At 40.1% G+C, this 245,791-nt stretch overlaps 1 protein-coding gene across 13 annotated transcripts; it reads right to left on the bottom strand.

Annotated features, from left to right (window-relative positions):
- Positions 1-21,423: 21,423 nt before the first annotated feature.
- Positions 21,424-173,428, bottom strand: SERTAD2 (SERTA domain containing 2). Of its 13 annotated transcripts, none has more exons than XM_087919314.1 (4): positions 172,726-173,317; positions 119,120-119,184; positions 115,826-115,923; positions 21,424-28,543 (listed from the first exon to the last, which is right to left on the bottom strand). In XM_087919314.1, exon 4 carries the CDS (start codon positions 28,537-28,539, stop codon positions 27,580-27,582), a length of 960 nt encoding a protein of 319 aa, XP_087775440.1. In that variant the 5' UTR covers positions 28,540-28,543; positions 115,826-115,923; positions 119,120-119,184; positions 172,726-173,317; the 3' UTR covers positions 21,424-27,579. The 13 variants fall into 13 exon arrangements, 7 of the variants coding, with proteins under 7 accessions (XP_087775440.1, XP_026568696.1, XP_026568697.1 ...); XR_015740664.1 differs by lacking the exon at positions 21,424-28,543 and adding an exon at positions 87,723-89,268 and having other exon boundaries at positions 172,726-173,428; XR_015740665.1 differs by lacking the exon at positions 21,424-28,543 and adding an exon at positions 101,065-101,613 and having other exon boundaries at positions 172,726-173,428.
- Between the last annotated feature and the right edge of the window lie 72,363 nt (positions 173,429-245,791).

Below are 245,791 nucleotides of genomic sequence, written 5' to 3'. Positions count from 1 at the left end.
TGACGGGTTGAGAAACACTGGGAATTCCCAAAGTATTAGGCTAGACCTGTATTAGCTTGTTTTTAGGCTTTATATTTTAGACACTGTCTTGATAAGAATGTTGTTCATGGTTTTCTCTACTTTGCTTATTTATGGCTATTTGAAAGATTTGCATTTCAGTCAAGGCAGTTGGATGTGAGGGCTGGTTGTTGACGATCTCACAAAGTTGCTTTACTCTGCCCAAAGGTAAAGATTAGTCTTTTGCCTTGGGCCATGAGATGGTCCTTTGCAGAACAAAGGAATGCCAAATACTGTGTTTCCACGAAAATAAGACCTATCCCAAAAATAAGCCTTACCTTGATTTTTACACGTGTGCCCAATATAAGCCCTACACCCCCACAAAAATGAGCCTTAGTTAAGACCCTGCCCATTCTGGGGTGGACAGGGTGAGGACAGGGTGGGGTGAGGCCAGTGGTGCATTTCAAAAATTGTTACCACTGGTTCAGTGGGTGTGGCTTGGGTGTGCTTTGCACGCACGCATGCAACGCGCACTTTGCAGGTGCAGAGTTTCACTTACTTCCTGAAATCCTGCACTCTGTCATTTCAGCAGCTGCCACGTGGCAATTGCTGTGCCGCAAAGCAAAGCAGCTGCGCTTCAAAAGCAGGACATAAAGGTTAGTATGGGAGCACGGGAGGGTGGGTGGGCCCAACACAGAGCGTTGGAGAGAACCGGTTCATTCTCCACTGCTCATCGCTGCTAGTGGCTTGGCCGAACCGGGCTGAACCGGTAGAATGCCACCACTGGGTGAGGCACACTGGTAAAAATTAAGCTAGGATGGGGGTGGAGGTGCAGCTGCCCTACTACTTACCTTTGGACAGTTGCAGTTTCCTGAAGACCTCTGATGGAGAAATAGAGGCTGGGGGTGATGTGCACAAGCAGCAGCAAGCAGCCACAAAAGAAGTGGTTTGGCAGTGGGCTCCTGCTAGGCAGGGATGTTGGTGCCGGTGCCGAGAGGTGAGTCAATGGAAGACATCCCCCGAAAATAACACCTGGTGCCTTTTTGGGGGTTGGCAAATATATATACACACATACATACATGCACACATACACACACACATATACATATACATACATATACATATACATATGCATATACATATATATATAAGACTGGATCTTATTTTGGGGGAAACGCGGTAAAAGAATATACTGTTTGTTTTGGTAGTGATGATAAAGACTATAACAAAAGAATAGTAGTTAAAAAAGGAAGGGCTCATCCCTGCATCCCCAAAAGATGGCTGTCCAGCTTCTTAATCATATGCAGTCAAAGGGAATTCATCATTTCCTCTTGCAACTGCTCTCACTATGAGGATATTTTTCTTCAGGTTCCGTAGAAGCGGCCCTACAGTCACTTCTGACGCCTTGCATTTTGGAAGGACTGCAAATCGATTTGGGTATTCTTTTCTGTGACGTTCCTTCGGGTTCTTGAAAAGTCCAGCCATGTTCTCGAGCTTAAACAAACCTGTATTCACAAGTCTCTTTCTCACTGAATGACACCTGCCCATCCTTTGATTGATTAAAAACCACAGTAAGTAAAATTGGAGCTTCCATTACCAAGCCCCATCCTGATTTAACTTCAGGTTCATTGTCAAATGGGGCTCCCTCAGTTTTGTATTCGTAAAATAGCTCTTCTGGATTGTTGCCTTCCCTTCTGCATATAACCAGTCTGTGGGAAAGCTGCCAATCATGGCGCAGCAACAGAAATGGGGAAGTTTGGTTGTGGACTCTGTCACTTCTAGGGTCTTTCCTGGGTCCTTCCTCTAACCCCCACACTCAAGTGGTGACTCAAGTGCAATGAAGTTTGAAGACAAGATCAAAATCACGAGATCTGAGTCATAAGAGGCACTTTTACTGAGATTGCTATCTACCGTTCTTACATGAAGTGCCACTTCATGTAGATAACAAATCCATATTATTCTTCAATGCTGGGCTTTGCTTTTGTAACTCTAGGCTTGGTCCCGTCTCTACATTGTTCTAAACATTTGTGATTTGCAGGGAGTAAGTAAGAGCCACAGTGTAAGCACCCACACAGGACGGCCAACCAAATGGCCTATTGGCATTGCATAATTCTGATAGGCCCATGCTACATCTAGTGCTTCTGGGAAGCAACAGCAGAATAGCACAGGGACTGAGAAGGGAGCACGCCCATATTAGAAGTGCCACTCTTTGTCACTTGACTTTGCCTCCTATAGAACAGATTTTACACATCTCAAGGCAGTGCTTGGAAGTATCAAAATAAGAAGGAAAATTTCATTACTGACGACATACAGCTTAAGGCATCTTACATATGCTGGAGGCTAGACGAAGGCAGTGTCATAGCAGGAAAAAAAAAAGATGTTGTTAAGGTTTGTTTTTACAATAGCTAAGTACAAAGGGGAACCCAGCCTTGAATCTTACCGTAAAACATTTTGTAATCTGCCAATAATAATGCAAATTAAAATGGCAGTAGCAGACATGCCACCCTGCTGATTCCTATTTAGCCTAGTGGTGGGATTCAAATTTTTTTTACTACCGGTTCTATGAGAGTGGCTTGTTTGGTGGGCGTGGCTTGGTGGTCATGTGACTGGGTAGGCGTGGCCAACTTGGCAAGGTGGTGTGGCACCTTGTGAGTGATGTCGAGTTGGACATGCCCATTTAGTCACATGACCGATGCTGCAGAGACAGGGTGATTTCCTATGTACCTTCCCTCCCTTCCACCCTTGGGCTGACAAAAAAAAAAGCCCAACTAAATATCGCGACTGCCTGCTGAGTCTGCCTGCTCTCCTCCTTCTAAGCCTGTTTGTTCTGTATGGCCAAGGAGGAGGAGAGCAGCTGACCGGTTGGGAGATGCTTCTTCCACTGTGAAACAGGCGGCTGGAGGTGACTCTTTTTGGTCTCCAACCGCCTCTTTCGGGGCAAGAAACCTCCCTCAACCGGCTGGCTGCTCTCCTCCTTCTTTGCCTGTTTGTTCTATATGGCCAAGGAGGAGGAGGAGAGCAGCTGACCGGTTGGGAGACACTTCTTCCACTGCGAAAGAGGCGGCTGGAGACCGAAAAAGAGTCGCCTCCAGCCACCCCTTTTTCAGTGCAAGAACCCTGTAGCTGCCGCTCCGCTTCTTCAATGGGCCAGTGCATGTTCTGCTTTTTTGGGTGGGGTTGGAGAACACGTGGCAGTTGCAGGCTTCTTGCAGGGAAAATTACTGATCTCCAGCTTCACTCCACTTCTCCAAGGTCTGGCGCCACCCTGTTCTACCGCTGCTCAGACTTGCTGGGCCTGGCACATAGAACAGGGCGTGCTTTTTTGGGTGGGGATGGACTTCAGCCCCACTGAAAAAAAGCATTCAGCAGCTGCAGGCATCTCATGACAAGGGCGGGCAAGAAGCCCCGGGACATCTGCCCACCCACTTGCTAGCTGGCCAGGCCGGGCATGATGAGGTGTGTCTGAGGAGGAAAAAAGTGTGCTCTGAGAGGGTGGGCAGGCGGGCGGATGTCCCGTGGCTGCTGCACAAGCGCACTGCATGTGTAGTGGATGCACACGCAGTACACATGTGCAGCAGCCACAGGACATCTTCCCGAGCTGCTTCGCATCTGCCACGTGGTAGGCAAAGCTAGGAGAGCAACCTGGGCAAGTGAGTAACCGGGCGACCAGATTGGGGGCATGGCCAGCCAGGGGTCACCACCAGTTCAATGACCCATGCCAAACCACCCATTACCAGTTCATCCAAACCGGTGTGAACCGGTTGAATACTACCTCTGATTTAGCCTATGATCAACTATTGTTGCAAAGTCAGTTAATATTAGCTTTCACTCCCTGTGGCCTTGATATCTTTTTCTTAAGAGAAGAATTTGCATTTTTCTCTATTCAATTCTGTATTATTATTTTATGCCCATTTCTAAAGGCAATTCTGAATCTTTTTTCTTATTTCTAGACATTTTCTCTCCCAATCAATTTTGTGTAATATCTCCATTCTTCCAAGTCCTTAATAAAAAAGTTCAAAAGTGGGTCTAGAAATGAACCCCATGGCACCCCATAACATTTCCTGCGAGTTTAATAAGGAATCATTCATGAGCATTCTTAAAATATGATTTTCAAGCCATCTGCAAATTTCCCTAATAAACATATAATTCAACCCATACATCAAAAGATCAATCGGAATGTTCTGAAGCATGGATACATATATAAATACTTACCATGTTCTTCCTTTTCAGAATGAGAACTTTATGGAGAATGCAGAAAAGGAATAACAGGTAATAAATAAAAAACCTAAGAGGTGCGAAACAAGAAAACAGAAAGGAACTATAACATCATTAACTTACACCACTTAATTCACGTAATCTTCCCATTTAGGCAACCATCTTTGTTTCCACAATACCTTACATTGCCTTTGTGAGGGTGGCTCAGTACATTCCATTTATTTTCCAGTTAGTCAGATGCCGACAACAATATGTTGGCTTGCAAAATAATATCTGAAGGAGAGATTGCAACTTGCACAGAACATGCTGAGTATGTTTGGGATACAACTGGGCTTTCAGTGATATACTGGCCAAAATGTATCAGAACTGATAAGCATTGTCCTCATTGTTTGCATTGTGTCAGGAGGTGCCTAAGGATGGTAACTTGGTCTATACCTTCTCTTAATTTTTATTTATTTATTTATTTACAACCTGTTATATGCTGATCCATCTACTACGGGTGGTTCAAAATTACAAAATAAAGAATCTATGAATCCTGAACCAGCATAATTTAATTAGGAGATGTTTACCCAGTTATGATCAACTCAGATCAAATGCCTGTTTAAAATGGTCACTTTTTAGAATGTCACAAATGAAGAAGGAGAAAGAAAAACCGACTTTACTGAAAGAGGGGTGGAGAATTTGTGCTTTTCTAGATACGTAATATAAGAAATATTGCAGCCTGTAAAGTCTTCATATAATTATAGACAATTATAGGCAAACTAAAACAAAAGAGAAGGATTGGGTAGGGGAAGTCTATTTGTACAGAAGGGACTGTTGCAGTTTTTCTGAACTTTAGCAATTTTAAGTTGTGTGGACTTCAGCTCCCAGAATTCCCCAGAATGCTAGCTAAGGAATTCTGGGAGTTGAATCCACATACCTGAAAATTGCTAAAATTGAGAAACACAACACTGTACTATAATATTGTTTCTGGAGTTACAGAAATTATCAAAACCTTTTCTTTCTCTCTGTGTTATGTCCGTGGAACTGGTGGGAGTTCCCAACCAGGTCCGCTGTTTGAGCAGGAGCACCAGCCGCTCCCATTGGTTGGCTCCGTTTGACAGTCGGCTATATAAGCCGGTTGTCGACAACACTCTGCTTATTATAAATGGAGTTAATGGAGAACTATAAAAAACTTAAAACGAATCCCAGTCCAGTATTTGTAGAAATCAGCCAAATTTAAGTGATCCTATGCTTGCAGAACCATTACTGATAAACCTCCAATGCTATCCATCTGAGTCTGCAGCTGAATTCTTCCTATAACTACAGAAAGAGACAACTGAACATTGGCATCCCTTTTCAGTTAATATAAAAGCTCTTCCAGATGGTAACATTAGAAATCAAAAAATAGGGTCAGCAATTCGTTTCCTCACGCCTTCCATGGGGCTGCCTGATCTGGATTGCCAGCACTCTTATCCTTGTGTATGTGCATGTATTAAAAGAAGCAGCAGGTCATTTAGAATGGGAAGATATTCTCCAGGACCCAATAAATTCTGCATAACACGAAACAATTGCAGAACCAAAGAGTAATATGAGCAGCTTTAGAGCTCCATTTCTGTTTGCATGTAACCGTAGCTACATGGAAGTTTTTCCACAGAATCAAGACACCAGTAATACCTTGACATTTCTAACTGAAAAGGCAATTTATGTATACATTTCTTCCATAATACTTTTAAGCTATAAAAAGAATAGCATTCCACAGCAGATGGCAGCACCTAACCAGGTTGACTGGTCTTCAAAAAGGCATGCAGGTTTGGACTGGGTTAAAACTTAGAATGGAGACCACTAAGAAATCTCTATAAACTGGACTGGAAAGTTAAGAACAAAACAAAAACTCTCGGAAGAAGGAGTGTCAGATTAATCCCATGTTTCTACCCCCAAAATTATATGGAAGTGTCCAGATAATTAATTGGATGCTTTCCAGAGTTTCTACAGCCCAGCTGAGGCTTGAAGCCAAACAATGATTATTATGCAGCTCGTGTTTTTTAACCATGGTGAAAGATACTCACAATGGTAAGAGGCTTTAGGACGGCTGGGGAAATGGGTCAGCCTGGGTAAGAAATCTGAAGTGGAGCCTTGCTCTAGCCTGCCATACCCATACTACTCCAGAGGAGGAGATGATCTTTGCATCATTCTCTTGTTGTGAATTTTTGTCATGCTCTGCCACCCACACTTAGGCCTCGCCTGGTTCCCTCAGGCCAGGAAGCAGTGGGAGGGTGAAACAGCTGCATCCATCTACAGCAAAGGCTGGGGATTAATGAAAAGGGAAGCAAAGCAGGAAGGAAGGCGAAGGGAGCCCCTAGAGAGGAGAGAGGGGAAGTCTCCCTTGGAATGAGCAACATCAAGGTCCAAGAAGCAAGAATTCAGAGCGGATTGCCTCAGCGACAGAACTGAACTGTTTAGAGAGCATGGAATCAAGCATCTTTCTGCCTAACAACACTTGAGTTACTGACGTTCAGAAAACTGGCAGTAGCTAACAGTTCTTTTTTTTTTTGAAAATTTTATTTGGGTTTTCACAAAAAAAAAAATCCATAATACAAATAAAACATCTTTTTTGAAAATAGCATGGCCGGTTATCACTTCTTCATACAGACACAAACTCAATTTCATGCTCATTTTTGTGTTCTATTCCATATCTTATTACTGTTTTACATTTTCTATATAGTTTTTCCCTTCTTTTTATTTTCTCAACTTTATTTTGATTATCTCATCTCAATTCAAATCATTATATTTATACTTTTGTCTGTCCTGTTTCAATTTCATATTATCTTTTCTCATTAAATAAATTTTCCCCTGTAGTTACTAACTGGAGTATGACACCTTTATATCTTTTAATTTTATCCATTCAACTCTTATTTAAGCTTCAATGTATACCTTTAAGATTATAACATTCAATATAATACATAACTTCCAATCGAATTCTGCTTGGTACATTCTTAAAATACACACTATATTCTTTTAAAAAAGATTATATATATATGTAAATAAAGCACTCATTCCATCCCAATTCAATTGTATCATTAATATTCATTAAAATCTTAACATCTTTAACATTTCTTTTCAATTAAATATCATACTTCCTTGGGAAAACTTATAAACTTTCCATAATTAATTCTTTCCCCCCCCATATTTCTCTTCACTTATATTTTATAAATCATTAATAATAATTAAAATGTTCCCATCCTTTCCTAATTTAATTCTCTCATTCACTTTATTTCATTTATTTATCAACAAACATTCCACTAGATTACGATATATATTTTATCCATCATTTTAATCATATTTTCTAAAATTATTTCTATTTGTAATATAACAATGCTATTTTATGTACCTTTGCAGAATCCCTTTACAATTAAGTTTTCACCCATTATATCTAAACAGGTGTATACCTTCAATTCTTATACCTTTTCCCTGTTTCTCTATATCTTGTTTCTGTCCTTTATAACTTCTTTTCCTTTCCTTCTTCCCCCTCTTCTTCTCCCTCCCCTTTTTACCCCCTTGTCTCTCTACTTCTAATTCTTTCTTCTGTAATCCCCTCTTCTGTTGCTTTCTAATATTATACTTATTTTTCAAACTATTCTTTTTTTTGGTTGTTTTTTTCAAATCTTAAACTTTTCATTCTCTTTCCCCCCTTTCCCTTTTTTCCCTCACATAAAATTACTTGATCATTAAAGATGGCTTCTTGTCCCAATCTTCTTGTTCTGCAAGCATTTCTTGTTGTTTCTCATAGTTCCAGATCTCCATTTCTAAGAGTTGAAATATGAAGCCAAAAGAACCTCTCCCTTCTTGTGCATCTTCTTTGTACTTTTAAGTTTCATTTTCAGTTCTTCTAAAAGTGGTGCCATTTTAAACACATTTAAACAACCACCCAGTTAATTTTAGTCATCTAGATGCAAAAACCAAAAATCACCAAGTAATCCAAATAATCCAAAGCTGTTTCTTCTTGCTTCTTTTTTCCACTTTCTGTTCCTGGGGTTCTATTATTTTGTTGCTAAGTTTCAGTTAAAATGTATGTTTTAGGAATCTTGTTGAGGTTTCACTGTAAATTCCTTTTAGTTCCAGGCAGTCTCCTCCATTTTTCCAGATCCTGCCCTTTTATTCTTTTTCTCTCCTTTCCTGCTTTTAAAAGCTTTTAAGTATCCAGAAATCTTTATTATCCCTTTGACATTTTATTTTCAGCTTAAATGCCTATTGATGTCAAAGTGGATTTTTTAAAAATTTCTTGCTTAAGTCTCTAAGCAAGAATATCAGTATAGGGAAGGGAAGAAAAAAAAAAAAGCCAAATCCTTCCCTCTCTCCTTCACTGCTTCAAAAACTTCTTTGGGAACAATGTTATTTTTTTTATAGTTTAAATTCCAGGATACCTTACGTTGTAGCTTTTGCAGTTTAACCCGATCAACCAAAACTTTCACTTCTTATCTTCCTCCTGCACATTCTTTTCTGGTCGAGTTCTTCTTTGAGGTGGCCATTGCTGACCACCGCTGCAACTGCCTTCGGAAAAGGGAGTAATGGCCAGCTGAGGAGGAGAGATGCGGCTCTCCTCAACCCTCCTGGCAGTCTCCCCGCTCTTCACGACCTCTACAGGGTAGCTTAGCTCCGAAACCAGCTAGCTCGGGGCGCTCCAGCAGCAAGCACGGATTGAAACTCCGCACGATCGCAGTTTTGGTCTGTTGGTGAAGGAACTCAAACCGGAACCAGTAGCTAATAGTTCTGAGTGGGCTTACTGACTTCCAGGTCTGCAGCTACTATGCTAGGTGAAAGGAAACACAATCATGAATATCTAAAAATAAGATTTTGCTTGGGAGAGGGGGGAGAATCCTGTACTTCTCCTGTATCTGGTCAGTATTATACCATAGCATTCATTACCAACAAATACGTCTTTTTTAGAATATGGGGCACATAAAAGAATTTACTTACTAAATCAGTATTTAATTCTGAATTAAAATTATTGATGTAATATTTAGTATTAAAAGGCCTCGTAAAATGAAAAGGAAGGGTAGACATTCACAAACACCACTGCAGAGGTGGTATTCAGCAGGTTCTGACCAGTTCTGAAGAACCACTAGTGGAAATTTTGAATAGTTCGGAGAACCGGCAAATACTACCTCTGGCTGGCCCTGCCCCCATCTATTCTCTGCCTCCTGAGTCCCAGCTGACTTTTGTTGCCCTGCATAGGAGAACAGAGCTGGAAAGCAGGTTAGTGGGGTAGGGAGGGAATGGAGATTTTGCAGTATCCTTCCTGTGCCACGCCCACCAAGCCATGCCATACCCACCAAGCCACACCCACAGAACCAGTAGTATACAAATTTGAATCCCACCACTGCACCACTTATAACATGTGACATCCACATGGGCTTGCTGCTTTGGTCAGAATGATTTGTCAGTGTTGTTGCTGTGTTTTGCCACAAGTTCTGTCTTTTAGATGCAATGTAACCACACAGTTAGAAAATGGGCAGAATTTGCATTTCAATCCAGCAACATTCCAATTTTGCTTACATTGCTTTGACTCCCTGGCCCCCCTGCATCCTGACCATAAGTATAAGCTTTTTTTGCTAAAAATGTACAAGGGAGGTATTTGTTTAATTGGGTGTCCTTCCACATTTTTGAATGATGATTTAGTGGTCCATGACTCCAGAATGTTGGAAAAACACTTGTCTAGCCTAAGGTCTTCACAAGAAATGAATTATAGATGTTTTTAAGAACTGATGAAGTTATTTATAAGCCATTCTTATTACATGTAATTTTTGGCATTCCTGAAGGAGTAATTGTTTCTTTCTATTATATGATGTATTCAGATATAAAATTCGATTATGTGTGATAAAATTTGACAAAAGGAAATCCTGTGTTAGCACACAGCACAACTAATTTCAAATCTCACGGATTGATTTGAGTAGACTTTACTATCAAGTCACCATCTTGTAATCAAAATATAACCTGGAACTTTTGAGATTCTGACATTGTCATTCTCAAGCTCGCTCTGAAAGTGTACAGGCAGCATATCATAAAAATTACCTGCAGTCAAATATTAAGAGGCAAGCAAGCTGTTGTCATTTCCTTTGTAAGGATTGTTAAAGATGTAGATTACCTGAACATTATGCTAAAATTCCAATCTCCTAAGGATTATTGCTATAGAACCACTGGGCATGTTGTGCTCTTGATTATGTAGTGTTAGGAGGAAACTGGGATAACATCTTGGCAGGATCTCAGTTGGCTCTTTTTTAAATTCTAATGCAGCAGCCAGTTGATTTATAAATGTGATCTGCTTCTAATTGCTAATCTTCTACTACTTGTACATGCATGCATGCATACATGCATAAACAGAGTTGCTTTTCCAGTTGACATGACCTTGATTATTTGTTTTGGAGATAATCAAGATGCTTGGATAATTACACTAATACCACAGCAATACTTTTTCAGTAAGTGAGCTGAACAGTAAATATAGCTGACTTACATATTGCTACTAAATATATACTAAATTGTACACTATGTACAAATGCCTATCAGAAGTAAATTTCATGTGGCTTATTCCCAGATAAATAGAGAGGAACTACATAGAAGGACTTACTCCTAAACGTATTTGATTGATTTAAGAATATATGAAAGCAGTATGAACACATTGTCTTGTCTTCTAAACATTTAAATTCCTTGTATCTCTCCTTCTAGACATCTACACTTATTTTTTCTAAGATTACTAAAGACTCTTTAGCCAGTAAGAAACATACATTCTACCCTCATATCTCAATTTTGATCATACATAACAAAACAAAGCAAAGCAATAACCCTTTACTTACCAACTCTCAATACTACTTCATACTACTTCATTACTTTCATTATCTCAAAAAAATAAATTTCTTTAAAATAATTATTTTTTATCAAATGATCAATTGATTTATTGTTTTGATTGATTGAGTGTTTAGTGCATATAGTGTAATTACTGAATATCTGATTAGTAAAATCAGTGATTTAGTGAATTTAATTGACCAGTGTGTTTAGTAATTACTGTAATAAATTAGGCTGTTTGTTGCTTAGCAAAATTATTTGATTAGAGTGATTTGAATAACCAATTGATTGATTGATTGATTGATTTTTAGTAATAAGCAACCTTACTTTTGATTTGTTCTCTTACATATCAATTAATATTTATTAATTACCAACATTCATTAAGTAACTGTCTACCTATCACATTAACTAGCTATTGTAATTGATTACTGTACTATTGCCATTGACCATGCCAGCCAAAAACTCCAAACCAAAACAAAAGAAAAATATCTCTACCAATGACTCCCAGACTCCTGCACATCAATGGAAGCCAAATGTACATCAAATGCTGCCTATGCGATAATCTAGCCCACCCTGCCTGCTTAAATGCTAACAAAAGCCTAGCTGATATGGTTAAAAATTCAGATACATTCTTTTATCTATGTCCATCATGTTCTCCTAAGCTAAACAAACTGAGTATCCTACCTGACAGAGTTGAAAGCATAGAATCACTCATTCACTCAATAGAAGAACGCTTAGCAACATGTTTTGAAACAACTATACAAGCAAGCCTAATTTCTCTTGGAAAAAAAAATACAACACAGATAAGTGAGTACCTATCAGCTCAAAATCAAATCTCACAACAACCACAACCACTACCTCAACTACAATCACAACTACAACCAAAAATAACCACCAAACCACAACCACAAACAATTACTATCCCTTCAAATAATTCCACAAATAATATCTCCTTACTCATCAGAGACACCATGGAACGTGAACAAAAACGTCCAAATGCCATCTTATTTGGTCTCGAAGACACCAACAATTCAGATGACATCACCAAAGTTTGTGATATCATAAGCAACTCAAATACAACAAACATCTCTCCTGAAGATATAACTGAAATAACCAGAGATGGCCATGGGTACAAATACAATGACAGCTCTGTGGCTCCAAGATTTTGTAGAGTTGTATGCAAAAATGAGTCCAGCAAACACATATTCATTCATACAATAAATGCCATTGCAAAAACCAATCCCAACCACAAAAAACTTCGCTCAAGACCAGACTTATCCATACTGCAAAGAATCTGCTCCTGTGAACTCCGCGCAGAACTCAAAAACTGTCTGGATAATGGCGAAAAGGACCTATACATTGACTACAGAGCTGATTGCATCAAAAGAAAGTTACACAACCCACAACTCCGCATCCAACCCCACCCCATCCAATCCAACATCACTCAAAACAAGGCATGCATGCCCCTAACTACTTCTATTCCAACCACAATTGGCCTTAAATGCAAGCTATTCAATGCAAGAAGCCTTATAAATAAAATACCTGAATTTTTCCTCTTACTAAATACAGCTAAATTTGACATTATATTTGTCTGTGAAACATGGCTCAATGCATCTCTCCTTGACTCCATTACCACAGTAAGAGACTATCATGTTTACCGATCAGATTGTGAAATCCATAGAGGAGGTGGTGTTGCTATCTTCTATAAAAAGTCCCTATATCTAAAAAACATAAAAGTTACCCAGGAGCTTGCTATTCCTGAGACCATTGTCTGTGAACTGTCCTTAAATATCACATTTCAGTTCTTACTATGTTACAGAGCCCCTGATTATGACATTGAACATGCAAACAAGCTAAATACACTACTAACATGGGCAGCATCCTGCCCACACCCTTTTATCTTTCTTGGTGACTTCAATCTACCTCATATTAACTGGACCATTAATGAATGTACAACTGAACCCACACATGCAACCTTCTACAATGCAGTAACAAATCTGGGACTAGAACAACTAGTAATCAACAACACTAGACTTAACTGCCTCTATCTCATCTTCTGCAATAGTTTGAATTCAATTTATGGAATACAAATTAACCCCTTTCCAACAGTGACCACATGATTGACTTTTGTCTCAACATACGTCCACACAAAAATTATCACAGTGATGGAATCCCCAATTATAATTTCAAAAAAGGCAACTATGATCTTATAAACAACAATCTCTCATCCCTTGATTGGCAATTTCTATTCTCTGGGTGCAATACTTTAGAAGACCATTACAACATATTTTTACTTGAAGGCAAAAGAGTCATCAAACTATATGTACCATTAACAACTCCCAAAACCAGAAAAAACAAATTACCCAAAACAATAAGGAAGCTTCAATGAAAAAAGAAATCACTTTGGCAGAAAAACAAATCTGGTCACATTGCCAACTTCAAAAGCTGATACAAAAATTTATGCCACCAGATAAAAACTGAATGCACGAATTATCACATTAAACAAGACGAAAACCTTCTATGCACCAATTTCACCAGTGCTTTATACAGTTTTGTAAACAACAAACTAAAAGACTCAAGGTCCATACCACCCCTGAAAGGACCTAATGGTAAAGACTGCAACGGTGACACTATTAAAGGCAGCCTCTTTAACACACTCTTTGGTTCAGTATTTGTAAACAGCAATGGATCATGCCCAGTATTTCCTAGTCGAACCACAGACAACTACAGTGATCTAATACATATCGATTTTACAGAAGACATTGTTGAAAAAGCACTGCGCAATCTAAAACCATCTCTATCTATTGGACCGGATGGAATATGTGCCTACTTCTTTAAAAAGCTATCCACTGCCATAGCCAAACCTCTAAGCATAATCTTTGAAAAATCTTTCAGGACCAGCTCCTTGCCTAACCTATGGTTATAAGCCACGGTCATCCCCATCTTCAAAAAGGGAGACCCCAGCCTAGTTGAAAAATACAGACCAATCTCTTTATGCTGCATCACCTGTAAAGTCATGGAATCAATTATTAACCAATCCATCATCCTCCACTTAGAAACAGCCTACTCTCTAATAAACAATTTGGTTTTAGGAAAAAACTATCATGTAATCTGCAACTCTTACACTGCAAAAACATATGGACTACACAACTCGATCAGGGCAAAACAATAGACACAATCTATATAGACTTATGTAAAGCCTTTGATTCAGTGGTACATGACAAACTACTCCTAAAAATAAAATCTCACGGTGTCTCTGGACACCTGCATAACTGGATAGAAGCATTCCTGTCAAACAGACAACAAATGGTCAAAATTGGGAGCGTCCTGTCAAATTCTGTACCTGTCAACAGTGGTGTCTCCCAAGGCAGTGTTCAAGGACCAACTCTCTTCATACTCTACATAAATGACCTCTGTGATCATATCAAGAGCAACTGTGTTCTCTTCACTGATGATGTAAAGTTATTCAACACCACAGACAATACTGCTACCCTTCAAAAAGACCTTGACTATGTATCAGAATGGTCAAACAAATGGCAACTTCAAATCTCAACAAATAAATGCTCTGTCCTACATATTGGCAAAAAATAAATAAATCAGAAAATAAAATACAGGCTGAATAGTCAAGACCTTGTTGATGATACAAACTCTGTCAAGGGTCTTGGAGTACTCATCTCAATGACCTAAGTGCTAGAGCCCACTGTAACTACATAGCCAAAAAGGCATTAAGAGTTGTTAACCTAATCTTACGTAGCTTTTTCTCTGGTAATATTACACTACTAACTAGAGCATACAAAACATTTGCTAGACCCATACTCGAACACCAGTCTGGAACCCACATTACGTATGTGATATTAACACAGTTGAGATAGTCCAGAAATATTTCACAAGAAGAGTTCTCCACTCTTCTATTCGTTGCAGAACACCAGATTCGAAATTCTAGACCTAGAAAACCTAGAACTACACCACCTTCGGTCCAATCTAAGTATAGTATATAAAATCATACATTGCAATGCCCTACCTGTCAATGAATACTACAGCTTCAACCATAACAACACAAAAGCAAACAATAGATACAAACTCAAGGTTAATCGCACCAAACTTGATTGCAGGAAATAGGACTTCAGCAACGGGGTGGTCAATGTCTGGAATACTCTACCTGCCTCTGTGGTTTCTTTTATATTTTTTTCTATTTTTCTTATATGTATTCATGTATTCATAACTATGTTTTTACTAATACCTATTATCTTGTAAGCAATTGACAAATTAATTAAATAAATAAATATAGTTTAAGACAAACTCATAGTAACAAGGAAGCAAACACACAACAGTGGATTACATTTGTGCTATTCTCCCCCCTTCCCCCCAAAAAACATTAAATGGCTTACTGAATAGACTTCCCACTCACATCCAATCAGTAATTGGGGACAATATAGGAAGGAATTGGGGACAATATAGAAATAAATTAGCATCTGTATTGATAATTATGCAATCTTGTGATTTAGCATGTATATTTTGTCTTATCAGTTGTACTTATCAGTGGGAAATTGCTGTTGTAAGCCTCTACTGTATTACTTTAAAGCCTTCTGTTAAAGTTATATTATGTACAGCTTAAAACAAAAATGTCTGCTCTTATTTTGGAAATGAATAATTTGAGCACTTCAATTCCCACACTTCCAGGCTGTGGATGTAAAAAAGGATGGGAAATGAACCGTTTTTAGACCTGGGGAAGCTTGAGGAAATAGGGTGTTCTCAATTACTATTATGCTAAAATAAATTATGACTCTCTAATCCAGGGGTCTCTAACCTTGGCAATTTGGAGGACTCCCTTCAAAGCTGGCTGGGGAATTCTGGGAGTTGTAGTCTTCCAGGCTTGAAGTTGCCAAGGTTGGAGACCCCTGCTATAATCTTCTTAAAGCTAGTCCTCCCTGTTTTCGTAGACCCGTTTGGAATTTTGAGAGCCCTTGTTCACCCTTAACAAATGGTTAGTGTTACAACCTTTCATAAAATTGATCGCTTCCATGGAACCTAGAATCAGTTTCCATGTGTTATTTCATCTGAAGGCTACATGCCACCCTCTGTAGTCTCCTCTGCTGCAGGGTACTCTGTGTGACATTTCTTTCCTAAGCAACTGGCCAGTGGTGGGGTTCAATTTTTTTTACTACCGGTTCTCTAGGCATGGCTTGGTAGGCATGCTGTGGCTTGGTAGGCGTGGTGTGGCTTGGTGGATGTGGAAGAGGAAGGATACTGCAAAATCTCCATTCCCTCCCCACTCCTGGAGGGAATGTTACTGCAAAATCCCCATTCCCTCCCCACCCCACTAACCTGCTTTCCAGTTCCGTTCTCCTGTGCAGGGCAACAAAAGAAGACCCAGCCGATCAGCTGGGACTCGGGAGGCAGAGAATAGATCGGGCAGGGCCAATCAGAGGTGGTATTTGCCGGTTCTCCAAACTGTTCAAAAATTTCCAATATTGCTTTTCCAGAACTGGTCAGAACCTGCCGAATCCCACCACTGCAACTGGCCTATTTACAAATAAACCCCTGGGCTGTTGCCAGCCATCATTTATGTTTCCTCAGAACACTTATGGGACCCTTGGGCCCTACAGGTGTTTCCAGAAAGAGTGCATTTGGAAAACAGGGCTCTGCTATGCAACAGACAGGTAGCCCTCGACCTATGAACAGTGATGAACCCTGCCCATTAGGGTCACAAGGGATGACAACTATTAACTAAGATGGCCTTGCTTAAAAACTCCCTCCCCCTGCTCTCTTTGATGCCGTGGTTAAGTGAACGTGTCAGGTTGTTAAGTAAGCAAGAGGAACCTCTTAACTTGCTAAATGATGATGATTATACAGGTACTCCTTGAAATATGACCAGTCAGTAACCATTCAAAGGAACGATAGACCCACCATAATCTACATCCTGTATCAATCATACCACAACTTGCAGTGACTCCCTGATCATTCACCCAATCACAGCGATTGCCCCCTATCTCTCTTCTCTAATATCCTGCTCCAACAGGACCTTGGAACATTTGGGCCTGCTCCCATGCCTCCTGGAAGCAGCTGCCATTTTCAGTGCTCTGAAAATTCCTTGCAGAAATGCCAGCTGCTTTTAGAATCTGCAGTGTGTTGTGGGGTCTGTTGGGGCAGGAAGGGTTGGGAAAGAGTCAGGGAGAATGGCAGCATCCCTGCAGTCAGTCACAAGGGCAAATGACCAGGGCCGCCAAGAGGATTATTAAGTGCTGAAACAAGACTAATATGGGCCCCCTCACAAGAGGGAGCCCCTGGCCCGGAGCATCCACCTGAGGGTGGTGCGGTTGGCCTCGGCTGGGCTCTTTATGGCGCTGGTGGGGCTGGGGCTGGCCTGGGCAGGGTGTCACATGCAGGCGGGTGTTACAGGCCACTCCTCTCCTGCAGAGAACAGCACACCATAGAGGAGGTGGGGCAGAATGGCATGTGTGCGGGGCAGGCCAGGAGCGTGGTTTCTCTCCCGTGGAGGGGCGCACCATAGAAATGAAATTAAAATTCAATAAATCACATAAATAACTATTCACTGAGTTTCACATTAATAGTTATGTCAAACAGGGCTGCAAGGTGGTTTTGCTATACACACAAAGTATAGAGTGTGAAATATATATCCAATATTGTTTTTCTTTTTTAAAATTTGGTTTTGTAATTTTTTTTTAAATTCCCCCTTCATGTCCCCCCTTTGAGGTTCATGGGCACCGGAACAATGTACCGGCTGTACTCCATCCCGCTCTCCTCAGGCTGCAAATGACCACAAGGCACTGCAGTTCCCTTAACTTTGAAACAGGTCGTATGTAGATTTTGGAGGATCTGTTGTAACTCTGAATGGCTGTTGTAACTCTGAATGGCTGTTAAGTGACTGGTCATATCTCAAGGACTAATTGTGTAATCATCATCTCCTCATCTGTGACAAGTTAAATAGGGCAAACCCAGAATTATGACTATGGATACTTTGGTTCTCTTCTGGACATCATTTTGAAAACCCAGGATTAAAGCAAGAGGAAAAGAAACCCGTCTTAAACGAATAGTGGGAACCAGGAGAGCAAAGGAAGAGACCTGTTGGAGGAATCCCTGGCATATAGGAAAGAAACATTCAGAAAGCAATGTCAAAAACATTCAGAAAGCCAAGAAGGGGCAAAGATTTTCACTGAGAAAATGGTGCGACGGAAAGAGGGAAGGCTATTCCTCAGGGCTATGGATATATACAAATTCCAGAAATGATCTTACTGGTTTTGTTTGTCTGCTTTTTATCTGAGAAATTCCATGATTTTATTTGGGGAATGCAAAGAGATGAGAGGTCCATTTGTGGATCACATAACTTTGCTAATTTGGCCTTATGGTTAGAATTCAACAAGGAGAAGCGGTCTTCATTTGGAGACATGGCCAGTATATAATGAACACATTTCCCCTCAAAGTCAATCAACACCAACAGGATCCAGCAGCCACTCAGATATTTCCTTTGATCGCAGACCCCAGCCCAGAATTAAACCAGACCTCACTTCATATTCTGAATTAAAAGAGGTTTTGTGCTTAATTAAGCACATCCATTAGACATTAGTTTTATTAAACCCCAGAAAAGTAAGATAAGTTATAGCTATGCTGCTTAATAGCCTTTTTTGCTGCTGCTGCTGCAAAAAAAATCAAGTGGCCTGCTTCTGAATGTTAGCAATAGTCATAGTATTTACAGATATACCGCTTCATAGTGCTTTACAGCCCTCTCTAAGCGGTTTACAGAGTCAGCCAATTGTCCCCAACAATCTGGGCCCTCATTACACCAACCTCAGGAGGATGGAAGGTTGAGTCAACCTTCAGCCTGGTAAGGATCAAACTCATGGCAATGAGCTGAATTATCCTGCCATCCTGCATTCTAAACACTGGTTCTTGTTAGACATATTCAAAGTATGATCATGCCCCCTTTCAGTCACTAAACAGTATCTCTTACTTCAATTTCTCTGTTGGTGTTTACCCTCTTATTTAGGACTTGGTCCCAGGGTATCCCTACCTATCCCTTTTGAAATAAATCAGTTTACCTGCTCAGCAGCTTTGTTATTTTCCCCCATCCTGTTTCTCTTCTTTCCTTCCAACTATGCAACTTACAACCACCTACCCCAGACAGTGTAGAGCTGAGGGCTGCACAAGGAGAGAAAGCTACCTGGGCACTGGCACTGATCCAGGTCAGTGGCTTCCCTGACACAGTGTTGGCGAATGTGCCTCCCAGTTGAATGTTTTGGCCCACATAAACTTAACAGGTGCTTCTACGGTGGAGAAGAGGTGAAAGGAATCAGGAAGAGAAGTAGATTTGCACAAAGTGAAATGGCACAAAGGTGAGTTGGAAATGGCATGGACACAGGAGCCCTGCTTGTCCTTGTGGTAGGTAGCATTTATGCATAGTTTCTGCTCACAGCTGAAGTTGCTGAAGAAGGATGACTGCCCCAGAACAGAGAAGTGGTAAAAAATGGTATTCTGGCACACCCACAAATCAGGAAAAAAAAACAATTTGGCAAACAATCCCTCCCAACTCAAGTGATCTAGACAACCAAATTTATGAGGGTATAGTTTTTGCTGACACAAAGAAGATATTATGGTGCGTTAAGCCAGCAGCGAGGAAATGGCCTTCACCTGCCATAACTTGTAAATTGTACTGTGGTCTGGCTCTATTCAGAAATCTTTTCCTAAAATTCTTGTCTTGGGAAAAAAAAACATTCTATATGTGTGTGAGAGAGTTGTGTGTGTGTGTGTGTGTAAATATTACATGAGGAATGTAAATCAATCTACTTGTTTTGTTTGTGAACCCCAAATGCAAGAGTTTGAAAAGAGGGTGGGAGCATGATTCCAGAGTGCCCTAGATATCTAGGCCCAATGTCTTAAAGACATTGTACTATGTATGAAGAAGAGATCACATGGATGCCAATATATTTTCTAGCCTTGATTTGAGTTGTGGCTGAAAATGACACCTTTCTGCACAACCACAGAGCATCTCTCCATAATCAGCTTTGATATGCTTACTTTAGGTTTTCTTACAGGAGTAAACCTCTTTACTCCACAAAGGGCTCTCCTAAAGTTACTCAGGAAAGGAATTGCCTCAAATTTAGTGGACCTCTATGTTTTGAATTGTGTCACTAAACTTCAGAAGTCCTTTTTTCTTTGCCCACCTTATTTTCTCCTAGACCAGTGGTGCAAGTTATTGCCTGTGAAGGTGACTGAATCATAGTTTTAGATTTCCTTAGCTTTCTGAATATTAACATAACTTGACACCCAAGAAAAATCTCAGCAAAAAGCCCAATGATGATTCCATGAAATTGTCATTTAAGTCTTGGAAATATCTTACCAATAGTGCAGGAAGAAATATAGAACCAGGATTGACCCGTAGCCCTTCAACGTTCAATTTGGGGCCTCTAAGAAATGTCCCTGAAATGCCCACATTTCAGCAGCAGGAATTCAGCCTATTTTGAGATTCTGGGGTAGTTTAGGATGGCAATGAAAACAATTTTCCTTGAGAGGGGATCTTTTTTCATTCCTCTGAAAAGATCACATTCAGCAAGTTTGTTGGTAGTCAAGGAGAAAGGAGTTTAAAGAAACATAAGATATAACTATTGCCTTACTGGATTCATCATGTTGAATTTGTCCTGATTAAATGATTAATATGATTAAATGGACTCAGGAACAGAAATGGTATCACTCTTAGTATCCATCAAGAAATAAATGCAGTTGGGACAGGATAGTGGTGCGTCTGCTCCATCTGCACACAATCCCTTACCCTGGAGAGATGATCTAGATCAGAGATGGGAGAATTATGGCACTTTTATGACTTGTGGACTTCAGCTCCCAGAATTCCTGAGCTCAAGAATTCTGGGAGTTGAAGTCCACAAGTGATAAAGGAGTCATAGTTCCCCATTATTGATCTAGAGTGACAGGAATCTTGAATAAAAGTCTCTCACTCTACAATCTTCTGTTGAGTTGGCAGTCTAGCTCTGTAGAGAATGTTACATCTCATGTGGAAAGGAACAGCAGGCTAATATAGGAAACAATGCTGAAAAACAATATTGTGCATTTGCTAGTAGTTCTTTGGCATATCACAGGATGAACAGGTGGAACCAACTTTTACCTTACCTGTATGTTCAGAAACCACCAACAGTTGAATAAGTATAGTATTATCTTCGAATGCCAATGCAAAAGTTGTGGGGTCCCCCCCCCCCATTTCTCAGATTGGAAAAAAAGGTACCAAATGTGTCTGGGCCTATTCCATTTCCCTTCATATCCAGAAATCTTGCTCTTCACTTTCACTCTTTTTTTTTAAACTGTGGGCAATTTGGAGTTGAGGACTCCTATTAAAAAAAAAAAAAAACTGAAGCAAGACAACAGGGCTTCTTTTTAAACTGTTTATTGTATAATATAAAACTACAAAAGTAAGACTGCTCATTTCCATGTAATTTGCCCATTTTTATTATTATTACAGCCCATACCTACAAGTGAATACAGTAATCTGGTTTCAGATGTATATGTCTGTAATATTGCATAGAAAAGGCACAGCTCTAAGGTCTGTTGCGGGATAGGAATGGGGGCAGAGGAGAAAATATCAGCGTTTTGGACAAAAATAAGCCTTGTTTTGAAACAACCATGCACCAATTGTATCCTCCTTTTTACATCTTTCTCTTCCCCCTCCCCTGAAATCTCTGCTTTAAGAGAGTCTTGTATGTTACAATGTTAAGCAACTTCAAGGTTTTAACTTTTTAAAAAAGCCCAAAATTAGCATTAGAATTATTTTTAACATTGGGAAAAAAAAGACGATAAAATGAGTGGAAGTCGTCCCCCCCCCGCCCAAATAATAATTCAGACACGGTATAAGCATATTAATAAAAGCAAGGTCTTGGATTTTCTTTTTCTAACAATCACAGTTACATTCTAGATCCAATGAGCCATTTTAGGAGGGTGCATGTCCGTTTGCTCACGGTTGTTATTGAACTGTAAACTTTAGATTCACAAAGTCAGGTTGTACAAGACAATCAGGAAAGAAAAAAAAATCACATGGTACAATTTATTCTCATCCTGGCCTCTCCGAAAAGGCAGCCTTATCCTGTCTCTCACTGTAAAGCAGAGCAACTAGCAGGAAGAGTAATGTTGGTGGCAACAGTTTCCATGTGGGAAGCCTCTCTCCTGCAACGAACTGAGAGGGACTTCAGGGCACTTTCCTTGGCACAGTCTACAAAGTGCCCACAAATCCTAAACATTGCCTGCTTAGGCTCTGCTCTCTGGAGCCAAGTCCAGGCTAGACTTTCACCTTGCTTCCCAGCACAGTTGATGTTCTGAAGAAGGGTGGGAAATGTGAATCTGGGGCTTTGAGTCACAGTTCATTCAGCCTATCAAATATTCTTCACTTCCACCCAAGAGACTTAAAATGGCTCCCCTCACAGAATGCTTCAAACTGCAGCATTTTTGCCCAGGGTCTTAAAAGTCTGTTTGAGCTTGTCTAGAAACACTTCCCTAGGAAGGGTGGAGGTTTTAAGATCAGATTTGCCTCTCTGCTGACAGAAGTGTCTTAAAAAGTGGAAACAAGGATCTGAATCCAATAGGAAAGCCTTCCACAAAACTTGTTAGCTTTCAGCATGGCTTACACCACTTACTATGAGGTACCTCCTTATTAATCCTTGGAAATTTGGTGTAAACATTTGCACTGACAAATCTACATTTTGGTCACCTATCTAGATATCCATAGTTGCAAAACCCAGCAGAAATGTGAATGCAAATGCTTTTAATTGATTTTCGATCATATGAACACACTCTTCCATAGATTTTGTCCCATATTAACTTCTACCATGTTTCTCCTAGAGGCCTCCTTATTCAATTTCATATAAGTCTAGGATAATTAATCTGAAAGCTATATAGTAGCTAGCAGATAAGGAGTTATTGCAAATTGTGTCCTACAACTAGCTCTACTCAGACCTAAAAATCAACTTTGTCATGGAGTTCCACATTTTCCTTCTCCTACTGTTTTCTGCATTGCTTTGTTTTCACCTGAGAAGTCTCAATAGGACATGCTACTGGATGCAGGTGTTTATATAAATATGCATTTTTGAAACAGGTTGTGTTCTGCCACTTTACACTCTCTCTGCAGAAGAAAAGGCACACTTAATGTGTAAAGTAAAGGCTAATCTTGCCTTAAGTTGGTTAATGGATTTTAGCACCCCCTCCCCTACTTAAAAATTCCCGTTTTAAGCACTAGCAGCTCAAACTGAAACTGTTTGGGGGGAGGTCAGATTGCTGTGATGTGAAGCTCAGGTTGCCAAAGCAATTGAACTCTTCGGTTGGGAAGCTGCTTTCGCCTTACATCATCTTCCATTGCAAGAAGCCAGCTTGCTCTGCACAGTCTCTCTAGGATGAATCTTGTGGTGCACGCGGCTTCTGTGCAACTTTCAAGGAAGAGGAATCTTAAACCCTCTTCCTTTATTCATCAGCAAACATATTCTTCAGGCTAACATGCATCCTTAGTCAGTTCCAGCTACCAGAGTGAGAGAATATATCACTTTAGGCCTTTTAAGACTGAAATTCTGTATGTGCTTATTCAGGAGTAAGTTTAATTAAACACAGTAAGACTTACTTCCGAGTAGACATTATGCAACGAAGTCTCACTGAAACCAAAGCTGTATTTGACTGTTTGAACTAGGATCTGACCCATTTGAAATACCCAGCGATACCAAAGTTTGATTTGGATAACCAAGTTTATAATTCTGGGTTTTTTGTTTTTTTTTGCATGTCCTACAGTATCAAAGTGACTCTCAGTAGAGAAAAGCAGGAGAGGCAGGAGATCTGATGAATGACATGTATTCGGAACAGAACCCAGATAATAATCTCCAAATCTAACTTTCAGTTCTCTCTTGTATGGATTTCACATTCCTACAAGAGAATACATTCCTACCATACATTCTGTACATGTTACAATCCAGATGTTGTTAGCTTCACAATAAAATAAATATATTTACAAAAGAAAAATAAAATGGAATAAATAACTTATGAAAAACAAAATGGAAAAAAAATCACTTCAAATTCAAAACAGCTCTCTTTAATTCTGCTCCCTTCTTGTCACTTCATTGCACGTTTTGTGTCATTAAAAATGTCCCAAGCATTCAAGATGGAATTTGGAGAGTGGGGAAAAGAGGAATTTGTAGTCTGGTAAGTTATATTACAGCGATAGAAGTATTTTAAATTGGCATTTCTGTCAGGCACTCATCATACTGGGGGGTCTCATTCTATGGGGTGGATGCATTATCTGCCACAATCATACGCATTTGTATCATAGAATGTTGCAATCAGGACTGGTTTCTGCTCAACTTTTCAAATGACTTTGCTTTGTATGGCAAGGTTAGCCTTTGGAACACAAACTTACTGTTCCTCCCTAAAAAGGTGTTAATTTCAACTTCTGCCCAACGTGCGGTACTTGTTTACATACTGCATTACCTCATCAAAAAAGGAAAGTATTGTTTCTGGATTACATGTAGAATCAGATTTTGATCATGGTAAATCTTGTTTGTTTCCTTTTTTTTCTTGACATTTTAATTTTAATTTAAACCTAGACTGTTCCAGCAAAGGCTTGGGATGCTGCCATCCTGATTAACTGATTAAAATTAAATTGAGTGTTTTCTAGCATTGCATGTATCTGCACCCAAGATTACCCTAATTTACTAATAACATTATCAGCAAGTATCTTATATCATCTTTTTACAGTATCTGGCTACCCTACCTAGTTCTGCATAGATCTGGACAACCAAATGGTGGAAGCAAAGATAATTCTTTCTGTATGTGTTTGCTACAATTTAGTGGTATTTTGGATTTCTGCATCCCAGATTGAAAAAACCTAAATCTTCTCAAATACACAAATTCCTAATGAAACTATAATTCAGTGTTATTTTATACAACACCAGCCATATTCCTAGTGATTACCAGACTAACAAAAGAAAAAAGATCCTTGTTCAGGGCATTTTGCAATCTAAATCGGTTGTTATAACTTCTAATTAAAACGTTTGAATATGCCAGCTCTCTTTTTCTTCCCCACAATAGGAAGAATTGGGAAAAATATGCTTGGTTACAAAGGTGAGCAACTTCAAATTATAACTATACTGTTATTTGAATGAAATAAAACTTTTCAAGATAGCAAAACATGATTAAAGTACAAGGATTTAGTTGATAATTTGGCATGGCATATTTAGTGTAGGCATGCAGCACTCTAATTACCCAGATAGTTTGGAAACAAATGAAAAACTTTTGTGTGCATTGTATATAATAAATTACATGCATTTTCAATAAATATGTATGGCCTGTTCTAAAGTGCCAGTTTATAAAGCTGCCATCTTAAAGGCAGAAAAGACCCAATTTTTAATAATCCATGACAAGAAGTAAGCAGAACCAACTGAATATTGCCAAATTACATAAACATAATTTAAATTTTCTTAAATAAATATAAACGTTATTCCTAAAGAAGCCATATGCATATCAACAGTATAGTTTGTAACCTGCACTCAATTAAGTACCATTTAAAATTAATATGCCATAGCAATCTCGGCAACAGGCATGATAACATTGCAAGTTTTCTTTAACACAAATGTACATCACAATGAACAGAGAGAAAATTGCAACAGGTGCAGAAATGAGACGACTTAAGTGGGGAGGAAACATGCATAGAAGATTGCAGTTTCAATACATTGTCCAACAGGCCATATAAAGTATAAAGCAAGGAACAGAGTAGAATCAAGAAACCAACTCCCCCCAAAGATACCAAGTGTTCAAAGCACAACTAGCTCCAGTTTTAAGAGCAATGGATACTTGAGTGAGTCCATCCAGTGCTGATAAGAGATGATTTCACTGCAGTAATACTGAAGTTAGATTTTGTTTTTCAGCACTTGCCAACAGAGTGAATTAGAATATTAATATTCCAAGCAAAGGGCAAGAATCATCGTAAGAATGATTAGAAGAAAAAAGGTATATAAGAATTATACTGTCACAGAGACAAAGGGCCTTTTTCCACTTGTGATCCTAAACTCAATTCTTGGAAGGAAATCTCCACTGATTTCAACGCAACTTACTTTCAAGCTTTAAACAAAATAAAAACCCAAAACAATTAAACAAAACAATCTGCTACGGCTACAACATGCTTCTGGTAACTGCCTCAGTTGTGACGCTCTAAAACTAGATGCCATTAATATGGTAATACCTCAAGAGAGAGTAAAGTACACCAAAGCTCATCCATTTCTACTGTTTGAATCTGAATGGGGCACTCTTATCAATTGTGCACTCTGTCAACTGCGTTTACTGAAAAGATATTTCTAGGAAGACAACTTTCTCACCAGGAAAGCTGTAAAATATTAAAAGGCTGAGCTCAATAGACTTAAGGACACACTAGTCTGTCAGACGAAGGATGGAATCTGTTTTGCAAATTTTAAAAAAGCTTGGTTTGAGGAAATATATTTTTATTTCTTGATCCTTATTGGAATGAGGGAAGGGAGAACAAGGGAGTTTCATCAGAATAAAGTTTCACAGCTATTTCTTGCCAACTGTTTGACATCAGTGTTGGAATATACATGGCTCTAAGGTTTTTGTTAATCACAGTAGTAGGCAGCAGGGAGTAAATATCTGTGAAACTTTTAAGGGAAGAGCCCTTGGTCTTTTCCTTCAAGCATGGGTGTCTGGATTCAGGGAGGCCAGCTGCAGACTGATTTGATCCAAACTTCTCTTTGCACCATTATATGCATATATAAAACACTACAAGTCTGTATAAAACTACAAGCAGTTCTCGTACATCAGAAGGTATATGCAGGAATGGGGTGAGCAAATCCTACCAAAATAACTATTTCCTTTTTTGTGTGTATGTGAGTACAAACAGCATTTTGTTTTGTTTCTTTTTCTTTTTCTAAGAAAAAAACCCAATATCATAAATTGCAGAATCTATACAAAAATATAAAATAAATTTGGATAGCAGTTTCTAAAGAGCCATGTAAATGCAACATTTAAAGAGGAATCATTAATACCTCTAAAAAGGCTGGATTGCTAAGTCAACCTAGACAGTGCTAAAATGCCAAAAAGGTACTGCAATTATCTAAATAATATTTTAACCTCTTGCAATAAAACTTATAGAAAAAATAGACAAATATGCACATGCAATTTACAGCTTTTTCCCAACATAATCCTTGTGCTTAGCTTTTACATTTTTTTTGTCAAACATATTTATGTTTTACAATATGCATTTTCTTCCTATATTAGGATTTCAGGTCTCCCTTGAGGAACCACTTTCAGAAATACATTAAAAGTGGTCATACATGAATGAAGGCACTCCAACTCTGCTTGAAGCAAAAACAAGTATGATCCTTTAAAAAAAAAAAGACAAGCAAAGACGCATGCACAGTGGTGTGTGTATTTGCGTGCGTGCATATATGTGTGTGTCTATGTGTTTCTTGGTAGGTCTGGAAGGAGAGGGGGCCTTGTGAAAATACTACCAAGGGTTTATACTGGTGCATTTAAAAAGTTGCTATCGATCTATGACCCAACAAGCACCTCCATGATGTGATCCAGTTCTGTAAGGTCCATTTTGAAAGGCTGATTGGGGGTTACTGGCTGGGTACTGTAGGGTGCCAGAGTTTTGAGGAGGTCATCTGCGGAGACAGGAGCCATTTTTGAGGCAGCCCCTGTAGAGGATGTGCAAGGGTCAAAATCATACATAGACGTATCAATGTCTGCAAAGAGAATATCATCCAGGGTCAAGTCTGTAAGAAAACCTGTAGAAGTTGTGATCTCAAAATTGCCAGGTAACGAGTCCATGAGTTTAGGCTCACTCATTCTGCTCTCCTGTATCGCCTCAGGCTTTTGAATGCTGGATTCACTGGAATTCTCCTTAGAGTTATCTGGTGCAGTTGTATCTGCTGCTGCTGTAGTTACTACTGCCTCAGCGGAGGTAGGTGTTGGACAGAGCTCCTCGATTTCATCCAAGGCTGAGGAGAAGCTGTCCTTTACTGGTTGGATCGTTGGAGGTGGTAATTTTGGAGGACCATCTAGTGAGATGGTCTGGGAAGTGCAAAAAGTGTCATCCTCAAGCAGAGAGGCAGGGGTGAGGCAAGACTCCAGTGGTGTAGGGCTTGCTAAGTCAGTGGGGTGGACTGGCGGAGAGGCCAGATGGCTAAAGGCAGGCTGAGCTTCTCGAAAGTTGTCTCCAAGAGGATCTGTAGGCTGTGATGGGGTGAGGAACATAGGCCTCAAGCTGCCTTCCTGTTTGAGCTCCTCTTGTATCCGCCTCAACATGTTGTTAATTAAAACGGTCTTTTGCAGGCTCGGCTCTGTTAAGGGCCTGTGGTTATAAAGTTTCATAAGGGAAATGTTGAAGATAGTCTGGCGCTGTAAGGTGTAAGACACCTTAGATGGACCATCGGTAGGAGACACCATTTTGCCTTCCAGCCCATCTTCATGCTCATCAAACTTCCGTTTTCCTCCTTTCCCCAACATATATCTGAAAACAGAAGAAGAGAAATATTCACTAGGATAGAACTATCCATCGGTATTGTAGTCACTCTAGTTCAGTCTATTCCAACCTGAAGCCCTTGAGACGTGTTTATAAATATTTTTCTCTGTAAGCTGTAGTCCCAACATATTAGAAAGGACCAGATATAGGAAGCTGGCTCACAATCATTTTAAGAAAACACAAAGAAAACAAACCCAAGTATTGTAAATTCATTTATCTTGCTTTCAAAAAAAGTCATCCAACTATTTAATCAACCTGTCAGTTGCAACCAAACAGTGAACTGGAAACTGAACCAAGACCGTAATCTCAGAAAAACTGATGGATGATAGAGATAGATGCAAAACTATCACAGTAAATAATTAACAGAGTAATAGTAATCCTGCACATCGTTATTTCAGGCCAGTCCTAAGACTTTATAATTCCAATCCACCAGGAATAGAAAGAGCAGGATGTGAATCCAAGAGATTCTTCTTCTAACTCTGGGATGGCGAATCTATGGCATGCATGTCGGAAGTGGCACGCAGAGCCATCTCCGCCGGCACGTGAACCGTCGCCCCACCTCAGTTCCACTGCACATGCATGTGCGCCTCCCGGCAGCCAGCTGATTTGGGGGTATCTGCCGCGCATGTGCAGGGAGAGGGGCACATGCAGGAAATGCATGTGCATGCGCAGGACATTCTCCCTCTCCCCAATAAATTACACCCAAGGAATAAGTAAAAAAGACACCCATCCAGGAAGTCCCTAAATAGCAATAGGCTTATATACTGCTTCACAGTGCTTTACAGGCCTTTCTCAGTGGTCAGCGTACTGTCCCCAACAATCTGGGTCCTCATTTTACCCACCTCAGAAGAGTGAAAGGCCGAGTCAACCTTGAGTAAGTGAGGATTGAACTCCTGGCAGTGAGCTGAATTAGCCTGCGATACTGCATTTTAACCACTGGGCCACCACAGCTCTAATACAATGACACTCCCAACTATTGTATCATAAATAATAAATAATTGCTAATTAAAAACCACACTCCTGTGACCCACACAACAGCAGAAATGCTCAAGAAGTTCAAATCTTCAAATGCAAATGAAATGTGAGAGTCCATCTGAATTCGTGGCTTTCTTGAATGTCACACGAGAGCAAGAGCAGGAAATGCCTTTCACATTATGGCCACATGTCAGAGCCAGCTACAGTGTGAATGTAAAATAGCCCTGGAGGTTCCAGGCCTGGCCCGTTCTATATTCTTCCCATCAGTCTTTTAACAAATTGGTCATATAAAATGAAGGAATTTTCCAGCTCCGAGAGTTACGGAGAGAGAGAATGCTGGACTGAACCTGGTTTCTATTAAGACAGCAGGAGTTTTTCTGTGATGATTATGGAATGGGGTTTCTTTTTCTAGCCTGGTTCTGCTAAAACTGCACATCACTGCCCCATGATATTGAAGGAGCCCCTATGCCCCTCCCTGGCCCGCGACTCAGGGAAGTGAAATACTGGGGAAACTGGCAAGGATGCCCCCTGAAACAACAGGGCCTCAAAATCAATCCATGTGAACACCCATCACTGAATTAATTCTAAATATCAGTAGGAGTTACTTGGGGATTTTATGTTCTTCATGTTCTTTTGTATATAGCCACAAAAGAAGGACTATGTTGCACCTCATAAAAAGTTTACAGGGGCAAGAAGCAGGTGCCTCTATCTGCATTATACCACAACACCCCAAACCAGCAGGTGTTTAATAGTAGGTTTATAACTGATGCACAATGTCTAACAACTTTAAAAGTTCCCCCAGAACCAGTGAAATAATCCATAGCAGCAGTACCATGCAACTACCCAACCTACTCATCTCCGGGGGAGATGAGTCGCCCTACCGAGATAAGGTGGACCGGTTGCTTTCATGGTGTGGAGACAACAACTTGGTCCTCAACACCAATAAGACCAAGGAGCTTATAGTGGATTATAAAAGGAACAGATCAGACATCCAGCCCTTGCTTATCAATGGAGACCGAGTGGAGCAAGTGGCCACTGCAGAGGGTACACTGCAGCCCTGATCAAAAGGGCCCAGCAGCGATTATACTACCTGAGACTTCTCAGAAAACAACTGAATGGAAAACTCCTGGTAACCTACTACTGCACCATAGAGAGCATTTAAACATACTGCAACCTCTGTATGGTTTGCCAATTGCACAGTGGCAGATAGGAAAGCACTCCAGAGGGTTAATGTCATTGCCCAGAAGATCATTGGTTGCCCTCTCCTCTCTTTGGAAGAGCTTTATAGCTCCCGTTGCCTTAAGAAAGCTCAAAACATTCTCAAAGATCCATCTCATCCTGGGAACCCCTTTTTTTGAACTATTACCATTTGGCAGACGGTACAGGATAATAAAAACAAGAATAAATAGGTTGAAAAACAGCTTCTATCCCAGGGCAGTAGCTCTTTTGAATTCTGCTGTATAGTGCAGTGTTGGTGTGGTGTTGGGGGTTTCTAGTTCAATGTGTGAAAGGTGAAGGATGTGTTTGTGTTTATTTTCATGGTCATGGTCATGGTCATGATGTGCACTGAAGATGGTGTCTGATTTCGTTGTATGAGGTGCAATGACAATAAAGCAATCTAAAACTAACTAATCAAATAAATAAGAATCATGAACCTTCCCATCCTCTGCTTCACTATCTAATTTCAGTTTGCTATGAAGATATATCAATAAATCACCTATGAGATCACCACTTCTTAAGGGCACATTGCACAGGTATACAGCAGTCTTTAAATCTATAATACTCCCATGCACACAATCCTTAATTTGGATCCAGTGTGTATATGAAACTTTTGTCATAATAAAAAAAGGAACAACTAGAAAAGATACGCAAACGATCAACATATTCAAGGGAATAAAATTCACATGGGCAGAAGAAAACACCAACATCACACTATCCTTCCTGGATATCCTTATCAGCAGAGGGAATGATGGCAAATTAGAAACACAAGTCTATCATAAAACCACCCACACTAACCAAGTGATCCACCTCAAAAATGCTATCAGTGACAATGTTACCTTGGCAGGTAATGAACACCTGCTTGAAAACAAACTCAGAAAGCATCAAGGACTCCACAGTTCAACCCTGTGCTACAGACATTCTTTTTCATTGGAACTTAAAAGGCATACAACATGCATGATTCTGAATTATTTGCCTACCCACCTAGCAGAGTCCAGGGTTTCTTTCCCATCTCAAATACAGCTGCCTACTTCATATGTGGTGGAATGTTTCTTAAGCTCCAACTATCACAGCTAGAACCCCTGGGCTGTTAAGTTTTTTTTTAAAAAAACTATCTCAACTGAATAAGGTACCTCAACCTTGGAACTGCAGCTGTAAAAGTTCTCTCTGGAATTATTCCAAAGCAGAAAATACAAGCACGCACAAAGCATTCCTTCAACTGCACACACCCGCACGTAGAATAGAAATGAAAATAATTATGAAAATGCTAACCTGATAGCATATAAGAAATACAAAATGTCTATTGCAAGTAGAGGGGAGAATAACAAGGATGTTAACTGTAATATTTTTAGCACTGACTTATTAATTTTGTTGAGATCTATAGGCTTCTTTTCAATTAAAAACTCTTCACAAAGCAATTTATAAATTAAGCATGCAAAAGCTGAGTCAACGCTGAACTAAACAACAACAAATGAAAAATAACATCCATTCCACATATCCGGGACCAACACAGATAAGAGGCTCTAGTTCAGGGGTGTCAAATTTGATTTCATTGAGGGCTGCATCAGGGTTGTGTTTGACCTTGGGCAAAGTGGGCATGGCCAGGGTGGGCATGACCAGTTCAACGGTGTTTATGTTGGGGGCGCCTGTGGTATCCCGAACACTCTGCCTGCATAAACGGGTTCCCAAGCTCAGTTTTTGGCTGCAATCGCCTCCTGCAACCCTCTTTGTCAGTGAAAATGGAACTCAGGAGAGCCACCCATGGTCTTTGGCAAGCACCATTTTTGACTGCAACAGCCCATTGCCCTCCAGAGCTTCGTTTTCACTGGCAGAAGCACCGCAGGCTGATCCTTTGTTGTTTCCAGGATGCCCCGCCCAGGCCAAATCTAAGCACCAATGGGCTGGATATTGCTCCTGGGCCTTGAGTTTGACACCCCTACTCTAGGTGTAGAACAGATTTTATTGCTCTTATGGAATATGCAAAAAAAAAGTTAAGATTCTAACTCTTATCACTTAATTCATGCAACTTAATATTCCTACAATCTTAATATTTCTACATAGAAATCAAAAATAGTGTCAGTTATAGTTTTGGACTGACTTTCTCATGCTCTATTCATTCAATAGAGTAATAACCTTCACTGGGTAGGCTGTGGTCCCCAACCTTTTTGGTGCCGCGGCCTGGTACCGGCATCAGCACGCATGGCAAGGCGAGCCGAGCGACCGGCTAGCCAGCCGTCCTCCGCTTCTCCCCGCCACCTTCAACTCCTCCTTTGTACCTGTGTTGATGGGCTTCGCAACAGCTTCGGGACGGTCGCTTGGCTCGCCTTGACATGCGTGCTGAAAGAATCCTCGCGCCTTAGTTTTGTTCGAAGCCCCCCCTCGATGAAACTAAGGCACGAGGATTCTTTCAGCACCCAAACGCCGCTTTCTACCCGGAAAAGCTCACCGGAAGCATTTTTTCATCAAAACAAGATGGCGGCGCCCAGCAAACTGGCGGCCTGGTAGAAATTGTTCCACGGACCGGTCCCGCTCTGGGGACTGGTGGTTGGGGACCCCTGGGGTAGAGAACCAAGAATCTACTTTACAAACCTAAGGTATTTTAGACTGTACAGCATTAACACATGACAGTACTAACTTTTATATATTAGATTTTTTTTAAAAAAAGGTAAAGGGGTCCACATAGTCAAGACTGACTTTAAAGGGCAATGCTCATCTACATTTCTTAAGCCAAAGAGCCAGCAGTCATGTAGCCAGCAGGACATCATGTTGCAGCACAGACCCTATGGCAAAACATGGAACAGAAAACACTGTTACCCTCCTATATGTTTTTATTATAAATAATATTCCAATTTTATTCTGGGGCTGGATGTGCTCTAAGTGGCTCAGGGTGAAATTGATCTACATTTCAAATTCATATTCTATGTGAACAAATCAGATCCCGCCATGATCCAAGACATTGGATGTTACCAAGTTCTCACTGAGTCAATGATTGAATTTCTGACATCCTATTCTACACAGAATTTGGCTCACTATTAAAAAAAAATAGGAACGTTGCTTCTTCTTTAATTAAAAGTGGGGAAAGGGCTGTATTATTTTATGAAGCCTTGAATATGGGGTGAAGGTGAGCGAGCAGTTATCTCAGTTACTGGAAAGACCAAAGTGGAGAGAGTGAACACTGAATGGCTTGGAATGGGTAGATTAGATTAGGCTGAAAAATAATGGACCAAAGGGCCTCTCTCCAAACTTAAGAGTTGTAAGCAGATGGATGATATCACACTGATCATGTTTTCAGTCTGAGATAGTGAGAATATTTAGGCTGAAGTTGGAAGGATTTCCTGTTTCCGTTGTGGCTGAGCATACTTTACCTTAGTTCAATCAATTCACAAGGTTGTTGTTACTGCAATGAAAAACTGGGGAAGGAAGTGTCCTTGATTTCTCAGAAGAAAATTGGGAAAAACCTAAGAAGCAACTTCATTATTTGATGGACTTGAAAAATATCATAGGTCTCCTGCAGAATGTTGTGTAAATATATGAGGGTATAATAAATAAGAACCAGTGTGTATTTAGCATAGCGGCACAGAAAATATTTTTGAATTCCATAACTCCCTGCTACCTACCCAAAACTTAGTAAAATTCTTATTTAGGTCACAGAATGAACCACAATTTTAACAATAACAACAACAACAATTTGTTTTGCCAAAAGTAGGCTTTCTTTTTTCCAAAGTATTCAGCGACTGCTTCCTTTGTTTGGTTCCTGGATGTTCAACATCAGGACCATGCTTTAAAGTTGGAGCTGTTTTGCCATTAGCTTTTTGCAAAGTTTGCATTCATTCCTGGAGAAAAAGTAAAATGCGTGAAGTTGTCTTCCATCATGCATTAGAAATGCTATTTATAAGGCGTGAATAGGGTGAGTAAAGATAAGATGCTGGATTCACAATCAAAATTCACTTGAGCCAGAGAAGAAATGTTGCAAAATAAGGATACTTTTTTGTTTTAAAAAGATAAGGTTTTTTTTTTTAATAATTTACTCTCTGTCTCTTCACGGGGTCATAGTTAGTCAGGATGCCACAAAAATAAAAGTATGATTTTAAAAATGGGCTCAGCCAACTAGCAAAAACAATTGATATGAAATTTGGTAAACTGACAGACTATCAGACTAAAAATGTTTTTCATCAACTAGTAAAAAAGGGAGGAGGAACAACTCAATCTCATGGGACAATTAATTATGTAATGCAGTCATGACCACCGAGATGGTCCTTTCTTTTATCCCTGTGGAAAATCTGGTTCTGGGGGGCATTTACGGGCTTAATTGTTGTTTATCTGTAAGGATTTTCTCCTGCCTCCCCCGAGGTTTCTCAGTGAGCCAGAGCCACATCTGACAATTATGGTGCAGAATTTGGACCCCACATCAACCATCTGAGGAGAGATGATACAGGAAGAGAAGGCATCTATTTCCCCATTTTAAATGCACATAAAGTCTGATTCCAATGTCTGTTCTCCTTAAAACCCAAGGACAGTTTGTTGGGAAAGAAGTCAATAGCAGGAGAGAGAAGACATCTTATTGGGGAGGGGAAGCGGAGAGGGAAGCAGAGCCTGAAAAATAGCCTGTGAGGTGGAAAAAAGTGTTTGTCACTCTATGGGCATCAGAACACCATAAGAACCAGCATAATATAATGCCTGGTTGGAGATGGGTAAGAGCCCCGAGGATGCAACTCAAGAAAACCTTTAGCGAGACATAAAAAGGAGACATAACTTATTTGGGAAGAGCGGGGGAAATGTTGTGTAAGTACTTTGCATCTAAACTTTGGCTAAAGTATGTATAGGTCAGAAAGTAAAAATGCAGCTGTGGTGCAAGATTTTATACAGAATTTGGAGAGAAACCTGGAAGGTTTCTGGCCATTACATACAACCAACTTCATTCTTTGTGGACATCACATTCCTATGTATGCATGTTTTTGCCTTTTATGTCAGTATTCAAGCAAGAGTACACAAAGATCACATGGCTTTACTTATTTCATTAAATATCAGTAATTCCAAAATTGAATAATTGAATCTGAATCCCTGAATATGCCAATCTACTCCTATATATGTTAATGTACAACCTGAGGAGGGAAGTGGGTTTATTTGCAATTGTTCTTGTTGGTTTGTTTAATCTTTCCTGAGGCAGAAACATGGAGAGAAGAAATACTCAGATATAACTCAGATATCAAAGGCAGATGTTTTAAATAAAGGAATGACATCTTTGGAAGATACATATTCAGATAAGAACATTGTATCAAAAATACTATAAAGTCTTCTCTTATAACACCTTGAACTAAAGACATACATATTTATAATGGTATATGTACCACCTCGTGGAGTTAACTGGCTTATATACAGTTCCTTGGTCAGGAAAGTCAAATGAGGAGTAACAAGTTCAAACTATAGCAACTATATCATGATTAAAAATTTAATGTACGAAAAATCATTACTGTGGCCTTTTATTCTCAGAAGAGCATATATATCCCTAAGTATTTTCTAATTAGGAGAAACAAAGGGCACTGTGGCACCCGAACAACCAACAAATTTAGTATGCCATACATTATTATGCCATACAGCGGAGGGCTCATGTCCACTGCTTCAGATGCAATTAGCAAACTGCTTTTCAAACTCTACTACAATTAATTCACAAAACAGCAAAAACTATAAATCTTCAGACAAATTCTGTATAGGAAGAAAAAGGTTGCTGTGGACTATATTAAGAATAAGAAAACTGCAACACTATTAGGTTTACTGACTCTATGAGAACATACTTTATCACAAGCATAATTAGAATACATCTTTCCCATTTAGCAAAAAGGAAGAAATCTGGAGGATTGATGCAAAAACAATCTGAAAACAGCTTTTAGCCAATGATGTCATGGAATGTGCCTTTAAAAAAAAAGCCTCACTTCTTTCCTGCCTTTATGGTGAATCAAAATGTGGCAGATTTAACAGTGGCCTCTAATGTATGATTTATTCCTTCCTTCCTTGTTCTAATAGTAAGAGATGTTCCCTTCCCCCAATGGCACACTTCTTCCTTTGGCTTCAAATGGGTGTAAAAAACACAAAGCACACAGATGCTAAGAAATGATCCCGATCCTTGTTATGTTGTATTTGGGGTGAAAAATGGGTATGCTGGGACGAAATTTTTAAAACATTCTGATATGAATTTAAACGCTCGGTGGCATTTCTTGACAATGGTACAGAACAAACTTCACACCACCACATAATATTGGGAGTGACACCGAATATATATTCCGGTGGAAGGTTAAGGGAGTGACTTCTCACTCCCAAATTCTCTTACAAAAAAGTCACCTTCGAAATGCTGGGGACCACCAGCTTTCCTTACAGAATCCCCTCATACAACAGCCGCAAACCCTCATGAAGCATTTTCACGAGCTACAGCATGGAACAGCTGGATAGACCGGAGATAGTTTTCTGTGAGTTCACCTTAGCCATTCTCTGATTTTTCACATTTAATAGGTTATGCAGAGATTGCTTCATCGTTAGATAAATAAATGCTGTACAAATGCTAAACAATTTCTACATAGTCGTTGAATTAGATACTTTAATCCCTATGAATGGCCATCCAATGCAGGTAACTTTATAATGGCAGCTTTGCCCTAATTTTTTCATTGAGCTGGTTTTTAAATAGGACATAAAAAGTGCAGTACTTGGTAGTTAAGAGTTATTATATTCCTCCTCCCACTCCTCCCCCTCTCTCCCTTCATTTCTTTCTCTTGGAAGTTTTGATGGAAGGGAATCATCCACTTTTAATTTACAAGGCTGTTTGCTTTCAACTATCTGTTTTTTATTAAAATAAAAAGATACCATGCTGAAAATTATTCCTTTATTGCAACTGAGATAAAATAGAATTTTTAAAACACTTTGCTTCCTGATATAAGGACAATTACAGTAACTGCAACTTCAAATGTTGCTTATAGAATTATACAGAAATAAGATATGGAGGTATCCAGAAAACAAACTGAACAGGGAAATCTTAATTAATACTCCTCTGAATTGTCCCCTCTGTAAAAGGCCCTTTTGGGAAATTAGTCAAAGTATGCCTAATTATCTTTTAGCCAAAATATTCCTTTAAATTCCTTTTCAATGGCAGGTATCCAAAGAACTTCCCCAAATCTCAAAACTCTTAAGGGATTTCTCCACTTCTTTTTTCTTTGAACAGCAGAACTTCTGTTTCCTATTCTGTAACCATATCCTGATTTTAAAAGCTGTCACTTCACTTAAGTTTGTTCAGAGTTCTTTCATCTAAGTTTGGGTTATTCCTATTGTCACACAGGGCAACTGTTCCTTCCTCTCTCTGTGGCATGTCTTCAGAGTGATTACTACCATCAATGTACAGTAGTTTTCTTGGCAAGAAAAAAAAATTTTTTTTAACTTCCTAATTCTTGGAATCCTGGAAATCTCCTATTCAAGAACTAGCCAGGTCTGATCCTCATTAGATTCCAAGCCCAGATGAGATTGTAACAGCCAGTTGTTAAGATCCCTTCCGAATATTACAGGGTTAATATGAGATACACATAGGGGGGTGGTGAAAAATGAAAATGAAGAAGGAATCTGAGAAGTACTGCTCCATGATGCAGAACCATTAAAAACTTTTAAATGAAATTTGGTAAAAATAAAGAACAAATGTAAAGTCATAGTACATTTGTAATAAAGGACTGTACTGTAGAAAAAGAAGTGAAGCATAATCTCATGGTGCTCCAAAATTATTTATGGAAAAAAGTAAAGAGAGAAAGAAAGAAAGAAGTAAATATTGAACTGCATAAAAAGCTGATTTTCAACATGTTAGACCAGTGGTCGCCAACCAGTAGGCCGGGGACCACTGGTGATCCACGAGAAAATTTGGGTGGTCCACAGAGAAATGTCACCCCCAAACACTCCCCAAAGCAATTAATCCAGGCTGCACAGGAATACAAGGCTACGCTGCCCACATGGCCCTATGGGAACACAAGGCTTGCGTTGCTTGCATTACGAACACAAGATAGTGAGGGGTGGGGGAAAAGGGTGGAAGGGGGAACTTGCCCCACTTGCCTTGCCTGGCTATCGGGCTGCTTCTCTTGGCTTCTTTCATCTTCTGCTTCGGCTGCATGCAAGGAAAACAGCAAAAGTCTTTCTTTCTCTCCCCCAAACTCCACCAGAAATGAGTCTTTGGGACCCTGCAAGGCATTCTGCTCCAAGAGGCTACGCCAGCACAAGTCTCACAAAGACTCATTTCTGGCAGAGTTTGGGGGAGAGAAAGAAAGACTTCTGCTGCTTCTGCTGCTTTCCTTGCATGAAGCCAACAGTCTCTCTCTTTCTCTCCCCCTGAGAACGGAGCTGGAGACAGTATCCTGCGATCCCAAATAAAGAATGATCGATCGGTAGGAAAATGGGGTGGGGAATTTTCCTGCAGACTTTTGGGGGGATTTTCTCAGGGTCTCTAGTCCATGGGATTAAAAATTATGAGTTTGGTGGTCCCTAAGGTCCAAAAGATTGGCAATTTTTTTAAAAATGTTTCTTTTGCAATGAAGCTAAATTCAGAATAGGTGATCCACTTGTGAACACAATTGCATGAGAAATTTCCTATTGGTTCAAAATCTTGACAGAGAGGAAATAGGACCGAAAAGCAAAAAAACACAAAAAACACAAAAAACCCCTTCCAACAGTTAAATACATTTTTGTCTTATTTCAGTTGAAATGGAGGGTGTGATAGGCACCCTAATTAGAGCAAGAAATATTCCACAGAGGAAGAGCAAAAGATGCAGTTAATAACCTGACTTTCCCAGCATGCTAAACCATAGTCTAGCAACTTTGAGGAAGCAACAGAGCTGGATTACTTCCGTACTTTACATTCAGATATGGCATGTGGGAAGCAATGATTCATTCTACTGAAGGATCTTACCAGATACAGCAAAATATTAAATTGTGCTAAGCATTTCCCAAATTCTGCTGTGAATAACTTGCAAACAAATATTTCTAGACTCTCCATTTTGGGGAAATTAAAGTAAAATATAAATTGGTCCATCCTATCTGAGCCACGTGGCCCAGAATTTAATTCTGATGTCTCCAGGAAGGAGAAGCTGAATATTTTGTGGGTTTCTTTTTTTAAAGGCCCGCCTTTATATCTATGAGGCCATATGAACTGCCTTCTCTGATTCATTCATCACATTCCTGCCATCTTCTCCTTGACTGGTTGAGCAGGAACTGGCACAAACATTTTTCAACCCTTCTGACTTCCTGCTTCTTTTTTCTTGTAGCATTTCTGCAGGACTTCCTTTCTAGCTCAACGTTTTTCTCTGGATTTGTCCTCTGAAAAACAGCAAATTATTAGCCAGCTGGGTTGCTGTTTCTGCTTTCTGTTTCTATTTCTCAGAAAAGAGAAAACAATTTGACACCAACTCCTTCCTCCCGCCTTTTGCCTTGTTGCAAGGCTGGCCAGTCAGTTCTTTCTCTTTTGTGAATCAGGGAAAATAAGTTATTACAGTGCCAGGTAGCTCAGATTTCTGATTCTGAACACATTCACAGGAGACCCAAGCCAGTTTGGGTGGCTTTTTTAATTTGATGGGAGTTTCACTTCTAACATTGGGTCAATTTCAATTAAACAGCCCAGTTTTTCTATCTTGAACAATTATTTTCTAATGTGCTAGTTTTCCTAGCTTGATTTTATGCGTTTCCCACATTATTTGGAAGTAATTCCAGAAAACATTATATTGATGAATCGATCCCATTAAAGTTCCATATAGTTAAGGATACAAAACCACCCTATCAAGTTTGGCGAGCGATTTTGAAAATGCACGGTGGTCATTAAAATGCTTAAAATATATCAAATGTGGTCAGATTAAATTCTCAGGTATAATTTTTCACTATTTTAAAAAAAAGTACACTTGGGGGAAAAAAGAGAAAAATACCTTAAAGTGGGCCTTTATGGAACCTATAGTTTAGAAGCAACAACTTGTCCAGTTATTTCTTGACTGCTATCTTCAGATACTTGAATAAAAAGGACAGTGCAAATAGTTACTTCAAAAAGCACAGTCTTAATTCTAATGAAAAAATATAGCAATTTTAAATTTCTATAAACAAAGCAATTGAACCTCAGTCAAAACACCAAAGCATACCTATTCAGTTTGCAATACACCTCGAGGGCACTAGCTAAAGTAGACTTTAGTTTGCAGCCAACTAGGAACATGGCAATAGATAATAATATAAGTGTTAAAACCAGTATTCGCTCCCCCCAAATACTTTGTTTACAATCTTTTTATGTCTATGTAGAAATAAATCCATTATTAAATTAAATGGGACCTAAACCCGGGTTAAGTGAACATAGGACTGTAAAAAGAAATACTCATTTTAATCATCACTGGAAACAGGTATTAGAGCTCAAAAAGATGTAAAAAGAAAAAAAAACCCACAGAAAAAGTCACATGATTAAGGAGCTGGAAGAGCTCCCTTATAAAAGAAACACTATACAGTACCTTGGATTTCTTTCTTTCATTTTAAAGGAAAGAACTGTGTTAGAAAACAGGAAACAAGTCGGAGGTACATAAAATCATGAATAGTAAATAAACTTAGCAAAAAGAGAGCTTTCTCTTTCTCTCAATGTGAGAATGCAGTGGTATGTGAAGAAAGACCTTGACAAACATGGCAAAGAAAGATGCTGCCTGGGGAACGGTCAGATAAAGGTAAGCCTAGCCTGCAGTTGTATAATGGCAGAGAAAGAGGCTCAGAAGGGACCTTCCCTGACTTCTCAGCTGTAAAGAAGCCTGAATAGGAGGTCTATGTACTTTCAGACTTACAAGATTCTAGTGATGTAGCCTTGAAATAAAGTAGAATTAGTTCATCCAAATCGTATTTTCTATCTGGCGTACCTGGGGAATGTAGGTCACCTCTTAATACTGATTGTGGGGAGATTCAGACTGATAAAGGCAAGAAAGCACAGCATCTCTCTCTCTCTCTCTCTCTTGTTCTCTCATCTATTATATTTTTATCCTGCCCTTATTACTTCACAAGCAACTCAAGGTGGCAAACATCTTTCCTATTTTCCCCACAACAGCAACTTGTGAGGTGGGCTGGGTTGAGAGTGAGTTAACTGGTCCAAAGTCATGACCTCTTTAGTCAAGTTTTGAAAGGGGACAGAACAAATTCATGGAGGTAGGGCCATCGATGATTACTGTTCTTGCTAGGTCAAGAATTGCAGGCAGAAGGCCTTGAATACCAGCAGCTAAAGAGCAAAAGTGGGGGAGAATACAGGTAATCCTGGACTTACAACCGGGGTGGGATTCAGATTTTTTAACAACGGGTTCTGTGGGCATGGCTTAGTTGGTGGGCATGACTTGGTGGTCATGTGACTGGCTGGGCGTGGCCAACTCAATATCACTCACATCGAGGCATGCGTCTCCTCGCCTGGCCCCTCATGACTGTGGGGGTGCTGCAACAGTTGTAAGTGTGAAAAATGGTCATAAGTCACTTTTTTTCAGTGACATTGTAACTTTGAACGGTCACTCCACACAAGCAAAGTACCAGCAAAGGAAGGATAAAAAACTCCAGAGAAGTTCCTGAGACAGGAAGTCTAGTCCTGCCAAGAATGTAAAAAGGGTTAACGGAGAGGCAGTTTCTGCAAGGAACACCAGAATGTTTCCTTCCTGCCTTCCTTACAGGATTAGGCCAGTAATTTCTTCTAACAACCGATTCTCCAAACTGCTTAGAATGTTAACAACCAGTTCTAGCGAATAGGTGCGAACTGGTAGAATCCCACTCCTGCTTACAACCATTTGCTTAGTGATTGTTTGAAGTTACAATGGCACTGAAAAAAGTGATTTAGGGCCATTTTTCACATTGACAATCGTTGCAGCATCACATGACTGGCAAGTGCTTCATATTTATGACATCAGCACTGATCCAGGGCCATGTGGTTTACTTTTTGCAAACTGACAAGCAAAATCAATGGAAAACCAAATTCACTTAACAACCATGTTACTAACTTAACAGCTGTGGCAAAGGAAGATCGTAAAATAGGGGAAAATCTCATTCTTGCTTTCCAACATCAATTTTTTGACTCAATTATGGTCGTAAGTTGAGGAGTACCCATGTTGCTTTTCTATTTGTGAGCTTCCTGAAGGCATCTGGTTGGTTAGGATGATGCAGAATTCTGAACAAATACAGCATAGCTCATTTTATGTTTGTGTTTATGGCCCCTCACATTGAAGACAGCTGGCTACAACATAGGACATACAGGTAATCCTTGACTTACAGCCACAGTTAAACCCAAAATTTCTGTTGGTGAGACAGTTGCTAAGTGACTTTTGCTTCCTTTTACAGCCTTTTTTGCCACAGTTCTTAAGTGAATCACTGCAGTTGTTAAGTTAGTAACACGGTTCTTAAGCGAATCTCCTTTCTCCGTTGACTTTGCTTGTCAGAAGGTCGCAAAAGGTGATTGCATGACCCTGGGATACTGCAACCATCGTAAATATGAGTCAGTCCCCAAGTGGCTGAATTCTGATCATGTGACCATGGGGATGCTGCAATGGTTGTAAATGTGAAAAATGATCGTAAGGTTGAAAGTGCTGTTGTAACTTTGAATGGTCACTAAATGGACCTGTTGTAAGTCGAGGACTATCTGTACTTCCTAAAATGGAATTAACCACCAGATCTGGCTGGTACCAGCTGAAAATGTCTGATCCCTTTGTGTTGCGGAAAGCAGTTCTGGAGTTGAAATAGATCAGGGGTGTCAAACTCGCATTGTCACGGCGGCAACATGTGACATATTGGGGCTTGTTCCCCTTCACTGACCTGGGCATGGCCAGCGCATGACATATTTGGCCTGTGGGCTGCAAGTTTGATAGCCCTGAACTAGACTGTCCAGAAAGCTGGGAGGTAGAAAACTATTGTCTCAAAGAAAGCGAAGAGAATTATGCCAATTCCAAGCCACCACCTAACTAAAGAGGATTTGGGGGATGGTGAGTTAATCAGATAATATTGAAAATAATAGGCAAGCTCTAGTACAGGGGTCTCCAACCTTGACAATTTTAAGCTTGGTGGACTTCAACTCCCAGAGTTCCCCAGCCAGTCTGGGATTGAAGTCCTCCAGGCTTAAAGTTGCCATGATTGGAGACCCTGTTCTAGTAGCAAGATTAATTCTATTCAAATAAGAGGCAGCAAGACAATTGAGGAATTAAAAAACAGCAGCAATAAAATAAATAGAAGTAGGATCCCTGCCCAGCCAGTGAAAGTAGGAATAAACTTATGTTTTTGCTTCATTTTTTAGTATTAAAAAGTTACAAGGTTAAGCTCACAAACAATATTGATTTTGTGGATTGCACTAACAATAAACTGAATCTGTCAGTACAAAGGGCTTCACAGAAAGCTGGCATGTTAACAGCTTTACTACTAAGAGTCTGATGCACCTAAACCTGTGATAAAAATTTTGAAGCATTGGGGGAAAAAAAAAATCTGGGAATTCAACCTTCGCAAGGCCCTCAGTTGTACCAGTACAAAACTCCATCAATGCACTGTCTTACCAGTTGGGTTTGCCAAGTTTTTTTTGTTTTTTGCTAAAGCCATTCTTCTCTACTCCTATGACAAGCCCTGAAATTTTCGTTTGCTTGAAGTCGTATCCTACAGAGACCAAATGAGTATGAATTTCCAAAGGCATACTCTGCAACATTTAACATATCTGACCACATGTAGATTTCCCCCCAATGAATATTTATTCCTGGATATGCCTTCTCAGTAGCTGCCTCAGAGGACATGATTACTAATCTTGAGATGACAGTGAGGTGAGTCAGAAACCCACCATTTGAAACCCCGACACAGTTGCCATCCGAGGACAAAATAAACAGAAAAAGGAGCTATCTGTAGACTTTCAGGCAGGAAACACATTTGCCAGAAAAACCCGAACCAGTTTCCATTTTTGCGGGGCAAGATTATCCACTCCAGTGAGGTGGAGTATGAAGAGGAATTGTATTGCCATTCCCAAATGTAACCCTTTATGTGGAAGCAGAGTCACTCAAGGTAAAGACCAGGGTATGATGAATACCTTCAATTTATGGCTGAAGATGACTTCCCACTATTTCCAATTGTTTTACAGCTACTTGGAAATGTGAAGCAATGCTAAATCAGAGTTTTGCTGTTGTTATGGATTGGATATAGATAAATAATCTCGTGTTCAAGCTACATGCTTACTTTTAGGTTGCCATGGGGTGATGTATCGTTACTATGTTGATGGCACCCAATTATACATCTCTGCCCCTGGCAAATTAAGTGATGCTGTGGGTGTCTTTCCCCAATGTCTGGAGGCTGTGAGGGTCTGGATGGGAAGCAACAAGCTTCTGTTGAACCATGACAAGAGAAGTGGCTTTCCCGGTTTCAGTTCTAGGATTATTCCATTGTTGGTGCTGGATGGGGTTGCAATGTTCCAGGCAGACCCAGTATACAATAATCTGGAGATCCTTCTGGATTCAAAATTCCTACTTGAAGAGCAGGTGGCAGTCATGGCTAGAAGGGGACTTGGCATCTCCCAATGGTTGGAGGTACCATTGTCAAATGGCCAGGATTAATACTATTCTCCTGCACTAGGCTATTCTTTCTATATAGGGTTCTTGACTTACTCTTCCCATGGAAGCCTACGTTGCTTTTATGGCTTTTATGACTATCTAATGAATATGTCAGATAACAGATAATCAGAGTTGGAAGGGACCTTGTAGGTCATCTAGTCCAACCCCCTGCCCAAGCGGGAGACCCTACACCATTTCTGACAAATGGCAGTCCAATCTCTCCTTGAACGTCTCAAGTGATGGTGCTCCCACAACTTCTGAGGGCAAGCTGCTTCATTGGTTGATTGTTCTCACTGTCAGAAAGTTTCTCCTTATTTCCAGGTTAAATTTCTCCTTGTTCAGTTTCCATCCATTATTCCTTGTCTGACCTACAGGTGCTTTAGAAAATAACTTGACCCCTTCCTCCCTCTGGCAGCCCCTCAAATATTGGAAGATCGCTATCATGTCTCCCCTGGTCCTTCTCTTTACTAGACTAACCAAGCCCAGTTCCTGCAACCGTTCATTGAATGTTTTAGCCTCCAGTACCCCAATGTTAGCAACATCCCTACACAAAATAGCCTTTTGTCTAAGTTACTCATATTCTAATAATATGCAAGTTAGACTACTATAATGAAGAGTTAAAAACGGGTAATTATTGCAAATTACAATTATGGTAACTGCTATATTGTAATGCCAATTCATATTATGCCAGTAACTCATCAAGGATGTCCATGGTGTACATTTTCCCATAAAGCTGAGATAGGGACTGCAACTATGTGATTAAAGTCCTATCCTCCTTTTTCATATGTCATTTTTGTAACCCATGTAAAAAGGGTCCAGTGCTCACATGCAATCACTATCTTCATTTTTAAAAAACCATCCAGAGATCATATAGAGGACTCTTATTTAGTGAATCAATAACCTGGAAACCCTTCAGTGGCTCAATAACCTAAAGTTGTTACCAAGGAGAACAACATTTCTGCCATTCTACCTTTAAAAAAAAACATTTCATTCCATTTATACTCACTTTTATCTCATATTTCAGCATCAGTTGCTTGGCCAGAAGTTTACAATTTCTCTAGATTTCTTCATCTTTTTTGGACTTAGATTGCTTCTTTATGTCGCTCACATTTTAATTTGTTAGATCATTGATTTTTAAAAGCTGCCCTGACAACTTGATAGGGGAGTATAGAGTAGGAAAAAGTAATGCAGTCCAGAAATATGAAAATAAAATATGTATATTTGAACATGTGCGTGGTAGGAGTCTCTGTGGTGCAGTGGTTAGAATGCAGTACTACAAGCTACTTCTGCAGCCAGCTGCCTGCAGTTTGGCAGTTCAAATCCCACCAGGCTCCAAGTTGACTCAGGTTGACTTCCATCCTTCCAAGGTGGGTAAAATGAGGACCCAAATTGTTGGGGGCAATACGCTGACTCCGTAAACCGCTTAGAGAGGGCTGTAAAGCACCATAAAGTGGTATTTCAGTCTAAGTGCTATTGATGCTCTTACTTCAAGGAAGCTTCAGCACTATGTAAAAAGAAGGATATTTGATACAAAGGTTGTTACTTTTTGCAACAGTCAAAAAGCCCAGAGATTTAAGTGTTATGGGGCTGCTGAGGTTATCATTAAGCATCAATCATATAAAAGTATCCCTATATCTGAACTATTGAGTATATATTCTAATTAGACATTTTAATGTTTTTAGTGTTTTAATGTGTCAAATATTTAATTTTCTATATAATCCCCTCCTAAGTCCCTCTTAAGAACTGTCAGAAACTGCATTATTTATCAAGCTTATGTTTTTCTGAATTACAAAATTAGCTCTTTTTTCAGTTTAGCAAAATAGCTAAACTGAGAGGCAGGGAGCCAAAGCTTGCAGAATTTCCTTTATACAAAGGATTGTCACTACAAAGATTCTGATGCTGCCAAAAACTACCCATTGGAGAGTCTGCTGTTTTATATTTTCAAAACAAGCTGATTTTCCTCATTTTCTTCAGTATGGATGATAGGTGGAGTCAGAGGTTAATCCAACTGAAGCCAGATCGCACACAATGACCGAGAGCAAGCTTATAATCCCCCTAAAGAATACTTCATGCTGGCGGAAATTCAATTCACAAATATTGCTTTCAGAAGCCTTTTGAGGACTGGCCAGTAAATGTATATGAGCTACAGACTTATCAAGAGTTATTTACTGTTGTGAAAAATCAGGAATACTCAGTGACTGAAGACTCAAATTCACTCACAGGACACCAGAGGAGAAGATGGGATTCTTCTCCCTGCAGATCCTTTGTACCCTCTGAAACTTTCCTCAAAGGGTTGCACTAGAAGGAGACGAACGGACCAAAATAGGTTCTCTTCTGTTATGGGACAATCACACACAGTGCCACTTCTACTCATGATCAAGCCACAACTTCCGGGACTTTTAAAACACGCCTTAAACTGGTCCATCAAAATAAGCTTTGTTTACCTGAAATCGGGTATCCAGTTTAAGGAGCTGGAAAATGAACACATTGCAAAATAAATTAAAGATATTATATCTAAAGTAAGGATCACAATTTTCAGCTGATGGGCATCATGCCTTGATTTGGAGTCACCACACTGGAAATAAACCTAAAATGGCCCAATTCTCATCAAATCTCATTCAAGAAGCCAAAACTTTGGGGCATTTGGCACATTTATTTTTAAAAAATATGTTTTCAGAAGTCAGTAAAGACTACCAACTGGTGCTAGGGCCGAATGAGGCCCATGGGTCTTATGTTGCTGATTCCAATTCTAAATACAGTAATCAAGGATGAAAATATCAATGTAATTTATTGGGGAGAGGGGTGTTAATTGAACTGCAAAGAAAAGACAGTTAAAATGCCTTGCTTCTGAATCCTCATTTATTGGACTTGGTACCCACATGGGATTTTTTTTTCCAGAGTAGTTTAGTTTATTGTCATTGCACATTGTACAACAAAATTAAATACCATCTTCAGTGTACTATACAGTAGAATTCAATAGAGTTACTGCCCTGGGATAGAAGCTGTTTTTCAACCTATTTGTCCTTGTTCTTATTATCCTGTACCATCTGCCAGATGGTAATAGTTCAAAAAAAGGGTTCCCAGGATGAGATGAATCTTTGAGAATGTTATGAACTTTCTTAAGGCAGCGGGAGCTATAAAGCTCTTCTAAAGAGGGGAGAGGGCAACCAATGATCTTCTGGGCAAAGACATTAACCCTCTGGAGTGCTTTCCTATCTGCCACTGTGCAATTGGCAAACCATACACAAGTGCAGTAAGTTAAGATACTCTCTATGGTGCAGCGGTAGAAGGTCACCAGCAGTTTTTCATTCAGTTGTTGTTTCCTGAGAAGTCTTAGGTAGTATAATCTCTGCTGGGCCCTTTGGACCAGGGCTGCAATGTGAACACCCCAGGTCAGGTCCTCTTTTAGGGTAACACCCAGAAACTTAAAACTGGCCACTTGCTCCACTAGGTCTCCATTGATAAGCAAGGGCTGGATGTCTGATCTGTTCCTTCTATAGTCCACTATAAGCTCCTTGGTCTTACTGGTGTTGAGGACCAAGTTATTATATCTCCACACCACAAAAGCAATCAGTTCACCTCACCATCTGCAAATTTAATAATAGTCATTACTAGTTGTTTCTCCTTATATGTATTGAACATTACCATGCTTGCATCCTGAGTTCAAATGCAAAGAAGAAGGAATTAAACATAACTGTGTGGACATAAATTAAATTACAAGTGTACATGGCTCTTTTAGTTTGCTTATTTAATTTTTAAGAAAACCTCATTTAGTCAAGAGAAATCCCACTTAAATTTTTGCCATGTTCAGAGTGGGCTGAGAATAACAATAACAACAACCATAATAATACTGCTAGGTAACTATCATGATTTCTGTAAGCCAGTTCTAATGTCTTAATAACAACATCCATATTAATTGGGAAGAAAAGGGAAGCCTTTTCCAACAAATAAGCAACACAATTATGCGGCAAGTCAATAGCGTAAGCCAGCTAACACTCCAGTTATATTTTGAAACTGTAATCTGATACTACTGTTTCCATCCTCTTGCCTTGCCCGCACTCCCTTGTTGCACACTGTACTATTTGAGGCCCAGAGGGCGAAGTGAGTGCTTGCTGTTTATTAATGATCAGACATTGCTCTGCAAAGCTGGCCAACTGAGGGGAGGGGGAATACCACATTACTTTCTCCAGAGTTGGCTGAGCCTAGACTCAGAAGCTCTTACAATCAAATAATACCAAGCATGTTTCCTCTTCTCTCTGGTGTCCTCAACAAGATTTTACTGCATTAAAAGAAAAGAGGGAAGAGGTGTGGATAGGAGACGCCACAGTCTACATAGACCAAGATGTGGCTTACTAAGATTTTGCAGAAAGAACATTTAAGGTGTAGTAGTCTGTAGTGTTGCCTGTTTGTTCAGGGTAACCCTCCTTTCACTTCCAAGAAGAGGTGCTTGTTTAATGGTTTTGACAAATCCCAGTCGGTTGACAGGACTATGTCAAATAAAGTGGAGAAGCCCTTCACTAAATATATCCTTTGGAATAAATTACCACCTCATTCACTAATCCCCTGAAAGAGGACCAGAATGTGTACACTACAAGAGTGCTTATATACCTTGAAATACTAAAGTTCAGCAATAACTATTCAGCAATAACTATTAGAACTATTAAAATGGCACAGAGGAGTAAACAAGCTTTTGAACTCTTCAGAATTCTTCAGCAGGCTTGCTGGTACTGATGAAGACTAAGGGACAATTCAAAAGCTTGGGCTCCGTTTTGCATTATTTGGCTTGTCCCTAAAAAAAAAAAACCCTCTTCCTCTAGCAGAGTGTCTTTTTCTAACAAACCAAAGAGAAAAACTGATTTTTAAAAAATATAAGGGGCATTAAAAGAATTGTGTTGCATTTTCTAATGCAAAATATGAATAGATGCCTCTCCATTATTTTGGTAATCTATTAGAAATTGCACTAGAAAAATCAACTATGCTAATCAGCTGAAGTAACTGTTGGATGTTAGTGGTTAAAGTGCTGGGTTAGAAACCAGAAGGTCAAGACTTCTAGGCATAAAAGCCAGCTGGGTGTGCCTGGGTCAGTTACCTTCTTTCAGTCCAACTCACCTCACAGGGTTGTTGCGGGGGGGAGGAGGACGGGACACAACAGGGAGTATTAGCTAATAATAAATGCAGGATATAAATGGAGATCCACTAAAATTAATAAGATCTAACGAGAAACAGAACAGCAAAACATAATTTTGGCTCAAAAAGGAGCAGAGAGAGAAATGTTTTTAAATCAAATTCATTGTTAAGAGTTTCATCTTGTGCATATTATATTTTTTATCGACGTAACACACTTTTGAAGCTGTGACTAGAATACGAAAAAATGAATGTAGAAATTTTATACTTACTGTTGTTCTTATCATGTTATGAAGCTGGTAGTAGCTGACCATCAAGAATAAAACTGGACTGTTGCTACTTTGGTTTTAGAAATATAATTTTGTACTTGTTCGCTCCTTGTTTAAAAGTTTTACTGAGCCACTGGAGAAGAAAGTGCTTGTATATACAGTATGCAGCAGCGTGCATGTAGCTGGGCTAACCAGGCTTTCCCCCAGAAAACCTACACAGAAAATTTACACAGATTTTCTTCTGTGTAATATTCTTCAAATACACATTTCTTTGATGAAAATGTTACAAATTAAACTGAATTGAATTTTAATGTGGCAGTAGTGCAATGAAATTTGCTTGCCAAACACAAATCAAACTACACCACACTGTTTACACAGAATTCAGACTTCTATGAAATTGCGTACCACATTTTATGGAAATTCTATTGTTTCTGAAATGAAAGATGAGCAACAATAGTTATCAAACTATTATTTGACTATGTGGGCACCCAAGATGTACATACTATAAAACTAAAGTCATAAACATGATCACAAGGCATACCCAATTTTGCCTTGTGATTGCTACAGAGCAACACTAAAGACAGTCTCCAACTTACAACTGTTCGTTTAGTGACCACTCAAAGGTAGAACAGCACTGAAAAAAGTGACTTAGGACTAGTCTTACAATGTACTTACAACCATTGAAGCAGCCTCACAGTCAGGATGATCAAAATTTGCAACTGGCATCTATTTACAACAGCTGTGGTGTTCCAGGATTAGGTGATTGCCACTTATAACCTTCCCAGCCAACAAGCAAAGTCAGTGTGGCGAAGCCAGATTTGCCTAATAACAACACGATCGGTTCGTTTTAACAACTGTGGCAAAAAAAGTTTGCAAAACCAGACATGACTCACTTAACAACCACTTTGCTTAAAAGAAGAAATTCTGGTCCCAATGGTGGTTATAAGCCGAGAACTACCTACATCAGGGGTCGCCAACCTTTTGAACCTCAGGGACCATCAAACTCAATTTTAAATCCCACGGACCACTAATATGAATTTTGACTGGCAGTGGCTTGCTGATGTTGGTGGGAAAGTTGGTCCCATATTCCAGAGCTGCAATAGTCACAGGACTGGCCCTTTGGTCATCCCGGAGGAACTCATCCATGGCAGGCCGGTGTACTCGGGTGGAGGAGCAGCTGCTCTGGGATGACCAAAGGACCAGTCCTGTGACTACTGCAGCTCTGGAATATGGGATTGACTTTCCCACCTACATCAGCAAGCCATCCCAGGGCGGATTTCCCTCCCCCACCATTGGTCTTACCTTCCAGTTCCAGCTCTACTCAAGGTAAGATTTGCACTCGGCCGAAGGGTGGGAGCCAGCCGGTGGGCGGGCCATGTGGCTGGTGCAGCCTTGTGTTCCCACACAGCACGGATTAATTGCTTTGGGGGGACATTTCTCTGCAGACCACCAAAATTTTCTCATGGACCACTAGTGGTCCCTGGCCCACTGGTTGGCGACCACTGACCTACATCACTGCTGGAATGTACAGTCCAGCTCAAAAGTACAGCTGAATGTAGTTCCCCAAATGACTTGGCTCCCATCTTCCAAAAACCGTAATCAAATTATAGTTTTTAATTCAAAAGTAAGTGAAAAATAATTAAATGCATGCTACAGAATCATCCTATTACCAAATTTTAATGTGAATCAAATCAAATTTTCTTCTAACCCACCACATTACTTTCTTCAGCCAAAAACTACCCCAAAATATCTCTTAAAATCAAAGTGTGATCTTCAGCCTTAGAAAAATTGTAGATTCTTGCTCTGAGAGATGTAGGAGTCACATAAAGCAAGGACTGATTAACACTATCAATAGATAGAAGCCTTTATCAAATACGTTTCTTGCCCTGAGGATGCATAGCTGATCCCTACAAACCGCACTGATAGAAAAACAATAGCTATGTAAATGTAAGACATCTAAATGGTACAGAAAATGTTGTTACCTACTCTTCAATTAAGACAAACTTAGCTGAACAAAGAACCATGACTCTAACTTAGTTTTTTAAAAATCCCTACGAAACATGAGCAAATCATGAGCAAAACCCATTAATTACTGTGCACTAAGCTTCCTCTTTTAAAACTTTAAACCTGAAAAATATGCTGAGAGTCCAACTAATTGAGGAAAATGTAATAAATAAAGCTGGATAATCTTTTAACCCTTTGCTAGCCCCAGTGTAGTAACCCATGAAGTATAGCTGAATGGAAGGATGCTAATTATTGATGTATGTCACTGTCTAGACAATTTAATTTGTGCATTTAAAATCCCTGAATCTTTGGGTTCTCTTCTCTAGTGCAGGTATCCATTTTACATTAAAAAAAAAAAACTAATGAGTTTTGAACTTCCATTCCAAATCACTTGGCATTATATTAGATGATTTCCCTCCACCCATATAAATAATTACTTGGCTGGAGCCTTCATTTTTAATCCTGGTGAAAAATCTTTTCCCTAAAGATACCTTGTTTTTCTCCTCACAGCAGACCCTTAATAAAATGCACTAGGGAAGATGGGGTGAGGTGAAAAAAACAATAGTCTGATAGCTCAAAACTTTGTTCCATTACTGCATCAGAGCTTGGGGGGGTGGGGTATTATTTGATCAAACTTAAAAGCCAAATCAGCTAGCAGGAGGGAAAAAAGTTCCACTGATATGTGTGTGTGTGAGAGGGGGGGGAGGGGGGTTACTTTTAAATAAATGCATGAAAGATTGGTGAACCAGTACTCTAAAGTATAATACCAGAAAGGTTACGTGACTCCCTCACCTCCTCCAGTCAAAGGTAATTAGGCGCAATTGCAATATTCTGATAAATTTTATTATAAAAATTGGCTTCTAAATCAGGCATCCTATGAAAAACAGGAAAAAAGCCATCAAAGTAGTGTTGAGGGGAAAAAATGAGGTACTTTTGTCCCTAATAACATTCTGAGACTTAGACAAATTACAGGCAGTCCTCGACTTACAACAGAGGTAATCCCTGGGTTACGAGCGTTCCCTTAGCGAATGTTCGAAGTTATACAATAAGCCCCCCACCCCACCCCGCAGCATTTGTAAACAAGTTCTGAAACAATGACTCTTTAAGCACCACAGCAGTTGTTCACCCTTACGAACAACCACAGAGGTTCTGCAACATTCATCCTGTATGTTGCCGGCTAAAATGGAGCTTCTGAGGTGCAGCTCCATTTTGGCCTGCAATGGGCTGGGGGAGGCCTGTGGAGGGCTGGATCCCCCCCCCCAGAAGCTCCATTTTGGCCTGCAATGGGCTGGGGGTGGTCCATGGAGGGCCAAACAGAGCATTGGAGGGGCAGACCCACCAGCCCAGAAGCTCCATTTAGGCCAGCAACCTGCCAGGCAAGACTTGTGGAGGCCTGAACAGAACTGCAGAGGGGCGCATGCAGCTGAGAGGCTGGAGAGGAGACTGCTTGCTAGATCTTTACCAGATAAGTGACCCGGTGTGGCAGGTTGCAGGGGGAAGCAATTTAGGTGGTATGAGATATTTCAGTGGGCTAGGGAGGCCTTGGGTGATCTTAGGCAGGTGGCCTGTTCCATCACTAGCCCCCCCCATGGCCTTCCCCACCCTGAAATACCTTATGTGCTCTTAACGAGCCTTGCATTCGATTAGCAAATGTGTGGGTGAAAGAAGGGAGTGGTCCCATTCAAGGTACGAGATTCACTTTCACAGATCTTTGGGTTACGAATTGAATCGGCAGACACCATTATATTTGTAACTTGAGGACTACCTGTAGTACATTTAGTGACTGTTCAAAGTTACAATGGCACTTATGACAGTTTTTCACACTTAAGACCACCGCAGCATCCCCATGGCCACATGAACAAAATCCAGATGCTTGGAAAGTGGTTCACATTTATGACAGTTATCACATTTATCACAGATTATGTGATCTTGGGATCACATAATCCCCTTTTGCGACCTTCTGACAAGCAAAATCAATGGGGGAGCCAGATTCATTTAATGACCATGTTTCTAACTTAACAGCGGCCATGATTTCACTTCATAAATGTGGCCAGAAAAGTTGTGAAACAGGGAAAAATTCACTTAACAAATGACTCACTCAGCAACAAAAATCTGGGGCTCAATTGTGCTTGTAAGTTGAGGATTATCTGTAGTTGACCTGAAAGCCTCTTTCTGAAGCACTCTATATTTTTAGGGGCAGATTTCAACATTTGTTTCTGTCAGCCAAACTCTTGGGAGTGGAGTGGTGGAGTAGCCTTTTGAATCAGGATATGTACAGCCATTTGAATGCTACTTTTAAAACATCTGAAGTGCTCCAAACAGTTTGTTGCAGGTCTTATAACCATCTTGTAAGAACTAGCATGTTCATAGAACAAATGGGATCACTTTGCTAACTTTTCACTTGTTTGAGTAGTTTGGAGAACCGGCAAATACCACCTCCGACTGGCCTCAGGAGTGTGGAGAGAATGGGGATTTTGTAGTAACCTTCCCCCAGGAGTTGGGTGGCAGTGGAGATTTTATAGTATCCTTCCCCTGCCACGCCCACCAAGCCATTCCCACAGAACTGGTAGTAAAAATTTTTTGAATCCCACTACTGGTTGAATCCCACCATTCTTTTTCTTTGTGAGAACTATATTCTCTGTTAAGGAGAATTAAAGAGTATACAAGGGGCAATTTGGATGAGGACTAAGTTTTGCTGGAAATGAATTTTGGAAAAAACCTATGGCAGTCATGGCTCTAGTTGAACTGCAATAATTCAGTCATACAACTGTTTCTGAAAAAAAGTCTTCCTTGATTCTATATGGCCATTTACACACATTATAAACCACTCAGAGTCAGATATGACCAGAGTGGCATATAAGCCTTAGAATTAATTGCCCCTGAACTTGACTGAATGTAGAATGACCTGAATGCTGGAGACACTCGTAGGCCAGAACTGACTAGGATAAAATTATTTAACCTTTCCCACTAAATCTTCTCCTGCAAAAGGCCCCGACTTATTTTCAATTTCATAGATCATGAAAAAAACAGATTTGAAGATATTCACACTAGAAGATACAATACAGTTAAATGCCCCTTGTTTTTTGTTTTTTCTTTGTCCCACACTTCAAACCTATCGTTTTGATTTTCTCCACAATTTGCATGTGCATTCTCTCTCACACGGCAGCTTTAGTCTAATAACATCCTTTCAATATCAGTTCTGCTATTTTCCACCAGCCTTAAAGTTAAAAAGTCGAAAACTGAGGCCACCAGACACAATCGGTAGCTATTAAAATGGAAGATCCACTCCAGGATCTGTGTTCATATATTTTATTAAGCTGTAACTTGCTTGGTTTGCTTGCTTTTGACCTAGTCATTGTGGCATGTAAACTATGCTTTATGGCTTTAATGTCATGCATGACTCAAAACTTATACTTTGTTAAACAAAATATGGTTAAAACAAATCTTGGCTGAGAATATTGTGTGAAGCCAACTAGCTCTATTTTTTTTCTCCTGACAATATTATTCTCTTCAGATTCTCAAATACACAGGGAGGCTGGTAGAGCAAACTTTAATATACAGCTAAGCACCCACCACGTGAAAGGTCTACTATATTAAAGAAATGCTTCCAAAAAATTTTTTTCATTACCCACAGCCACTTATCAGAAAACCCTTATTTAATTGTCCATGTTGTGATTGGACAATGGATTTGTTATCATTACCACCACCACCCCCCCAAAAAAAAACCCACTTTAACCCAATGCTGGGTAAGTTACCTTAGTTTGGGAAGCACCGTATTAAACCATTTACTTTTCTAGATTTGATTACTGTTGTTAAAACTAATTTCACTCCTCTCTCTTCCCCTTGTCTGTGGATCACTACAAGCTCCACCATATTCTACGTCTAGATCTGGAGAAGGCCCTGCTTGGTCTTGGAAGAAATGGCCATTTTTACAAACACAGCACTCCCCTTCATAAGAACTGAAGCTATCACAGAAGCTGCCTGCGGTTCACATCTCTCTTAAGCCTGCTTGGGTTTAGATTCATGGATCTCAGAAGCAGTGCACTTTAGCTTCCAAATGTACCTTTTTTAGAGATGTCCATGATAAAAGGGATTTTTAAAAGGTGATGTTTTAGCAGGGGGAGTAATTTTTTGAGTAATTTCTTAGGGCTGGATGTGCGTGGGAGGGAAAAAAAATCTCTACCTGTGAGTCCACAGGGTACAGAGGCTTAGTATTCTTAAATCCAAGTTTAAGGTTGCCATCATTGACTATACCTGAGTTTGAATGCTTTCAAGTGATTATGATACTTTGAGAATGGTCATCCTGGCCTTGCGTAAAATTTGCCTTTAATTTTTCACTTGGTACATTTTAGCTCTGTGCTTCCACCATCTACAAAGAGCTGTTCACGCACGAATGTGGCTAACCCTCGGGAACTGCTGGCTGAGGAATTCTGGGAGTTGAAGTCCACAAGTCTTGAAGTTGCCATGGTTGGAGATCCCCTGCTCTGGAAGGTGTCTCCTTAGGGCTCTCACTTTTTTCCCTGCTATTGAATTGGTTCAGCTTCCTCCAGTCTGCTGGCAACCAGCCAATATGCTTTACTGCTCAGCCTTCTTATTTATCGCTCCACCCTGCTTCCTGCCAACACCACACACTCTCTGCAGGAGCTTTTTTTTCCCCTACACCCACACATCTTGTAGCCCCTTCCATGCCTCATCTTCTCAGTTGTCCTCCAAGTTCCTGTTGTTCCCTATATTCTTTGATCTGGGTTCTGCATCTCTATTCAGTGCAAGTACCTCTTTTTCTTCCTCTGGACACCCAGAGACCATTACCAATTCTGCATTCCTGGGCCCTTAATTAGCCTGCTTACCAACAACTTCTCCATCTATCTTCTATGTTTTAGTTTAAGCTTGCAAGTCTCTCCTCAATTCACTCAGAAGAGACAGTAAACGTAATACCTCCTTCTATTTATCAATAGCAATACCATTTAGCCTTACCATTATTTTTCAGACTATAAGATGCATTCGCCTCCCCCAAAGTGAGTGGAAATGTCTGTGCGCCTTATAGAGCAAATGTTGCCAAAGCTCTGCCCACCGACAGGCCCCCCACCCTTCAGTTTCTGCCTCTCAGCAATCAGCCTCCTTGCAGCAAACAGCCTGGTCAGCTTCAGCACAGCCTGATTTAGCACGAGCAGCTGATTGGTGGTTGGATCAGCCTCTCGGAATACCGATGATCAGCTGTTCCAGGCTGCGGGGATCACCGGCGCTGCTGCCACCAATCGCCACCTCTGTGTGTCTCATTTTCGGCCTCTGCACATCCCATTTTTGGCTTCCATGTGCCCCATTTTTGGCCTGTTCCAGGTGGCAGGGATAGGCAGCAGTGGTGGTGATCCCCACCCTGGAACGGGCCAAAAACAGAGGCCAAAAATGGGGCAGGCGGAGGCAATGATATGTGGCAACAGTGCTGATGGGTGGCAGCGATCTCTGCAGCCTGGAACAGCTGATTGCCGGTATTCCAGGAGGCAGATCCAACAGCCAATCAGGTGCTTGTGCTGAAGCTGACCAGGCTGTTTGCTGCAAGTAGGCAAATCGCTGGGAGGCAGAAGCAGATTTTTTTTCTTGTTTTCTTCCCCCAAAGCTAGGTGCATCTTACAGTCTGAAGCATCTTACAATGCAAAAAATACAGTAAATACTGCTTTACAGTCCTTTCTAAGTGGTTTTCCAGAGTCAGCATATTACCCCCAACAATTTGGCTCCTCATTTTACCCACCTCAGAAGGATGGAAGGCTGAGTCAACCTTGAACCTGGTGAGATTTGAACTGCCAAATTGCAGGAGCAGCCTGTAGTACTGCACTCTAACCACTGTGCCACCGTGGCTCATAATATCACATTAATTTAGCCAACTGAAGGGGAGGAGGCATCTAGTCCATTAGTGCAACTCAACATCTGCTAAAATGAGATGGCAGAATCAAGTGAGAAGTGTTTTAAGAGAGTCACAATCTAGAAAGGTCTGAGATAGGACTAAATAGAATAAAAGAAGATTCAAAAGAGAAAGAAGCCACCAGGAAAATAAAATGACCAGTCACTATAGAATAGTATGGATATAATCTTGAAGAAGGAATGCAACATCATAAAGTAAATGATAAATCAATCCTGGGAAACAGAGAGGGTGAGAAAGAAACTCAAGATAGCCCACTTTGATTCTGTTTGGCATAAGAGAGGCTAGAGGGAATCTGGCAGGTTTTCAAGGTTCTGCTCCTATATCCTATAGCAGAGCTGTCAAACTCTCGTCCGATGGCTGACTGAGTCATGTGCTGCCCACGCCCACACCCAATTTAGCAAAGGGGGGAAATGTCCTGATAAGTCAAGTGATGCCACAGTGATGTGAGTTTGACACCCCCGTCCTATAGCAACAGAGTTCCAGTACTCCTTTGTCTTGTCTGTTCCCTGGCCTAGCCTACTTTAAAGGGCTGACACAGACCGTCTGTGATAAAGTCTAGAAAAAGGTGATTAGAGATTTTCTAAGCAAGAATGCACAGGCAAGAAAACTCTGAAAGTTTTTTTTTTTGGGGGAATTAAAGATGCTGAACTGAGTGTTTGGTCACAGGGTTCTGTTTGCAAGTCAGATAACCAAATTGGCACGAAAAATCTAGGTTGAGCCACAGATTCTTCAGAGACAGCTGCCTGCTCCCATACATGCTGTTGCTGGATTGCAAACGCTGTGTTATCTCTCAAAAGCTTGTCCCAAGTGTGGATGGGGAATATCATCACCATATCTTCCTTAATCGCTAACCAACTATCCTAATTTGAAATATCCCTCACATTGAATTGGATTTTACTTCACAGGAATAGTAAGCTCTGCACCAACTGTTGACTGAAGCCTAGATGAAAAAGCACCATTGTACTGTATTGGGGGAAGGGCCCTATAATGAGAATGAACATTAGAAGAGAAACTTTCCTACACAACCAACAAAAGAACAAATGGAATTTTCTCCATTATGATGTACTTAAAACAGCGGCAGCATGGTGGTTCACTTTTTCCCCCTGGTTCCTTTCTTGGGGCCATTTAAATCTGTCTTCTTTTTACTGCACAGTTAAAGGCGAAGAGGAAAAAAGTAAGAGTATAGTATTGTGAGATTGCATCACACGTATCATGTTTCATTCACACTTGGAGCACAAGGCAGCTATGTAAGATTTAAAAAAAGAAAAAAAAAAGGAGAAATAGGGAACATATTCTGGCAGGATTTTGTGCAACAATAAGTTGATCTGGATCTGCTTCTCAGACAGATGGGGAGGAAAACACAGCAGGCAGAGATCAATAAAAGGAAATGCCAGTTGGGGAAATCAAGAAACCAAAGAAAAGTTTGTGTCATGGCAGAAAGTTAACTTATCTGGAATACAAATTGTGCAAAAGTCAAAACACCGATACTATTAAAAATAAGGATTTCCATGTTGCAGATGGTTCCAAAACAAAAATGCCTTGCCGTAACCTCTCACATGCATGTTTCTGCTTTCTGCAATCTCTGTCTTATAAATAAAGCTACTTTTATATTTTATTTTAAAGACTTTGATCCTAGAGTCCTTTGGACAGAAATTTAGAAATCACCATTCAGAGTCAGCAAATACTGTAAAAGTGAAAGAAAGGAAAGCAAATCGTATCTCATGTAGCTGCAGCTTTCTTTTTAATTTGTGTGGGGGGAAAAGAAAACTTTATGAAAAATGTTAAGGTGGCGCTATACAGACAAATTTGCTTTTTAAGAACGTTGTTTCATAGCTACCTACACTTCATTAAATCAAACCTACCCCAGGGCATTTCAAAACTCGTTGGACCTGCTGACTGACTAGCTGTACAATCTGATTTAAATAGGCTCTTTTTTCAACAAACCCCCCCCCACTTCAACATATCTGCATAGTTTACTTGCCATTGTGGGCGTTTTTTCCTATGTTGTTGCTCACTTTGCAGAATCTTGAACATGGGAAATGAAAATACTCTGCATCTGACACAGGAGCCATCTCTTCTTATTTGTCAGAGGTACCGAGAAAAGAAAACTGAAAGCGAATAAACAAAGAATCCCTTCTCTTTTCCTAGAACATAAAATAAGTTTCTCTAGCTTGAACAGAAATAATTTATAAACTAAACTATGCTATTAGTGCCTCTGTTATTTGCCATCCAGAAAGAACAAGTATTTCTTTCCCCTTCTAGTTCTTTCCATATTTCAACAGTTAAAACAGGGTACACAATTTCTAATGGTTTGATGCCTCCTAGAGTTTCAAATGTGGAGCTCTCATTTTTGGAAACATAGTAATTAAAAAAAACCAATCCAGCAATTGCATCCATTTCACCACCTTCCAACTTTCTAAGCTCAGCCACAAAGCAGAAAACTGTTTGCTGTTGCAATTAACTAATCTGCTACTTTATTTGGTCCCACCATTCTCTGGAGCTACTAAAGGCACACTTTCCCCCCCCAACCTTAAGGCAAAATAACCCCTATTTAACTACCATTTAGTGCCCCCCCCTAATCCTGTATAACAATTGAGTTAATTTTCTCCATGTAAGTAACAAAACATTTGCTCTCAGACCATTTTTAAATTGACTTAGAATGGGAATGAGAAATACAATTTTAGACTGTATATTTTAATTTTTAATTCTCAGCAGAAAGATCTGCTTTGGATCTCCCAGAACAATTCCCAATCCCATTACAGATGTATAAAATGATTAACAACAGGCCTAGATTACTAGAAAGTTGCTTAGCACTCTAAATAACTTTCTGGCATATACTCAAAAATTTCAATAAAACTTCTCAGTAACACTGAGTTAATATTACACCTCTTTTGTGTCCTCAATATTATATAAAAGGGCTGAATCAGGAGACTAAAAATCAACCACTATCATCTATCCCTATGCAATAAAATGAGAACTAGGTTATGTTGTTACATGCAGAATCGGATTTTCTTAAAAAAAAAAAAAAACTCATGGAAAGACATGAAGGTAACAACCCAGTTTTGCATTACTATGGGCTGAAAATAGAACTGGTTGTATAACAAACAACTTTTGTGTCACCTGGTCAGCAATAATGGCCGAATTTACCAAAACCTCACTCTGATCTTTAGTCATGTGACTTAGCTATGAGTATTCAGAAAGTATAAGCTGTTCTCATAAATGTTAATAAGAATATTTGGATTCTTCCTGTCCAAATCCCTAAACCTAGCGCTACTAGGCCTGAGTAGCAAAAGAATCCGGACAAACATTATATAATAGCAAAAATCTGATTATATTCTGTATCTCTTTACTGCCAACTAGTGGTTGCATGGGATTTGGCGGCCTAGATCTCCTTACCCTGCCTAAAATGTCATTGTTAATTTTCATGGCATTTAAACATGATTAATTTCTTATTCACATATTAGCAATTTAACTTAGTTTAAGTAAAATGGAGTGTTAGGCTAAGGCTTTTTCTGGGGAGGGAGAGAGTTAAAAGCATTTTATGCTTTTAATTATTCTTTTAAGTCAAGACAGATTATCAAATTAAGCATGTGTGAAATAGGAATCCATGCTATTCCTAGTAATTTCTGCACCAAAAAGCTGCATAACCCAACATGGAAAGCAAAATCTGTCAACTAAGTTTCAACTCTAACAAACCACATGCATTGGAATTACAAGTTAAGAACAGCATAGGAGACAGCATGGCACACATAAAATAGCTTTTTAGGCTGCAACCATATACTTGTTTTCTTTTAAACTCCATCAAAGTTAAAAGGAACTAATATCTTTTAAGAGTTAGCATTATGCCATCAATGGCCAAGCTTTAAATCTTCAGCTCTATCATAATGATTTTATGATTGATGTCCTCCTGCAACAAGTTGATGGAACAGATTAGGCAACGTGAAACTATACCACACCATGATCAGCATCGTTTGGTCTAGTGGTTAAAGCACTAAGGCTAGAAACCAGGAGACTTGAGTTTTCATCCCAAGTTAGGCATGAAAACCAGCAGGGTGATTTTAAGCAAGTCACTCTGTCTCAGCCCAACTCACCTCACACTGTGGTGGTTGTTGTGAGGAAAATAGGAACTATTAGATATGTTCACCACATGAGTTATTTACTAAAATAATAATGGTGGGATTAAAAAAACCTAAAATAAATAAAATAAGCCATGTTGAAAATTGGGTGGTCGTTATCTAGACCAAGCACGTCCACTTCGCAGCCCTAGACAGCTAATAATGCAAGCCCAAAAGTTCGTAATCTGATAACTTTCTGTGATTTATATCCATTAACTATGTTATATATTTTATATCCGGCTCATGACAATTCCTCTACACTCAGCGTGGCCCAGGTGAATCAAAAAGATTGGACACCCATGATGAAAGATGGCGGCGGCAGTAGCGGCGGCGTGAGGAGCTCCGGTGGGCATGGGCAGCACCAGGCGACAAGCCCTTTAAATGAGGTGACAGAATGCCAGAGCCACACACCATTGCATGTTCTCCCTTGCCTGTTCAATTCTTTGCTTCCGTTCAAGTGTCAGCCTAAAGGGTTTTTGCTCTGGGTAATAACGGAACAATTAGCAAAAATCTTGCTGATTATGGGAAAAATAGATCAGCTGTTCTTATGCCCTAGACTCATTCCCTCCCTGCAGTCATTTAAACTGGACCTTGCACTCACTCACTGGCTTTCCTTTAGTGCATAAAATGATCTTTGGACTCTGTAATCAGAGCCTGCTGTTTCTGGCATAGTTTCTTTTCTTTTCTCTCTCCCTCTCGCCCCCCCCCTCCCCATTTTAGCCAAGAAGCTGTTGCAACTGGCGCTGTCTCCATTTATGTTATCTTTTAGACAAAAACTGTACTTCCAAAGGAGGCACTAAAGAGCCCTTATGAGAGGGACAGCAAAGCACAGCTACATTTTAAAAAAATATCAGTCTCACTTCTGATCTGGTGCACTGTCAAACACAGATGAGGCAAATGCAGAATTCACAAACTTCACTCCATTTAAAATGTGCAAAATATCAAACGAAGCTCTGTTGTACTTGTCACACTGATGTGTCATACCAAGAGTGAAGAATGAATATTTATCAGCAAAGTAGTTCAACTGATGATGATTATGTAAGATCCTCCAGAAGTTTTAAATTCAGAGACAAACTGTTTTCGTATATACACAAAATCAATCTTATCATTGAGATAGTTTTCTAAAGTAGCTTTCCCCAATATAAGCTTTTGCTACTGTTTTTTATGTTGGAAGCAAAACAATTTTTAAAAAGCTAAACTTGTGAACACAGTATACCCGTGAAGTTTTTATACTTTTAGAGGACTACTTGTACAAGCTGTCTTATTCAGAATAAAAGCCACTGTACTAGAACAGGTTTTCCTATCTATTTTAGGCAACTTCAAGGAAAAACAACAGCAGCACAAAACATTTTAGGAAATAGCTCTATCATACGTTTGGTGTAAATCTCAATAAACGTAATTGCAATATTGGAAAATTTTTATTTCCTCCTCCTGAAGGCAAACTTTTTTTTTTATTAAATGATGCAGATAAAGGGCCAAAGGAAGAAACTCATTGCAGCTGTTATGCTAGATGCTACAATTCCTGTTTGAACAATGGAAGTGTTCCCTAGGATACAGACTCACATACCTGTCTGGCATCAAAGCTGCTAATCCCTCCTTCATCTCCAATACACACTGTCAGTCAGAAAATGCTTCCTCTTAAACTTAAAATTGGTTTCCTTCTATGGACACCAGTTTGTTTTATTACTTCAAGAAGAAAGAACGTAGCAGGGCACTGCAAAGCTTCACATTCAATTCTAAAAGATGCCTTAAAATGCAAGGAACACAAATGTAGCACCTATCTAACACAATCTACAATTCTTGGGGAAAGGACATGGCTGCTTTAAAGAGTTGTCCTAAAAAAGCAAAACAATCAATTTTCTTCAAGAAGCTTTTTCCTTGCTTTGCAATTTAGTAAAATAAATTAATACTAAGAATTCTTTCCTACTGCATCACACAATTAATAAAACAGAATAAATTTTTCAGTATCACTAAAGCTACCCAATTTGCAGCAAATTTAGGGGAATGTGAGGCTTGAAGAGAAGAAAGGCTGAAATCCAGGGTAAGACTTTTTTTGGGGGTGGCACAGGCCATAGCCCAAATTGAATCACAAGATAGCCTTCCTCAACCCATAACCTCTGAAAAGACTACAAATCCCATCTTCTCTACTCAGCACAGCTGTAGGCTATGGAAGCAAAATTTGTAATCCCTAATGTGCCTGGAGGCCAGCACATTATAAAGGCTGATTTAGTGTCATGGGCTAGGTGGGAGGGGGAGCGTTTAACACAAGGCTGATCTTTGAGTGCAAAAAGCCAACACCTGGAAACAAAGTCTAGGCTAACTCTGAACACTATTTTTCTGCCACTTTCAATATATATAAAAAGTCACTGAACAAACTTAATGGTATATTGATATGGCAGTGGAATCAGGCCTTTTACTCCAAGCATTGATAAAACTTCACAGAAGCCAAAAGAGGCATGTTTCTTTGGAGAAGCAGCATGCTATTGGATCTCAGCAATTGGAGGGGGTGACTCTTAAGAATTCTGAAGAAGTCAGGATCTCCTTTTGCAAGATCTTACACAAACTTTCAGTCAAGCGAAAGAAACAAAGTTGGGAGAGCTGTGTTTCTATTCAACTTCTGTTCAGGGGCGACCACCGGGCTCTATGTGCTTCAAGGAAGGAAAATCTACATTTCACATTCAAGAAGTACTTTTAAACCTACTGCAGTTCTAGGAAGCCAAAATTTGCAGCTATGGTTTTCCATTTATATCAATCTTGCTGTCCCATATCGAGACACCAAGACATGGATTAACCCAGCTCTTTAATAACCAGTTGGAATATACACTTACAACCAGGCTAAAATGTTAATTCTAAACACAGAGAGACGCCTCTTTAAACTTCCTCCTCAGCAGGCCACCATGTCCTAATCAAATACAAATAGCGCACAAATACTTTGCTCACTCAGAACCCCAGTGTAAGGTTCTGTTCCACCCACACATTGGCTTTTCCTCCAACAGCAGAGAAACTGCTAAGCAGTTACACACCGCACCTCGGACTCCACAGCACACACTGAAAATTGTCAAAGCAAAAAAAAACCAAGTTGCGCTGTGTAAAGATGGCTCTGAAAAACTCTCGATATTTATACCACACACTGGGAGAGCGAAGAAGAGAGCGACAAAACGTGCAGTTACATTCCTGCCGTAAGCCACACGAGTCAGCACGCACGCACACACACACACACACCTGCTCCAAGGAACACCGGACCCTCCGACCCTCACGGCACGTTGGGATTCAATGGTTTTGTGGCCAGAAAAAGTAACTCAGCCAACCTCTTACTGCCCATCGCTTTCTCGGGAGGCGAGGAAGACGGTTACCCGAAGGGATTTACAAGGGGGAATCCAAGCAAGACGTAGAAGAGCCGAGCCTTTCCCGGGGATGTCTTTCGGGCCCCATCGGCTTCCGAGGAAGACGTCTATTCAGCCAGGGCCCCCGAGATTTGTCTAAAGTGCATCACGCCGCCCGCGCCCCCCTCCCCTGGCCGAGTCAATTACATCCCCCGCTGGATTGTGCGTGACTCCTGGCGCCCCCCTCCCCGGTCCCCGCGCTCGCCCACTTTGGCCCGCTCCTCTTCAGCGGCGAGTTGAACTTACCACATGCAGTTCCTCCTGAGAACTAAAGCATCAGGGTCTGCTTGCCGCGCGCTGCACGCTCCTAATCTTCCACTCGCTCCATATGTCACTCTCCTCGCCCGCGGGTGGTGGGGGGGTGAGGTGGGCGGCGAAGGGGGCTGACGGTGGGACAGAGGAGGCGGAATAGGGTGGGGGGGCGGGGAAGCGAATGCCGCTCAGGGAGGATTTAAGCCTCCGCTTTCCTGTGGCTGCGGCGATCACGAAGCATTATACAATGGTGGAGGAGGAAGAGGAGGGAGGGAGCAGGCGAGCGCTGGAAGAGCAGCAGCCTGCGCTTCCAGCACTTGCCAGGCGGAGAGAGTGACGCGAGGAAAGGCTTCTGCAAGCTCCTTGCCCTTTGGCTCACGTTGGAAGCCCCGCCTATGTCCCTAGGCAGGCACTCCGTCTCCCTCCCTTCCTCCCTCCGCTGCTGCTGCTGCTCCCGCTGCCGCCTGCTCTCCCCTCTCCTCCGCCCCACCTCCCTCAGAAGGCCTGGGAGGCAGGCGACACATGCCCCCTCGCTGGGCCAGCTAAGGAGGGCGGGGCGTAGGGCCCTGTTCTCCCTTACATGTGTCTTTGTCCCAAGAGATCAGCTATGCTAATATAAATCTGCTGCTTGCTGCAGAAGACAACACGAGCGCGCGGTCACACACGCACACCCCCGCCCCAGCCGCACACGCCAGGGAGAGAGAAAGGGTGACAGGCGCAGTCAATGTCGCTATTATTTCCCCCCTCCGCCCCTCCGGTCGGATGCGAGAGGGGCTTGGGAAGAGCGGAGCGATTTAACAACAATCGGTCAATAAATAAAGGCGATGAATGGGGCACTCAAGGGGAGGTGATACCTTCGAGGTGTAAAGGTAATGTGCTGGTTCCAGCCCTCATCTTGCACGCCCTGGGAGGCAGACCCGTCTCAGTCCCTCAGATGAGCCGTAATGATTTGGGGCTGCCCTCTGCACATGCCCATTGGCAGGGATAGCTTATGTTGTACACCTTCCGGGTTCGCACTCGAGTTCTGGAAAGCATCCGAAACGGGCCTTTCCAATGGGTTTTCTCGGGACTCTACGCGCATCGGCTCTATTGCTGTGTCAGTTCTTACACAGCTGTGAGGTTGCTGGCCGGGAATTGGATGGTTTCCCCCGGGACCGAGGCTGGGTTTTGGGTTGAGACCAGCCTCTAAAAGCCGAATCCGCTCGCTCCAATCTTAGTGGAGCAGCGGAGGAAGAAACCCAGGCTCCCAGCCTTTCAGCCTCCAGCACACGCCGCCTACATCACACGCAGGCGACTCTTTCAAAAACAGAAGGCGGCAACCGAGCCAAGCCAAGTCTCTCGTTTCCGAAAGAAAAAGTCAGGCAGCCCCCGAAAATGGCAGCGAGACGCCTCTGGACTTGGGCTCGCCGCTTCGATTGCCTCAGAATTGGCGCGGTTCTCGGGGACACAACTCAGCCCCGACTGGAGTTCCTGTGCGGACGCGCTAACGCTGAGCCTCCCTCCCGCCGCCCCCCCCGCCCCCCCCCCTTCCACAGCAGCGAGTCTGCAGCTTGAAGCCAACCGCAACTATGATAAGCACGCGAGCTATTCAACAACTTGAAATTAGTCAACAAGTCAAACTGGAGCAGGACTGCGAGTTCCTGAAAGGAGCAGCAACAGCAGGCGGGCTCCACAGAAGGGACAACAGCTGGGCTCCCCCTCGCCACAGAGCCGCGCTCCAGAGAAGTGGGCGGGCAGTTCAGAGCGGGGGCTTTGCTCCCGGGGCGGGGAGGCCTCTCTCTCTCTCTCTCTCTCCCTGGCATGTGTGCGAGGAGGGGGAGGGGAGGCTCGTTTCTTCCCTCAACTTGTGCAGGACTTTTTCCTCAGTCTTTCCAGGAGATCCTTCTTGTTTCCCCCCCCTGTGTCTTTCTCTCTCTTCCCCCCTCCCTCTCCAAACGCGTAGGTGAGCAAGCCGAAAGCTCCCTCCTAATAGAGCATTGCGTAAGTCTTTTTACGAGGCAGCCGGGGGAAGGGAAAAGAAAAAAAAATAAGAAAGCGAAACGCCCGGGCGCGGCAAGACGGTGAAATGAAAGCTGGCCTTTCCTGCCTGGGCGATTAGATTCGATGTAGATCGAGTGGATTTTAGGCTGGGGGAAGCCCGCAAGAGATGCACTACTCCCAAGGCCAGGGGGATCAGTACGTACTGTAAGCCGCACCGGCAAACCACACAAACTCAACCGATTTCGGATCGAGCCTGCGGACTATCCGGAACTTTTCCTTTGTTCCGTGGATTCCGTTCCTAGGACACACACAACCCGGGCGCCAAAGACAACGACAAGAAAATGCCCCCTCTCTCTCCTCTCCCCCCCACCCCCGCCCAACAGAAGTCTAATTCGCAAAAATACAAGTTACAGAGCGGGCAGTCAATGGATGATCACGCCGTGCATTCAGCAGTAGTAGCAGTAATAGAAACAACAGTGCTACTAGCAATTTCAATAAGGCATTCATCCAGTGGTGACTTAACAGACAGTGCCGTGAGTTTTTCTTGCCAGTATTAAGGAAGGAGATTTCCACTGCTTTCTTCCGGGATCTTTTTCAAGATCCCCGTCTACGACAGGCCAGAGAATCTCTTCCCTTCCCGGTAATAACCAGGATGATTCTCCTGAGCTTCCAAGACAGATGAAATCATCCGGGTCCTGCCACACACAACCATCATTTTAAGTTGAATGAAAAGGACAAGAAGAAACTCGGTAAACTTTGCCATCTTCCCTCCTCCTGGCCATTGAATCACACGAGACAGGTTTCCCCCATCACAAAACCATCGTTTCTGTGAAGGCACGCTTGGCTCAGGGAGATGAGATCATTACATGAAGGAAGGTTTGAAGGAAAGCTATTGCAACACTATCGATACTTTAAATGTAACACTTATTTCAAATAGTATTCTAAAACTTCATCCGCACGCATTTCAAATGTTGGCTACCACTTACAATCATAATTAAATAATCCTGGCTTTTAATTATTCACCAAGTTGTAGGGAAGTCCCCCACCACCACCAGAATGAAATATTTTAGGGAATATTAAAAGAGGCTGAATATTATATTTCCCCAAAAGGAGAAATGGAGAAAAAATCTTACCAAAGGCAGAAAGCAGTCCGGACAGCTTCCAGCAGATGCCTGAAGTCTTTAGAGATGGATATTTTGTTCCCATTAAGAAAGACTGGGCCAATCTATTCACAAACAAAACACCTTTATCTCCAGATGATGGGATTAAAATTTACATCCCCCCACCCAAATTCTAAGAACAGAACATGACCTTTTAGGATATAATAGGATTAACCCACCACCATTAGAATAGCAAAAGACACCAGACTCACAACATTGCACAACCCCTAGCAGCATCTCAAAACCCTATAAAAGTCCCTGTACACATCCAACCACTTTGTCAGCTGTCCCAACATGCTCTGTTGTTGGTTCTGCTCATCAATAAACAGAGTCCTTCTTTCCAATCCGCCTCTCTTTTATTTCCAGCACCTTTCCCTTGGCTTGGAACCGGACCAGATTTTTTTTTTTTTTTTGAAACAAAGTGCATTGAAAAAAAAATAAAGTTTTAGAACTTACCATAATAATATTTATTAGTCATTATTTGTGAAAGCCTGATTGGCCGAGTGATTTAAGACATGGGGCTAGAAACCAGGAGGCTGTGCGTTCTAGTCCTGCCTTAGACATGAAAGCCAGCTGGGTGACTTTGAGCCGGTCATTCTCTTGCAACACAACCAACATACACAAGATTGTGGGGAGCAGGGAGTACATACAGTCCTTAACTTACAAATTGAGCCTGGAGTTATTTATAAAAATAATTAAGGTAATGAGTAAATAAATAATATCCAGGCTGTTGCTATCAGCCCAATTAATCTTCCTGTAATCAAACCATATTTTAGAAGTACAGAAGGCATGTCTGAAAAATGAAATTCAACTGGAAGTGCAATCTTTAATGTTCCATGTGCTATAAGAAGCTTTTTAAATTCAAGACTAAACAATAAAAACAATACCCCTATCCCCAATTTTGTATGTCCAACGTGGTTGTGAGAATGGAGATTTTATCTGAAGAATTTGCACCCTACCGTAACCATATTTAATTATTTAGATTCCTATACTTTTACAACCTAATATTTTCCTTGGAGTAAACTTTTATATTTTTGTTTAATTCAAAAAAAATATTATTAAATATTAAATAAATAATAATTATTAAATATAAATAAGTTTAATAAAACATAAAGCATACTTTATGTATTATTGTAGGCCACAATTGCAATCCTTAATCTTCCCTTTCTCCTTAAAAAAAACAGGGCTCATCTTGATTTTTCATTAATCAAAAGCTGGTCATGCCATCAGCCCTGGAGACCTTAAGGGATTGGCAAGGGATTGGTGTGACTCCATTATTTTTAACATTTGTTGTCCTCTCCTAGCTTTATAATTTTCATTTTTAAAAAATATTTTATATCATTACTGTCTTATATGTCATCAAGGATGAAATGGGTGTTTCTATATATTTTATGATGAATGATAAGTAATATGAAGTTAAGTTTCTATATTGGTATGTTATCATGATATGTAATCAGAACTGATTCTTCATAAGAATGAAAGCATTGTGCAGTTTATTCTCAGTATTGAGAATTACAGTATTTTGCAGGGGATAATTTGGGACTTTTTAAACAAAATCTGATTTTTTTAAAAGAGGGTAAGCAGATAGTATAAGCAATTTTAATTGAACTGAAGCAAACATCTACACTTTAAGTTTCCTTAAAATATATAGACACACAAATAGACATACATAAAAAAAATTCAGTCTGAATCACCAAATTTAGAAATAAATTCATTGCCAGAATTCAGTGTGAGAATGTCAGATTTGGACTCAACTCACTCTCCATTCTGTTCCATTAAATGTAAGTGCAAGGCCAATTACCGTGAATACCATAGGAATTGTGCATTTTTTTCTTTAAAAAAAGCATTATTGTTCATAGTACTTACTACAATAAAAACCTGAATGAAATATTTCTAGAATTCTGTTCTATGGTGGCCAACTGTTTGTGGATGCTGTAGAAGTGGTTCCTGCATTGGAAAGAGAGTTGGTTTAGTTGACTTCCAAGATACCTTCCAATTCTTACATTCTATGAGGCGATCAAATTCATCTAGCATATAGCCATGAAACCAGAAATATTCTTATTGAGCATTCCACCAGAAAAGTATGACAAATAGACTATATGCTTTATAGATTTTACATGAATTAACTGCAGCAAGAATTGTATATGGTCAACAATGGAAGTGTGATGAGATCCTGACAGATGAGAATGTAATTAACAAAATACTAGAATGTGCAGAAATGGATAGACTAATGCTTACTATTAAGGACAAAGAAGAAACTAAATACTTTTTGACATGGGACTCATTTTATCGATGGTTAGACAATAAAAACAAGTTAGAAGGAAAGGGACATAAAAAGGATAAATGGAAATTTGTTAAAATGGATAAATATTGTTATTACAGTATTGTTATTGTGATGAATGTTATTGTAAACACTTTGATTATGATCACCTAAAACAACTGTACCCAGACAATACACAGTTTGATTGAAATGGAATTTTTATATATTATATTAATAAAACAAAATTTGGTGGGGGAAAATCATCTAGGATTTAGAGCTGATAAACGAATACCCTCTCTGAAAAACGTTCTGTCATCTCTGTGTTATCAAGCTCAAGCTTAAACTATGCTTAGAGTCTAAAATTCTCTTCTATTTGTGCTACAATAACTAACAACCACTACAGTGGTGGGATTCAAATTTTTTACTACCGGTTCTGTGGGCTTGGTGGGTGTGGCTTGGTGGGCATGGCAGGGGGAAGGTTACTGCAAAATTCCCGTTCCCTCCCCACCCCACTAATCTGCTTTCCAGCTCTGTTCTCCTGTGCAGGGCAACAAAAGAAGACCCAGCCAATCAGCTGGAACTCAGGAGGCAGAGAATAGATGGGAGCAGGGCCAGTCAGAGGTGGGATTTGCTGGTTCTCTGAACTACTCAAAATTTCTGCTACCGGTTCTCCAGAACTGGTCAGAACCTGCTGAATCCCACCTTGGTTATTTTCTAAGCAAAAAGAATAACTAAATAACATCTACAACCAAGAAGTGGCACTGGAAATGGCCTGAAGGTAGATGTTCTTTTTTCCAAGAGTTTCCCCCCCCATCTCTTAACCCCACTCCACCCTTACCTCACAGATAAAGACAGACCCCATTCTCATGATCTCATAGAAAGTTGTAAAAACCAGGCTTCTTTGTGGGACCTTTTAGCATTGTTTCTGGAACCATCAAATTTTTTATATTGCAATATTATTATTATTGCTGTGTTTTATTATGCAGTGCAAACGGCCCAGAGCATGGGTGTCCATAGTTTGCCTGGGCTGCACTGAGTGAAAAGGAATTGTCTTGGGCCCCATATAAAATATATAATACAGTTAATGTATATAAATCACCTAATAATCACATCATGTTTAAAGTTTATGATCTTTTGGGGTCGCATTACTAGCTGTCCCAGGTCACGTGTGTGGCCTGCAAGCAATGGATCGGACACAGACCTGCCTAGAGTCTGGTTGCTTTGAGGTCATTTATGAATTTCATAATATTGCACTATGTTATTAAGGTTTCAGCAAAGTTCTTCACTACAGAATCTCCAAGTTTACAATTCAACTATGTAAACTCTATAAATTATATCAATTGCATAGACAGATTTTTTTTATAGATATGATAGGGAAAAGTTAAAATGTTGGAGAGCTTCAGCCCCTGCCATCACAAAGAACCAAAGCACTTATCAAAAAAACAGCTGGGGGAACTGGAATTCAGGATGATATATAAAGCTCCCTGCCCCCCACAACTTACTCCCATCACCAAGGGAACTGGCCTGCTAGAAAACAAATCAGTGAGTTTCATATTGCATTTTTGTCTGGTGGTTCTGAACGAATGTTAACCTGAGCACCATTAAACCAAATGTTAAAGCCCATCAAAATCAATGGGACATCATTGTGTCTAGTTTTGGAAGAGGAAATCCCCCATAAAACATACATCTGAATTTCCTGGTTATATTTTGACCAGGGTGGAGGTGGCAGTGATTATTCGAAGAATCAGTACATGTATCAAAATCCAGCCTGTTACCTACAATACCTTGTGCTAAATTGTCATTTGAGAGTTATTTGAATTTCTTCCCCACTGGATGTTGTGAATGAACATCTTACACTGGCCAAAAGCGGTCTATTGCCATTCCTTGCTGGATTCTAAGTGTAGATAGAGTGCTTCAGGAAAAGCACAAGGATATTTGCGGGGAAAAGCATGAGGCAGGAGTGTTGTGTCTGCTGCCTTGAACTCCTGAAGTGGGGAAGGGACACAAAAGCTCACAATCCATACATCCATGCCTACAACTGGACTTTTGAAAAAGTATGGCTGCTTGTAGAGATTCCCAGGTCAACAACTGGGATGGGCTTTCTTCGTTGGCATCCAGCGCGAAGGACCCTGCTACCATTGGGAGACAGAAAGTGCCCGAGCCTGCATGGGGTAGCCTAAGAAACCCAAGTGTCAGCCAAAAAGAACAGCCTCCACAATCAGAAAATACGCCAGCTGACAGCCCTTTCATTCTTTCCAGGCAGCTGATTTATAACTTTTCCTTTTACAGCAGGGTGAAAACTGTCCTTTGTAAAGCACAAAAGAAGCCCATCATTTTCTCTAGAGAAATCTCATGCACTTTGCTTTTGATGTGATGAGAGGAGGCACCTCCGAAGCATAACTTGCTTCTTGGGTGTGCGGGAGGGTGGGGCTTGGCTCTCTGCTAAGTGTGGGTGGCACTATCAGAAGGAAATGCAGTGGTGTGGATGAGAAAAAGTTTGTGTTCCACTAAGGAAAGCGGCTTCGTTTTAATGAAGCAAAGCAGGGCTAGCTGTTTGAAAGGAACCTTTAGAAGTTGTATTCACGCTGTTCCTCCCTCCAGCCCCCTCTCCAACGAGCAGTTGCTGAGTAGCTAAGGTGGTTCTAAATAAAGAACTGGAGTCAACAACAGGAAATAACTCCCACAGAAAAAGAGAGCGAGAGCGCACAGAATATAAACTCTCTCTCCAACTCTTGCATGCAGCTGACAGCAGCCTTTTTGTTCTTTGCATATTGCATCAAAAACTATACCTTTTTCAAAGCATGCACTTGGCTTTTTCACCACTGGCAAGCTGGCCATTAAACTTTGCAGAAAAAGAACTGCCCTCCCCACAGGAGAAAAGTCTCATTTCTCAAGCACCACCCTCAAACCCTTCCCCACCTGCCCTATGCTATATAATTCTGGCTCAGCCAGCTAAACTACATCCCTCAACAGCCAATCCAGCAAGGCACAAAATGGGCCTGTAAATTAGAACCTTGATCCCCATTCACATTGGCCCACGTGAGTGACTAATACTTGAAAATTCATTGAGCCTGTTCTTAGTTCACCCACCTAGAGACCAGAGGTTTCCAATCATCCTTTTAGTATAGGCCAAAGTCACAAAGGGCTCTGAGGAAGACCCGGTGAATAATAGATTGCCAGGAGGATCTTTCTGATGTAAATGGGGCCTAGATAATAGGAAGAGGGAGCAGGAAGTCAATCCTCAAGCGCTTGAAGGAAGTTCCAACAAAAGGAAGCTAGTTCACTCTGCAGCTGGAAGAGATTCCTGTCCATCAGAGCTGATTGATGAGTCATTTAGCATTGCCCATTTAGGCAAGAATGGAAAATGTAGAAAAATGAAGTCACGATCAGCAAGAATGTTAGGCACCAAAAGAACCAGCATTAGGCATCATGTTTTTAGAGCACTGTGGCTTTTCATAGACCAAGGACAGCCCAACTCAAAATATATACATGGAAAATATTAAATAGGAATTGTACCTTACACATTCTCACATGCAGAAAAACTGGATTTTTAGTAACCAGTGAGAATATTAGATGCTGCACCCTGAGAGATCCAGACTTTCCTTTTTGACCCCAAAGATTAATGGGGTGTGTGTATGTGTGTGTAATGGTGTCTGTTTGTCAGTCTCTGGGTAAAGGGAGACGTAAGGTTATTATGTGATTTAAAAAAAGACACAATTCTGACTGTTGTTCCCAACATTTCCAAAACTGCAACTCCCATAGTACTTTATCACCTATACAAACTTTTGTCTTGTAAAGACATAAATGCAACTGTGCCCCCTCACAGAACTACTGACACTACAGCCGTGAGGGGACAGAAATGGAACAAGTGGCAGGAAGTGAAGAAGGAGATTAATTCCACAGCAAAAAAAAAAAAAAAAAAGATAACAAGATCAGGTGGGAAGAGATTTTAGAAAGTTATTCTGGCCAGCAAGTTCAGAGGTCGAGGATGGTGGAATGTTACGGCCCTGGATAGAAAAGCAGGAGGAGAGACCTTGCAAGGCCTGGTGTGTGACCTCGCTTTTCCTGTCCAGAAGTAGTTCTGGCAAAGTTGACCAGTACCCCCATCCCCACTTCTGTCATTGTGTGCAGTTGCCATCTTGATAAGCCCTAGTACAGAAATCCAGCTCTGAAAATACAGCCATTCTGGGCCGTGTTTCCTTCTGACAGCTGTTTTGACAGTTGGGCTGTCTTTACAGCAACGTGATCAAGCCAAGCCAGAGGTTTGTAGTGCGCAGAAATATTTTTAAAATATGAGGAAAGGATTAGCAAACTATTGATAAATACAAACAGGAGGAATGTAAAGATATGCAGGCATTTCACCCTTCTTTTCAGCCTTCATTTATGAGCTACTTTATGGCCCCTGCCAAGTACAAATGGAAAAAAAATGTTGGGTGGGTCAACTGAAACAATTTTCCACTAGGATAGCTTACTTATGTACTGTAGCATATTATAATCAGTCCACACTGCAATAGAAATACGAAATTTCAATATTGCTGAGCTACACTTAGTAGAATCCCTTGCCATTTTCCATGCTGGTGACAGTTACTGGGGATAGCAATTCAACAACCTCTGGAAGAATATGGCTTCCCCTACACCTGCACAATGATCACCTGAGTACATGTTTAAATTGCTCTTACTAATAAACAACTGACTATATTATTTCAGGAGGTGGGTGTTACGTTCGGCAGATTTGAGCAGGAACCAAAGTTCGTTCCTATTGGCTGAGCCGTCTGACAGCGAGCGATATAAAAGGGAGCTGTCAGATGGCGTCAGCTGTTGCTCGCTACTGTCAGCCGATCCGAACAGTTTAGCGGCCACCACGGATACCAGTTATTTAGTTAATAAAAGTGTTAACCTTCTTGCGATTGTGGACGTCGTCTTTGCCTTCACAAAAGTGGGTTTTTTTTTATTTTCTCTGCAAAATATATGACTGTGCCAGGTTATCTATCATCCTTCTCCATCCATCTCTACTTATTACCATTTTGGAGACAAAAGCCTGTTTTAAGCCATGTGTATAAGTAGTTTTTACTTAAACGCTTGGAAAATCTACAAAGGAGATGAAGCCAATTTTATTTGGTAAACAGGAATTGGCTGCCAGGAGAAGAGCAAACCCCAGCAAAAACAACATAGAAATTTCAGAGTAAAACTTGGTAGCTGTTCGAGCAAATCCCAGTGGAAAACTTTGGCATGCAAGCCAAAATCCTGACTCAGTTCTTTGCCACAATTGCAAACAATTGCAAACCTACTGCTATCTGAAGTTGAGCTTTTCTTACTGAAGGCAGATTTTTAAAAAGTTGTTAACTGTTGATTCCACCCCCCCCCCCGCCTTTTTTTTAGCAGCTAAAATTCTGCAGAGGCACAGTGGCAAGTCTTGACCTTGTTCTCTGGAAAAGTAACCGGAGGAGGGTGGGAGGGAGGGAGAGAGAGAGAGAGAGAGGGAGGGAGGAAAGGAAAGAGAGAGGAAGAGAGAGAGGGAAGGAGAGAGAGAGGAAGAGGGAGAAAGGGAAGGAGAGGGAGAAAGAGAGGGAGGGAGGGAGGAAAGAGAGAGAGAGAGAGAGAAAGAGGAAAAAAAAGACGGAATACAAGAATCTGTGAAATTGCAATGTTTACAAGATCACAACTCATTAGCTTCAACCTTACATTTGAAAAAGCGCCCTGTTTCTGCCCACTTGAACTGATACACAAAGCTTTAACAACAGCCATGATTCACAGTCAGCTCCAGTCATGCTCATAAGTGATGTGGCACATTCTCAGTGCCTCCAGTATTTGCGTAATTGAGCTTCATTTGCTCTGCCCCTAGCTTGCGTGGAGTGCTGAAAGCAGCAGTGTCATCCGCCCCCAACTCCTCCTCCTACCTGGCCGACAGCACGACTCGCTATGAGTAAGAGAGAAAACTATGGATGACAAAAGGTACACAGAGGGATCAGGAAGGGCTTTCTGTCCTATCCTCTGAATCAAAAGGAACAGAATGAAACTCTTAATATGGTTTAAGGACTCTAAAACTGTATCACAGAATCATAGGGGGAAAAAAAATTCATTGGGAGTGCATTATTGGGGATACAAAGCCAGTTTGGTGCAGTGGTTAAGGAATCGGGCTAGAAAATTGGAGATTCTGAATTCTAGTCCTGCTTTAGTCACAAAACCAGCTGGGTGACTTTGAGCCGGTGTCTCTCTATCTCCTAGCCCTAGGAAGAAGTCAAAGGTAAGTAAGCCATGTCTGAAAAACCTTGCCAAGAACTGTATTATTAGAGCTTCTCGGCCTGATGGCAGAAACAAGTTAGTAATGCCTTGTGAAAATCCAATGAAGTCAAGGCAGATCTGATCCTGGGAGAAATGAGATTCCAATGGGTGAGTGCCCAGAAGAACAGGCCCTTTTCCTGGTCCTGCCAAATGGCACTCTCTAATGCAATAGAATGGTATGTAGCAGAGGTGGTGTTCAGCAGGTTCTGAGCAGTTCTGGAGAACCGGTAGCGGAAATTTTGAATAGTTTGGAGAACCAGCAAATACCCCCTCTGACTGGCCCCACCCCCATTTATTCTCCACTACCCACTGAGTCCCAGCTGATTGGCTAAGTCTTCTTTTGTTGCCCTGCACAGGAGAACGGAGCTGGAAAGCAGGTTAGTGGGGTGAGGAGGGAATGGGGATTTTGCAGTATCCTTCCCCCAGGAGTGGGGAGGGAATGGGGATTTTGCAGTATCCTTCCCCTACCAAGCCCACCAAGCCACGTCCACCGAACCGGTAGTAAAAAATTTTTAATCCCACCACTATGTAGGAATGACTTTGGGAGACAGGAAGAAGAGCCTCAGACTAGACAACAGTTGGATAAAAGTAGCTCAGGCCACAGAAGCAATGGAGGTGTGGCAAACATTTCAGAAGGGACCCTCCCTAGTTTCTTGTATTGTAAAGGGAAGGGGTGGGTGTTCTTTCAACTTGTTTGATTCTGTTAAGATAAGCGTACAAGTAATTTATAACTACTGGTAGTACTTTTGGATATGCTTGTTGTCTGGACTACCTCGCAAGGTTGAAATGGATGGGACCAGAGTATAACACTTCTGTCCAATGTAGCAGACACTATTGGGGAGAGATGGTCCTGTCCATAATCTGGTTCCAAGGCATGAAGGGTTTTAAAGGTGGCCTCTAACACCTTGAATTTTACTCAGAAGCACACGGTTGCCAAAGCAGCGTGTGGAGCAGAAGTGTCATACGTTCCAACAACCAACATCCCCAAATGCTGAGGCTTCTGAATACTTGTCAAAAGCATCCCCATGTGGCGCACGTTGCTAAGTAGTCCAACCAGGAAGTGACTCAACATACAAGTGACCATGAGTAGGGACTCCCAGTGTGGAAACAGGTGCAACCGGTACCCAACACGGAGCTGTGCAAAGGCACTCCTAGCCATGGTGTCATCAGGCTGATTAGTCACTTTAAGTATGGTTAGATCCATCCGTTTCAGCTCATGGGGCCTGTGCTACCAATACATTCATGAAGATACAAAAGTACATGAGAGGACAGCCACATCTCACAAACACGTTTCTTTAGACTGGCCACCACTTGAATGGCTGAATAGCCCCATAGGCTGTAAGGAAGAACCACCCCATCCAATAAGAACATCTCGGGAGGGTGGGGAGGAATTACTTGTACCTCCCCATACCATGAAATCAGAGGGAGGCCGGAAGGAAGTGATGGTCTTCTTGGTGATGGCCTTCATATTATCTAGGAAAGTAGATTACTTGTGGGCGCTTTCTTTTTTAATTCATTAATTAAAACTCACAGGAACACTTACATTGCTCCAGTTAAGACTGATGGTTTAAATTTTGGCATTATCATACTAGCCACGCCCTATGGGCATTTTATGCTCCTGTTTCCAATCGTCCAGCAAAAATCATGTGACTATGTCTGCCTACAAATCTTAAGAACATTTTAAAAACATTAATTTACTGCATCAAAAAGGCACTCAGTTCTTCAAATATAAATACTATTGTTTTTTTTTTAACAAAAATCCTTCTGAGATAAAGAGAAAACTATTTTTATAGTTTCACTTTTATTATTCTCTTGATACTTCCTGCAGTGGATAAGGTAGTAGAGTTGAGAAGAGACAGAAGCAAACTTCAAGGGCAAGAAGTACATTACACAGAGTGGATGCAACAATAATGTTGACATGTGACAACAGGAGCTTTGTAAAACCTTTTTCCCATTCTAAGGACAATCAAATTCCCACCTCCACCCAGCCCTACAAGTTACAGGAGTATTTCCTACTAGTTGTGCCTTGTATTTATTTATTGTTACAAATGTTTACTCTGTGCTTAATTCTGAAGTGGGACTTTAGCAAACTCACACTACCTCTGACTGTACTTGCAATGATACAGCCAAAATTGAGACACAATTCTCCACGTCTACTAACTAAACAGATATTTGGAATAGATGGAAGGAAAGAAATAATGTATGCATCTGTGTAGTTTGGAAGAAGGATTTATTTTTATCTATGTATGGTGATAGTAATTAGTAATAAATAATTAGTTACTATGTATAGTAATAGTAATACTATACCCTTGATGGCGAACCTATGGCACGTATGCTAGAGGTGGCACACAGAGCCCTTCTATGGGCATGAGTGCCATCGTCAGCTACTCTTCTGGCCAGCTGGTCTTGGGTTTCCACTGCTCCGGTGCATTTGCTTGAGCACATGCATGTGTGCACGTTCCGGTTTGGGCACTTGGTGCCCAAAAGGTATGCCATCACTACTATACTAATACTACTAATACTATTACTACACTACATTACACCACACTACACTTGTACACTACTCTATAATGCAATCAGGGGTGGGATTCAAATTTTTTAACAACTGGTTCTGTGGCGTGGCTTAGTTGGTGGGCATGGCTTGGTGGTCATGTGACTGGCTGGGTGTGGCCAACTCAATATCACTCACATTGAGGCACGCATCTCCTCGCCTGGCCTCTCATGACTGAGGGGATGCTGCAACAGTCTTAAGTGTGAAAAATGGTCATTAGTCACTTTTTTCAGTGCCATTGTAACTTTGAATGGTCACTCCACACAAGCAAAGTACCAGCAAAGGAGAGAAAAAAAAAACTCCAGAGAAGTTCCTGAGACAGGAAGTCCAGTCCTGCCAAGAATGTAATAAGGGTTAACGAAGAGGCAGGTTCTATAAGCAACACCAGAATGTTTCCTTCCTGCCTTTCGTACAGGATTAGGCCAGTAATTTCTTCTAACAACCGGTTCTCCGAACTGCTTAGAATGTTAACAGCCAGTTCTAGAGAATAGGTGCGAACCTGTAGAATCCCACCCCTGAATGCAGTCCTTCCAGGCTTCTTAGATACTTAAAATTCAGCAAAAGATGGAAAATAAAACTGAAGTACCCTCGTTTCCATTTCAATATGCCCAGTAATTATGCCTTTTATAAGGCATCACCTACATATCTCCAAAAATGTACAACAAGAGAACATGTTTCAGTAGAGAAAAATCAGAAAATCAAGCACTGTCTCCCCGAGAATGTGGGAATCCCACTTTTGGACTTTAATGTTGGAAAAAATTCTTAAGAATACCATGCATAGCCAAGAAAAAGCAAATGACTCATAGAACCAATCAATTCAGTGTTCTCACTTGAGAGGCAAATGACAAAGTTCATCTTATTATATTTATACAAATATATGCAGGTTGGGAACAGATCATCGTAAAGACATCTTTGTGGTTGCTAGGAATCGATACTGACTTTAAGGCGCATAATCAATTAATCGAAAAAGGTGTGTACCAGAGGCAGTTATACTTTGGAATCGAATACTACTAGCTCAAATATGACATTACCCGTATACAGTTAGGAGCCACAAGAATTGGAGAAAACTAGCATAGGGATGCTAATTCTGGCTCAGAAAATACTTTCTCCTCATCTTCCACCACACTGCGCACCAAAGGTTTGCTCATTTCAACATAAATTATCACAGCAAAAAGCCTTTTTGGAATTTGAAGGAGATAGAGCAGGAAGAGGACAATGTTTAAACATAATGAAGGGTTTTCATTTATGCCTGATATCTAGACTGGGGACAAAGTTCCAAGAGTAGTAAATTGCTTAGGGCTGCAGGCTTTCCTTCATTTGAAAAAAACAAAAGCATAACTGTGGAGACTCTAGTCAGCCTGAAAACAACCTAAATGGGTGCAAAACCCAACCAGTTTAATCTAACATGATGGAATGGTGCTGACAGCAAAGAAAACCAAAGGTAGGTAGGTGAAAGGGTTTTCTATTGAGAGACGGCTACGAAGAAACATATTTTAGCACTAGCTTCCTTCCAGAAAAAGTTCTTTCAATAGATTGCTTCAGAAGTAGTGGACTTGCTTCAACTTGAAGTTTCTAAGAGGCTAAATGTACAGTGTCAAGTACTCTGTGATGCTAGTTTTTCTACACTGGTAAAGACTAATGAATCACAAATAACTTTCCCTTCACCCAACATTTGTGGCAGAGGAAGAGCTTCTCGCAGAATATGCATGGAATCTTTAAGGAAAGGAAACAATTGATATTGTGTGCGTGCCCATGTGTGCATGTGTGAGATCTGTCTGTCTGTCTAGCAAGCTATCCAGTCAGTCTAGTGTTGAGGTTAAGTGCCACGCCAGAGACCTTAAGCAGCTGACTAGATGATTTAGACTAGTCACTGTCACCCAGCCCTTCACTGTGAAGTCAACAAACATCTATCCACTAACCTACACCATAATTCCTAAGCTAATATGACTGGAGGAGGAATTCTGGGAGTTGAAGTCCACAAGTCTTAAAGCTGTCAAGTTTGAAGACCCCTGCCCTAGAGTCACCTCCAGACTGGACTATTGCAACACACTTTTTACATGGGGCAGCCCTTAAAGAGTATTCAGAAGCTTCTGCTAGTACAATTATGTGCGCTCTTAGGGAAGAGCATGTTACACCTCAGCTCTGTGAGGTGGGTTCAATTCAGGGCGCTGGTTCTAACCTTTAAACTCTTCACTGCCTCTCTTTAAGCTTTTCCACCATTTGCAGTTTATTACAGTATTTTAAAAAGGGCAAAAAGTGGCACAGCTTATATTTACATGCATCACATGATTGTAAGTTTTTAAAATTTTTACCAGTCCCAGATTGTGAATCGAACTGAAGACTAAATCAACAACAACAACAATTAGCTACCTTAATAGCTCTTAGGTCCTTGATTAGAACTTAAACTATTGAAGTTGTTACCAGTCCCAGACTGTGAATCAAATTGAAAGTTAAATCTTAAATAATATCATCTACAAAAAAGGGTTTGGGGGTCAACAAACATTACAATTAACCTGGCAGGAGGAAGATTTCCAACATTCACATTTTCTGTCACAATGCCCTTCGTATGATACTTAATCTACTAATAATCTGGATCAGGATGTGTAGGACATCAGTGCATAGTATTCTTTTAATCACAAAGCACTGTTTTAATTAAAAATCCACAACAGATTAATTAGGGCAATAAACAGAACACGATGGCAAATGTTTGATAGTTACTCTTTTCCCCTGCAGGGCTCTCCAGCTCCCAGGAAAGATTTTTAGGGCAATCGGTGGGAATCAGTAAAAAAATAAAAATAAAAAACCTTCCCGTCTTCTTCTGTGAAAAGCAACATCTTGGCACCTATTCCAATAAATCTGTGAATATTGGGCTCCTTCTCCAATTTTTGCATTATTAGAGCTTGTTCTATCCAAGATCGATCCTTTCAGTCCCAAAATGTGTCTTCAATGCCACGTTGAGACTGGAAACAAGCCTCCTGAATGTGGAGGCTAGAGTGTGGATAAACATACCCAACTATTGGCTCAAAGTAGTGGGATACATTTTTTTTTTACTACTGGTTCGGTGGGATTCAATTTTTTTTACTACCAGCTTGGTGGGCATGGCAGGGGAAGGATACTGTAAACTCTCCAGTCAGAGGTGGTATTTGCCGGTTCTCTGAACTACTCAAAATTTCCACTACCGGTTCTCCAGAACTGGTCAGAACCTGCTGAATACCACCTCTGACTCAAACGATCCTTTTCCCCCTTGGCTTCTCCCATTAACCATGAGGGATGTCTTTCAATTCACATGGAAGAAGGCAGTGGCAGTGAAAATCTCATCCTTGGTCTTCTCTCCAGGTCTTCTGGTCGGCATGGGATATGACCAAGTCAAAGCATTCATTAAATAGCAGACACAAGAGCACCTAACACTAGCCAGGTCCCCAATCTTTTTTTGCCAGTGAATCCAGGTACTCTCCCTCCCCCATGGCATATTTAACCAATTTCAAAATACCTAACTCCCAGAGGGCCTTTATTCTAGCATGATGTTCCCTCAGCTGTCCTTGGAGGCCACTGCAGGAAAATTTCCTACCTGGAGAGTCAATACCTCTGTGAGATATCTCTATTGCAGAGACATTTGTAGTAGCCTCCTCCCATCCTTATGGCATAAATACCCAGGTCGCACAAGATACTTCTACACCTCCCTGCTGTTTTCAGATACCAACCCTTCTACAATGTATAAAGTTGCCAAGTTCTGTAAAGCAGTCCTCAAAAGACTCAGATAATGACCTGTGCTATAAACCAGTCTTAATGTGTATCTAGTTTATCATTCTAGAGTGATCCATACTGTACTTCAATTTAGTTTATTGTAATCTAGTTTGCTGTATACCAATCTTTATGCTCCCCTACACCTACTTAATGCTCCTACCCTCCTTTTAGACTCCTTATGGACTTTTATTTTTATATATACTTTTGTTTTATATCTTTTACCGTAGCTTTTTTATTAAAATTATATTTTAGACATTGATATATTTTCTCTGCTTTTTAATTGACTGGACCCCACTCACCTTAGACTGGTCTCTGTAATAAATATTTGATTTGATTTATAATTTGCTCACTGTCATAAGTCACATCTCATTGTATGCAGGTACATTAAAAATAAAGGGCCATTCTGTATCTTATACATGATTCAGCCAAACACATTTTGCATAGTAGCTCATATTTCCTACCTCACACAAGCAAAAAAAGACAGCTTAGAAACATCCCAAACAATTCATTTACCACCAAAAAGTTTTTTTTTCATTATCTAATCAAGCAGAATCAATTGCTGATATTATTTGTGAAGAGCATCTCAATAATGCCTGAGCAGAAAGGCATTCTGTTCAAGTGAATTTATAATGTATGCAACATTCAGAGACAGTGGAATGATCAAAAATCCACAGGTTGTATGGAGTAAAAAAGTAAAAAGTCCTGGATTACAATTAGAGTTAATGATCTCTCAAGGTGAGTGGTATGGGGCCATTCCAGATATATTTTACAGGATTATTACTATTGTAAAGATATCAACAAATGGGTAACTTCTCAGTATTCCTTGAAAACACAATGCAACAGAAATGGCATTGCAACATCAGTTTGCATTCCCTTCTGGGTTCAAGGATGGGAATACCCTAAATGCACAATGAGAAAAAAAAAACCTGGTTGTCTCTGTCCAGTCGTATGAGCAATTGGACTTTACATTTGTAACAACATTAATATTTGTAAACCAGATTATTATTACTTTCCCCATTACTTTCCAAAACTTAACATTAAAAGTGGCTGCCATTTCAAAAATGGTTTTGTTTAATCAGTTTCATTCATGGAAAAAATGTGTGTTGATTTCCTCCCCTCACCCCCAGGTTTGCTACTTACAATATGGTTTATATTTCTACAAGATTAGAACACAATCCACTTTTGAACAAACTGATGTAAAGATATGTTTAACTGGCTAAATAAAGCCATCAGATTCACAGCATTTAAGTTAATTAGAAACTTTCTTGAAGCCTGGAAGATATTTGTTAAAATCTCTACATGCAAAAATCTAAAAATGCAGAATTCAGCAGTTAAAAGATATTTTTAAAAAACAATATTTATAAATCAATAATTGCATTTAATATGTACCTAAGATGTCACTAGAGAGATTAAAATCTATGGTTGTTTTTCTGTATTGAACTCTTTATTTATTTTTTAATTACACTTTTATTCTACGTGACTTTGCAAGGCATATTTAAGGTGACCAACATGTATCCCACAAGGTAAATCAGACCAGGAAATCAAGTTTCCCACAGACCAGAGGGAATTTGGTATGCATATGTAGAATACTTCCATAACACTCTGGGCTGGGTAAAGGCTTGGCTGATCACAAAATGGCTGCTCTAGTCACAAACCTGACCCATTTACCCGAAGGGAAACTGGTGAGGCTACTCCCAACAATCCCAATTAATTTCTGTCACCAAATATCAAAAATATCTATATCTTCATGAGCATTCCTGCCAAAAAGCTCTGGTTTCATAGGGCTAAAAATATTTTTGAAATAAAATGATGGGGATTTTCTTTTCTAGGATTTTCTTTTTCAGCACATGAATTCATTAAACCGTTTTAAAAATCTGTGGATCGAGTTGTGTGATAGACACCAAGGAATGGCCACAGGTTTGGAGTCTCTAGTTTGAACTACATTTTGTAACTAGGATGTCAGGACAAAGCAGCATGCTCTGTGCTAGTTAAGACCATCTCTTTTGTATACTGCTTTTGTTCCCAGCAATATCAATTCAAGAAGACTACTGACAAACTGTAAAACCCTTTCGTACTTCAGCTGCACGAGTGTGCAAAATGCACAACGATCATATAACCATGTCTTATATTCAAAGGACCATGTTTAAAAATTGAACAGGAATCTAGCTATCTTAAGGTTATATGAGAATGCCTAGAGGACAAAGACCACTGATCTTAAAGATTCATTTCCCTCAAATGTACATCCACATATGCACAAAGTAAAAACACTTCCTGCTCCATCTGACATATTCTCCATCTCCCAAATTGTTCTGCAACCTTCCTAACTCCACTATGGTCTTCCTGCTTCTTTCATCAGGTTTTTCTTGTCATCCCCACATCTTCACTGGGTTATCTCCAGTTTTCCTCCTTTTTATAATTTTCCACCAAAAGCAGTATGATTTTGAGGGCTTTGAGTTTGCAAAAATGGTGTCACCTGTTACCTACCTATGGAACTTTCAGATGAAGACAGTCTAAAGGAAATGGACTTGTAACAGATGAAAACAAAAGTATGTTTTTCAGTTATTCAGTTCAGCACCTAAAGTAATTCATTGTAAATGTGCTAATGAGTAATAGCAAGTATGAACAAGTAAACTGTAAAGATAAAAGACATTCAACAACAAAACAAGCTGCTACAGAAGTCAGGTAGGAAAACAAATTCCCTGAAAGTGTTTAAGACCAAAGTAGGTATTTAGATAGGTTATGTTATTGTGGTTAAGGTCAGAGGTGGAATTCATTCTTTTTAACTACCAGTTCTGTGGGCATGGCTTGGTGGGCATGGCAGGGGAAGAATACTGTAAAATCTCCAGTCAGAGGTGGTAATTTGCAGGTTCTCCAAACTACTCAACATTTCCGCTACCGGTTCTCCAGAACTGGTCAGAACCTGCTGAATACCACCTCTGGTTAAGGTGTCTGACTAGAACTAGGCAGACCCACAATAAAGCCTACTTGAGCCATCAAAGATCACTAAGTGATCTTTTGAATCAATTTTTCTCTCTCAGTTGCACCAGGTTGTTGTGCGACAACTAGGAGGAGAGAGTGATAAGGAAAGGCAGGATAAAACCAATCAAAGTACTATTATGCCAAAAAATAGCAGAATTCTGGATAACCACTTGATAGTAGCAAAAAGTCGTGTTTGGAGGCGAGTGTTCCGCATTTCTCTTGTTATCAATCTAGTGACCATTTGGATTTTTGCAGTTCAGTTCTGGTGTCCTTATAATATTTAGCTTCAGAAAAGGAAGGCAACTGGATTAGATGATCCTCTTGCTCCAAGACACTCGCAAATCTTTCCCAGAGTTACAGGAAGGAGAGAAGCAGGCAGGAAATGGCAACAGCAATTTTATTCATCTTGGAAAATAATGACAAGTACATTAATCCATGTACCTAAGTGTTATAGCTCCCCTCAGGTAAACACATTAACACCTTACATACTCCACGTTTAAAAGATTCTTCTTGTTGCTATGATGGCAACATTTTGGCATGTCTTACAGTAAAACACACACACACACACACACACACACACACAGAGGAAAGAGGTGGGGGGGTATTCATTTTTCCTTAAAATGCCTGTATTATTTAAAAGCAAACAAACAGAATCATATCCACACACTCTCATACAAATGATAACCAACCAGCCCTATTAGATTTAACTCTGTTAATAACTCTGTGCATTTTGTTTTTCAAAGCATAGAATGTGAGCCTCAATTCCATTTAATCTTCATGCTAGAGTAAGAAGCCCAGAGAGAATGCTGGACAATTTTCTTGTCCTTCCTTTACCCATTTCTGACTTCAAGTTCTCATTGCCAGCTTGCATGCTGATGAAACACCAAGCCCAGGAACAGCTGCCTGAGTCTATGTCAAACTGCATCTGGCACCCATCTATCTTCCAACAAGCTTTCTTCACTTCTGAAATCATTCCAAAGCAGCCACCTAATTTTTCTCCCCCTTTTTTTTCTGATGTGCCTCTGCAACACACCAGAATTTATTTCATCATTAGTCCTCCTGAAGCAATTTATCAGTTCCTTTGCCTGGTCTTTTATGGGTATAATTTTGTAAAGGGTGCATTAAAGCAATCTATCCATATATCTGGCAACCTGGATGAAATGAATTAAAGTCTCCCTCCCACAGAGTCCTGTCAAATTCTCATAGGCCCTCATTAAAAAGCTAGTTTTGGCTAAAAGAGAACGTTTAAGCATTTTTCAATATAGACATTCTGGTGCCTGCAACGTTCAGGCAAGGAAAAGTCTGCTGCACAATTCTCAAATTGTTGTCATAGCCATTAACTGTGGAGTCGTTGAAATATCCAACAAGACTAAAAGTTTGCTAAATGCTGGCTCCAGAAGGTTATGGGGCGGGGGAAGGTCACCCATTAAGGAAACAATTCACTCTTGGTAAAATAGTAATCTCAGAAAATTAATTCCAATGTCTGGTATGAAAATCAACCATGGATACATGTCTTTAAAAAAAAATACAATTGACTTTTATCATTTACATACATATCATTTACATAGACTTGTCTTTCCAAAACAACTTCGCCACCCACAAAGGTACTCAAATGGTACAATTCAGTCCTCAGCTTACAATCATTTGTTCGAAGTTACAACAGTGTTGAATGACTTATGACCCGTGCCTGAAGTTAGGATGGCTGTAGCATCCCTAAGATCACCTGATTAAAATTCAGGCACTTGGCAGGCCACCCACACTTAAAACCACAAAGGTGGATCAACTCCTCCCCCCCTGCCTATCTTCTTTCCATCTATGCCCTCTTGGACCCCTGCTGTCCCCTGCCGCAGCTTTGCTGTCTTCTTGCTCCGGCTGCTTATGAGGTATGCTCAGTCTGGCTGCTGGGCTGGGCTTAAGTAGCCTTCAGCTGTAAAAAGAAAAGAGAGAGGGAGAGAGGGAAGGAGAGAGAGAGGAAGAGGGAGAAAGGGAAGGAGAAGGAGAGGGAGAAAGAGAAGGAGGGAGGGAGGAAAGAGAGAGAGAGAGAGAGAGAGAGAGAAAGAGATAACATGCCAGAAAACCCTTTTGCAAAAAAAGCTTCGGCTGTGTGTGTGTGTGGGGGGGGAAAGCGGGCACAGGTTCGGTGCACCACGGCAGGAGTCTAGGAAGTGCTGGGTGGCGACAATGATCACTGCTGAAACTGGGCTGGAGCAGATCTTGTTTCCTGGGAGATGGCAAGCAGTCATGTGGTTATTTGCCATTTCACAAAGTAGGGTGCAGAATGGCCAACGGGCAGAGATGGGAGGTAGATAGGTAAGCTGGGGGAGTTGGGAGGCAATCCCTTACCTAACTGAGGTTCAAGGCTGGGAGGGATGAAGCTTAGAATGGCTTGGCTTGGGGTGCGTGGGTACTCACTTAATGACAATTAATTAATCACAATTCTCAGTTAATGATGATAACCCGGACTGTCAGGGTTGCGGTCATTAAGTGATACAGTCACATGACATCTTGCTTTATGACCGTATGGCTTAACAACAGAAATTCTGGTCCCCATTTTGGTCATAAGCTGAGGACTACCTGTATCTTGCTTTTGTTTGCAGAGAATACATAAATTCATTATATACTGCTCAAAAAAATAAAGGGAACACAAAAATAAGACATCCTAGATCTGAATGAATGAAATATTCTTATTAAATACTTTGGTCATTACATAGTTGAATGTGCTGACAACAAAATCACACAAAAATTATCAATGGAAATCAAACTTAGCAACCCGTGGAGGTCTGGATTTGAAGTTACACTCAAAATTAAAGTGGAAAAAAACACTACAGACTGATCCAACTTTAATGTAATGTCCTTAAAACAAGTCAAAATGAGGCTCAGTAGCGTGTGTGGCCTCCACGTGCCTGTATGCCCTCCCTACAACTCCTGGGCATGCTCCTGATGAGGTGGCGGAGGGTCTCCTGAGGGATCTCCTCCCACACCTGGACTAAAGCAGGGGGTGGGTTGTGTGGGTTGTAGACTCCGTCTCATGCTACCACTAGAGTGAAAGCACCGCCAGCATTCAAAAGTGACCAAACCATCAGCCAGAAAGCACAGGAACTGAGAAGTGGTCTGCGATCACCACCTGCAGAACCACTCCTTTATTGGGGATGTCTTGCTAACTGCCTATGCTTTCCACCTCTTGTCTATTCCATTTGTACAACAGCATGTGAAATTGATTGTCAATCAGTGTTGCTACCTAAGTGGACAGTTTGATTTCACAGAGGTGTGATTGACTTGGAGTTACATTGTGTTGTTTAAGTGTTCCCTTTATTTTTTGAGCAGTGTAGAATAACAACACTTCCTTTTTGGGAAGGCAGTCATTATCTGGGCAACTGGGACTGGCTAGAATTCCTAGTTTCACAAGGCATTATACTTTCTGCAAAAGTCAAAGTATGCCCACTCTTTCTTATTTTAAAGTGTAGCAAATTCTGCCTCTGTTTTTGATTCAACTGAGTTAAAAATGATTTTAAAAAACAACAACAATGGGGAGATAATCAGAGTTCACTTTCAACCTTCATACCTTCCTTCATTTGATTATTTGCAATCTTTACTTCTTCTCAGCTATTTGCATTAACAATAATAATAATAATAATCGCTGGCCTAACAAACCACTTTTTTCCTGGAAAGGCAGAATGGAGAAAAGAGCAAGGATGTTCCTGAGGCTTCAATCTCATCACATGGAGCTCCAATTCTCCTATTTTTGCTTAGTTAATAAATGTACCGAATGCCCAGCTTCCTTACTATTAGTATCATATCTTCTCCCTCCAGTTTGCTTCCCAAGAAACAGAGGTGGGAGGAGATGAAAAATGGCATTTCATTGCAAAACATTGAAAATGTTCCCTATTTCTCATCTCCAGATTCCCAGCTGTGGTCTGTAAAGAAGACACCGGCAGCCATGGTGGTCTGGGAGCTGCATGGACAGCTGGTCTGCAGGAACTGGACTTGGGTTCATCACAGTTTATGCAGGCCAAAGTTTTTCAGCTAGTTATTATCATAGTATTCTATTTATTCAAGAGGGAAAGACAAAGAGATTTTACGACAAAATAGCCTCTTGACTAGCTTCTTCAATCGGATTGACCTCCAGATGTGTTGAACTTCAATGCCCCAGCCAATTATGCAAATTGGCATTACATACTCACACACACTTACGTAGAGACATATACGGATCACACAGACCTTTTGATTTACAAAATATGCTCCACTGTTGAATGCAATGCCATATAAACTATACTTACATCATCTACAATAACTACAATAAAATGTAAACTACTAATAAAATTACAATAACTAATAATAAGAACCAGCAACTCAACGTAAAATTATCAGAAAATTCACAGAGAGAGGAATCACACGTGCCTCATTTGATGGAACAGAAAAGTTTTGAAGTCCCTCCCCATCCTTGGTCAAATGCAAGAAAATGGCTATTTATTCTAAAAAGTACAATCCCCGAAAAGCCTGAAAGGCTGAACAAGGTTACTCCAGACATTCTTGAAATATAATTTGCGAAAAGCCTTTCTCTGTTTGTTTGTTCCTCCCTGGAAGACCAACAATACTGCTTAACATTTACATCACTGGGACTGTTTATTAGTGAAAAATGGGGAAGAAATTTAAACAAACAAGTAAAACAAAGTTGAATTAGACTATGTCTTATCAGACTATATCAGACTATGTCCACTTGTTCAGCTCTAAGAAAATGTGAATATAAATCGAGAAATGGAAGGAAGGATGGATATTTCCCAAGAAATGATAGAGTTGGCACATGAATACGAAGCTGACATCAAGAATGGTAAGGCATCTACCAGGAAAATGATTGTCTAGAACAGGGGTGTCCAACCTTGGCAACTTTAAGACTTGTGGACTTCAACTCCCAGAATTCCTCAGCCAGCAAAGCTGGCTGAGGAATTCTGGGAGTTGAAGTCCACAAGTCTTAAAGTTGCCAAGGTTGGACACCCCTGGTCTAGAACCTCAGATTGGTTGGTCCTCCTCTTCATCATTGAAACCTACTTATTCAACCTCCTCTTGTTGGCTGAAGCAGTGATGCATCCTACATTATTCTTTTACTGCATCCACTGTGGAAGCAATGACAAAGCAAGGAAAGCAAAAGAGCATCAACATCTGGCAATAATACATAATGAAGGAAGGAAACATTCGTAACCAGAGCCCATCAGAACTTAGAGTTAATTCTGATCACTATTCTTTCTCAGCTACTAGTAAACTTTTACAAATCTTTTTTAATTTTAGATCTTCTCTGAAATTACCCTTCATTTTAGAGAATGTTTTCAATAGCCACAGTAGACATGAATATTTATTATACACGAGAGCTCACGATGGCTGCCTATATTTCTTTCAGGGACAGTATGCAGCAAAGGCAGTAGACTAACCAGCTCATCTGCTTGTTTACCACTTCTGCTACATGACTGAATTCCTTGCGTATCTTTTGTCCCGAATAAACATTAACTAGGAAAACCCTTGATAAATATGGCTGTTGTAAGTCATTTCGTACACCCGCTGCTTGGTTAAAATCACAGTCTATCATGCAGTTTCTTGAAGCAAGCCCCATTGGATCAGACCAAATAGTTCCAAATAAAATCAGGCTGAAATATATATTACAATTTCACATTGTGTTGCCCAGAATTGTTCAAAATTACTAAATTACTAAAAACCCCTCCCCCGCCCAATTTATCGCCTTTAAGATAGACTAGCACCAAGACAGGACAATAAGCTTGCTGAAGGAAAGGGAGGGAAGGGACACTTTTCTTCCAAAAAAAAGCTGTGAGGGTTGCATATGTTCAGAATGGAAGAAAATTGAAAATCAGAGGAAAACTGAAAGGAATGACCTGCAGGTCCTTTAAATACACATGCATACACACCCGTGCACACTTCATAGATGCAATTGCCCATAAAGTATATCCTACTACATTTTTAAAGTGCTCTTGTTACATAAACTCCATCAGACATTTGAGACTGGGAATCTGCAAATGTTTAAATAAATAAATAATAAGCCCGTTTCCTAGCAAACAGGCAGGCACAATGATGTGTCAGCCTTTTTCCTGGAGATTTTGGTGAGCACAATTTAAGGCATTTGAGGCATTACATTTTTGTTGGCATTGTTTTTCGATTGTTAATACCTCATGGAGCAAGGAAATTTTACAATACATGTTTTCATGATGCCTGTACAGTGGTGTTGGCAGATTCCCATTCCAATCATTTTCTTCTCATGACAATGGATCCTGCAGGCCTAAAGACGTGACATTTCAAATGCTTGAGGGGAAATCAACCCACCCGGAGGCCCGAAAGTTACTGAACAAATGAAGGAGACTATGTTTTTCCTCACATATTTAATATTCATTCTTAATTTTGGTTGCATGCTCTTGCAGAAATTTAAAATGGAAGACTCCTTTTTTTTTTTACTTCAAATGAAGGAATAAGGGGAATCGATAATCTTGGTGGCATAAATGGGGAAAAAAATTGAACAGAAAGTAGCTCTGTGTTTCATGCTGATTCTCAGTACATCTGAACTTATCACAATCTAAGTATTTTTCATAAATAAACCATATGGATGTTTTCCTCATCATCATAAGAACGAAGAAACAGCTCATAAAAATAAAAACCCTGAAGTTTTCAATATAACATATTCCAATCAAAAGATTATCATTATCAGAGCACATGTTTATTCCGAACTGGTTCCATGTTCAACCTTTCACACGTGCAGTTTTTAGATAGGAAAAGACCCCTTCCCCAAACCATGGTAAGTTGTTAGCAGTCAGAAAACTCACAGAGTTTCTGATTCAGCTGCTTTGTTTGTGCAGAATACTAAACCAGAATAACTGAGTTCACATACCACCTCAAGCCAAAAGTCAGCCTGCATGATTGTTTAGTGTGATGTGTGAATCAGGTTCTGAACCTGGTTGGGGAAGGGGAAGAGGAAATTTATTGCAACTGATATTATTCAGGGAGTTTCTCTCTCTGAAAATATTCCCAAGGAAACCATAAGTCTCAAATCTGCTCTTATAGTACTGTTTCTAGACTTCAGATGGAAATCAGAAACATTTGACAATATTATATAACCCCAATTAACCAACAATATAGCAAGAATTACACAAATGCTAAGCCACAATACGGATTTTGGCTTAGCAGGTCATGTGAGTGCATCCAATATATGTTCCTTCCAGGCTCTGTGCCTTTTTAGTTTCTAGCTATACCTTCATTTGCATCACTACAATATGATAAATCAAGGCACCCTTTCTTTGGCAGTTCCTCTGACCTTGTAGAAATCTTATTAAGATGTATTTTGTACAGTGCTGTAGGCGAATATTACCTTTGTGAAACAATCTCTGAATGAAATACACAGATTTCCATACTCTACCTTGAGGCAAAGCAAATATAATATCACCCACCAAAGGAATGTCTTTTTCTCCTTTTCCCATGCTCCTTTCTCAGCAGCAAATTCCCCAGCATTTAGCCAATGCTAAGGAAAACATCATCATCAACCTGCCAAGGTCTCCATTCAATCAGATCTGAAATTTTAAGCTTCATAATTGATAAAGGAGAATATCTGGAGCTCACAGCTCACATTGAGAGGGTCCTTGGTGCTCTCTGAGCTTGGCTGTTTTCTGTTGCGATATCATGACACATCAGTAGGAAGTCACGTACACAGAAAACCCAATACACATACAATACACATATAGGGCGACATTATAGGAACAGCAACGTGTAAAACCTGAGTTGGCTATAGCATAAGGATTAGCCATATATGGCAATATTCCCTATTCCTGTCTAAGTTCCTCATGTGTAACCTAACCCCCCCGCTTGCTGCACAATAAAAGAGAGGTGCGTAGTACTATCTGTGCTTCCTCTCACCAAAAGAAACCTTTGTGTCGCTGTCATCTTTGCCACTAAGAGGAGCCCGCCCGGACAGTCTGCCTGGGTGCAGGTCGTCAGCTGACTGATTCATCCCGGTACTGGGACCCGCAACGCATCAGTTTTCTTGCAGACATTTCATTACCCAAACTAGGTAATATCATCAGTGCTAGTAAGGAATGGTGTTTGCACTCAATTTATACTCTAACGGCTTTCCTTGTCATTGTTGGTGGAAATGGTTTTAGAGGTTCTTTGATTAGGCTGTTTACTGTTGGCTTGTTTGGCAGTTCCTTGGCTGGGGTATTGTTTACTTCTTGATTGTTGGTCTACTATTAATCTTGGTGTTAATCTATACTTATTGCTGGTAGGAGATATTTGGGACTTTTTGTTTCCTTTTTGGCTTGTTGACAATCATTTCTGCACACTATCTAGATGTGCCACATTTCCAGGAATTCTCTACTGTTACCATATCTAAGGTATAGTACCTTAGGTACTATACCTAAGTCCAAGACCAGGTAGTGTGGAATAAAATATTTTCTAGAATGAACATATAAAGTGGGATTATAAAAAACTGTGTATAACAGGTTTGGAATATCTGACTACACCAGATTTTCAAAATATGTGTCTAACAATGTTATTCCACCTTATGCATGCTTGCTATAGGAAACAAAGCTTGAACACTAATATTTTCTTAGCAGTCTTAATATATAGAATTGTACTGGTTTCACTGGTAAAAGAGAAGTAATGCATTGATGCAATGTGAGAAAATTTAGCATAATTTTATGTAAAATAATTTGTTTAGATGAACAGGGTAAATTTCTTATGAAGTTCCTTATGTTATTCTCTATAAATGACTGTTGTTTAGCTGGTAAGTTGTGTCCGACTCTTTGCAACTCCATGGACCATAGCACGCCATGCCCCCGTTCTCCACTGTCTCCCAGAGTTTGCCCAAATTCATATTCAATTTATCAAACTGTAAATTTGCTTGCTATAGTTATTGCAGTCTGTAATCAATAGAAAGCCCAACCATCAGAAGCATTAACCATTAGTGATGCACTTAAACACACAAACTCTTTTTTCCTAGGAAAGTAACAAAAGCCTATTGGAGGGAAAAAAGAGGCGCTTACTACCAGTAGGTTTTTTGTGTGTGCAAAGAGGAGGTGAAAGTTCCTTTACTTTCTGTATGCAAAGCATCAATGAGAGAAAATGAAACTTGATTTGGGTTGAATGTAAGATTCCCACCACCTGATTTAGTCTTCTCATTTTACTGGATAAATATTAACTAAGCTGGCTCTTTTCCCTGGTTTGAGGGAGTGTAGTTTAGGTCAAAGAAAACGTTTTGAAACTTATGAGCCCCATATCTATACCTTAGTAATACCCGGAAGAATAGTGATAATGGAGTCTGTTGCTGCCATTGCAAAAAAATAATAATATGGGGGTGGGTGGGGATACCTGAGAAACAGACCATCTTCTCTGACTGCAGATCTACTTCTGCTTTGGGGACAGTGAATTCTGCAATCCCCTGTAATCCTTTTTGGTTAATGGAGACCAAATACCCTTCTGCTAAGCAATTAATTGTAGAGGAAATCACTAGGAATTGGGGATATGATTGTTCCACCAATTCTACAATTCTTGGGAAGGCATCAGTGGTGGGATTCAGCCAGTTCGCACGACTTTGGGAGAACCGGTCGTTAATTTTCTGAGCAGTTTGGTGAATTGGTTGTTGGAAGAAATCATTAAGGCAGAGAACCAGTTGTTAAATTATTTGAATCCCACCACTGGAAGACATATATATATGAACTGTATGTGAACTGTATATGAACTGTAGATGACTGGGCAAATCATGGACCAAAGATGTGGTGTGACTTAAAAATGCAAATGTCAGATGCTACGACTGGGCCCTTTCCTCACTACTGAGCTGAAGTGTTCACCCATCCCTGAGTCAAAGAAACCTCTTCCAGCCTGACATTGACTACCTTCCATTTCCAATCCTTATCCTGTTTCATTCATTCGTTCGTTCGTTCATTTCATTCATTCATATTTTTTAAGTGCTCATGTTCCTCAGTGAGGGGCATGGCACCTTCCTTCCTTTCCTGAAAGAGCCTAAAGGTTTTTTTTTTTAAAAAAACCCTACTTTCAGGCTGTCCTTAGCCAATGTTGGAATGGAGGAAGTACTACTTTAATCCTGATAGGTGCAGAAAAACAGGAAGAGAGAGCACTATACACACTCCCTTGAGCTCCTGAAGGGATGGAAATCAAATCAATCAATGGGGTAAGGTTGTCTCATTCATGGCTGGAAATGAGATAAAGACAACCTTATACGAGAGACAAATCCTTGGAACAGCTTCCCTGCTTTTTCTGCTAAACTGTCTGAAAGCATTCTAGTTCCACAAATGAGAAATTACTGTTCATAAAGCCCTCACAGATCTTACAATATCTGAAACTCTTACTCCAGCCCCTCAGTTTCTTTAAAGATATGCATGACAACCTCATTCCTTAGCTAAAAGCTCTCTGCAAATTATTTTTATTTTGCTGTTACATAAGGAAGCAGTATCAAAGAAGGTTGGCCACCAAAAATCCCCAAATATGGAAGCCCACCAAATGAAAAAAAGAAGACAATGAAAGATTTTTAGAAAAGAGAAGATATGTGCACCCAAAGCAGCAGGAAACAGCTTCCCACTCTCTCTCTCTTTTACAAGGGTATTTTGAGAAGATTAAAGAGAGTTGAGGTAAGAGGTCAAGAGGCCCAAGATGGGGAAGAAGCAAGAGATAATCAGGGCTCAGATAAGGATCATCAGCAGGAGCCAAAAAAGAAAAAGACCTGCAAAACCAGGATTTTCTAGTTAATTACTATTATTATAAGATATTCCCACCATCTCTGCAACCTCCCTCCCACTTCCACAGATCTACAGATCATTTATCTGTCGAGAATTATAGCTCAACTATGGTCCCTTCAAAACGTTGGCCCTTCCTCTGCTTTTTGTTTGTCTGACTCTAGAGGAGTCCAACTGGACTCAACCCAAAGAATCTAACAGCATGTCTATTTCCAGATTTATTTCCACCAAAATAGATTGCAAGTAGCCTCCTGATAGCCTTGATGGTTATGGGATTGACTACCTCTAATTTGAGGGTTTCTTTTTTAAATGTGGAGAGTAGCCACTCCAAACGCTATATAGCGCGTTCTGCCTCCAGGGCTTTAGACACACATCACCATTCCTCTTTCAGCACCTGCTGTGGAATCCGCTTGTTTGGATTGTCTTCCTCTTCCTGTTATTTTCTGGACTTGGATCCGTGATTTTCACCATTTTCTTATTGCCCACGTTTTGCCTTTTTCTTTGGGCCGCTATTTTTCTGATCCATCGTTGCCCTCAAGGTCTCCATAATTCAGTTCATACTCCTTCTCTAGTCCTGAAAAACTTGACAGAACTCAGCTTGTCCCTAAATATGTATACAAAGTGCTATGTCCTCACTACCAAGCAATTGAAATACTTTTTATGCAATTCAAATGAATGAGCGAGGATTTAAGGGGAGCTCCAGTCATCTCTATGTCCTGATCCTGTTTTCAGCTTCTTGATTCTGAGCCCAATTCCTACACCTAAGATAGCCTGCTCTTAAACTGTGGGTTCCTGCTCATTACATATACTGTAGGTCTTAATGCTTTTTGACCTGGGAGAATGTTTCATTTCAACCAAAATAAAAGATTAGTTTGCCTGACAGAGTATAGACAAGTTTCTTAACAAAGAGAAAGAGTGTTAGGGATTGATCATAATAAACTTTTTTTTAAAAGAAAATTTTCTGGAAATCATGGAGAAATTAGGTGGAATCAAAGCCAAGAAAAAAAAAACTAAACTGATAAATATGTAATACCACACCCACCCACACATGTAAACATGCGTATACCCAAATTACATGTACTACTATGCATGTTTTGTAGACAAAAGTTGAAGCAGCCCATCACTTATTGTGATAACTTTGTATTCAACAGATGTTTTCTCTCTGTGCTTCATTTAATTATTTCAGGGTCCAAAAAGGCTGTGTTTCAACCTTCTTCTCTGCACACTGTTGCAGAATTCAAACACACTGCAGTATACCAGCACTTGTGAAATGTTGCAACATAGTGAAACAAGAAACTCTTATGCATGCTTACTCGGGAGTAAGATTTATTATACCCAATGCAGCTTAATCTTGGGTAAATACATAGGAGACTGAAACCCATTTTCCTCTCCCAATGACAACTCTGTGCCGTAATTTTAAATCAGTGAAAAAGAATGCAGAGAAGAATAAAAATGAGCTGCGAGGCTACTGCCATCCTAGCTGCAGATTCCTATGAAGCTGAAGGATGGCATGTACTGTATAGAAAAATAATTGTGCTAGGTCTTGCACATTCAGCACATTTAAAACTGAACATTATTGAAGAGAGGATCATAAAAGGCTGAATATTCTTGATAGCAAAACCACTGAAGAAGAGGAAGCGCCACAATTCAACTGTAAATCTTGGATCAATGCAAAAATAATCAGTGGAGATAGAGATCCTGAACCATCTATTTGAATAGGTGCAGAACAATATCAACAAAACTGAGTTCTTATAAGTTGCATTCTAATGTTTCAGGTGTTTTTTGGTTTAGATTTTCCAATAAGTCATTTGTTGAGACCTTAAAGGGCAATACAGCAAAAACAAGTATTGTTGAGATTATCGCTCTTCTCCCTGGTCCCTAAGGCATAGTTCCCCAACTTGAAACTTCCAATGTTCCCCATCAAGTAAAGCCATTGCCAAGCAAGGCAATGAAGTCCTCTACAGTCTGCATATCTGGAGGATAGCACCTAGCTTTGGTAAACTTCCCTAATGCAATGCCCACCATCCAATTAAGGGATTCTTCAAAAATTGATCTCCATAAACCACTGCTTTGCTTTATATTCAACTCTCTAATACCATGAGGCTTCCAGCAGGGCTTTTATTTTAATTTTCTTATGGAAAACTCTTCGTATTTACAGCCATAGATGAATGGAAGGAACAAAGTGCTCCTGTTGACACAGAAAACTTAAATTGTGTGTCAGCACCTGCAGCGTAAAACATGTACACCCTAGTTAGGATTGATTATACGAAAGACAACTTATTTTACATACATACATTTATACAACTCTTTAATCAGAAATAAACTGGAAGCTTTATGCACCTACAATTGCAGTAAATTAGCTCAACAGAAGATAGCTGTATTTATTTAAAAAATATCTCTTTGAAAAAAAAAGTTCAACACTACCACTCATGTTCTTTCTCTGCCTCTGTTTGACTCACTAACTGAAAACCAATTCACTCTACTACCTAAGTGCAAAGACTACCATGATTTAATACTCAGAGCTGGGTTGAGCTTAAGAGAAATTTAGTTTGAAAAGCTCACTCAACCATGAAGCTCATTGGATATTTTGCAGAACTGTTACAAATATAATGTGGAGATCAGTGGAGGGATTCAATTTTTTTTTTACTATCAGTTCTGTGGGTGTGGCTTGGTGGGCATGCAAGGGAAGGATACTGTAAAATCTCCAGTCAGAGGTAGGATTTGCCAGTTTTTGCTACCGGTTTTCCAGAACTGGTCAGAACCTGCTGAATATCACCTCTGGTGGAGATGCATAGCTAAGGCCTACGCCCCAAAGGTCCTTTAATGGAAGGAAAAATATAAATAATAACAACATTTCACAAAATTCATTAATTACTTTTCTCAATATTCCAGAGAGGAAGTTATAAAGTTCTTCCCACAACTGATCACTGAAACAAAGCACATTATGAATGTTTACTTGCAATGGATATTCTAACTTCTAACTTCATGTACATAAACCAGTTTTGTGGGTCTGTCTCCTCTCACTGGAGACTCCTGAGCAGCTATTTTAATGTTTAAGTTCTGTCACCCTATAACTGCAGGACTTCAGTGCAAAGTTAGCAACGTTCCCCATGAAGTGAGAGCGTGAGCATCCTCTTCTGGCACTCATCTTTCACTCTTTCTCTTCACCACCACAGCATCTTTTCTTAAACAAGTCTGCCTTGACATTTAGATGGGACAGAAACAGGATATTTAGTCCAATAGCAATGTATCAACACAAAAGCCAAAAATAAGACTGTGGGTGTATGTGCGTCTTCATCACCTAGAATGGCTGTTGACAACATTCTTAGAGGCTGTTGAACAAGATTGACTGGAAGAAATCAAGAAAAGGAAAGTGGGAGTGTCTGTAGCCTCTCCTTCTCTTCTCCTTTGCACAATGCAGTTTTCCTTGAAAATCCCATTCCTTAAGAACCAAAGTAAGACTCAGAACAGCATCTCTTTCGCTCTTATTGTTGATGCCTTGCCTTTTATCAGATCACGTAATTCACACTTTGTGCCTAAGGAAAAAAAAATGCTGGCGATTTCTCAACATTTTTTTTAAAAGTAAAGATTACTTGCTTAAGAATTTAAGCTTTTCCATTTTCTACTGAACAATAATTTCAATTATGTTGGTTTTATACTCATGTTGACAACCTCTTCCCCTCACTAACTCTAAGCTAGAAATGTTATTGTTATTGTTAGTTGTGTCCGACCCATCATGACCCCATGGACAACGTTCCTCTAGGCCTTCCTGTCCTCTACCATCCCTCGGAGTCCATTTAACCGACTGCTTCAGTGACTTCATCCAGCCACCTCATTCTCTGTCATCCCCTTCTTCTTTTGCCCTCAATCTTTCCCAGCATTAGGCTCTTCTCTAGTGAGTCCTTCGTTCTCATTAGGTGGCCAACATATTTGAGTTTCATCTTCAGGATCTGGCCTTCTAAAGAGCAGTCAGGGTTGATCTCCTCTAGAACGGACAGGTTGGATTCCCTTGCAGTCCAAGGGAATCTTCTCCAGCACCATAGCAACCCCCCCCCCCAAAAAAAAAAGCCTAGGCAGACCATCCACTACTGATGCTTTGGTTATACTCATTTTGTATCTTGGAAAATCCAACAGTAATCACAAAAACACAAATAAAAATGGCATTCTGTTTCTTCAGTACATTCATTTAAGGACCCATCCACAGCCTGACTCTCTGTCCCCTCTTGTTCTCTCCTCTTATTCTCCCAAGCACTCTCCCACAAAGGTAAAATCTCCCTTGAAATGAGCTCAATCCTAGTTGTTACATGGAAATATCCGTGTCCTAGTGGACAATCACTTAAATATGAGCCAGCAGTGTGCTACAGCTGCCAAAAAAGCCAACACAGTTCTAGGCTGCATTAATGGAGGGATAGAATCAAGATCACATGAAGTGTTAATACCACTGTATAATGCCTTGCTAAGGCCACACTTGGAATACTGCATCCAATTTTGGTCACCACGATGTAAAAAAGAAGCTGAGACTCTAGAAAGAGTGCAGAGAAGAGCAACAAAGATGATTAGGGGACTGGAGGCTAAAACATGAAGAACGGTTGCAGGAATTGGGCACGTCTAGTCTTATGAAAAGAAGGACTAGGGGAGACATGATAGCAGTGTTCCAATATATCAGGGGTTGCCACAAAGAAGAGGGAGTCAAGCTATTCTCCAAAGCACCTGAGGGCAGGACAAGAAGCAATGGGTGGAAACTAATCAAGGAGAGAAGCAACCTAGAACTAAGGAGAAATTTCCTGACAGTCAGAACAATTAATCAATGGAACAACTTGCCTCCAGAAGTTGTGAATGCTTCAACACTGGAGGTTTTGAAGAAGAGATTCGATAATCATTTGTTTAAAATGGCATAGGGTTTCTTGGCTAAGCAGGGGGTTGGACTAGAAGACTTCCAAGGTCCTGTCCAACTCTGTTATTCTGAGATATTTTCAGAATGTAACTATCTTAGCAGGAATACAGAAGAATAAATGCAAGTACAGCCTGCTGCTGTTTTCTTCCATTCTTCCATATGCACGGATCATCGTGAATCATGTCTGCACAAAGTCTGCATAAGGAACATATCCAAAATGTGTACAGATAATCCTTGACTTAGAAGCATCTGTTTAGTGACCATTCTAACTTACAACAGCACTGAAAAAAAATGACCTATGACTAGTTTTCATACTTGTAATTGCAGCATCTCCATGGTCATGTGATCAAAATTTGGATGCTTGGAAACTGGCATGTATTTATGACAGTTGCTGTCCCAAGGTCATGTGATCACCATTTGTAACCTTCCCAGTCGGCTTCTGGCAAGCAAAGTCAATGGGGGAAAGACAGGTTTTCTTAATGACTGCATGATTCACTTAACCGCTACAGTGATTTGCTTAACAATGGTGACATAAAAGTCGTAAAATGAGGCACAACTCACTTAGCAACTGCTTCACTTAGCAATGGAAATTTTGGGCTCAATCGTGGTTGTAAATTGAGGATTAGCTGTACTCTAGTCCCTTAAATGAAAAATAGGATGTTTGTACAATGGTCTCCCCTTTAGCATAAGAACAGCAGGAAATAATAAAACACCTGCCAAAATGGTATGTCTTCCTAACTTACAAAAGCAAGCTACACCACAAGGTTCAGAAAAATGCAAACCGAGGCATCTCACAGATAGAAATTCCTGGAAACTTGTGCTTTTATTTTTAGTCTGACTAAAAGCATGTACCATATGCCATTTTTTGTGTCTCTTTCAGACCATATATTTGTTCCATCCCATCTATCATTTTTATCATTAGAACCGTTTTTCTAGAGACTTCACCTTACTTCCACACATAAGGAAACAATCAGAGACAGGCCCCTGTGAACTTACTGGACACCATCACAAAATAACAGTCTGTTTTGAGGAAGCTGAGATGATTTGTTAAAATACCATCAGGACAAGCAGAGTGATATATGAATGGAACCATACAGGAAGAATATTTGATCAAAGTGGAATTTGTTTGACAAAAACATAGAAATGTTTTTTTTCCCCCTGAAAGGTTCTCATCTATTTTCGGTGAGAATAGGCATTGTCCAGAAGGAGGTAAAATAACCCATGGCAAATTCTGAAGAGATGGGTCTTCAGGTGAGTCTTTTCAGAAACCAGAACCTGAGGCCCAGATTAAATGTATTGTAATTTACCTTAAAGACAAAAAACTACTATAGATGCCTAATAGTTCCTTTCATTAACTGTCTTCTCCCCATTGTTCATTTGCCCAGATAAAATATATAGCACATTTGCATGCCCACTAAGTTAAATTTGTTTACACAATGTTGTGGGTGGGTGGCTTGAATGAAGCAATTAGTCTTTATGTTATTTGCTGACAGCTGCTTTGCATCTTAAAACATGCTGCCACAGAGACACAACAGGATTTTAAAGTTCCCAAAGAAGATGATCTTCTTTATCCTAATGATTTTTCTTCTTACTGAATTATAATTTACTGAAACCATTCTACTATGCAAGGTTTGCAGCGGGTGGGAAGAGTAGAAATGGAAACAACATAGACAAGTTTTATGTATTTTCTTAAACAGAATTATTCTACCTTTCCTCTAGCAAGCCAAAGACAGCTACGCACATGAATGCCCATCCATTTTTACCTTCTCTATAACCTTGTCATGTAAGTTACAATGAGACATGTAGTACTAATGTTATGTCGAATGGCAAAAAAGACAGCAAGCTAATGCAAACTATTCTGATAACATCGCTCAGATGTTCCCCTCAACCAGGCAAATGAAGTATGGAAGATCGATCAATTGAGAAAGTATGCAATCTGAACTGAAGCGAAGCAACCATCAGAAATTGGTTACATGCAAAGGAGTCCATTCTTTATATATGGAAATCTGCCATGTGCTTTCTTATGTCAGCTAGTGACTTTCAGAGAGTGTTGTACTAACAATTCAAGAAAAAATCAGAAAATTACTGTCAATAAGTAATGCATCCTCAGGGGTGGGGAGAGAAAGGAAGAGATTGATATACTTCCATTTGAGCAGTAAGAGAAATCTATATATGGTTTATATATTCCTTCCAGATTTTTCTCTCCTTGACTCAGAAAATGCTGCTCATACCCTATTACCAAGCCATTGCATGGCTGGGTCACAGAAAACAAACTAATGGGATACAGGCTAACCATTAAAGGATATCATCTTGACCCCAACATGGAATAGATATCCAGTAGTCAGTGTAAAACAGAGGCAGTCTGTGTCCTTTAGATCAGGGGTCTCCAACCTTGGCAATTTAAAGTCTGGAGGACTTCAACTCCCAGAATTCCCTAGCCAGCAAAGTTGCCAAGGTTGGAGACCCCTGATCTAGATATTTTGAGAAAAAAACTATCCCAATCCTTTATCACTGGCTATCTTGGTGGGACTAATGAAGTCTAGCAGAAAGTCTTTGACAGAAAGTCAAAAGGAAAAATATGTCCTTGCATCCCATTTTTCAATACCTACCGATGTCATGCAGTGAGATGTGTATAATAGCAAAGTTCTAGGTTCAGATATAGTATTTGAGTGTTATTCAATATGTAGACGGCCCGTATAACTGTGCTATTTGATTAAATCAATTCTAAAATCATTTAAAACAGAATCTAATTTAGAGAAGACATAATTAGCATTTGTTTAAACAAATCAGGGGGAAAGATATTTGCAAAACAGATGAAATAGTAGATCATCTATTAAGATTATGCCGTTGGAGTCTAGTAGTTTCTATGGTGATTTTCTGGGCCCTCAACAGCTCCAGCTGTCTGAACGCTGTCTTAGGACACAAAATAAGAATAGAGGAAAGGAAGGTGGAAAGGATCTGCCGTAAAGTCATGAGAACTGGTGCAAGGGCCTTGCCTGTAGCACACCTTGCCATACAGAGAGTAATGCCAATATGTATGAGAGGCTCCTAATTGAACATCTGAGGAACCCAGATGCAGAAGACGGTTATGGGCTTAATGTCAATGGTACATAATGTTTTATATGTACCTATACACAAATTCACTATACCTGTTTTCTCTATATTAGGGCATTTTTATCCCCTCACTGATTTTGGGAAAATTCTATCCCAAATTACTCCTTTACCCCCTTCCTCTCTTCTTCCTAATATAACAAAATAAGGGAATTATTAACTATACCTGGAATAATAATATTAGTCTTGTTTAAGGATTGGTGTTATGTCCTGAGGACTCTAGGAGTTCTCACTCAGGTCCATTCACTTTGCGGGGGCGTTCTCCCCTTTACTCATTGGTTGGTTCTCCCCAGCAGCCAGCTATAAAAGCAGGCTGCGGGGTCCAACCAGTTGCTGATCGCTGCGAGCCAGTTCCAGGCGTGGCAAGCACGGTCAGCCCTTTATTGTTATAATAAAGTATTGTTGCACTCATGCTCTGGTTCAGCCTCTCTTTTCCCAAACTTAACACTGGCGACGAGGATGGGATGGCTACCAGAAGCACCATGCAACCGCTGAGTCACTAGCCGCCGATCCGCAGCCAGAGAGAGCGATCGGCCGGCGATAAGAGCAACGCTGATCCGCAGCCAGATAGAGCGGTCAGCAAGCAAAAAGAGCAAACAAAAAGAGCAAACGCTGGTCCGCTGACAGAGAAAGCGGCCAGCAAGCAATAGAAGCAAACACTGATCCGCAGCCAGAGAGAGCGGTCGGAACGAAAGTTAGAAGCGTCTGTAGCCGCTTGTTAGCCCAGCTACAGGGAAAGTGAAGTGCTGCGAGCCGCAGCCGCTCATTGTTTAGGCGCGAAATTCAAACGGCTGTCAGTTGAATTTCAAACCTAAAAGGTACAGCACGGTGCTGTAGTCAAGTCACTGACGCCCACACAGGCGTGAATTCAAACGCCGCCAACGGCTGACGGCCAAACGTGGCTAACCCAGAGAGAAAGAGAGGATTGCGAAAAGCCTCTCCAGAGCTGAAATCACTTGCCTGCCACAGGCACTAGAACATTTTTCTGCTGCCCCAGAGAGATTTTGTCCACAGGTTGTTCTACCGGCCCCATCACCATGAATTCCAATCCAGTCTTCCCAGCGTTCAAACCGGATGAGGAGAAGTGGGAATCATACAAGAACCGTTTTAACCATTATATCGATGCAATTGGGCTGGCTGATGCTGGAGAGCATCGGAAAAATCGTATTTCTGATCTACTGTGGAGCCATCGTCTTCGATACGGCCACAGCCCTCGTGGCTCCACGTGAGTTGAAAACGTTCCTTGGTCAGAGCTACTTGAAATCCTCACTAACCACTATTCTCCCAGGCCCTCACAGATTGCCAGGAGATTCACCTTCCGTATGAGGAAGCAAGCGGACAAGGAGACCATCAATCAGTATATGGCCGCCCTCAGAACAGCAGCACTGCATTGTGGGTTTGGAACCTACCTAGAGGACATGCTCCTCGATCAACTAGTCTGCGGGGTCAAGGACCTACACCTTCAAAGGCGCCTTCTCGCGAAAAAGACCTCAATCTCGCACAAGCAGTCGAGGAGGCCTTGGCAGCAGAACTGGCAGCGCACTCAGCCACCGAAATCCATGGCCCGACTGCCAAGCTGACGACAATTCCAGTCCACTCCGAGGAGGTGGTAGCAGAGGAATCCCTTAGTGACGAAAACGATGTCCACCGCCTCTCCAACGACAGACGGCCGCAGGTAGGAGCCAAACAAGAAAACATCGGTCCACCCAAGCACATCACCCTGTGCCTAGCCTGTGGTGGATCTCATCTGAGGGCCACCTGCAAGTTCAAAGGAGCCACCTGCAATAACTGCCATAAAAGGGGGCACATCGCGAGAGTCTGCCAAGCCCCTCAAAGCTCAACACAAAGGCACCCCCCCTTCTCACACTCGGGGCCGCAGAGGCAAGTATTGAACTGTCGCACGCACCACCATGCCAAGCACACTTGCCACACTGTTAGTAAAATCTCTCTCTCCGTTTCCTTAGAAGGTAAACCGTGCCGCATGGAGGTTGACACAGGGTCAGCGCTCTCAATTATCTCGTGGAACACCCTCAAGAGGCTCCAGCCCAGCCTGTCCACTAGCCGGCTCCAGAAGTGCCAGTTTAGCCTGAAGGACTACCAGGGAAGACCATTCCTGTAATCGGCAGAGGCAAGTTCCTTGTCAATTTTAGAGCTTTTAAAGGTCACCTACCTCTAGTGGTAGTTAACGGCAATCTCCCTACCTTATTGGGGCTCGATTGGTTTCCCCATCTCGGCCTAGGGCTGACAGGAGTCCATGCTGTCTCAACCTCTGACACTGACTCCTTATTCGCTGATTACTCAGATGTATTCAGCGATGAGCTGGGGTGTTATAACGGTACCCCTATATCATTCTCAGTCGACCCCCAGGCAGTCCCAATCAGGCTAAAACCGCGTAGGGTCCCCTTCGCTATTCGGCCAAAACTAGATGCTGAATTGGATAAACTATTAAAACAAGGGGTCATTGAGCCAACAGATTTCGCCAAATGGGAGACACCCATTGTCACACCCCTCAAAAAAGACGGTAGCCTGAGAATTTGCTCGGACTACAAGACCACAATCAATAAGTTTCTACAAGTTAGCGCTTACCCGGTGCCCGTCATTCAGCATTTATTACACACTTTTGAACCTGGCAGTATTTTTGCCAAATTGGACATGTCTCAAGCGTATCAACAGTTCCCTGTTGACAACCAAACAGCGGAACTCCAGACCATTGTCACTCACAGGGTGCTTTCCGATGCAAGCGTCTCCAATTTGGCGTAAGTGTTGCCCCAGGTATCTTTCAATCCCTCATGGAGCGGATTTTACAGGGCCTCCCTGGAGTAGTACCCTACTTCGACGACATCTTAGTCTCGGCCAGGGACAGACCCCAACTCTTCCAGAGAGTTCGAGCAGTGTTAGAGAGGTTCAGACAGCATGGCCTCAAATTGAAAAAAAGAAAAATGCGCCATTGCCACTAGACAGGTGGACTTTCTGGGTTATAAAATTGACGCCTCAGGCATTCACCCCCTGGAGTCCAAGGTTAAGGCAATTCACGAGGCACCCACTCCAACCTCCAAAACTGAACTACAGGCTTTCTTGGGGCTATTGAACTTTTACGTGTCCTTCTTGCCCCATAAAGCATCAGTAGCTGAACCCCTACACAGATTACTGGATAAAAAGTCACCTTGGCACTGGGGGCACAAAGAAGACCACGCTTTTCACGCCGTCAAATCACTACTCACGTCAGAGGCGGTACTTATTCAATTCGACCCCAACCTTCCTTTAGTGCTGGCAGCAGACGCATCCCCCTTTGGAATTGGGGCAGTATTAAGCTACAGGCTTCCCAATGGCGCCGAGGCTCCCATTGCCTTTTTCTCCAGGACGCTCTCTGCAACAGAGCGTAATTACAGCCAGATCGATAAGGAAGCTCTAGCAGCTGTTGCAGCAGTGAAAAAATTTCACGAATTTCTCTTTGGCCATTTTTTCGAGCTGGTCACAGACCACAAGCCCCTCCTGGGTCTACTAGCTGGGGACAAACAGACCCCTCAAGTCCTTTCTCCTAGGATGACGAGATGGACCCTCTTCCTAGCAGCCTACTCCTACAGACTCATACACCGCCCAGGTAAAACATTGTCCCACGCTGACGCTCTCAGCCGCTGTCCCTTGCCGGCTCCGGCTGAAGACCCTGCTCCTGTACACGCTATTTTCGAGGTCACCCAATTGGACCTCCCCATCACTGCCCTTGACATTGCTGCTAAAACCAAGGCAGACAAAACGCTCGCCCAGGTGCTCGACTGGGTGAGGAGGGGTGGCCGGGTGGCAATGTTGAAAACAAATTCTCACCTTTCAAGACCCGCATGCAGGAATTGTCCAGTTTGCAGGGCTGTCTACTGTGGGGCACTCGAGTGGTCATCCCGACCTTACTGCGTACCCGAGTTCTGGAGGCGTTGCACGAGGGACACCCTGGCATCGTGAGAATGAAGGCATTAGCACGCAGCTACGTATGGTGGCGGGCCTCGACGAGGACGTCGTCAGATGGGTAAGTTCCTGCAACATTTGCCAGGAATCCCGTCCTGCTCCTCCTATTGCCACCCCTACTAAATGGGAGAGCGCCAGCGCTCCGTGGTCCAGAATTCACATCGACCTGGCCGGCCCTTTGCATGGGAAGATGTTCCTAGTGGTCGTGGACGCCTATTCTAAATGGATTGACGTAGCACAGCTATCCACGACCACCACACAAGCAATCACCAACGTATTAACACGCCTGTTTGTTACACACAGGCTACCCGACTCCATTGTCTCCGACAATGGCCCACAGTTCGCATCGACCGAGTTCAGCCGTTTCGCTGCCAACCTGGGTATCCGCCACATTTTCACAGCCCCATTTCATCCTGCCAGTAACGGATTGGCTGAAAGGGCCGTCAGGACCACTAAAGAAGCCCTGGCCAGGTTCAGCAAGGATGACTGGCACCACAAACTCTCGCGTTTCCTGATGAGCCAGCATTCAACTCCATGTTCAGTCACCAACAAGTCCCCAGCTGAGCTCCTGATGGGCAGGCGTCTGAGGACTGTATTGGACAGACTTCACCCACAATACTGCCCTGACTCTCCCCTCGCTTCCACATTGGGGGTTAGACATTTTATCTTACAGGAGCCAGTATTCGCGAGGAACTTCGCTGGAGACCCCCTGTGGATCCCGGGCGAGATCGTGGCCATCACCGGACCAAGGTCATATCGGGTTAGACTGGAGGACGGCCGGGTCTGGAGAAGGCACCTGGACCAGCTGCGTAGGCGTCTCAACACCCACACTAGCAGGGACCCAGAATCACAAAGCGACAGGAGGTCTCAGCATCAACCCCACATCCACATCCTTCCCGGCGACCAGTGAACACCAACAGTCATTCCAGAAAGCCCGAACACGGACAGCGGCGCCCAGACGGCAGACCAGCCCGATCCAGTCTACGGGAGCACGTCCCCAGTGACCAACCCTACAAGTCCCGGGCCTGCCCGAACCGAGGGGCACGTTGGTGACACTTACCCGGCTCTGCCTTCCCAGACAGACTCTGAACGGACAGTCAGCGTTCCAGAGCTGCGCCGTTCCGGGCGCCAACATAAACCTCCTGCCTACCTCAAAGACTATGCGTGTTCGCATCTGGGGGGAAGGGGTGTTATGTCCTGAGGACTCTAGGAGTTCTCACTCAGGTCCATTCACTTTGCGGGGGCGTTCTCCCCTTTACTCATTGGTTGGTTCTCCCCAGCAGCCAGCTATAAAAGCAGGCTGCGGGGTCCAACCAGTTGCTGATCGCTGCGAGCCAGTTCCAGGCATGGCAAGCACAGTCAGCCCTTTATTGTTATAATAAAGTATTGTTGCACTCATGCTCTGGTTCAGCCTCTCTTTTCCCAAACTTAACAATTGCAATTATATTTAACATAATTTTTGTCAAGGCTATCCTATTTTAGTTAGGGTTAGGGTTGCAGATAAAGACCAAGGGCAGATTTGGGCTTCAAAAACCCTGCACACACCCATGCTCTGGACAGGGTTTTGCAGATGCTAATCATGCGGAACAAATTATTGGCGCTTTGTTCAGAATGAAATTGGTTGGTAGCCAAATTCATACGCAGAAGCCTAGAATGCAAAATAAAGATGGAGAGGCTTAAATGTTTCCTTTCCTTTAATGTTATACAATTTTCGAAATACATTTGGTTCCATTTGATAATGCCGATTTTCCTGGGTGCTCTATGCAGCAGATCACAAGAATTACATACAATTATTTTTCGTACGAGAACATAGAAAGCTCCCTGTTGAAAAGATTTAGTAGCTTCAGCATTTTGTTCCCATTGTAGGCAACATTAACTGATTGATAATTGATTTAATATGCCACCTTTATTATTTTTACAAATAACTCAAGGTGGTGAATATATCCAACGCACCTTCCTCTTCCGATTTTCCCAACAACAACAACCCTGTGAGGTGGGTTGGGTTGAGAACGAGTGACTGGCCCAAAGTCACCCAGCTGGCTTTTGTGGATAAGGTGGGACCAGAACTGACGGGTTCCCACTTTACACTTGTAAATGTGAAAAGATTGCCAAAACGCAGTCATGTGATGAGGGGGGCGTACAACATTTTACAATATCAGGAAGCCCTTTAATTCTGTAAAGCACTCATTCTAAGGCAAAGAATCATTAAACAACCAGCTGTAAGTCAAAGAGCTACTGTTTACAAGTTTGCTAGCAGACAAGAAAGGGCAAGCTGACGTTTAGACAAAAATCTTGGTTTGGCTTTAGATTATATTTTGAAATCAGAAAAAGCATCTACTTTAAATTACCACAGCTGCTTTCAAATGCACACCTCATAAACACATATATTTAAATAGAGACACCTACAAAAAGATTCATATTTAAAGTGTTCTATGAGTCTTAATTGTTTCTCATGTAATTCTCCTTTGGAACTGCAATGGTGGGCAGCATGCCAATCAAAGTACTGTAGCTCCTTGTAGCCTACGGATCAGTCTGCTGCTCTGATTGTGTCCAGGAGATCTGACTAAAATGAGCATGCATGCTTTAACATGTTTGTCAAACAACTCAGATAATATGGAGGTGAAAATGTTTTCACAAGTATACAGTTCCCTTCTGACTACTGTAGCAACAAAGCAAATGCAAACTGGTTGAAAAACATTATAACATCACTTAATATTTCTACAAAAAGATACACTAGACAATTATTTAAAAGAAGAGTTTCCCCCAGGAAATAAAAATGGAATAGTTCTGTTCCCTAAAAGTAGGATTAGCAAAAAATGAACTACAAGAAATATTAGAGGTGGGTGATAATTCTGAGAGGGAACATTGAAAAATTTGTATGCGTGCGCGTGTGTGTGTGTGTTCTACCTACTCACACATATGCATTTAACCATAATAGTGAAAGAAAGCAGTGTAACTTTCTAAAACAATGCAAGTTCTAAAACACATCAACAAAAATAGAAACATTCTATTTTCGAGGCTCTTTTTGCAAAAGTCAGATTTGTTCTTATGTTTCAGTTTCACTACTAATTCCTCAACAATTTGGAGCCAGAGAATACATTTGATATTTTGTTAGCACATTATAAGCCTTCTAACAAAAAAAAGAAAAAAAAAGACTACAATACAAGTAAAGCCCTGGACTTCAGCTATTCATTGTTTTAATTTTTTTTAAAGAATGCTTCTGGGTACTATGTGCAGCCCAGATCTCCACTGAGAATACAGGGTGTGCTTGCAGTTGATGGTCTGCTTTAGAACATGCTAACTTCTAATGTTTTAAATTAGAAAACAAAAAAAGTAAACCTAAGTACGGGTTTACCTAGGGCAAGAAATCTGGTATATGACAAGAAATGTGTTAGAGAATATATGTGTGTTAGAGAGTATGGGTGTCATTTGGGGGTTCTTAAGATGATGTGTTAAGGGACATGGTGGCTCAGTGGCTAAGATGCTGAGCTTGTCAGCAGTTCGAATCCCCAGCATCGCATAATGGAGTGAGCTCCCATTACTTGTCCCAGCTTCTGCCAACCTAGCATTCAAAAGTATGTAAAAATGCAAGTAGAAAAATAGGGACCACCTTGGTGGGAAGATAACAGCGTTCCGTGCACCTTCAGCAGTTAGTCATGCCAACCATGACCATGGAGACATCTTCGTACAGCGCTGGCTCTTCGGCTTTGTAATGGAGATGAGCACTGCCCCCTAGAGCTGAAAATGACTAGCATGTATGTGCATAAGATGATGTTAATATAACACACACACACACACACACACACACACTTGAACATAAGACTAGTAATCCATCAGATTCCAGCTCCTCAAAGATTTCTTGGGATTTCTTTAAAGTGTCACAGAATTCCTGCATTCCAACCTCCCAAATTGATACAGGCTTCACTTTCACCATTCCCTTGATTAGTAAAGAGAAGGGGAAAAAAGATGAATTTCTCTGCCCATCATCTCTTCTTAGAATATTTTGCCTCCCACAAAAACATATCAGAATATTGTCAATATTAACTCCCTTCTATCTGGCGTTAAGCCTTTCAGTACTCACACCAACAGAACTTACTCAGAGAAATATTAAGTTATGCAAGTGTCCATAACTCCCAAACTCGTTGCTATCATAGCACTTTCTTAGTACTGGTTCTTTTATAATCAAAAAGGTACTGCAACTATACAAAGGCATATTAAATAAGGTATCAACAGTTTAAGAAACTGTATGAAACTATATGATATATGGTCAGTAGACCTACTGATTGATGGATGAAGGAGAAAAGTGGAAAGTTGGCAAGATCAAAGTAGCAGGAATCTTGAACAAGAAAAACTTCCACATGTAATACCCACTCACTGTGGGTAATTGGCCCATCTGGAATTTTACATGCCAGGTATATGTGCTGTTACAAATGGTTATTTAAAGTAGAGCCTTGCCTATTCACAGAATATCTGCTCTTGTGGACACAAGCAACCATTTCTTAGAACCTGTTTCTGTGAACTAACCAGACAGGAAACCACCCTCGGTTTAATCCTAAATAATAACCATAATCTGATGCAAAAGAGAAGTGTTGTGAAACATTACATGTGCTAGGAAACTACAAGCAGGATCCAGCATAATTTTTTTTTAACAACAAAAGAGAAAATGTTTTAAAAACGAAGGAATTGGTTTTAAAAAAAGAGGAACAAAGAGAAAAAGTCAGATCTCTTACTAATGCCTGAGATAATTTAAAATCACAATAATGGAAACTCAAATAGAAAGTATTCCACAATGCAAGAAAGGCTCAGCCAAGCTTAGGAAGAAAGAGGGCACCATGGCTTTCTAATCACATCCAGGAAGCTATAAAAATTTAAGACTTCTTTCAGGAAACTGGAAATCTGCCCTAGGGAGAACACAGAGGAGCAGAAACTCTGGTAAAAAGTATAAATTAATAATACCGAATATAAAATAATTTGAGGAATATATGGCAAAAAGCATTAAGAGCACCTAAAAAATAGCTGAAGGAAAAAAATCATTCAAGGAAGCAAAGGACAACAAAGGAATAAAGGGGAGGTTCAAAGATTTTGTGCAGATTACAGAGAAACTGAATGAACTTTTGGTGTTTGTTTTTACTGCAGAAGATACTGGACAGATACCTGAGCTTGTACAGTACTTACAGTAATTTATCTTAGAGTGAATTGGAAAAACTAAAGCAAACTGAGGAAACAGATATATCTGCTCCAGGATAATTGGTAGAAATGGTAATAATTTTTTAAAAAACCAAACAAAGGCAAAACAAAACAAAACTAAGCCTACAGAGGAACAAACCTTGCTTGAAGAAAAACATTATTGCAAAGGTAAATCCACCTCACCAACTTTCTAGAATGCTTTTGAGTATCAATCGGAACATGGACCAATTGAATGTTTGTGTTTGAAATGTACTTGAATATTAGTAACTCAGTAGCTGTGCTGTTGGTTTTAGCTCCGAGCTTGACGATTTGGTTGCAAACATTTTGTCACCATTTGAGGAGATATCATTAGTGCACTTTGAACTGTGCTCGTCTGTCCAATACCAACGCTTGGACAGATGAACACAATTCAAAGAGCACTGACAATGTCTCCTCAAATGGTGATGAAACGTTTGCAACCAAATCACCAAGCTCAGAGCTCAAACCAACAGCCCTGAGGCATGTTCATTTTATAGCTTTGAAATTGTAAGATAGGAGCTGGGAGGCTATAGGAATTGAATGAATGAATGAATAAATAAATAAATATTCATACTACATACCTGGAATTCCAAAAAGTCTTTGACACAGCTCCTCATCAAAGGCTCCTGAGTAAACTTAGTGGCTATGGCATAAGAGGGCTGTTTTCATAGACTGCAAACTGGTTAAAAAAAAAAAAAAGCACAGAACAGAACAGAATACATGAGCGGTTTTCCTGAGCTTCATATTACATGTTTATGATTTTTTTAAAAAAATACTCCAGTTACAGGATATATAAACTATACTAAGGGGGAGGGGGACAGCTTCTAAACATAAATGATCTCTACATACAAATCAAATAACAAATAGAAAATTACTCCATTGCCCAAAAGGATTATTAACTGATTACATTTATACCCTATCTTTTGGCATCTTTGTGATCAAGGAGGCATACCTATGGTTGCCTCCTCCCATTTCCCTCTTACTGTTACAATTATGTGACGTAAATCAGTTTGACAGAAACTAACCTAAAGTCAATTGTAAGCTTCCATGGCTTAGGGCGGACCAGAAATTGTGTCGCTCCATTCCAAGTCCAATATCTTAACAACCACATCACACCGGCACTCTTAATTACTGAGTTAAAGTAGCATTTGGCTCACTTTGCATGGCCAATATGGAACAGGAGGCTAAGGAGTGGGGGAAATATCTCATCACATTTTTGCATTTGTAAATTACAGTTTGTTTCTCATCACACAAAAGCTGCCATTCTATTTACCTAGCAGCAAATCTTATTGAACATCCCCCTGAATGGATATCCATTGCTCTGAAAACATAGAGAACATACAGGTTATACACATACTGTAGGTCCTCAATTTACAACCATGTGTTTAGTAAGTGTTCAAAGTTACAAAGGCACTGAAAAAAGTGACTTATGACCATTTTTCACACTTACAACCATTTCAGCATTCCCATGGTCATGTGATCAAAATTCAGGTGCTTAGCAACTGGCGTGTATTTATGATGGTTGGAGTGTCCAGGGACCATGTGATCACTTTTGCAAACCTCTGACACAAGCGAAGTCAATGGGGAAGCCAGATTCACTTAACAGCCATGCCACTGTCTTAACCACTGCAGTGATTCACTTAACAACTGTGGCAGGAAAGGTCATAAAATGGGGCAAAACTTGCTTATCAATAGAAATTTTAGGCTCAATTGTGATAATAAGTCGAGGGAGGAAGGGAGGGAGAGGGAGAGAAGAGAGAGGGAGGGAGGGAAGGAGGGAGGTGGTGGAGGGAGAGAGCGGGAAAAAGAGGGGGAGGGAGAGAGAGGGAGGGAGAAGAGGAGGAGGAGGAGGAGAAGAGAGAGAGAGAGAGAGAGAGAGAGAGAAGGTACATTTATTCACTGTATTTTATTCCATTGTAGACCAAACTCTTACTCAGTTTTGCAGGCACATGCTTGCTCTTTCTCTTTTTCTTACAATTCATCTCAAGCTTCAAACTGGCTACAGTATCTGCTTTTAAAATACTTCTTTTTTCAAAGACTTGAATGATTACCCAATTAAATATTTGTGAAACATTTGTTCATTGAATTCTTTAAAACACCAAGCTTTTAAACTTTTGTTTAAAGTTGAAGAGGTGGGCCAGGGAAGAAGAGATGGGGTTTTGTTTTGTTTTGTGTTGAATTGGCCTCATATCAATCAGCACTCTGCCAAACCTTTTCAAGTGCAATGTTAAAAACAGATTTCTCAAAGTACAATCCAAGGAAAAGATAAATTAGATAGAGTAGGACATCAACATGTCAATTCCTTTCCTTCATTTTCCCCTAGCATCAAAAGGAAAAGTGAGCAAAAACATACCTAAAAACTGCAAAGCCTGGAGAAACATTTATAATTTAATAATTAGCTTATTATAATGGGAATGAGCGGCTTCCAGTACAACTGTTCAGGTTATGGCAGCCCTTTGAGTAGGCCAGGTCAAGAAAGAGACACTACAGGGATCCATCCCAGGAATCCTGCTTTATTGTTCTCTCGAAAGGGTGCCCAAAACTTTTACTGCCCTTTTCAAGGACAATAAAGTCAAAGCAGTCTGACTCTCTTTCTCACAATCTCTACTTTCCCAGAACTGGGCAGCTGTTTCCTCTCTCCCACCTCTTCCTCAAGGCCAGAGCTAAATTCCTCTACAGGTGATCCCACATAGATATGCTCTGGTTCTGTTCAATATCAAAATTCTGCTCTGGTTTAAAGTTTTGGATTGGATGGGCCTCCAAAGAGAGGAGTTGCTCTCCTGAATGCAACAGGTCATCCTGAGTGTCCTATGAGCAGAAAGATGGTGGATATCAATAAATAAATTAAATCATTAGGATCAGCTTAATCAATACCAGAGGTGGTATTCAGCAGGTTCTGACCAGTTCTGGAGAACCGGTAGCGGAAACTTTGAGTAGTTCGGAGAACCAACAAATACAACCTGACTGGCCCCGCCTCATCTATTCACTGCCTCCCGAGTCCCAGTTGATCATCTGGGTCTTCTTTGGTTGCCCTGCACAGGACAACGGAGCTGGAAACCAAATTAGTGGGGTGGGGTGGGGAGGGAATCAGATTTTTGCAGTATCCTTCCCCCAGGAGTGGGGTGGGGATAGAGATTTTACAGTATCCTTCCCTTGCCACGGCCATTAAGCCACATGCACAGAACCGGTAGTAGAAAAAAAATGGAATCCCATCCCCGATCAGTACCATCCGATTGGGAGAAAGGATTGGTGAAAGCATTTAAAACTACACTGATCCATTAGTTCCAGGGGATGCAAGACATAGAGAACGAACAGAAGTGTTCTCACCTCATTATGTTTGTGTTATATTCAAGCTATATATATTTGGACAGAAGTTCATAGTTCTTACGGTTCTTTTCCCTTGATGCTTAAGAAATCCAGGCAACCTCTGGGTTTACTTCCTTGGGGAGTTGTAAGACAGTAGTCTGAGGTCCTATAGATCCAGTGTTCTAATTGCTTCATATCTAGCCAACCTAGCCATTATGGTATTTCCCTTCCCAGCCGCTTTAAAAGAACTGAAAGTTCCCAAAGTTGGAGGAAACAATCTCCATTATATAAGCAAAGATGCGAACTTATCCTCATTTCTAGGATGTGGTTAATTCAACTCAAACTCAAAGTCAGATGATGATGGATGGGGCTGGAGGCAGCACAGGGGAGTCTGTAGGCCTTCTATTCATGTCTTGCACTATTCTTTGGAGAAACAAGAGATCTTCAGTTTCCACAGCAGCCAGTCAATTTGGCTCTGCTCTTAGTTGCTTAAAAACTACCCATTGCCAAAATAAATGGTTTGCTATTAATAGATGAAAAGCACTGCAGAATTTATTGAGACAGCATACCTCATCTTGTGTATTTGAAAAGAATCAAGCGTGTTTTCATGGCCATCAGCCATCCCAATTGGCCCCTGCAAATGACAAACAAGCTCAGTTTTTCTCAACTTGGCACACACACACACACACACACACACACACGCACACATTCCAAAGATATTAAGGACTGCAAATCCCAGCATTCCTAGACACTTGCAGTCTCCTTAAATCTGGAAAGTGCCAGGCTGAGGAAGGCTGTGCTAGTGCAAGGCGAGGACCAGCAGCCTGCAGTGGAAAAAAGAAATTGTTTTCCAAAAAGAAGCCAGCTGTGCTATACAGTTGCATTGCTGCTCCTGCTGTGCAAAAAGTACTGAATCAAACATGTTGTAGAACAAATACCAATTTCCAATATTAATGGGTCTTTTAAAAGAACTGGCCTCCTGACTGTTAACTTGTATTTTGGTGGGGTTCAAATTTTTGCAAGTTGCAGTAGCCAATTCTGCACTGCTGGCTTCTTATTGGAGTCAGCAAAAACCAAGAATGTTTTTTTTAAAAAATAAAATAAAATAAATGTATATATTACCCATCTTACTATTTAGGGTTGACCCTAAAGGCTGATATACAACGTAAAGCAAGTTGGCAATCTGGGATTGGTCATTGTCAATTATATCTAGGGATTGTGGGAATTGAAGTGGTACAGTACATTGAAATGGCATCATGTTAGAGAAATGTGTTACAACAATTGCTTTATTTTCATGCATTTTACAGAGAACATGTTCTTATCTGGGAAATGGGATACAGAATTGCAGCCTACATATTAGCAGTAACATCCTTCTTGGCAGATACTGGTTTAGAGATACCATTTTAAAATGGTTGTAGGCATATTTGACTGTATCATCTCAGAAGATAAAACTAGTAGATTACTATTCAACCTTTAGCTTTGGTTCTATGCATTTCTCTGAAAAAATCTATCAATGGCTGGTAGAATAGATCATTCAAAGTATGGAGCTGGTTTCCAATGTAATGCCATAATTCTTTTTTTCCCCATTTGCTTCAAGGGGGCTAATTTACTGGTGCAATTGCTAGCTCTCTCTATTTCCATGAGCATGCATTTCCCAAGTGTTTCTTGGTTTCAGTAAAATGTTTTAATAATATAGATATTTTGTCAGCCAAAAATGTGATTCCTTAGTTTATTTAATAAATAGATGTTGCATCTCTCTATTATACGAGGTAGGACTTGGCTACTGATAAAAGATCAACAAATGGTTCAGTCTTTTGCCCAATTTCTCAGAATTCCAACCACTCTTAGTAAAGTTTAGTTTCTATAATGGCACAGGACTGCAAACTAAAAGAATTAATGTTACATAAAAAATTAAATATGAAGAATAGGAATAGGAAGGATAGAATATTAAATCAAGAGAACAACTGGCTGCAGAGCGATATAGTTTACAATGATTTTTGAATGTACAGTTAAGAGAAAAGTTTAAGATAGATAATAGGACATTTTGAACTGAGCAGAAGACAGAATTTGAAGTTGAGCCATATACAAACAATGGACATGTAATTGCTAACATGCATAAGCTTTTATTGAAATTGGAAATGAAAAAAGAAGTCAGAGACTATGATAAAAATGATAAAAGAATTTTAAAGATCAACATTCAAATGAAATCAGAACTTTTCTTGCCGGGATTAATGGATAGTCAGTTAGAAAACAGCCATGAAATATTATTTTATATATGGTTACTGCCAGGGGTGGGATTCTACTAGTTCGCACCTATTCACTAGAACCGGTTGTTAACATTCTAAGCAGTTTGGAGAACCGGTTGTTAGAAGAAATTACTGGCCTAATCCTGTAAGGAAGGCAGGAAGGAAACATTCTGGTGTTGCTTACAGAAATTGCCTCTCTGTTAACCCTTATTACATTCTTGGCAGGACTACACTTCCTGTCTCAGGAATGTCTCTGGAGTTTTTTCCTCTCCTTTGCTGGTACTTTGCTTGTGTAGAGTGATCATTTAAAGTTACAATGGCACTGAAAAAAGTGACTTATGACCATTTTTCACACTTACGACTGTTGCAGCATCCCTACAGTCATGAGAGGCCAGGTGAGGAGATGTGTGCCTCAATGTGAGTGATATTGAGTTGGCCATACCCAGCCAATAACATGACCACCAAGCCATGCCCACCACCTAAGCCACACCCACTACCTAAGCCACGCCCACAGAACTGGTTGTTAAAAATTTTGAATCCCACCCCTGGTGGGATATACCCACAATGAAGGAATGATTGGTGAAATACCCATAATGAAGATGGTTGGTGAAGATGAGTTGACAAAATTAATTTGTAAGAGAAAGACCAACAACTATATTTATCAGTGACTAGAAATCCTTTATGGACTTTTTGTTAAAAAGAAAAAAGAAAAGAAAAGAAAAAGTGAACTTGGGATTTATAGGTTTGAAGATTAGAAAAGGTAGCTTATGGAAAGAATGTAATTATGATTAGAGAGAGATGGTAAAATATAAATGCATTTTTGACTACTGTCAAAAAAATCACAAGCCTTTCATAATAATTTTTCTTTTTCTTTTTGTTTTTCATTACCTTTTCTATTTACCTTTTTTACTATTTTTCTTTATCTTTATTTTTCTTATAGTTTTTATTTTGCTAAAAAACTAACACACACACACACACACACATATATACATACACACATATTCTTAAGTTTTCACGGGTACTTACATGTATGGTATTCAGCTTTGTTCGGGTATTTTCCCACGTCATTATAGTTGTGCTTTTCAAGTTGTAGCAGCGTTTCGGCAGAAACTCATCTGCCATCATCAGGCTTCTGTATTGTGTTCGTCTGACGAACACAGATGAACACAATACAGAAGCCTGAGGATGCAGATGAGATTCTGCCGAAACGTTGCTAGAACTTTAAAAGCACAACTATAATGACGTGGGAAAATACCTGAACAAAGCTGAATACCATACGTATGTACATACGTACATACATACATACATACATGAGGAAGTGATCACAAATTAGTTTTGTAAATTAACAGAACACTTCTGCTTTTGGTTCATATGTCAATCTCAGCTAACTCAAGTCATACTGGATATAACAAACGTAATAAAACTTAGAATGTTCTTTATATAAAAATGCATTTACACAGGATCTTATAACTAGCAAAAAGAGAATCAATGGGATGAAACAGAAAATCTCCAATGAACAAATAAAACAGCAAAGTAATTGTTAATAACAGAATGTGGATGTTTGGTCTAAACCAGTCATTTATTCATTGGACATATTTACAAGTTCTGAAATATATTTTCCAATTTCTCTAGGATGTGTCTTCCACGATCTTAGATGTTAGGATCTTATCTGTAAAACACTCTCTGAAACAAAGAATGTATTCCTTTCTCTATTAAATGAAAGGCTATTACAAGTTGCAACAGGCTAGATTTTTAGAAGACCATACTAAGTTATTATAAAAGTAAATTAACAGAGCAGATCATTAACTTAATCACATCACAAACAGATTGCTTCATTAGATAAGAAGGAATTTCAGCTATCCTTTTTGGATACATGAAATGATTCCAGCATAAATTCCTCTTACAGTTTTTCCTAATTTATTTAGTTATTTGATCATTCATGTCTCATGTTTGACAGATGATCATGAACAGATCACTTAACACAGCCTCATTTCCAAAATGACAATACATTTCTCTGGAAATTATCATCAGTAATATACATTCTTGAAATAAAGCTTTTTTTTTCTGTGTTGCTTTCTAACATTTTTTCCACGATATTCACTTTTTTTTTCTCAAGGTCTATGTCTAAGAAGTATAGAATGAGTGAGTGAGTGAGTGTCAATCAGTCAGTCAGTCAGTGAATGAATGAATTGGATCTCCTGTACCTCCAAATGAATTTAGTTCTGGGATCAAGGAGGAAATATATCCAGGTAGCAGACAAAGGAATATATGCTTTTTTCTCAAGTTCCTGTTCATTCTCTTGCCAAAAACCTTATCTCTACTCCATTCTGCTAATAAAACAAAATTCTGTTTCCTTGGAAAGTATATGTATTTCCTAAACAGATGGTGCTTCCCTAGGGGTGCACTAGAAATTCTCTTTCAATCAATTAAATATTCTCTGCACAGCAGTTGTTAATAGATATTTTAGGATTATCCCCAGAATTTGGTGTCCACACTAAAAGTCATACATTTTGCAGCTAGCTGGGTAGGGATGTACGGTAGTTAGAATACAAGTTTTAGTACTGGTTAAATTCAGAGGTGGTATTCAGCAAGGTCTGATCAGTTTTGGATAACTGGAAGTGGAAATTTTGAGTAGTTTGGAGAACCGGCAAATACCACCTCTGACTGGGCCTGCTCCCATCTATTCTCTGCCTCCCGAGTCCCAGCTGATTATCTGGGTCTTCTTTTGTTGCCCTGCACAAGAGAACAGAGCTGGAAAGCAGGTTAGTGGGGTGGGGAGGGAATGGAGATTTTGCAGTATCCTCCCCTGCCATACTCACCAAGCCACACCCACAGAACTGATAGTAAAAAAAATTGAAATCCACCACTGTTTAATAACAAATTTAGAACAATAAATATGAAATCTTTCTATTATGGAGGAGTATTACACCAACACATCATATCAACAAAATTTTGCTAAGGTATTTTTGAGATATGAAACATGTTTATTGTACTGTATGACAGCTAATTCATAAATTCAGATTACCTGGCCTTTGGGACAAGCAGACATCCTGTGCTTTGTTTTAAGGGAGATTAATATAAGTAGATCATTGAATTTCAACCTTTGGTCAGATGCAGAGCTGTCTATGAACCTCCACTGCTAAAGGCTGGGAAGCAGTGGTGGTATGCTACCAGTTCAGGCCGGTTCTGCTGAGCCGGTAGTGGCGATGGGCAGCGGAGACCACACCGGTTCTCTCCACTGCTCTGCTGTTGGGCCCACCCACCCGGGCTCCTATACTCACCTTTACCCTCTGCTTTTGAAGCACAGCTGCTTTGCATGGCACAGAAGAGTACCACGTGGCAGCTGCTGAAGTGACCGGGAGAGGGCAGGCTTGCAGGAGGCGAGTTGGAACACGTCTGCGCCTGCACAAAGTGTGTATTTGGCATGCGTGTGCATGTAAAGCATGTGTATGCACGCAAAGTGCACCCACCAAGCCACGGCCACTGAAGTGGTAAAGGTTTTTGAATCCTACCACTGCTGGGAAGCAACATAAATTGTTCTTTCATAAGATGCTGTAATCCTGACTTTGTTGGTGGTTACTTCCTATGTTCAGGAGGTTAATCAGAAGCTTTGGGGAGGCTTTTGCAAATGTATGGAATTAAGTTTATGCTTTGTACCATTGCTTTATCCTACATCTTTCAGACAATTATTCTCTGCAGTTACCACTGTATTTTAATGTAGCTTCATTTGGGAACTTTTTTGTAACTGTGGAGCAGACTATGCATAAGAAAAACCACAATTTTATGGGGTGTAGAGGTGTCGCTGTCGTGAACAAAGTACTGTATGTGTGCTCTCAGAAAGTCAGATAATACAACATAATAAATAACATTTCACAGGGGTAATTCCAGATGTTAATTCAGTCAGCAGAGCAGCAGACAAGGAGATAATTTTGACATGCTATTTGTTAACCTCAGTTATCTTAACACCATGTGCATGTTACAACTCAGAAAGTTATCTCAAGGCTGTATGTTGTTCAGTCTTATCTAAATGGCAAGTGGAGACAACAAGGCTTAGTTATGAGACAATATGGGCTAGATTAAACCCTCCCCATCACGACCCATGAATGTAGCTCAAATTCCAAGTATTTGATAGCACCCTAATTTACAGGGGAGATGAGAAAAAAATATCAGGCAAACAATCAATTTTACCTATTTTACATTTCCTTTCACCTGTTGTCTTTCCTCCTCTCTCTCTCCTGGAAAAGCAACTAGCTCTAAATGTATCATCAGGTAAAAGTGGAAATCCCAAAGAAGTGCTGTTAAGGAGAACATTTTCCCAGCAGCAGAAGACAAGGAATATTATTTTATTAGAAATAATACTGGTTAGAGCAGTGGTCACCAACTGGTGGGCTGGTCCACGAGAAAATTTTGGTGGTCCACAGAGAAATGTCACCCCCCCAAAGCAATTAATCCAGGCTGCGTGGGAATACAAGGCTGCACCACCCACATGGCCCACCCATCCGCTGGCCCCTATTCTTTGGCCGAGCACAAACCTTACCTTGCATAGAGCCACGCAAACTGGAACTGGAAGGTAAGACCAATGGCGGGGGAGGGAAATCCACCCCGGTGTGGCTTGCTGACGTTGGTGGGAAAGTCTGTCCCACATTCCAGAGCTGCAGTAGTCAGAGGACTGGCCCTTTGGTCATCCCGGAGCAGTTCCTCCAGTCTATGGCAGGCCGGTGCACCTAGGTGGAGGAGCAGCTGCTCCGGGATGACCAAAGGGCCAGTCCTGTGACTACTGCAGCTCTGGAATATGGGACTGACTTTCCCACCAACGTCAGCAAGCCACCCTCAGTCAAAATCCATATTAGTGGTCCGTGGGGTTTAAAGTTATGAGTTTGGTGGCCACTGAGGTCCAAAAGATTGGCAATCCCTGGGTTAGAGTAATACTTGCTAGAAATTATACTTGAAGGTAACATAACCATGAACACAGAGAATAAACCTACAGCATAGTTATAAGGAACTACAGACATACTGGCTAACTAGCAACTAGAGATAGCAAATAAATGACTAGCAAAAAACCAGAGTTTGCACCTATTCTTACAAAAAGAAACACAAAGTTCTCCTTAAATTACCACATTATGTACAGCTACCCATAGAACCTACACTGCTGGGATCACTGTTGTATCATTGCTGAAGCCCCATAGCTACCCTAATTAAAACATACAGTATAAAGACTACATTGTCCTAATATTTCCTTTGAAGCATCAAGTGTGATTTCAAAAATGGAAACATGGGGGTAAACAGAGCCAGCTACTAATCCCGATCTTACATGAGGAATAGATTTTCCTTTTCAAACACTATTGTACGAAGTGCTGAACATTTTGCAAAATTAGTACATATGTAGGACACTCTTCTAGAAAAAAATCTGAAGTGACTGATTCCTGCTCAAATTCAAATAGCATGGATGTCAGAATTAGATCAGAACTACAAAGCTGAAAGTGAAAGGGCAAACAATGTTATTGGTCATATTATTTAAAGCATTTCTGAGTGGGAGAGATGACTGTACTAAATATATTTATAGTCAGTATAGATGATTTATTTAATATTAACCTTCACATCACTGTAAGATATGCTTTTGACATGAAAGCTGACATGTCAAAAAATCAAATGAAAAGTTATTTATCCTTTGTGTGTTCAAATGGCAAATTTTATTGTTGCAAGCACGGTAATGCTACCAGGGTGCTATACAGCTCCTGCTTCAGGCAAGTCTTAATTAAGTACATATTAATTAATACATCTGTGTGGGTTAAGCAGGGTACTTTTTCCCATTACCTCCTCTTCATTTTTAATATGCTTGGCCCAGTACAAGAAATATAACTGACTTTATACAATAATTACAATAAATGTATATACACTTGATGAAGTATAGTCCTCTGGTTTGGAACATCTTTTAATCAGCTTCCTTAAAAGCTTTATCCACTGGTGTTAATGGATTAATCTATGCAAGCTATGCAACTAGCAGGTGTTAATAGCTAGACAGATGTTGGCATCTGTCCCAAATACTGTTCTAGGCAACAACTAAAACAGCAAAATATCTCAAGTTCACTCTCCCTAAATACTACAACTATCCTATATTAAAACCTGCTTTACTGTACCTTTTATAGGAAAATCATAACAAAGTAATACGGACACTGATTAGGAATGTTATTGGATATCTTGATGAATAGGTATGTTCTGGAAGATCAGGACTCAAATTTCACATATTTGCTACTCCATCTGTAAACTGAGGCACCAATTTACACTGATTGTAGTTATGTTGTGTTAGATATTAAGATATCTTGATCACAGTGGCTTTTATTATGTAAATTATGAATATTTTGTGTATTTCAGACATTGAGCACTCCAAATGAAGATAGTAACTATATCCTTCCTTCCCTCCCCATATATTTGTAGAGGAATTGGTCCACTTCTAGGGTATCATGATTTGTACAGTCAACACAACTTTGCTCATCTGACTTGGAAATTCAACTCTAGTACAATGTCATTGTACAAGTCTTAAAATTTTAAAACAATTAGTTGAAAACAATAATATATATAATGTCCATATTCAGTAACCTGAGATATCCTCTAGCATTTCTAGAGGGGAGAGTATATATTTTAACGGTAATTCTGATAATAACGGTAATTCTGCATCTCACTAGCTTGTTGTTTCCACTAGTCCCCAAGCATTTGTCTAATACTCTTTTTTGGTTGCTTATTACACTATGATCCTCATGCTCAATTAATGTTAAAAAATTAATATTGTCAAACACTAGAGGACATTGCTAAGCACTTATAGTTAGACTGCAATCTGTGTTGTATGTACGTTATGCTCAATTACCACATTCCAAATTACACGATTAAACCAAAATGCATTTTTTCAGTTTGCATACTTCATTCCACATCTTCACAGCCATTAGCTTTTTTTCAATAAAATATAGATTTCTAGGAAGCTGAATTATATAAGATTTTTATTTATTTTATTTAATGGTTGTATATGGCTGTCGGTCTCAACCAAATAACTCTGGGCAGCTAACAAAACAAATGAATAAAATAACAGAAGATGTACTGTTTGTATTTGTGTATGCATACATCTAAGTGTAAATTAAAATGATAGAAAACATCTTGTGAAACACAAACAGCTTCCCAACAGGGTCAACATTTAATTCATTTATCATGTATATGAAAGCTAGCACTCTGCAAACTAGCATTCTGGAGAATTAGAGTACAGTTTCCAGAATCACGAGTCAGCCTAGCTATTGTATTATCTAGGCTGGCTGGGAATTCTTTTTTAAAAAAAATTTTTTATTGGTTTTTAAAATAAACATAAACAAACAAAACATAAAAACATCAGACCATCTTCCATATATGTACATACAGTGCGCCAGTTGGTTTACAAATTGTTTTGTGCTTCCATTTCGTAGTCTTCAGTTACAATTATATTGTATATGATCTCATATTTTCAATCCAATATTAAATACATTGGTATCATTATTAATCAATCATTTGACTATACTTTTATTCATTCATGCTTTGGAAAATAATCATATTTTACTTAATTTGTTTTGTGACAATTCATATTATCATCCCAAATCTATCCTAAAAACATTTTGTAGATATAATAAGAAAAGAATACATCTTTATTTTCTAAAAGTCTACATATTTTGTTACTATAGTTTATTGTCTAATCATTGATAGAATAGATCCCAAACTTTATAAAATTGTTTATCATCCTGTTCTCTGATTTCAAATGTCAATCTGCTCATTTCAGCACATTCCAATATTTCCTTAATAATTTCCTCGTGTGATGGTATTTTCTCATTTTTCCAGATTTTAGCAAATAAAATCCTAGCCGCTGTTAATACATTTACAATCAGGTATTTCAAATCTTTACTATATATTTCAGGTAAAATTCCCAATAAAAATATCTCTGGTTTCAAGTCTATATGCTTTTTTGTCATTTTTTCCAACCACGTGTGGATTTTAGTCCAATATTTTTTAGCATCCACACAAGTCCACCACGTATGGTAATATGAGCCAGGTGTCTGATGACATTTCCAACATTTTTCGGATTTATTCTTGAACATTCTTGCTATTCTTGTCGGGGGAAAATGCCACCTGTAAAACATCTTATACAAATTTCCTTTATATGCTGTTGACATTGTCATTTTATAATTTTGAGACCACAATTTTTGCCATTTCTCTAGATCAATCCCATATCCAAAATTCTTCCCCCAAGCAATCATAGTTTCTTTAACTTGTTCTTCTAATTTAATTTCTAATAAATATCCATACAATTTTTTAATCACCTTTTCATCAGTACCTGTCAAAATCTTATCTAAATCAGTCAGTTTATGATAGAAACCTTCTGTTTTAAAATCTTTATCAAACCTTGAATGTATTTGCACATATGAAAACCAATTCATCTTTATACCTTGTTCCTCTAGTTTTTGTATAGATTTAAGTTCACCCTTTTCATTCAATATTTCACCATATCTAAGTGTTTGTTCCTTTTTGTATATTATAGAATAAGAAAATGCTTCAATAGTCGATAACCAGACTGGAATTTTCAAATAACATTGTCTTTTAATCTTCTCCCAGTTTAACCACAGAGACTCCCGTATATAATGTTTGGCTGAGAATTCTTAAAGTTGCTATTCCAATGTATCTGAAAGTGCCATATTTGGAAAACAGTGCATCAAGCAAACAAAAGGAAGTTTGAGAAATCTGACAACTGCACACAGTGTAAATACAATTTTCCCAAGAATGGAGAGAGTGGCATGCAATTTACTGCAAACCATGGATTGGAAGAAAATGCCAGTTGCCTGTTCTTGCAAAGTCATGACTGTTACATACTTCCTTCTTTTCTTTTAGGTATATGGTTGTAATGTGCTTGGGATACAAGACAATAATCTTTTGAGATCTTGAAATTTGAAAAAAAAACTGAAGGCAATCAAAAAAGAGGCTGAGAAAAGTCTGCATGACTAGACATTATCAGTGATGATATAAGCATAAACTTACAAAAACTCGAAGAAGCCATTTCTGATGGTTTTTATTTATTTATTTATAACGTTTATAGAGTTGATCATCTTATAATCAACTCTAGGCCATTCCCAATCAAAAATATATAGCCCTAACAAAAGGTCCATTAGGTCATGAAGAGTTGGAAGCAAACAAAAAGAACAATTCATTATAACAAACTTTAGAACTCAAAAAACAAAAGCAAAATACTTTTGAGTTTGTACTTTTTGAAAACATAACAAGCCTTACCTTAATACCGACGGTTTTTAATATTTCAGAGCTAATGTGTCCATTTTGCATGTAACCTATGCCTTCTGCCACAGTGAGGGAATCTTAATAAAGCTAAAATAATTTACAGTGGCTCTTTAACTTTTAACAGCTTAAAAATACTAAAGAAAGCTTGTAAAATATAAAGCTGCTGTACTGTGCTCTTTTATTGAGGAATAAATTGATGTGATATCTCTGGGATTTATTTTTTTTATCCAATAGGGCCCAACAGTCAAAACCATAACTATTTTAAACTACCAAGCTAAATCCTAACAAATGTAAAGTTAATTCTTGCAACTCAGTCAGATATTAGGTTTGTCCACTGTTTAAGGGCTGTATATTAACATATTAAAAGTTTTTATAGTATAACAGCAAGGCTTAATTCAGTAATGCAAAACAATATATATAATCAAAATACATTAATTTAAAAAATTACCTGCCTCTAGCAACTCAAATTATATATAGAATAGCAGAGACATTATGAAGAATGATTAGAGCCACCACCGCATCAAACTTCTCTTTGCTAGGCTGTAAAGTACATTATTATCAGGAGTTGATTGTTGTTTCTGTCATTAACCAATCTAAATTTTTTATCCTAGGTCCTCTAAACCATAGCCAAAGATTATCAAAACCAATGATAGGCTTTCAACAGCTTGTCCAGCTGAAAATCTCTCTCAAGTTGAGCTGCTATCAGCCTTGCATGAACTGACGTCAGACTGTTGTTTACAAGTGATGGAGTTTTGCCAAGTTCTTTCTAGTGAATTGAAGACAGCAGCATTGTCGTACTCTGTGGATTGTGCAGAAGCAAAGAACAAGTTCTTTTTGTCCGTGATAGACCTTAGTGATTGCATGCTTGGAAAGATACACACAGACACACACACACACACACACACACACACACACACACAGCTTGACCGTGAACAAATCAAATCAAATCAAGTTCTTAAAAAATAATAATATCCATGCTGACAATTAAGGGGGGAAATACTCTATATAAAATCTTTTTTCTAACCAAACTTAATTCCTGCATGCTTCTAAGTTTAAGAATTTATAGTCTCTAGTAAACAATCGTGTAAGGTATGGAAGCACCTAAAAATATGCTTCCTTAAATTTAGTACAACTACATTTTCAAAAGCTGTAATTTGAGACATGAAATATGCGGATGCTGGTGTTTCAGATGGGGATTTTCTCCTTAAACTTTAGATTATTTTTTTTTTCATGTATTTAACAGCAAGAAATGCATAAATATGAAGAAACATTCTGCACCCCCCCCCTTTGTATGAATCCCTTAGAAATGTTTTAAATAGCTCACGTTCCTTCCTCTTTTGGTAGCTAGGAAAGCCCCATGTTAGCAAAATTTTCAGTGGAAAGCAGTTTGTCTAAAAGACTCTCGGTTAAAGAGAATAAAGTATAATTTCCTCTCCTTCCCTTCCCATATGATTAAATCACATTATTCTCATTTGGCACTTCTAAAATACAGTGATGCAGATAAAATTTAACAACTTTAGCAAGCTCACACTTTCTCTTTGGGTACAGAGTTTTCTGAAATAAGATTATTCTTTCTTTAAACCTAATATAAAGAAACAAAGCATGTTTTGGATGGTGATTTCGCCTTATCTTTTAAGGCTGATTTCTTATTATGATTGGGACCACTGTGGTCTGGCTAGAAAGCATTATAGTCTTACATTAACCAGAATGGCCATGTTAAAAGCTGACAATGATTCTTCAGACACTACTACCAATGTAATATAGAATTCTCATGTCATTGTGTAAATACGTTACTGATTTTTTCTCAAACTTTGGCTTTAGAAATTTATTTACTTTTTAATTGAAGATCTATTCTAGAAAAATGAATATATAGCCATCTAACCATCACCATTGCAATAGGCAAGTGGAAGACCCTTGTGTCAAGATGTCTCACAATTATTGTGGTTCCCACAGCAAGCTCCTGATTTTTTTCATGGTAGGTTCCTCAGTCTCTACAGGTGAAACATATATATCCCTGACTTGTATCAAATCTGATGTAGCTAAAATAAATAATTTAGTTAATACACTGTTCATAAAATAAAGGGCAGAATATTAAAAACACCGTTTGTAATACAGTATATTTTCCTTTAAAAATTCAAAGAGACATGTACAGTATAGATTCCGTTATCACATTTTGATCAAACTATTTGTTTTTGCCAATATTAAAGGATAAGGTTTTACCACAGTAGTCATTACATACTTCAATTTAAACCTAACCTTTCCTTTAAAATTGAAGTAAATTATACCAGAAACCAGAAAGATCAAATCCCATCTTAGCCATGAAAACCAGCTGGGTGACTTTGGATATGTGCATTACCTTGAGTTATTTGTAAGAATAATAAGGGCAATATTTGTATTTATTTGTTTGTTTGTTTAATTGGTTAATTAATTTATGTTGCCCATCTCCCCTATAAGGTGAGTCTTAGAAGCTATAAGGTGATTCTGGAATACAAATAGATAAACAAATAAAATAATTTGACTTAATTTAGTAAATGAAACTGAAATCTTATTGAAACTTCTTCAGACTGCTGCCAAACAGATGCCATTATTTTTCTTGAAAAGCAAGCTTTTTGCGTATAAAAAGCTGCACAGTGCAGATAAACGTTCTAGTCCAACTTGCTCCCTATTCTCTTAGTTTTATAAAGACAGAACAGTTTTTTGATCTGTTTATAATATAGGAGATTGTCCAAAATGATCCTTCCTCGTTTGAAAAAAAAATATTATGCACTTAATATTCTATAGGTAGGATAGCTGGAAAAATGTTTAAAAATGCAAAATAAAAAGTAAATACAAGCTAAGAAAAATAAAAAAGATTAAAAAATGAAAAGTGCAAAGAAAAAAGTGGGAAAGATACAAAACAGTGAAGAAAAATATATAAAGAAATTACTTTCCCTTCAACAAGACATATACATATAATTTCAGTAATTTCTTGCCCAAAGATCTCTTCCCGTATTTCAACACTTAAACTTTGTAACTTAATCTTAATCAAGGTTATCAGAAATAACAACATATATATTTTAATCAAATAAATCAGTTCCATATTCCCTTTGTTTAAACACTCAACTGTAAAAAAGCAACAAAAATTCTTCTTCCCACATCTTATCTCTTATCTATAAATGAATCTTTAAAGCCTCACCATTTGAACTTAGTCAAGAAAAATCCATTTAAGGACAACCAGAAATAGCAACAAATTAAAAATCTTGATCTTTGATCTCTTCATCTTAATTTCTTATCATTTTCTCTTTGCTGTCTCTCAGAAACTCATTCAGAGGTTTAACACATACCAGAATTGACACTTATACTTTAACCTTAATTGAATAAGACAATTTTGTAATCCTTTCCTTTTAAACAATAGTTTATCACTGAAAATACAAAAAAGCCCCTGTCCTCTTCACACATCTGATCTATGAAAAGATCTTAAAAAGTCTCTCATTTGGTCTTAGTTGAGAAAAAAACCATTAAGAGTCACTAAAAGAGCTTATATATATATTTAAACTTGATCAAATAAGCCAACTTTATATTCCTTCTTTTTTACTTTTAAAAATCCTGAATGTCTATTTCCTTTGAATAGTGCCCTAAATGCTGATTTTATTTTATTTTCTCTTTGTCTTTTCTCAAGAACTCATTGTGGGCGTAATACCTAGAGTACATTCAGACCCCCTTCACTTTTGTCAGTTTTGTTATGCTGCAGCCTGATTCTACAGTTGTTGACATTCATTTTTTCCCTCATTAATTTACATTCACTCATTAAAAAGAAAAAAACTGAATTATTACATTGGCATAAGTATTCAGATGCTTCACTCAGCACTTTGGCAGCAATTACAGCCTCGAGTCTTTTGTGGTATGATGCGACAAACTTTGCACACCTGAATGGGGAGATTTTCTGCCATTCTTCCTTGCACATCCTCTCAAGCTCAGTCAGGTTGGATGGTGACCTTCAGTGGACAACCATTTTCAGGTCCATTTTCCGAGATGTCCAATAGGGTTCAGGTCAGGGTTGTTGTTGGGCCACTCAACCCTGGGACATTCACAGAGTTGTCTCTAAGCCACTCCTGTATTGTCTTGGCTGTGTGCTTGGGATAGTTGGGATAGTTCTTATGTTGGAAAGTGAACCTTCAGCCCAGTCTGAGGTCCTGTGCGCTGTGGAACAGGTTTTCATTGAGAACATCCCTGTACTTTGCTCCACTCAGCTTTCCCTCAACCCTGACCAGCCTCCCAGTCCCTGCTGCTGAAAAACAGCCCCACAGCATGATGCTGCCACCAACATGCTTCACTGTTGGGCAGGTGATGAGCAGTGCCTGGTTTCCTCTTTTTCAATATCAACTTTTTTCTTGCCTTTTAAAAATTCATCTCAAAAACAGCCTATTCCCAGATGTATCCTCTTCTATCTCTTCTTTTAAAGTTGTTTTCATGGTAGCAGAAAGTTCTTGTACATTGTATATTGTTGCCAAATATCCACAAAATTTTCCAAAGTTAAAATACTACTCTACTCTACTCTATATAGTAATATAATATATTGGACAGAACTGGAAAAGAAACTTAAAACAGAAGAGCCTTTTCTCTTCATAGGGAAATTCCATCCTAGGCTTTATTTTTGCAGAATGAGAGTATACATCACATGTATATATCACATTATTCGCTTTTGGGGTAAGCAAGGTATACAAAGTACAGAAGAAGAAACAAGTTGGAGAAACTAAGGCCCACAATTTATAAGCCACCTATTCAATTAACCAAGGGACTCTGGTTGATGTACATGTTTAAACAAGTAGAAAGTACTAAAGAACAATGTCTATCTGTCCCCTTTTGCCAGGGAAAGAAGCATGAAGAACCAAATAATAGAACCTCAATATGTGTGTGAGGGTCACAATTCACTCTGCCCCAAAAACTATTGAAAAAGCTACATTTATGACAACATGCAGGGCTGTGCATACTTTAATTGAGACAATTTGCTGTTTTTTAGAAAGGATTTTAATCGAAAGGTGGCTTTTCTGGATCAGGGCATTTCAGAGAAATGTGTGATATTTTAATGTTTTTTGTAAATTTTATATTTCCCAATATGGAATTTTAGTTTTATCGGTTCCCTTGTAGGAATTATTTTATGATGTAATTCATGGAGTATTTTAATTGTTTTTATATCACCCTGAGGCCTCCAATTACCATGACTTATAAATTGAATTAATTAATTAAATGATACTAATACATTCTTTCTGGTATACATTTTAACCCTTTTATTCCTAACTAAACTTGCACCTGCTTTTCTCTGTACCTACAATATTTGCCAAATCTATTCCATAAGATCTGAACTTTCTGTATACAAACACACTTTCATTTAATTTCATTTATTTATATTTTATGTATATACTTTATGTGTCTGAATGGTCTAACAGTTGGCAACTCCAAATCTCGACCAACAAATGCTCTGTCCTACACATTGGTAAAAAAAAAAATCAATATACCAAATACAAGCTAGGCAGATATGACCTTGTTGATGACCCTCACTCTGTCAAAGACATTGGAGTTCTCATATCGAATGACCTAAGCGCCAGAGCTCACTGCAAGAACATCGCAAAAAAGGCTTTAAGAGTTGTACATCTGATCTTCTCCTCTGGTAATACTGATTTGTAAACTAGGGCATACACAACTTTTGCTAGACCAATCCTTGAATACAGCTCCACTGTCTGGAATCTGCACTGTATATCAGACATCAATACAATTGAGCAAGTCTAGAAGTATTTTACAAGAAGAGAACTACACTCCTCTGTTCGCAACAGAATACCCTATGCCAGGGGTCCCCAACCACCGGGCCGTGGACCGGCACCAGTCCATGGAACATTTCCTACCGGGCCGCCAGTTTGCTGGGCGCCGCCATCTTGTTTGATGAGAAAGTGCTTCCGGGTGAGCTTTTCCAGTTGGAAAGCGGCGTTTGGGTCCTGAAGGAATCCTCGCGCCTTAGTTTCATCGAGGGGGGGGCTTCGAATGAAACTAAGGTGCGAGGATTCTTTCAGCACCCAAGGCAAGGCGAGCTGAGCGACCGTCCTGAAGCTGTCCCGAAGCAAAGCCCATCAACAAAGGTACAAAGGAGGAGTTGAAGGTGGCAGGGAGAAGCTGGGGACAGCTGGCTGGCCAGTCGCTCGGCTCGCCTTGCCTTGTCATGCATGCTGATGCTGGTACCGGGCCACGGATCATTTTGTGATGCCAGTACCGGGCTGTGGCACAAAAAAGGTTGGGGGCCATTGCCCTATACTACCAGACTTGAGATTCTAGGCTTAGACAACCCTGAACTACGTTGCCTAAGATTGGACTTAAGCATAGTACATAAAATCATATGTTACAATATCTTACCAGTTAATGAATATTTCAGCTTTAACCACAACAACACAAGAGCACACAACAGATATAAACTAAATACAAACCACTCCAAACTTGATTTTAGGAAGTACGATTTCAGCAACAGAGTGGTCAATGTCTGGAACTCACTACCTGATTCTGTTGTCACCTGCTCAAATCTGCACTCTTTTACCCTCAAACTAACCTCTATCAACCTCACCCCATTCCTAAGAGGTCTGTAAGGGGTGTGCATAAGCGCACAATCGTGCCTACCATCCCTGTCCTATTGTCCCCGATTATTAGTTCTTATTTCATGTATTTAAACATGTTTATTCTTGTTTCTATTATATTGTAAGCTTTTGACAAAATAAATAAAATAAATACTTTTTATCATTTATTTATTATTTTCTAAGTCACCATCTTCCACCATGGCTTTGGTTAATCAAGTTTTTTAGTCTTTGTAGTAAAAAAAAGTAAGGTCTAGGTTACTACCAGTAGCTTTAGTTGCATCCAGGCCACATGTCGCATTTCCTACAAAGAGTAATGTGTAAGTATGGACATATTTCAGGCAGTGCAGGTGGTTTTCAACTAATGATCAGACACTTAGCAACCATCCAAAGACAACCTGGATTTGAACTTCTGAAATCAGCCCCCAACCCCTTTATGGTAACATGACTGTTTTTCGGGTGCTCAACAACTGGCCTACATTTATGACTATTTGCAATGCCCAGCAGTCATGTGATCAGAAGTTAAAATATTTTTGCTAGAAACTGGCATTTTCTTCTTGTTTCCAAAACCATCTCACAGTGAACAATGCTTAACGACTCTAGCATTTGCACAATTACAGTTGTAACTCAAGGACTACCCATATAGGCCAAGAGCAAACAGCTCACTACTCTGTACAAGCTAGGCTCACTAATCTTGCTTGTATAGCTCCAACAGTGGTTCCCAAACTTTTTCAGTCCACTGCCCCCTTGGTGCTACAAACGCATCCTCGCTGCCCCCCACTCAGGGGTGGGATTCAAATTTCTGTTGGTGTGGCCTAATTTGAGGTTGTGGATTGCTGGTCACATGACTGGGTGGGCATGGCTTGCTGGTCATGTGACTGGGTGAGCGTGGCCAGGTGACTGGCAAACCAAATACAAGTGGTCCTCACTTAATGACCAATTGTTTAGCAAGTGTTCTAATTTATGACTGGCCTTCCCAGAGCTACTTGACCAGTTTTTGGAGTTTTGACCGCTTTAGATCAGGGGTCTAAATCCCATCGCTGCCTCTGTGTGTGAGAGAGAGGGAGAGAGAGAGGATGGATCAGATCTCTCTCTATCTCTCTCTCTCTCTCTCTCTCCCACCAACGCCAGAAAGCCTTGGTGATCTTTGAGGTCCAAAAGTTTGGCGACCTCTGATCCAAAGGGATGAGCCTGAAAGAGGGAAAGAGAGAGAGAAAAGAAAGAGAGAGAAAAAATAAAGAGAAAGGGGAAAGAAAAAAAGGGACAAAGAAAGAGGGGGGATGGAAGGAAGGGACAGAAAGAAAAAGAAATAAAGGAGGGAGGGAGGAGAAAGATAATGAGATAGCTGTTCTAGTCCAGTCATCTGCTCCAGCAGGGTTAGAAGGGAGTGTGTGTGTGTGTGTGTGTGTGTGTGTGTGTGTATACTTTTTGTAATTTACCAGTACATTTTGGTTCTGCCTTCTTCAGAATTGGCACTGTAATACATTGGGGAAAAGTAATTTTTAGGGTGGTCCAATGGATCCTGTTTAAAGCCTCAACAAAATGTGAGCGCTTCCTGATAGTCTTGACCATGTTTCATCCACAAAACCTTTAATAGAAGCCAAAGAGGTTTCAATGTTCTGGCAAAGAAGTTTCAATGTGGAAAAGGGCCTCAGTCTAAACTAGGCCTCATTTCAATCTTATGCATGAGCGCTCTCTCTCTCTCCCTCCCTCCCTCCCTCAAAGACTGGCTTTGCTCTACTTTCCCAATGTACCTGCGGGGCCAGTGCTTCGAACATGGATGGATGGATGGATGGATGGATGGATGGATGGATGGATAGAGAGAGAGAGAGACAGACAGGCAGGTAGGCAGGCAAGTAGGTAGGCAGGAAGGAAGGCAGGCAAACAGATAGACCTTTTGGATGTATGGATGGACGGATGGACAGACAGACAGAATGCGACAGCGTTGGCACTTTGGGAAAGTGGTGGCAGCAGCTTTTCCCAACGTGCTGCCGCATTCAAGGCACCAGTTCTGGAGCATTACTACAGTCAATGTGTGAACCTACAGGGCCAGCACCTCAAATGCCCCCCTGCCACCTCTTAGCACCCCTCTGCTGCCCCCCTTGGGGACACTAAGACGTGGCAGGGGGACAGTGCATTGAACGCTGCTGCGGTGGCACATAACGTGCCACCGCTTCCACATTGGAGGCGCCGGCTCTGGAGCGGTGCTACAGTCAATGGGTGAACCTGCAGGACCGGCGCCTCGAACGCCCCCCCTGCCACCTCTTAGCATCCCCAAGGGGGCCAGCAGAGGGGTGCTAAGAAGCAGCAGGGGGGGAGCGCATTGAACATGGCTGTGGCGGCACATCATGTGCCACCACTTCCTCATTGAAGGTGCGGGCTCTGGAGCAGTGCTACAGTCAATGAGTGAACCTGAAGGGCTGGTGCCTCGAACACCCCCCTGCCACCTCTTAGCGCCCCTGCCAGCCCCCTTGCCTCTTAGCGCTCCCCTAAGGCATCCCACCGCACCCCAGGGGGCGGTACCGCCCACTTTGGGAACCACTGAGCTACAAGCTAACATACTGTTGTTCACATTACATGAGCCATGGTGGCACAGTGATTAGAATGAAATATTGCAGGCTAATTATGCCAACTACCAGCAGTTCAATTCTCACATGCTCGAATCAGCCTTCCATCCTTCCAAGATCGGTAAAAATGAGGGGCAAAATGCTGACTGTAAACAGCTTAGAGAGGGCTATAAAACATTGTTAAGTTATATATAAGTCTAATTTCTATTGCTATTGCTATTCTGTAACTAAAAGCTACGTTCACTTACTGGCACACAGTCATGGCATATATTATAAAAACTAACAAAATATTTTATGCTACATAAAATATAAAAATGTAATTTATAAGACCTACTATTTTGGGGGATACAAAAACAACTAACATTATACATTTCAAATCATACACACACACACACACACACACACACACACAAATATATATATATATATATATATATATATATATATATATATATATATATATATATATATATATATATATATATATGCATCTTTGGTTGTTCGGGTTTTCTCCCGCGTAAGATTCAAGTATCTAGGCAACGTTTCGATGAAGTCTCATTCATCATCTTCAGGCTTCTGTCTCCGGCTCTGTGCTTCTCAGAGTAATGTGAGATTGCAGCTGCTTCCTCCTTTTAACCGCCAGTGGGGGTGGGACTTGATTGGGTGGGGACTTGGCTGTGTTCTGATTGGGTGGGGGTGTGTTCTCATTGGTAGGGGGTTTGGCTGTGTTCTGATTGGTTGGGGGGTTAGCCGTGTTCTGATTGGTTGGAGGCGTGTTCTGTTCAGGTGGGGGCTTGGTTGTGCTCAGGTTAGTCTTAGTTGCTGGGGGATTTGAGCTGGTGAGTTGTGACCATGGACCAGAAGCTGCACGGCAGCTGCATCACTACCCACTTCAAACCCCTCCGAGCTATACATGAAGCAAGCCGACACCAACTATGGAGATGCAGCGCGACCTCGAACTCGAAGCCAGGCAGCAAGAAATCCAGCCAATCAGAACACGGCCAACCCCCCAACCAATCAAAACACAGCCAGGCCCCCCCACCAATGAGAAGACACCCCCACCCAATCAGAACACAGCCAAGCCCCCACCCATTCAAATCCCACCCCCACTGACAGTTAGAAAGAAAAAAGCAGCTGCAACCTCACATCACTCTGAAAAGCAAGAGCCAAAGACAGAGGCCTGATGATGATGAATGAGACTTCATCAAACGCGTTGCCTAGACACTTTGAATCTTACGCGGAGACCAAACCCATATATATAATATATATATATAGATATATATATATATATATATATATATATATATATATATATGTGTGTGTGTGTGTTTTCTTAAGTTTTCGTGGGTACTTACATGTATGGTATTCAGCTTTGTTCGGGTATTTTCCCACGTTATTGTAGTTGTGCTTTTAAAGTTGTAGCGACTTTTCAGCAGAATCTCATCTGCCATCATCAGGCTTCTGTATAGTGTTCACCTGTGAGTCAGGCTTTTATAGTGGTTTCAGATTTAAATTTGGGGCAGCCTATTGCTGCCTGATGATGGTAGATGAGATTCTGCTGAAACGTCGCTACAACTTTAAAAGCACAACTACAATGACGTGGGAAAATACCCAAACAAAGCTGAACGCCATACATGTAAGTACCCACGAAAACTTAAGAAAACACACACACACACACACACATATACACACACACATACACACACATTGAAATAAATAATGCCACCAAAGACTACTTGGTTCACTTGATTTTCAGTAGTTGAACTGAAGCTGAATTCAGAAGGGGGTAGGGCGGGTTGTTGTTCTTAAAATTTGAGCAGTAATGTTAAAATAAATATGTTCCTCATAGAAAATCATTATTTCTAATTATTGAGTGTATTCCCCCCCACCCCAAAATAACAAAATTTTCAAGATCTGCCACCATTCATATGTGCCACAACACAGGGGTTTCCTCAGAGAGAGAGAGAGAGGGAGGGAGGGAGGGAGGAGGAGAGAGAGAGAGAGAGAGAGAGAGAGAGAGAGAGAGAGAGAGAGAGATCTTATGTCTTATGTACATACACAAGTGTCCCTCACAGGCCTTAAATTTCTTTTGGCCAAACTTACCTTCAATTAGCAATTTTGAACAAGCACTTTTCTGACTTCCATGTTAAGTCTTCTATCAAAGAACCCACATGACTAATATATATTTCTGCAATATAAAGTATTCTAGGGTGCTGGCTGTTTTCTTTCTCCCAGCAGTACCTTGCATGCAATGAACAAGTTCCAACACATCAGATTTTCCCTGTCCAATTAGAAGACAACAATTGCTGAGAAAATTAAATACTGTAACATTGTTAAACATTGCCTTTGTAAATCCTTGAGTACAGATATAACTGTAACTATAACTTTTTTTTCGCTTGAGCAATGTCATGTAGAATTTTTTTTTCAATTCTAGTTTCCTACCACTTTTATTTTATGTTTTTATAAAAGTACATTAATTTTCTTCAGCCGAACTCATGCATGTTTTAAGTTGTCAGTGAAACATCTCTCCTGGTTTGCGATCAATCTATCTATCTATAATGCAAAAGCAAGAGATAATATTTAGTTAATAAAGTCAGATTTGATAAGATTTCTGAGATAGCTATTAAAAAATAATAATTTCATTGTCACGACTGAAGAGATGCTAAGCCAGTTTTATGAGAAATAGATATACACTAAGTATACCTGTCTACAACATACAAGCAAGATCAGAAATGCTTCCCCACTGAAGTAAGACATGGGCTGAACTCCAGTTTAGTTTGGGACTGATAAATGGCTGGTTTTTTTAAAAAAAAATCATTTATATTATATAGTAATAGCTTTGTTTGTAATATATAGTAATAGTAACATGTAAGCAATATTGTATGAATTTAAAAGCTGTTCAACGCAGAGCCTCATAGTCTAGGATCTTTCTTCCAAAAGTAACTAAATGTTACCCATTTCATTTCATTAAAAATTTTATATTTTTGGAGGTGTTTTTTTTTTAAATAAAAAGAGAACAGTCTTCCTCAATCTGGTAGCCTCTAAAGACATTGGATTACTGTACAATTGCCATATCTCCCAGTCATTACGGGTCACATTGGGAGGGAATTCTGGGCTCCAAAATCTGGCCTGGAAAAATCTGGACAACCACTAGGTGGTAGAAAATGATACAAATAAATAAATAGGACAAATATTTGTAGCCCGGACACAGTAATGCCTCTAATTAATGCCTCTGGAGAGTGCCAGGCTGAGGAAGATTGGTTTTAAGTACACATTGGGGTTGTTGTTAAACTGGCTCTGTATAACTTCTGAGCATGCATTTTAACAGCAATGTATTCTGAATCAAAACTCATTCCTAGAGTTATACCTGTGACAACACCCCAGTTCCCTTAGCAGAGAAGGAAGGTGGAGGGGAAGTGGATCCTGTCAAGTCAGTGCCAGAATATCTTCATTCCAATTGGCTTATTCAGATGAACAAGCAAGAAAGACTGGAAATTTAATTAGTCCAAATTAATAGGTATGTTGAGTGAGTGATATTTAGAAGAGATACGGCCTATGTATTTTTGCTGGAGCTGTAACTATTTTAAAAGGAGTTTCTTACACTTTGCAACCCAAAATAGTTTCAATTTATAGCATCAAGGACCCAAATCCTTTGGTCAAAGGTTCAAGTTCCTTAATCGCCAAGACATTTGGTGTCTCCCCTTTGAGCTGCGCCGTACCATCCTCCCTCTTTAGTTTCCTCTGTCATATTTGAACAGTGATTCGGAGATGCAGAGGAATCACCAGGAGCTCAAGAAGAATAGTGGGAGGGTTAAAACCCCACCTCCCCACCCAAAGAGAGACAGACAGATAAAAAAAAAGGAAAGAAAAACATTCCCCTTTCCTCCACTAGGGAAAATGCAGGGATTATTCTTAGCTGATGCCCAATGTTCAGCATCCTCTCACGCAGATTTAAAAACAAACATCCTTCTGTCTTTCACTAACATTGGGGTGCAGAAGCAGTCACAGCCCTTGGCAAAAAGTGACCATGGTTTCTGCATTCACTCCTGCATCAAGCAGCAACAGCCCTGGATCTGGATGCTACTTTTATTTCCTGCAAAAGTCTAATTGTAAGCCTGCATTATAGAGGATGTTCAGGAGACACATTTCAAAAGCCATCAAAAACCTTAACAGCATGCTCCCAAGTTTATGATCTGAACTGTAAACAAGCAGAAATGCCTTTCACCAAAGCCGCTTGCTTTCAATCCTTTCTTCTAGGCCTGCCCCCTACAATGCATTTCTTTGCCTATTTTTTAAAGCCCTGCGCAGTACTTCCGCTCTTAAAATTAAGCTGCATTGAGTCTACCCTTTCCTTTTAATGAAATTACCATTTATTCCGAAACCGTGATGAGCGCTTATCTGGTTACAGTCATCCCCTCCATAACTCATCATTTGGTGGACTTCGCTTGGTGATGAATGAGGACCAGCAACACATGTTTTCTAACAGCTCTATTTAAACTAAGCCCATAGCTGAAACAAATCATCCCCACTGTAGTTCTGAATTATGCATGGCACCACTCAGCAGCTCAAGGCAGGATATTCTTCAATATCCTTCTTGAGGATATTCCCAGGGCCTAAGATATTTCAGGACAAAAATTACTCAAGACAACGTAAGTTCTCATTATTGCCAAGTCAAATACCTACCAAGGAAAGGGAGAAAAAAAAAAGACAAGAACCCGAACAAGTCTAGATAGAACCATTGGGATACTAAAGTTTCTTCGCCAGGAGGTCAGTATTACTCCGTATTTTTCAAAAACAGGACAAAGAAGAAAATATATTGTACTATAATCATCTTACTACTTAGGTAGGCTTATAAAATTTTAAAGGGGTAATAGGTAATCTCAATTTATTCCTGCTGGGCTTAGGGATGGTTTGTCCTAAAATTGCGTGAGGTCCACATGAACTTTGGTAGTAGCTGTACAACACTTGGCCCTAAACCCAACCTCCATTTTCTCAGGCTGCGAGCATCTCTGGTTATTCTCCTTTTGCACCTATAGATGACACTTTGTACATAGCAGAAAATTCTAAAGCAGGGGTCTCCAAACCCCGATCCACGGATGACATGCCAGAAACCTGGCCATGTAAATAAGTAAAGCCCCACCTATAGGGTGCAGGCATGTAAACAAGTGAAGCCCCACCTATAGGATGCAGACAGCATGCTAAACCACGCCCCTTCTAGTCCGTGGAAAAACCTTTCTCCATGGAACTGGTCCCTGGTGCCCAAAAGGTTGGGTCCACTGTTCTAAAGCATATTTTAGAGTGAATTATCAGTTTAATGCCTGCAAACCTGACCTTACCATATCCTTATAACTTGAATTTTTAATAATAGATCCCTAAGTCTACCACTCTTGCACACTGATCATAGAACAGTGAGGAGAACACTTTCTTCCAGGAATATTTCTCTACGGTCTTTTTTTGTTTGAGGAGAAACAAGACTCCATTTACTATCGCTTGGCAAACTATTGAACTAAGCAACTGGAAAGCGAACATCAGATATTGTATTTACTTACTATATGAATGATCGAAGACATTGCTTTAAAAAGAGTCAAGCAAAGGCTTTGATTTTAAAGAGAACAATCACTGCCATGTTTCCATACACTTGCAGATCTTGTATTCTTTCTTTTTTTTACTGCCAAAGGTTATCAAACAAGCATCTCTGTGAAGGTAATGGGACTCCTCTCTGAAGGAGAGATAGGCACAGGGCAGGGGATTGAATGAGAGGATCTCAAGTTGGCCTCAACCCTTATCTTTGAAGTCTAGAAAAACAACAATTATAGAGTAGTAAGTGCTTATTATTATTTATTTTATTTATATCCCATCTTTATTATTTTTATAAGCAACTCAAAGGTGGGAACATATCTAATACTCCTCCTTTTCCCATTTGCCCAACAGCTTTTTTGCTAACAACCTACATTTATAAGCATATAGGCTGCTGCACTTTTAGACAAGCTGAAGCTCCCCAAAACACCTAAAAGCATAGACCTACATAAAATGTGTTATAGGTAGGCTACAATCAACAAAGTTAAACAATGTTTATTAGAGCTAGATGGTCTTTAAAAGTTCACATGCAGCAGTCTAATTTATAGAAAAACTTCAACTTTAGCTACCAGTTAGGTACACAAGTGATCTAGAATTCCATCAGTAATGAGTAACCCCATATTTTCCAGATCATAAGGAATGCTCATCCTCTTTAGATTTCTAGGTGCTCATGGTCCCTTAGCTGAGCAGGTCCCAGGTTTGTTTGTCAAAATTATCATCCTTTCATTGAGGAAATCTAAAGTGGGTTTGTAATCATATTTTGTGAAATTGATTTGTACTATGCAGGGGCCCAGATCACACTGAGATTGCTTATGCTTCAGCCAACACAAGGACACTTCAACTCATCTCCCAGATACCACATCTAAACACACAGAGGTCAGAGGAAATAGAAATATATCTGCATGGAAACCTATTATTTCTTCAGTTTGTATACTCAGGCAAATGCTTGAGAAAGGACTTTGATGTTGCCTGAATTCACATACACATTTTCTGGGCACTAGTTAAACATAAAAGATTTGTGCTGCTTTCCCATGTCTTTCTGGAGGAAATACAGAACAGGAAATATAGATAGTTAGGTATATACAGTAAATATCTTGAGAACCCTAGCCAATCAGTTGCAGAACAGGTGACACATAGCTTAAGTTTTTCAGACTTAAAACAAGAGCTTTATACCCCGATAATTATTATTTGCAAAACGATAATAGGGAAAATAAGATAGGATCCCTCACATTATTAGGAATTGACAGATGATTCCATGGGCATGGAGGAATAACACACAGTAAATTGACCCTAAGCTTTTTATTGAAAGAAAGCAAAGCAGGAAAACTTAATGTTAACAGAACTATTAGAAAAACATAAATCCATTTTCACAATTTTTCTCACTTTGGAAAATGAGACGGTCAGCATATAAATTAGATACAGATAAATTGTAGATAGACAGTTAGAAAGACAGACAGACAGATAGAAAGAAAGACACACAGACAGATTTAAGCTTTGCAAACATCAAATAGTTCTTGCATTTAGGTTGCCAGATTTTTCTTGTAGTAGGAACACTTAAGGGTGCCAGGAGGTGCTTCCAAAGTTGGCCTTATCTCTAGGCTGCTTGTCCAGAATTCCAGTCTGATGGGAAGCCTAGAATAGATAGGAGGAGATAGACAGAAAGATGGCACACACAGTCCAACTAGGGAATTCCCTGATATTATAAATATAAGTCCTTTTTTATACTTTTACTTCATGGCAGGTTTCTTCTTCTCAGAAATAACAATCCAGTTTTTCTCTTCTGGACAAATATAAGTCACAAGATAGTGGAAACTGAGCAGGAAAAAGATGCATTTTTTAAAAAAATTAAACACTTTGTTTTGTATACCTCAAAATACAGTATATAAAACTATATAATTTACAATATAAAATACTAAATGTTAAGAGAAATAAACAATACTTCATTGGCACAGATGAGGTCAAATTGTGTCCTCATGTAAATAGTGGTGCATCCAGGTGCATTTAAGAATGATTTATTTTACTGCTTGTTTACACATATTCCAGAGGGGGAGGACCAGTGATAATGGGGGGTAGATAACTTATAACCAAATCTGTGAGCACATTGAAGGAATAAATCCAGTTGTTTCAGGAAGCCTGTCAAGAATTGATGAATTGAGAGATTCTTCCTAGATATACAATTTTTAAAAAAGATAAAGGTTAAGGTTTTTCCTGACTCTAGGGGAGCAGGGCTCATCCCCATTTCCTAGCCAAGAGAACCAGCATTGTCCAAAGATGCTTCTGTGGTCATATGGCTGGTATGATTATATGGATTGCTGTTACCTTCCCACCAAAGTGGTACCTATTTGTCTACTTACATTTGCATGTTTTTCAACTGCAAGGTGGGCAGGAGCTGGGACAGGGACGGGAGGTCACTCCATCACATGGGTCTCAAACTGCCAACCTTCCAGTTGACAAGCCCAGCATCTTAGCCTCTAGGTACCATGCTCCCATATGTATATGTATATATGGGGTTTTCTGGGATCTGGACCAAACTATAAATCTATTCATCGGAATGCACAATTTTTTGCTCCAGAGGAACATTCACTTCTCCACGCACAAAACATTTCAAATTCATTTATTTGCCTGCATTAATAGTAAGATCATATCTTACATTCATTACGTCCCTCTCCCCTCCAAAAAAATCTGGCTTCAAATCAGTTCCTGTTCACTTGACTTTCAAATCACTCAGTATCCCTCTACTAATCTGCAAATTTCTCCTCCATGTTCAACTTTCCATCCTCTCAAATTCATAATCTATGCATTGATCAGATGCTCATATCCCTACCCCAAAATCTCTTTCATCTTTCCTCATCTGTCATTCATCCAAAAACTATACAGTATCTCTACAGCAGTATTTTGGAAAATTAAAATAGTAGTATCTGGAGTTTAAGCTGTTGCAAGCATCCAAATATTTTTTTAAAGAGAGAGAATTAAATAAATGTATTAGCAGTTGCCAGAGAGGCTCAAGGGCCTCACAATGGAACTCCATGAACAAGGGGTTTATCACCTCAGTGAGAATTAGGCATTAAGTACAATCTTACAGACATTATAACTGTACTTTCTAGCTTTTTAATGTAGTTGCTTGAAAGAATAAATATTTGATACTAAGCCTGCAGTCTATGCCTCTGCACGTTACAATAAGTTAGAGTTATAACCACCAAAGATGTAAAGGCAACTACTAACCCAAAATGTAGTTGCTTTCTGCTTTATTTCTAGCTTTATTTATTTTCTGCTTTATTTCTAGCTAACTGATTATTATAAATGCCTAAGGACTGTGTAAAAATATACACATTTAAACATGTATTTATTCTATGTATTTATTCCATTTCAACATTGCCCTATCCCAGACCATGTCTTGAGCATAATAGATCAAAAGTTCACTTTATCAGATGCATGAAGGGTTATCACAAATTGCAAGTATGATCTTAGCCAAAAGGTCACAAAGTGATACAAGTATATGTATATTTAGCAAATCTGTCAAGGGGTGCTAGGAATAAACAAGCCAGAATTGGTAACCCCAAGTCTTTCCCCCAGACCTACAGGAATGCAAAGGCATTGCACAACCATTTAGGCTTATTCAGTTCACACTTGTAACATTAAAGAATGTTTAATGTTAAACATTAAGAAAAAGGTTTACTTTTACAAGTACTGTGGTGCTTAAAAGACTATTAAAGACTTTAACTGGATTCTCTTTATCAAGTTTTAGGACTTGTGTTGAGAGGCACAAAATCTGTATTATCAATATCATTGCTTTGTAAATGATCACAATTAAGCATTAATGTACTTGTCACTTTATATACATTTGATGTTCATTCTTCATATGAGCACAAACACATATGTATATATATTCTGTGCAATTTGGGATGATGTATCATGCATATGCTGAAGTAGCTATAATATATTTTTACCTTAAAACACTCAAATTTTAAATGGCTGTTGATTGTCATTCAATATAATTAAGATACAAGGACATATCAAATAAAAATACTAAACATTAAAAGAAACAGACAAGACAAAATATGGGATTTTCTACAATAGAGACATCTATGCAGCCCTGGTGCCAAAATTCATGTTCATTTTACCATTAAAGCTAAGGGGGAAAAAATCACAAGAAAACTTCTTAAATTTTTCTTTAAAAATCTACTTTTTGCTTACCATGTATCCAAACAAAGTATAACCTAAGCATTTGTCTTACCTTTTAGACAATGCAATATTCAGTAATCTTGATAGAAATCTTAGCATTGGTTTAGTGTTATTTGTAATTTAGTTCTTTCTTTCTCAATTGTAAAGCCTTATTTTATTTTCCATAAAAGCAAGTATTTTACCATGATTATCATAAATGTGCTTATTTCTGATTATTTCAACACATACAGTACATTTTAGTTATATACAGGATAGGGGGTCAGCGCTGTAGATTTCAGTTTTAAGAATATCAGGCCTACTAAGTCTGAGCTGCCCAAATCCAGAGAGCCACTAGATAGCAGCAAAGATGTGCATAAATAGCTTTCTGGTGCCATCTAGTGGTTGCCTGGATTTTTTTTCAGCCCAAACCTTTTAAGTCTACAAAGATGTTCAAGCACACTAATGACATGACTACTCTTACAAAATTCAACAACTTAGATTCTTAGATAAAAGCCACTGTACATAGCAGATTTGTGCCTTTCCAAATGAAAATCAATGTCCGCTCACTGATCAATGCAAAAATGTTAGAGGGAAGACTGTCTTGGTACCAGAAGCTATAAAAATATTGCTTTGATTGAACCAAAAACATTGCATGCATTTAATATTTTAGTAGCAACAGTCAGATTTGTTTATGACATTTGCCTCAATTGCTCAAGACGTGTGCAGGAAGATGTTCTCTTTTGATTGTTTGGTTGGCTGGTCTTTGTTTTCTTTTGCAGCTTGCTTAAAAATGTGTTTACAGGTAAGGAGAACTGATTCTGCAATGTTATTCCTTCCAGGCATTTTTCTCCTACCTAAACTCAATCCTGGAAACAAGTTGATTTGGACAGAAAACTATGTGAAGCAAAAAGTAGGGTGGAGTTTATATTGCTCAATCTTGGCCAGTTTTTTTTTTTAAAGAGACTTGAGCCCTTTTATAAATTAATAGCCATTAGGCACATGAATAAACATGGCTGCTGTCATTAACATGGCTGTGAAGTGGTAAATACTAGGCATAACTGAACTTCTTAAAGCTACTGAGAGGATGCAATTATGATCTAGAACTCAAAAAAGAGGGTCATTCATTCACAGCCCAAAACAGGGTATGGATTTTTTTCAGGCCACAGAATCACTTAGTTTATATATATATATATATATAAGATTTGTGGACTTCAACTCCCAAAATTCCTCAGCCAGTCATGCTGCCTGGGCAATTCTGGGAGTTGAAGTCCACAAGTCTTAAAGTGAAAGTCTATACATATACATATATATACATATACATACATACATACACACACACACACACACACACACACACACACATATATACATACATACATAAAGACTTTCACTTTAAGACTTGTGGACTTCAACTTCCAGAATTGCCCAGGCAGCATGACTAGCTGAGGAATTTTGGGATTTGAAGTCCACAAATCTTAAAGTTGCCAAGTTTGGAGACCCTGCTCTACTGATACAAAACTGATTGTGTTCGAGTCTCTTTTTTATTTATTTTCTGCCCTTGGTCTCCCATGGAACCTCATGATGGTTTGATACCAAACAAGACTTGTCTTTTCCCACTCCTTGGCTAAGTTTATAAATTAGGGACGCTGCTCTTGTTTCATAATAAATATTCTAATCTTGTTTGTGGCATGGCATAAATCCAGCAAAACCATTAGAAGAAGAAACCAGACAAACCACTAGTACATGTTTTGGTATAAGGGCATGCTATACACCCGCACACATACACTCAGACAAGCAACATCACAAAAGAAGCAAGCTTCCTACTTCCACCATAGTATGGAATCCTATTTAGAATTCCTTATCTTCGTAATTCTCAGAACCTTTGACAAAGAGAAATAGGTATTATTAGCACTACAAGATATACTGATTTTCCTAGATATTCCAGAGATACTAGGATCTTTCAGATCTACAGAGAAAATGGATTTATCCATGCACAGATACTTCCAAAGTGGTTAGTCACTCTTCGGCAAGACTGATGAGATAGTGGTCTTCACATCAGTATAAACCCTGGGCAGTTGTAAACATTTCCAAAGTGCAGATGGATCTTGCAACTAAGTGCAGAAGGTAAAACTGCCCCTCATATGTCTGTTCCTTTGACACCACAGTATAAGCATCCTTGACAAAATACCTGACTGGGAGACTGAATATCTTTTAAAGGGCTTTTGAAAAGCCTTTAACTATCAAATGAAATCCATTTGCTTTTTAATTAGCATTTTTCTAGCCCCATCTGCTAAATCCAAAAGGCAAAAAGAGGGGCACAATACAACTGACTAAATCATTTGTGATTCTGATTCTACTTCTAGAGGTTGTATAAAACTAGGCAACTAGATTAATCCCCAAACCATGAGTCAGTTCACTACAGGTTAGTGCATTATACAAACACAACCAGATGAGATGAAATGTGTTTTTTTAATTCCATTGTGATTTTTATCACTTCTTCTGACCATTTGAAAAAGTTATATGCTGCAACTCTTCAGATGCCTCCTGTGTTCTACAGGTAGTCTTTGACTTATAATCTTTTGCTCAGTGACTGTTCAAAGTTATAACAGTACTGAAAAAAACAACTTATGATCAGGGGTGGAATACTACCGTTTCAGCCTGGTTCTATAGAACCGGTTGTTATGGTTCAGTAGTTTGGACAACCGGTAAAACAGCCCCCTGGCTGCCCCCCCTCCTCCCGCTTCTCCGCTCCCTGCCCAGTCAGTCCCTATTGCACATGCACAACATCATGTGCACGCGTGACATGCCTGCAGCCTGCTTTTGCTCACCAGACCAGCCATTGCTGCCTGCCTTTCGCTGCGGCAGAGCGAAAAGCTTATGATTGAATCCTGTTTCTCTCTGCTGTCCAGGAGCCATTTCCCGAAGGGAGGGGAACTTGCAAGCTTTTCACTCTTCTAGGAGAGGCTCTCCCAGCAAGAACATGTGAGAAGCAGCCTGGAGCCAACATGAGGCTCTCCACTGATCTGCCTGCCTGGCTGAGGCCTACCTAGCTGCCCCCCAATATCCCCGGGCTCAGTTAGCTGGCTTCCCCACCGGTGCAGCCCCATCCCACCAGTAGCGCTGGCTGGGGTCTGCCTAGCTGTCCCCGCAACATCCCTGGGCTCAGCTGGCTGGCTTCCCTACCAGCATGGCCCCATCCTGCTGGCGGCACTGCCTAGGGCCTGCCTAGCTGCTCCCCCAACATCCCTGGGCTCGGCTGGCTGGCTAAACTGCCATGCGGCGCTCTCCCAACCAGTGGCAGTGCTCCAACTGGTTGGGTGGTGGACCCGGATGCTGCCCATAAACAGCAGCATCGCCATCTCTGCTCACTTCTCCTGGGGGCAAAAGAGAAGGCAGCCAGGTCTGCCGCCTCTGCCACCCTTGAAGGTGCATTGCGAGGACTAGGGCAGAGGGTACTCAAGGCCTGCAGCCATCGCTGTTGACGCTACACATAGAGGTGCTTTGAGAGGGCTGTGGTGGTGGGGTGTTTATGGCCCTGCTGTAGCCGCCGCCATCACTGCACACAAAAGTGCTTTGGGAGGGCTGGGGTGGGAGTACTCAAGGCCCCACTGCAGCCACACACCACCCCTTCCTCCCCTCTTTCTTCCTTTTCCTGCCACCTGCTGTTGACTGGAGATCGCTGAATCACAGTTTGTCCCAGACTAGGTGTGGGTGGGTGGGTGGGTGAGTGAGGGGAAGGAAAGAGAGGGAAAAAGAGGGAAAGAGAGAGGGAAAGAGTGAGGAGGGGAGAGTGAGAGGAAAAGAGAGAGGGGGAGAGAGGGAAAGAGAAGGGAGAGAGGGAAAGAAAAAGAGAAAGAGAGGGAAAGGGGGAGAGAGGGAAAAGAGAAAGAGAAAGAGAAAGAGAGGGGGACAGAGGGAAAGAGAAAAGAGAAAGAGAAAGAGAAAGAGAGAGAAAGAGAGGAGGAGAGAGGGAGGGAAAGAGGAGGGAAAGAGAAAAAGAGAAAGAAAGGGGGAAAGAGAGAGGGGGAGAGAGGGAGGGAAAGAGAGGGGGAGAGAGGGAAAGAGAAGGGGAAGAGAGGGAAAGAGAAAAAGAGAAAGAGAGGGAGAGAGAGAGAGAGAAAGAGAGAGGGAAAGGGGGAGAGAGAAAAAGTGAGAGCGAGAAAGAGAGAAGGAAGAGACAAGAAAGAAAAGAAAGAGAAAAGGGAAAGAAAGAAAAAGGGGGAGAGAAGGGAAGTGAAAGGAAGAAAGGGGGTGGAAAGAAAGAAAGAAAGAAAGAAAGAAAGAAAGAGAGGGAAAGAGGAGAAAATGAGTGAGATATATAGACGGATAGATAAATACATGGAAGGAGGGAGGGAGGGAAAGAGAAAAAAAGGAGAGGAAGGAAGGACACAAACCCTGGGTTCAGAAGACTCTTTGAAGCAGCACAGCAATCTAGGGCTGGCCTGCAAGGGATCTCAGAGGTCATCTAGTCCAACCCCCTGCTCCAGCAGGAGATCCTTACAGAATCAAAAAATAGCAGGGTTAGGGGTGTGTGTGTGTGTGTGTGTGTGTGTGTGTGTGTGTGTACATGGTTGTCAAAACTCTAAAAACAGGTCAAGTAGCTCTGGGGAGACCAGTCATAAATTAGAACACTTGCTAAGCAACCAGCCATTAAGTGAGGACCACTTGTATTTGGTTTGCCAATCACCCGGCCACCTGGCCATGCCCACCTAGCCACATGGTCACCAAGTCACACTCATCCGGTCACATGACCACAAAGCCCCCACACACACACACACAGTCACATGACCACCAAGCCACATCCACAAATTAAGCCATGCCCATAGAACCGGTTGTTACAAAATTTGAATCCCACGCCTGCTTATGACTGCTTTTCACACTTACAACTGTTGTGGCCTCCCTGTGGTCCCATTATTAAAATTGAGATGCTTGGCAACTAGCTCATATTTATGAAGGTTGCAGTGTTCTTCCAAAAAGCAAAGTCAATAGAGAACCAAATTCCCTTTACAATCAGGATACTAATTTAACAACTGGAGTGATTCACTTAACAATTGTGGCAAGATAGATTGTAAAATAGGGTAAAACTCACTTTACAGCTGTCTCATTTAGCAACAGAAATTTTGGACTCAACTGTGGTTGTAAGTCAAGGAATACCTGTATTTTGCCTTCCTTTTAAATTACTGTATCTCTAAGTGCAGTTCATTAAGTCCCTAAACAATAACATCTCTCCCTTTGATGGCTAAAAGGATATATCCTGCCCTGGAAGAATACCTACCTCTGGAAAAAGAAGGACTCTAAGTTGCAGACTGAGACACACAATGCCAACAGTAATCTAACCTTTAAAAAATTGCTCGGTGCAGTGAAAGTTCAATTTTATTTTGTGTGTACTCAAGGCAAGCCTGCCTGATTTCTTTCCATGTGGTCTGTTTCTGAGGCCCAATCTCCGTTTTAGATAACCTACTCACTAGTTCTTTGTTTACACTTCCTCTTTTGAGGCCTAATCTTTTTTTCTTTCCGTCTCAAAACATATTTCTTTGCTGTGATATCTTTTGGGTGCCAATGTATGTTTTAGACTGTAGTTCGGTAACATATCTCTGAAGAACAAAACTTTTTCAGATTGAAAATCAAATAGAGACATACACTGGATCTGGATCCTTCAGAGAAAGATACAGGTAATCTCTGACTTATGGCTGGTTGCTTGGAAATGTTCAAAGTTCCAATGAACCTCTGCTGTGGGTGTGGGTGTTATGACCTGGATTAAGTTCCAATGGCGTCTCTCCCCCCACAGTCAATTGATCACACTTCAGGCACTCAATTATCAGGCTGTATTTTATGGATATTTGCAGCAACTCATGATCACATGACCATGCTTTATGATGGTTTTGTTAAAAACTGGCATTTACTTCTAGTTTTTGCCAAAACTACGTCAATAGTGAACTACTGCTTCGTTTAACAACTGCCACAAAATGTTGTAAAATTGGGTCTGTCAGGCGTCTGCTTTCTGTCCATTATGAGTTATGACCTTGATAGGTAGACTACTTGTAGGCAGTATAATACAATGCCTCCACGGGGGGAGACCTAGTGGGTAAATATCTCTTTGACAGTAGCATGAGAATTTTGGAAGATTTTGTTCCTCCTTCTCTAATTGTATGCTTTAATTAGCAATTCAATATTTCCAGAGAAGCTGACTTCCGGTTTGAGTTTCTTCGGTGACAGACCGAAACCTCATCTCTGCGAGGCTTCGATCCGTGCTCACTGCTGGAGCGCCCCGAGCCGGCTGGTTTCGGGGCTAAGCCACCCCGTAGAGGTGAAGAAGGGGGAGACTGCCTGCAGGGTTGAGGAGAGCCGCATCTCTCCTCCCCAGCTGGCCATTACTCCCTTTCCCGATGGTGGTTGTAGTGGTGATCAGAAATGGCCACCACAAAGAAGAACTCGACCGGAAAAGAATGTGCAGGAGGAAGATAAGAAGAGAAAGTTTTGGTTGACCGGGTCAAACAGCAAAAGCAACAAATAAGGTACCCTGGAATTGAAACTATTTTTTTTAAAAAAAAACAATAACACTGTTCCCTAAGAAGATTTTTAAGCTGCAAAGGAAAGAGAAAAGGGAAAAGATTTGGTTTCTTTCTCTCCTTTTCCTATACTGACAGATAAGAGACTTAAGGAAGAAATTGGAAAAAAAATCCACTTTGACATTAATAGGCATTTAATGCTGAAAATAAAAAGTCAAAGGGTTAATAAAGACTTCTGGATAATTAAAAGCTTTTGAAAACAGGAAAGGAGAGAAAAAGAATAAAAGGGCAGGATCTGGAAGGGAGGAGACTGCCTGGAATTAAAAAGAACTTACAGCAAAATCTCAACACGACTTCCAAAAGATACATTTTAACTGAAATATTGCAACAAAAACCCCAGGAAGAGAAGGTGGAAAAAGAAATAGGAAGAAATAACTTGGGACTATTTGGATTACTTGATGATTTCTGGATTTTTGGTTATTGTATTTGAATGACTAAAATCAATTGGGTGGTTGTTGAAAACTGTTTAAAATGGCTCCACTTTTAGAAGAACTGAAAATGGAACTTAAAAAGTACAAAGAAGATGCACAAGAAGGGAGAGGTTCTTTTGGCTTCATATTTCAGTTCTTAGAAATGGAGATTTGGAATTATGAGAAACAACAAGAAATGCCTGCAGAACAAGAAGATTGCGACAAATAAGAAGCCATCTTTAATGAACAAGTAATCTTAGGTGGGGGGAAAAAAGGAAAGGGGAGAAAGAGAATAGAAAGTTTAAGATTGGGAAAAACAACTCCAAAAAAAAAATAGAGTGAAAAATAAGTATAAAATCAGAAAGCAACAGAAGAGAGAAATGCAGAAGAGAGAATTAGAAGTAGAGAGACAAGGGGGTAAAAAGGGGAGGGAGAAGATGAGAGAGAAGAAAGAAAGGAAAAGAAGTTACAAAATATAGAAACAAAAATATAGAAATATAGACAGAAACAAAATATAGAGAAACAGGGCCTATTTAGAGATAATGGGTGAAAATTTAATGGAAAAAGGGATTCTGCAAAGGTACATAAGATAGTATTGTTATATTAGAAATAGAAATAACTTTAGAAAATATGAAACAATGTATGATTAAAATTTTTGATAAAATAGCTATCGTAATTCAGTGGAATGCTTGTCAATAAATAATTGTAACAAAATGAATATTTAATTATTTACAAAACATATATGAAGAGAAATAAGGGAAAAATTAATTATGGAGATTATATGTGTCTTTAAGGAAGTATGATATTTAATTGAAAAGAAATGTTAAAAATGTTAAGATTTTAATGATTATTAATGATAGAACTGAATTGGAATGGAATGAGGGTTTATAATTACATATATTTATAATCCTTTTTAAAAAAAGAATATAGTGTGTATTAGAAGAATGTACCAAGCAGAATTCAATTGGAAGTTATGTATTATGTATTATATTGAAGGTCATAACCTTAAGGTATATATTGGAGTTTACATAAGAGTTGAACTGACGTAATTAAAAGATATAAAGTTGTCATACTCCAATTAGTAACTACAGGAGAAAATTTGTTTAATGAGAAAAGATAATATGAAATTGAAACAGAACAGACAAAAGTATAAATATAATGATTTGAATTGAGATGAGATAATCAAAATAAAATTTGAGAAAATTAAAAGAGGGGAAAAACTATATAGAAAATGTAGAATAGTATAAGATATGGAATAGAACACAAAAATGAGCATGAAATTGAGTTTGTGTCTGTATAAAGAGGTTCAACCCGGAACCATGCTATTTTCAAAAACAATTTTTTACTTGTATTTTGTATGTGTCAAAGCCCAAATAAAACTTTATTTTTTTAAAAAAGTGTGCAAAACTGGCCAGCCTCACAGTTGTGATACAGGAACTGCCCTTGTGTGCAAGAACGTTTCTGTAACTCTAGCTCGAGTCTGATAGAAGAAATTCCAGTAAAACAAGAAAACAGAACACCATCCCATATTCTACTATTTCTGCAATGTTTGGGTGCACATGGATATGTTTCTCTGCAGCATCCAAACAACAACCAGGCACAGCCAATCATTACAGTAATCAGTATGGCATCCAAACATGAATCCTAAAAAGTGTTGTGTCTCAGGTACATGTCAAAGGGAAGGAGGCAGGTTGTTCAAGAAGGATCTCAAGTTCCCTAGAAACTTAAGAGCTAAGAGCAAGTGAATCATCTGCATCTGATTAGGAATGTCCACATAAGACCAACCATATGGCCATGAATTGGTATATTTTTTTAAAAAGACAGTGCAACAGTTGCTACAGGACTACATATGGCTGGTCCTAACATGAGGTAGAATGAAGCAGCTGTTTTTAAGGCAACCAATCTGGAGAATCATGAAAAGATGGTGATATAATTTAGCACTGTTGTTTTTTTTACTCTTAAGGAGGGAAATGTGGAGATTTGTCAAATGACTAAACTAAGCTTAGGTGTGACAAGTGTAGTAGGTCCATTTGCTATTCAGCTTCAGTAGGTTAGAAGTAGGCAAGGAACAAATAGATCTCTACATTCTTAATCTATGATACAATCAGATATCTTTATGGTCATTTAATTCTGTGGTATGAGTTCATAACATTTCAAAGTATAGCAGCACTATGCCATAACAACATATTTATATGGATAATTCTAGAGAGCCAGTGTAGTGTGCTGGACTAGGAGTAGGAAGACCCACATTGTAGTCCTGCCTTTGGCTTAGAAGATGTTTGACCAATCAGTCCAAATAAGCATCAGGCTTTGTGACAAGCTATATAACAAACAAAACCCTACATGCATTGCTGTAAGAACTAGGCGAGCATTGTGCAAAAGCAAGCCAAGTGTGCAACCAGGTGGGATAACCACTAAGAAAAAAACAAGAGCACCTATAGCTTTGCTGAGACTGTGCAAGGCATAAAGAAAAACATGAATCTCTGAAGCAGTATTCCTCAACTTGGGACCTTTCCGATGAATTGCCTTTTAACTCCTATAATCCCAAACTGGGCATGCTGGCTTCTGAGACTTTAAGCACTGAAATCCAACTCATCTAGAAGGCACCAGGATGCAGAAGGCTTCAACAAAAGAAAAAGAACAAACAACTAGGTCACCAGGCAGGAAAACACCTAACCTGTCCTTCAAAGCAAGGGGGAAAGAAACAGTAGGTGGGATGGTGGCAGGACATTGTGGCGTTCTGGCTAAAAGGGGAAATGGATGGCTCAGAAGCCAGAAAAGGTGTAAGCCCCCACAAATGGAAATCCATCTATATGCATTTCAAGAAGAAATGCTGTAAAGCTATATTTGGAATTCTTATTCTGGAGCAGGACTGGCCGGCCCAATAGCTACCAATTGTTATCTCCCAAACCCTTGTGACATCTTTGGGAGAGAACATGCCCCTCACACATGAAAGGGGCACTAGTCTCCTCTCAATATAAGCAAAGCAATTTAGAGAGCCTTGCTTAAAAAGAAACATTATGGAAATCTGTCCCTTAGTTTAAAGCCTTATGTGAGTGGCATGCTGCTGGAGATATAGAGGCAATGCTCGAGAGAAGTAGCTTCATGATTTTGTTAAGTTTTCACTGCAGGCACCGCTGGCAATGTTGAGAATTAAGTGGAACTTATTTGTTTACTTTTAAAGCCCTCTGTATTTGGGGGGACTGTTTCTAAGCCATTCGTAGCCTTATGGGACAGCCAAAACTCCCAAGATTAAAAGTTTTGTCTATTCCACATCAGTCTCATTTAATAAGAATAAACTACAAAATTTGTTTTAATATTTTTTTAAGCTTTGGAGACAAAAGAGAGATTATGCTGGGAAAAAGAAATTGGCGATACTTTCCTTTTGCGTTGAAAGCATGAAATAAAAAGAGTACACATCCACTATAAAAAACACTCTGGAGTGTACCACACCCCAACCAGCAATCCTTCTGAAATGTCAACATGAACTGTATTATTAATTTTCCAAGTTGCTGACCTTTACTTTTGCATGTATCACTAAATGGGCAATGTGAGGAGTTTCTGTCCTCACATGCATACAAGTTTGATAGGCCTCGTCAGAAACAAAGCATCAGGTTCCTCTTTACAGAGTTATTGACAGCTTCCTTATTTTTCTAAAACTAATGCATGCTAATCAGCCAGATCAAGCCAAGCAGTTTATCAACTGTGCCTCAGAAAATTAGTTCAATCCCATTCAGGATTGTTATTATAACCCAGGATTAAATTCTAAGCAAAATGGCACCCAATGAGATTGCAAGCAGAACAGAGCAACATAATTTGGCATCGCTTACTTATTCCACTCTTTAATACTGTCATTGAATGGAAAAGATAGTCCTCACAACAGTTTGTTTGGTGACTGCTTGAACTTATGATGACACTGAAAAAAATGACTTAGGACTGTTTTTCACATTTACACACATTGTACCATCCCTATGGTCATGTGATCAAAATTCAGATACTTGGCAACTGACTCATATTTATGACTGCTGCTGTGACCTGAGGTAATATCATCAACTTTTGCGACCTTCTGACAAACAATATCAATGGGGAATCCAGATTCACTTAACCATGTTACTAACTTAACTGCAGTGATTCACTTAACAACCATGTTACTAACTTAACTGCAGTGATTCACTGAACAACTATTGCAAGAAAGGTTGTAAAATGGGGCAAATTTTCATTTAACTGTCTCAATTCACAACAGAAGTTTTGGGCTCAATTGCGGTTGTAAGTCGAGGTCTACCAGTGCTAGATTGTATCTAGAAGAAAAGAAAAAAGAAAATAATGAATGGTCCAGGGGAAATGTTACTACCAACAAAGATATTGTAACTACTATTACTAGTGTCAAAGCATTATTTATGTCCCACAAAGGCATGTAGGGGTTAATTGTATTGTACTAGAATCTTTGTGATATCAAATCAAAGATAGTGAAACCAAATACTGTACACGTGACAATAACACTGAATCCCGTATAAATAAAAAGGTGGGCGTTTTTTTTTTAAATAATAAAATATAGGAAAAATATATCAAATACAACCAAGGAAATGTCAATAATTCATTTGGGTGGGGTGGGGAAACAAACCTCTGGAGACAGAATTCCAGGATTTTTTTGACTTTCAAAACATAATATCTAGAGTTGCTTTGGGCCACTATATAAATTGATTAATAAATAAATAATTTACTAAGCTCACAAGCATTATATTTTAAGCTATGCCTAGAGTTCTTTCCTAAATACCTTAATTTGCCTGCCATATCAGCCATCTTAATTTATTTTTATCTTACCAACTAGATGAGTGAAGAGATCTGAAACAAGGCAAGACTGCAAGAGTGAGGGAAATGATGTGTTTTTTGCTGAAAACAAACACACAAAGTATAAGCAATAAGTCCAAGGGCTTCCCATATTTCTTCCCCCAAAGCAGCAGCTGAATTTCTTCAATGTTTTTGCAAATTCCATTCCCATGAAATTAAAAATATTTCAAATATTTGCCTTTTTGAATCTTTCACTTTGTAAAAGGTAATAAACTTTGAATCTAACTACTTTTCTAATTCAGAACTTACATGAGCAAAAGTAATCTCAGATATGTTTTTGAGTATATTGGAAATCTGTAATGGATTTTACAGTATTTTAAGGAAGGTTGTAGATTGATCCTTCCTTTTTAAAAACATAATAATAAGCAGATGTGACTCTTCAGTTGAGCCAGTCTGAAGTACATGAAATCTGTATCTCAACTATTTGCACAAGTATACATATACAGAAGGAAATCCCGCCCCCACCGCAATTTCAGAAATGCTGCTACTACTCATTTCATAATTGTTCCTTCTCCTCCAGTATTGATCAGCAGGAAATGTTTTTAAAAGGTGCATTAAAAAAAAAAAAATCTGTGCTGAAAGGTTCATCAAAGTTCCCACAAGTATGCATTTTGTTTACTCCATCAGCCATTAAGATCCAGAAAGTCCCTAAAGGTAATTTAGTTTGTACAATTAATGTTAATACTAAATCATCTCCATCGGTGACACAAAGCTAGCAACGAACGCTCTGTCAGCCAAATGAGAGGAAACATAAAGCAAATTTCCTTCCTTCTGGGACCTCCAAAAAAGAATTAAAAGATGCAAACGCTAATCAGGAGGAGTCTGTTAGCACATTTTCAGATCAACATTTTTTATATATACAACAAAAAGCATGCGCCTTTGTGCATTAATAGCTTATTCCATCGGAAGTATGGTCCTGGAACTGATATAGGATTTGACTGGGATAAAATGGGGGAAGGGTGGGGGGAGGAAGAAAGGTTATGCAGATGCAGATTACATGTGATTATAGATTGCAATGTCTAACTGATAATATGTTGTTATAATATGTCTTTAAAAAACCATTAGTACTGTATGTCTTTTATGACCTGAAACTTTTTGATGGGAGTTCAGCAGTATAGTACAATGAAATCTTATTGTTCCAAAACAACCACCTGGGAACCTCTAATCAAGTGCCCTGGGAGGTTAGTGTTATAATATTACTTTGTCTTTTTTTCTGAGTCCCATTATCAAACGTGTGCCCATTTGATTTAATTTTTTTTAAAAAAAATATTTTGCATTAACTTGGCTTATTTCTTTACTCCACACATCTGATGAAGTGAACTACAGTTAAGGAAAGTTTATGCCTTCTAGTAAAGATTCTCATTTACATACATTTTTAATTAAAAGTTTTACAAAGAACATAAAAACTAACACAAAGTAATCAAAAGAAAAGCGCAGAAAGATGCTTCTGATTTCCTTTACAGCAAATATAGCTAAAATTACAGAGTTATCTCATACTCTGATTAATTTTCAACAGAAAGATCACTCTTTTCCATTATCCTGTTTTTTTTCTAATCATTGAAATCGCAAAATTATAATTGCATTTTTTAACTTTTATGTCAAGTGTACAAGCAGTTTCTAAATATTCCAGATATTTTTTTATTTAATCAAAAAAGTTAATTTAGCTATCTCTTCAAGTTCAACATCTTCACCAATATTTTTCTGTTGAAAGTATTGCTGAACATTTCACTTCTAAGTTGTATATCTAAGTTCTTATGCTTGTTAAACGATTAACATGGTTTATGGATGAATGACAGCCAGGTAAAAGAGTGAATATGTGCTGACATTTTGCTAGCCATGCTTCTAATGTCTTCAGGTTTATTGTTTGTTTGGCCTTATTATGTGTATTACCTGAATCCAGACAGGGTATCTTATAAACATGAATCCAGTCATTGTAATTTATGCCATAAATTATTAAATTAACGGTTGGTTAGCACAATTATGAACCAAGTCATTTTTCAAGAGCCAGGTTTTCTATAGAAACAAGCAACAATATCTCTCGAGTTATGTACATTACTGAGAATACTACAATACAAAAATACCAGGTCCAGTTGCTATCAACCTTGTTTCCATGCATAAACTAAATTCCAATCTGACATAATAGTTTTAAAAACCATCCATTGAATAACCATATCTAAGTAAATAACAGACCCGTAAAGAAAAGTCAAGTATAATTCTATTCTTGAAGTTTATCTGACTCATTTTTTTTCTTTAAAAAAAGATTTGTTTTCACAAAATATTTTTCATATTGCTGTTTGTCAGTATGAAAAGTTATTTCAAAATGTTAGGAACTTGTGCCACAAGGGGTGCTGCAGCTGGTTGTGGAAAGAATTGTTACAATTCTAGTGTAAACGTTCTACATTCAAAATGATTCATAGATCATATGAATATTCCAGTTTTTGAATGGTTAAGTGTCTAACTAAGGTTAGACCTGCATTCAAGAAGACACAATCTCATCTTAGAATGTTCTGTAGAGATCAAATCCTTAATTAAGGATTTAGAATAATTGTTAACGTAGATTTCAAATTCAAATATTGGGAATACAGGAAGCCTTTATAAAACTAAGAAAAGCAATGATAAACAACAAGCATCAAGCAACTCTCTCAATGCTGTTGCTACCATCAATTCTAGTTAAGACACTTTCCAGTAAGGGATGAGGGGAAGTGAAGTTTAGCAATATCTGGGGCAAACCATATTTATTTACTTCTCACCTGAGCTGTCAATTCTGCAACCGGTTAATTGTAGAAGAATGGCTAATCCAGTTATGAGAATATGCTTTAATATAGAGAATAATGTCATATTCCAAAAGCCAATTTGATGTAAAATTCAATTCTAACTGGAAATCATTCCTGGGCTACAATTTAACACATGAATTTGTACCATAAACTGGAAATCATTCCTGGGCTACAATTTAACACATGAATTTGTACCATTTACTTTTCACTTCTATGAGAAATTAAGAATTTGAGTCGATCTAATTTAATATAATGTATAATTTTAATTATTTGTGCTTTGTTAAAATAATTAAAGCATAGTAATGATTTTAATTTTTTCTTTAAGATTTATATGAAAAATATGTATAAATAACTACTGATATATTGAAAAACAGTAATCTTCATAACACTTTAGATTCTGTTAAGGCTGCTAAGCCTGACACACAAGATTAAAAAGAACCCAATACACAAGCCTGAGGATGGCAGATGAGATTCTGTCGAAACGTGTGTGTGTGTGTGTGTATATTTATTGATTCTTAAGTTTTCGCGGGTACTTACATGTGTGGTATTCAGCTTTGTTCAGGTATTTTCCCACGTCATTATAGCTGTCAGATGAACACAGTACAGAAGCCTGATAATGGCAGATGAGATTCTGCTGAAACGTTGCTACTTTAAAAGCACAACTATAATGACGTGGGAAAATACCCGAACAAAGCTGAATACGATTTTCATGAGTACAGGTATGCAGGTCTTGGCATGTTTGGGTCTTTTCCCGTGTAAGATTCAGAGTATCTTGGCAACATTTCAACGAGGTCTCATTCGCCATCTTCAGGCTGGTGCTTTCGGCTTCATGCTTGTGCGAGCAAAGCATGAACGGAGCTGCTGTCTCCCTATATATACTGGTGGGGAGGTTGGCTGTGTTGTCATTTCTTGATTGGTTGATGGAGTTGATGTTTGCAGATTGGCTGGCTTTTTCTTAAGAACATGTGTGGCTGAGGTATTGGCTTTGTGTCTATCAGCCTCCTGTGTTGTAACAACCTGGGTAATGGGCTGTGTGATGACCTTCTGAGTTCTATTGTTGTGACATCCTGGGTCTTGTGCTGTAATCTCCTGGGTTGTATTGACCTGGGTTATGGACTGTATGATGACCTTCTGAGTTCTATTGTTGTGACATCCTGGGTCTTGTGCTGTAATCTCCTGGGTCGTTGGCTGTGTTGTAACATCCTGAGGTTTTGTGGTATAACCTCCTGAGTTCTGTGATGTGATATCCTGAGCAGGTGGCTGTGTTGTGACGTTCCGGGTTTTGGTTTGGCTCCAAGTTTGAGGCCTGGCTATGTGTTCATGGCATGTGTCAGTTTGCTTGGTTTGGGGGTTGGGGTGTGTGGCAGCTGGTGATGCAGCCATGGTCTGGTTTCTGGATGGTGGTTCAACAAGAGAATAATCAGGGAAGCCATCAAAATAGAGAAACACCCTCATAACATGAATAAATCGGACGATACCTCCTGCCTACCTGACATTTGGAAACTAGCTCTTATCAACAAACAAGTCCCAGCAACAAAAACCAACACTGGACCCAAAACAACACATGACACCACCACCAATCTCCCTCACCAGACTCAAACCCAAACCCACCCTATAGACGAAAGGCAACCACTGTCCAGAAACGAGACCACAGCTGCATCACCAGCTACCACACACCTATGAACAGACCTATGGAACAGCTGTCCTGCCCTACATAAGAGGTACTACAGACAAGATATTGATCAGCAAGATACTACACAGGCATCACATCAAGACTGCCTTCAAAACAGACAGAAAAATAGCAGCCATCCTAAGAAACCCCAAAGATAAAATTGACCTGGAAAACCAAGGCATATATGAAGTCCCCTGTGCATCATGCCCTGCCACATACATTGGACAGATCAATAGAAGAATAAGTACCCACCTGGATGAACACAAAAATGCAGTTAAAAACCTGGAACACACTTCCTCACTAGTCCAACACATGAAAGCCACAGGTCATAGCATCGACTTCAATGGCACCCAAACCCTAGCCACTACAGAAAACCCCAGCTACAGAATTATCAGAGAAGCCATAGAGATTGAAAAAAGACCTGAAAGCATGAATAGAAGAGATGACTCTACCAGACTGTCAAATATCTGGAAGCCTGCACTCACAAACAAAAAAAATCTCCACACCGCAAGCCAAGCAAACAACTGGGCACAAACAGACCCTCCCTGATACCTCCAGCTCAAACACACCCCAACCAGGCACCCAGACGAAACCTAGCTTCCTAATAAATGATAGCCATCCATTTACCCGAAGCCAAGCCGCACTAAAAGCCTCCAATACAGGAAACACAATGTTGCCAGCCAATCAAGACAAAAAAATGCTACAAAACAGACAGAAGATATTAGAAACACCAATCAAGCAGAACACAGCAAACTCCAAGACCAGTAAACACAGACCAAGACTTCCAACCAATCAGGATGAAGAAAAAACTATTATGGAACAGCAGTAAGCTAGCACCAAATTTAAAACAGAAACGGCTGTGAAATCCTGACTCACGGACAAACACAATACACAAGCCTGATGATGGCAGATGAGATTCTGCCAAAATGTCGCTACAACTTTAAAAGCACAACTATAATGATGTGGGAAAATACCCAAACAAAGCTGAATAACATACATATATATGTATATACGTATATATGTATATATATTTATGTATATGTATGTATGTACATATATATATATATATATGTGTGTGTGTGTGTGTGTGTGTGTGTACACACACACACACACACACACACATATATATAATTAAAATAATTGTAGCCTTGTCCTGATGATTGAAAGTGATGAATTCTCAGCATAATATCTTCGTTATGTTTTTTTGCCACAAAAGTAGGTACTTATTTTGGTTTTGTTTCAATTGTTGTGGCCACTTTGAATACAGGAAATAAATAAATAAGCCAGACTCTTTTTCTGTCCCAATATGCATCCATTTACACTGCATTATCCATTTTATTGGCCTCTTTTGACTAAGTTTTATGGAATGTTTTATACTATGTGTTGTTTTTATCATTCTAAAAACTCTGATGTCATATTGGGTGGAAACATACTTTGAAGATGGCTAAAAGCAATTAGAAACAATAACGTCCAAGCACAGCAACAGAAATCAAAGAGGTTTTTTTTAATCAAGTTACACTTCCATACATCAACATGTTCTGTTAAAATATTTCTTAAATCAAGAAAAAAATTAAATTATCTTTACATGCTTTCTTGAAAAACTTGGTTTTAATGTATATCCTTGCCATTTGAACTTAGCAGCCTAGACAAACTTTTGCTGAGAAGAAATTCTATAAAAAGACATCCTCTTTAAAACATATCCAGTCCCTTACAACATCAATCTTAACTTAGAGTTTTCTCTACCTACTTACAGATATGTATTGGAAGATGAATATCAGGGGAAATTTCCCCCCAAGTTTTTAAACAGCTCAAGATTCCAAAGTCTTAAAGTTCAAAACCAGCACTCTAATTTCCAGGCACAGCTTAATTAGGAATTGGTGGAGGTAGAAACTATATACCACATTCTAAATCAGTTCAGGTTTTGGGTTGGTTTTCAAGCACAACCACATAAGTTTCTAACCGATTGTATAACAGTAGTTACATTCAGTAATCTGCCTCTAAGAATGGCTAGGATTGATGTATCCTTTGTGGCTGATAAGCAACATCACTGGGAATTAAGGAGATTTTCTTGATCCAAAGCACACCTTCATTGCAACCTACCCAGGAACACACAACATTTCCAAGCCGAGAGCTGCCCTTGCTCTGGCTGCCATGCTTGGAGTCACATTCTGAAACAAACAAGACAAAAACTGAATTTGGTTTCATTTTTACTTAACTAGCGTTAAATTAAATTAATTAAGTCATTAATAGGATTACTTTCCTAATCATGTATTTAATCATTTTTCCCTACTGGCACATTAAAAATTACTGCCTATTTTGGGAGGGCCTCTTGAGGTCACCCTCAAACCTTTGGGGGTTGCCTGCAGCTTCGAAGTTCAGGTAATCCATCTCTCTCCTAGTCCACCTAAACAGAACAAAAACATAATTGACTCATCTACCAAACAAACACCGATTAGATCATTTTCATTTGCCCTGAACTAAGCTCTTCTCAGTCAGTCCAATCTGAATCCATTTAAACTTTCACAGCAACACTGATTCAGATGCAGGGGGGGAATTGGACTATCTGTACCATGCACAGGCTTCTCTTGCTTTCTATAAATTCACTAATATCTGATGGTTCATTGTCACCCAAGAATTCATATTATATGAAAAGGAAATATGCTACTATGGAATTTGTGCTAGTATAATTCATTTGAATCAAAGGTTTGGAGATATGCTAAGACTTCTCACAAAAACTCCTTAAACCTGCCCAAACCTCTTTCTGTCATCACTTTTGCCTTTATAATCATATTCTGCTTTTGTTCTAATTGTGCATCCTCTCCTACTTACTTCTATCTATACCAGCAGTAGCTTACTGTTAATATGAGGTCAAAACATCCATTAACATATTGTCCTTATCCAATATGAAAAGAAAAAAATAATAAAAATAGTTAGACATTACATCATGTTGAAGCTGGATTAGTTCTGGATCAGTTTTTAACCTGGGCAAATCTACTGTGCTCAATATAACAAAGAATATAATAAAATCTGTAGAGCTGTAATGAACACTACCTTTGTCTACCATAATAATATTAGAAATGCAGCTATAGAAAATATGGAGAATGTGTTTTCATTGCTAAGAAAATATCAGACTAGAAAGAAAATGTGTTTGAGTACTGAAGTCCTCCAGAATAAGCATGGCTCTAAAATGTTTGTTTACATTTGTCAATATATTTGGACTACAAAATTTGACCCTATACAGCACAACCACCTTTTCTCTACTGGGTACCTTATATGAATTTGGTTATTGTGAGATTTTAGGGGCATCTAACTCTAACCTAAGTGGATTAGAGATTTGGAGGTATTAAACATGGCACAACTGTGATTTGTGAATTGTGCCAGACTTTTTCATGGAGGTCTCCGAATTCTTTAAGAAAAGATTATTCCTGCATATGTATGTACACAAAGACACAGAGAGGGAGGGGAGGGGGGGAGAGAGAATGTTATCAGTTCAAGAAGACAGCAAAATGTAAAAAAAAAAACCCTCAGTAAATTATAGACATCTTATTACTGATTATGTATTATCCCTAGTCAAGTAGGGGTGATTTGGTGAAGTAGAATTACCTTAAGAAAAACCTTTAGCTCCTTTCAAGCTAGACAATAGTATAGTTCTTGCAGGATACCATAGTCAAAGGACACTGAAAGCACTTCAGGTATTTCAGAGATTCAGTCACACTCTTACCTCTGTCATACATTTATCTTTATCTAGGCAGATCTTTCGGGGAAATTAAGGTTGTTTCCAATGCATACATAGCTAGCCACAGGGTTAGGTTATGTAGATTCTTAATCCATTTAATTCAAAAGTCCCCAACATTGCCTACCCATTACAAACCAGATTTCCATGCCCAGAAACAGACCATTTCAAAGCAGCTCCTAATTCTCCAGTTTTTAGGAATGTCAGTGTTGTCTTATACATACAACTTTCTTACAGGAATTTTTACATGGTTGGGAAATGCTCATTCTCAAATACAAATATATACTGCTCCCTGGATAATTATTGTTTACCACAAATAATAAAACCAGACCAATAACCGCAAATATGCTATTAGTGAATTAATCCAAAGGAGTTATCCATCCATATATAAAACAGGGAGAACATACAGCTTTCACATCCCATTTTTACAACATCTAGATCACCTAGAACAGGGGTGTCAAACTCACGCTGAATGCATCACGTGCTGGCCCCACCCCCTCCTGGTTTAGCAAAGGGAGAAAAAAGTCCCAATATGTCACATGACGCTGCTGTGACACCGCGAGTTTGACACCTCTGACCTAGATCTTGGGAGACCTAGAGCCAATTTTGTATAGTTGTAAAGTACCAGACTAGATGTAAGTTTTAGTCCTGCCTTAGCCATGAAGCCTTAGAGCAGTCCCCCTCCCTCAGCCCTTGGAAGTAGGCAATAGCAAACCACTTCTAGAAAAGTACAGCTGCCAGGAATCAAAAACAGACTCAAAAGAGCACTGACATATGCATGCACGCACACAACTCCTTACCACAAAATCACACTCTTAACATTTGACAATAAATTGATGGTTTATTAACACAGTTTACATTTGATAATAAACCAACGTTTTCCTATTTTTTTAAAAAAAAAACATTAAAATATTTTGTGTTATACTCCCAAAATATTATTTTATCAATTCTTATGAATAGATAGATAGATAGATAGATAGATAGATAGATAGATAAATAAGAACTGTTCAAAATGTTACCTCTGTTTTCCCTGGTGGTATTTTCATGCCATCAAATAAATAAAATTAAAATTATGCCCCCATTTGCAAAATCGATGTCCATGTCTAAGGCACCTGATGACCTATTATCCTATCATATTTGACTAATGCACCTCTGAATACATTAATTGGCCATGACCTGCAGTAGAAGGCAATTCTTATTAAGCAATCCACAACTCAAGTGGCATTCAAATTGGGAGTCCATGTCTGATGCTCCACCTGTAAAACACTGCAAAACACTTGTTCACATTCCTCCAAGCTCTGAGACTCTTAATAGTGTTAGCCAGACATAAAAGACCTGCTCTTCTAAATGCCATTGTGTGTGTGCTGTACAGATGGAGATTCTTTTTGTTGCCAGCAGAGCCACTGAATACACCTTCAAATGGCCGCTAGCCTATTTTCATTCATATTTATTCTGAGTTTCCTGCCAACATTGCTCAACCAGTCAGCCCTGCTGCTTCACTGGCAGCAAACAGTTCTCTGAAATACCAGGAAAATACATGAGCTCTTGCACAGAAGAGGAGGGCTTGGAAAGCTGGCTGTCAGCTACCTGAATTAGTTCCCCATTCCAAAGACCAATAACAATTTTAACAAAATACACAGCTGGGTTGGCTAAAATCTGGCAGCAATTTAGAAAGTATCCATATCAAAGCCAATTTAGGAGGCATACCATCTCAGAGAAAAAGCCACAGAAACCAAACTTCTTCATCAGACTGGAGAAATGTTCTTGAAATTTGCACGATCCAAAAACAACACACAGTACCAAATCCAAAAGAAGAAAAGACATATGTTATGAGCCTGTTTCTATGAAGCATTTTATTTTTCTTTAGAATAGACATAAAAACCATGACAATTCTTACATGTTATGATTCCAGGTCCAAGACCCTAAAACAGAAAGAAATCTAATCATGCCGTTCCATGCTGTTAAATTCACAAAGCTTGGAAGCAACCATAAAGGAATTGTATGTTAAAAAGAGGGAGGGGCTGCTAAATCGTGACAAAGGAAAAGTTAAATGAGGAAAAGTATGCCAAGATTTCACCTTATAGCAGTATCCATTGGAATATTAACTAACTATATTTCTTGAACAGGGTCATTTTATGAAGTAGGAATACTCACAGCCTTTCTAGCTAGAATTATTTCTTTGAGGAAGTGCAACCTAAGATTCATTTTTAACCCAAGGATGCATTTGCTAACCTAGTTCTTAAATATTAAATGGGTTGTTGCTACCTATTGTAAGTAACTCACATCCCCTGTAATGGTCCACTCCCACTAGCTAGAACAATGAACTGAAGTGCATTAAGACCCTTTACGGGCAAAATGTATTCAATTAACAAAGGATAATCATAACACACTATTTAGCCCCATGTCACATCATCCTTTGTACATAGACAGTGTCTATTCAACATAGGTCATTAAATACAAAATTTGAAATTGCAAAATGAAATGTGACTTTGGTGCCAGTGTTAACTGACAGTTCATGACAGGGATGTCAAACTCACATCGTCATGTGACGTATGGGGGCTTTTCCCCCCTTCGCTAAACCAGATGGGGGTGGGGCCAGCACATGACTTATCCGGCCCCGGGCCACAAGTCTGACACCCCTGGCTTATGATATACCAGTCAGGCACTTATTTTATCCAAGATCCTTAACTTTAGCCCATTAGTAGCTTCAAAAAATATTGAATGAAGGATGAAGGAATTGTGAGACAAAAGTTATTGACTGCTAAGAGCTTCATAGAATTATATCCAAGGTCCATCAGATACAACATTACTTGCCACAATGCCCAAGTAAATGTTTTTAGAAATCTCATGAGTAGAACATGAGTCTAACAACAATTTCTTATTAAAGCTCCCCAGCAACTGGTGGTTACTGGTAGACTGCTTCAAAATTTGGAGAATCTATTCGCTATAATTTATAATAATCTGAGAAGTTCTTAATGTTTAAACTAAAGAGTTAATAACAGTTTTAAATATATTTTGCCTGTTTCAAAATTCTTGCTACTTAACAATGATTCACTTTTCTTGTGGACCCACAGTAGATAACCACAATGCCCACTAAAAGCAAATGGTACGATTCTATATTTAAGTATCAGCATATAAGTATTTTGAACCTGAATGGATACTACAAAACACATCATTCCTTTTAAAGTATCAGTATACATCATCAGGCTGCTCCACAAATACATACTATGGTAGGTAGGTAAGAACAGATATCATTTTTCTATCTGAAAGTTGCAGTGAATCTTTTTGAAATAAGTCTCTGTGTCGCCCATGAGTGTAAGTATGGTTGGAGTTACAGTTCACATATGGACATATACAGTGTTTACAGTGAACATCAACCATTTCATACTGATAATGATCAGTGTTCAATATTATTATGAAAGAGGTGGGGATGGAGTCATTGTCAGCCAAGACAAGGAAGAAACAGAACTAAATGGGGAGTGGTATTAAGGAAAAATGTATTTCTTAAGTTTTTTAAAAAATTAAATTGATTTAACTTTCAGAAAAGTTAGCAATAATCTAGAAAAAAATTAACAGGCAACATATTTTAAAAAAACTCGCAGAATAAAGCTTAAAAGCTCTCCTTTCCCCTTTGCGTTATATTTATATTCCAAATAGCACACCCCACTCCTTGAAACAAATGCTAAAAAAAAAAAACCCACACCATTATTTTATTCTCTTGTACTCACCCTTTGCAGGAGAATTCAACGATCCAAATTCATAAGCACAGAGGGGAAAGGGGGGGAACTAAAAGATTAAAAAGGGGATGGAAGGAACAAGGAAACGGGAAGGGGGATAACAAGAAAAAAAAAGAGAGACAACGGGGAGACTTAAAACAGCGGGGCAGGAATGTGATAAGAAGACGCGAAGGGGCGATCCACGCTGCTAAGGACTAATACATAGACCGCCGAGGGAGTCAAGAAGCTTCTGCTCTATCCCATCACTTTGCTGTAGCCTCTGCCAAGCAGGGAGGCTGGCTGGGAGGGAAGTTGGTACTGCAGCTGGAAAGAAGGATGTGACACCGTAACAAGTCCAACCAGCTAGCCAGGAGGAGGAGGAGGAGGAGGAGGAAGAGAGACCTTGAGGAGCCGAAGCAGCTCGTGCCCTAGGAGGGCGGAGGCAAGAGAAGCAGGAGGAGCCCCGTGCTCAGGGAGCAGAAGCGACGGCGGCAGCGCTAACACCGCCTGCCCGCCTGCCCAAGGCATTTAATGGGATTGATGGGTTGTGCAGTCAGTGACTCACAGACTTTTGAGTTAGACACAGGAGGAGGTGGAGAGGGAACCCGCCCACCGCTCTCCAGGGGCCCTATGTCAACGCCAGCTGGCACAGAATGACGGCCCTACCCACCAATGCCTAGGCCGCTCTTTGCCCAAAGGCCGGGCGGGGGAGCGGGGGGGGGGAAGGTTCCCTGCCCCTTTTCGCTCAATGAGTCTTCTGAGGACACTGCCGCGGAACGGCGGGGCGGGCGGGCGGGGGTTGAAAAGGAAGAGCGGGTTGGAGAAGCTGGCCAGGGAGAGCAGCGGGGGAGGGATCCTGCCCCCCTCCTTTTCTGTCCCTGGTTTGTCCAAACTGGGCCAATCCCAGTAGCATTCGTTTGATAGACAAGATAGGGCCGCCCAATCACAGGGACAGGAGAAACTAGGGCTGCCTCTATCGTTTGTCGGGGTGTGTGAGTGTGTTGGTGTATTTGTATGTGTCGCCCCCCCCCTCCCCTTCACGTCCCTCTGTGCTGATCGGCTGCCTCAGGCCGACTTGGGAGGCCCCTGGGTATTGACGAGGGGACTACACACGGGGCGGGAATCGCGTTGTGGTTCCCGTTTCGCTTCTCTGCTACCTCAAGTACAATCAGGAGAGGAAAATCCAAAGGGTGCTTTCCCTGAGCGGGTTCTTTCGACCCTGGAAAAAAGCGAGCTCAGGCATTAGCGCAGCTTGTACGGCCGAGGCTTTTCGCTCGGAAGGCATCCTGAGCAGCCCCAACGTAGTCGCGGGTGCTGCCCTAGGGTGGCGAGCTGAGTCGCCCCGCGACTCGCAACAAACCTTCCCACCCAGCCTCCCGCCCGAATCGATTACTTCAGACGGCTTGGTCAACCTTCCAAGTGGCCCGCGGGACCCGCACGCTTCAGAGCCCCGGCTGGGTTAACTCGGGTTTATTACCGAGTCGACAGTGGGTTGGGTAAACAACGCACTCAGTCCTAACCCGGGTTGCTGGGAGGGTCCCGTACGACAACCCAGTCTGAAAGCGGACCAACCACCGTATTATGTTTTAACCGCGATGTGCGTGTGAATCGAATCATAAACTCGAATCATAAACTCAAAAGGGGGGGGGGACGAAGGGGCGCGATTCTGCCCAAACGGTGTCGGGTTTAAAGGGTACTGGAAAATAAGTCATTGGTGTCAGTAGATTCTGAGAATGTATGTATATATACATACATACATACGTACATACATACATATATACATATACATATATATATTAGGCTACAGTATATATATATATACTATAGCCTAATAGTATCGGCCAGCATTGCAGAACGGGACCCTAGACCGCCTTCAGTGGGCTTAAATCTTCAGCAATCCAAGTATGTAATCTATAGGCATACAACCTTTTGGCTTGCCTGGGCCACACACTGAGTGAAGAGGAATTGTCTTGGGCCGCATATATAAAATATATCCGCATATATAAAATGTAGCTTTATAATATAAAATCACATCATAATGTTACAAGCTTACAATCTTCTGAGGCCACATTACTAGCTGTCCAGGCTTGGATATGCCTGATGTAATCAGCAGCAACAATAGGTTTATTTAGTTCTATTACTTTGTATTCGTTTATTTGAATTAACACTCATTGTCTGGATAATCAAATAATCTTGCCTGCTGGCATTGATAATGTGGTAATTGTTTATAGAGTTTTTAGAGTTTATAAAGGCAAGGAGATGTGATAGGCTAATTTAATTAATGCTTTTTATTGTATATAAGAAATATGTATTTATTAAGTATCAAGTCAAGTTTGACACCTTGTGACTTCTTGAACATATCCATACTGTATAGTAATGTTTTCTTGGCAACAGTATCAAAATGGTTTGCCACTGCCTTCTTTAGGAGGGTTTTTGACTTCTCAATTTAATCTATAGCCCTGAATTTTCTAATGGTCTCCTATCAAAGTACTAATGAGGTCTGATTCTGCTTAGTTTGTTTTTTCAAAATCACTTTAGTTGCCATAATTATCAGTTTGATTGGGGTGGTTTTACATATCCTGAATCCAGCATGATACGACCCTGTTGTGAATTTAGGTGCAATTGTTCACTTGATATACAAATTATATAATTATATTTTAATCTCTTCCCACCAATACTCCTGTGTTTCTTTGAGAGCAATATTGTAGAGTTTTGAGTGCACACGTGTCCATAGAATTGGAAAAAGGATACAGTTTCTTTATGTATTGAAGCATGAACCAGGGTATACTGAGATCAAGCATGATAAGTGATGTGTGAATGGTTTCCCACTGTGTGAAAGAACACCTTTATCACAAAGGTTAATAACATGGCATCTCTAACATACTGTATCTACATGGCAGAAATTTCATAGGAACTCCAAATAAGTATTGGTGAAATCTCATGGGAATTCTTGTGCAAGTCAGGAGATTTCAATAACTAGATGGGTTTTTTGGTTCTTTTTTAAAAAGGAAGTTGGGTCATTCTACAAAATCACATAGTAGAGCCAACCCCTATTATACTTCATGTTGCTCAGAATCTGCAGGGTTTTCTACTGGTACATATATAGGCAGTCTTCAGTACTTTTGTGACCAGTAGGCACATTTGGACTTTTAAGATTGTTGTAAATACTCTCATAAAAGGATTGCTATGAGGAGGCATGTCTGTTTGCTAAACATCTACCATGATGGACATGACCAGGCATAAAATACTTATTTACTAAAAGCTAAACTGGTGCAGTTCTTATGACAGAATAACATAGTTGGAAGGGACCTTGGAGGTCTTCTAGTCCCACTCCCTGGTCAAGCAAGAGACCCCATACCATTCTGGACAAATGACTGACCGTTTTCTTCTTAGAAACATCCAGTGTTGGAGCAGCCACAACTTCTGGAGGCAAGTTGTTCCACTGATTAATTATTCTATCACGAAATTTCTCCTTAGTTCTAAGTTGCTTTTCTCCTTGATAAGCTTCCATCCATGGCTTCTTGTCCTGCCTTCAGGTGCTTTGGAGGATAGCTTGACTCCCTCTTCTTTGTGGCAGCCCCTGAGATATTGGAACATTGCAATCATGTCACCTCTGGTCCTTCTTTTTGTAAGACTAGACATACCCAGTTCCAGCAACTGTTCTTCATATGTTTTAGCCTCCAGGCCCTAATCATCTTTGTTGCTCTTCTCTGCACTCTGTCTAGAGTCAGAACCATAGTTCTTCCTTATGTTTTCTTCTCCCATACTTTGTATAAGGGACCTAGAAGCATCTCTAAATAAAAGGTTGATTGTGGAGGGTGGAACTATATTTTTTAAAAAACTTGTGCACGATCCATGGGTATAGTGATGCATATGAATATCATGTAAGAGTAGGACTGCTAAATAGGACTGCTGTATAAATTAACACTATGTAAATAGTCCTTGACTTATAATCACATTTGCTTAGTGACCAAAATTACAGTAGCATTAAAAAAAGTAATGTATGACCAATTCTCACACTGAACACCTATCACAGCATCCCCAAGGTCATGTGATCAGAATTTGGGCGCTTAGCAACCCACATGTATTTGCAATGATTGCAGTGTCCTGGGGTCATGTGATCACTATTTGTTACCATTTCTGACAAGCAAATTCAATGAAGGAAGCCAGATTTGCTTAATGATCATGTAATGCATTTAACTACAGCGAATTGATTAACAACCATGGCAAGACAAGGTTATAAAATCAGGCACAACTCACAACCACCACCTTGCTTAGCAACAGCAATTCTGGTCCCAATTGTGGTCATAACTCAAGGACAAACTGTATATGTTTACACAGAAACTCCATGGAATTTGGAAGTCTTTAGTTATGAGTTAAGTATGCATTGCACTTTTCACTGATTCTCCAGTCAGTTAAGCTTGAATACATTTGCATATAATCACATTCTCGCTGCAGATGCTTTTTTAAAGGATGAGATGTTTCCATTTAATAACAAAATATGTCATCCCTTGTGATAAAAAGACAACCATTCTCTTCTATTTCACACTTGAACCAACATAAACTTCAGAACGTGCAAGTAAATGTTAGGCTGATTTGGGGAAATTTCTCTGGGATAATTAATGAACTAAAACAGCTTTCTCCAATTCAATGCCTGAGGATTTATAATATTTATATAGCTGCTCATTTATATCAAACTATGGGTGGCTCTCAGTCAACAATTAAAACATCATTTATTTCCTATTTAACACATTAAGTGTTAGTATCTGCATATTGTAGAAAAACAATTGAACTGGCAATCTTTTTATTAATACAATTGTGGCTGTGCTAATTCTTAATAGATACCGTGGGGAAAATAGGTGATTTTCTGACAATTTTTTTGCTAGAATTTTGCTAGCTGTTATACATTCCTTTATGGTAGTTTGTGGAAATCCTTATGTGTTTGTCTTTGTGACATTATTTCTATACTTTCTATTTCTGGGAGTCTTTACAAATCAGAAAACAGCTAGGCAGCAGTTAGTAGAGCAAGCTGTGGATCACCTTCATTTTTGTACCAGGATATCCATAAAATGATATTAAATATTGTAAAAAGTTTAAATTATGTGTACTATATGTACTTACTTCTGAGTAAGCACAGACTCTATATCTTTTCTGTATGAGAAATATTATTAGGGGTTAGAGTGGAGGATATGTAGGTCGATGGTCTTTTTCGCCCTCCTCTGGAACCCTAGTTTTTAATCTTACGGGTAATTAAGACTTTGAGTGGAAAAAAAGGGATTCACTAATACCAACAGAAGATGCAAAAGACAAGATAGCAACCCAAAGCATCTGCTAGAAGAAGTGAAAGGGAAGAATGGGAGAAGTGAGCGAAATGCACTGAAGTTGAAAGCAAGGAGACCGTTTTCTGCTAAAATTACACAGGAAAGAAAGTTTGCCTTGAGAAGGAGGGGAGGTGTCTCTGAGACAATTATGTAAGTCAGATGATAGGCACTGCAAGGACACTGGGAATGGAGAAAGAAGGGGGAGAAGGCCAGGAGAAAGGTGGAGAAAATGGGGGTGGGGACCAGACCGATTGCCATAAGGGGAAAGTCTTAGAGCTTGGGAGAAAAGGTAGCATTAGGAAAGCCCGTTTTAGAAAGCACCTAGCAATAGGGAGGGATGAGCAGTTTTCTGCAGTGAGTACTATATTGGCAAACCAACTGCTCTTTACAGCCCTAGCTCTCTGCTGCCTTCAGGGAGAAAGGATGAGTTGAGCAGACTCCTTCTCAACTCAACGGATAGTGAAATTATTTGGAATTTCATTTGGTGCACAACAAATTGCTTCCTAATTGTTGAAGCGTGCATACATATTTTGAAGCACTCATCATTTATTACACATAAATGTGATATCTGATATAAGTAGGCTGGTCATATGAAAGCTTCGAACTCTTCATTCTCTTTCCCTGCAGATTCTGCCTCTTATTTAAAAGATTGTTATAAGAGTAGTATACTTTGATCTCAGTATATTACACATTCACTAGTGGTACTGAAACAATACCAGATACCATTGTATCAGAGACTGCCAGACACCGTTGGAAGCTGTCAGTGGCATCAAAAACATGGATACAAGTGCAATACAGATCCTTGCAGAATGAAGTCACAAGCGTAATTTATGGTTGATTTACCCCCAAAGAACTGTAATATTGATGTGTGTGTCAAACATGGCACAGACCAACTAAGAAAAAACAAATCTAAATATAGAAGTATACTTTAAAAAGTGCTTATAAAAGCTATAAATACTGCTGAAACATTTTATTGTCTAGTACAAACAGGAATAGCCAGTCAATATGTAACATAGGACTTGACAAATTCTGCTCTTAAGTTCCAAGTGGCCGTAGCAAAGAGACTATTCAGTTACAGTGATAACTTTTTCTTCATAGCCACTCAGGATAAACAGTTTTGTACTTTGTTTAGGACCACTGAACTTAAAAGTAAGTTTCCACATGGTTTCTCATGAACTCAATGGAACTGAACATATTGTTTTTTTAAGATTGTACATTGCACTGTGGGAATCTGAAGAAATGAAAAATGTTTTCTATCAATTTTATTTGGTATCTGTAGTTTCTCATCTATTGCTTATCATCCTCATGTGATTTACATACAATTATATCAGCATCTCAGGGGATATATGTGCTAACAAGACATTAAACTTGGATCAAAAAGTGGATTTTAACAGACGTAATATCAGTTACAAACACAAATGCATGATGTTTTATAATGAATCAATTAGTAATTCTGACCCGTTCACCGAAGTATAATTTATGGAAAGTAAATACACACACACACATATACAGTTCATAGACACAGGCATCCTAGTTGAAGCCAGGAACTATGAACTGGCTGAACCAAAAAGCATAAATATTGATTTATTACTTTAAAAATTGTTGGTGGATTCTAGGGATGTGCAACTATTCAGATCCAACATAAAAAAGGTTTTTTTTTCCTGATTGGCTTCGGTAAGCAATAAAGTCAGATCAAGGTTGGCCACATGTCCATGTATCCTACTCTACTGCTGCTGCTGTGTTTAATGTAGTAACACCACATACAGATTTCTCAAGTCACTGTTCTATATGGAATTTGCTCTTGATTGTACATAAGTGAGGCATTAAAAGGAGGCTTTCTCTGTGAGGGAAGGAGGAAATGAAGGAAGGAAATGACTAACAATTTTACTATGGTATAAGTTTACGTGAATCTGCTGCACTCCTTCAGATGCTCAGAGAAAAAGAGTTTTGCCATACAACTTGAGTTAACTGACAGCATAAGGTTGTCTGCATTGCATCTAGGAATGGTTTTGTGGATGGGCACTATACTTCCTGCATTTCATTGTCAACACTTCGTTCTTTCCTACCCCATAAAACCTGAATGCATATTTATACCAGGATAATATGGTCTCACGATGAAGACATACACTACTATATTTTTAAAGCCTTTAGGTGCTCCTGGATTTGGAATTTGCTGCCACAGATCAGCATGGAAAGAAGCAATTAAAGCATAAGTGGTGAGATCTGTGTGTAGATTCCTTAGCAAATATTGGACTATAAACCCTAAGAGCAAACTAATCCAGTAATAGCCCTTGATTTCTTTTTATAAGCAGCAAGGGTTATTCTGAAAGGAGATCTGTAAAGGAGCTGTGTGTTGTAGATGTTCCTTCGTTCCTTTTCACTCTCAGTCGCATTTGTAAGCTGGCTACAGCCCAATGAGGATGTATTGTCTGCGCAGTGGGAAGAGAAAGAAAAAAAAATAGAGGCATTTACTAGATGTGAGAGACAGAAACACTGAGCAGCCTCCAGATGCCAAAAGGCCTTGTAGTGCAGCAGCTGCTTGTCTCTAAAGGACCAAATACCAGAGGAAAAGCTGGCTGGGAAACATTTGGCATAAGATGGCAGTATGTTCGGAGTTCTGTACCAAATCTTCATCATTATGAGAGTCCAGAAGATTCATACCGGTAAGTCAGAAATGGAAATAACAGCAGATACATCTCCAGTATGGTTAATATTGCCCTGAATTCCATTGTATTAGCACATGTAGATTTGGGAGCAAGTATTTGTCCAGAGAACATGCAGTTTCCATCTGATTATTTGGCCAATCTTCTGTCCTTCTCCATCTTTTAGAGCAGTGGTCACCAACCAGTGTCCTTCTCTATCTTTAGAGCAGTGGTCATGCCCCCCCCCTCAAAGCAATTAATCCAGACTGCGTGGGAACACAAGGCTGTGCCATCCACATGGCCTGAAGGAACACAAGGCTTGTGTCGCTTGCATTGCAAACAACACGAGGTCGTGAGGGAAGGGGGGAAAGAGCAGAGGGGGGGAACTTGCCCCACTCGCCTGGCCTAGCCACCAGGCTGCTTCTTTATTCTGCTTTTGGCTGCACGCAAGGAAAGCAGCAAAAGTCTTTCTCTCCCCCAAGCTCTGCCAGAAATGAGTCTTTGGGACTCTGCAAGGCATCTTGCTCCAAGAGGCTGTGCCGGCTCGACAAGTCTCACAGAGACTCATTTCTGGCAGAGTTTGGGGCAGAGAAAGAAAGATTTCTGCTGCTTTTCTTTCATGAAGCCAAAAGTCTCTCTCTCTCTCCCCCTAAAAACAGCTGGAGATGGTATCCTGTGATCCCAAATAAAGAATGATCGAGCGGTAGGAAAACAGGGTGGGGAATTTTCCTGCAGACTTTTTGGGGGATTTTCCCAGGGTCTCTGGTCTGCGGGATTTAAAATTATGAGTTTGGTGGTCTCTGAGGTCCAAAAGATTGGCGACCCCTGTTTTAGAGTATGTCTATATATGTCTTTCTGGTTTGGGGCTGGGATGAAATTCAAAAAATTTCCCTACTGGCTCTGTGGGTATGGCTTGGTGAGTGTGGCTTGGTGGGACTCAGTCTCTAAAAAGAAAAAGGCGGGGGTGTGTGGGTGTGGCCAACCAATTCAAATCATCCCTACCACCTCTCTGAACCAATTCAAATCATCCGTACCACCTCTCTGAACCAATTCAAATCATCCCTACCATCTCTCCGGAGGTGGTGCGAGGTGGTTGAATTTCAACCCTGGTTTGGGACATAGTTTATCATTTAAAATGTTATAGAAAAGTGTCTCCTTCATTTTCTTAATCCAGAAATTGATAAATTGCAGTCCATGGACTATGTACCACTCCTCTAATATTATCTAGAGCAGGGGTGTCAAACTCACATCATCACGTGACATAGTGGGACTTTTCCCCCATTTGCAAAACCAGGTGAGGGTGTAGCCAGCACATAATGCATCTGGCCTGTGGGCCGGGAGTTTGACAGCCCTGCTCTTGAGTAGTGTTTCTCAACCCCAGCAACTTTAAGCTGTGAGGACTTCACCTCTCAGAATTCTTCAGCCAGAAACTTAAATGTAGAGTTGTAATTGCAGGAATGTTCCAATCTCGGATGGCAAACCTCAGATAAAGAATGTTTCCAAGCAAATACAACTCAGGCAAACAAAGTCACTAATCTAAGGGAGGATTAGAGAGAGGAAGTAAATGTATGTTAGACTTTAACTAGAGATAATTAATTGTATTAATTACTATGCTAAACAGTAACGAAAGTAAAGCAGTAACCAAAGTTAACCAATGTTGGAGGATAACTAAAAATGTGTATAAATGCAAGACTAGACTCCAATAAAGATCATCATGATTCAGTTGTTCATGATCAAACAACTCAACTGCCTCATCATTACAACAAGTGGCGCCCAAACAGGGACCCTCGTACTTTGTCTGGCAAGGATTTGGTGCACCTTCAACCCTTTGTGGTTTTTCAGTCTTTTGGTTTCTGTAAGTATGGGGTCTTCGCTTTCTGAGGAACAAAGGAAGCATGTAGACAACACTTAAAGCTACAGAGGTTGAAAAACACTGCTCTAGAGTAAATCTGAAATCCACATCACCTCTTAGAACCTTTTCCAAAGCAAGCCAATTTTCCCCACTTTTTTAAAATCACTTGTTTTTTTTGTATATCCTTTCAGTTACAAGAGCCTAGATTGTAAAGGCTTTGAATTAGGGCTTAAGGCATCCATTTCATTTTTTAAAAAAAAAAACTTTCCAACATTTTTGGCTGTGCTCACTTCTGGGACATCAAGTATCAACAGCCGGCAGTCAAACAAATGTGCAAACTTTGGCAACAAAAAACTTGTTCATCTCTGCCACAGACATAATTCTGATAGATCAATGAGTCACAATAAATCCAAACCAAAAATCCTGCTGGTATGTAAAGCATTGTGGGGAGCATTCAGACTTTAAAAAAAAATCCCAGTCCCAGTCTGGACTCAGCCCTTTCAGGGCAGTTTGAACCTCATATTGTCCTCAATCAGTGAATCAAGTTTCAAAATTAGTCAATAATTTTTTTTCTTCATCTTTGACCTCCAGGCTTTATGAAATCAAGTAGGAAAATTAATCTTAGATTAGTTTAAACACTTATTTGGCTTAGGACAACCAACATCCCTAAAAGTGGTGGGATTCATTTTTTTTTACTACCGGTTCTGTGGGCGTGGCTTGGTGGGCGTGGCAGGGGAAGGATACTGTAAACTCTCCAGTCAGAGGTGGTATTTGCCGATTCTCCAAACTACTCAAAATTTCCGCCACTGGTTCCCCAAAATTGGTCAGAACCTGCTAAATACCACCTCTGATCCCTAAGTGAGAAAAACTAAGAGGACTAGACTTGCCCCAAGTTTTACACATTTACAGATCATCTCTGTTTGAATTTACTTCTCAACATCAGAGTAGCTCTGTAACCATGTAAAACTCTGCACAGTGATTGCTTTAAAGCAGAATTAATGTTAGAGGCCTGGAATCTTTATTTCCACTAAGCACTATTGTAGTAATTTGTTTAGCAGTGTCTCCATAGCAGCTGTATTAAGTAAGCAGATCTTTAGTAAACTGAAATTGGTAAATGATTACCAAATCTTTTATGACAATTTAATTTTTAAATTCTCCAAAAAGCGGGAGGGGACCAAAAATCCATCTATTAGATGGTTCCTTAATTAATGTTTTCATTTGAACGTATTATGGTTTAATAATGTCTGTTTTTAATAACACCAGGATGCTTTGCAATCTCCTGATACTGCACAGGTAACTGCAAAAGAAGTTGGATGTTCCCAAAGTGCGGTATCAAAGCACATTAATAGAAAGTTATGTGGAAGGGGAAAGTGTGGAAGAAAAAGATGCACAAGCAGCAGGGATGACCGCAGCCTGGAGAGGATTGTCAGGAAAAGGCCATTCAAAAGTGTTGGGGACTTTCACAAGGAGTGGACTGAGGCTGGAGTCAGTACATCAAGAGCTACCACACACAGACAGATCCTGGACATGGGCTTCAAATGTTGTATTCCTCTTGTAAAGCCGCTCCTGAACAACAAACAACATCAGAAGCATCTTACCTGAGCTAAAGAAAAACAGAACTGCTCTGTTGCTCAGTGGTCCAAAGTCCTCTTTTCTGATGAGAGCAATTTTTGCATCTCATTTGGAAACCAAGGACCCAGAGTCTGGAGGAAGAATGGAGAGGCATACACTGCAAGATGCTTGAAGTCCAGTTTGAAGTTTCCACCGTCTGTGTTGATTTGAGGAGCCATATCATCTGCCATGTCAACACAGCTGTCTACCAGGAGATTTTGGAGTGCTTCATATTTCCTTCCACAGATGAGCTTTATGAGGATGCTGACTTCATTTTCCAGCAGGATTTGGCACCTGCCCACACTGCCAAAAGCACCAAAACCTGGTTCAATGACCGTGAGATTACTGTGCTTGATTGGCCAGCAAACTCGCCTGACCTGAACCCCATAGAGAATCTATAGGGCATTGCCAAGAGAAAGATGAGAGACACGAGACCGAACAATGCAGAAGAGCTGAAGGCCACTATTGACGCATCCTGGTCTTCCATAACACCTCAGCAGTGCCACAGGCTGATAGCTTCCATGCTACGCCGCATTGAGGCAGTAATTGCTGCAAAAGGGGCCCAAACCAAGTACTGAGTACATATGCATACTTATACGTTTCAGAGGTCCAATATTGTTCTCAGTACAGTCCTTGTTTTTTTGATTGCATGTAATATTCTAATTTTGTGGATTGTGGATTTGGGGTTTCCATGAGCTGTAAGCCATAATCATCACAATTATGACAAATCATGGCTTGAACTATCTTGCTTTGCATGTAATGAGTCTATCTCATATATTAAGTTTCACCTTTTAAGTTGCATTACTGAAATAAATGAACTTTTACACGATATTCTAATTTTTTGAGTTTCACCTGTACCTGTTTATCACTGCCTGGCAAATAGGCAGCATGAAGACTCCTCTATTATCACTTGCGTTCTATTTCATATTGTAAATCGCTTCTCAAAATACATTGACTAAGGGAGTTTTAATGAGTGGCCAAAAGGGTGTTTTGATTAACTGAATCCAGTTACCATATATACAGTAGTCTCTTTCAATTAAAGGAATTTGTATTGACACATATGAAGCACATAGGATCGAAATATTCAAGAAATTTCTTTGGGGAATAGCAGAACATAACGAATTCTAATTATTTTAGCTGGAGGAAATTAGTAACTCAATTTGAAATACCTAATAAAGGGTAAAATGCTATGTCAAAAATAGAAAAAAGAAACTGGCAAGTATGTACTCCCACAGTCATACTTACTTCAAGGGGATTGTGGTGAAAGTGTGGAGAGGCTCTAATCTGAAGACAAAAGAGGAGTTTTAAAAAAGTTTTTTCTTTCTTTCAGAGTCTCACTGGACCAGCCTATAAAGTAGCTAGAGAATGGAAGTAGCCTGGATCAAATCAGAATCATTTTAGTCCAGCTTTGTGTTTGTTACAATGGCCAACCAGATGCTTCTGGATGCTCACAGCAGGAGATGAACATTTGCCCTTTTCCTCCCCACCCCACCCCCAGCAACTGGTATTTTGTGGGATATATCTGCAACTGGAATCTTAAAAACAGACTTTGATAGATCTGTCCTCCCACAAATCTAGTCAATCCCTTTAAAACAAAGTAGTAATCGCTCTCACCACAATAATCTTAGATTAGTGATATATTTTATCTGTTCTAAATTTCTTGCAGTGAGTTTTATTAGGTGATTCCTGATTCTGGTGGATTGAGAAAGGGACATTAATCTCTATCTACTTAATTCACGCATGCATAGTTTTACATACTATGATCTTAACCCTATTTAATAAACATTCTAGTTTTCTCTTGTACGTGTCCAAGCTTCCTAATTATTCTGATTGCTGTCTTCTACATTTTTTCTATTCTATTACACGTTTTCAAATGTGGCAACCAGAATTATACAAAGTATTTCAGGTTCAGATCTACCCGTGTTTCCCTGAAAATAAGACCATGTCTTATATTTTTTTTGCCATTAAAAAAGGCACCAGGTCTTATTTTCGGGGATGTCATCCACTGACTAACCTCACTTGCATGCGTTGCCCCTGGTCTCCTTTTCCTGTCAGAGGCTTTTAGGAATTTCTTCTTCTGTGGCCAGCAAAGCTTTCCTGAAGGCCTCTACAGCAGATAACAGAGCTCCAGATCAATCCAGAACTTTGTTATCAGCTACAGAGGCCTTCAGGAAAGCCTTGCCAATCTTGCCAGCTGCAGAAGAAATGGGCTGGCAAGGCAGGTGTTGGGGTGTGCGAGGCCTGGCTACAACTGTCCAAAAGTAAGTAGTAGGGCAGCTCCACCCCTCCATCCCCACCTTAGCTTAATTTTTACCTATGCGCTCTGGAGTAGGTGGGATCTCAATTAGGGTTTATTTGGGGGGTACAGCTTATATTGGGCGCACGTGTAAAAATCAAGCTGGGACTTACTTTCAGGGTAGGTTGTATTTTAGGGGAAATGGAGTATTTAGAATTATATACAGGCATTACAATGTTGCCAATCTTATTTTCTCTCCCTTTATTAATGAATTCAAGTAGAACATTGCCTCTTCCCCACACAAGATGTGGAATTTTCACCAAACTATTCACTGTGACCCCAAAATATATTCTAGTTTAATTGTAGATTGCACCTGTAGCTCAGATTCCCCCATATATAAGAAGTTAAAGGAGGCCCAATATCTATCCCTTTATACATGTTTAAATTGAACTGCATTTATGATTTGTCTATCCGTCCAATTTAAAGGAATGTTTCTGGAGTTCTTCGTAATCACAGTTCTATCTTATTTACTTCTCTATATAACAGCCTCAGCCTTTAGGAGCTCTGAAAATAGGAAAACATTTTCTCTGGTTTGGAGGAATCTTAATTTCTTGGGCCACTAGTCTGGCACTCCTCCCAGACCTATAATAGCTCTCTTGCTTTCTCTAGCAATATTGTGGGGTGGGGCAAGGACACCAACTTTGGGAACTCTAGGACATTCATTTCTGCTTGGCTACGAATATCGGGTCTGTCAGATTCAGCAGGTGACGATGATTATGTGCTATCAAACGGTTGTGGACTCTTAGTGACCACATATATTTTCTCCGTGATGATCTGTTCCTAACCAGTCCTTCAATGGTGCACTCATTGCTACTATAACAGCCTATTCACCTTGCTGTTGGTCATCCTCTTCTCTTTCTTTCCACCTTTCCCAGCATTAAAGCCTCCTTCAGAGAGTTAGGTTTTTCACATAATGTGTCCAAAGTAGGATAATTTGAGGCTGGTCATTTGTACCCTCTGGGTTGATTTGTGAAGTGCAAGTGAGTGAATACTCCCACCCTAATTTGGGAGACTGCAGTCATAGGATTACAAAGGAAAGAAAGACTGCAGTGTATCTTGATTGGCTTCAGTCCACTACAGGAAAAAGGCATCTTGAAGGAGGATGACATTATAAGGAAAACAGAAAGATTCTAGCATACTTGACCTGAGCTTGATTGTCCCATTGGCTATGAAGGCTACCTTTGACCAGATTAGCATGACCAGAAGAACTGATAAAATTGATTTGATAAGGTTGATTGGCAAAGGGGCTCCCTAGAGATGTGCTTGTCACACTGAAGTATTCATCAGCACCAGAGATTTAAAGTTAACATTTCTTAATTCTAAAACAGGCAAGATAAACTCTTTTCTAAAAGCAGCTCTTGATTGCCAAGATTCAACAAGTGACATTTTCTCATTTTGACTGTTTTTTTGTATAGTTAGAATGGAATAAACAACACTTTGAAATAAATCCTTCCTTGTTTTGTTTATTCTATGTTCATTCTAGCCTGAAAGACTGAGGGGCAAACCTGCCGTGATCTAGTCTGTTATTTCCCTATCCATAACTTTCCATTATGAATGTGCTATCCAATGGCATTCCTTTCAGAAACAGGATTATCTTGAAAATGGTGTTGGAATCCTGCCCATCACCCCAACTGGCTTGCTATTCTGAGGAACATCAAAATGCAGTCTTGTTGGGAATATATTGGAACTTTCTGGCAATCATTGGTCTGTTCCAATCGGCATGCCAATCAGGGGCATAGATTTTACCTGTGTTTGGGGGGGTTGGGTAGGTTAACAATAAAAATGGATTATTTTCCTATAGTTTTATTATCATGGGTAAATGATTAACTGATAGGGAGTATACTTACCTGAACATGGATTTCCTGCAAAGAGGGAGACCTATTTAAACATTTTCTTTAGCAAATTGGAAGATCTGAATAGCTTTCTGACGACCCTTTGAGATTTTCCTATCCCTTAGTAAGTGCTTGTGTTAAAGTGTCAAGACTTCATAGTAGCCACAATTATACATCTCTCCTTTCAAACAATAGTACACCCCCATTCAGAACAACAGAGCATATGATATGCTAAATAGTTTTGTTAAAGACAAGAAAGAAGTATTAAGTATACAGAGTTGCCTTGTGTAGATCGCTGCCATTAAAGCTTCCAAGTTTTCCTCCTTCCTTCTCAACAACTATTTCTCACTATCTTCAATGCCCTATGAGACTAACTGCAATAATATGGGCTGCCTAGAAGTTCTATCTAGCTTGAATGCTACTTTACCAGTTTTAGCTCTGGCATGGAGAAATGGCTGGGCAGTAGACACAACTGTGCCTGAAACCTTTATATGCTTCTTCAAGGGAGCTTACAGTAATAAAGCAGAGTGATTGCTGGCTGGGATGACATTGACAAAAAATGCCAATGGCCTATTAAAGATGTGGTCCAGTCCATTTGAAAGCTTGTATAGTGATGAAGGTGATGGTAGCAAAGGATTGTTCTTTTATCTGGATTTGCAGTCATCCAGTTAAAATTATCAAAGACCTGTGAAAAAAAGACTAGTCAGGACAATAAACAGTGTTTTTATACTTCGCAGATAACATTTGTTATGTTCAGCTTTACTGCCATGAGTGAAACAAGTCTTCAATTGTCCAGTTAGAATGAAACAATAAGGCAGAGCAAGGAATGAGGAAGTAATCGGTAGTAATGTTCCCAACGGGCTGGTTGGAAAATTCTGGGAGTTGAAGTCCACACACCTTTACAATTGCTAAGGTTGAGAAACACTGTTGTAGTGGATGAGATCACACTGATGCTTTGGGGGATCTAGGAATGGGGTGGGCATCTGAGTACAAGTCTTGTCTCCTACTGTGAAAAAGAAACGATTTGAAAAGACTCAACATTCCAGGTTAGGCTATTTCCTAATTAATATCTTACAGTGTTAACCAGCCCTCGTTAAGCTGATGCCTCTCCTCACTGCTCACTGTGATTTTAGCACAATGGTGGTTGAATTATTCCAATGCTGTAGGCTACTAGTTGATTAGTTTCCAATCTATTGCAGAACAGCAAGTGTAGATTACCTACTTGAAGAGGATGAACAAAAGCCAATTTCAGAGCTCAATTTTCTTTTCACAATTAGAAACCAATTTCTCGTGCTAAAGCTTCATAGGCCAAAAAAATCAAGTCTTTTTTTTTTAAACGTTCTTTTGTTTCACATGCTCCTTTTGTGATTTTTTATGTTCAGAAAAAAACCATGTTATGTAAAGCACGTGTGATGGTGGAGAATGTGAATGGCAACAGTGGGCTAAAAGGATCAGTTCAAGAGTCTTCAGAAAGGATTTGGATGAAACGGTAGTAATAAAACATATGGGACAGAGCTGTTAAAAGGAAAAAGCACAGGTTGCAGAAATGAAGGGAGCATGCTTTCATTGTTGTTCACCGTGTCATCCAAACCGCATTTTTAGCATAGTTACATGGCTCCGAGGGCACAAAAACATACCACTGGGTGACTGGGAAAACAAGAACTAAAAAATAAGGAGACAAACCACAAGGCTGCATTTTCCGAGAGGTGCAAACCAGCAAGATAAAAGGCGCGCACTTTTGACTACAAGCAGGAAGGCGCCTCAAACTCTACTACAGGGTTTCCACCTCGGGGGAAGTGACTATTTTAAGACTGTAGTTTTCCAGCTCGCAGAGCGAGCGCACGGCAGGAGGAGACACCACACACATCTCCACGACATCCCGAACCGCAGCCAGCCAAGAGGCCTTTAGGAAGGCGGGCATTATTCTTATCGCTCTCATTGTCTCGCCTTGCACAATGAAGGAAAAACAACAACAACCCACCAGCACCCGAGTACAAGAAGAGAGTTGCCACTCCGCTTTGAGGAAACGAGCAGGCACCCACGCTGCCCGCCCCCCTCCCCCGGCCTTCCTCCCGCGCCCACCGAGGCGGGGAGGCAGCGCGTGCTCTGCGGCGAGCGTACGGCCTATAAATAGAAGCGTTCTAATACCAACGGGGTGCGTCATCTCGCCCTGCCTACCGGGGGGTTCGCTCAACCCAGCCGGCAACGCGCCGAAATGAGGGGAGTGAGGGGGGCGGGAAACCGGGTAGCAACAGCGGCGGTTTATAAGGCGCCTTGGAGGGGACGTCTGCTTTCCTTTTCGCGGACTTCGCCTCAAACGCGGCCCTCTTTGCAAGGCTCCGGGATTTGACAACGAGGGACAGCCCATCATCCCCCTTTGCCCACCCCCACCATCCGAAAGGGAGGGGAATTCGCTGCTTGAAGGTCTCGCCCGCCGAAGACCGATCTGTGGCCAAAGGAAGCGGCTGCCGTCGAAAAGACAGCGCCGCCAGACGTCTGTCGCTCGGCGGCGGCGGCGGCGGCGGCGTGGGGGCGGGTTGAGGGAGTCGCGGAGCAGCTTTCCGACGGATTTCTGGAACGTGTTCGGGAACATCTGGAGCAGGAGGGCAGCATTCCCTTCGGGGGAGGGAATGTGAAGGGTTTTTTTGGGGGGGGGGTCGTGACAAAGCAGGGCTGGTTCAACGCGCAGACCGACAGAGACACGACACGGCTCGGGCTGAAAGGGAGAGAAAAATCCCTGCACGCGAGAAAGATGCTGGGACAATGCCATGGTCGGGGGTGGAGGGGTGGGAGAAGGCCCCGAGTAGGTGGGAGGGAGCTGCAGGGTTGGAAAATATCATTACTCATATCAAAAATTGGGCCGAATGAGAAGAGCATTGCTATTTCTGAATATATCGCTAAAAGTAAGGGGGCGGGGGGAGGAAATGCAAGATAAACTAAACATCCGGTAGAACCAAATCCTGGTACTAGCACCAAGTTCAGAATGCCTTGAAATTGATTAGTGTCCCTACAGATAGTGCTGAAATGGGAAAAAAAAGGCAATGAAAAAAATGTGATAAAAATGAATGGTTTTACTTGCATAGAATTTAAAAGTGTGCAGATCATAATAAAGGCACTCTACAATAGATACCGGTAATCATTTTTACAGGTAATCTTCAGGTTGTGACCACTCGGTGATCATTTAGAAAATGGTGCAGAAAAAGGGATGCTTAGGACAATTCCAGCTATTGCAGCACTCCCGAGGTCATGAGATTGCAGTTTGGGCACTTGGCCACTGGCTTGTCCAGTTATCATTATTAATGACCTGCTGATAATCCAGAAGGGAAAATCTCAAGTCACCCCCATAAATTGACCCTGCTCCCACTGCATTTTCGCCCTGCTACAGAGTATGAAATCCCAGGCTTCTACTCAGCATGCTTCTGCAACACCTTGACCCCACTCTGTAGTGCCTGTACCCAGAACAGTAGGTAGCATTCCCTTCCACAGTGCTCATCTGCCCATTGACCTGCTTGCAGATTGCTTAAAGGAAACTCCTCTTGTGACTGGGACTTGCAGCTTAACCTTGACTTGCTGGCTGGAAGCTGAGGAAGTATCAAGTCACAATTGTGAGGTCTTATTAAACCATGGGTCTTCAAACTGGACAACTTTAAGACTTGTGGACTTCAACTCCCAGAATTCCTCCTCCAGTCATGTTAGCGTAGGAATACTGGGAGTTGAAGTTCAGAAATCTTACACTTGCCGGGTTTGAAGACCCTTGTGCTAAACAAACTGCAACCTTCACTTAACATTGGCTACCGGGTTTGTTTTCACTAAATGATCTGATCTGTGATGTTGCACTTTGCAACTATAATGCTTGTTGATGGAAATTCCAGTCCCAATTAACTCTCGCTAGGTGAATACTATCTATATTTGGAACATGAACAGTGCACAGGAATAATTGAAGTTGCACAGATTGTTGAACTATGGAAAAGTATATTATAGAACTAGCAATGTGTGTGCCACCTGAAGCAATTTCAAGGCATAAAAAAATCAAATTGAAGTCAGTGCTGAGAGGGACATTTTAATTATTTTCCTTCCTGGTATAATCCTGGAGAACAGATCTTCTGTTGGTGCATCTTACAATTATGTAATTATAATTATATAATTATTATTAATTATAGTAACAAGCTGAAGTTATTTCATGGGATACTTTACGTAAAGTGTATTTAGACCCTCATCACTGCTTATTTAAATCATGGAAGCTCAAGTAGAATGTATAGTACCAATTAGGAAAGACATAAATATAGCCAAGACCATTCAGTTAGAGAAGCTATAAAAAGCTGGAAGGCTCTATTTCAGAATCAGAGCCTTTCCTCAACGAAGAAAATAAGAAGGGAATTAATGAATACATTTAAGTTAACTGTAAGGGAGATTAAAACACACACACACACACACACACACACACCAGTGAATATATATTGCTAAAACATTTCATTTGACTGCCCTGAATCTCCTACTGTTCAACTGCCAGTAATAATATTATGAGAGAAAAGAATAACATTTACTCACTGTTTACACCTTGATAATAGTGCCTGCCATTATTCACGCTTTATCTGAGGTTAAAAAGGCCCCATTAGTTTAAATATGTTCCAGCAGCATGGGTGCTATAAAATTGTCTTACAAGACTAAACATCCTATCCTGTCTCTCTATAAGGGCTGCAAATGATTGTGGGTGAAACTATTAATTGATTAGCACTTCAGGTAGTCCTCAACTTACAATCACAATTGAGCCCCAAATTTCTGTTGTTAAATGAGACATTTGTTAAGTGAGTTTTGCCACAGTTGCTCAGTTGAGTAACTGCAGTTGATAAATTAGTAACCTGGTTTTAAGTAAATCTGGCTTCCCCATTAACTGCTTGCGAGAAGGTCAGAAAAGGCGATCATGTGACCCTGGGGCACAGCAAAGGTCATAAATATGAGCTAGTTGCCAAGCATCTGAACTTTGATCACATGGTCATGTGGATGCTGCAAAAGTCAACTGAAAAATGGTCATAAGCCATATTTTTCAGTGCCATTGTAACGAACAGTCACTAAATGAACTGTTGTAAATCAAGGACTACCTGTACTCTTTTGTGCCAATTTATTTGGCTTCTGAATTGTTGTCTTGTTTGGTTTTAATATGCATTTCATTCTTTATTATTTTTAGCAGTTATTTATCTTTATTATAGTCCATTCTTGGACCTTTTTAGATAGCTGGTATATTAGAAATATTTCAGATTTAATTAATTACAAAAATAAATATGTTTGCCATTTGTGTCTTACTCTTTTAAACATTCATCTTGCAAGGGCTCAACTTTTTTCATATGTATGTATGTATGTATGTATGTATGTATGTATGTATGTATATATATATGTTATTCAGCTTTGTTCGGGTATTTTCCCACGTCATTATAGTTGTGCTTTTAAAGTTGTAGCAACGTTTCGGCAGAATCTCATCTGCCATCATCATTGTAACACAATACAGAAGCCTGATGATGGCAGATGAGATTCTGCCAAGCTACATTCAACAAAGCACAACTACAATGACGTGGGAAAATACTCGAACAAAGCTGAATGCCATATCTACCTATCTATCTATCTATCTATCTATCTATCTATCTATCTATCTATCTATCTATCTCCAGAAATGAAGGTGATGATCGCTAGAAACATCCAGAATATATGAGTGCCACCAATCTTTAAATCTTGTTCCTCTTAAAAATCTTGGAAAAAAAAAAAAACAGAAATGAGAAAGGAAACTATAAGGCAGGGGTGTCAAAGGGCTGCATCAGGGTTGTGTTTGACCTTGAGGGACTGTAGGGGCGTGGCCAGGAGATGCGGCCAGCATGTCATCACTTATGTTGGGGGCGCCTGTGGTGGCCTAAGCGCTCTGCCAGGAAAAATGGGCTCCTGGGCCCAATTTTTGGCCACAATGACCTCCTGCAGCCCCCTGCTAGCAAAAATGGAGCTTCATTTTTCTTGGCAGAGGGCTGCAGGAGGCCGTCATGGCCAAAAACGGAGCCTGGGACAGCTGTGCGTGGCCTTCCAAGCTCCGTTTTTGCTGGCAGAGGCACCGCGGGCTGGTCCTTCACTGTTTCCAGGGTGGCTCCATGGGCCAGATCTAAGCACTCTGTGGGCCAGATGTGGCCCACGGGCCTTGAGTTTTGACATCCCTGCTATAAGGCAATGCCAACAGCAACAAATTGCAAGAAAGCTGTTGATATACCCAAGCAGAGAGAAAATTAAGTTGTTTTATACTTCCTATGTAAATGGATTTGTATGCCAAAGCTCTCCTTTACGTATGTATGTGTCTCTGAGCTTAAACCCTATTTTCAGGGGTGGGATTCTATAGGTTCGCACCTATTCACTAGAACTGGTTGTTAACATTCTAAGCAGTTTGGAGAACCGGTTGTTAGAAGAAATTACTGGCTTAATCCTGTAAGGAAGGCAGGAAGGAAACATTCTGGTGTTGCTTACAGAAATTGCCTCTCTGTTAACCCTTATTACATTCTTGGCAGGACTAGACTTCCTGTCTCAGGAACTTCTCTGGAGTTTTTTTCCCCTCCTTTGCTGGTACTTTGCTTGTGTGGAGTGACCATTCAAAGTTACAATGGCACTGAAAAAAGTGACTTATGGCCATTTCCCACACTTATGACTGTTGCAGCATCCCCACAGTCATGAGAGGCCAGGTGAGGAGATGTGTGCCTCGATTTGAGTGATATTGAGTTGGCCATGCCCAGCCAGTCACATGACCACCAAGCCATGACCACCAACTAAGCCACGCCCACAGAACCGGTTGTTAAAAAATCTGAATCCCACCCCTGCCTATTTTCCCTCCCAATGTGCTCATGAACACTTCCTTTCAAGATCTTAATTGCTACCCAATCGTTCTGTTTGCCAGCACATATTATACTTCACTGTGTATTTGATCTTACTATGGAAGAATAAGCACGTAGAGTTTTAAAAGTGTGGATTTCTGGTTTCCTAGAAACATTGACAAAATGTAAGTTTAGTACTAAATATTTTGGAAATTGTAAGGATAATATGCTAGTATCATACTGTATCAAGTTTGCACGATTCTGGAGGCAAAAGCACTTTGCATGCTAGATGTAAATTATGTTCCTTTTTTTCTCTTTCTGTTTTCTTCATTTCCTATAAATCTCCTTGGGTTGTTCAATTAGTTTTGGCTCATTTGACAACAGCTAAAAATGAGGGGATTGTTTAAAAAAAGGATTTACAAGGGTAGTCAAAGGGGGGCATTTTTCCAGTAGATTTGGGGGCGGGTCATTAAAATATAATAGTACTGTAATTGCTCAAGAAAGGTACCATTAAATCAAAAGCATTCAATAATATAGTTATTGGACAATGTCAAAGAAGCTACTAAAGAAAAACCACCTCCTCCCTCCTCCCATAAAGGCATTATTACCTATGTAAGAAATTCCAAAAGGAACTGAAACCAGCACTGAAGAAATTCAGAGACAAAATATATAATGTGGAAAAAAAGCAAATCCATTGCTGATGAAAATAAGACCAAGAATAAAAAAGAGTTATTCAAATATCCAAAATAGAAAACTGGCTATGGAAATGACTGCACTATCAGATGGAAATGGGATTAAAGGTGTACTAAATGAAGACAGCAAAAAGGAGAGTCTGTTTTCTACATTGTAGAAGGTCTGAAAGTGAATCTGAGGAACTGGGGCAAAAAAAAAAAAAGCGATAAGCTTCTACATCATGAAAAGTCATAAAGTTCTGAGGGGATTCTTTAAAAAAACCATTTAGGGGATTTTTTTAAAAAAATATCAAAAACATTTAGCGTGGCTGAGATTAGTGGTCATATCAGAGGACAGAAAGGAGATAAGAGGATCCAGGAAATTATAATTAGGTGGCTAAATTTCTGGGTATTTCTGTTCTGGGTAAATCAGTGGAAAACTTTGCTTTCTGCAGAACTATTCAGAGACAGAAGTGTGAACAAATGTATGAACAAGACTGATGCTGCAGTGGTGGTTTCTTAGACTCCCCAAAGACTCCCCAAATCTAGCTATCACGGGAGAAAAAATAATCTGTGCCTTCAAGCCACTTTTCAGCTTCCAAAAGCTAGATTTGTATACACCTAAAAGCAATATATTATTTATAATATCAGGCCATTTTCTTACTATTGAATTAAAGCTCTGTCTACCTCTTCTGCTTTGGCACAAGCTGATGCTATCACAAAATTAGCTGTCCCTATCATGGTTCTCTTACATTTGTGTGACTACCTTCAGAATTGTACTGATTTGAAGGACTGCTAGTCACAGGCAAGGTGACTGTTCTTCTATTTCTGTTTTACTGACATTTTTTCAATATATCACCAATCTTTAGAAAAATCTTCCCTAATGAAGACACTGTAACCTGGATGAGTTATATTTTTGATACCTGCCAAAGGAATCTGGCTGTCTTGGTAGATCACAAGCTAAAGTGAGTTGACCCTCTTGTGAAGGTTAATCCTCCCCCTGCCAGTAAAAAACAAGATAAGAAAAAAGAAAAAAGTGCTATAAAACCAGAGGCCAGGTGGAAACAAGCCTGTCTTTTTAAAAAAAGGGAGGGGAGGGGCAGAGGATACATTAACTAGGATGGGACAAAAAAATCAATTTAAGAAAATTTGGATCATATCTTTGTAAAGATAGGTATGCGTTGTAAATAAATCAGTGTAGACATTACTGGCTTCAGGACTGTAACCCCTTAAATAAACTGACAAGGAAGTCCAAAATCTGAGAAAAAGTTTTGAAAAAGTAGAAAGCTGTTACCAAAATAATTTCTTGAGAATGGGCTGGGTTATTTCAACCTTTCCTTTATTTTAACAATGGTTCAAGATTTGATTTTACCTTGTTTCTTACTGTAGGAAGTCCCCTTCTTCAGATTAAAATATTCTTTATTCTTAATATGAAGAGAGGCAGAATATATATCTCCGGAATGGAGAAAAATGCTTTTAAAGACAGAAAGCAGACTCAGTCTTCCTGCTGTAAGAAACAGCCTCCAGCAGATGCTTGAAGTCTTTAGAGATAGATATTTTGTACCCATTAAGTAATCCAGGCCAGCCTATTTGTAAACAAAACACCTTCAGCCCAGCTCCCCCAGAAGGGATTAAAAGTAGAAAAAGACTCCTAAAATCTACATTCCCCACCCAAATTCTAAGGACAAGACATAACCTCTAGTCTAGGCCATAATAGGATTAACTATTAGAAGAGCAAAAGACACAAGGCTCACTACATGCCACAACCTCTGGAGCATCTCAATCACAAAACCCCGAAGAATATATAAATACATATCTATCCCAACCTCATTTTATCAGCTGTTCCAGAACTGCATGCTGTTGTTGGTTCTGCTCATCAATAAACCTTCTGTCTTAGGCAGCCTCCGTTTTATTCCAGGCTTGGAACAGGACCCAGTTTTTCTTCCTACATTACTGATAATGAGGGGGATACATCTACAAAACAAACCCAATCTTAGGCAGTGTTTACTTGACATTGAAGCATGGTGTCAAGATGATGACGATGATGGTGGTGGTGGTGGTGGTGGCTTCCTGAGGCTTCCTAACTCCATTGCAAATTTGGGTGGCTGATGGATAATTGAGGGTGGGGAAGACAACTAACAGCTAATAACCAACTAAAGGAGCTTGATTTCCAATCTAGCACAGCCCTTGTGAGAAGATCAAGATAAGTAATTATTTTTCTTTATTCTGTATTGGTCAGATTTTATTCAGAGCCCTTCATCTGCTGCATTTTGGAAAGGATATTTAAAAAAATTAGTATATGTCCAGAAAGATCTCCAGTTTTCAGCAAGCAAGCACGTTATTTTCATCTTCAATAGACAGACTCAGAGCTCCACATGCCTGCAGAGTTGCAGAGCTTAACATAGAGACACGCCTAGGCTACTTTTAGTTTCAGTTTCCAGCCTAGGCTACTTCTAGTTTCAGTTTCCAAAAACAGTCCTCATTGGCTGATTTAGTTGCTATGCCTATTCATTGGCTGACTTTGTTACCAAGCTCTATTCCAGTTCATGAATATACTCTGACAATCCCATTACCCTGGGATGCGGCAATTGTCATAAATACATGTCAGTTGCCAGAACTTGAATTTTGATCATGTGACCATGGGGATACTGCAACCGTGTGAAAAACAGTCATAAGTCACTTTTTTAAGTGTCATTGTAACTAGCGAATGGTCAGTAACTAAATAGTTGTGAATTTGTGACTACTTGTACACATCTGATTATGTTCAGGATATTTTACTGAGGAAAAATTGGTGTGAGGAGGGTACAATTCTCAACTGATACCTTTTCAAAACTGCCCAAATAAGGATTACACAAATGCTACATCTTTTCTCCAAATTAATGGAAACCAGGCCAAAAACAATAATTTAATCAAGGAATCAATAAGGAGAAAACTACCCCCCTTCCAAAATTAGCACGATAAGCAACTCTACTTAAACAGGTGGCAAACCCCACACTGATGATGTTACCTAGTTGGGTAATGAAATGTTTGCAAACAACCAATTTCAGAGAGCACCAAGAATACCACAGTTCCTAGTATGGTTTACTTCCCTCCCTAAGCAAAGCAACCAAACAAGAATATTATTGGAGCTGCCTTTTGGAATCTCTTCTAGTTATAGAGTTGGCTCAGCTGCATTGTAATTTTGGCTCTCAGCTTCCCTGCACTTCCCCAACACCAAAGAACTCAATTCTAAGGTAGGCACCAGATTGCTACCAACCCTGATTAGTGTTTTCTGCAGCTGCATCATTTTCTCCAACCTGAAGGTTTATAGCTCAATCAATATTTGGGTTGCTTCAAGTCATTCAGCCACTCTAAATTTGGCTTCAAGTGGTTATGTCATCTGTATCTACATCTAGTTAGTTACAGAAGCACCCGCTAATGAGATGGTTGGCTGAGTGCTTTTCATTCATTTCTTTGGCAGCCTACTTGTAAGATGTTTATTTTAGCTATTATCACAGAGTTGTCAACTGCTACAGCAGAGTGGTCAGAACCATTATTGTGCACAATTCACTTTCTCTCTACTGTGAAAGTGGCAAAAAATAAACATCTTGAGCCAGAGCCATTGTCCACAGGCTCTGCAAAGTTGCTTATGTTTGCAGAAAGCAAACAGGAAATGGTAGCTAACTCGTGCTACTGTTTCCTCTCAATTACCCAGTGGGGATGCCCACAAGATAAAAGAATGGAAGAGGAAACAACAACTGTAATCACATGTATGATTACACAGAGCTCCAGAATGGATACAGCAGCAGCATCTGGAAAGAGGATGAACATGAGGAAAATAAGACAGATTTCTCTATTCTCAGGATTTAATCTGTAAACTATGGGATCCTTGGTGCTCTCTGAGCCTGGTTGTTTTCTTGCAGATGTTTCATTACCAAACTAGATCAAATCCCAGGGATAATAAGGCTCCTTCAAAACCCTGGGTATATTTTACAAAAGAAAAAGTAGAATCTCTGTATAAAGATAATTCTAATTTAGCAGCAACAACAAGGTAAATCCATAAATGAATTAAATATGCACTTTTAAATTTACTCTTCAGACTTCTGGTGATGAGGTATGGATGAGTAGAGGTGCTGAAACTCATTCATGGCTTTTTGCTACCTTTTCTTGCTGTTGTCAGGGATGCACGTATCCTGTAGGGAAACGTGCCAGTGTAAGGAGACTCGAGTTGTGGTGTGGAGAAGGCGACTCTCATCGCGACGTAGAGAGACCCTGTAGAGACCAACAAACAAGAGACCACCAACCAGTAATGGCGGTCCTGAAGTCCAAACTGTCACCAACAAGAGGAAGTGAGTGAGTGACAGACTGTGGTGAACGGAAAAGAGTGTGTGTGAGGAAATTTGCAATCCTGATAGAGCATGGAGCATTGGAGAAGTCCCGTAAATGACAGTAACAACAGATCAGAGCCTGAAAGAAGCGGCTAAGAAGCGGATGCAAGTCGCGGTGAAAGTGAAAGGGCTCGAGAGATGGAAGAGGGTAAGGATGCGAATGATTGGACAGAGAAGATAAGAACGTCGGAGAGGTTTGCTTCATTGATACCAACAGGGAAAAAAAAGTTTAACATTTGGAAAGTGTGAGCAATTTGGATTGCTTTCATTTGGGAAGACTGGATTAATAAGTTGGAGATGGGAGGAAGATTGGAAGCGGTGAAGTAAGCTAAGCTACTGTATTACTATAGATGATACTTAAAAATTCACTTGAGTTTTTTGGGCTATCAATTTGGAGGTGTAATATGTTGATAAAATGTGTTAATTGAAGAGACTGTATTAGGTGAAGAAATTTGGAAGATTTGACTGTAAGAGATTTGAGCGAAAGGAGGAACGGCTATAGCGGAGAGTGCTTTGAGACTGTGAAATCAGAGACATTACTCAACAACTCTTCACTTCCAGTGTGCTTGGAGACGGAACTTTCTCACTTCAGAGACAGAGAGTTGAACAGTTACATTAAGATACCTCATGCCCTTTAATCTCTGCTGTTTGGACTAAATATCCCTCCTATATCAATTTTCTTTCTTTTTTTTTTCTTCCCTTAGGTACAGATAAGAAAGGAAGATCATTAATTGTGGTAACTGTGATGCCTATCTGATTTAGTTGATGCATTAGCAATACTAAGGTTTATATATCATTTAAAAATATAGGGAAAACAAGGGGAATGATAATAGCAATAAGTATCAATTAAGTAATAATTATAATTAATTAATTAAATATCAATATTTGAATATATCTGTTCATTATATTATATTGAATAATTAATTGTGATATTTCCATTTTAAATAATTAGTTGTTGTATAGTGAGGTAAACTTATTTCTACTTAGTCTTATAAACATTCAAAATATTATTTTATAATATGTATATTTAGGTTAAGTGTTCTATAGTATTTATAGATATTTGGATTATTAATATTTAGAAGTTAAGTGTAGAGATTTTGATACAAGTACCGGATTTTATATAGTTATATATCTGATTTAGAATTTAAAATTGAAATTACCTTGGATAATATTTACATTTATAAGAGTGTCTAGCCTACCAATATACTAAGGAAATCAGGAATTAATAGAGAAACCAATCAATTAGATTAGTGGTTACTCTCACCTGATATTATTGAATATTGAATGTTAATTTGGAATAACGTATATAGTATAATACAAAAACAGAAACAAATTCTCAAAGAAATGATATGTACAACTACTAAAATGATCAAAACTGGGAAGAAGACTATTCCAACATTAACAACCACAGTGGCATCACCCTCAACAATAGCACAAAAGACAATTGAGGAAACATTACCAGGGGAGAAGCAATCCTCTATCACGAATGCCAATATCCAGTCAACACTCCGCACCTTACAAGAATCTATGTTGAAGCTTCAAGAAATAATGACGAAATATCACACTGAGACAAGAGCTGATACAAACAAACTAAAAGAGGAGATGGGGAAACTAAAGATGGAAATGAAAGTAGATATCTCTAAGTTGGATGAAAAAATTAGAACAATTCAGCAAGCATTAGAGAGAAACGAATTGACAATAAAAAGAGGTAGAGAAAAGGACAGAACAAACTGAAAAGAAACTGGAAATGGTTGATGAACATCTAAGGAATGTGAATAAAGAAATGGAAGATTCCCTGGTCTACTTGGAGATGGATAAGGCCACAGCATATTTGAAATTCCAGAATATAGTGGAATCAAAAGAAGAGGATCTGGAACAGGTGATAGCAGAAATACTAGTGGAAATGTTGGAAAAAGACAAAGATGATACTTTCAAAGATGAAAGAGTTAGACAAAGTTTATAGAGTGAGTACAAATTATGGAAGATGCCACAAATGTCCAAAAGATGTACATGTAAGATTTGCAAGAAGAAAGGTCCAGGATATTGTACACAAAATATCCATATTACATATATAGATAAAGAAGTCATGGTGCTTAAACAAATCCCAAGAAGAGTGAGAGAACAAAGGTGAGACTATAAATTTTTGGCAGCTCAATTAAACCAAAAAGGTATTGTATTTATATGGCTAATATCAGAAGGGATGTTAATTTCATGGGAAGAAAGGAAAATTAGAGTAGATTCTATGGAAAAAGCCCAAGAATTTTATGAATGACTGGTAGGCCCAGAAGAACTGAGTAGCAAAGATGAACGAGATGAAAGATCAAACTCCCAAGACGACCAAGATCACCAAAAGAACAGAGATGGGAGCCCCAGAAACCCCAAAAATACACAACAACAAGAGAGAGAAGAATTGAGGACACGCTACCAGTCACAAAGAGAAAGAGGAGTAACTACAAGACAGAGAGCAAGAATTAACTAGACAATTAATGAGGAAAAGAAAATATTATCAATTAACATAAATGGTCTAAATTCCATGACAAAAAGGAAAAGAATATTAGCCAAATTAATTAAACAAAATGCAGATATAGTATGTTTACAAGAAACCCACATAAGGAAGTCAGATGAAAAATATTTAGAATGCCTGAAGCTAGGGAAATTATACACAACACTAGCAGTATCCCGGAAAAAGAAAGGGATAGCAATATATGTGAAAGAGGATATGTAAGCAGATTTAATTTGGACATACCCCAACGGAATAATTCTGGTTTTACAAATCTGGATTAATTCAACCCCAACTCTATTTGTGATAATTTATGCCCCTAATGAAAACCAAAAAGAATTCTTTAAACATTTGCATGAAAAAATAGTAGGACTAGAAAAAAGGAATATTTGTATCTTAGGGGACTTCAATGCTATTGTGGACCATCAAAAAGATCACAGCAGGGGGAGGAAGAGGAAGAAAAACAGAGAGTTACCGAAAACATGTGAGGAAATGATGCCTGAATTAAACTTGATAGATATGTGGAGGAAATTAAACCCAGAGAAAAAACAATATACATTTTACTCAAATCCACACCAATTATGGACATGAATTGATATGGTGTGGATGAACGGTGAAATAGCAAATGAATTAAAAGAGATTGAAATTTTACCCAAGGAATGGGCAGATCATAACCCGATTCAGATACTGTGGAAAGGTAGGAAAAAGCCAAAGAAAAGGTGGATGCTAAATATACAGCTAATTAAAGAAAAAGAATTTATGAATGGACTCAAGGAGGAACTAAATTACTTTTTAAAGTAATAATGAGGCAACTATGAAGCAAAATATTTGGGATACAATGAAGGCAGTAATAAGGGGCACAACAATATCATATACTGCCAGGAGGAATAAGAAAATTATGCCCAGCAAAATAAATTAAAACAAAGAATTAAAGAACTAGAAAGACAGTTACAAAGTACCCCAGAGGATCGTAGATTGCAAAATCAGATGATAATAATTAAACACAAATTGAACTTAATTGAACAGGAAGGAATGATTACAAAGTTGAATACAGCTAGATAGATATTCTTTGAGCAGGCTAACAAACCAGGGAGATGGCTGTCCTACAAACTCAAAAAATAAAAAGAAAAAAGATTAATTTACCAATTAATAGATGGAAATGGGGATGCCCAACAGGGAATAGAACAGAAAAAAGAAATTGCATATCAATATTTTGAAGACCTTTATAAAAAAGAGGAGGTAAATGAGGATATGATAAGAAATTACCTGGGCGAAACAAAAGATAAAGTAATTGGGGATGAGATGAAAGAAATACTAATCAAAGATACTATGTGGACTGAACTGAAAACAGCAATAGGAAATAAAAAATAAAATAAAACTCTGGGACTAGATGGGATCCCAGGGGAACTCTACAAGGCAATAGGAAAACAAATAGGACCCCTTATGGTGGAAGTATATAATGAGGTTTTACTTGCAGCTACAATGCCAGATTCATGGAGGGAGGTATTGATTTTGCTGATCCCAAAGGAAGATTCAGATCTCCGACTTATACAAAACTATAGACCAATTTCTTTGTTAAATACTGACTACAAATATTTGCTACTATCATAGCAAATAGACTAAAAAGAATTTTGAATGAATATATTATACATAAAGACCAAAACGGATTTCTCCCCAACAGACAAATTAGTAATAATCTAAGAATAGTGTTAGATGTCTTGGAATATTATGAAGCCCATCCGGAAAAACAAATAGCCCTTGTATTCTTGGACGTGCAGAAGGCCTTCGACAATTTAAATTGGCAATTCTTAATCCAACAAATTTATAATATGAACTTAGGTACTAAATTTGAAATCATTTTCACTACAATTTACACCTCACAAAGGGCGAATATCATAATCAATGGAGAAGATACTCAATCAATAAAAATAGAGAAAGGAGTCAGACAGGGATGCCCACTATCACCCCTGCTCTTCCATACTATCTTTGGAAACATTACTCATGCGAATTAGGCAGAACCCAGGAATAAAGGGGTTAAAGATTAAGAAAGAAGAATATAAATTGCAGTCATTTGCAGATGATATGGTATATTTATTGAGGATCCAATTGAAAAAGGACAGGAATTGTTGAATGAGTTAGACCAATTTGGAAAAGTCGCAGGACTTAAAATTAACAGAAAGAAAATGAAATTAATAACCAAAAACTTAACAGAAAAACAGAAATCAGAATTGGAAAAGGCAATGGGATTACAAATGGTAAAGAAAATTAAATACTTAGGAATATGGCTGATGGTTCAATGTAAGACACTAATAGAAAATAACTACAACAAATTACTGCAACAGGTAAAGAAAGACCTAAAGTTATGGGTTAAACTCCAACTCTCCCTATTAGGGAGGATTGCCACCATCAAAATGACTATTCTTCCTAAATTTATTTACTTGTTTCAGACAATACCAATTAAAATACATAAAAACTACTTTGTGGAACTCAATAGGATAATTGCAAAATTTATTTGGCAAGGGAAAAAACCGAGAATAAATTTAAAAGCAATGCAAGATATGAAGAGCAGGGAAGGTATGGCACTCCCAAATTGGGAGCTATACCACAGTGCAGCTTCCTTAGCATGGCAGAAAGAACGGGTAAATTTATTGAATAAAAGAATTATATTCTTAGAAGGCCACGATTTACAGAGGGGGGTGGCATGCATTTCTATGGGACATGGGGGAAAACCAAACAGAATTATTTCCATAGACATGTAATTAGAGACTCTTTATTGGGTAATTGGAATAAAATAAGGAAAAAACACTATCTAAACATCCCAATTTGGATCTCAACAATGGAGGCAATGATCCATCCAAACAATTTGGATATTAATAAGATGATAAAATACAAAGATTTACTGGATACACAAGGAACTTTAAAATCATGGCAAGATCTCCAAGAACAAGGGCTATGAATTGACCAGTGGGCGTATCTCCAAGTACAAAATAGATATATAGGATAAGAAAGATTTTGGAATCTATAGTAAACCACAACAATTAGGTAAAATCTTATTAGGTCCAGATAAAAAAAAAAATAACAAAATTTTATAATTACCTATTAGAGATAGAACTAGAGGAGGAAGTAGTCAAAGGTAATATGATAGCTTGGAGTAGAAATATAGGACGCAGCATTACTTTAATAGAATGGGAAAAGATTTGGACCAGAAATAATAAAATTTACAAAATCAGCAACATACAAAGAAAATGCCTATAAAATGTTCTACAGATGGCATCTCTCTCCTTCGAGACTAGCAAAGATGTTCCCCAACATGAATCCAAATTGCTGGAAGTGCAAAAAAAGAAACATGGAACATCCTACACATGTGGTGGTCCTGTACAGAAGCCCAAAGATACTGGTGGAGAATCAAAAAATGGTGAGGAAATTATGACTGAACAGATTTAACTTAAACCAGAATTCTTCCTACTAGGGATATTTAATAGACAATTCCCCCCAAAAGCCAAATACATAATATTACACATACTCATGGCAGCTAGATTAGCCTTTGCACAATGTTGGAAATAATCCTATATTCCAACAGAGGAAATGACTATTCAGAAAATAGTAAGTTGTGCAGAAATGGATAAATTGACCCTAGCTCTTAAAGACAAAGAAACATCAGAATATTATAAGAGTTGGAACTGTTGGTATGACTGGATAGAAGGAAGATAGATAAGTTTAATAATATTAAACTGTAAAGGAGGCTAAGCGACAACTGTAGCAATTATATACTCGCATTAAGATTTAATTGTAAATATGACACCAATAATGATACAAATAAGGAACCACCAACTGTTTGATAATGGAATTGTCTTTTATTTGTTTTTTCTTATTTGTCTTTATTTTTCTATGTTGTGTATGTGTTTGTTTATTTTAATTGTAAAATCAATAAAGTTTACTTTATAAATTTACTCTTCATACTTTTCTTCCGTTTGTACAGATTATACAGAGAGGTAACAATCTAAACAAGGTAGAAAAACTCTCTTCCTAACAATTGTCTCTTGAATTGGCATTTTTTAATCCAAAGAATTTATAACATGAATTTAAGCACCAAATTTGAAAATATTATAACCACTAACTATGACACACAACAGGCGATAAATGGGGAATATAACAGCCCAATAAAAATAGAGAAAGGAGTCAGACAGGGTTGCTCACTCTCACCCCTGCTCTTCATATTAGCATTGGAAACATTATTAACATGTATTAGACAGAATCCAGACATAAAAGGATTAAAGGTTAAGAAAGAAGAATATAAGCTACAAGCGTTTGCAGATGACATGGGTTTTTTTGATTGAAGAGCCAATTGAAAGAGGACAAAAATTGATGAACGAGTTAGAACAATTTGGAGTAGTTGCAGGATTAAAAATTAATAGAAAGAAAATGAAATTAATGACTAAAAATCTAACAGGAAAACAGAAGTTAGAATTAGAAAAGGTCCTGGGATTTCAAGTGATAAAGAAAGTTAAATACTTCGAAATATGGCTGACAGCACATTGCAAAACATTAAAGGAAAATAATTATGACAAACTATTGCAACAGGTAAAGAAGGATTTAGAAACATGGGGTAAACTGCAACTTTCACTATTAGGTAGAATTGCAATGATTAAAATGTCTATTCTTCCAAAATTTCTTCATATATTTCAGATGATATCAATTAAAGTACACAAAAAGTATTTTGAAGAACTTAATAAAATAATCTCAAAATTCATTTGGCAAAGGAAAAAAAAGAGGATAAATGTAAAGGCAATGCAAGATATGAAGAGCAGGGGAGGGATGGCCCTTCCAAATTGGGAGTTGTACTATAGTGCGGCCTCCTTAGTATGGTTGAAGGAATGGGTGAACAAGAGAATGTTAGTTTTAGAAGGCCATGACCTACAGAGGGGGTGGTATGCTTTCCTATGGGATATTGGGAAAACCACCCAGAAATACTTTCACAGACACTTAATTAGAGATGCATTATTGTCTAATTGGAAGAAAATAAGGAGAAAACATTATTTAAAGATACCAATCTGGATTTCAACAATGGAAGCGATGATCCACCCAAATAATTTGGATATTAGTAAGATGATTAAATACAAGGACTTATTGGATGAGCAAGGAAATTTGAAGCACGACCTGCAAGACCAGGGAGTACAAATCGACAGATGGGGATATCTTCAAGTACAGAGTAGATACAAACAGAATAAGAAAGAATTTGGAATCAATAATAAACTTCAGCAACTAGACAAAATTCTATTAGGCCCAGACAAAAAAAAATATAACAAAATTTTATAATTACCTATTAGAGGCAGAATTAGAGGAAAAAATTGTCAAAGGGAATATGATAGCCTGGAGTAGGAATATAGGATGTAGTATCACCTTAATAGAATGGGAGAAGGTCTGGAGTAGAAATAATAAAATCACAAAATCGGCAGCCTACAAGGAAAATGCCTATAAGATGTTTTACAGATGGCACCTTCCCCCCTCGACATTAGCAAAAATGCACCCCAATATGAGTCCGAATTGCTGGAAATGTAAAAAAAAAAGGAGGGAACTTTCTTCCATATGTGGTGGTTTTGCATAGAGGCACAAAAATATTGGCAGAAAATTAGAAAATGGTTGGAGGACATGACAATAGAACAGATTGAGTTTAAACCAGAACTCTTTCTTTTAGGGATCTTTAATAAACAAATCTCAAAAAAAGCGAAGTATACAATAGTACATATTTTGACAGGGGCCAGACTGGCCTTTGCACAATGTTGGAGGCAACCTCATATTCCACCAGAGGAATTAACTATTCAAAAAATAGCAAATTGTGCAGAGATGGACAAATTAACTTTGGCATTAAAAGGAAAAGAAACATCAATGTACTATGACAGCTGGAACTGCTGGTACAAATGGATAGAACAAAGATTGATTAAACAATAAAGGGCAAAAGAAGATATGTTATAACTGTAGTAGTGAATACACACACACACACACACACACACACACACACACACACACACACACACACACATATATGTTTTCTGAGGTTCTCACAGGTATTTGTATGTGGATCTTTGGTTATTCGGGTTTTCTCCCATGTAAAATTGGAAGTATCTAGCCTAGATACTTCCAATTTCTGTGAGAAAACCCAATAACTAAAGACCCATATATATATATATATATATATATATATATATATATATATATATATATATATATATATATATATATATATATTCGCATAAGGATCAATTCTATAGAGGGTTTAAAATAAGGCTGAAAATAAGGTCCCACAAACTGTCAAGGACGAAAGTGTTTTTAACCATTTTCTGATCTTTTTTTCCACTTTTCTTTTTTTGTTCTTTTTTCTCCTTCACATTTATGTACGTGTTGTTTGTCTGTTTTAATTGTAAAATTAATAAAGTTTATTTAAAAAAAAATAAAGATTCACCCTGGCTTTTAATTTCTCTAAAGACATAACTTTTTTCACTGCCATAAGACTAGAGACTTATATGTGATAGGGAACACTTAAGACAAATAAATCTCAGGATGTGGCCACATTTTAACCCCCAATCTTCTGGTCTTTTGTAAAATTAATGGGCATAGATAGAATAGAATAACAGAGTTGGAAGGGATCATGGAGGTCTTCTAGTCTAACCTCTGCTCAGGCAGGAAACCCTATACCCAGGGGTGGGATTCTACCTGGTCAGACCGGTTCTATAGAACTGGTTGTTATGATTCTGCGCGGTTCGGAGAACCAGCAAATCGTGCCACTGGCTGGTCCCTCCCCTCCCCACCCCACCCCACCCACCTACTCTTTAACTGGCATGCACACCATCCAACTTGCCTGTGTTGTGCCTTCACCTAATTTTTGGTAAGTTGCTATTTTTCTTTTTTCCCAACCATCAGCTCTTCCGACTATCAGATGTGCTGGAAGATTTAGTTTAGCTAGAAAACAGGAAATCTTGAAAGCAGAGCTGAACCTTCCTTAGGACTGAAGCTTCTATTTTTCAGTGCAGACTCAGGTAGGAGATTGCAGAATGGTAGATCTCTAAGTGAATCTGTGATTCTGTGAGCAACTCAATCTGCCTGCCTGCTTTGCCTGATTTTGGGTAAAAGTTGCTCTTTTTTAATTAAAAAATTCAATATTTACATAAATATTTACAATATTTATACACAAGCCACGCCAGCCAGTCACGTGACCATCAAGCCATGCCCAGTCAGCAAAGCCACGCCCACCCAGTCACATGACCACCAAGCCAAATCCATAAATTAGGCCACACCCACAGAACCAGTTGCTAAGAAATTTGAACCCCACCCCTGCCTATACCATTTCAGACAAATGGTTGTCCATGCCAATCTCTTCTTAAAAACTTCCAATGTTGGAGAATTCACAACTTCTGGAAGCAAGTTGTTCCACATTACTTGTTCTGACTGTCAGGAAATTTCTCTTTAGTTCTAGGTTGCTTCTTTCCTTGATTAATTTCTACCCATTGCTTCTTGTCCTGCCCTCAGGTGCTTTGGAGAATAGCTTAACTCCCTCTTCTTTGTGGCAACCCCTGAGATATCGGAACACTGCTATCATATTCACCCCTAGTCCTTTTCATTAAACTAGACTTGCCCAATTGCAGCAACTGTTCTTTATATGTTTTGGCTTCCAGTCCCCTAATCATCTTTGTGCTCTTCTCTGCACTCTTTTTGGAGTCCCAGCATCTTTTTTACATTGTGGTGACCAAAACTGAATGCAGTAAGCCAAGTGTGGCCTTACCAAGGCATTATAAAGTGGTATTAACACTTCATGTGATCTTGATTCTATCCCTCTGTTTATGCAGCCTAGGACTGTGTTGGCTTTTTTAGCAGCTGCATTACATTGCTGGCTCATATTTAAATGACTGTCCACTAGGACTCCAAGATCTCTCTCACAGGTACTACTATTGAGCGAGGTACCACCTGTACTGTACCTGTGCATTTGATTTTTCTTGCTTGATCATATCCTTTAAAATATGCTGAGAGCCATAATACTTAGAAATGCACAGATTTTAAAAATTAAAGCACATATTCTCATCTATTGAATTTTGCAGCTAATAGCAACCAGTGGTATAGCTCTTCTGAAGGGCAGAAGGTTGGGGAAGATTGTTGTATGGCCAATACTGTTATGTCCTGAGGACTCAAGGAGTTCTCACTCAGGTCCACTCACTTTGTGTGGGCGTTATTCCCCCATTCCCCATTGGTTGGTTCTCCCCAGCAGCCAGCTATAAAAGCAGGCTGCGGGGTCCAACTGGTGCTGATTGCTGTGAGCCAGTTCCAGGCTTGGCAAGCACGGTCAGCCCTTTATTTGTAAATAAAGTACTGTTGCACTCATGCTCTGGTTCAGCCTCTCATTGCTCAACTTAACACTGGCGACGAGGATGGGATGGCTACCAGAAGCACCTTGCAACCGCTGAGTCACTAGCCACCGATCTACAGCCCAGAGAGCGATCGGCTGGCGACAAGGAAACGCTGATCCGCAGCCATAGAGAGCGGTCAGCTAGCGAAACGCAGCGATCAAAAAGAGCAAAACGCAGATCCGCAGCCAGAAAAAGCGGTCTGAGTCAAATAGTTAGAAGCGTCTGTAGCCGCTTGTTAGCCCGCTACGGGGAAAGTGAAGCGCTCGAGCCGCAGCCGCTCTGCACTTGGCGCGAAATTCAAACAGGTGTCATTTGAATTTCGAGCCAGTAGGAATCACAGCACAGCACTGTAGAGAGTCACTAACGCCCACTTTTTTTTGCGCGAATCAAGACACCTCCAACGGCTAGCAGCCAACGTGGTAACCCAGAGAGAGAGAAAGAGAGGGTAGCAAAAACCTCTCCAGAGCTGATATCACTAGTACTCACGAGCGTTCGTAGTCCCAGAGAGATTTTTTCACGCAGGTAGCCCAGCCGTTCCAGCACCATGAGTTCCAATCCAGTATTCCCGGCGTTTAAACCAGACGAAGAGAAGTGGGAATCGTATAAGAACCGTTTCAATCATTACATCGATGCGGTCGGCCTGTCGGATGCGGGAGAGCATCGGAAAAATCCTATTTCCTAATCTACTGCGGAGCCACCGTTTCGATACCGCTGCAGCACTCGTGGCGCCGAGAGAATTGAAAACGTTCCGTGGTCCGAGTTGCTTGAGATCCTCACAAACCACTACGCTCCCAGGCCTTCACAAATCGCCAGGAGGTTCACGTTCGAATGAGGAAGCAATCAAGTAAGGAGACCATCAACCAATATATGGCGCCCTCAGAACAGCAGCCCTGCACTGCGGGTTTGGAACATACCTGGAGGACATGCTCCTCGATCAATTAGTTTGTGGGGTCAAGGATCTCCAACCTACAGAGGCGACTGCTAGCTAAAAAGACCTCAACCTCGCGCAGCGTAGAGGAGGCCCTAGCAGCCGAGCTAGCAACGAACTCAGCCACCGAAATTCAGGGCCCAAGCCCCAAGCTAGCAGCGTTCCCAGTCCATTCCGAAGAGGTGGAAGCGGAGGAAGGCCACAATGATGAGCGATGTCCATCGCCTTACCAATGACAGACGGTCGCAGGTAGGGGCCAAACAAGAATACACGGTCCACCCAAGCACATCACCCTGTGCCTAGCCTGTGGGGATCACATCAAAGGGCCACCTGCAGGTTTAAGGGAGCCGTTTGCAACAACTGCCATAAGAGGGGCACATTGCGAGAGTCTGCCAAGCCCCCAAAGCGCTGCACAAAGACCCCGTCCTCGCACTCCGGGACCACAGAGGCAAGTATTAAACTGTCGCACGCACCGCCTTGCCAGGCGTACTTGTCACTCTGTTAGTAAAATTTCTCTCTCCGTTTCCCTAGAAGGTAAACCGTGCCACATGGAGGTTGACACAGGGTCAGCGCTCTCAATAATCTCGTGGAACACCCTCAGAGACTCCACCCCAGCCTATCTACTACCCGGCTTCAGAGATGCCAGTTCGGTCTGAAGGACTACCAGGGAAGGCCATTCCCGTGATCGGCAGAGGCAAGTTCTTTGTCAGTTTTAGAGCTTTTAAGGCCACCTACCTCTAGTGGTAGTTAACGGCAATCTACCCACCTTATTGGGGCTCGATTGGTTTCCCCACCTCGGCCTAGGGTTAACAGGAGTCCATGCTGTCTCAACCTCAGACACTGACTCCTTATTCGCTGACTACGCAGATGTGTTCAGCGAGGAGCTGGTGTTATAATGGAACCCCATCTCGTTCACCGTTGACCCCCAGGCAATCCCAATCAGATTAAAACCACGCAGAGTTCCATTTGCTATTCGGCCAAAACTAGACGCTGAATTGGATAAACTACTAAAACAAGGGTCATTGAGCCAACAGATTTCGCCAAGTGGGAGACGCCCATTGTCACACCCCTCAAAAAGATGGTAGCCTGAGAATCTGCTCGGACTACAAGACAACAATCAATAAATATTTACAAGTTAGCGCCTACCCGTGCCCGTCATTCAGCACTTATTGCACACATTCGAACCGGGCAGTATTTTTGCTAAATTGGACATGTCTCAAGCATATCAACAGTTCCCTGTTGATAACCAAACAGCGGAACTTCAGACCATCGTCCTCACAGGGTGCCTTCCGATGCAAGCGTCTCCAATTTGGCGTAAGTGTTGCCCGGGTATTTTTCAATCCCTCATGGGGCGGATTTTACAGGGCCTCCTGGTGTAGTACCCTACTTGACGACATCTTGGTCTCGGCCAGGGACAGACCCCAACTCTTCCAGAGAGTGCGAGCAGTGTTAGAGAGGTTCAGACAGCATGGCCTCAAGTTAAAAAAAGAAAAATGCGCCATTGCCACTAGACAGGTGGACTTTCTGGGTTATAAAATTGACGCCTCTGGCATTCACCCCCTGGAGTCCAAGGTCAGGGCGATCCACGAAGCTCCCACCGACCTCCAAAGCGGAGCTACAAGCTTTCTTGGGGCTCCTAAACTTTATGCATCCTTTTTGCCCCATAAAGCCTCAGTAGCCGAACCCCTACACAGATTACTAGACAAAAAGTCACCGTGGCACTGGGGGCACAAAGAAGACCAGGCGTTTAACGCCGTCAAATCACTACTACGTCAGAGGCAGTGCTCATACAATTCGACCCCAACCTTCCTTTAGTACTGGCAGCAGATGCATCCCCTTTTGGAATTGGGGCAGTCCTTAGTCACCGACTCGCCAATGGCGCCGAGGCCCCCATCGCCTTTTTCTCCAGGACGCTCTCGGCCACGGAGCGAAATACAGCCAAATAGACAAGGAAGCCCTAGCAGCTGTTGCAGCCGTGAAAAAGTTTCACGAATTCCTTTTGGCCACTTCTTGAACTGGTCACCGACCATAAGCCCCTCCTGGGCCTACTGGCGGCGACAAACAGACACCTCAAGTCCTCTCCCCTCGGATGACAAGATGGACACTTTTCCTAGCGGCCTACTCATACAAACTTATCCACTGCCCGGGCAAAACCCTATCCCACGCTGACGCGCTCAGTCGCTGCCCCTTACCCGCTCCGGCTGAAGACCCAGCTCCTGTCAATGCCATTTTTGAAATCACCCAGTTGGACCTGCCCATCACCGCCCTTGACATCGCCGCCAAAACCAAGGCAGATCAAGCGCTCGCCCAGGTGCTCGACTGGGTGAGGAGAGGTGGCGGGAGGCAATGTTGATAACAAATTCGCACCCTTTAAGACTCGCATGCAGGAGCTGTCCAGTTTGCAGGGTTGTCTTCTGTGGGGCACTCGGTGGTCATTCGACCTCGCTGCGTACCGAGTCCTGGAAGCGTTGCACGAGGACACCCGGCATTGTGAGAATGAAGGCGTTGGCACGCAGCTACGTGTGGTGGCCGGGTCTAGAAGCGAGGACATTGTCAATTGGGTAAGTTCCTGCAGCATTTGCCAGGAATCCCGTCCTGCTCCCCCATCGCCACCCCTACCAGATGGGGAGCGCCAGCGCCCCTTGGTCTAGACTCCATATCGATCTGGCCGGCCCGTGCATGGAAAGATGTTCCTAGTGGTCGTGGACGCTTATTCCAAGTGGATAGGCGTGGCGCAGCTATCCACGACCACCACACTAGCAATCACCAACGTGTTAACGCGCCTGTTAGTTACACATGGACTACCCGACTCCTTGGTCTCCGATAATGGCCCACAGTTCGCATCAGTAGAATTCAGCCGTTTTGCAGCCAACCTAGGCATTCGCCACATTTTCACAGCCCCATTTCACCCTGCGAGTAATGGGTTGGCTGAAAGGGCCGTCAGGACCACCAAAGAGGCCCTCGCTAGGTTTGGCAGAGATGACTGGCACCACAAACTCTCACGGTTCCTGATGAGCCAGCACTCAACCCCTGTACAGTCACCAATAAGTCACCTGCGGAACTTCTGATGGGCGGCGCCTGAGGACTGTATTAGATAGACTGCACCCACAATACTGCCTGACTCTCCCTCGCTTCCACTTCGGGGTTAGACATTTTTGTGTTACAGGAGCCGATATTCGCAAGGAATTTCGCTGGGGACCCACTTTGGATTCCGGGCGAGGTCATCGCCGTCACCGGGCCGAGATCGTATAGAGTAAGGCTGGAGGATGTTCGCGTCTGGAGGAGACACATAGACCAACTCAGAAGGCGCCTCAGCAACCTCGCAAACAAGAATCCAGAGTCTCCAGTCGAAGGGAACCGTCTCATCCGCCACCCAGCCACACGCACCCAGTGACCAGTCTGCGCCAGCGGTCGTTCCAGTCAGCCCAAACTCGGACGACAGTGCCCAGAGAGTTGACCAACCGGATCCAACCCTCGAGTTTGACCCCAGAAACCAACCCGGTGGTTTCGAGGATGCCAGTCCAGAGAGAGTGTTGGCGACACTATGCCAGCTCAACCGTCACAGACTGATACCGAACAGTCAGACAATGTTCCCGAGTTGCGCCGCTCCGGCGCATCAACACAAACCCCATCTACCTCAAGGACTATGCGTGTTCGCATCTGGGGGAAGGGGTGTTATGTCCTGAGGACTCAAGGAGTTCTCACTCAGGTCCACTCACTTTGTGTGGGCGTTATTCCCCCATTCCCCATTGGTTGGTTCTCCCCAGCAGCCAGCTATAAAAGCAGGCTGCGGGGTCCAACTGGTGCTGATTGCTGTGAGCCAGTTCCAGGCTTGGCAAGCACGGTCAGCCCTTTATTTGTAAATAAAGTACTGTTGCACTCATGCTCTGGTTCAGCCTCTCATTGCTCAACTTAACAAATACCACAAAAAAAGAGAGAAAAGGACAGGTTATTTCCCCAAATCATTTGTAGATGAGTAAGGATTCATCTGTGCTGTGTAATCACAGTGTATTCAACCAAAAGAATAAATGTTATCAAATTACTTCCATAGAAATAAATGTAATAATATTATTTTTGTTCATGTAGTTCTTGACATATGAGCACAAATTTCTGTTGTTAAGTGAGACATTTGTTAAGTGAGTTTTGCCCAATTTTACAATCTTTCTTGCCTCTGGTGTTAAGTGAATCACTGCAGTTGATAACTTAGTAACCTGGTTGTTAAGTGAATCTGGTTTCCCCATTGACTTTGCTTGTGAGAAGGTCACAAAAGGTGATCAAATGACCTTGGGACACAGCAACGGTCATAAATATGAAACAGTTGCCCAATTATCGCCATTTGGATCACATGATTATGGGGATGCTGCAAAGTTCGTAACTGGGAAAAATGGTCATAAGTCACTTTTTTCAGTACCATTGCAACGTTGAACGGTCACTGAATGAACTGTTGTAAGTTGAAGACTACCCCTGTTGTAATTTTAAAATCTTTGAATAATTGAAACATTTTCGGCCTATATGATTTTTGATCAGTGATACGATCGCGCAAATCATAGTTCTTATAGTCTCCCACTGAGTAAAGATTACAGGGACTTCTCATCGCCCGGAATTTTTGCAGCCCTTGCTGTGATCTGAATGGATGCAGCCCTTCTGCAGTAAGATCCAAGGAGCTCTTTTACTTTTGAGCCTCAGACCATGCTTTGCTTGGTTACTATGGCTTTTCCCCTTCCTTCACTTCAAGAACTTAGAAACAGAAATGGTTTAAAACTAAAAGACAAAAGGGTTCAAAACAAATGAAAAGATCGGTGTTCTTTTATGGTAAATTTCAAACCATCCACTAACAGGCTTCTCCGTGCAGATGAACAAGCTATTAAAGCAATTCTAAAAGAAGATGAACAGCCAGGGGAAAATACAGAAATGCCATGATCTCTGAAGGTTTTAAATAGCTCAAAGGTTTGGCACAACAAAACAAGCAATGCAGGTGCCAACCATGCCTCTTGAAAATAGGGCTTACAGAAGAGGAGCCTCACTGGGCATAAGATCCTGTTCTTTATAACCACCCCTCCATGTTTAGAGACAGCCAAAACAGAGCAGTCTGTTCTTACAATGGATGGTTTCACATACAGTGTGCCAAGAAAAATAAACCACACTGAAATGGAAGATGGTGCATGAACCAGCTTTGGAGTTGTCTGCTTTGGCAAAAAAACAACCCTAATGCAGGCCTATTAATCTGTGGTAAATGCCACCCAATTTATGGCAGCATTAGAATCCTACTTTGGCAACTGCTCCAATCCCAGTCTTCAGAATTTGGGAGATTTGTAACTCCTCCATCAAATGAAAAACCTTATCAGTGTTGTAGCCAGATGATTTAAGCAAATGAATAAATTAAAGGGTTACAACATAGAGGCAGGCCTGGTGTGTGGCTCCGATGTTCTTGGCTACGTCTTGGAGAGTCTCTGAAGCACTGCCTGTTCTCAGATCACCAACAGAGCCATCTTGAAACCATCTCCTGCAGGCTGGCTGCAGGCTGCAGAGAGGTGGAGTCCTCAGTGAAAGACTGGCAATCTTCCCCAATCCTTAAAAGCCAAAACAGTTTGGCCTTCTTCCAGCAAGAGCAAACTCTTGCTCATTTTCACCATTGAGATAAAAAAAAAATGCTGGAAAATCCACATTCTTTATTAATCGAAAAGATGAACCGAGTTTTCAGCGCAGTTTTACACAACTCAGCCTTCCAGTTGTGTGCTTCTCCTTCCTTTTTCTCCTGTAAAGTGCAAATTTGAAGCTTGCTTTAATTTCCAACAAACTAGGATATGCTTATGTCCAAATGAGGAACTAGGATTAGCATTATCTATGGTTTCACAAAACAGCACAGAACAGACTGAACATTTTACTTATCAGTTTGATACTCTTCTTTTTTCCCCACTGTGTCTAACATAAAAAGGTACAATTTAATTATGTTTTGAAAATAAATTTATATATTTTAGTTTCAGAACACTGTAAAACAAAATCCAACAAGACTCCTTATAAAAAGGTAAATGTTTCCCTGTCCAGTCAAGTCCAATTCTAGGTGCTGTGGTCATCTCCATTCCTTGGCCGAAGGAGACACCATTGTCTGAAGACATTTTTTGTGGTCATATGGCCAGCATGGCTCTGCACCAAAGGCGCATGGAACGCAAGAGCAAATCCCATTACTGGCTTATTTCTCTAAACCATTAGTAAAACTAAATTCAGTTATCCAAATTCAGATGTAATTGTGACAAAGGAAACCACATCTGGTTCAGACAACTAATTGAATTAATTATATAATTTCTAAAGAATAAATCTTTAGAAACTGAAGTATAGAATGACTGAAATATTAGCAAGGAGATACATTTAAATGAATAAGTAAATATATGAACCATGACAAGCAATAACTCAACTGTTAAATAGGAAAGCACCAAGCACAGATGAAATGCCCACTGAAGCTGCAAGAGAAGAGCTCTACACTAGCAAACATGGAACAAGATTACATGTTCTAGAAAATGAAGGGATCAGTTTTTACATTCAGTTTTATATTGAAAAACAGAGTGACAAGAGTTAGTGTTAGACCATTTTACTAATTCCAAGCACATAAAAAAATTGGGTTGAAATCTTACAGAGAAGAATAGATCTTTTAATGGAGAAATTTCAAATGCACACTGATGTTTCTGAAAAGGCAAAGAGGAATGAGATCAGATATACTATATAAGATAAGTAATAGAGAGCAAAAAAAAATGGTTTCCCAGTTCAACAAATAATGAGTTCTTTCAGTAGTAATTTAAGATTTCCTAAATAGGCTATGAACAAATCATAAGTTTTCTCCTTATGCAGTTGATGGATCTGGATCATTCACTAATATAGATAACATATCAAACTTTGTTGGGATTAGTATGAACCATAATTAATTTGCATCTAAAAGGTACAGTTTTTATTCCTATTCTTCTAACACTCTGACCACTCTTCGTTTTTTTCCCTCATTTTCAATATCTAAAAATCCAAGTTTTATCTCAACTTACATAACTGCTATGCTTTGACTATAATTTGAGCCTTTCTTAAATTACCACGTTTTCTTGGAAGAAAACGTGACAGCTATGATATACATGTCATGCATGTATGTTTCAGAAATAAAGATACAACTGGAAATTTACAGTCACTCTAGCTACATACCTGGGCTGCAAAAGGTATGTGGATGGCAGGAAAGACAAATGGAAAGTTCAAACCCTTCTGCTATAAAAGGGAAGCTAGAGGATGCAGTGGAGCAGTGACTTAATGATGCTAACCAGAAATGGTCTGCACTCCAGCGGTTCGAACTCAGCTCTGTGAGACAGGGTGAGCTCCCCTGTTTGCTCCCCAGCCTTTGCCCACCCAGCAGTTTGAAAGCATGCACTATTGCAAATAGATAAATGGGTACCAATTTGGTAGGAAACACCTAGCTGCATTTGTGTGTGCGGAGAGTGGAAGCCGGCACTGAATCTGGCTGGAGTCAAGGCCACACGAGATGAGCTGAGGCGAGATTGGTGGAGGAGCCTGGAAGAGCCAGCAACCTTACCGCCACTAGTCAGCAGGTGTAAGCTAATTTTCTCCCTGTAGTGCACCAAGGATAGGCATGCGAATGCGGAACAGAATGAACTAGCAATCTAAGCTGTCAAGACTGTATAGTGTCTAGCATTTGTAGATTTCCTTGACATTGTATGCCAGGGGTCTCAAACACAATTTACCTGGGGGCCGCTGGAAGCAGAGGCTGGGTGAGGCTGGGCCGCATAATATTATACTTTATATTATACCTTATATTTATATTATACACTAATATTATACTTTCATATCACGGTGGGGGCCACAGGATATCGTCCTGTGGGCTGCAATTGGCCCGCGGGCCGCTAGAATGAGACCTCTGTTGTATGCCATATGCTAAATAAATAAATAGGAAAGCTCTAGCCACGAAGTAGCAAAATAGTGATCTGTTCTATGTACCAAAGTTAACACTGCTACTTAGGTAAATGTATAGCTGGGGTGCAGATGACTAAGAAACCCTAACTTTTACATAAATAAATAGGATTTTCATTATGTCTGTGAGAATTCTGACATCCTTTCTAATAAAAAGCTAGGCTAGAAGAGAGGCACATTTCCAAATAACCTAAAAGGTGGCGAATGCTGAATTGGAATAGTTTGCACTGCTTTAGAAAATACAATTTTTTGCTTCCTTGTCTGCTTTTCACTGGAACAGAACAGGGCCCGTTTAACTTGTGGTTAAGGATTATTTGTATCAGGCCTTTCTGTAGGTAAAGAGGCATGCATTTGGTAAGATGCCCTTAGAATCCTGCACAGGATCTCTGATTACACACTGCATCTGAGTAACATAACAGGAAACCGTGGAAGTAACATAACCAGGAAACAGGTTATTCCATGGGAAAGATTAGTTAGTTGGAAAAAGAGCTTTACAGCTTGTTATGTCCTTGGAACTGACCAAAGTTCCCAATCAAGTCCATCTATACTGCGGGGGCGTTTACAGCTCCCATTGGCTGGCTCCTTTCGACAGTCGGCTATAAAAGCCGGCTGCTAGGTCGAGCCAGCCGCTGTTCGCTGGAGCATGTCTGCTTGTTAGTATGCAGACGCGACAGCCCTTTATTCTGTTGAATAAAGCCTTTACTTGTGAATGCTCTGGTTTGGTCTCTCATTCCTTAATACATAATACTGGCGACGAGGATGGGATTCGACTAACCAGAAGCATTCCATTGAGCTGAAATCACAATAGCAACTGAACCGCAGCCGCGAAGCAGAGAGCTCGGTCAGTTCGCTAGTTAGCTGAGTGAAAGTGAAGCGTCTGTAGCCGCTCGCACTGAAAGCTACAGAGAGAGAGAGAGAGTGAAGTCAGGCGCTGAAGCTACAGCCGCCCCGCTCGGAAAAGAGCGCGGAATTCAAACTGCTGTCGTTTGAATTCGAAACCAAAGCGAAGCCTGGCGCTTCTGCAGCCGCCCACGTGCCCTGAGAGCGCGAAATTTGAATCTCTGTCAGTGCATCCGCCAACGTTTTCCGGGAGCGCGAGATTCAAAAAAAAAAAAAAAGATTGCTGATAGTCACAGTGTTACAGCTAGAGCCTCTAACGCTCACTAACAAAGAGCTGAAATCATTGAACCAGATAACCGCTGCAGCCACAGCCGCCTGCGCTCACGTGAGCACGTATTGGGCCTCGTATTCCCAGAGAGAGAGAGCAGCCTACCCTTGTCTGAGGCGCCAATATGAACGCTAACCCAGCATTTCCGCCTTTTAAACCGGATGAAGAGAAGTGGGACTCTTACAGAAGCCGGTTCAATCACTATATAGATGCCATCAGTCTGGCTGACGCAGCGGAACACCGAATTAAGTCATATTTCCTCAGCTACTGCGGAGCAGCAGTTTTCGACACTGCAACCGCCCTTCTTGCTCCACGAGAAATCAAGACCGTTCCGTGGCCAGAGCTGCTGGAAACGCTCTCAAATCATTACTCCCCTAAACCTTCGCAGATCGCGAGGCGTTTTGCCTTCCGGATGAGGAAGCAAGCAGATGGGGAATCCATAAATCAATACTTGGCCGCCCTGAGGACAGCAGCTCTCCACTGCGAGTTCAAAAATTACCTGGACGACATGTTACTCGATCAACTCGTATGTGGGGTCAAAGACTTAAAACTACAGAGGCGTTTGCTAGCCAGAAAAGATCTCAACCTATCCCAAGCGGTTGAAGAAGCCTTAGCAGCGGAACTAGCAACCCAGTCAGCCGCTGAAATCCAAGGGACTACTCCCAAACCCAACCCTGCCACTGTTCACTCCGAAGAAGCGGTGAGTGAAGAAGACCCCATTGAACATTCAGAAGTTCATCATCTCAAACCCTTGAGGAAATCACAGGTAGGGGCAAAGCACGGGAACAGCATCGCACCCAAACATATCCTGTTATGCCTGTCCTGCGGGGGTCCCCATGCCCGAACGGCGTGCAGATTCAGAAACGCTACCTGCAACAACTGCAACAAAAAAGGCCACATCACCAGAGCCTGCCAGGCGACACACGTGGCATCACAAAGGTCTGCGTCCTCTTACTCTCCTCCGGAGCCACCAAGGCAAGTAGAAAACTGTTATACTTGCTATCAAGCTAATCACACTTTCCTGACACCTAATAAAATCACAATTTCTATTCATTTAGAAGGTAAACCTTGTCTCATGGAGGTTGATACCGGGTCAGCGCTCTCGATCATCTCGTGGAACACTCTTAAGAAAATCCGGCCCAGCTTGTCTAGGAACCAGCTCCAGAAGAGCCGCCTCACCTTGAGGGACTATCAGGGGAAGAATATTCCAGTACTCGGAAAAGGCAAGTTCCTCGTTAAATTCAAATCCTTTAAAGGCCATCTGCCTTTAGTGGTGGTTGACGGTGCCCTCCCTAGTCTGTTGGGGTTGGATTGGTTCCCCTATCTCGGTCTTAGCTTAACGGGAGTCCATGCTGTCTCAACTTCAGACATCGACTCCCTATTTGCAGACTACGCTGATGTGTTCAGCAACGAATTAGGGTGTTACAATGGCACACCCATTTCTTTTTCAGTGGATCCCCAAGCAGTTCCCGTCCATTTAAAACCACGTAGAGTACCATTTGCGCTACGCCCTAAACTGGACGCGGAACTGGACAAATTACTTAAACAGGGGGTGATTGAGCCCACGGATTTTGCTAAATGGGAAACCCCAATTGTCACACCCCTTAAGAAGGATGGCAGTTTAAGAATTTGTTCTGATTATAAGACCACAATTAACCGCTACCTACAGGTTAGCGCTTACCCAGTCCCGGTAATCCAGCACTTACTCCACACATTTGAGCCTGGCACCATTTTCGCCAAACTGGATATGTCTCAGGCTTATCAGCAGTTTCCTGTTGACAGTCAAACGGCCGATTTACAAACTATTGTCACTCACAGAGGGGCATTCAGGTGCAGGCGTCTCCAGTTTGGCGTTAGTGTTGCCCCTGGCATTTTTCAATCATTAATGGAACGTATACTCCAAGGCCTCCCTGGCGTGGTCCCTTATTTTGATGACATATTGGTCTCAGCCAGGGACAGGCCCCAACTTTTCCAAAGAGTCAGAGTGGTTTTAGACAAGTTCAGACAGCATGGCCTCAAACTAAAAAGGGAGAAGTGTGCCATCGCCACTAAACAGGTGGACTTTCTTGGGTATAGAATAGACGCCTCTGGCATCCACGCGGTAGAATCCAAAGTCAAAGCAATTCACGAGGTGCCCACGCCTTCCACAAAGGCTGAATTACAGGCCTTCCTAGGCTTATTAAATTTCTACGCTTCATTCCTACCCCACAAAGCGTCAGTAGCCGAACCGTTACACAGACTTCTAGACAAAAATGCACCATGGCATTGGGGACCCAAAGAGGACTATGCCTTTAAAGCAGTCAAATCGCTGCTCACCTCAGACACTGTCCTAATCCAATTCGACCAGCACCTCCCTTTAGTCTTAGCAGCTGACGCATCCCCCTTCGGGATCGGGGCTGTCTTAAGCCACAGATTACCCAACGGCTCCGAGGCACCAATCGCCTTCTTTTCCAGAACCTTGTCACCAACCGAGCGTAACTACAGCCAAATTGATAAAGAGGCTCTAGCCGCAGTTGCTGCGGTTAAAAAATTCCATGAATTTCTTTTTGGTCATAAATTCGAACTTGTCACTGATCACAAGCCACTTCTGGGGCTACTATCGGGGGACAAACAAACACCCCAAGTCTTGTCACCCAGGATGACAAGGTGGACCTTATTCCTGGCAGCCTACTCGTACACACTCGTTCACCGGCTGGGAAAAAACCTCAGCCACACCGATGCCCTCAGCCGCTGCCCGCTGCCCACCCCAGTAGAGGACCCGGCTCCGGTTCACGCCATCTTCGATGTCAGCGAGCTCAACCTACCTGTCACCTCAGGCGACATCGCCTTCCACTCCAAAAAAGACAAAACAATCGCCCAGGTTCTGGACTGGGTACGGAGGGGGTGGCCGGTCACTAATTTCACAACCAAATTCACACCATTTAAAACCTGCCGAGCTCCTAATGGGCAGACGCCTGAGAACAGTGTTAGACAGGCTGCATCCCCATTATTGCCCTGACACTCCTATCGGGTCTGATAGCAGGGTCAGAGATTTTGTGTTGCAGGACCCAGTGTTTGTCAGGAATTACGCCGGCGATCCGCTATGGGTACCTGGGAGAGTCGTGGCCATCACCGGTCCGAGGTCGTACCAAGTTCAACTGGAAGACAGGCGAGTCTGGCGCAGACATTTGGACCAGATCAGAAAGCGCCAGAGTGGGCATGCCAATGCTGAACCATGGACTCCTGTTGAGCCCCAGTCGCCACACCAGAATCCGATCGGGGACCATCTGAGTGGCCTGTCGCCACAAACCGAGCGAGGGGAATGGACGGTAGACCGGGACCGTCCGCCGGAGATGCCAGCTTTGCCGACCAGCGACGCCACCGGGTTGCCAGACTATGACTATACTACAACCCAACCCGGAGGCAGAGACTATTCACAGACGCCAGATCAGGTTCCAGAGCAACCCCGCTCTCCAACACCCACCAGTACTGATTCCTGGAACTCTGATCCACTCAGTGACTCACCCGAACTGCGCCGGTCCGGGCGCTCACACAGACCTCCTGCATATTTAAAGGACTACTCATGTTCGCATCTGGGGGGAAGGGGTGTTATGTCCTTGGAACTGACCAAAGTTCCCAATCAAGTCCATCTATACTGCGGGGGCGTTTACAGCTCCCATTGGCTGGCTCCCTTCGACAGTCGGCTATAAAAGCCGGCTGCTAGGTCGAGCCAGCCGCTGTTCGCTGGAGCATGTCTGCTTGTTAGTATGCAGACGCGACAGCCCTTTATTCTGTTGAATAAAGCCTTTACTTGTGAATGCTCTGGTTTGGTCTCTCATTCCTTAATACCTAATACAGCTGCCTAATGGTTTTTGAAGAAAAGGCAAGCAACACAATTTTAAATCCACCACGCAATATTATTGTAGGTCAGGGGTGTCAAACTCAATTTCATTTGAGGGCCATATCAGGGTTGTGTTTGACCTTGGAGGGCTGGGATAGACATGGCCAGCTTGACATAACTTGTATCGGGGGGTGTCTGCAGAGGTCTGAGTGCTCTGCCCGTGAAAATGGACTCCCGATCTCCGTTTTCGGCTGGGACGGCCTCCTGCAACCATCTGCCAGCAAAAATTGAGCATGCGGCCCTCCAGACCTCTGTTTTCATTGGCAGAGGTACTATGGACCAGTCCATCACTGTTTCCAGGGTGGCCCCACAGGCCTGATCTAAGCACCCCGTGTGTCGGATCTGGCTTGCAGGCCTTGAGTTTGACACCCCTGCTGTAGAAAGTAAGTACCCACTCACCCTCCTAAAGAATGAAATATTTTGGGGAATATTAAAAAAGACAGGATAGGATATTTCCTCTAAAGGAAAAACGGGGAAAAATCTTAAGGGAGGCAAAAACCAAGCCCCAAGCAGAAACTGAGGAGGCCAGCTTTTAGAAATGCAGATTTGGTAATCCATTCAGAAAGACTAGATCAGACAGAAACTCCAGATAAGACACACAATTAGGCAAGCCAAAAATTAGCTCAAACACTTAGGATTTGCATTTGCCTATAGAACCAGACATGGCCCCATGGGAATCTGACAACAGCCATTAGAATATTAAAGGACATGTTCTTGCACAGGAACAGTAATCTCAAATACAAAGCCCAAAGAAGGTATAAAAACCCACCCACTCTCAACTCCATTTTGTCAGCTGTCAGCTGTCCCAGAATTGCATGCTGTGTGTGGTGGTGGTTCTGTTTACCAATAAACTTTCTTTCTTAAGCAGTCTCCATTTTAGGGTATTTCTGGTTTGGAACTGGACCTTGGATTTTTCTTTGTACATTACCATTTGGGAATCACCTATCAAAAGTAGCCTGTTTTTTCCCTTCTATCTGTGTGCCTTTTTCATTCCAGTCCTTAGAACTTCATGTGGAGAAAAGCCCAGAAGCCTTTTTCATTAACAGAATTCAACTTTATAATCAAGAAAGATGATCAGAAATCAAGAAGTTGCTGGTATGGGAAGAGTGTCATTTTTTGTGGAAAAACTAACACTGGTTCTTATTCATGAAGCATCAAGGAGCAGGGCTTGGTCTTGGATGCTAGAATTGCTTTTATGATGCCTAACATTATCATTCATTGACATGAGGATTGTAAATACTGTGAGTTGTACATCTAGAGGCACCAGGATGGGGAAGGTTGCTCTAACCTTGTGAGAACGGGAGCTTGAGATCCTCCTGATGTTACTGAACTATACTTCCAGCATCCTGAATCATCTTCCTCAGATGGAGATTATAGGAAGGGCATCACAATGTCTGTTAGGTTATTGTTTGTCAAATCAACTCTTACTATTGTGGGCTACAAACTCAGATTATCACAGTTTGGCAATATTTTTGGAGGTAGCATGGCTTTCTTCCTACAGCTGAGAGCGACCTGCTTCAGTGCCTAAAGTAGGACTAGATCTCATGGTCTTTTGGCTTCTAATTTAGCACCACTAGATCACACTAGCTTTCTCTGAAAAAGCTAGAGAGTATAACATTGGGGTGGGGAATGGGGAGTTTAAAGGAACAACCACAGAAAAAAAAAACACAACCCCAGGAGTTGGTAACATGATAGCCATTGGTTCATAGACACATGCTTTGACATTCCCCAATCTTCCTACCCCTCCTGATTACAGGTAGTCCTTGACTTATGACTAAAACTGGGATCTGAACTTCTTGTTGCTAAATGAGGTGGTTGTTCAGTGAGTCACACTAGATTTTATGTTCTGTTTTTTTTTTGTGGCCAGGATCATTAAGTGAATCATTAAGTGAACCCATCTTCCTCCATTGACTTTGCTTGTTGGAAGCTGACTAGGAAGATTTCAAATAGCTATCATATGAACCTGGGATGCTGCAACCATTGTAAATATTGCTGGTTGCCAGGCAACCAAATTTTGATCACATGACCATAGGGTCACAATGACAGATGTAAATGCAAAAACTAGTTGTCACATTTTTCAGTGCTGTTGTAACTTTGAACGGTTGCTAAACAAATAATTGTAAGTCTAGAGCTACTGCACCTGTGTACATCTCTTTTAAAGGATTAATTAAATTCTAAATAATAAATGGGAACTAGTTTGTTACAAAGCAAAACATTAGTCTTAATTGGCACTTTTTAATATGCCATATATAAAAATGCTTCTGGCCCCACAGAGCCTTAAAGAAAAAGACAATTGAAGGTTTTACTGAGTAGTTCTTCACTGAGCCAGAGCACAAGACCAAATTTAAACCAGGGTAATTGAGAAAATCTTGGGGGAGTAGAGAGAATGGTAGTGTATATAACTCCACCATTTGCTCTCTGGTTTTAAGACTACCCATGTCGCTCATGCTAGCCATTTTGTCAGAGCACTCAGACATGCTTTCAATACTCTGAATGTGGCCACTGATTAAAAGTTTGCTTCATCTTGAAGTACAGCACTATTTCTGTGACTCCCGGGTGAAATATATCACACACATTTGGGGAAAGAAAGAAAAAAAGCTCCATTCAAGGTATTTTGGTTTTTCTTTTATTTCCAAACCATGTGGCATGGATTTTGCCACACAGGATGCTCTCTCTTGCTCTGATAATGGGATGCATCCAGAGCCATGGGATGTCTCCAGCCACATGCTGCTTTTTTTCACTGGCGTCACAAGGACAAGAAAAGTTTGTTAGAATCTGTGTCCAAAAACTCCCATGATCCAGATTCCTTTTGCATTTGTTTGTGTTCCCAGAGGGGATGTGGTTTGAAAGGGGAGGGGTGTTTGGAAGAACTATTTTTAAACCAGCACGATATGCCACTTAATATAACTTTTCCGCCCAGAAATCACTAAAGTGTTGCCTGCTTAGAAGCACAATGTTATTCCTTCCTAAGCACATTTGCTCTATTTGCCCAAGGTGCTGAATAGGGTCTACCAGTCAATGTCAAACACAAAAGCCACCTTGAGACCGTTCAGTAGTCAGGTCCTTGGGGTGAATTTTGGATGAGCGCTGGAGTTTCAAACAAGCCAGGCCCTGAATGCTTTATCTAGATCTGTGCTTCTTAATATTAACAACTTTAAGGTATGTGGACTTCCGAAATTCCCCAGCCAACATATCTTAAAGTTGCCATGGTTGAGAAATATGGATCTAGAATGATACTTAGACACATAAGTGGTGGGTGCGTCTGTTTGAAGAAAAAAATGTTATGAACAGATTAACTATTTGTGGCTTTTGAAAACTAAGACAACAACTCATCTAAACAAGTATTTCCCTGATTTTTCTATACCATTCATCAAAACTTGAGCTGGGGAACCTCTGGTCTTAAGCCCTAGATCTCCCTTGCTCTGCTAAATATTTAAAACCAGAGGTGGTATTCAGCAGATTCTGACCAGTTCTGGAGAACCAGTAGTGGAAATTTTGAGTAGATCAGAGAACCAGCAAATACCACCTCTGACTGGCCCCACCCCCATCTATTCTCTGCCTCCCGAGTCCCAGCTGATTGGCTGGGTCTTCTTTTATTGCCCTGCACAGGAGAAGGGAGCTGGAAAGCAGGTTAGTGGGATGAGGAGAAAATGGGGATTTTACAGTATCCTTCCCCTGGAATGGGGTGGGAATGGAGACTTTACAGTATCTTTCCCCTGCCACGCCCACAAAGCCATGCCCACCAAGCCACACAATACCCACCAAGCCATGCCCACAGAACCGGTAGTAAAAAAATTTGAATCCCACCACTGCTTAAAACCATCTATTGTCTCTGGTTGTGACTCTTGTTCTATCCCCTTTTAATAACATAGCACCTTTACATAAGTGTCTAAGCATTTAAAAAAAGGAAGATAGTAGAGGAATGTGATAATAAATCTCTAAACGATTCCAGGTATTAATTTAAAACTGTAAAAAAACTTCGTTAAAAAGTGTGTGAGACACCTGCCTCAAAAGTGGTCAAATTTGGAAAACAGAATCCTCACTTCACTGCAAATTACCCACTGAAAAATTTAGCTGACATTGGAGTGTCCACAGATCTAAAGTACACCGTTAGCAAAAAAAACACAAGGATTTGCATGTCACAGTTGGCAGAAGAAAACTTTTTTTCTGATTGCTAAAGTTATGATATAAGGTATGGAGAAGAAAATCTTGGTAGACTGCTGAAACTTTTGAACGAAGTGCATTGGACTGATGAATCAAAAATTGAACTGTTCAGCTGAAGCCACCTAGTATATATTTGGAAAAAAAGAGAGATGAATGACTTGAAGCCTAAGAATTTGCATAATATAAATTAAATGTGAACATTTATGAGCAACAACAAAGCAGAACTATTTTTAAATTCTACTTTTAGTAGAATTTTTACTGTTCTTGCTGTAACGTAAGTGGGACTGGTGTCACAAAACTCATCATTACCTTTAAAGTTATTGACTATTAACAGCCATGAAGCTTTTTCCCCCTTCAATCAGTCTTCTTTTGTACAGTGTTAGAAAGGAAAGGAAGAACATTTGCAAAAGTATTGATTCATCCTGCATACTGCCACAATTGGTTTCCAGTCCCAATTTTCAACATTTTTACAGTGCATCAATATTTAAAAGCGGAATTGTTTTGGATACCTCCTCTGTTCCATGGAAGTTTATCTGAAAGTGGTCTTTTCTTTCTAATAGTGCAACTCTGCAAGGTTTATGGTGTGTGTGTGTGTGTGTTTGTGTATGTCTATGGAGAGTGGATTATGAACCTATCAAGGAGGACTTTTGTGTCATTTCATCTCTTGTCTCTAAACTTCAGCATCTTATTCCTGGTGCTGGATTCTAACTATTGTTTAGAACCCCTGTCCTCCCTTCCACCTCCTGCAGCAGCTTGCAGCCATGGTCAGAGGTACTTGGCTGTAAAAATAGTAATGTGCTCTGCTCTCCTTTCATCTTCACAGTTTTCAAGAGGCTTCTAAATGCAGAACAAAATAAAGCTGTGTAACCTCAACACATTTCCCTGATATCTGCCTCAGATTTTTTTTTGCACACTATCAGAGGCAAACAATGTCTACCCTCAAAATGACGCTATAGAGCACTGCACACCAGAACAACTAGACACAAGAACAATTTTCCCCCGAATGCCACCACTCTGCTAAACAAATAATTCCCTCAACGCTGTCAAACTATTTACTAAGTCTGCTTTACTATTACTATTAATCTTCCCATCCTTCCTTTCACCCATCTCTTCCCACTTATGACTTTTTGACTATAACTTTGTTGCTTGTATTCTTACAATTTTTATTTACTGTTTTATTTACTGTTATGATTTGATTGCTTATATGTACCCTATGACTATTATTAAGTGTTGTATTTTATGATTCTAGACAAAATGTATCTTTTCTTTTATATATACTGAGAGTATTTGCACCAAGACAAATTCCTTGTCTGTCTAATCACACTTGGCCAATAAAGAATTCTATTCTATTCTATTCTATTCTATTCTATTCTATTCTATTCTATTCTATTCTATTCTATTCTATGTGAACTAAAAGCATAATTAGTGCATATTAACAATTTATCTTATTTATTTATCTTCCTGTGATGTAAGGAGTAGTGATTTTTGTTGCAACAGGATAACTGACTGGTATTTTCTATTCTTCCATTGATCAGCTGCAGTTTGACTAACTGGCCACTATTGCACGCTGCATTTCCCCCCTCCTCACTTTTAAGCTTGGCAAAAAATGACTCCAAGATAGCTGTGAACTGCTTCGGTAGGATTGTGGTTTGGAAATGCCCTATCTGAAATAGAACAGCAATCACACTTGGTTGTATAAGGTTCTAAAACATGTCGAAGTAAACATGTGCAGGTTGAACCCTGACACATACACATAATACTTTCTCTCACCAAAGCACATTTGTTCATGTGTTGAATATGTGGAGAGTGCTAATCCTTTGCTGAAATTGTGGGTTGGGAACAAAATCGATTTTGCCAGAAAGAGATGGCATCTCTACACTACAAAAATATCTCTTAAATTGTCATGGTTTCCTTTCAGAATATTTGGAAGCTATAGCTTCTGAGAATGCTAAGGAGACCTGAACCATATTGGCTAGGATTATGACTGGTGTCATCCAGTACATGAAGACTGAACAAGCCTTCATACACCTATTGCTATCACCAACCCCTATAAGTTCCTTATGTTTATTGCAGATAAAAAATGATTATTAAGGTCATTTTGCTTTGGCATAGTTACTGCAGGCAATCTAATATTATTCAAATATTTTGACTTTGACTCCATTAGTGTCCATGATCATGGGAACTGTAATCCAAAAATCTGGATTACTAATATCTTTGCACTGCTTTATGATATTTAAATGTCATAAAAGCTAGATTAGGCTGTCTGCACATGTTTCTATATTTCCCACTCTCTTACAAAAAAAATGGTAGGGAGAGCTTAAAAAAAATAAAAAGGATGTTTTATGTCTCATACTGCTTTTGAGTAGAAAACTAAAGTAGCTATGATAAATGAACAACTGACATGACTAGCATCTTACAGTATTCTATTTCAATTCCAAATCTTATCAGTTGCTAAGTAGATTCTGACATAACGAACGTTCAAGATGATTGAAATGATTATTGAACTAACTCCAAATTTCAACAAATGAATCACCATAGAAACAACCCTTTATCCAGAAAGTTGCCACAAAGCTTCCAATGATCTTCACTGTTGTTTTTTTCCTCAGTTCTCTCTTGTGTTAATCAGGGTTAATTGTTGCTCTGCCTGAATAATATGTTCTGAGGAAAAACATTTGACATCTTTGAAACAAGGTTTTCCTAACACTATAACAAGCCTGTCAGAAAGAGTCAGCGAGGCCATGCCAATAAGCAATCCCGGCAAAGGCATCTTCAAACTGTGACTCCTGAAAATCAGTTTTCAGTTCCCTAGTCTTGCCAAAATGGAAACGTGGGGTGGGAAGCCCTTTTTGAAATATTGAGGAGGGATCTCAACTGGATGCTTCCCACCCCACAAATGAAATGGTTTGATTATGGCCACAGAATAGAGGTTTATGGCCAAATTCTGCATATTGATTTCCAAGTTAGCTCCACTACTTTCTTTCAAAGGAAATATAGGTAAGACCACTACCTAAGTAGTCTTCCCTCAAAGCAGAGGCATATCTCCTGGTCCTAGATAGTTCAGCTTTAGGGTCTGGTGGGGCATTAAACTTTGCTAGTAGAGGAAGACTCAGATTACTGGTGAGAGGTTTTAAAAAACTTCCCAGTTTACATATGGTGATGATTATTGTAAAGTAATATTATTGTCCAGAACTTCCTTTTCCATTTCTGAGAACTCCACAACAAAAGTATTATAATTTTTTAAAAAAATATGTTTGTGTACATGTGTATATAACAACTTTTCCCAAAAATAAGACCTGGTCTTAATTTTTTTGCCTCCAAAAGAGGTGTTATTTTGAGGGGATGTCTTTTTTACTGTCTTACCTTGCAGCAACGGCACTGACAGCCCCACCCAACAGGAGCCTTTGTGGCTGCTGCTGGCCCTCTTCTTCTGCAGCCATTTGCCACCACTCATGTGCAATGCCCCATGCCTCCATTTTGCTATCAGAGGATTTCAGAAAGGCCTCTGCCAAGAAACAAGCTTCAGATTGATGCGTGTGATGCCACCCGGCCTCTGTTTCACCATCAGAGGCCTTTTCTGAAGGCCTATACAGCAAACTGGAGGCCAGGGGCATCACACGTGAGCAGCAGCAAGCAGCCGCAGAAGAAGTGGGCTGGCAAGTCAAGGCATGCGTCAGGGTGTGGGAGGCCTGGCTGCAACTGTTGTAAGTTAAGAGGGTGCAGGGCACATGGGGTGGCTCAACTGCCCTATCCCTATCCTAGCTTGATTTTTACTTGTGCACTTTACCCCACCTTGTGCAACCAGGAGTGGGTGGGATCTTAACTAGGGGTTATTTTGGGGAGTGGGGTAGGGCTTATATTGAGCACACATGTAAAAATAAATCTCGGGCTTATTTTTGGAGAAACACAGGTATGACTGCTGTGTTTAGTGACCATTCAAACTGAAATAATGGCATTGAAAAGGTAGTTTTACTACTGGTCCTCAAACCTATGACTGTTACAATATCCCTGTGGTCATGGGATCACAATCCACCTATTTAGCAACAAGCGTGCATTTATGACGGCTACAGTGTCTTGCAGACACATAATTGCCATTTGTGAACTTCTTAGCCAGCTTCCAATAAGCATAGTCTACAGAGAAGTTGGCAGGAAGTCACAAGTTATGGCCTTGGGGTGTTGTGCTTAATGACTGTAGTTGATTCACTTAACAACTACAATGGAACTAACATCAGCAGTCCGGCATGGTCACATGAAGCTTCACATAACCATGATGTTGTCGCTTAGCATGAAGTTGCCACTCCCCATTGGAATCTTTAAGTGAGGACTACCTGTACAATAGCCCACCTGTGCACATGCACATGCATACACACACCCATTGTCTCTCTCACACATACAAACACACCCCTTACAAAACTTTCTCTTGTGGTAAATAGTGTTATGCAAAACAAGGAAAACAAATAGTCATACACAAAAGAAACCGCAGTCATGAGACAGGAGAAAAAGAAATCTAAATCTAACTGAGACATGAACAATTTATTGCATCTCTCCTTTCTTTGTACCCTCACAAACCATTCTTGCTTCTATTGCATCCATAGAATAATTCATTCATGGCTTTTTATTCTTATCTGTTTTCAAGAATTTTATAAATTCTGTCCAAACACAACTTTCTTGGTTACACTCTGTTCTTCAATCCATTAAGTCTTCCTTCATATATTTTGTGATTTAATCTTTATCATTTTTCTCTATATGACTAAATTGCTATAAGAACATCTTTTGTTAATCACTTCTGAGTCCAGTCCACATTCATTAGCACCATAGTTTCTAGATCCTATCTCTTTGTTTGCCACATACATACTTAGGCACCCCATTTGTTCCATATTAGCAGGCTTGAAACCCTGCGTTCCCATTGGTCCGTTTCAACCGCTACCTGATTGGTCTGCCTGGGCGGTTATGATTGGCTCGCTAAGGGTCTGCCGCGATTGGTTAAAACCAAGCGCGGGAGACTTAAAACAATGTCATTGGCCGCCAAGCCACGGCGAGCTCTATAAAAGAGCCACCGCGGCTGCTATTTTCTGAGTCTGATCTATCCTATGAATAAAGAGCTGTTGTTTACTGAACCTGAGTCTCTCGTCTCTGAAAACCGACCTTCCGAACTTAACACCATTCTCATTGCATTCATCTTATTTTTAATGTTCCCCCCGGCATATCCAACTCTTACTTCCTTATTGGAGAGCAGACAGAGGTGTACTCTTCTACACTGACATTTTTGCTGCTTTTGTCAAGCATTCATTACTCATAACAAACCACAAATAAGTAGTACCTTTCTCTTAATAGCTGTTAAAATTTCTCAATTTCCCTATTTTCATTAAACATTCTAGCGATGTGCATAAATTCCTGTAGTAGCTCTAATTTTTCACAATTGATATTAATTCAGTTTTCCCTGTCACAAAGCTACATTGATCTTGGGCACCTTCATTTTAATGTCAGTATCCCTTGCTGCATCATGCAGCATAATATTGGCACCAAATCATCCAGGTTCTCAACCAACAATATGATAACATATGTATACTAAAGTACACAAACTTTAGTTGGAGGGGGAAGGAGGAAGTAATTAAAAGGACTTATTTTACATACTTGTGTGGATTATCACAATGCATGAAGTATGAAGGTGCACTTGAGTCATGCTATCACAACGCATGTATCATTATTTTGGTATCATCATGATTAAGAAGAGATGCCTGTGGAAGTACACGCATATTTTTGTGTACCAACACAACTTCTAACAAATCACAAGTATTCTTTACATATTTATCCATAAATACATGAAAGAATCAAGAAAAAATAGCATATCTTCATTGCCTTGTGTTTTATATATATATGAAATAACAACAATAACTTTATCTGACTTTTCGTGTGGCATCAAATCATTTGCTAAGCATACCGTTTTTCCTAACACATCCTAGGCATTTATTATTCCAATTTATATAGCCACCCATCACAAATATATAATTCTGGAGGGGTTAAAAATAGTTAAAATAATATAAAATTTTATTTCCATAATCTACTATTCTTATTTTACCAAACAAAAAACCTTCATATTGTAACATATACTGCTACAGAAATTGTAGATTCCCATACCTTTTCTCTCTCTCTTTTTTTTTTCTTTTCTTCATTTCATGCTACTTTAGTTTTTGGGAGAAAACGCTCATCTCCTGATGGTGTTTTAGGAAAACAACAAGGCCATTTCCATACTTTCTTCCTTCTCCTTTTTCTACCATTAATTTCCTTGCTTACTTTTTCATTGTTATTCTAACGTCCTCAGCAGTATTGTACTAAATCTTTTTCTTATCACTGACAAGATTAAGTCTCTCAGATGGAGCTCAGCTAAAACCACAAATACTACAAGTATATTTTGTTCATATTTTTCCTGTTTATACTTCTTAAGACTTTTCTTATGTACTTACTATTGTATCTAATGCTATGTTCTCAGTAACTCAGCCTTTTGATTGCTAAGTCACATCAAGATGTTCCTTCTGCCATTATTTCTATGATTTCCTCTCTTTTGCATTCTATTGATTTAAAGCATGGCTGTCCAACTTCCTGGCTTGCCTAGGCCACATCGAGTGAAGAGGAATGTCTTGGACTACATATAAAATATTAGTTTATAGTTAATGTATATAAATAACAAACTTCCTTTATTGTTTGATGTTTTTATTATATTTTGTGGGGCCACGTTACTAGCTGTCCAGGCTGTGGGCGGGACATGCCTACTTTAGAATATACATGTGCATAATAAATTTATAGTAATTTATACATATCATCCTTGACTTACAAATGGTTGCTTAGTGATCATTCAAAGTTACAACTTACCTGAAAAAGGGGACATGACTGGATCTGAAGTTGTGATTATTCCCTCTGACCGCAGTTTGAGCACTTAGCACTTACGGCCATTTGCAGCATCCCTCTTCTAGCAACAGCAATGGCAATAGCACTTAGACTTATATACCACTTCACAGTGCTTTTACAGCCCTCCCTAAGCAGTTTACAGAGTCAGCATATTGCACCCAACAATCTGGGTCCTCATTTTACCCACCTTGGAAGATGGAAGGCTGAGTCAACCTTGACCCCGGTGAGATTCAAACTGCCAAATTGTAGGCAGCTGGCAGTCAGCAGAAGTAGCCTGCAGTACTGTGTTCTAACCACTGCACCACTGTGGCTCTTCTAGTTAGTTTACATTAACAATCGCCCCCTCTCAAGTTGTAAAATCTGCAGTCATGTGACCAACCCATTTTATGGGTTGGCTCATTATGGTAATCTGTCAAGAATTACCAGTATCACAATGCTATAGAGATATAGTAACATAAAGAAAGAGACGCCTATGCTACACTTCTTTCTCTCAATTCCAAAATTCAAAAGTATCATAGTCTTTTGCTTTATCTGCAAGTGCTTCCTATTTCCTTAACAGTATTTATTTATTTATTTATTTATTTATTTATTTATTTATATTTGATTTGTCAATTGCTTACAAGATAATAGGTATAAGTATAAACATGAGTCAGAATACAGGAAATAGGTACGAATAAATGGGGACAATAGGACAGGGATGGTAGGCACGCCCCTTACAGACCTCTTAGGAATGGGGTGAGGTCAATAGTGGATAGTTTGAGGTTAAAGGAGTTGGGGTTAGAGGATGTAACAACAGAGTCAGGTAGTACATTAGGTATAGAAACTGTTTTCTCTATATATATCTTTCCCTAGTGCAGCTCTAGAAAAACAAAATGTACAGTATATTAAAGATTAACACTATAGTCACATTCCTTACAGATTTTTAAACCTAGATGATACGTGTATAATATTAAATTGCATCTTCTCTTTATCAAGAGTTTCAAAAGAAAGCCAATGCCATGTTCTAATTCCTATAGAGAAAGCTGTATATATTAAGATTCCATAAGAAGCAGGGATTCTGTTTCCCCACAGACATTTAATTATGGAAAAACAGAGCCATTGAGTGGGATGGATGGCCATAGAAATCAAACAAATCTATAAATAACTAAACAAACAAACAAACACATATCCTAGCACTCTCTTTGATATGTGTGTGTGTCCCCATGTTATTGCCTTCATCTCATCCCTCATTCATAGCCAAGGCATTTTTATATCATATTTAGAATTAAAGTAGGATTTCCCCCTTAAACCTACAGAATTTGAAGACACATCTGAGTGGGCATTTTCCTGGCACACAGTCAAATGGACTCTGGTAGGTGGAAACAGCCTGGCATTTCTTAGCCCCTTCAAACTGGTACGAGCAGAGTCTTTGTCCCCGGGCATGGTTCCTCCACCAATCAGCAGGCTCTTAAAGAGCTGCTGGAGAAGGCAAGGAGTCTGAAGGCTCCCTTCCCTTCTCTTTCACCAAAAGACCTGGTGATGCCTTGACAGAGACACACATAGCAGGAGAGGTGGTCCAGTCACTTGCTAAAACTTGCCATCTTCTCAGGCTCTACCCTCTGGTAACATTCAAGAATGGGGAGGGCAACAACTCTAGCTAATCACTATTCACCCCTAAAATCAGGACGCCATTATTCAGTGTAAAGCTAAAACAGAGAGAGTTAATGCAATTGGGAATGACAGTGAAGGCAGAAAACGTGCTGCTGGATGGAGGAAAGGCCCCTTTTGCTGTATTATTTTGTACATTAAATATTGGAACAATCTGGTTCTATATATCAAGATCACAACAGCTTTCTCTGTAGACTTAAAAACTAATAGAGGACAAATAGACAACGTATAGAAAAAGTCCCCTGTGTTTTCCAGCACAAGGCATGGAGAAGTTGATTTTGGTCATTTGTTTCAGACAGGGTAGTTGGAAGAGGAAGCAGATGAATAAACCAAAATGAAACATGGATCTCCCTGTTATAAAGATAGTTGTCACTCTCTGGATCTCACTACACCTTAACCAGTGGAAGGGACTGTTTAAAGTTGCTGAAGAAGATTATTGCTTCATGAATGTTACTCAATGAACAGCAGAAGAATAGTACCTGAATTAAGATATTACATTATTATTACAAAGCCATTCAATAGCTCAAATTCCAAAGTTTTAGTAATAGTTCATTGGATAAGCAAAAAAACCAAACCTCCAAGCCAGAATCAGTTTAGTAGACAAGAAAAGTTTTTTTGATTCATTTGTGGTCATTCAGGCAAATTGATGATTTATTTCTTTTACTTGAGGTGTTCTTGACTTGCAGTTCTATATATTGATCAAAGATAGAGTAGCACCCAGAAAAATGAGGAGTATTCCAAGAAATCATAAACAGACACTTGCTATTGTTCATGTATCACATTAAGCCACAATTGCAATAATAGGCAAGAAATTGTTTTCACATTGTGGCTTACTCTTGTAAAACAAAGCTACTTGTGCATTGCTACTGCACCAATAACAAACAAATTACATTATAGTTTAGTGATGGGTGATTCCTTAGATCATCTATACAAGATAGTACAGAGCATATCGAGGTCTTAATTATTGTCACCGCTGTAGTGTAACGGTTTTGTTCATACTTCTGCAGAAATAATTAAAATGGGTATTCTTTCCTACCATATTTTGAGAAAGATTATCAAGCAAAAGCCACCTGTTTTACCATGCAACTTCTCCAGCTTTAATTATAGAATGGGAGTACAGATAAAAGTCATGAATCATTGAAACACCTGGGTGTTTGACACAGTCTGAGAATCTGCATCCTTGTGGTTTGGGAATTATATCCTAACAATGGAAGATTGGGGCTTAACCTTCAGAATGTATGCTTGTTTTTGATTATGGTAACTTAGAAGATATAAGATGTATCTCCCATTGTGCTGGAGGATTAGTTTTTTTTTAATCATTATTGTTGTAAGCTGACTTATTTTGACTACTGTGCAATGGTACCTCAAGGCAAGTATGCATAGTCCTGTTCAACAGATGGAAAAAAAAAGGTTCCAAATATGCAATGATTTGCTTCCTTTGAATGTCAAAAATACATCTATTGACTCTACCTTTAACACCATCAAACAATCATATCTGCCGATCCCAGATCCTTGGGAAGGACTCAATAGGTGGACAAAAATGCCAAAACCAGTCTAAACATCTGCCTGTGGGATCCACCATAAATATCGACAGATATCTTATGGTAAGATGATTCAATCTACAGTCTAAGGGCACAGCCCAATGGCTGCATTAAAATATTATCAATCAGTCAGAATCAGTGGCAGAAAAGCAAGCAGTGTACATTTTGCTGGCCTTATGGCTTTTTATTGAATGTCTTGCTTATTGCTTCTACTGCAGTTAACCAGGCCAGTGACTGGTACTGTACTTAATGTTTCAATGTGGAACAAGTTTAGGAAGGAGATTGGTAAATCCGTCTCGTTTAATTTCCCCTTATACTTGCCAATGAAAGAACAACTACTTATCTGTCTCCTTAATGTGGGATGGGGGGAAATTGAATGAGTGTGTCAACCACTGGTCAAATTGCTGGACTAAGAGGTCACTCTTATGAAGTATTCTAACCTTTAAAGGTAAAGGTTCCCATCACACATATGTGCTAGTCGTTTCCGGCTCTGGGGGGCGGTGCTCATCTCTGTTACAAAGCCAAGAGCCAGCGCTGTCAGAAGATGTCTCCATGGTTATGTGGCTGAGATGACTAAATGCCGAAGGTGCATGGAATGCTGTTATCTTCCCACCGAGGTAGTCCCTATTTTTCTACTTGCATTTTGACATGTTTTTTGAACTGCTAGGTTGGCAGAAGCTGGGACAAGTAACGGGAGCTCACTCCATTACGCGGTGCTAGGAATTCGAACCGCCGAACTGCCAACCTTTCTGATCAACAAGCTCAGCATCTTCGCCACTGAGTCCCTATTCTGGCCTTATGTCCTATCAATTGGGCCACTTCTGAACAGAAGCCTAGTTCTTTTTCTTGAATTCTCCTCCTTTTGTCAGCAGTTATGAGTTGATAAGTAGTAAAAAGAGAAATCCTTAATTATCTTCCACATAATACCTTACATCTGAACTGTATATATACTTTTGCAAATCATTTCACTTTGTTACACTGTAGTCTTCAGTGCCAGCAGCCTCCTTGTGTTTGAGAATGAGTCACTATGGCTACCAGCATCTCACTTGGTTCTGTGCTATAATGGTCTAACATGCCATTTGTGATGTTGTGACCTCATGATTTGCACCAATGAGAACTTTAGTACCATAGCAACTAGGGTATATAATAGAACTCTAACTTCATGGGTCTGTCATCCAAGTTGCTTTGTCTCCCTAGGGCAGAGCTTCTCAACCACAACAGTTTTAACATGTGTGGACTTCAATTCCCAGAATTTCCCGGCCAGGCTATCGGTTATGGAATTCCGAGAGGCCGAACAAATTTAGGGAGTACAAGTGTTTGCTTTTGGAAGTCCACACATTTTAGTTGCTGAGATACATTGCTCTAGGGCAGGGATCTGCAACCTTGAATAGTCAAAGAGCCATTTGGACTTGTTTCCCACAGGAAAGAAAACACCGGGTGCCAATAATTTAACAACCGGTGTGACTGGGTGGGCATGGCCAACTCGATGTCACTTCCTCCCACTCAGTCACCTCCTGCTCTGGAATATGGAACTAGTCTCCATCCCTTGCCATCACCCTTACCTTCTCAGGCCAAGCAAGGGAAGGGAGGGAAGGAGAGGGGCCAGACAGTGGCAGGATTAGCTGACAGGGAGCCGCAGCAGAGGGCCAAAAGAGCCACATGTGGCTCCAGAGGCACAGGTTCCAGACCCCTGCTCTAGGAATGAACAAAAAAGCAGCAGCTTCCAGGGCTATCGGTATACTAATGAAACTGAGCCCAAAGGCACATATACTCTCCCTCATTAGTTATTTCTTACTTAATGACCACAATTGGGACCAGCAACTCCATTCCTAAGTGATGCGGTTATTAAGTGAGACATCATATAACTACAACAGACATATGACCTCACTTCTGCTTTGGTCATTAAGTAAATAACCTATGGTCATTTAACAAGAGACCAAAACTGTGACCAAACCAGGCAATTTTACTGCCTGCTTTTCTATTGTCTTTAATTGTCAGAAGCCAGCTTTGAAATGTACAAATGGAAATCATTATGACCATTGGATGCTACAAGGATTGTAAAGCATTTCTGAATTTTGTTCATATGAACGTGGGGATTTTAGGAAGGACAGAAGCGCAAGGACCACTTGTAAAGTTACTTCTTCAGTGCCTTCATTTAACAGTTACTAAGGAAGGACTTCCTGTAATTTAATGAGGGGTTGAAAACAGCAGATAAGATTCTTGGCAGCTTCCTGTAAATTGTTGGTGTGAAACAGGGAGGCCAGGTTTGTAGCCTTAGAACAGCAATTCCTAGAGAGATAAGTGTACAACATCTTCTCCTTCCCACCCCTGGTATCAACCACAGAAAGTTTAATCCTGGCACAAAATGTTAGTCAAAAACAAACACTTGTACTCCCTAAATTTGTTCGGCCTCAAGGTTCAAGCACTTGCACAGCTGTGAGATGACTCCACTTGCCTTTAAGGATTTGGCATCACCAAGATTATCTAAACCAAAATAAAGACTGAAGTGGTATATGCTTGTTTCTGGTTTTGTAAGAAGCCTAATGCTGGCTTAATTCAACATCCTACAAATCCACAACATGTAGAGAGCTGCAATGTGAACTAATGGGGGCAACTACAAACAGACTGGCTAATCTTGTGAAATTGTGCCTTAATTCATATGTACTTGGTGGTGGTTGTTTTTTCAAAATATATAGGAGGCTAGTTAAAGCAATTAACTGTTGTTGTTTTTTCACAATGCCGACTGCCTGGCAGGATTTTGAATAGAGAACAAAAGCTACTTCCCTGGCAGGGAGAGCCCCCTCCTTTCCTTTCCCCTTTTCCCATCCCCTTGGCTACATTAAAAGATGGTTACTGACATTATTATAAATGTCACATTTAAGAATGCAGAGAGCAGAGCTAATTTGCATGACAGCTAATTGGGATTTTATAGCTTCACGGTAGTGGTGGAGAGTCTAATAAAAATGGTTCAACTTGCCAGAGGAAAAAGAGAGAGAAATGGGTATGTTATGTTTGCTGAATAATATAGGCCATGGAACCAGAATTGCTCTAAGTCAAGGAAGGGAACCTCCAGTGCTCCAGTTGCTGCTGAACTACAATTCTTTGGCAGCTGCATCTAATATGATCAGTACTAAAGGATGCTGGGAGGTGTAGTGTAGTTCAGCTGCATACAGAGTACCAAAGTCTCCCTTCTCCACGCATAGAGGAAATTGGGTTCCTGTATCTACATTCAGAAAACATCTAGAAGACCACAAGTTTCCCTAACCATGTCTTTCTAGGATGCAAATTCACCTTCAATCATTCAACAACAAAAAAGAAGGAGTATGTTTATTTGAAGTATTCCCAATACCTGGATACAAATATTTATATAGTGATCTACAAGAAGTACAATGAAAATAACCACGAATAACAAATATCTAGTATAGATATTCAAACTTGGCAAGTGATCTTCAAACTTGGCAAGTTTAAAACTTGGGAACTTCAACTCCCAGAATTCCTCAGACAGCCATGGTGACTGTGGAATTCTGGGAGTTGAAGTCCACAAGCCTTAAAGTCATCAAGTTTGGAGGCCCTTGATCTAGTATCATAGCCACCCAGGTCCACCATCCAGGCCCAAATCCCATTAGAACAAGAAAGGGACTTTGTCCTCAGGACCAGATAATTCCATAGCATGGAGGTTACCACTGAGATGATTTATCTCTACGTTTCTAATCTTCCCATGTCACCTAGCATGAGTAACCCTAAACAAGGCTGCTGGAGTCAAATCTATGGATGCAGTAAAAGCACTTTCCCCTATATGATTCTGAATATGGGTTTGTATCTGAGTTCAGCTGCATTCATCCAACACTAATGCTATAGGTATTTTTTCAGCTCTCTTGTGTCTTGGAATTCTTTGAAAAACCAAGGAAGCCCCCAAAGCTTCCTAAATCAAATCAAATCAATTTTTTTTACTACAGGTCAAGAATCCAGACTAAATAAGATTTACTAAAGGTTACTATATCAAAGATAAATCACTTAGGGGCAATCTCACCTTACTCAACTTAAGAGTTTGAACATGACTAGGTGCACTATAAGTCTATTGTAAAATCTGGATCCATCAGACTCTTAAGTCAGGCCACTTTAGCACTATCACCACCACTACCTTTCTCCATCGAAATGGAGGCAACAACAGGTCTGTACAACGCAAAGTGATCCAATGGTGGCAGCTGGGTAAAGGCAACATCCTCCATGTCCAGATATCCTACCCATATGTGTATTCTTGCATGTGTAGGTGCATCTGGAAAACTATTCATTGTCAAAGACACAATATAGATCATCCTCAAACAGACCTGGGCTTACCGCAAAGAGTCAACCTGTTGAATTAGGTCAGGTTAAAAAACAAGCATGACAGGGATTTCTAGTATATCCTGCTGTGAGATAGAACAGGATAGAATAAGAGAATTTTCAGTTTCTGTTTGCTCCATTTTTTATCAAGCAAAAATCAAGGCAGGGTTATTTTGTCTCATGTTCCCTACTTTTTTTTAGAACTAAGTTATCTTTTCTAAATGTCCCTCCTCCCTTTATGGTTCACTCATTTCCCTCCCCCTGTTTCTAAGGCCAGGTCTACATTTTTTCTCACAAAGTCACCTTCTGCCTGGCTTTCCTTGCTCCATCTCAAAAAGGGTGTTTTTTCAAGCACAAGCTACCGTGTGCTCATAAACACATATACTTCATCATACATTTTATTACTTGAAAGATTTTAGTTTTAGTTTTAAATTGGGCTTTGGGCATGGGAATAAACAGAAGGCTAGAGTATCAATTCAATAATTGAAGTGTGAGAAATCATATATTAGATACAGGGTCTGTAGAAGACAGAATAGCAGCCTTTTGTATGCCCTCAGCTGCCTTCTCAGCTGCTGCCAAGTTTTAGTAAAGAAAAAAAACACATCAAAATAGGGGAAATAGCAAGTTATTCAAACGAATACTATCAAGATCAGAACTGAAATATCATCAACCGATTCAAGGTGTCGATTGTGCAAAGAAGCAGAAGAAACAGTAGACCATAGAGTCAGCACATGTAAGAAGAACATAGTACAAGCAGATTATAAATGACTACCAAAAATTACCATTTTCCAGTAATGAAAAATTGGGGGAATCATATAGTTAAAAAAGTAGTTGAAAATGAGAAGGACTCTATAGGTAGGCAAAAATACCAAGTTCAGTCAAAACATCTGGCTGATTTTGCAGCCAGCCATAATTCATCCAAACCTTTGTTAGCATTTTTAAGCATTTTAAACTGGGATTTAGTATTGAGTGATGTTGGGTTTCAGTCAATGAAGATCAGGTTGTGTTTGATAAAAATGTTTCACTTGGCCCATGAACCAAGACTCCCAGTGTTGAAGAAATGCTGTTTGGATATGTTTGCCTCTGTGTCTGTGATTCTTGTTCATTTCAGAACAGGTGCCATTCCTTATAACCAAAATGGCTATATATGGAAGAAAAGGAATACTTTGATTTTTATTTTTAAAAATCCATCATATTAAGAGAGAAACTCTGGAATTAATAATATATAAATAGTAAAATAGATATTTCAGTGTGGGAAGATTTTACTTTCCAAAAGCTTTGCCTTTGTGGCATGAGATTTTGGCTTGATTTGCACATCACACAGCTATGAACAAGCTGCTATGCAAAAGCATGGTTTGTTTAATCATAGTTTGTTGACTAAATCCCTTCATCTAGTTCCATGTACTTGCTCCATTGAAGACTGCCTACTGAGTGTGGTTGGTCAGCCAATTGTGAATTCATCTGGTGGTGATATTGTCTATCCCAATTTGTTCTTTCTTACTAAGAAGTAGATTGTGGTCTACTTTGTCTTACTGAAGTCCCAGTATACTATATTGTTAGTGGTCTCAGCTCTGATTGATGGTGGTGTTGAAGTTATAATGGATTATTGCTAAGCTTTCATGATCAGCTAGTAAAGAATCATATGCAGCCTTTCTCCACTCTAGCTTCACCTTGAAACCATGGAGAGCTAGTTCTCGTGACTGCTAGATTGGCAAAATAATGCTTGGACAACTCTAGAACAGCATTTCTCAACCTTAGTAACCTTAAATTGAGGGACTTCAACTCCTAGAATTCCCCAGGCAAACATATTGTATTGTTCCAGAAGATATTAGGGCCATTTATTCACTGCTGATTTGTAGCATCTTCTTGCATCATCTACTAATCTGATGATCTGTGTTCTCTCCTGAACTGAGTAACCATGTAGTTAAGAAATAAATATGGAAAAAAAGTGCTTATCCACAACCCTGCCCTTCCAATGCCATGATCTCAACACAGTTCGCTATAACAGAGTACAGTAATGTTCTAGAAAGGACTATTTCTGTATTGTGTATGAGCAATTGGAAGAGGAACATAAAAAAATAATGTTTAGGTTCCTGTACTGATATGCTGCATTGCTTTAATTTTCACTGGAAGCAATTTAACTATTTTAACAGTTGCCTTACTGGCTTTTCTCCTGCATTTAGTAATTTGCAGCATAGTCCTATACACATGAAGTATATACAAACATAAATTCTGTACATGTTG

Source organism: Pseudonaja textilis, chromosome 1, assembly GCF_049901715.1.
Source record: "Pseudonaja textilis isolate UNSWEBS1 chromosome 1, rPseTex1.2, whole genome shotgun sequence".
Lineage (NCBI taxonomy): Eukaryota > Metazoa > Chordata > Lepidosauria > Squamata > Elapidae > Pseudonaja > Pseudonaja textilis.
Note: the sequence above shows the minus strand (reverse complement) of the source record. Positions and strands in the feature narration are given on the sequence as shown.

What these genes read in the sequence shown, in the direction of transcription:
- SERTAD2 (XM_087919313.1), bottom strand. Translation starts at nt 77,559, where the DNA reads ATGAGCATGACTGGAGCTGACTGTGAATCATGGCTGTTGTTAAAGCTT. An exon ending in AACAGGGCGCTTTTTCAAAT is followed by an intron (nt 28,544 to 77,467) that starts GTAAGGTTGAAG and finishes TTCTGTTTTCAG; the next exon opens with ATATATGTTGGGGAAAGGAG.